The sequence below is a fragment of the Anabrus simplex genome, chromosome 1, assembly GCF_040414725.1.
Source record: "Anabrus simplex isolate iqAnaSimp1 chromosome 1, ASM4041472v1, whole genome shotgun sequence".
In the NCBI taxonomy this organism is placed as follows: Eukaryota; Metazoa; Arthropoda; class Insecta; order Orthoptera; family Tettigoniidae; genus Anabrus; species Anabrus simplex.
Window position 1 is genome coordinate 1,650,253,700 of NC_090265.1, and position 288,358 is coordinate 1,650,542,057.

At 39.8% G+C, this 288,358-nt stretch overlaps 1 protein-coding gene across 1 annotated transcript; it reads right to left on the reverse strand.

Annotated features, from left to right (window-relative positions):
• Nucleotides 1–22,728: 22,728 nt before the first annotated feature.
• On the reverse strand, nucleotides 22,729–207,380 carry LOC136863436 (uncharacterized). The gene is made up of 5 exons (XM_068226453.1): nucleotides 207,210–207,380; nucleotides 194,276–194,486; nucleotides 140,428–140,493; nucleotides 66,788–67,087; nucleotides 22,729–23,763 (listed from the first exon to the last, which is right to left on the reverse strand). The coding sequence occupies exons 1-5, from the start codon at nucleotides 207,378–207,380 to the stop codon at nucleotides 23,624–23,626; spliced, it is 888 nt and encodes a 295-aa protein (XP_068082554.1). The 3' UTR covers nucleotides 22,729–23,623.
• Between the last annotated feature and the right edge of the window lie 80,978 nt (nucleotides 207,381–288,358).

The window sequence follows — 288,358 nt, forward strand, 5'->3', positions numbered from 1 at the left end:
TAATTTAAGACCATTGGTACCGAGCTCGATAGCTGCAGTCGCTTAAGTGCGGCCAGTATCCAGTATTCGGGAGATAGTAGGTTCGAACCCCACTGTCGGCAGCCCTGAAAATGGTTTTCCGTGGTTTCCCCATTTTCACACCAGGCAAATGCTGGGGCTGTACCTTTATTAAGGCCACGATCGCTTCCTTCCCACTCCTAGCCCTTTCCTGTCCCAACGTCGCCGTAAGACCTATCTGTGTCGGTGCGACGTAAAACAACTAGCAAAAAACAAGACCATTGGTAATTATTATTGTTTGAAGGATAGTGCTTCCTAGTTTCTACAGTCCACTTAATTTATTTTTCTTTAATCCTATCCTCTAGTTATTACTGTTTGAAATTCATAAGATTATTTTGTTGATTTGTCTAATGTTGCGTATTTTTCTATATTTTGTGCTAATTCCAAAAAAGAAAAGAACGAGTCTATTTAAATAAATTAATGATAATTACCGGATTTGAATTTTGCTTGGCAAGAAAAGTGTGTAACGGAAGAAATGAGAAAATGTAGTTAGTGTCAGACTTGGGGTGGGGGTGGGGGTTAGGCGGGAGCGGAGAGAAAGACGTACTACAACGAGATTGAAGACACGGGAGTGAAAAGGAGTAGGAATATTGCAGCGACAGATGCATACACGACCGAGCTCGACATCTGCAGTCGCTTAAGTGGGCCAGTATCCAGTATTCCTGTGGTGTAGAGGTAGCGTGCCTGCCTCTTACGCGCAGGACCCGGGTTCGATTTCCGGCCAGGTCAGGAAGTTTTTCCTGGACTTGAGGGCTTGTTCGAGGTCCACTCAGCCTACGTGATTAGAAATGAGGAGCTATCTGACGGTGAGGTAGCGGCCCCGGTCTAGAAAGCCAAGAATAACGGCCGAGAGGATTCGTCGTGCTGACCACACGACACCTCGTAATCTGCAGGCCTTCGGGCTGAGCAGCGGTCGCTTGGTAGGCCAACGCCCTTCAAGGGCTGTAGTGCCATGGGGTTTGGTTTTTTTAGGAACCAGTATTCGGGGGACAGTGGGTTCGAACCCCACTGCCGGCAGCACTGAAGATTGTTTTTCGCGGTTTCCCACGTCACATCAGGCAAATGCTGGGGGACTATACCTTAATTCAGGCCACTGCCGCTTCATTCCGACTCCTATCCCATCGTCGCCATAAGACCTAATTGTGTCGGTGTGACGTAACGCAACTTGTCAAAAAAATGTATACACGTTATGAAAGTATGACCCATAGCACATAGTCTGGACTGAACCATATAGTGATGAGGAGAATACCAATTTGGAAAACACCGACATGAAATGACAATAGTGAAGGGACAGGGAATAGAAAAGTGTTTCTATTTAAATAAATTAATGACAATTATCAGATTTTATTGTTGCGTGATAATAAAAGTGTCTAGCAGAGGAAGGGATAAAAGTGAGTGAGTGCAAGGCTGGGGGTGGAGAGAAAGACGCACTACAACGAGATTGAAGACACGGGAATGGAAAAGAGTAAGAATATTGTAGCGATAGTTGTATACACGACCCAGATCGATAGCTGCAGTAGGTATTTATTAATTGATAATCAATATCCCCATTGAAATTTTTAGGATTCCTACTTTTTACGATTTCCACAGCTTCTCGTGTAATCCTCGACCTGTAGGGTAAGAAGTCAAACATCCTGGAACACGACATCATGAGCATTTGATAGGGCGTGCTCAGCTATTACTGACTTATCTGGCTGGTTGAGACGGATATTTCGTTGGTGTTCCTTGATATGAGTACTATTTGACGGCATGTTTGGCCAATGTATGCCTTTTCGCAAGTACAGGAAACTTTGTACAACCCAGAAAATTTGTTCTTGCTTTTACCTAAACTGTTTGCAATTTTTGTGACGATGTCAAACACCGTTTTTCTTTGTACTTCCGGAGGACCTTGGCAATTTGATCTGTGGTTTTGTAGGTAAAGGGACGTTAGGCAGTTCCCTTCAATTCACCATTCAGGAGGTTTTTCTTAGTCGTTCATTTTGGATGCAGGGCTTTATTAATCTGTACATTGTCGTAACCATTATTCTTGAATGTGACTTTGAGTGTGTCCATCTCCTCCCAGATATTTCATGGCTCACAAATTCGTCTCGCCTCGTGGTGAGTGTCGTGAGAATGCCCTGATTTTCTGCTGGATGGTGGTGAGAATAAGCATGGAGATGGGGATTTGTGTGGGTAGGTTTAGGATATATGGCGTGTCCTAAGGAGCAGTCCCGTTTCTTTCTTACTAGAACATCCTAGAAAAGAAGGCATCCGTCCGGCTCCATCTACATAGCGCATTTAATTGAAGGATGCTGCTGATTTGGGTGGTTTAAAAATTGAAGTATCTCAGGACCTTCTGTCTAGGCCACAAATATATCACAGATAATTGGGTTTCAGTGAGAACTGATGGTAGAATGAGCTCCTTGTTCAAGTTTGTTAACGGTTTATACAAGGTTCTAATCTTTCAAATTGTTCATTGTTCATAGCTTACGTGTATTATTTTCTATTAGTAATAAGATGGCAGTGAGTTATTCAGTTAGATGAAAAACAGTAAGGAGTTTGGTGTATGCAGACAACTTGATCTAAATGGCAGACCATGCAGAAATCTTGCAGTCTAATGCCTTGGAACTTGAAAATGGATTAAATGAGAATAACATGGAACTTAGCATTTCGAAAGCTAAAGTGTTGTCAATAATAGATGAAACCTAACTGGACTGCATATCAGGTTGGGAATAAAAACTGGATCAGGTACATAGTTTCAATTAATTAGGATGTTTATTGTGCAGGATGGTATTATAGTAAGTGAGACTGAATTAAGTTGCAGCAACGCCCACTGTTGCGATCGATATTATTCTGCAAGAAAGAAGTCATCTCCCGGATGAAACTATCTTTCGACCAGTCAGCTTTTAAGACCGACTATGCTGTATGGGATTTAAATATGGGTGGAGTCAGTATATTTTATTCACAAGTTAGTTGTAACAGACAAGAAAGTAGCGAGAATGGTCGTGCGTACAAACAGAGGAGAATAATGGCATGAGGATACTCGGGCGAAGGCTATGTTAATATCGAACTCGATTAATGAAGTTGTACGTGTAAAACGGCTTCGTTTGTGGGGTAATTGAGGCGAACGGAGGACAACAGGTTACCTTGGAGAGTAATGGACTCGGTCATGGTATGAATAATCAGAATACTGATAAGAGTAGTGGAGGTAGGCTGAGTCGGCAATGGTTGGGCTCAGCTTCTAATGATTTAAAGATAAGATGTATGGTAGTAAAGGAGGCCACAGAACTAGTTACAAATAGAGGAAATGGGGATGCTTTTACTTAATTCACAGAGGCTTGGAGAGTGAGTGCTGAAAGGCGTAACACTCTATAATGAAGATGTATGTATTCATGTATGTTGTTACTGCATCCGTCTTGAGATCCTGTCTACACGGAGAATATCTGTGTAATAAGAACCAAATAAAACCAAATCTAAGGCGCAACAACCCTAATGGGTATCAGTATACCAAGCGACCACTGTTCATCCCGAAGGCATGCAGATAACGAAGTGTGCATGGACAATGTGAAAATTCCCCTCAGCTCTTATTCTTGGCTTTCAAAACCAGGGTATCCATTTCATTGTCAAATAAACTATCAACACTAGTCGCGTTGGGAGAGTGGACTTAGTATCAGCCCTCAGATCCCGAGGTCTCCTGGGAAACGGTACGCTTGCTATTTGAGATTGGGAGGCCAATCTGCGTAACACAAGGAACTACAAAATAACAACTTTCATTGCTCTCTCTCTTCGGTGGGAAGGTCTAACTCTATGTGAAGTAGGTCAAGTTACAGCAGTTAAAGGAAGCTCTCGTTCGTTCGTTCGTTCGTTCGTAATCTGTTTTCCCTCCAGGGCGGTTTTTCTCTCGGACTCAGCGAGGGATCCCACCTCAACCGTCTCAAGCGCAGTGTCCTGGAGCTTCAGACTCTGGGTCGGGGGATACAACTGGGGAGGATGACCAGTACCTCGCCCAGGCGGCCTCACCTGCTATGCTGAACAGGGGCCTTGTGGGGGGATGGGAAGTTTGGAAAGGATAGACAAGGAAGAGGGAAGGAAGCGGCCGTGGCCTTACATTAGGTACCATCCCAGCATTTGCCTGGAGGAGAAGTGGGAAACCACGGAAAATCACTTCCAGGATGGCTGAGGAGGGAATCGAACGCCCCTCTACTCAGTTGACCTTCCCAGACTGAGTGGACCCCGTTCCAGCCCTCGTGCCACTTTTTAAATTTCGTGGCAGAGCCGGGAATCGAACCCGGGCCTCTGGGGGTGGCAGCTAATCACACTAACCACTACACCACAGAGGCGGACAAAGAAGTTCTCGCCATATCAAAATGATCGGAATCACACCGCAAACCAATACTTCGTCGCCATAAGACCTATCTGTGTCGGTGCGACGTAAAGCCCCTAGCAAACCAATACTACAGTGATTATCGATCCCACCGTGCTTTTCGATACTTATTTTGCACTGGAAAGTTAAGTTGACTGCTAGAGAAGACATATATAAATTTAAAAATAAGATTGATTCGGATTCTCAAACTTCCATTGTTTAAATATTGTGATGTACCTATTGATGCGACTAGTGAACAGACCATTAAAGTACAAAAAGCATTAAATTAATCTATGAGATTCATGTTTTCACTAAATTAGTCTGCTCACGTAAATATTTTGAAAGACTAGACTGATTAAAATTCGACGTACTACGTAAGCTACACACCACTACTCCAGTGTACGGATGTTTGAAGTAATCACAACCCCACTATCTTTCGTCTTTGCTTAACTCGCTTTCCTCCTTTCAAGACCGTTATATACGTTCCAGGTCCCATAACATTGCCATTCCCAACAACAATACGATTATTTTCAACCGGTCGTTCTAAGTGTTGGGTGCCAGAATCTGGAACTCTATTCCAGTGAACATTAGAAAATGTACAAATTTGAAGACCTATAAATCTATTTGCCGAATTTTTTTCCTAAACTATAGAACTACCGCAGTCTATGATGTATGATTATGTGTGTAAATGACTATATTTTTCTTAAGAATTTAAATTATAGTGTACAGATATACTTACAGTTCATTCAATTATTTAAGCTGCATTTGTAATATGAGAATGCTGTCGTAATTAAATTAAATTTTTGTTTGTTAGTAACATATCATTATCTTATTTTTATATTATGGTTAACAGAACCGGGTAGTGTGAAATGACCAAAAATGTCTAATTTTGTTTTTAGGTTCAAATTATTCTCATCTTTTTCAGGATTATAACATTATATAACATATTGTTATGTGGAGGTTTTTGAGGTCATAACAGATATTTTAATGTACACATGGATATGTCTACATCTTGCAATGCGAAGCCCTTGTTTTGTTTACCAGCAATATTTCATGTTCTACTTCGTGTAACTGACAGCGTTTTGTTGTCTTCGGAGATTATTTAGTTCGTCACACTGGGTAGCGGGAGTCTGTTTTAACGATATTCAAGACTTTTCCCGCCTTCTTAATTGTTATGTTTTGCATTTTATCTCCTCTTTGGATGTTCATTAAAGAAGTGTGTCTTGCTTGTGATTTATATTCTTAGCGCGGAAAGTGTTTTCCAAATGTAAATTCTGGAAGTAGAGTTAACTCGTGTCTTTATCCTGAGGTGTGGCAGCTCTTTTCAGGCACACCCCCAATGGAGGTGAACTGCATGTACCATTTCAACCACAGACCAGCACTGCTGCCATCGAACCCGGGCCACAGAGGACGGCAGCTAATAGTGCTAACCGTTACGCTAAGGAGGAGGACGTGGAAATTCTTTGGAAACAACTATACACCGTCTGGGAAGAAAAAGACATGTGAAGAAGCTATTTCTGATGTAATTACTGAGCAAGATACAACTCCATCTGCGTGGGGATATTATGTGCGTCAGAAAAGTGATTCGTTCGTAAAAAAAATCACCTGACGTTCTCATCATTGGTGACTCGATGAAACGCTGGAGTGGAAATATTTCAAGGAGGACCGGTAAAATGTTACAGCGTTATTCAGGAATAAAAATTGAAATGAACAGCTGTCTCAGCAGGTTGAAGGTGTGGAAGATAGCGACGACGTGCAAGTGTTAGTGCTTCATGAAGGGACTAATGATCTTAGAAGAAAGGTGTCAGCAGACTCTTTAATGTCGGTCTGAGTGGCTCAGACGGTAAAGGCGCTGTCCTCCTGACTCCACCCTGACTCAGCCTAGTGTCGGTAGATTTACTGGCACGTAAATGAACTCCTTTGAGACTAAATTCAGTTAACTCGACCTCTCCAAAAACCGTACATGTAGTTAGTGTAACATCATCATCAGACTATTTAGTGGGAGAGGTGTATGAACTGTTGAGTGCAGCAAAGAAAAAGTTCAAGAATGCAAAGATCATAGTGGCGCATTGCGAAGGAAGGACGTACCTCTACGGCGGGTGATGGGTTTGAACGACCGAATGGACTGGGTGTGTCTGCAGTTGGACTTGGTGTATGTAGAGACGGATTGCTGGATAGGAGACCGGGACTTCGTGCGGGACGGACTGCTCCTGAACAGCCGAAGCTCCTACGAGTTCGGAAACCTGCACGAGAGTCATTGAGACGTGCCGGCAAAGATGAGGAAGACGGCTGGAGTCGGAGGAGGGCTGCCAGCTGGAGCTGACGATGGGCAGTGAGCAGCCACGGATTATAGACTATGGAGGTAAGACCCTAAGACTACTGCAGGTGGATTATCAAAGCGGGCAAAATAAAATTATTGAATTTTGGAATATTTCTGAACCATAGGCCTACCATGTGTATATTGTCATTTGAATAGAGTCATGGCTGAATGGTAATGTAAATAGTAGCGAAGTAAATCTAAGTGATTTCATTATATATAAAAGGAACAGAGATAGTCTAGAGGTGGAGGAGTATTTATCTGTGTGCGAAAGAACATAAGTAGTTGTTCAAAATGATGATGAGGATCACGAAATGCTGTGAGTGCAAATCATGGATCAAGGGAATGCCAACCCCATTCAAATAACGGGAATATATAGGGCGCCTGGTAACAACTTCTCGGTACTCGATAGGCTGTACGATGTCGCGTGTACAGGCAACAATATACAGAAAAAGAGTTTCACAATTGCAGGTGATCTAAATCTTCCGGACAGAAGCTGGTCTTTCGAGGCTACGGGAAGAGGCTACTGTCAGGTCGCGGTAAACAAGTTAATTAGTGATGGTTGATTTACCTAAGTAGTACAGTACAGTACACTTTCCTACTAGAGGAGACAACACTTAAGATGTTTATCTTCTAAGACCCGTTGATTTACACATTAGCTATATGGCAGTACCAGGAATTTGCTACCACTCTACTGCAGAATTAAATATTAGATATCCTTTAAACACTAAACTAGATAATGAGGAGAAAATAAATGCATACCAGTATAGTAAAACTGAGCATTTTAAATTTCAAGCTTTTCTGTGGGAAATATTTCCCAGCCGGGCACATAAACGTAATGTGGGGTAATTTCGTTAATATCATTAGTAGGGATATTGAGAAGTTTGTGCCCCTTAAATTACTAAAACGGAACCCAGATGCGGAATATTAAAATGGGGAAACTGGGAGCATTAAAAGGAAAGCGTACAACAAAAGACAATTTACTTCGTAGCTTATGAATGAGTTTCACAAGCAGTCCAAAGAACTCGCTTCTTAAAAGGAAGATTTTCATGACAAATATATGAAAGGTAACTTATATATTTTTCCAGGCAAAATGTTTGGAAATATCTCTATAAGCATGTTAGGAAAAGGAAAGGAGCCAGCCATGATGTGTCAATGATAATGTCCAGAGAAGGTCAGGTAATTACTGACAATTTACTAATAGCTAAAGCCATTATTGGTATGGGAACGTACTTAATGAGCAGAATAGCCTGACGATAGATATTGTCGATAGCACTGATTGTTCTCTCTTCCAAATTAGCCGTAGAGAAATGCAGGAAAATATTAGTAACTGAAGGAATCTAAGTCGATATGGTCTGATAATATTGCTGGGGAGGTTCTGAAACTGGGAGGTACACCTAATGTACGCTATTTGGAAATACTATTTACTGCGTCTCTCAACAATACGCAAATTTCAGATGACTAGAAGAAATCAGCTGTAGTCTAGATTTTTTAAAGGGGCAACATGCTGCTAATGGACTATATACTCATTGACCTTACGTCCATTGTATGCTAACAAGTGGAACACCTCCGTTCAGAATATCTAAGGGAATAATGGGAGAAAATTTCGTGGATTAATGGCCGCCGACCTGGTTTTAGAAACAAATTCGTGATGTTGTCGCTGTTTCAAGATACCAGCGAGTCATTAGATAAAGGCTTGTAAGCTGATGCTATTGCAATTGATTTTTAAAGCATTTGATCTAGTAACACATGACATTCTAATCCGGATATTTACGGAATCAAACACTAATAAAAGGGTGGTTCTGTGGATCCGGAAATTTATGACAGATCGCAGGCAGAGGATAAAGGTGGGAAGTAAATACTCCCACGAAGATTCCATAATGTTGGGAGTAGTACCGGGCAGTGCTATAGGGCCACTCCTATTTACGGCGTTTACCAGCTATCTGCAGAACGAAATTCAAAGAGAATGAAGATTGTTTGCGGCCGACTGCACGATATACAGAAAAATACAGTATGCTGGTGATAATAGGATATTACAAGCCGAGATAAATATGCTCCTTAAGTGGGCAATCGATTACAAAATGAAAGTAAATTCTCGAAAATATAGTCTCATAAGAAAGGGAAAGAAATATAGGCGAGGACTCTTTCAAAACTGGATATCTATGATCGGATTCTGGTATAGAGGGACTCGTGCAAGTACCTAGGAATCCATGTGAAGAGAGACCTGAAATCGGACGCCCACACAGGAAGTGTAATTATGAAGTCGTGATGAGCGTGCTGAAGAGCAGCAGTTCCCAGGCGGAGGTGTAAGCTATATATCACTTATTAGGTCAGTCCTCGAATATGGAGCAGCCGAATTGGATCCTTACCAAACATGACTCATTAAAGAACTTGAGATGGTACAGCGAAAGACTGCAAGATTCGTGCTTAACAATTTCAATCCTAGAAGTAATGTGACAATTATAATAGAAAAACTTGGGTGGGAGACACTGGGTACTAGAAGGAAACGAACACGGTTATCTGCCATGTATAATGCTTACACGAATAAATCAGCTTGGGGAAGTTGAACAGTCCACTAGAAAAGCTCTGTTACATAAGCAGGACAGATCATCCTATAAAGTAGATCGCAGAAAACAAGCTGTGGGAAATATTCGTTTGTAAATCGGGTAAATTGACGATTGGAATGAATTACCTGCAGCTATCTTGGAGCCTTTACCCCAAAATGTAAGATGCTTCAAGAGCAGACTCCAACATTCTGTAAATTGTGTGCTAATTTCTATGTCATGCTTTAATGCAACGCTCAACCCACTGTAAAATGTAGTAGGCTGTTTATAAGGCATCTGAATTGTTGAAGGTATGTGTGAATTTGTATATGAACCTGTCGTATACACATAGCTAAGATAATAGTAATGGGACAGCTTAATCTACTAAAAGTCATAGCGTAACATTTTGAAATATTTAACGTACGTATGAATTTGTATATGACTGTGTTATAATTATAAGTTAGTGATCTCAGCATATAGTATTGTACGCTGTAGTATTAAGCACTGAAAATACTTAACTGTGTGTGAATTTGTATATGACGATGCTGGATTTAGAATGTTAACTAGTAGTATATCTCGTCATATCTTCTTTCCATGGAATTGCTTGTTGTAATCTTGATGTGGTTGTAGGTGTTGTTGTTGTCGTCGTTGTTGGGTAAGTCCCTTTCTACTTTGTTATCACACTACTGTAGGTGACCATTGCCACCGATATATTTTTCAATTGCGATGCATTAGCTAGGGGCTGCCTGGCCGAGGCGGTAAAGGCGTGCTCGGTTCGCCCGGAAGGACGTGGGTTCGAATCCCCGTCAGGAAGTCGTAAAATTTAAGAAATGACATTTCCACTTGCGGAGATCCATATGGCCACAAGGTTCACTCAGCCTACGCCAAAAATGAGTACCAGGTTAATTATTGGGGGCAAAGGCAGCCAGGCGTAGAGCTAACCACTCTATCCCATCAAGTGCCGAGGTTACGGATAGTGGAAGCCTTTACCTTCCACCCCTCCAAGGGTCTTCATGGCCTGTACGGAGAAGACATTGCTGTTTCTGCTTTTTGATATATTTCTTAGTAATAATAATAACAAGAAAGGAAGAAAAATCGACCGAGAAAGCATATATGAGCCTGTGGTATATACTTAGCTAAGATAATAGTAATGGGACAGCTTAATCTACTAAAAGTCATAGCGTAACATTTTGAAATATTTAACGTACGTATGAATTTGTATATGACTGTGTTATAATTATAAGTTAGCAATATTCATGACTCTATGTCATCTTATTCATGACTCTATGTTATCTAGATCACAAGGAAAAGGTACATAAAGCAGTACTTTTTGTTATTTTAAAATGTTAACCTTCCTTCAATACTCACTGGATCAATTAACCCCTACAGCTTAATATCCAATCAAGGAAGGCAGAATGAGAGGAAGACAAGAAAAGACAAGCAATGAAGAGGAGGAAGATGTTTATTTCCCTGGAGTGTTTCAAAATTGTGGGCACGTTCTTACTCGAAATTCATCATTGTTTCCAAAATGCCATTTTTCCTCAGTTCTGTACCTCTGCCTCGGGAACTACACAGTGCGTTCTTGAAAAATCTCTATCAACACATACAATATAGCAGAATGGGATGGATTTTATTAGCAGTTATTGATATAATATTTAAATATGACCCGAAAATTGTTTTTAAAAGGCTCTTACTTAGATCAATTTGATTTTTTATAAAACCAACCATAAAATCAATCAGTATAAATCTGATACAGAGTATTAATCACGTGTATTTAATTCTATGTAGCAATATTCATGACTCTATGTCATCTAGATCACAAGGAAAAGGTACATAAAGCAGTACTTTTTGTTATTTTTAATTGTAACCTTCCTTCAATACTCACTGGATCAATTAATCCCTACTAAATTCAACAGATGTATATCCACAAGGTATTGTATCAATACTTCAAAATCTCACAAATATTGTTCAAGTAGTTAAGGTGATATTAAGGATTTATCGGTGACCCCCGTTTAGACTACTCGGTCCCCTTAAGTGTAAGAGAAGACCATGAGCCTTAAATTTTTCACTATTAATAATATAAAGTTGAATGTCACAAAGTAAAGTACCAACACCTTGAAATCACTATCAAATGAATAGTGATAAGAGCTCGAGGAGTCAATCTTGTCTGTGTTCCATGTTTCCCAAGATTTAACGAAAGAGACAATGCGCCGGACCAACTTGTTTGCCTAATTCATTATATTAAAAATTGGAAATATTAGAATAGGCTTTTAGGAACCATTTTAAACATAAAAACTGATTTAAAAAATTAGAATTGTTTAATACACGTTATCCTTTGGGAAGTAGTTTGAAATAAAAGCGACCGAGCTCGATAGCTGCAGTCGCTTAAGTGCGGCCAGTATCCAGTAATCGGGAGATAGTGGGGTCGAGTCCCACTGTCGGCAGCCTTGAAGATGGTTTTCCGTGGTTTCCCATTTTCACACCAGGCAAATGCCGGGGCTGTGCCATAATTAAGGCCACGGCCGCTTCCTTCCAACTCCTAGGCCTTTCCTATAACATCGTCGCCATAAGACCTATCTGTGTCAGTGCGACGTAAAGCAAAATAGCAAAAAAAAATAAAAAAAATAAAAGCGTATTCTTCTTCTTGTACGTTTCACCCTCTTTGGGGTACGATAGATCAATCAATGGTTAGTAAGTCGTGTTTTCCTGTCCTCCCAGTACTTTTTCAGCGCGGCTGTGAGCTTGCATCCGGGAGATAGTAGGTTCGAATCCCACTGTCGGCAGCCCTGAAAATGGTTTTCCGTGGTTTCCCATTTTCACACCAGGCAAACGCTGGGGCTGTACCTTAATTAAGGCCACGGCCGCTTCCTTCCAACTCCTAGGCCTTTCCTATCCCATCGTCGCCATAAGACCTATCTGTGTCGGTGCGACGTAAAGCCCCTAGCAAAAAAAAAAAGTACTTTTTCATTCTTTCAGATCTTGCCTTCCTCTCTTCTTCAGAAATTCTGTATAGTCGCTTGGGCTTCACCCTGTCCTGAAACCTCATTTTATCTTTGGTTATTTTCTTTGCAGATCCATCTACAAGCATCTCTTCTGTAATTTGGAATTCTTGTAGGTCCTTCTCAGTTTTCTTAAACCAGTTCGGCTTGGTTTTCTTGTTACGGAAATAGTCGAAGATTCTTTTAGTTACCCTTTTCGGATCCATTCTTAGGATGTGGCCATAGAAGTCAATTCTCCTTTTCCTTATTGTGTCGGAAATCCTTTCTGATTTCCTATACAGAGTTTCATTGCGGATGTGTGAAAGTTCGTTATTATGAAATTTGGTTCCCAGAATTTTTCGTAGAATTTTCCTTTCCTTTATCTCTAACTTTTCCATTGGACCATGCATAGTTATAGAGTTTCTGCAGCATACAGGGCTTCAGGCTTGACTACTGTATTATAATGTCTGATCTTGGAATTCCAGGAGAGGGATTTTTTGTTATAGGTGTCTTTCGCAAGCTGGAAGGCTGTTTCTATTTTGGTTCGCCGAGATTCCATTGCTTTCTTCTCAAGACCATTCCAACTGATCCATTCACCAAGGTATTTGAAATCTGTCACGATCTCTATTTTTGTTCCCCCACTTTCAAGTATTTTGGAGGATTCTTAATGTTCGTTATTATTTTGGTTATTATTATAATTAATTGTTACATTTCTTGTATTGGAAGTATATAATTTAGTTTTCAGAGTTAATGTTTTAAATCCTTACAACATCCGTACAGTATACGGCAAAACACTGATATATTATTTCATAGCGTAGCTACAGTTTTGTTCAAAATGTGAACCATCACTTGCCACACGTTGTTCATAATATTGCTGAAGATTATTGAATATGTTGATGAGCAACCTTTGCGTTAGTTTCTCGTGTAATTGGGGAATATTTGTAGGTGAACCATCCGTCTTTAGAAGTGATTCACTTACCATCCCCTAAATACAGGCATATGGGACCGTGAGATCCGGGGCAGGCATGGAGTTCCACGAGAAATTAGGCGATCTCGAAAATATCGTTGCTGAAGGTAAGTGGCTCCCACCGGAAGCCCCCCCCCCCTGGGTGTGAGCTGCAGTTCCAACTTGCTGCATCCATTATCGTTGGAGGGGTAAAGAATAGCTCAAAATCTACACGAATGGGGTAATCATGAAGTTCATGTAGACTACCTGGTCCACTTCTTTTTATTTCTGTGCAACACCCTCGAATAAACCTATCGCTCAAACCTGGTTTCAGCGATCTACGCTTTGAGGACCGTAACATCTGCTGAAGTACTGTACATCCAGCCGCAGCAGTAATCTAGCGAACTACTGTACGAGAAATAGTAAGTTCAAGAAGTAATCAATCTACTAATTCGAGGTGTTATACACTCTTGTAGCGAGTCCTAGAATTACATGTACAGCATGCTAAAAATACATCCAAAGCAATAAAACTTATCAATCATTCACTTGTAGAGAACTGATTTCTACATAACAAAAGTCGTCGAGGTAGGTGAATTGTATTATAGCGTAAGAGCTGATATAATTAGTAAACAATCGTGCTCGATTTCATACCCTTGTACGAAATCAAGTGGCGTCTCGTGGACAAGGTAGCTGAGTTTCATGAAATAGATTTCATCTTAATACCCGTATTGTCAAGTGTACAATCTTTTGTGATTCTCAATCAGAAACGCTACCTTTACAATACTGATAGTTTGTTTTCATTCTTCAAGTCAACATTAACGATTATAGGAACATGTTTAATCCATCACTGTGGACATCTTCAGATGATTTTACACAAATCAAAAATTCCACCTGTTCATTGTCTGTACCAGGGAGAAGCAAACGATTTGTACCAATCTTATGTGTTTGATACATGAAGAACGTTTCTAATAACCAGGAGTTCTGTAAAACTTGTATGTGCCACTGATACTTATACCAAGATTTTTAACGTAATATGCTGTGCAATTATCATGGATCTACAATTTTAATGTTCCCTTCGATATTTATTTATACATGATGTATTTTATATTGACGCATTCGGATTCCGAATCATATTTCAATGTTTAATGTAATTCTAATATCCTTATATGTTTAATTACACTTATATAAAATCGGCTGAAGATGTCCACAACAATGGACGAAACATGTTCCGATATTTATTAACGTTGACTTGATGAATTATAACAAGGTATCAGTGTTATAAAGGCGGAATTTCTGATTCAGAAGTAGCTGAGTGTTCACATTAGTTGAAAACAGAAAAATAAACGATCGAAGAATAAACTGTAACCGTTCCTCACCATGCTATAGGCATGTTAGGAGGTTTAGTCAACCATACATGCCGTTTGCCACAACATTATGCGACATATAGTGCCGTAATTAGAAATTTAAGCACCAAACCGGGGCACGAATTGCGGTACGCAAAATCGAAGGGAGCAGCTCTCTGTGCTGTACCGAGAGGCGTATAGCGTATTACCGCGGAACCTTAAAATTGCGCTCTCACTTGGAGCAAGAAAAAAGAAGTGATGACGGTACGCGTGAAAGTGTATTTTGTCAGAGACTGGGGTGAATTAAGGTGTGTTAACCCCCAAGAAATAAAAATCCTTACTGATTCAACACCGCATTCATTGGTACCAATCCGCCATATTTATATAATAAGAATAATAAGAAGAATGCGTTTTTGATATAACCTATGGACATTTATAAAACAGGACTCATTCGAACCGATGTATTTTCTACAAATTGTTGATGCACATAAACGCAATACTTTAATTGTTGATCGGTAATGACGCGTGTCATATAGCAGTGCGCAGGCTGAAGCCAAGTGCTAAGATTTGGCAACGTGAGGAAAAAGGTGGGGGTTGTTACTAGATAAACCATGACGCGTGAATTTATAAAAGGATGCTTTTGATGTGAACTACCCGCTGTTCAGATAGACATAAACTAGATCAGTATAAAACAGGGGTTAAGAGCTATAATTTGATTACTCACACGTTGCTGAAAGGTTACGTTTAGCGGAGCGGAATTTCGATTAGGGGCGTGGTTTACCACCTCTACGACCAATAAGGCAAAATACTATAAATTGAACCCAGACCTAATTGTGGGAACCCATTGTAATTTGTGCGGCCGAAGTACTTACGGGTCAGTGATGAACTATGCGAAAATGGATAACAGTGTGAGAAGTGCTGTGTCGAAGAAAAACATATCAGCGCGGTGTAAATATCGCGAAATAAGCCGTGTGGTATGAGACAAAGTACACTGGGGATTAATAGACGTGTTATTTCAACATTTAATCCCTTTAAATATTTGTGAATTCAAAGACGGCTTATGATGCAATTATCAAAGAACGGGCAAACGCATCAGGTTGCTCAGAATTAGTGAGACAGCCGATTACATTCAGTAATTTACAGTGGCCGATTTTAAGGCATTTAAACAGTGAGTGACGCTCAGTAAATTAAAAGAACGGTGTTCGTGATAAGACAACCTTTGCATACTCCAAGGACACTCGTAGTAACAATTAGTCAGGCTGTGTGATAAAAGGGGAAATGAATATTGATTTATACAAACTTAGCGCTATTCGGGTTAGTCCATTTGAATCAATAAGTAGATCTAATTACCAGTAGGTTCTTTGAAAACACATAAACAGTGGTCATTAACCAATTTCCCATTTTGCCTGTATGTTCACGAGTGATCGTCGAACCCAGGAATGGAATCAACTAGAGTCACGCCTAGTGACAGCATTCATCTCTTCAGGGAACGCCGACAGATTCCAACAGCAGAAGACCACAGTTCGAGACATGAACGGTTACACGAGGGAGAAGAACCAAGAATTATTTACGAGTGATGCTGTCATAATGGAAGTCTAAAAACCCCAGGTTTACCCTCGAGATGACAGCAAACCACACACAGTATCGATAAGTATATTAAAAAACTAACCATGAGATCTGCACGTTCGCATGTTGATATAATTTTGAATACTGTTCGTTTTGCTGTTTGCTTTACGTCGCACCGACACAGATAGGTTTTATAGCGACGATGGGATCGGAAAGGCCTAGGAATGGGAAGGAAGCGGCCGGGGCCTTAATTAAGGTACAGCCCCATCATTAGCCTGGTGTGAAAATGGGAATCCACGGAAAACCATCTTCAGGGCTGTCGACAGTGGGGTTCGAACCCACTATCTCCCGATTACTGGATACGGGCCGCACTTAAGCGACTGCATAATTTTAAATAAAAGTCTTGATTATTTTATGTAATTAATAATATTAAATGTAGGGAACACTATACGCATGTGACTGGTGACTATTATTTTATTAATTTAATTAAGATTTCTTCTGTGGATGAGGTAGTTATCCCAAAAGATGGCAAGTGCAAATACTTTAATGTGAAATTTGAAAGCAATTTGCACTGGAAGGATCATGTTGATGACATTGTTGCGAAAGCATGCAGACCGTTACATGTCATAATGAGGCTACTTAAAGGATGCAACAAAGAATTAAAAGAAAAAAGTTACTTAAGTATGGGTCGTCCATTATTGGAATATGCAAGCAGTGTTTGGTATCCTCAACAAGAATACCTAATAAAAGAAATAGATAGTGTGCAGAGGAAAGCAGCAAGATTTGTAACAGGGGATTTCAGGAGAAACAGTAGTATATCAGAAATGTTAGAGGAACTTGGGTGGGAAACTTTAAGTAATTGAAGGCAGAAAACTAGACTTATAGGAAAATATAGAGACTATACAGGAGAAGAAGCATGGGGAGAAATCCGTGAGAGGCTTCAGTTGAAAATAATTATATCGGCAGAACTGACCACAAGTATAAAATTAGAAGGAATTTTAGCATAAGCGATTGGGATAAATTTTCATTCATTGGGAAGGGCGTGAAGGAGTGGAACAGTTTACCAGGGGTAGTGTTTGATCCTTTTCCAAAAATCTGTACAGATATTCAAGAAGAGAATAAACAGCAACAGGGGAAATAAATGAAATTTTAGAGGGCATTCGACCAGTGCAGTCTATTGTAAATAAAAAAAAAAGTGTGTGAAAAAATCAATTCCATGCCCAGGTCCATGGAGTTTGAACAGCCAAAGTAGGGGACTGCCTGTAGGGGTGAAATACAGTGGGGACTTCGAGGGCCTTGGGACCGCTACGGTAGCTGTGAAGGCCCTACAGGAACTCTGAAAAGTTGTGGCAAAAGGGGCTCTGGTTAAGATGCAGAAGGTCATTATGCTACTTAGGTTCAAAAATGTAAAATTTAATCTTATACCAGTTGCATATCATTATTTGAAGTAATTCCACATACTGTATATGAGTTGACTATGTTTGTAAGTATAGGAGATATTATAAGTAGAATTTTGTAAATATAAGTTTATTAAGGATGATCTGTTTGTTTACTAGAAAACAAGAAAAAAATTATTCTTCTCTTGTTAATTTAAAATGTAATGCTTGAAAATAATGTACTTTAGATTACCATTTGCCACCGAGGTAGACACCTCATTTGCAAATAAAGAGATTGTGATTTTGATTTGATTTACATTTTTCTTTTCCCACATACCTCTTGTAATATTGCATTGTTTTGCTGTTCCTACTAGCATGTTCTATTATCTGTTTAATAACTTAAGAAGAGCGTAAAGTTCAGTTTCATTTTCGATTTTACCTATCTCCTTCCCATTTATATATTTTCATTGACCTTCCTTATTTCATTGCAAACGTTTAGTAGCTGTGCTACTTCTATATCTTTATTGCATAAATGGTATTGATTTTTCCTCATTCCTTTGCCTTACAGCGTTTCTTGCTCTCATTAGTCACCAAACTATCCCCGTCATTTCCTTTTGTTAACATTTCACTCCCTACTGGCATTTTAAAATTATTTTACAAAATTTAACAAGTGTACCTTTGCTATTTCATTCTGTTGTTATTGTTTGTCTTTCTATTTCATTCACTTTTGACCACCTTGTTACACAATCTCATATCATCCCTTGATAAATTGATTTCGCAGAGGTACCCCATTCCTATCTTATCCAGTAGCTTTTTCAAGCCATCAACCCAATAACTCTCATTTTGACGCTTTCTTTCGCGCTGGTTAGAATTTCATCTACTGTACCCGTCTTTCTCCTCAACCAATATTTAATTATTTGTCTAGCAATATCTGCCCGTTCACTCAGCCCTGAACAAATCATTCTCGCTCGATTGTTTGAAGTACAGTTTGGCAATTCCATTAGAAAATTTACTCACAACTACATCTGATATGAAAATTTCATCATCTACTCACCAAATTTCAGCTTTATACAAAAACTTCGCATTAACTACTTAATATAATTTTTACCAATTTTTTATTCGATATTCGGCATTTTCTTATCCAGTACTGTTATAATGTGTAGTGTAGGAAGGAGTATATCTAACGGGATAATTTTTAATTTGGGGTTGACCTGTTATAACCTCTATATTGTATGCATCTCTTCAAACACAAATGGAAGGAGGATATTTGACACAGCAATGTAAATTGGAGCCAAGCTCTGTATTCTGGAGCAGATCAGGTTGAATTGCAACGCTGGTTGATCTGAGAATGGTTTTCTCTGGGTTACCCTTCTCACTTCCAGGCGAATTCTGGGATAGTTCTAATTCTTAAGCCACAGCCAATTTCTCCTCTCCCAACATCTCATCTCAAATCACAACCACACACCTCCTGGCCAGAGACGGGACGTCATCCTTCAAGCGACACACCTTCTCCTTTCAGGCTAAGGGATGAAACCTTCAAGTAAAGAAAAGGGAGGATAATTTATACTGTACTTTGACCTACTGATGCATGAAATTCCTGGCCTTACTCGCTACCTAGACTTACCTTACATTGATATAAGGAATTGAGGTCCTCTTCTTTCATGTAAGTCGTTCAAGATATATTTGGCATACCACTCAAAACTGACTTCTTTACTTCCAAATGATATTACCTTACAATTTCCATTTCAAAATGGGGTTGTATGGTATTATGATATGGGAGATATCCTTATAAGTACGTGACTGTACTTGTATGCTCGTACTTCTTGAAGTAGAAGAACGGTAAATATTACAGAAACGTAGGAATAATGGAAAGTCAAACGTACAAATTTGTATGTGTGAGTACCCGGGAATCATATGTCAACTCCGTTTCAAATCAAGTGATTGATGTCATGTCTTTCTAGCTCATGGTCCATGGGCGGTCTGCACACATGACTACGACGACGATGACGACGACGACTGTGATGGTGATGATGATGATGATGATGATGATGATGATGATGATGAGATTGATAATGAAAGCCGGTGTCGGCACACCGCCTACCCAAGTCGAATAACACCAATGGGCCTTGTAAAGGATTGACGTCTCCATCCGAGAGATGAATCACCATCGAAAACTTCATATGCTTTCTATGCATATGAACACCGTGGAGAAATTTGGAATTGAACCGAGGAATTTGACACGTAATGTAGTGATTACAAATGGTATACGCCCACTTCCCTCATCCTGTCAGCCAACAATCTGAGGTGAAAATTCTTTCTACCAATGGAACTTGGAGCAGCTATCCACAGTGTGAATTTATGAATGATTTAAGGATCATGGCAACCAGGGAGTGTGTGAATAAAGTATTTCTTATGTTTACCAAAGGTAAGTTCTCTCCTTCTGCTCATGCATCTTGTGCGAATTTCCTTGACCATTTGCTACATTCATATGACCTTAAAGTTGTTTATTTCCTGCCTCCTTCATCATATACTTGCAGAAGATAGGACGAGATCGAAACCTTACCTCATGTAGGAGGGTACTGTCGTATGGCATAGCTGGTGGGGATCAGTTGGAACAATACAGTTCTCACATTAATTGCCGGAAATTTCCGTTTTGTTGAATGGTTATTGATCCCACTATAAGATTCGAGGAGAATGAATATCATAATCGATTGGTACGTGACGAAAAAGGCCATATATGAAGCATGCACTGAGGATTTCTCAAAGAAGTGTGAGATTATAAAATGGGAAGTCACTGAGGTTAAGACTGGTGCTAAAGATAAAATTCCAAAGGTGAGTCTGAACTTTCTAAGAATAAAATAAATCCCGGACACCATCATTCAGACCATAGCGGACTCTGTGCTAAAAGAATATATTTGCGATTATTAGACAACATTTGTACACCCTGACCTGAAAAAATAGAAAATCCACCTGATGGTTGACTGTTTTCATTTTGAGTTTTAACCCAAACCCATACAAATTATAAGTGTTGTTAATTTGAACCGATTAGGAGGCCGATAACTTAGATTACTTAATAGGGGCCGGCATGAGGTGTATTATTCCTCTATATGGTGTCATTTCCACTAGCCCTCCCCAGGTTTTCAGAACGTGCAATACAAGCAGGGCGACTACCACGGCATCTACGAGAGTTAGACCTTGCCCTACCGTAACAAGATTCTTTCTGCCACTGTGCAAACAGAAGTGAAAATTCATTATTGATCTTTACGCCAATAAACGTGGTACTACAAAGCACCGGATCTCAGCACCAATCAATCAATCAACACTGATCTACAGTTAGGGCAGACTCCCAGGTGGCAGATTCCCTATCTGTTGTTTTCGTAGCCTTTTCCTAAATGATTTCAAAAAAAAATGGAAATTTACTGAACATCTCTCTTGGTAAGTTATTCCAATCCCTAACTCCTCTTCCTATAAATGAATATTTGGCCCAGTTTGTCCTCTTGAATTCCAACTTTATCTTCATATTGTGATCATTCCTGCTTTTATAAACGCCACTCAAACTCATTCGTCTACTAATGTCATTCCACGCCATGTCTCCGCTGACAGCTCGGAACATACCACTTAGTCGAGCAGCTCGTCTTCTTTCTCCCAATTCTTCCCAGCCAAAACTTTGTAACATCTTTGTAACGTTACTCTTTTGTCGCACCGATGATCATCAAGTTTCGACCAATTTTAGAGATTATTCTGTGGATCTACGCGTAGCTGGTGTAGCCACCATCTTGGGCCGTGAACTCAGCAATGGGACATGATGTGCATACGCGGGATCACACGGAGACTTCACATCACGAGGCTAGTTCATGGCGTCTCGATTCACATTTTAGAGGAAGCATGAAATAATAAACATTCCTAGATATCATGTTGAACACTGAGAGTGAGCTACGGTGAATTTAACCTTTGTCAAACTTAATTTTATTGAAGAATCCGCCGGTCACTATTGTATTATTCAGCATTCTCTACCCATCATACCAAGTTAATACACATTTTCTACAACTACGATGTATTTGAACATTTCAAATGAATATGTGTCTACTTGAAAATGTCTTCTAATATCTAAGAATCGCAAGTTATAGATATAGTAAGTTCCTGAATGTTTTCATCGGGCAGAATTATTTATCTACTTACAGCGGTTTGTATTTCAAGCATTACCTTTTTCCACACAGAGTGTTCCAAAAGCATATTTTTATTACTTTTATCACTAAAGTCACTTCTTTCCTCTAAATTTCACTGAGATCCAGTCGTTATTCTCTCTTCACAAATTCCTCGCATCTTAGCTCCCCTGGAGAGAAAGCCAAGGTCTGCCTCCGAACAAATGTCTTTCCAGTCCTAAGATGATCACGGTTCTGTTTCATTTCTCTCTGTTGCTGGCGTCCTCATAACACAGATCGACAGCTTGTGTGTCCTACTTCAGGATACCTTTGCAATGTTTCACCGGATCTAGTGTCAGTGTATTTCTGGTTCAAAGTGTGGGGCCGTTTTAACCACAAGGTGGTTGTAACTTCTGACTACATACCCATACTACTACAGATTAACCTTCTACACTTTCTTAAAAATAGGCACTCCACCAAGTCTTTGCCAAAAATATTAATTCATCACGTGGTCATAACGGGTAAGTGCGAGTGTCCATCTGAGCAATTTCATCTCTTGAGTAAGGATGAACAGCTCGCGTCACTTCTCATAGGACAAAATTGCGCTCTATAAAAAGCCGCCGGACGAACTATGGATATTTAAAGCTTAGCGCTCATGCAACTGTTTGTAGAAGTGGGCATCAATAATTATTGTCACATTTCACAAATCAACAAATAACGTTAACTAAAAAATAATAAAGTGTACAAAAAACTCTTTTCAAACATAAATTTATAAATGCTGTTTTTTAACAAATTGTAAAACAGATAGTATTCAAATCCCCATGGAAACATACTGACACTCTCTCACTAATTGTTGACGAATACTTGGTCACCTATCAAAAAGTAAAGTTCACTGAATCAAATCACTTGTATTATAATTACTTCAGTTTGAACACATTTGAATTCGTTAAGTAAAGAGGATTCATGATGGAAAAGGGTAAAGGAGGAATGAAAAGAGAAATATCCATATGCTCCTTTAATTCAATATTCGTGAAAACATTATTAAATAAATTTTCTGAATTTTCATGAGTGTAGAACCTGAAACACAAAAGACATGTCTATGTTCATATACACCGCAACAGGATGCTCCTGATATTAACATAGGTAGCAACTCGTTTCGTATGTCTGTTCCAGTGTCGAAGGTTATCTGCACCAGTAATTGTGAGAGTCCTTTCACTTTTAAGTCCGAAAATTCATTTATTTTTAATGATTGTGAGTAACATTGTATTAATGCTCTGTGCTCAAGTAATACAAGAAATAATTTCAAGTATTATTTTGTTATATTATTATCACTGCTTACAGTTTTTAAAGTCATAAATAAATTCGTTTCCCTCCTTTCGTATTGCTATAAAAATAATTTTGGAATGATAATATTTGAAACACCAGTCCAGCTGCTCATTGATGAAAGCAATGAAATGTTAACGAATATACCTGAATTATGACGAATTAATTATCTTGTGATGCTACAATTTTAATGAAATTCACCAACAAAAACTACACACAAACGATATCTCACACGTTATTAGATTCTTCTCATCACCGGACTTATTTTTGCAGCTGTATCAATGGGACTACTTTACTTTCGTTCCTGACAATTCATTTAGAACCTTCAGTATCATGACAAGGCGTCTTAATTTCTAGTCTGAATTTAGTTATCTACATACGTTAGTGATCTAAAACCACCTAGACTCATTCGCATTACTCTCAAACTGCACTCATTGGGGTCTCTCACGTAAAAAAAACACACTTCATCTTAAAATCTCCGCTCATCACTTCACTGACGTTTACACTGCTGAGTGTCTTTGTCTGTAGAATCATAATTCCGACCGAACTCCTGCTCAGAACATTCCGTTTAATATTTATAATATATCTTTTTTTTTTTTACATGTTGTGCAACCTCATCTCCAATTTGTGTCCTTCCACTTCGGAATGTATTGGTTGTAATTATTGTTCTTACAGGGAAAGACGCTCGCATCATCTGGTTTCCAGGTGGAGGAGGCGATGCTGGCTGAGAGTACACAGAAGAGCCGCTAGGATGGGCAGCCACGAGATACGGCCACACATGCGGTGACCCCTCCCATGTTCTCCATGTTGCATAGCTGCCGGGTGTTCACCTGCAGACAGAATATCATCCTTATTGAAATATATCGGCAAACTAAGTAACTAGAAAACAAGGTGAAGCTCTTTACGTTTCACAGAAAAGTTTACTCAGAAGAAAATCTCGACAGTTCACTAGGAAGACTTCTACACCAATGAGGGTTTGAATTTAAGAATACTTTACCGTTGGAGCCGTTGTTGCCATTAGCTCCCGTTTGGAGCGCTGTGCCAGCACACAGCGAGACACCTGGTGTGGAATGAGCGTATCAGTACAGATCCAACGGCAAAGCATTCTCAAATTCAAACCCACATGATTGTAGTCTTCCTCGTGAACAGTCGAGATTTTCTCCTGAAGACGCAGGGCAAAGTTCTCTGCGAAACGTAAAGGGTTTTACCTCGTTTTCCTGACACAGTATGAGCCCAAAAGCCTGTATCATGTCTACAAGTACAGGACGTGTAAGCATCAATGTTAATTAGGATTTATTATATATCGACGGTGAGCGAGCAATACCTCGTATCCCACAAGACTCTCCTTATTCACTATTTCCTTAAGACTGGTCACGCCTCCCAGCCACATATACAAATGCAGTCCATTAGAACAATGTTTTTTTGCGTTCATTTTCCTATGCTTTTGTGTAAAGGAAAATTAACCTTATCGCAACGTACTGTACGAATGTATCGGTTCATGAAGTATTTACGCACTCCTAAAGTATAATGCACTGAAGAAATGTATCGTATTGATGAAGACAGAAAAGCACTCTCCACATTAACGTCCGGGAGACTGGGCAGGGCACATAGAAGAAGAAGAAGAAGAAGAAACTATAATGCATTTATGTTCAATTTCCTTTAAACGTTAACACAAGAAAGTGAACACAATCAACGCTGTTTGATGAACTGCGTATCCATGTGTGGCTGCGAGGCGTGACCACTTTTATAGGGGATAGATAGACCGGAAGATCATTGTGCGATACGGGGTTTTGCTCGCGCACCGTCTATATATAGGGTAGGTTACTTTTAAAACAGGGGCCTGGTGAATATGATCGCAATATTAACAATTCCTAGACTAATGTATATAAACTGGAAGAAAATCAAAGAGGAGGGAGTGTAAGATAAGGAATTCGAAACTGAAACAGTTAGATCATTTCAAGCGTTTAGGATGTGTTTTCTCCCTTGATAGTACATACACATTCGTGATTGACTGTTGTGCCATTGAGCGTTCAGTCTTCAAGACACTGTGATTTTACTGAACTCCACCACAATCCTCTACTTCTAACCAGCACTGTGGCTTTGTTTAATTCTATACCTCCTATCCTTAAATGGTTAGAAAGTGAGTCTAACCATCGTCATCTTGGTTATCCTCTAATTCTCTTACTCTCCATGACTACTAATCTTCTGGGTAACCTATCTTATTTCATTCACTCACCACTTATGTCAGTTTAAGCGTACAGCTTATCAGTCTAGTTAATTCCTAACTCATCCGTTATCTCATCATTCAGAGTACTCTCTCGCCATTGTTCACACCTGTTTGTACCACCGTGAATTCTCGCTATTTTAATATGTGTTATTTATAACCTATGAATAAGATATCCTGGGTACATCCAGATATCACTCCTGTAAAGTAAAATTAATCTGAAAACAGACCGATGTATATACAGTTTCGTACGGGAGCTGACTTCTTATTTGCAGAATATTATTGATCGCAACTGTGAGCTCACTGCATCATCTTTGCTCTACCTTGATGTCAATCTCCGAGGATGGTAGTATAGGATACACATTCTAAATACTTGTAAGGATCTACCAGTTCAAGATTTGTATTCCTAAAGTGACATTCCATTTCTTAGGTTCCTTACCTACAGACACCACGTTATTCCTGCAAAGGATACATATCATATCATTCTCATTGTGCTGTTTTAGTTCATGGTTATTTGACTGCAGGCATTCAGTACAATATTACATTAAGATCAAGTCATGATACGTCAGATTGTTTATTGCATTTCACTTAACTGAATCCCTCCTTGACTTTTCATACCTTTCTGCCATCAACTCTCACTGCAGCCCAATTGTCAACATAAATAACTTTGATTGATTTTAGAAATATACGCATTATCCCAGAGTACCCTAGTATAGCTAACATTCCTTTTCCGTAAGTAACCTGTATTATTATTATTATTATTATTATTATTATTATTATTATTATTGACTTTACGTCACACCGACACACATAAGTCTTATGGTGACGATGGGATAGGAAGGCCTAGGAGTGGGAAGGAAGCGGCTGTGGCCTTTACGAAGGTACAGCTTGGTGTCAAAATGGGCAACCACGGAAAACCATCTTAACGGCTGCCGACGGTGGGATTCGAACCCACTATCTTCCCGATGTAAGTTCACAGCTGCGTGCCCGTAACCACACGGCCAAATCACCCTGTTAAGTAATCTCTTACATATGTCTTCCAGATCTACAAAATACAAATATAACACTCTATTCCTCTCGGAACATTTTTCAATTACTTGGTACATTCTGAAATTATGATCCTGATAACCTCTTCATAATGGTTGTTCTAAAACTGCAGTCGCATATGTAAATGTCTTTTTATGGATGTGAGCATAACATTTCCTGAGAAAACGCGAGCATAAGCCAGGCAAACATTGTTGTGCAAGAAAAAAAGGAAGACTTGCGTGCCGTACCTTAGTTAAATATAACAACCCATTAAACAAATGGAAAGTTGACGGTTTATACATCGGAGCCCGAACTGGCATGGCTAAATTCATCTACAAGTTACTTACGAAACGAGGTCCCCTTGTTAACGTCCTCAGTGCATTATATTACAGGTAATTTAGGCCTCGTTCAGAAATATTAGTCACCATCTCATTCTTCTAGTTCTGTCTCCGCTATGGAAATTAAATATTATCTTATTTTAAATGCCAATCATGTGTGACACTGAATTTGGCAATCTGAATCCTTGTGGCCACCATCAATTCCAGGCAGACGAAAATACAAACTATATTCTTCTTTGTATCACTGCGTTTGCAATTTTAAAATATTTCCTGGACAATACCATTCGTGGTGAATATTTTTGTTACAAAACAGCATTATTGATTTTAGTTATGATTGATTCCATGGAAAATGCCAGATTGAGTATTTATTAAAATTTTTGTTATATTCAGTCAGTTAGTCAGTCAGTCAGTCAGTCAGTCAGTCAGTCAGTAAGTTAGTAACATACGAAATGACTTAATATTCTCACTTAAATCACGGTAGCCAGTTCTTCTTTCAGGACTTGCACATACATTAGCTAGTATCAAATAAATTACTGTTTATATATGAAAATCAGAAGTTAATTTTAACCCGTTATATATTTATAAACATGAAAAAAACTCTCTCCACACTCGGCAATGATCCGGGCACATCAGTTGCCTTAACCCTTATTTATTTATTTATTTATTTATTTATTTATTTATTTATTTATTTATTTATTTATTTATTTATTTATTTATTTATTTATTACAAATCTTCCATAATTAGGCTGTCACAAGAACAAAGTATAATCAACAAAGGGTTATACTGTATATTGACAGAGGGAGAAAAATCACATAGGAAAGAATATACAATAAACTGTGTACATGAAGTAGTACAAAAATAATAAGAAGAAGAAGGAGGAGGAGGAAGCTGTGTACTATTGTGCCATACTTAATGATCTCACGAGTTCACATGCTTCGTTATACTCTTCGTCGCTGCTAAATGAACTAAATGATCAAATGGAGTAAAAATAAACTAGCACCTTAAGTTATTAAATGTAGCGGGGGTTTTAAATCACGTCGTAACTGATGAAACCAATTATGTACTCAGGATGTACTGAAGGAATCAATGTTTCGTCTCATGTACACAGATAAATATCTCTTGTTGTGAAGAATTTTAGTGTTGTTCTCTTATTATCTGCCGGTACGTCATCAATTCGATTACTCTCATTAATATGCTCTTTTGTAGTCCGCATCCCACAAAGAAATGTTTGTGCCAGTGGGATTGGCTGGCGGGATCTAATAATAGAGATCCTCCTGCGAGTGGGGGCGACCAGGCATATCTTCACCATCACGTATAAGGCGCGATCAAAAGTTTCCGTTTAAAGAGCGTTGCTGCAGCGGACATGCTACGTAGTACGACTCCGATGCGGGTATATAAGCACGGACATGTAGGCAAATGGATTAGTGTGACAGTCGTGTCGTGCCGAGGTGAGTGCGTTAAATGCGGTAGCGTGAACTATGGCGACATTGTTGACAAATGCGTCCAAACAGGACTAACGTACTGTTATTCTGTTCTTGGCTACCGAAGGACAAACACCGGTGTCTACATGCATCGGAGAATGAAGACTGTGTATGGGGTAGCATGTCTGTCGAAAAACTCCACTGTGGTATGGTGCACCGTTCCGTGCGAGTCGCGTTTCAATACAAGACGCCGGTCGGTCAGTGAGGCATTACGGAGAACAACAAGCGGGCGTTTGATGAGGCGATTAGGGCGAACCGGCGCATAACCATTCGTGCGCTAACAATGGATCTCGACATCAGCTTCGGTAGCTTCGACGCTTCCTGTCGGACGAGGATATGCAGCAGGTGGTTACGGTTTTCTTAACGCAGCAGGCACAGTGTTTTACCACAGGGGGATCTTCAACCTGGTGCGTCGGTGCGATGAGTGCCACAATGTTCACGGCGATTCTGCCCGCTTGGCATCCCATTTCAGGACTGTACGGCCATCAAGCAGAAACTTTTCGATCGCCCCTTATATACTTTCCATTTTGAGCATTATTTTATCTGAAATAATATTTCGTATAAACTGAGTGATTTCTTGATGACAATGCTTGTTGTTTAAAGGGACATAACATCTAGGTAATCGGCTCCCTGAGTAATTTCCAGAGATTGCAAATTGTACTAACGAAACAAATCATCATAATGAAATGGCATCAGAAACAAGAGGGTTGAAGGGTGACGTCAGAGCGTTACATGTGTAATTTACGTTTGTTCGAGCTCGCTATGTGGATCGGAAAATATGTGCCAGTATGCTGCCAAATTTCCCTTTAGGAAAATCGAATGTTAAAAAATATCTAGTTCAATAAATTGAACTCAAATTGTTAACGCTTAATTTATTTGCATCAAACAAATCGTTCTCGACATATATCTGTGTGGAATTTTGAGTCGACAAGTGTGGTCGTAGACATCCAATAATACTTCACATCGTAGTCTGTACTCTAACGTCCCTCCTTGATAATATGTCTCTCAGTAATCGCCACCAATTGATGCTTCACATCACAGCCTGCACGTTTGCTAGTTAATATCGCTTCACGCATCTTGTATCACTAATTTCCTGACGTAAATTTCCAGATGGCCCGTCAGCCATAAAACATATTTATGTCAAACTTTTCAGAAATCTATTATAGACATACTTCTTCTTCTCTGCCACTTATACCACACATGTGGGGTCGCGGGTGTGAATTGTGCTGCACACGTGGATTTGTCCCTGTTTTACGTTCGGATGCGCTTCCTGACGCAAACCCTATACGGTGGGATGTAATCACTATTGCGTGATTGTGTGCTTGTTGGTAGTGTAATGGTGTAATGTGTTGTCTGAATATGAAGAGGATAGTGTTGGAACAAACACAAACACTCAGTCCCCGAGCCAGAAGAATTAATCAAACGCAATTAATTCCCCGAAGCGGCCGGAAACGGAACAAGGGACCCTCTGAACCGAAGGCCTCAACGCTAACCATATAGCCAAGGATTCGGGCCTATTACAGACATGCTGATTAGATTTAATTATTTCTTCGTCTCTAATTTCATAAACGTACTTCGTGCGATGAGCGTTACAAAAAGAGAGAAGCCTCGAGATCGAATCAATTTATCGAAAACATGTGCGACGCCAGTATTCTACATCTCACTTAAGCGAAGAACGTTCATTTACCTAGCACTAATAGTCTGACCTAGGTATGATGAAGATAATGGTGATGATGCTTGTTGTTTAAAGGGGCCTAACATGTAGGTCATCGGCCCCATAGGTATGATACGATTAGGTGATACAACAGTGCTGCCATATTTAGATACGAAAATAACCATGGCATATGGTTATCAATAAGCTCTTCATTACAGGGTGGTATCACGTCGTTCGGGTTTATCATTTGGTTTGTCTTAGTGGCCTCTACAAGCACACAACGATAGCAATTCAAGTATTGGAGAGTTCAGCAACTTATGGTGAGAATAAGTGCGAAAATGTGTATTACATTTGCGAAGTGTCACGATGTATGGGTAATAGATACCTTTGCAATTGCACCGGTCAACAAAATTGCATTTCTCTTAAAAGTGAAACAATGGGTGCCTTCTATATGCTAATTTCAATATTGACTACAGAATCTTTCCATTGGACAAATATTTTGAGTGATCGTATGAGAAATATTTCTGATACCTTCTACGAGGGCGAGTCAATAAGTATCTGCAATTTTTCTCTAATTGCCTTTGGGTCAGCTCCATGGCGTTGTGTGCCCACCATCGGATAGATGGCACCGTTGTCTACGTCTGTGGTTCACTTCAGCATTATCAGAACAGTACACCTTGCGCTGTTGCGACGTAAAAGAGGCCGCGCCACTCTCTGTTTGCCCCAAGTATGAACAGCGTTTCGTAAGCCTTTTTTTTCTGTGGTCTGAGGGTGCACCAGGAGCGGAAAATCATAGAAGACTTTCAGGACAATACGGGGACAATATTTTGCCACAGCGGATCCTTCTATTCCATGCACTGACGTTTGGTTTCTGGTTCGAAATGTTGAACCCATGTTTCATCTCCAGTGATGATCCGTTTCAGAAACGTTTTAACTTCGGTCCAGTAGGTGCTGACAGATTTTCATGTGATTTCTCTTCCGCTCTTCATTGATTTGTTTTCGAACGCATCTCGAACGGACTTTGTGAAAGTTAAGCCTGTTATGCATGATTTCATATTCAGAACCATGGCTAACATACATATGGTTTGCCACGTCATAAACAGTGTCTCGTCTGTTATTCAGGATCATATCACGCACTTGTTCAATATTAACGTCAGTTACGGCTGCAGATGGACGCCCAGAACTTTCCTCATGCAACAACATTTGAACTGTTCAGTCCACTGGTAAACACTTCGCTGAGGCAGAACATTGTCCCCGTATCGTGCTGAAAGTCTCCTATGTAATTCCGCGCCTGGCATACCCTCAAACCACAAAAAAAAAAAATTAAATTACGGAATGCTGTTTTTCCTTGGTGCAGAGAGGGGCGCGGCCATTTTTACGTCGCAACAGCGCAAGCTGTACTGACCTGCTGACGCTGAAACCTACCACAACGGTGCCATCTAGCGGCTGGTGAGCACACAACGCCATAGAGCCAATCTAAAGACAATTAGCACAAAATTGCAGGTACTTATTGACTTGCCTACGTATATATACTAAAGTATCTTACCTGAAATTAAACTTAAGAACCAAAAATGTATGTTATGTAGATTTTCGGCAGTATTTCGCTCAAGGAACATACCGGTATCTCTTCAGTATCCTACAGTATTATGCCAATATATGTGGACACCATATACCCTGTTGGTATTTTTCCATTCCATTTCAGCGATGTCCTGATGGAAACACTTTTCGTGTTCGTCATTCACAGTGTCTAAGTATTCGGGGAAGAAATCGAAATGGGGCTCAAAAGGGTGTATTTTCAAAGGCATGTTACATCCGACGATCATCTATTTATTTACCAGCTCAGTCTAAAAATCTCCGAAATTTTCAAAGTTGTAGTTCTCTAGATCGTTTTTGACAACTTCTTCGAAACAGAACCACACAGCCGCTTCTTGCATATTTCATTGGCTTTCAAATTCTGTATCTTTCATAGGTTCACTGACCTAACGGTCAATACATATTCCTTCTTTTTGTTTTACTTCATTGATACTTGGAAAAAATGTTCAGCACTGTCATCACGATCCGTAGTTTTTACGAAATTCCTAATCAATCCTAGTTTGGTGTGCGATGGAGGAAATAAGAAATTTCAGAATTTACAAGTGGTTGATGAACATTTTTATGATTTGGATTGAGAGACACTATTTGGCTCGTCCTTCCTTACATTATGATTTATTTTATCTCTGTTATCCCACTTTGCTCAAGGAGCAGCAATATTTTGTATTGTCAAGCTGTAAGTCAAGTGAGGTAGCTATCACTTTCAAATCTCAACATATGATACATGGTATGATGTTCATATTCTCACACCTTTCTTTCGCACCAACTGCATGGGCTATAGAAATAGATGGATATTTTGTTTCTATTCTGTAGCAGAATTCATTTCAAACATGTTTTCGAGAAGTCTTTGAACAAACACCAATATTCAGGTTTTTGCACAATACCAAGTGACTCCAACAAATAATTAACACCACACAGAAAATTAGGTTTTCCAACATACCAAACATATGATCAAATTCATTTTGACATTGGAGGAATACATTTTGGTGTCATCCTCCAGCAACTTGCAGACTTTTAGTGGGGAGACGAGTAATTCTGATTTGCTTTTGCATCAACCAAAATCCCTAACAGAATCAATTTTACCTCCTGTGTTAAAAAGTTAGGCTAATGTTTAGTAGCATCTTCTACGAGATGAGGATCATTCCGTAATACATTCCGAACTACAATTCCTTCAATCAATGTCATATCATCAGGTTGAGTTGCTATGGAACCTCTTGACCATGAAGCACCGATCCAACTGTAGAGTTTATATCATTGTGTCTGGATTTTAAACTTATCTTTGTCAACCTTGTGGTTATATAGGAAATTCGGAAGACAAATGCTATACAACACTCAAAAGTTGAAGTTCAAACAAGTGACGAACATGGCAGCTTATTGTACCCAAGAACGAAGATTCAATCCTGCAACATGACATTTGATAAAAAGTGAATCCATACCAAACGAGTTATTTATTTCGGGCACTTTAGGCGTCTATTCGTCAAATTCCCGTCCGATTTTTATAGGTACGTGATCTCATCGCAGGCCTTACTGACTATACTATAGGAACCCAGATGTTTCTAATTCCAGAGATTTGCAGGGGTTTCTAATCTCACAAAGTATCTGCAAGTACTGGCCTCCCTATATAAGGCGGGCCGAATGAGCTGTGCTGCGTGTGAACTGGCGAAGAGAGCAAGAAGTGAAGTTCTGCCAGCGATCGTGACGGTTCAGCACGAGCTCAGGCTGAGAGTGATTGAGAGCTAGCTTATAGTTACTTCCAGCACTGACGGTACATAACTTACAAGCGGAAACCCAGGTCAACTTTCTTCTTCATTTTCTTATTGTGACTCTGTCTGACACTTTAAAGTGCGGTTTTGGATGGAGCACATCACCCTCGATCCCATCGGCTGGTTACATCACAGAGTTAGGGCCTTGACCTCTTCTTACTGCAGGCAACGAGTCAAGTGGGCATTCGTCATCCCTTTGTTCCCTTGCGTGTGTTAACTTCGTACTCCTTACAGACCTGTGTGACTGTGTTTCGCGCGTGCACTGAGGACTGCGCGCCCGCTAAAACTGTACAATGAATTTAATCGTGAACTGCCCTAGGACCCGAGTTACAGTTTCAAGATTGTAGTGTAAATGTTTTAGCTCGTAAATGCGACACTGAATAACAAGAGTGATTGACACGCACAGAGAGAGAGAGAGAGAGAGAGAGAGAGAGAGAGAGAGAGCAGAGAGATAACGAGAGTGATTGTAAGCCAGTAAAATTATACAGCCATTAGTGACAATTAATAATATTATAGCGAAACGTTACCAATCGTGTATTTATTTACCTGCTACCTACCTACATTTTACATTCTTTATTATTATTATGATTATTATTATCGTTATTATTTAGTTTTATTAATATTCATCTGTTATTTATTTGTTTTTGCGGATTAATCCGAGGCAGTTTCTGGAGTGTTTCGGCCGATGCATAAACACGCATCATACAATCATAATTTACAGGTTATTGCAAACGTAAAATATAAATACTTACATGTACATGGACAAGGTCTTTATTCAAATTATTGTATCGAACTAATAACTGGATTCACAAGTTCTAAAAAAGTCTGAGGAAGGGGAACATTGGTATCTGCAGCTTCCCCATGATACGGTGTTTTGAAACTCTACATAAGAGAATGAACGCGAATAGATTGTAGCTAATTGGATGTAAATTCCGATAATGACGCTCGTACATGATTGAATTAATATAAGTTCGAACGATTTATTTCTATCGCCAACCTCAACGATCACATACACGTGACCACCATCCCCTTCGCTCTAATAAATTAACATTTTGGTAAAAAGGCATTTCACATTATTATTAATTAGCTCTTAATCAATCCCACTAGAGAGTACTCTGGCGCATAGTACGGTACATCTGGAATATACGTTACGTCATAACTACACTACAAATTGTCTGAATTTAGGCAAAGGCTCACCACTCGATACCTCTTAGTAGCCTATGATTTTAACACTAAGAATAAAGTACACGATAATTCATGGAAACACATTAATTCTTTCGACATAATTTTCTTGCATTCTTCCTAATTCACGTAAATACTAACAGACTATAGCTTCGTCGTACCTCTCACTCTCCGCTGAAGAGAGTTGTTCCTCAACCACCTTACCCTACCTCCCGTACAGAAATGATTGTGTTAGCAGTCCACAATCGAGGATAGTGATCTGAATTCAGCCCAGATAAGGCGATCGAAATAAGGAACGTGAAGCCAGAGCTGGTTTTAGGATAAGTACAGAAACATTCTGAAGTGTACTAAACTGTCAATAACGGATTTCAACTTCCATATAATTTGTCTCACTTGTTCATAATATTAACAATTGACAATCATTGGCAAGTTTATGCTAAGTAAACAATATCGTACAAACAGATACACATGTTTAAAAGTTGTTTGATAAAATATGAGGGGTTTTCTTGTACAACGAAACATGTCCTTCTGTTAATAATACGTTTTAAATATGTTTTAGTGTTCTAAATGTCATATTTCGTGTTTCGACAGACTTCAAACACTTACTGATTATATTAACTGAATCGACACAGAAACATGTGCTCCTTGTTTAAAAATATTGCTATTTTTCCTCCAGATTTAAAATGTTTTGGCAGGCTTTTTCTATGAGCAGTACACTCTTCCTAGCCAAAGGTGATTATGTGATCCATTATTACGACGCTGACGTCCGTTATAACATTTCTGTCGAAGAGTACTTTGCAGTTGGACTATTATTATTATTATTATTATTATTATTATTATTATTATTATTATTATTATTATTATTACTATTATTATTATTATTATTATTATTATTATTATATTTTCCTTATACCCGACTAAAGTGTGCGATTGAACGTATTTAGGTGACGTCGTTGAATTTTTCTTCACGAAAAATCTCTTCATCTTATCACTGTGGTTTTCTTGCGATCTTCGGACCAGGTTTTGTTTGTAGTAGTGCTTGGGTGGTGTATAAAGCGGCGATTGCCGATAAGGTTTCTTAGTTTAGTTCTGCCTAATGCAATATCATCTGTGATGCCTATTTTCTGAAGATCATTTCACCTTCAATAATATGGCAAGGCTAAGAATTATTTTGGTCAATCTCCGATTACTCATTCTGATAATATGTTCATAAAATTTCAAACTTTTTTTTCCTAAATGTGTCTGAGATTTTCTCTGAGGATTGGTCCGGGTCATGTGATGTCCTTATCATTTTCGTACAGACAAGACAAAACTTTTCATTAAGATTTTCCTTCCTTGCTTTTCTAAATTTTAAATTAGTGGTCTGCCCCTACAGTGTTTAAGATGGATATAGTGCTTCAGGATTGATTACAGTGTTGTAATGCATTAATTCTTTCCTCCAGATGCTCAGTATTTCAAGCCGAGCTATGGGCCATCAAGTCCGATGTGAAGTGGAGTGAACACAACAGTCGTAGCGCTCGGATAATAAGTGACTCGCAGGCTGTGTTGAACACAATCAACGACAAGCACAACGTCAATCCAATAGCTGCTACTATAAGATCTCGAGGACAGCAGTGCCCGAACGTCTGACTTTCCTGGATCTGAGAACACTCCTTGAAATGAAACCACAGACATTCTCGCAAAAGCAGCGACCTCATTCAGTATAGAAATCACCCCCAAGCTATGCAAAAGCCCAAATCAAAACACATCTAATAACACAGTGGAGCAACCTCTAGACATCAAGGAGAAAAGGGTCTGTCACAAGATAATTATTTTTTACCGGCATATATAGCCGACTCTAGTGCAAACATTTAGTGCCCGAATTCATTTTCACTCAGTTTCTCTCCGGCCATGGAAAGTTTACGTGTTACTTTGAACGCTTCAGAATTAACAATGCAGGTGATTAATTGTTCTTTTTCGGAGCTTCACAAACGGTGGACCATTTACTGTTAAACTGTGCCATGTTTGGAAGAACAAGATTCAAACTCCAATGTCACCTAAACAATTTTATTGTGGAACTTTCAAAGCCATTATACGAATTATACCATCTGTTCAGGAAATCCTGCTGCTATATACAGTTCCTTAATTTCATTTACCACATCTTCAATAATCTAGTTTCCTAGTGTCAAGGAAAAATAATTTAAAAGCTGATCAAAACTATAACCTTGATATAATAATGTACAATAAGGGTCAACTTTCAGGACATTTAATAAATAAATGCATTAACTTTGCATTTTTGGCTGTGTGGTTTAGAGATCTATTCCGACCGTTGAACCAACTCTACCGGAAGCACATCCAAACCCACATTTCCGTAGGCGCAAATACTATGTTAATTTGGAGGACCAGAGTGCCCTGCACGGACAGATACAACACATCACTCACTGATATAATTCAAGGCATTTATTCTATACGAAAAAAGTATAAAATGTACATTCGTACACCAACTTACAATAACAAGTCTTAGAGGTACAAAGAATGTCAGCTGCTGCTGGTAGCCATCTTATCTGTTTATATCCAAGATACAGAAGCACGTTGCCAACTGTACAATGTCAAGTTTATCAAGTGCTGTATTCGCAACACATCAAGTCGCAACAAGATCCTTTCTTTGTTTGCTTCGCGATTCAGTCCTGAAGGTTGTAGAACTTCTACAAGGTATTTGATTTAGACACTTCAGATATTTTGCCATATTGGGTTTTCATTGGATGAGATCCTTCAATGTTGTGGATTTTCTGGTATGAGATCTGGATTCGTGTTCCGGATGCAATTTACTGGAGGTTATCAGTGAATGCCATCGTTTCCTGTCTGTTATTGGACAACACTGCTAAGTCATCAACGTAGGCAAAACACTGTAAATTCATTTTGTTTTCCCGTAGTCTGCTAATCGTTATTCCTTTAACTGATTTTCCCAAGTAGGATGGTGTTGAGGTTAAGAATCTGTACTGCACACGACCTCTGCCTCATATTTTCCAATCAAATGATCTGTTTGCACTTCAAGTCTCTTGATTAGGAGTTTTGAATGAATTTTGTAGGTGACTGCCAGTAGGAAAAAACCTCTGTAGTTATTTATGGCAGTTCTATCCCCTTCCTTATTTCATTGGCGAATTATTGCACACTTCCAGTCGTTGGGAATTGTTTCACTGGTCCAGATAACCGTAAGAATTTTATAGATTATCTGAGTGATATTTCTCCCACCTAGTCTCCACATTTCGGCAATTATACCATATTCCCTTGACGATTTATTGCTTTTAACTTCGTTCCTCTATTGTTGGAGAAAGTGAATGTGGATTTGGTTACTCGCAGACGACGATCATCCGGGGTAATGCAGAACCGCGATTCATCGCTGAACGCAATGCGACACCATACATCAGCAGTCACCTTGCTTCCCGTTCACGGCACCACTCCAAACACAGCCGTGTGTGTTGTGGTGTTTACTGCAGACTACGCATGGGACGATAATTCACAAGTCCGGCTGCTGCTAGTCTGCGACCCATGGTGTGGGATGACACAAAATATTGTAGGTAGTCCATTACTTGTTCTCAAATGGCAAGCGGAGATGTGAAAGCGTTAGGACGTGCCTGGTGCACAATACGGCGATCCTCCTTGGTGGTGGTCAGGTGCGGTCGACCACAGCCATGACGACGAGCATGCCTACCCGAAAATTCCCATGCAGTCTAACATCGGACCAATGTCACATCCAAATGCTCCACAAATCTGGATATTCCATGATACGACCAGCCGGAGAAATGGAGACCCATTATTAGGTCACTTTCAAACTCTGTCATTTGCTGGTAACTGTCTCACACGAGTATGCAGCATCTCCATGTCCTTCACAGTGATCGCTCAATCTGACGCTGTTCAGCCCATTGTATATCCTACCAGCTCCGGTAACAAGCGAACAAAACTCTAGTGGCCGTTGAACTTGACACAAAGAACTGCAACTCCAATCATTTACATACCCCCCGATGGTGTGTACGTGTACGAAGTTACAGTGACATCCGACCATTTCTCCTGGGTGCTTCAAATTTTTTGTCAGGTAGTATATTTTTTAAATGGTATTATAATGCCAGTCCGCCTCTGTGGTGTAGTGGTTAGCGTGATTAGCTGCCACCCCCAGAGGCCCGGGTTCGAATCCCGGCTCTGCCACGAAAATTTGAAAAGTGGTACGAGGGCTGGAACGGGGTCCACTCAGCCTCGGGAGGTCAACTGAGTAGAGGTGGGTTCGATTCCCACCTCAGCCATCCTGGAAGTGGTTTTCCGTGGTTTCCCACTTCTCCTCCAGGCGAATGCCGGGATGGTACCTAACTTAAGTCCACGGCCGCTTCCTTCCCTCTTCCTTCCCTATCCCTTCCAATCTTCCCATCCCTCCACAAGGCCCCTGTTCAGCATAGCAGGTGAGGCCGCCTGGGCGAGGTACTGGTCATACTCCCCAGTTGTATTCCCCGACCAAGAGTCTGAAGCTCCAGGACACTGCCCTTGAGGCGGTAGAGGTGGGATCCCTCGCTAAGTCCGAGGGAAAAACCGAACCTGGAGGGTAAACAGATGATGATGATGATGATTATAATGCCAGATCGGCAGTTTATTGCCTCTCCTCTTCATGCATCAGAGCATATAATATGAATAGACTAATCCCATCCGAAATAGTTATTTATACCTCTGAATTGAAAAGTATAATAAACTCTGAGCTGGCAGAGAGGTAGCATATATTTACAATTTGTTAAAACATTTATTTTGTAAATCTATTCTTTGTGCCTTTGATGCTGAACGTTGTATGCTGAACCATTGATAGAACGTTGCAGTAAAATTTAAAATGAAACTGATGTTATTGTTATCATGTTCCTATATTTTGCACCAAATACATATTATAAAATAGAAACCTGGATCTCAGTACGAAATATTAAATGCTGAAAGTAATACGGAATGGAAAATTTAATACTGTACCATGCACTTAGAACAAGCTTCCCGCATCCAACGTATTAACGATACGAAAGGATATACTTTTTATGAACTTAATTCCTTCGGAATCAATTTTTGTCAGACGTCGGTTTATCTCTTGGCATTACAGGTGAAAAGGTTAGTAACCTGATAAATATGGAAACAAAAAGATAAATCTATACATAAGAACTGTCTGGAATCCGCCGTCAGTGCACTAGTTTCCTATAACTAACCTTTGTTTGGAATATACAAAAAATCAGGTTGGTTTTAAGATGCATTTGGTTTCGAGATCATGCTACCAAGTCACGGTCGGTACATTGTCGATCCCAGTCCATTCCAATCAATTATAATAATAATAATAATGTTATTTGCTTTACGTCCCACTAATTATTTTTTCGGTCTTCGGAGACGCTGAGGTGCCGGAATTTAGTCCCGCGGGAGTTCTTTTACGTGCCAGTAAATCTACCGACACGAGGCTGACGTACCTGAGCACCTTCAAATACCACCGGACTGAGCCAGGATCGAACCTGCCACGTTGGGGTCAGAAGGCCAGCGCGTCAACCGTCTGAGCCACTCAGCCCGGCTCCAATCAATTAATAATAATAATAATAATAATAATAATAATAATAATAATAATAATAATAATAATAATAATAATAATAATAATAATAATAATAATAAAATGGCGTATGGCCTTCGAAGAGGCTTGGTGTAGATCTTTCCATATGACGGCATACAGGTTACCTGCGCGTCTATGATGATGGGGCCCTACATATGAGAAACTGTAATGCTTAATATGGCACACACACACCCAGGCCCTGAGCCATTGGAATTAACCAATTCCGGTTAAAATCCCCGACCAGGCCGGGAATACAACCCGCGACCTTCTGGACCAAAGGCCAGCACCCTAACCATATAGCCATTGATCTACAAATAATAATAATAATAATAATAATAATAATAATAATAATAATAATAATAATAATAATAATAATAATAATAATAATAATAATAATAATAATAATAAAGAAATTTACTGTCAGTCATATAGAATGGAGAATAACAAGCTCACGAATAATTTTAAACTTAGTCTTATAAATGAAAAAATCACAATAACTGGCTAAAAGAAATCAGTGAATACCTACATGAAATTAGCATTAATGAAGAAATCATTCAAGATATAATAAAATTCAGAACCTACTTCACAAACATACTTTTTTTGTAAAGCCTACCGGACTAAATACAGGATGGACTAAACACCGAAAAAAAGGAATATAGCAAGGGGAAGAAGAGATATTGGGAAGAGAAGAAGAAAAATAGGAACGTGTTAATAATTTAAAACTGCGCTCCTTAGTTGAGCATAACGAATTATTATTATTATTATTATTAATAATAATAATAATAATAATAATAATAATAATAATAATAATCATAATAATAATAATAATACTGCATTATTATTCTTATACAATGTGGTCTTAATTATGGAAAAATAAGAAGAGTGGACACTAACTGGGTGAATTTGTATGGTAATTATTTTTGGACCTGAACTACGGGAGTTAAGTCACTGTGGGATTTCCTTCAGATATTTTATTTGAAGCACACTACTTCACGTGGAAGGAACTCGATTTCTTCGGAGATATTACAGCATTACATTATTAATTTTGATTCTTCCTCTCCTTCTTCTTCTTTCTCTTCTGACATATCTTTCCCCACACCTTGCAAAGGTCGCGGGAGCTAACATTAACTCATATACGGACATCATCATGTTTTACGGTCGGATGCCGATTCTGATACCAATCTCTTGTAAACTTATGTATTGCTCATAGCGTATTTCTGTTTTCATTGGTAATGTGGTGTGTTTTATGTGATTAAGAGGTGTGTACCATTATATGAACAAACACCCAGTACCCGGATTCAACGAATAAATGAAACGTGATTAAAATGCCCATCCGACCAAAAATTCGAACCCGGGTTGAAGCAAACTCCGCGAACCTCACCGGTCAAGCAAGGAGTCACATCGGTGTTATTCAGATATCGCCATTGCTGTACCAAAACCGCGAAAGTGGCCCCCCAGCCATATGTTGGTATTCAGCCCATCACAACAATTTTCGTTAAGTTCATTTTACTGTACCGTACTGCTGCTAGTAAATTTGCTTGATATTTATCCACTCCTAGGTTATGATGTATTTAAGCTTCATTTTACTTTACACACGCATTTAGGAAAGGAAAATTGGACTGAATATCAATATGTGGCTGGAAGGCGTGATCTGTCTTAAGGAAAATAATGGATAGAGAGAGCATTGTCACATTTGCGGTTTTGGTACAGAAGTGACGATATGATGTAAGGAAACCCATGGAACATATAACTCAATAACTCAATAACAGTTTGGAGCTTCCATGAAGATTGCTGCCCAGCAGTTATTGCAGAGTCACAACATAGTGAGCGTGTCGATTTCTTTAACCTTATTACTCAGATGTCTTGACCGAGGTATTTGTCATTTATATCATCACCTCAATTGATATCGATAAATGCCGGGGCTGTACCTCAATTAAGGCCACGGCCGCTTCCTTCCAATTCCTAGGCCTTTCCTATCCCTTCGTCGCCATAAGACATATCTGTGTCGGTGTGACGTAAAGCAAATAGCAAAAAAAATGATATAGAAGTCTGAATGTATCCTCTTCCATCCCTTATCACAAGGGCGTAACGTTAGGGCCTGCAGTTCCTGCAACGCAGGAAGACCCAAATCTATAAGGGGCCCCGTAGACTTCTCGAAAAAAAAAATACCCTAGCCTAATATCACTCTGCATGGAAATGGTCTGGGTAGTTTTGTAGAATCAATTCAGATAGTTATTCTTCTCTTTTCTTACAATTTGTACATAGAGGAATTGCAATTTGGATGCATCTAGAAGCAGTTTATTGTGTTGAGTGTCGCAGCACAGCTGTAAACAATACCTGGCCTTGCCGTCTCTCGCATTACCACGACACGTTCTTCAGAAAAGCCCTACACCAAATTATTAAAAATTAATTACAGCAATGAAGATTGGTACCGAAATATTATATATTAGTTAAGAAATGTTACTTTACTGATGTGTAGTGCATCTGAGAGAGTATTATGTACAAACTTTCCACAGAATTGAACTTTTGTCACACATTTATTCGACAACAGTGTATAATGTCAATAAGAAGTTGTGGTAACAATCAGTCTACTCAGTTTCTAACGAGCTCTCTTTACTCGAAGTGAATACAATAGAACCCCACTTACCGAACTTCGCTTAAACGAAACCCGCCTTAACCGAAATGATCTGGCAAAACTGTATTTTAATATTTTGTTCTACCCTCTAGTTCTTACCTGACGATATTAGTAACTCTCTTGCTGTAAGTGCTGAGAGCTACTAGGCAAGCCCTATTTTTATGTTATGACATATGCCAGAATGCACGTGTAGCATCAAAGAAAACTGTTTCTTACCCTCTGGTTTAATACATGATGCATTTTTCTTGAACAAGCAGGAATTATTATTATTATCATTATTATTATTATTATTATTATTATTATTATTATTATTATTATTATTATTATTGTTGTATTATTATTACGATGGTTACTGTATTATTCATCACGAAGATTATGTAGACTGCGGTTAACGTTGCTTAGGTTGCGGGAGTTTCATCTTGTTTACTGCCCGGACTGTACTGCAGCTTCATTGATTTCGATTTTTTATTAAAATACAGTAGGCTACCACACGCTTTAATTGCAGTACTGTAATACAATTACTGTATACAGTATTCAGTTCAGTAGTAACAAAAGAAATTGTTTCATTATTTCAGATTGCTTTGCGCTTTGTTGAACAAAGCATTGAATCTACACCAGCTGATGTATGGTTGATTAAACGGTGGTGCGACAAAGCTGCACGACAACGCTGCACTAAGAAAATTCAGAAGAAAATCACTGATTTTATACAGTGAGTGACATTAAATGTTTTAATGTTATTATACAGTTTGCACCCTTCCTTAACAGAGTTTATGCATTTTTATTTCGACATTTAACTTCCGAAAATATTTACCATCTGTCATACAAAAAAACGTGAGAACCGAAGTGGCTCGGCCCCCTTTATTTCGGATAAACGTGGTTCTGCTATAATTTCATCAGGTGTACTGTTTGATATTTTTCTAACTCTATTTGAACAGTTATGATTTAATTTTGTTCGTATATCTTTCTGTGTTTTGTAGTCGAATACATTATTATAACCGAGAATTCAGTATCGGATACAGAGTATTGTTCTGTAGTTAATGAAAAATGAAAGCAGTTAAAGTTAATTGCGAACTTATAACAGGTTGGTAGTTCAGCAGCTTAGTCGTTAAACCACGGAGGCAAAAAAGCAAAGCAAAGTCACCTCCGTACAGTCCATGAAGGCTCTTGGAGGAGTGGAAGGTAAAGGCTTCCACCATTGTTAACCTCGGCACATGATGGCGTAGAGTGGTTAGCTCTACGCCCGGCCACCTTTGCCCCCCGGAATGAACCTGGTACTCATTTTTGGTGTAGGCTGAGTGGACCTCAGGGCCATATGCACCTCCGGAAGTGGAAATCTCGTTTCTTAAATTTTACGACTTTCTGACGAGGAGTCGAACTCACATCCTTCCGGACGAACCGAGCACGCCTTTACCGCCTCGGCCAGGCAGCCCCTTAAACCACGGAGGCAGTCCAATAAAACCTGTTAAACCTTATTGTTTTATAATCTTACAATAACAAATAAAATATCATTCCTAGAAGGAAACCATAATTTCATCGATTGCAAATGTTATTTAAGTTCTTATGTCTTTAGGCTTTTTCAATCGCGAAATTCCCAGCATCTTCCTATATAATAGGCCTGCAGTGGTGTATCAACGGCGCACTAGAGCCAGCGTCTTGGAAAGTTGTAGCATTCCAACTGATGAGCCCACTGCTACACTGGGGCGAAACGCTGGTAATTTTACGATTGAAAAAGGCTAAGGATTTAAAGAGATTAAATTTTTCAAGTCATTCCTTTTTCATATAACTTGACAGTATATTACATTACTTCAACCTCCTGTTATTAAAGTTATATGAAGTTATTCATAGGGTTTTTATTGTATTTAAGGAGGCCCGAATTTTCATTTTGGCAGACCGTCCGTATCATATTCGCTACGGCCCTATCTTAAAACACAATCCCATTCTTATAGAAGAGTGTGAACGCATCTCATATACGACGTATCTGAAAGATACATTCCGATATAAGTTTCCTCGAGAATGTCTAGAGTGATCTATAGAAGCGGAGATAATACCTGATTGCACGAAAGGATAATTAACAGTAAATGGTACCGATAAGAATTAGTTTTCACATATTCGTTTGGAAGTATTAGTACTGGCAAATTCCCTCCCCTCATTGCGCCGTAAGGTAAATGAAACTCCTGCTGTTCTTCTCTTAGTCAGATACCAACTAGCGCTTTCGATAAAATATGTTGAGTCTGATTCAGAACGTCGGGGGTTCGAGTAGCACTATCGATGTGAATTTTATTAGAAAACTTTGCCATAGAGTAATGCGATCTCCAATCTACATTATCCAGAAAGTTTCATTTCAAAAGTAGATAGTTCAAAGCGGCAGGCGGCTCCCTAGTCAACTTCATCATGCGTGGTTTATCGCTGCATCCATACTACTGCAGTCTCTAGCAACGTAAACTGAGTTAATACTTTGCCAGAGCAGTATATTTTACCGGTTTTCTTCACTCTGCCATATAGCCTACTAACGAGATTAATGCATTTAATCCCACTCCGTGTTTAACAGGAATATAGTAAAGGAAATCCTTTATAGTGTGGTAGTGAATATCAGCTTATTCACCTAACACTAAATATTATAGCCTGGAACTTTTAAACATAAATCATTCTCTAGCTTTCCGACTATGCCTTCGTTAATATTTCATTTTTAGTTCGATGATTTTCATTCCCTTTACAAATAAAATGATTTCGGGCCGATGGAATCTAAAGCAATAAAAGATTAAAAGTCAGAGAATGAGAAATGTGAACGATTGGACCATTTAATTTAATTAGGACACGTACTCTTCAAGGATGCCATCCTAGTGATACAAATCTAAAGATGACAAATTTTCCATCTGTAACATGCAGCCGTTAGAATTTGCTTTTGATGCCTATAAAACTGATTTCCATTCTTCCAGAGAGTTAGGCAGCTTTAAAGCTCTTACACACAATACAAGATCCCTGTTTTGCTGTCCCTATATTTCGGAAATATTTCTTTATGTAGGAATCTAGCAACTTCCTTTTTATAAATTTGTTTTATAATTTGCTTTACGTCGCACCGACGCAGATAGGTCTTATGGCAACGTTGGGATATGAAAGGGCTAGGAGTGAGGAGGAAGTGGCTGTGGCCTTAATTAATGTACCGCGGAAGATCATCTTTAAGGCTGCCGACACTGGGGTTTATAATCATTTAACTAGAATTTTGATCAATTCTAAGATGAAATGAAATGTCGTATGGCTTTTAGTGTCGGGATATCCCAGGACGGGTTCGGCTCACCAGGTGCAGGTCTTTCTATTCGACACCCGTAGGTGACCTGCGCGTCATGATGAGGATGAAATGATGATGAAGACAACACATACACCCAGCCCCCGTGCCATTCGAATTAACCAATTAAGGTTAAAATCCCCGACCCGGCCGGGAATCGAACCCGGGACCCTCTGAACCGAAGGCCAGTACGCTGACCGTTCAACCAACGAGTCGGACAATTCTAAGATAATATGAAGGGAAGGAAATCATGGTGTCTTTTAAATCTTTTCTCTGATCACAAATGACCCGTTTATCCCATTCTGTATTTACGTACAGTAGCTTTAAGTTCTCCTGTGCCAAGGATATAACAAAAACAACGTGGACTTAATTTTGGAACAAATAAAAGTGTAAGAACTCTTAAATTAAAACAAACGTACCCTTAACACCTTCTTCTTCCTGGACTTCTACTATCTTTATTTGGGTCGGCAATTCTTGTGTTGTATAGCCGGGTGTCCTTCCCAACTTCAAATTAACGTATTGGGATGCATTCACTATTTTGTGTTTCTATGGTGGTATATAATGTGATGTGTTTTATGCAAATGAAGTGATATGTTTTAATACGAATATTTACAGCCAGTTACCGAACCAGATGAATTCACCGTACGTTGTTAAATGTCTTCAGGCAGGCCGGAATTTGGACGCGGAAACCTCTAACCTAAAGCAAGTATGCTCAATAATAATAATAATAATAATAATAATAATAATAATAATAATAATAATAATAATAATAATAATAATAATAATAATAATAATAATAATAATAATAATTGTTTTTACGTCGCAGTAACTAATGTTACGATTTTTGGGGAGGCCGAAGTGTCGGAATTTAGTCCCTCAGGAGTTCTTTTATGTGCCGGTAAGTCTACCTTCAAATAACGCCGGATTCAGCCAGCATCGAACCTGACAGGTTGGGGTCAGAAGGCCAGCGGTTCAAACCTCTGATCCACTCAGCTCGGCCCAGTATGCTCACTATTCATGTAAAGAGTCAGGCAAACCGTTCACATCCATCGTAAGTTCCCTAAAATGAATAAGCCTTTTGTTCATAGACTGAGCAAATAGAACGGATAATATTTCATTTCCATTGAGTACTAATGAGCCTTCAAACTATTTTATTCATCATTCAGTGAAAACGCATCATTCTCCAAGATAGTGATTTTGGAAGGACGATATTTCTACGCATGTCACAAAGGAATGAAATAGTTTTATTGTTTGATGTGTAAGCTGTGCTAATAACGTCAGATAGTAATTGTACCCATTGCATGGGAGAATTATAGTCGCATGCTAATCATCCACTATGTCCAACGTCGAAAATTATTTGAGGATTGATTACTGTGGAATAGTTAAAAGGACAGTTCGAGACAAATTCACTTCCAAACACTCATCATGTAACATACAGTACTAGTCGTTGGACAAAATACTCAAAATTATGATTACTACGGACGAACATTCTCCGGGAGGGAACAATAACCTGCAGGTTCAATATTTACGAGTTAGAAGGCGAAACAATGGAAATTTCATACAATTATACGAAGCATGGGTCCTGCAGCGGTCTTAACGTCGGTGTGAGGTAATGGCGTTTGATTTTAGTGTTGACACAAGGAATTCTTATCAGATCTTCTTTTCGGTATTTGTGATTGTTATGTAACCGAGATAGTTGGCCGTGCGGTTAGGGGCACACAGTTGTGAGCTTGCATTTGGGTTATAGTGGGTTCGAACCCCACTGTCGGCAGTCCAGAAGGTGGTTTTCCGTTTCCCAATTTTACACAAGGCAAATTCTGGGCCGCTTCCTTCCAAATCGTAACCTTTTCCTCGCCTATCTTAATCGGTGTTACGTAAAGCCAAATGTTAAATAATAAAATTAAAAACTAGCCTATGTTAACGTCTCTATATTTGATCGTAAGCTTAACTATGGGAAGATCTAATGGTTATTTCCTTTCCGAGTCGTTGACGTTTTACCTGGTATTTTTCGGTGTAATCTAAAGAATTTTATTTATGTATCTATCTTCGTACGTGTGCGCACGCTTCTGATGTGGGAACGATTCGTTTAGTTGGAGTTTCTCCAATTTTATCAAATACAGGAACCATTCAAACAATTGTTAAAGTCTCTCAACGCGTCATTTCTTAAAGGTAATTGATACAGAAAACGCTTCAAATATTCATGAAATTCAATAAACATTTAAAAATAATGTTAATAAGGTTACGTTAACATTAATTTAAAATTATTATTATTTAAATTAGTAACAAAACCCGGCCTGACATACGGAAGGATTATGATGTGGCAGCATGTAAACAGCCTTAGGTCTACTTCAACGCTCAGTCTTACTGTACCAGATAAACTCGCCTTACATTTTTTGGCTTACTATTAATTTTTAACGCATTTTGTCCATTTAATACTGAATATGGTGCAAGATATCGTTACTAGCGGACTGCGTACAACATGGAATACTGAATAGACTTATTTCCTATCTTCAAAAATTCGATTACTCCACCCGCTTTCAACCGTGGATCCTGAAATCTTGAGGCCGGCAAACCTATCATTCATCCACGGATGGAGCTAAATGTTTTGGTAATAATGGATGTTTTTCATAATTGTTGAATTACTTAGTATTCATATTATCTGAATTTCCTCACTGAACCTCAATAATCTGGCCAATCGCAGGAGAGGGGGTTTTGGGTTAGAGTTAACAAAATTTGGCGGTTTCCATGATGTAGTGCTGTTGGACACAAAACTGCCGATCTCTCCATTACTTCGAGAATTATATGAGTACACTTCTTTACTGTTCAACACGACTTTACGGCGTGTTCCTTCCCGCTCCACCAGAACCGAAGACCTTCTCCACATTCCCCACACTCATCACTCTATACTTCAACAATCTTTCCTAATCCGCCTCCCAACACTCTTTAACAATATTAATATGAGACAAGAGCTTGATATAGCATCAAATAAAAGTGTATTCGAGAGGTGTGTAAATAGTCTCTTAATGATAAGTTGATGTGAAGGGATTCTACCGCCATCTTGACCCACGACGACTTGGCTATGAACATGGACATTCTCATGGTTTTGGATTTGGACAGTTATTAGTAGGCTGTGTACCTGATCTTGTTATATTTTGTTATGTTTGTTATATTTTATTATGAAAGTTTACGTGTGTTAAATAGTATGTTGACAGCTCAAGTGAAATTTGCTCAGTGCTTCGTGAATAAATAAATAAATAAATAAATAAATAAATAAATAAATAAATAAATAAATAAATAAATAAATAAATAAATAAATAAAAGTAGTGAAGGCTAAAATTTTAATAGTTAGACTTACTGACTTTATAAAGAGCAAAAAAGTGATATTGCACAAAGCAGTAGAAGTTAGAACTATTTTTCATTTACTTTCGTTGGTGTTAATGTTAATTAATTTATACTAATCGATGTTAATTAATTAATTAATATTAACACCAACGAAACTAAATTAACAGAAGATGACGACTTTTCTCAGGCCAAGGACATTTGAATTTGTGAAGGAGAAGTATGGTGAATATGAGGGAGTTGGCGGCCGTGGTCTATACTAGAAAATGTCCCGCCATTCATTTTAGTGCAGGAGAATGGAGAAGCATACTCAGGACAGCCGACGATGAGGACCAGTCCTCTCCGTCTCCCGAATGCCGAGGTGTAGCGCCACGGTAGAGCGGTAGCCGCTGTTCCTCTGCTCGCTTGGTCGGTCGAAGTGCAGAGCTACCGGGTGGATCGTATGAACTTGTAGGCTACTCTGCATCCCACAAGCATAAGCAGTATTCATATTTTTATAGACAAACTTCGCCATTGTTTTATTTGTGAAGTTTGGCAATGCTATCTGTGTCGTCTGAAAACGGTTCTACCCGCTAATATTGAGATCTTCTATTACGAGTTTGGAAATAGTAAGGACTTGTTCATTTGAGTTCTAATGCCTAGTTTCCTAGCCGTTGTTAGTTTCAGAATGGTAATAATACAAGATTTAGCGCTGGAAATTATAGTTATAACTTTCCTCACGGGCGAGAGTGACCGATAACGAATAGTTATTGGCTAGTTCGTGAATGTAATTCTATGAATAATGAATATCGTAGGGCAATTGAATAATACTATAAAACACTAAATTATTGTTTGCCATTGCTGCTACAGAAGAAAGTACACCCTACAATTGTTGGTAATTTGCATTTGGAATACGTGCTGGAAGATATATATCGAGGGCCGATGACATAGATGTTATTCCCCATTAAAATAATCATCACCACCATCATCATCATCAAATTGTATTGATGGATTACTGGTGGATGATTTAAATGTATTGGAAACAGGAACAAGGGAGAGAAAGAGAAAGGGTACCTCCGGAATGAGATAGGTATATAAAAGTGGTGAATGGCTAGACGAAGTCCTTTCAAAGATCATGCTACCAAGTAATAATAAGAAGAATTACACGAAACATGAAAGCTTCAGAACAATCACATGATAGCCAATGGAGCCAAAGTGTTGCCGAGAGTACTAGAAGACCATATCGTCGGTAAACAAACAATACCTCGTTGTAACAATGCACTTCCTACGCTTTCTCTTCCTTGAAACTGGTCACACCTCCCAGCTACATATGGATATGCAGTCCATCAGAAGAAAGTTCACTGTGTTCAGTTTCTTATGCGAAAGTGTAAAGGAAAATGAACCTTAAGTACGGTATACTATAGGGGTGCGCGAATATGTCACACAAACATACGGTGCGGTAAGGTTTATTTCCCCCTACACACATGCATAGGAAAGTAAAGACGACTTAAATTGTTCTGATGGAGTTCATATGCATGTGAGGCTGGGAGGCGTGACCAGCCTTAAAGAAAATAATGAACAGAAAGAGCATTGTGACGTACGAGGTTTTGTTTCTTCAACGATGGTATGGACAACTGAATAACTATTTCGAAGTCGAAGGTACAAGAGAAGGATTTTTGAAGACTATACGAGAGAGGTACATTGAGAAACGAAGGGGAGTTTACTTTGTTTATATTAACTTAGAGAAGGTCTTTGACAGAGCGCAATGGAAAAATCTGATGGATATCCAGAGCAGTAGAAAAGTGGATTTACAGAATGACATAAGAGTGATCAGTGGTCTGTAATTGCAACAGAATATCATAATAAAGATATACTTATAGTTATGAATTTCATTGTGTTCCGTATAGAAGTGGAATTACAGTAAATTAAAATTCTTTCAAGGTCCACCTATTCAATACAATAACATTTTATTGTGATTCAGTCACATGTCAAATGGTACTAGTTTCGGCATCTATGTGCCATCATCAGCCTTAAGTGCAAGTTAAACATTTATATATATATATATATGCCTAAACATCAATAAAACATTTTAACACATTTTAAAATGTATTACTGTAATTATACATGAGATAAATTAAAATCATGTTACAATTGAATGCTGTGATGTAAAATTCTTAAAAACTCCAGCACTTCGTTTTTTGTTGTATAGTCCAGCCTGTGTACATCCCGGTTAAGTAAATTCGTGCTGTTTCATGCTGTATGTTTGGGTGACACTTATTCACTTGATTTAGGTGGTTCCATGGAAGTTTAATTTGTTATGTAAGATCGTGATATGAATAGAGATGAAACTCCCACTTCAATTTAAACCTTGAGCAGCATGTTGAACGTGTATGTTACACAGACGGCTCCGGCCTGTATACACGTTGCCAATAGTGTATTGTAGCCAATGGAGAGTAAATTGAATCCGAATAATGGAGCTTTGTTTGTAACTTCTGTTATCTTTGTGCTATGGTATTAATCACCGAATATGTTAGATGCACCTTGTAAAATAACATGTACTAGAACTACAATGACTTTTGTTGCACGGTCCGACTGAAAATATTTTAATATCTTAATTTACATATGGAAGTGCTATCTGCTCCAGTTGATGATGATGATGATGATGATGATTGTTGTTTAAAGGGTCCAACATCTATGTCATCCGTCTCCTACTCCAGTTGACCGGTGAAGCGAATCAACTGCACGTCTCATTTCGAGAATAGGTATTCGCGATTAGGTGATCCACTCTGTGTTATATTTTGAACTGATACTATTTATTTTACGAAGAAAGGGATAGACACTCCAGTCAAAGAAACTCATATAACTGAACTTCAAAACCTTCAGTCAAGCAAATCCTGAGAAAAAATTATTTGATGTCAACGAAGTCAGAATAAGCTATGTGCCAAACTTTTACCATCTAAATCTTTTAAGTTATACATGAAATTCAAATGCAACCAAAAACCATCTTGAAGGGATACAAAATATTGTGGCAATACAAGTGAATATGTTAATAAACCTTGTTTTCAATAACGTTTAGATAAATCTTCCTATTTTCTGGACAAATTTAGTCCAAATTTAGGAAACCTTTTTTCTTACTTGTAATAATTAATTCTGAGTGATCACGGAAGGTTTTAAGTGCGGCCAGTATCCAGTATTCGGAAGATAGTGGTTTCGAGCCCCACTGCTGCAGCCCTGAAGATGATTTCCCGTGCTTCCCCATTTTCACTCGAGGCAAATGCTGGGGAGGTACCTTAAATAAGGCCAAGGCCACTTTGTTCCCACTTCTAGCCCTTTCCTCATGTCCCATCGTCGCTATACAACCTGTCTGTGGCGGTGCGACGTTAAGCAACTTGCAGAAAAAAAGAATCCAGGTTGAGAAAATACTAGATTTTAGCTCCATATATTCAACTTCGTCTTGTTTACCACGTTCGCCAGTATGCCACTGAGTTCATGAAGAGGACCAGATGCCATTTCCATTCCTACTTTAGATGCTTCACCCTCATGCCATAAACACATGATTGCATCAAATGTGTCATAGACATGAAGCGCAAAGTTATAGCAAACCAACAGTCTTGAATAATACTTTGTTAAATGGGTTAGAAATGGAAGCTGGAATCATTCTAAGGATGCGCGTGTTTTTACTCGGTGTTTCTGCGTGAAAATTCGCCAGAAATATGGATTACAATAACTTGGATTAGACCGACCAGACTCAGTGTGAAATCCCGCCCATGAAGAGGAAGGGAGGCGCGTCTTCAAGGTCACTTGCTTGAGAATGCAGCCGGGTCCATGATTGGGCTGGTTTTCAGGCTAGCGTTTGAGCTTTGTCTGGACACAAGCGCGGGGAAACACGTTGCTCTAGTAATGCACTCACAAGTTTGATAACAGACAGCGAACTGTGTTTTTATACAGTATATCGTGTCCTATCATTGTTAACTTATTTATTAGTTTTTGAACTATAAAACAGTGTACATAACTTTTCCAGCGCTGTTTGGAAAATGGAGTATTTTTAGGCAGTGAATTGATAATTCATCCATGAGCTGACGGACACCCTGTAATACTGGAAAATCATGCAAGGACTTTTTTCAGTGTGCAGGAACACAAATTTTCCTCTTTCTAGCCTGTCCCAGTGTATGGAAAGATCCAGTAACTTATGTCAAATAATTATGTCAACGGCAAGAATACTTAATTCCCCTCCATGAAGGTGTGGGGCAGGCCACTTAAAGGATAACGGCCTCTGTCTGGCCAGTAGATTTGGGCGGATTGGAGAAGGTGGGATGGATTTTAAATTTCACACACGATGAGTTATGCCAGTACACACTCGGAATGTGAACTGGAACGTCAAAACACGCACATGTGTGGTCATGGGCAGTTTATGATTTCTAGCTGCGTGAAAACAGGCCTGTGTGGCCGTAACCTGTGCTGATCATCTAAACAATATATGAGGTAGGAGTGCACGTTGTACATAGCTGAATTATAACTTCCAAACGTACAAGATTTATAAGATTGCACGTATTCAAGTTCATATTTGAGCCCGGTCAAAAAGTATCAACTCGTGAAAATCTTAACTATAAATGTTCCACCTTTACAATACTGTAATCGTCTTAATTAATAAGACCACATTAAACTATATTGGTGATACATGTTTCATCCTCGTATGGAAACTCTTCAGTCACACATAATATCATTGGAAATGTAGTATGGACACATTACAATTAGTGAATAAAAAGTCAATGAATCTTTTAACGCGGCGTATTAGCGTCTTGTTAGCGTCTTGTCGATCTCGAATCTTAAAATAACACAAACATGTACATGATGTGAACCATGATGTTCAGTTATTGCACAGGTTAGAATGTCATTACATGCGTGGAATTGCACAAATGTAATACAACATGAGTGGCTATACGAATTAAATTAATCATATAATTATCCTGACATTGCTAACATATTGTACATATTCTTGAATGTGTACATAAATAGTGTAATGTTAAAGCCACGTTAAGATAGCTTCTTGTGATGAGTTGTAGAATGCCCCGCAAGTTACATCGGACAGACAGGCCAAAATTTTACCATAAGGTATAAGGAACAAGTTAATGCGTCGAAATACTGCATATTCTTGGCAATGGTTTCTCATATGGTTGAAACCAATCATACATTCCCGGACACAAATCAAGACCTTCAAAGGGAATATAATGAACATTTTTGAAAACATTTTTATAAATATTGCTAAAATAACGCAACCCGATTTATAATCTGAATGAAATATCGGAAGAAATCAATATCCTTTTCGAGGGGCTAACCATTAAATTCTTTATGCAAAGATGCGTAAGTAATGCATTACCGCACACCCTTCCCCCTCACATCAAAATTGCAACAACCTCCCCTCCAAGTGAGTTCTCAATAGCCTTTGGGGACTGCAATCAGTTAGCTTTAACACTTGATGTGAAGTGGACGGCACAAGACGGGCAAGGAGGTAAGAGACCAGATGGGCAAACAGTTTACATTTTACATTGAATTTTTCACTAGTTCATTCATATTTCTTCCCTTCTTAGGTCCATAATGTCAACAACACAGACAAGTTCATCTTGCGTCGTTCAACATAGGTCCACTGTTCTTCATCTCATCACAAGACGCTATTTTAACGTGGCATTAATATTACACTATTTATAATATACACATTGAAGAAGATGTACAATATGTTCACAATGTAAGGATAACTACATGATTAACTTAATTCGTATAGCCACTCATGTTGTGTTATATTTGTGCTATTCCACGCATGTAACGACATTTTAACGTGCGCAGTAACTGGACTTCATAGTTCAAATCACTTTCATATTTGTGTTATTGTAAGATTCAAGATTGACAAGACGCTAATACGCCGCGTCACAAGATTCATAGACTTTTTATTCACTAAATTTAATGTGTCCTTACTGTATTTCCAATGATGTTATGTGTGACAGAAGATGTCCCATAAGAGGACGAAACATGTGTCAACAATGTAGTCTTATTAATAAAGACGATTACAGTAATGTAAAGATGGAACTGAAGTGGACTGGAATATGGACTACTTATTGCAGACCTCACGCTCAGCCGGTCTTGGGATACATTGGCCTTGGTACTTAGATACTTTCGACCTTTTGACACACTAAACTAAAAATTCATGAAAATGACACTTGGTTTAGAACCTCCGTGCAATATACAATATAACAAAGTCGGAATCAGTGAAATCTAGTGAGAGCATTATAATAACATTCCGCTAGAACACAGTAGACTTACTCATTAAATTGTATACAAGGAACCCTTCAAGGAGCGGGACTCCAACTACTGGTGTCTGAAAGGGCAGTAGTCACAAAAATGATGAATACACACAGGTTTATGAGCAGCTCTGGGGACTGATAGGTTACCACTTGCAGTCGTGGCCACACAGTAATTTCCGCCTTGACACTAAATAACTAAGAGCTACTTTGATGATCAGCCAGATTAAAATCACCGCTCAACCTCTCACTACATAATTAATCTTGAGGAAACCCTCAAACCTCAATTTAGTGGGCGGTCAGCTCAAGCATTATTAATGGCGCCAGGGGATTAAAATAGGTTAAGCCACTGGTACAATGAATGAATCTGGGTCACTCCCAAGTAACAGCGCTCGGAGAAAGTTCGTAACTGATAAGATAGTCCAGAATTAACCTGTTCTTCCCAATAGGATTTGAGAGTTGTGGGAACGCACCAAGCTGTCAGTGCCTCTAATACGAGATAACATATATTGCAAATCAGAACTCAAATAATAATAATAATAATAATAATAATAATAATAATAATAATAATAATAATAATAATAATAATAATAATAATAATACCGGGCTGTGTGGCTCAGACGGTTGAGGCGCTGGCCTTCTGACCCCAACTTGGCAGGTTCGATCCTGGCTCAGTCCGGTGGTATTTGAAGGTGCTCAAATACGTCAGCCTCGTGTCGGTAGATTTACTGGCACGTAAAAGAACTCCTGCGGGACAAAATTCCGGCACCTCGGCGTCTCCGAAAACCGAGAATAATAATAATAATAATAATAATAATAATAATAACAATAATAACAATAATAATAATAATAATAATTTATTCCTTTGCCTTTGCCTTCATCGTATTTAGGAATACGTCGGCTTTCTTACTTTAACCCAGTTCCTCTTGCTTCGGGATTATTCTTGAATTTAGTTGTGCCTCCTGCAGATCTTTGTTAACTATGGTTATCCGAATTTCACGAGCAAGGCCTCTCGGTTAAGTAATTATTTGTATGACTGAATAACGTATTCTTACGGGCTCCTCCATGATATGACCGTACCATTTTAGCCTGCACTCGGAAAGCTCTTCAGTAATGGACCTACGTTTGAAATTCTCATGAACATTGTTCTTTCACATTTTGTCATAGATACTACACTGGTCCATCACCATTTTCAGCTCTGCAGCTTGCAAGAACTTGTAAGAGCTTGTAAGAGCAAGAAAGATAAATTTGAAACGGCATATTGGACAATTTTACAGGTACCCTTTTTAAATGCCTTGAAGAAATAAATCTCCCTTCGGGATTAGACAGTTTGGCCAATACAGAAAGTGCCTCAAAACAGCAGAGGTCATTTAGACTAACATAGGATTACTACAATAAACGAGTAATGTCTCGTACTGCTAAATTGAAACATACGAAACAATTGTCCTACCGTAAGCTCTATATGCATCTGGCATCTGTAATGGACGTCCTTCTCAGATATTACAAAAACAAGAACATAAAATTCTTAGGGAAGCTTTCCAACTCCAACCCCCTGCCAGCACAAAAAATTGGAATTTGGATCAAAAGGCGAACTGCAGACATCTATAGTCACACTGATAGTTTCTACAATACCGTACGGAAAAGACCTTTGCTATTTTCGGACACATTTTAAAGATGGATAGCGCTAGGCTTACAACAGTAATAAATTCTCAAAATAGGAGAATGAATTGGCTGGAAGACACAAGAGGGGACGTGAATGAATTGAAGATCGGGGAAGATATCCTGAGTCTTGAAGTCTTCAGGACCTTCAATGAACACATTTGGGGTAAAAAAATAGCAGAAGGACTAGTAAAAAGTGGTAAGAAGAACAGAAGAGGCAACGCAGTGAGTTCACGAACATATTTTGGAACAACAGAAAGGCGAAAGTCGTCAAGTCAATGAACAAGTTCCAACGCGCTCTATGAATGGGCATATAATAATAATAATAATAATAATAATAATAATAATAATAATAATAATAATAATAATAATAATAATAATAATAATAATAATAATAATAATACATTATAAACTGTTATGCCTTTCAGCGTTCAGTCTGCAAGCCTCTGAGAATTTACTAAACGTCGCCACAATCCTCGATTTGCAACTAGAGTTGTGGCCTCATTTAGTTCCATATCTCTTATCTTTAAATCGTTAGAAACCGAGTCTAACCATCGTCGTCTTGGTCTACCTCTACTTCTCTTACCCTCCATAGCAGAGTCCATTATTCTCCTAGGTAACCTACCCTCCTCCATTCGCCTCACATGCCCCCACCACCGAAGCCGGTTTATGCGTACAGCTTCATCCATCGAGTTCATTCCTAAATTAGCCTTTATCTCCTCATTCCGAGTACCCTCCTGCCATTGTTTCCACCTGTTTGCACCAGCAATCATTCTTGATACTTTCATGTCTGTTACTTCTAACTTATGAATAAGATATCCTGAGTCCACCCAGCTTTCACTCCCGTAAAGCAATGTTGGTCTGAAACAGACCGATGTAAAGATACTTTCGTCTGGGAGCTGACTTCCTTCTTACAGAATACTGCTGATCTCAACTGCGAGCTCACTGCATTAGCTTTACTACACCTTGATTCAATCTCACTTATTATATTACCATCCTGGGAGAACACACAACCTAAATACTTGAAATTATCCACCTGTTCTAGCTTTGTATCACCAATCTGACATTCGATTCTGTTGAATTTCTTACCTACTGACATCAATTTAGTCTTCGAGAGGCTAATTTTCATACCATACTCATTGCACCTATTTTCAAGTTCCAAGTCTGAGTGGCTCAGACGGTTAAGGCGCTGGCCTTCTAACCCCAACTTGGCAGGTTCGATCCTGGCTCAGTCCGGTGGTATTTGAAGGTGCTCAAATACGACAGCCCCGTGTCGGTAGATTTACTGGCACGTAAAAGAACTCCTGCGGGACTAAATTCCGGCACCTCGGCGTCTCCGAAGACCTTAAAAAGTAGTTAGTGGGACGTAAAGCAAATAACATTAATTAATTATTACACTGCAAGCTTTTGGCACAGTCTGCCATTAAGACCAAGTCGTCAGCATAGGCCAAACTGCTTACTATATTTCCACCTAAATGAATCCCTCCCTGCCATTTTATACCTTTCAGCAGATGATCCATGTAAACTACGAACAGCAAAGGTGAAAGATTACAGCCTTGTCTAACCCCTGTAAGTACCCTTAACCAAGAACTCATTCTAACATCAATTCTCACTGAAGCCCAATTGTCAACATAAATGCCTTTGATTGATTTACCTTTAATCTACCTTTAATTACATAGTCCCCCAGTATAGTGAACATATTTTCCCTCGGTACCATGTCGTATGCTTTCTCTAGATCTACGAAACATAAACACAACTGCATATTCCTCTCGTAGCATTTTTCATTTACCTGGCGCATATTGAAAATCTGATCCTGACAGCCTCTCTGTGGTCTAAAACCACACAGGTTTTCATCCAACTTCCTCTCAACGATTGATCGCACCCTCCCTTCCAAGATGCCAGTGAATACTTTGCCTGGTATACTAATCAATGAGATACCTCGATAATTGTTGCAATCCTTCCTGTTCCCTTGCTTATAGATAGGTGCAATTACTGCTTTTGTCCAATCTGGAGGTACCTTACCAACACGCCATGCTAATTTTACTACTCTATGAAGCCATTTCATCCCTGCCTTCCCACTATATTTCACCATTTCAGGTCTAATTTCATCTATTCCTGCTGCCGTATGACAATGGAGTTTTCTTACCATCCTTTCCACTTTCTCAAGCTTAATTTCACCAACATCATTTTCCTCCTCCTCATGAGCTTGGCTGTTTGCAACACCACCAGAATGGTTTCCTTTTACATTGAGAAGATGTTCAAAATATTCCCTCCACCTCTCCAGTGACTCCCTGGGATCTATTATGAGTTCATCTGAATTACTCAAAACACTGTTCATTTCCTTTTTCCCTCCCTTCCTAAGATTCTTTTTTACTGTCCAGAAAGGTTTCCGTGCTGCTTGACCTAGCCTTTTGAGGTTATTACCAAAATCTTCCCATGACTTCTTTTTGGATTCAACAACTATTTGTTTCGCTCTGTTTCTTTCATGTACGTACAAATCCCTGTCTGCCTCGGCCCTTGTTTGGAGCCATTTCTGAAAAGCCTTCTTTTTACGTTTACAGGCTTCATCATTCCACCAAGTTGTTCGCCTTTTCCCATCTTTACACATAGTTGTTCCTAGGCATTCCCTTGCTGTTTCTACTACAGCATCCCTGTATGCCACCCATTCACTTTGTATATCCTGAACCTGCTTACTGTCTACTGTTCGAAACTTCTCACTAATCATATCCATGTACTTCTGTCTGATTTCCTCGTCCTGGAGATTTTCTACCCTTATTCGTTTGCAGACAGATTTCACTTTCTCTACCCTAGGCCTAGAGATACTTAGTTCACTACAGATCATATAGTGGTCTGTATCATCGAAAAATCCGCGAAAAACTCGTACATTCCTAACAGATTTCCTGAATTCAAAGTCTGTTAAGATATAGTCTATTATGGATCTGGTACCCCTAGCCTCCCATTTGTAGCGGTGAATAGCCTTATGCTTGAAGAATGTATTCGTAACAGCAAAAACCACACCAGCACAGAAGTCCAGCAAACGCTTCCCATTCCCTTTAGTTTCCATATCTTCCCCACATTTACCAATCACCCTTTCGTATCCTTCAGTTCTATTCCTAACTCTCGCATTGAAATCGCCCGTTAGCACTATTCTATCCTTGCTGTTGACCCTGACCACGATGTCACTCAATGCTTCATAAAACTTGTCAACATCCTCATCTGCACCCTCACATGGTGAATACTCGGACACAATTCTTGTCCTAATTCCTCCCACTGACAAATCTACCCACATCATTCGCTCATTTACGTGCCTAACAGAAACTATGTTGCGTGCAATGGTATTCCTGATAAATAGCTCTACCCCAGACTCTGCCCTTCCCTTTCTAACACCCGTCAAGTACACTTTATAATCTCCTATCTCTTCCTCGTTATCTCCCCTTACCCGAATATCACTTACACCTAGCACATCCAGATGCATCCTCTTTGCTGACTCAGCCAGTTCTACTTTCTTTCTTCCATAAGCCCCATTAATATTGATAGCTCTCCATCGAATTCCATTTCGGTCGCCAAGTTGTTTCCAAGGAGTCCCTCGCCTGTGAAATGGGAGTGGGACTCCATTACTCCCATAGGTCCGAGGCTTGCTTAAAATGTTCTGAGCTCGGTAAATTCATGAAGCAGGATGCTACCCAAATTGCACATAGTCCAAGTGTGGGTCTCTCCTCTAACGGGTTATGGACCACTGGTGAACTGTATAGTCCTATCCGCCTGAGCACAAGGAGGGCCACGACTCAGAATATGTCCGAGATGCCCACTCCCATTCCATAGCAACTGGTATCCCGACTCTCAGGACCACTTACTAGGCCACTCAGCCGTTGCCCATGGTTCATGAACTAGGACGTGACTACAGTAACCCACAAACATGAACAACAACAACAACAATAATAATAATAATAATAATAATAATAATAATAATAATAATAATAATAATAATAATAATAATAATAATAATATGGCCTCAGATACCGTGTACAGACATTTCAAATTGACGCCACCTTGTTGTCTGCTCGTTAATTTCGACGTTGTGTTTTACTCTGAGCCTACTAGATGGCAGACCGAGTAAACCGAAACTTTCTTGGGCGTCTATGGCTGAGATATAATAAATGTAGTCGGGTGAACACCAAATGTGTCACCAGAGATCATGTACATGCCCACATCGTACGACATGGAGTAACGAATGGACTTTTCCTGCCCTTCAAAAATCAAACTACCTCTGCCGGTTTGAACGCGGCCGACACTCTACCACTGATTCACAGAGGCAGCTAATAATAATAATAATAATAATAATAATAATAATAATAATAATAATAATAATAATAATAAACAACCTGAATTTACTTATTTATTTATTTATTTATTTATTTATTTATTTATTTATTTATTTATTTATTTATTTATTTATTTATTTATTTATTATAGTGGGTTCGAATTCCACTGTCGGCAGCCTGAAGATGGTTTTCCGTGGTTTGCCAATTTCACACCAGGAAAATGCTGGGGCTGTACATTAATTAAGGCCACGGCCGCTTCCTTCCAAATCCCAGGCCTTTCCTATCCCATCGTCTCCTTAAGAACTACCTGTGTCAGTGCGACGTAAATCCCCTAGCAAAAAAAAAAAATTATTTTGTATTTATGTATTTACTTATTCCACTTTATACAGCTGAATATTGCTCCTGAAAAATAGGTATTAGGTAAAAAAGATAAATTAAAAAAGTAATTGTGAGGAGTTGATTGCGTAATGGTTGGTTGGTACATTTTACTGCTGTAGTTTAATAATTAAAAAGAATTTGGACTGAACATTACAAGGCGGTCACTACAGATTCCCTTGTGAATGCCTGATCGAGGTTAAATGATTGACAGAACTTGACGACAAAGAGAGAAATTATTCCTCTAGCGCCAACCATTAATCCGATGATTTCGACATCATCCAACCGGTATAATTGCTGATAGAATGGGATGGTTGGTTCATACGTTGTTTTATTTCCCACATGAACCTCATTTGGTTGTGTTTCGGAAGCATCAAATCTGATCGTTGGATCTATTATAAAGCCCTCCTCTCGGTGGTCTCTGAGGGCTATCATATTAATGTGGCGGATGCTGCCTTTATCAGACTTTAATGCTAGAGCACTGGAAGGCCGTATGTGATGGTGCTTGTGTTACGTAGAGATTATTATTATTATTATTATTATTATTATTATTATTATTATTATTATTATTATTATTATTATTATAGAGAGAAACCGTTCGTTACAAATGTACTACTAATTTTTCATCCAGTTAATGGGACACAGTATCCGAAAATCAATCAACATGGACAATCTGTTGTGAAGACATTTTGATAAAACATGGTAAATTAATTTCCTAACTTATTTCTAGACATAAATGTGATAGAAAATGATGGCTACGGAGTCGGTGAAGATTTATCTATAATCAACTTGAGCTCTTGATGTGAAATACTGTTTTGATTACTTGGGCCATGATTGATACATGATGTAGTTCCTCGCGCGCCGAAGAGAAGGCCATGAACAACGAACCGATGCCTCCCGCCTCGTTTGTTTCATAACGAATTGTCGGTTCAAGAAATTATGCCACGCGAGGATCTTTCTTTAAAGCAACAATATCAAAACATATATTAGAGTCATGATCATCCAGTTCGTTAACCTCTTCAAAACAATCAGAACAACAACTCATCAATTATTATTATTATTATTATTATTATTATTATTATTATTATTATTATTATTATTATTATTGTTGTTGTTGTTGTTGTTGTGCCGGATGTACAGCTTCCCAGTCCAGTTAAACTGCACGCCTTCTATAAGGCCAACTATGTAATCTAACTTGAACTGATGTATTACAGGATATTTTGGTTTTTAACCGCTAGATCCCTCTAACATTAATTGCCCCATCTAGCGGGGAAATCTATAATTATTTCATAAAGAAATTTGTATTTTGATGTTTGTTAACCTGGTGTTTAGGATTTTTTTGTATGAATGTTGTCAACAATTCAACTGGTTCTTTTTTCAATAGCAATCAACCTATCAGAAACTTGTAAATATGTTCTCTAGCGAATTAAAATTGGAAGTGTGTACAGGAATCCAGCCTATCAGTAAAGAGTTCTGGAAGTTTCCCATTAAAAATACTATAAAGCTGGGCGCTTTAGGGATGTACTGTATGAATTGCTCCAGTTATTGTGAGTGCTGTGCGTCCATAAGGAGGCAGGGGCGCGGGAGCCGCTCGGAAGGCCAAGAAACTCAAGATAACGGCAGAATTTTCATAAACATGTGATAGATCCTGCGGATAGCTTGAGGGACAATATCATCCTCTTTTGATTAAGTAAAGTTCTAAATTTGATGGTTTAAATGTAGAATTTTCGGCAAGTCTGAGGACTACTATGGTATTCCCTACTTATAAATATGTAACGTAAGGGAACAAAGATTGATTACACTCTGTTGGCTCCCATTCAACATTACATGGGGGAACTACAGCTTCCAAAACCTCTCAATTCCTTTAATCACATTTGGCTTTAATATTTCTTTCTTAGTCAGCCCGCTGTAGAATAGGCTTAGTCCCTATATAATTGGGCCATTAGCCCACTTAGGGTTTTATCTACTTCTATAAGGAGGGAAAGTGTTTCACCTCCTACTCTTTTGTTTATGGTCAGTCATATTCAAACTTTCCTTTTTACACTAAAGCCGCTTTGGATGAGCAATTATGCCCCCATAAATTTATTGTTGTGTGTAGAATTGTTTTTGGTGTGAAGTTCCCTTGAGGAACAGAAAGTAATTAACTGTTGAGCAATTGATAACGCCACCTCGGGTCTACTGCGTGTAAATAATTTACTTGAGGACAACCGATGGATTGTCAGGTGCAACTTAGTACGTCATAAGGAATGCATGCCTCTGCGACACTGGACTCTAGTACTTTTTGGAGCTCAGGCTTCTAATAAATGCTCAGAGCAAAAATGCTCTTTGAAAAATACTATTCCTATCAAAAGCAATGATGTCTATTTCTATGGAAATCAGCCAAGCTAGTAACGATTGTAAATTTTATAGGCATGGTGTAGGCTTTTGGGCTTATGCCGTGTCAAGAAAATAAGGTGAAATTATTTACGTTTCGCAGAGAACTTTGCTCTACATCTTCACAAGAAAATCTAGACTGTTCACGAGAAAGGCTTCTCAAACAATGAGTTTTGAATTTAGACGTTATAATAGAAGTGGAAATGGTACGTTCATTCGTTACCAGATGGCTCACCGGACGCTGTACAGCGCTAGCGTTCGAACTGGAAGCTGATGGAACCATCAGTATCATAAAAGGTGTACGCACATACGAATGTATGGCATTGATACAAGCCTGGAATGAAACATCTGGCGATGAGGAACGCACGAATTTGGAACACACCGAAACGAAATAACAATAGCGAAGGGACGGGGAAGGGAACTACCTACGTAAATACTTAATGGCTGGCAACCACATATATTACTTAATTGATAGCCAGTGTCTCTGTTGAACTTGTTAGAATTTCTAAGTATTTCCACACCTTCCCGTATAATCCTGCAACTGTAGTGTCTGGTGTGTGTACGAGCTCGAGCATCTTGAAACACCACATTATATCTCGACGATAGAGTGTGCTCACCTATTACTGATTTTTCTGGCTCGTTGAGACGAATATTTCGTTCATGTTCCTTGATACGAGTACCAATGGACCGGCATGTTTGGCCAATGTATACCTTACCGCAAGTACAGAGAATTTAGTATACCCCAGGATGTAAAGGTGGGGATAATTTGTCCTCGGTTTTACCCAGACTGTGAGTAATTTTAGTTACGATGCCAAGCACGGTTTTTATATTTTTGAGGAGGACCTTGTCAGTTCGATCTGTGGTGTTGTGAATGTAAGGCAGGTAGGCAGTTGCCTTCGCTTCTTCGTTCTGTGAGCTTTGTTTGGTCCTTTCTCTGGGATGCAAGGTTCTATGAATCTGAAAATCGCTGTAACCATTACCTTTGAACGTGCCTGAGGTGTCCGAGGACATGTTCGGCTCACCTGGTGCAGGTCTTTTGATTTGACACCCGTAGGCGGCCTGCGCGTCGTGATGAGGATGAAATGATGATGAAGACGACACATAAACGCAATCCCCGTGTCCGCGAAGTTAACCATGATGGTTAAAATTCTCGACCCAGCCGGGAATCGAAACCAGGATCCCTGTGATCAAATGCCAGCATGCTAACCATTTATATATGGAGTCGGACATTTAAACAGTTTAATAGACTACTTACGGCTAGGTTTCATACATTTAATATTTTAGTATGTAATTGATAATTAAGATATGTTGGCAAGTCACTACGTATCTGCAATTTTGCCCTTATTGTCCTTAGGTTATGTGCTCACCAGTCGCTAGATGGCACAGTTGCCTACGTCTGCGGTAGGTTTCAGCATCAGCAGATCAGTACAGCTTGCAATGTTGCGACGTATAAATGACCGCGCTCCTCTCTGTTTGCAGCAAGGAAGAGCAGTGTTCCGTAATCCGTTTTTTGAGGTCTGAGGGTGCATCTGGAGCGGAGGTTCATAGCAGCCCTTCAGCACAAGACGGAGACAATGTGTTACTACAGCGAAGTGTTTACCAGTGGACTGAACAGTTTTAAAGGGGTCGCCACGAGCGAGCGTGAAGGATGAGGACAGATCCGGGCGTGCATCTGCAGCCGTAACCGATGCCAATATTGAACATGTGCGTGATCTGATCCTGGATAACAGAAGAGTAACTGTTGATCATGTGGCAAACCATATGTACATTAGCCGTGGTTATTCATATATAATCATGCAATAACAAGCTTAACTTTCACAAAGACTGTTCGAAATGGGTTCCAAAAGAACTCATTGAAGAGCAGAATAGCAGTCGTGTGAGAATCTGTCAGCACTTACTGGACCGTCATGCTAACGAAGGTGTAATGTTTCTGAAACGAATCATCACTGGAGATGAAACATGGGTTCACCCCTTAGAACCAGAGAGCAAACGTCAAAGCATGGAATGGAAGCATCGCGGATCCCCAGTCAAAAAGGAATTCAATGGTCAAACTTATGCAGGAAAAGCGATGCTCACAATATCTAAAACGGTATTTATACTATGAGTAATGTTGGAAAGAAATTACTTCAAGGTTTGACGTCAAAAGCTTTTGCTTAACTTCGCATTTTTACTCTTCCTCTCTAAGGGTGATTATCAAACATCGAGATGTCAGGCACGTTTCCTATATGCCTAACACATAGCCTTCAAAGCAGGTGATCAATAGGAAGGACAGCAATAGCGATGCAAGGACGTTCGTAAGTCTGACATGAAAGAGTGCTAAACTGACATGGAAAACTGAGAAGATGCAGTGTCTAATTGGCTGATGCATTCTGTAGGAGGGCCAACAATATTCTGAAAGTCAGTGAAGAAATCGAGAGTCAAACAAACGAGATCGCAAAAGGGGGCTGGAGAATTAAAGAAGAAATTATTGACAGGATTTACAGCAAGGAGCTCTGACCGTCTTAATCTGCCAGCATTGCGACAGGGCTTGAATCAGAATTGGTTTCTTCAGCGGTCTACGAACACCTTGATGCACTCGGAAGAAATCATTGCACTCGCCTGCAAGTTATTATCTGTTACGAAACACTGATATCCATATAATCAGTGAGTACCTCTGACTTTACTTTTAGTAGCAGAGCTGTGACATGGCTGAAAATGGTGGAGTAAGAACTCGATATTATAAACACATTCACTACAATAAAACTCACCATTCAGTACATGTACCCACACGCTGGCTGGGTTTGCGTTGGAGGGCACGCAAGTGTAGTTTCCGGAGTCGGTCAGCGCCGCTTTGGTAACCAACAACTTGCTAGTCGTCCCAGCCTCTGTCTTCTCGGTCTCCAGGCTTATACCACCCCTCGGCGAGTCGAAATCCACCACGGCGCTACCATGGTACCAGAGGACAGAGCCAGGCGGTGTGGAGTGCACGTTGATGGAACAGGTTAGGCTGATGGTGCTACCTTTCTTCACGTACACGTCCTCCGGACCCCAGATTTGTGCCTGGGCCGCTGTCACAGACCAAAAGAAATCTGTATTAGAGATTAAGACTTCGTAACAAACAAGCTCATTAATGCGCAGAGTCCTATTTGAAGACATTGGGAAAATACTATTACAAAATATAATACGAAAGTCTCACTTAGTAATGTTTTAACTGAATGGTGTAAAACCAGATGAATTGACGTTGTTATGATTAGAAATGGGTGCATCAGTAATAAGAAGACTGCCCGTAATTTATTCGTTAACTCTTCAAGACGTTTGTGCCTGCAAAGTATCCTGCTACATTTTCCGTATATTCAGGAAGTCAAATTCAGTTATCTTCACGTTCCCTTTTCTTTCTAGATTTTCTTGCCATCATGGAGAACTTCTAATTAACTATCGTCATCACTCAGTCAGGAGATAACAACAAATGGATTAAAGGATTTGAAGGTGCACCAGGAAGTTTAATCTCTTGCTATAGGAGGTTACGTGCATCGACTAGACATTATTGGAATTAAAATGAAAAGGGAATGTGCTGTTGTAATTGATCCGACAGCTTGATTTGAGGAGAGTACTGAGCAGGAAACAATTTGATATGGGGAAGAAAAGCATTCAGAGTTCGCAATTCGCTACCTCAAGGTTATATATGTTGTGTAAGTTATTTATTTATCGTTATGATATTAAAATAGACACACACATTCACAAATTAATATACAATACACTATGTAGGTTACAATTTCACCTTCAACCTCTGCAAATAGTCTATACAAGAAGGATTTGGGTCAAGAAAGTCTTCTTGGTTACCCTGATAAGTACTCAGGGGGCACTGTTCCACTATATGACGAACTGTTTGCTAAGGGGCACCGCAGCTACATTCTGGGTGGGGGGGGGGGGAGTTTGCCCCATTTATAGAGGAAGTCAGCGCACTTTCCATGGCCTGTCCTGATACGATTGAGGGTTGTCCAGGTTTTGCGAGGTGGGTCAAATCATTTTGGTATTCTTGTAATACAGGGGAAGTTTTGACACTCAGCTGGAGCCATGGAAGTTCATTCTTGAATCCAATCCAGCTGCAGGCTGAATTTGTCAAGCAGGATTTTGGCAGTCCTTATTGGTGGATTTCTGGAGCGAATGTATTGTGCAAGGCGTCGGGTATATCTCCATGAATTGGCAGATTGGAATTCCTCGACAGCTTCTGGTACTGACGCAGCAATGCATTCTTTCTCCATAGGTGAGGTAGAGGAATATGGCTCAAAACTGGTAGCCAAGAAGTTGGCGTAGATTTTATGGTTCCCGATATAATGCGCAAAGTATGATTTAGCTGTGTGTCAACCAATTTTGTGTAACAGCTGTTCAACCAGACTGGAGAGAAATATTCTGCAGTTGAGAAGACAAGGGAAAGGGCTGAAGTTCGTAAGGTCGAAGCAGAAGAACACCAGGTGGTGCCACACGGTTTGTGGATGATATTGTTCCGTGACTTTTGTCATCTTCAGATGTTCCTTGAAAGACAGTGTTCTATCAAGTGTTACTCGGAGGTATTTTGGGGGTCTGTCGTCAGGAAGTCTAGTGTTCTGGAACTTGACATTAAGTTCACGGTGGGCCAGTTTGTTGTTGTGATGGAAACATGAGACTTCAGTTTTCATCAAACTTGGCCTAAGTCTCCACTTACGAAAATACTGATTTAAGGTGGCGAGATCCGCTGTCAGCGTATCTTTGGTGTTATCCATAGATTAGCCCTGCGTTGCGAATGCCCATTCATCCGCAAAACCAAATGCTTTGGAACCTGATTTCGGTAAGTCTGATATATATAAGTTGAACAGCAGAGGTGCTAGTGCCGATCCTTGAGGAAGACCGTTATTAAGGATTCTTTCCTTACTTGTCTTGTTTCCCAAAATTACACGAAACCTCCTGTCTATAAGCATGTTTTTGATGAGCTTGGCGATTTCTTTACAAGGTATTACTCGAAGCAGTTTATAGATTATTCCTTGTCTCCATACTGTATCGTATGCTGCAGTAAGTTCCACGAACACAACTGAGGTTTTTAGTTAATTTTGAAAACCAGCTTCGATGTGTGTAGTCAGAGAGAGAACCTGGTCTTTGCAACTTCAATTTGGACGAAAGCCCGCTTGTTCAATGGGTAGATGGTCAAGAAGTACTGAGCCAATTCTGATGCAAAGAAGTCTCTCCAGTTTTTTTGTAAATCACACTCAGAAGTGCAATTGGGCGGTAGCTTTGAGGATTTAAACAAGATATATCTGGTTTGAGAATGGCGATGAACTTTGTCTGTTTCAGATGTTATAAGTACACCAAAGGGGTCAATACGTTTAATGCGAAATCACTTACACCGGCTCTAAAAAGCAATTACTATGTCTAATTAATGACGAAATGTATACTTACAAAGTATGCAATTTGATGGTCACACTTTGTCAATTCGGAAAAAATTACGACATCCATAATTATTTCTGCTTCCTAACCTGAATAATATCGTGCTAAAAATAAATACTTGTTTATAACTATAATATATATTATGTATGCATATATATATGACGTAAGTGAAAAGAACAGTATTCCTCGTGAGGTCTAGTGTTTTATCTAATTACACCCCATTATCACCCGAGCAAAGTGAATTACTTTGTACAGACCTACTGACTTCATTTCGTACAAAATGAAATATACTATAAAATTAACTGGGCTAAATTGTATTCAAGAGGCAGTTTTTCCATGTTGTATTACACATTGCCTTACAAAGGAAGATATTTATGTGAAGCGGTAAATGGGAGTTCGATTCACTGAGAAATGAATGCATTTGCTTTCCTTTCACGTAATCTAGAAGTGCGGATTTTCACCTCTAGAGAAGCACGTGACAGTGGTATTCATTTGATCTATAATATAACTGTCAATTGATAAGGGCAGTGGCTGTCAGGCGTAGAGCTAGCAACCGTAGTTCCTTACTCCGAAATTGGTAGAGGAATATTCGTATACTCCACGAGCATCCATTTCACTCGGATTTAAAGGATTTTCTCCTTTACAGGATAGTTTGTGCAGTAAATGAATCACCATGCGCATCTTAATGCGCAGATTCTTTGGGTATCACACATGGGACAACCTAAATAAATAAGCAAACTATGGATTAAAGGCCTTTCAGACCTAGTGTCCAATATATTGGACACTATATTTTATCCTTTTTTTAAGCGCAGTAAACTGGCTCAACTACCTTTCAAACCTCGTGACCATTATCCTGTACATTTGGCTAGTGCAAGGCTTCGAACAACTCTGCCATCTGTTGATAGTTATGTAAACATTAAAGCAAGAAAGATGCCAGACTCATTGCCAGGACCATCAGCGAAGTCAGATTTCTGTATTAATTACTTGAACAATTTGCTTCATCTGACTTCATAAATTATGTGCGCCAAAAAGGGTAACGTAAGTATCAAATTTATAATATTAGAACTGAATTATGAAGTTTACTTGAGCTGTCTAAGCAATGGAATTCAATGTCCATAATTCTTGACATCAGATCACAATGGTAATACTTCTTGTGAAGTACTCGACATGTATGCTGATGAGAGTTCGTAACTTGTGAATCTCTTGCAACGTATTATTTGGTCAAATTACACAATAATTCTTCAAAAATGTATAATAATTAGGTTTTGCCCTTCAACATTAAAAACATATGAGGAAATGAACGCAGGTTTTCGTGGCTCATAGTAGTAACGTAAATAAATAAATTAATACTGGATTAAAGCCACTATATTTATTTAATGAAGCCGAGCTTTCAGCCAAATTGGATTGGCCTTCATCAGGGCATGTTAAGTTCTGCTTCCTACAGTGAGCAAAGAAAGTCAAAGAACCGTGGAAGTCATGACCGTACTATCCACGGCCTACCCCACTAATTGGACTCAAGCATCGTCGTGCTGTGATCCACCGCCCTCTATCGATGGTTTGTATTACATGCATAACACCACCATGGAACAGTGTTACGCATTCCGTTAACATGTGAGGTTATTTTTAGTACAAATGTGATATTTTGTTTTACTACTAGGATGCAGAAGATAATCAAGAAAAGCCATCTCTTTACAAGCCTTGAAAGATCCTTCAAGGAGTGAAAGCTAAAGGTAAAGGCTACGATCCCTGAACGATCCTTGAAGGAGGAAGAGGTGAAGGCTTCCACTAAACGTAATCTCTCTAAAGCGACTCACAATAAATCAGGTAGTTTTGAGCGAAGCATTTCTGGTTTTAATATATATGCGCAATTCGGCATCGGCAAAAGTGATGCTAGCGAACCTAATATTTAGCGAAAGAAGAAAATACTTTTCGTCGTTATAATGAAAATTCACCCTTGCAAAGACCACCAAGGACACACGAAAACCGAGAAAGTGGCCCCGTGACTTGCTTCACGTATCTATCACCTTGCGTTCGGGAGATGCTGGGTTCGAACCCCATTCTTGGCAGCCCTGGAGATAGTTTTGTGTGGTTTCCCCATTATCAGATCAGGCAAATACTGTGGCTGTACCTTATTTAAGGCTACGTTCTCTTCCTTCCCACTTATAGCCATTTCCTGTCCAAGCGTCGCCATAAAACCTATCTGTGTTGGTGCGAAGTAAAGAAAATTTTGTAATGAGACCATCGAAGGAACTTATCGCAATCTCAGCCGTAAGCGGGATAGAATGATTAAATCAAATTACGCTCGCCTTTACCCCCAGGAATTAATCTGGTATTCAAGTTTGAAGCTCGCTGTGTGAATGAGCCACGTGCCTCTCCTGAAGTGGAAATCTTGGTTCTAAATCGAATCCATGTCCCTGAGGATGGTCCGAGCAATTATGCCTAAGCAGCCCCATTTCCACTTCATAGTATTTTTTTCAAATATTCACAGATTCCTTAAAACACTCTAAATACTGTAGATACAGTGGTGATATTACCACGCATTATTTTGATGCCTTACCAAAAATTTCCATAGACTTGTGGCAAGAATACTATTTGGCACAAAGCAAGTAAGTGTTAGGTAATTAATAATACCTGTAATATCTTTAGATATACATGTCAAATAACGTGTCTCTTCAATTTCCAACAAAGGCACCACAATCGCAGGGTGAAATTATAAGATATTTTCCAATATATATGTTGCGAAGGAACTGCCAGATGACTAAATATGTGTTTCTACCGAGTGAGTTAACTACACTGCATGTATCGCGTAGCATGAGCTTGAGTTCAGGATATTCTAGGTTCGAACACCACTGTCAGTAGCACTGCACAAGGCTTTCTGTTGTTCCCAAATTCGTTTAAAGCTTTATAACGTTTATGATATGGGGTCATACATACATACATACATACATCATCATTATCGACCGTAATGCCTTTCAGCGTTCAGTCTGCAAGCCTCCGTGAATTCTAAACGTTGCCACAATGCTCTATTTGCAACTAGTGCTGTCTAACTGAGTCTAACCATTCTCGTCTTTGTCTCCCTCAACTTCTCTTACCCTCCATAACAGGGTCTATTATTTTCCATGGAAACCCGTCTCCCTCCAATCGCCTCACATAAACACACGACTGAAGCCGGTTTATGCGTACAGCTTCATCCATCGAGTTCATTCCTTAGCCTTTATCTTCTCATTCCAAGTACCCACCTGTCATTGTTCCCACCTAGTTTTACCAGCAATCATTCTCGCTACTTTCTTGTCCGTTACTTCAAATTTATGAATAAGATATCCGGAGTCAATCCAGCTTTCGCTCCCGTAAAGCAAAATTGGTCTGGAAACAGACCGATGTAAAGATAGTTGCATCCGGGAGCTCACTTCCTTCTTAAAGAATACTGTTGATCGCAACTGCGAGTTCACTGCATTAGCTCTAATGTCCTTGATTCAATCTCACTTACTATATTACCATCCTGAGAGAACACACATCCTAAATATTTGAAATCACCTACCTGTTCCAGCTTTGTATCATCAATCTGACATTAAGTTCCCTTGGCTCTATTACCTACTGTCATCAGTTTAGCCTTCGAAAGGCTAATTTTCATACCATACTCATTGCACCTATTTTTAAGTTCCAAGATATTAGACTGCAGGCTTTCAGCACAATTTGCCATTAAGACCATAATCATACGCCAGACTGTTTACTATATTTTCACTTAACTGAATCCCTCCCACCGAGCTCGATATCTGCAGTCGCTTAAGTGCTGCCAGTATCCAGTATTCGGGAGATATTGGGTTCTAACCTCACTGTCGGCAGCCCTGAAAATGGTTTTCTGTGGTTTCCCATTTTCACACCGGCTGTACCATAATTAAGGCCACGGCCGTTTCCTTCCCAGTCCTAGCCCATTCCTGTCCCATCATCGCCATAAGACCTATCTGTGTCGGTGTGACGTAAAGCCAATAGCAAAAAAATCCCTCGCTGCCACTTAATACCTTCCAGCAGATGCTCCATGTAAACTACGAACAAAAAAAGTGAAAGAATTACAGCCTTGTCTAACCTCTGTATGTACCCTGAACCAAGAACTCATTCTACCATCAATTCTCACTGTAGCCCAATTGTCAACATAAATGCCTTTGCTTGATTTTAATAATCTACCCTTAATCCCATTGTCCCCCATTATGGTGAACATCTTTTCCCTCTGTACCCTGTCATAGGCTTTCTCTAGATCTAGAAACATAAACAAAACTTCCTATTCCTCTCGTAGTATTTTTCAATTACCTGGCGTATACTGAAAATCTGATCCTGACAGCCCCTCTGTGGTCTAAAACCACACTGATATTCATACAATTTCCTGTCAACCACTGATCGCACCCTCCCTTCCAAGATGCCAGTGTATACTTTGCCTGGTATACTAGTCTATGGGATACCTCGATAGTTGTTGCAGTCCTTCCTGTTCCCTTGCTTATAGATAGGTGCAATTACTGCTTTTGTCCAATCTGAAGGTACCTTACCAACACTCCATGCTAACCTTACTACTCTATGAAGCCATTTAATCCCGTTTTCCCACTAAACTTCACTATTTAAGATCTAATTTCACCTATTCCTGCTGCTTTATGCAGTCGGAGTTTATTTACTATCCTTTACACTTTCTCATGCGTAATTTCACCAACATCACTTTCCTTCTCCCCATGAGCTCGGTTGTTTACGTTGAGAAGATTTTCAAAATATTCCCTCCACCTGTCCAATGATTCCTTGGGATCTATTATGAGTTCACGTGAATTACCCGAAACACTGTTCATTTCCCTTTCCCTCCCTTCCTTTCTTTATTAGTGTTCAGGAAGTTTTCGCTGCTGCTTGACATAGCCATTCCAGAATCTTCCCACGACTTCTTTTGGAACTCAACAACAATTTGTTTCGCTCTGTTTCTTTCAACTATGTACAATAATTCCCTGTCTGCATCGGCCCTTGTTTCGAGCCATTTCTGATAAGGATTCTTTTTACTTTTACAAGCTGCTCTCACTTCATCGTTCCATCAAGACGTTCGCTTTTTCCCCACCTTTACACACAGCTTTTCCTAGACATTCCCTTGCTGTTTCAACTACAGCATCCCTGTATGCCACCCATTCTCTCTATACCCTGAACGAGCTTACTGTCCACTGTTTGGAACTACACGGGGCCAATCAAACTGAAATTAGGTGTGGATATAACTCAGGTCATCGTCATCGTCATCATAATCATCATCATCATCATCGTCGTCAACATCATAATCATCATTATCATCATCATCATCGTAATCAATTTTCCCTCGTCCATATCCCGACAGATTATGGCGTTTATGGCACCTTTCCGTCTTTTTACAAGCGTCGTTGTTCCTCCGTAAGTCGTAAGGGTGCTCGTACGGGTAAAAATTACCCAGGCGAAATTGAAATGAATTTTTCAGGTATTTCTAATGTGCTCTTCAGGCCTCCTCTCTCAGTAACGTTAGAGTGAGCCCTTCCAAATATCACGCCAGTTAATCATCTGCGCTGCTTTGTTAGTTCCGCTCATAGTGTGAAAGAAACTTCGACTGGGCAAATTTCCTCCGTGCATGTTCTCATACGTTTCAGAATGCCATTCTTGTTTATTGCTAACTACTTTGTTTTTACAGCGCAATAATTATTATTAGTCAAGTGTACTTTATAGTATGCGTGCGTATTTTCGAAAAGTTTACGCGAAATTTTAGTGAATTTCAGGAACTGAAGATTATCCCCCTAGGATGCAGAGCGAAATTGTAAACCTGTTTTCCCCAAGGAAGACAGCACCATCGCAGCGAGTGATGACTGAGAAATTGACAATGTCGTAGAAAGTGATCAGGCACGTTCCTGATATGTTTATATCCTCTCCAGGAATTAGTAATTGACAATTTTATCCTATTTCAAATGTTCAAGTCATCTGTAATTCAGCTCAAATCTGAACCAACATCCCGTCGAAATTGCTCGAAAATGCTGTCCTTTGATTCCACAAAGGAACATTTGGCATCGAGAAGTTAAATTCTGAATCCGTCAGCAAAAGTCCGAAGCCGAGTTCAGTGGCTTTCTGGGAAATCTGAGGAAAGGAAAAGTACAGTCCACAGAAAGCAACAAGCGGGAAGATGCGAAGACCGTGGAAGTTAAAAGGACAGAAAAACCACAACGTTTGTATAATGTGCGAAAAACTAATTTTCCGGGAACGTGTGATGCCAATGTGTGGAGAATGTGTGGAACAAACAATGGGAAGTAATGGACCGGAGTGATGTGTAAACAAGTAATCTTTTACCCTCTGCTGCTCTCTCTCTACCCATCGGGTGTTTATCATATGTGACACTTTTGATTCGGTACGGTACAGAAAAATTGTGTCTAATATATACGAATATAAACAACTGAGTGATAACAGCGTGAAATGAAATGGCGTATGGCTTTCAGTGCTGTGAATGTCCGAGGACAAGTTCGACTTGCCAGGTGAGGGTCGTTTGAATTGACGGATTTAGACGACCTGCGCATCATGATGAGGATGAAATGATGATGAAGATGACACGTACACCCGGCCCCCGTGCCAGCGGAACCAACCGATTATGATTAAAATTTCCGACCCTATGACCTCTATGACCAAAGTCAAGCGCGCTAACCATTTATCCATGGAGCCGGACGGTGCCAAGGTATGTGTAAAGGTTAGGAGAACATGAATATTCCAATATCAGTTCTTATTACCACAAGTTGCACATAGCAATGATTACTCCAAAAACCATTAAAAATTGATTTAATACGTAATTGTATTATTGGTTTGCAATAATTACCATTTAGAATAAAGGAGGATATTTGTTTGTAGGTAATTTTCACCCATCGCGCTTGCTTGCTTCTCGACAGAGAACGCGAGTCCTGGTGGGTTAAGTGGGTTCCAGTCAAGGTTTGTACTAATGTTATTGATCTTCTTCAGTCAGTTTGGTCTGGGTCTCCCTCTTGTCCTCCGTCCTTCTTTCTTGGCCTCCATCACTCGCTTCGGTACCCTTCACTTTTTCATCCTCTTAACATGTCCAAACCATGTACGTTCATCCCTGTCTACGTTTATTAAAGCTTTTGCACTCCTGACGTCCTGATTTCTTACTCTATCCTTTCTCGCCTTTTCTAACATACTTCCTAATAATTTCATTTCACTAGCCTGGATGTTAATTTCCTCTCTTTCTATCAGTATACAGGTCTCCGCTTCATTTATCAGCATTGGCGAGTAGTACATCTTAATCTCAGGTACATAGTTGAAATAAAAGCCTGTTTACACTTTCCAATAATTAAACACTTGAAAATGGCGTTCATTTATCTTAAGGTACTGACTGAATTTGAAATTGAATTTGCAGCTAAATAATCCCATCACAAAAACGAAGCCCAGTAAAATTAATTTTTTACGAAGATTTTTATAACTCTCTAAACTTTTATTTGTCAGAGAACACATTCGAGAGCCTCTACACCTAATCAACCATGACATCACAGTGATTGATGAGCTATTTGAAGTTGAACTCGTGGCCCCTGTCTAGAAACCCAAGGATCATGGCCGAGAGGATTCGTTTTGCCGACCACACGACACCTCGCAATCTGCAGGCTTTCGGGCTGAGCTGCGTTGGTAGGCAAAAGAGTGGAAAGAAAAGGGAATAAGTTTGAAAATGTCTGGTTGTTTCTTGTCCAGAGAGAGGGAATAACCTTCTAGGTGTAATGAACACACTGAAAAGGTAATCTGGCGGATTGTGTAAACGTGGTTCCTAGAACTGTTCGTGTGAACTATTGGCACTAATGTTTGATAGACGACAGAACTGTTGCATTTGTGCGAAACTAACCCGTCAATGGAGAGTATAGTAACCATTTAAAACAGGTTACTATAACACTGAGTTTTAACTACAGTGGGTTAAAAGGAATAATAACCCATGCATAAGTAAACTCTTCAAGCCACACAACATCTCGGTTTTTGAGCGAGAAAGGAGAAGTCAAAGAAGGCAAAGCAGTGGAAAGAAAAGGGAACAACTTTGAGAAGGTCTGGTTGGGCCTTGGCCAGAGAGAGGGCATAACCTTCTAAGTGGAATGTAAACATTGAAGAAAGCAATCTGGCGGATTATGTAAACGTGGTTCGTAGATGGCTGTAACGAATAAACAACGGTAATCATTCATCCGTAGTTTATCCGATACAAAATGAGTAGATGGTCTGTGAGCGACTGGAAATAGACCTCAATAATGTTGCGAGATGGACAGCAGACAATGGTATGACTGTAACATGGATGAAAAGTCAGATTTTAAGTGTCAGAAAGTAGACATGTCCTCTCAGTTTTACAGAGTATGTTGATGATGTGTAAGTTCCTCAGTGAATATCGTGTAATGTATAAGTACAGTACATTAATTACTTTTCAGATAATGCTTTTCAGACTTTAATGGAACTCACTTTGTTTGCGTAAGAGGACGAATTGAGAAAGATGAATCCGAAACCAACCCCCATGGCGCAAAGGCTCGAAGGGCCATGGCCTACCAAGCGACCGCTCAGTCCGAAGGCCTGCAGATTACGGGATGTCGTTTGGTTGGTACGACGAATCCTCTCGGCCGTGATTCTTGGCTTTCTAGACCGGGGCCACGAGCTCAGCGTCAGATAGCTCCTCAATGGTAATCACGTAGGCTGAGTGGACCTCGATCCAACTCTCAGATCCAGGTAAAAATACCTGACCTGGCCGGGAATAGAACCCGGGGCGGGCAACGAGATTATGGTACGGAAAATAGAGTGCGAAATAAAAGGAACAAAAAAGAGAGCATTGTAGGAAATTTAGCATAAGGAATTAGTTGATAAAGTACAGGAGTGAAAGGGAAGGAATATGAGAAAGTATTAAAAGTAGAAGGGGCAACAGTATGTACAGTACATGAAAGGAAGTATGAAATATGAACGTAAGTAAGACACCAAGGGATGAAAGAGGAATATACGATAGGAAGAACAACTGAAATAAGGTAAACCTATTAAAAGACAGAAAGGAGGAAGAATAAAAATGAAATGTCTTAATGAAGGACGGTTATACATTAAGTAAACGATGACCATAAAAAGAAATATATAACAAAAGTATGAACCAAGAAGGAAATTTGATTAAAGGGTGGATATAATGAATGAAGTCAGATTCCTTGGTTGTATGGTGTAGCTCGAGGTAATCTATTCAGAGGTTTTCGGGTTTGATTCTAGGTCGGGTTGGAAATGTTAACTGTGTCTGATTAATTTCTCCGACTCGGGGACTGGTTGTGTTTATATGTCCAAATATGCTCATCTTCATATGCACACAAAACACCACAGAAACATCGAAAGTGAATACATTGCTCCGCATAGTGTGGCCGTCAAGAGGGACACATACACACATGCGACATAGTTCGCACCGACGACCCTACCAAGGTGTGGAAAACGTAGTAGTGGAAGAAGATGTAAAGAGCAAATAAATAAACAATTATCACGAATGAATGTATGCATGAATGATTGAATACATCACAGAAGACCAGTGGAGAAATAAACATGTTATTGGCCTCTTATGACGGCAGTACAGTGATTTACACGGTAGTATGGATCAAATGCTAGAAGTGCAACGTGCTGGAGCTGTACCTTAATTAAGGCCACGGCCGTTTCCTTCCAACACCTAAGCCTTTTCTATCACATCGTCACCATAAGACCTATCTGTGTCGGTGCGACGTAAAACCACTAGCAAAAAGGAAGAAGTGCATCGTCATTTCGCAATATTTTATCCCTTCATTAATATGATGTTTAATCGCATTACAGTTTCAGAGTGTCGCCATTCATAACACATTATAAAATGTTTTATGCCCTGCTAATTAATTACTAATACTATGACGGTGGTGATTATGAACAAATGTCTATAATTCATTGATGTACCTCGAACTGAGAATGATTGAACTTCACATTTTTGTGGCAGTATTCGAGGTGGAAATATTTTTAATTCTGTGACGGTGTCTTTCGCCAGGAATTCCTCTCTAGATATTACGACCCATATTAATGTCAGAGCGGAAAGAAACTGTCTTCCGTGCTCCTCATGTAATGTATTTCAGGTATTTAGGGAATGTAACTATGATGCTATATTAAGCGCTGTTCTCTATCTTGTATGAAATATTAAACAGAGTTGACGTACAAAATGGAGATGTGTTTGTAAAAATATTCATTTTGTCTTCATTCCCTTTTTGAAGGATGGCTGTGTATTTCTATTACACATTCCAATTTTCATCAGATTGATGAAAGCCAGAGTTTGCATAGAGCTTGCTTTCATTATTACTGAATACCACTGGCATGCTGGAGTCATCTCGCAACATGAATAATCTTCCAAGTGAATGATCACAGGTCCAGAACCAGGACCCTATTGTACATTTAAGAGAAATTGTCTTATATTCTGATAAAAATGCAGTAATAACACTTTACTTGACGCATCTGCAGGGCTCCGAAATGTGCTTCTAAATGCCAATACTAATTTTTGACTGGGTACAGGAGCTAAAGATCTGTAAATAGATATATTAGTTTTATTATGTATAAAAAGCCGGTCTCGCAGTTTAAAGGTAACGAGCCCACCACTTACCTGGAGGCCACGTGTTCGATCCCTACCTGGATATTTTAGATTCACGAGCAACTTGATTGTATCACTATTGACAAAAGCGAGGTTTTTGATAGGGTATATCATGGGAGTCCGCCCCTGTGGTGTAGTGGTTAGCGTGTTTAGCTGCCATCGCCGGAGGCCCGGATTCGATTCACGGCTCTGCCACTCAGCTTCGGGAGGTCAACTGAGTAGAGGTGGGTTCGATTCCCAACTCAGCCATCCTGGAAGTGGTTTTCCGTGGTTTCTCACTTCTCCTTCGGGACGGTACCTAACTTAAGGCCACGGTCGCTTCCTTCCCTCTTCCTAGTCTATCCCTTCCAATCTTCCCATCCCCGACAAAGCCCCTGTTCATCATATCGGATAAGGCGGCCTGGGCGAGGTACTGGTCATTCTCCACAGTTTCATCCCCCGACCCAAAGTCTCACGCTCCAGGACACTGCCCTTGAGGCAGTAGAGTTGGGATCCCTGGCTGAGTCCGAGGGAAAAACCAACCTTTGGGGGTAAGCAGATTAAGAAGAAGAAGATACCATAGGAAAATGCTGACGAAATTGGACTAGAGAAAAGAGTGGTTGAATGGGTGGCTACATTTCTAGTAAATATAAATCAGACAATTAGAGATCTGATCCTGTTTTGATTCAGAGGGGGTCCCGCGGAGCAGCAATATTGGCACTTTGTGGTTTCTTACATATAAATGATATGAGTAAAGAACTGGAATCAGCGACCACTGTTTGAGGATGATGTTACAGTGTATACAGTAGTAAATGAGCTGCAGGAATGTGCGCAGGGGGACTTAAACAATGTTGTGAGATGGAGAGCAGATAATGGTATGGATTTGAATTGGATGAAGAGTCAAGTTGTAAGTTTCACCAAGTCCTATCATTTTTAATTATTGTGGTGATGGTGTGATAGTACTTTATGGGGAACAATCCAAGTACCTACAGTAAGCGTTAGTATGAGGAATGATCTTCATTGGGGTAATCATATTAACGAGGTTGTTAAGAGAGGTTACAGATCGCTTCACATGGTTATGAGAGTATTAAGGGATTGTAGTAAGGATGTAGAGAAGAGGGCGAGTATAAGTCTCTGGTAAGACCATAGTTAGAGTATGGCTCCAGTGTACGGGACCCTTACCTCGAATACTTGATACGAGAAGTGGAAAACAGTTCAAAGGAAAGCAGCACGATTTGTTGTGGGTGATTTCTGACAAAGGAGTAGTGTTTGGAAAAGTTGCAATCTTGGGAGTAAGGGGAAGAGATGTTCGGCTCTGTGGCATGATTCGATCTGTCAGTAGTGAGTTGGTGTGGAATGACATAAGTAGACAAATAAGCTTGAGCGGAGATTCTAAAAGTAGGAGAGATCATAATATAAAGGCAAAGATGGAATTCAAGAGAACAAATTGGGAAAATACTCAGCGACAGGAGGAGAAGTAAAGGACTGGGGTAAATTATCAAGGTCCTCTCATTGGGGTATTCATATTAACGAGGTAGTTAAGAGATCACATATATCTTCACATGGTTATGAGAGCATTAATGGGTTGTAGTAAGGATGTAGAGGAGAGGGCGTTTAAGTCTGTGGTAAGACCGCAGTTAGAGTTTGTTTTCAGTGTATTTTACCCTCGCCTCGACTACCTGATTTCCAAGTTCTTTGAAAATGTTAAAGGAAAAGCTATGTAAACAATTCATAGGGAATCTGCCCCCTGGGCAACATCCCTATGTGTGGATCACAGATTGATTGATTGATTGATTGATTGATTGATTGATTGATTGATTGATTGATTGATTGATTGATTGATTGATTGATTGATTGATTGATTGATTGATTGATTGATTGATTGATTGATTGATTGATTGAGGACAGATTTTAGATCAATTCAGCCTATACAAGAACAATTGAAGAGCTGTCTGATTGTGAGATAGTTCAGAAAGCCAAGAATACCGACCGAGGAGTTCTGACTATGCATCACTTCATAATGTGGAGACCTTAAGGCTGAGCTGTGGTTATTTGGTAGGCCACAGCCCAAGAGCATTGTAGCGCCACGTGGGTATGATCTTGTATTATGTACAATATGAATACTCAGAGATTACGCACTTGAAAATTGTCCCCTAGATATTAAACATATCTCGTATCAAGTAGTCCCAGTGAGTACTCCATACGTTGGAACCATACTCTAACTGCAGTCTTACAAGAGACTTAAACACCCACTCTTTTACATCCTTACTAAAACCCCCAAATACTCTCAAAACCATGTGATGACATCTGTAAACTTGAGTACCATTATCTGTGTGTTAATCGTTAATATCTACCATCCGTCATCGATATGCCGCTGTCTTCTTTGTTTGAAGACCACTTCAAACGCAAGCGGCTTCATCAGTTTCGGATTTAGTTGTGTACAGATGGATACTGTACAGAAAGAAACCTGTTACTGTAAATTGTCACCAGGTGGTTCCCCATAAAGTAACATTCAAAGAAGTGTGTTTGTACCAAGTTGCGTACTTTTTTGGGTAGAGGTAAGGAACGGGTGTACTATTACCTCAACAAGGCAACAATCAATGGATTTTTAACATTTAAATCTGAAGAAGGGAAGTGAATTTACATCCAAGCATCATATTAACTAGTAATTTGTATTTTTTCACACAATATCATTCGAAAAGAATAGGGCATATAAGAAACACAGGTAAAAGACATATGTGGGTGAATTAAACAAGAATGCATTATTTCATAGAACACAGCACCATTTATTACAAAATTTGAGCATTTGAAAATACAATTTAAGGATTCTTTGCGACTTTCTTAAAGGGCACATCATCTGTGTCAATCGAATGGTGTCTTTCGCAAATTATATACCGGTATTATTCGACATTCTCTATTGTATAAATAAAGTAGTAACTAACTCAGTCCATCTGAAACAATATCAAGCAATCACACACTTGAAATAACCTCGAATATAAGAGTAAGAAACCGTGAGAATTTCGTGGAAAGAGAATTTGTTATTATTGACCCACTGGATTGGTTGACCACACTTACGTCTCTCATCTACATTTGTACCAGTATAAAACAAGGCACTGTATGTGCTTTTACCAATAGTTAAGCCTGGTATTTTCTTCGGGTGAACTGAAAGCGATATAACCTTTAATAATAATAATAATAATAATAATAATAATAATAATAATAATAATAATAATAATAATAATAATAATAATAATAATAATAATAATGTCCGCCTCTGTGGTGTAGTGGTTTGTGTGATAAGCTGCCATCCCCGGCAGCCCAGGTTCGATTCAAGGCTCTGCCACGAAATTTGAAAAATGGTACAAGGGCTGGAACGGGGTTCACTCAGCCTCGGGACGTCAACTAAGTAGAGGGGGTTCTATTCCCTCCTCAGCCAACCTCGAAGTGGTTTTCCGTGATTTTCCATTTCTCCTCCAGTTAAATGCCCGAATGGTAGCTAACTTATGGCTACGGCCGCATCCTTCCCTCTTCCTTGTCTATCCTCTCCAATCTTCCCATACCCCGACAAAGCCTCTGTTCAGCATAGCAGGTGAGGCAGCCTGGACGGAGTACTGGTCATTCTCCCCAGTTGTATCCCCGACCGAAAGTCTCACGCTGCAAGACACTGCACTTGAGGCGGTAGAGGTGGGATACCTCACTGAGTCCAAGGGAATAAGCCAACCCTGGAGGGTAAACAGGTTGAGAAATAAATAAAGATATAGTAATAATAATAATAATAATAATAATAATAATAATAATAATAATAATAATAATAATAATAATAATAAAGGCGTGTAGCCTCCGAAGAAGCTTGATGCAGGTATTTCGATTTGAGGCCGTATAGGCGGACTGAGCATCTATGAGGATGGTGCCCTACGTTTAATGTATTCCAATGATGAAAACGGCACACACACACCCAGCCCCCCCGAGATATCAGAATTAACCATGAATAAAGTACCCAATAGGCCAGGAATAGAACCCGGGACCTCCTGGAAGCCTGAATGCTAATAATTCAGCCATAATAATAATAATAATAATAATAATAATAATAATAATAATAATAATAATCATAATCATAATAATAATAATAACGCGAAGGTTATAATTGCTGCGGATGGACAGTAACAGACTGACGACGAGAATCTTCGAGTTCTTCAGACAGAACTGAAATGGTTTCAAAATGTGAAGTTGGACTTGAAGAAGTTGGGGCTTCCGGAATATGATATCATAGAGAGAAATCAATTTAGACAACTCGTCAAAGAATTTCGTGGTTTCCAGGAGACTGGGGAAACGCTAGTGAGGAACGGGTGGTCCTATACGGAAGAATTAAGAGAAGGAAGCTGCAGAAACGATGAAAATATACAGGCAGAGAGTGAAGGCATAGAGTGAAGTCAGAGAAGGCTCAATGTACTGCAAAGATTGTCAAGTGTGGTCCATAGACGGCCAAAACGAAATATTTTCAAGAAATATATGTGTGTTTGTGCGTATATGTATGTCCAACCGCTGTTCCGTTTCTCTACGGGGTCGGGTGTGAAGTGAGATGAATCTTCGTAGCGATTTTTTATTATCGGATGTCCTTCCAAACGTCGACCTCATCAGAAAAGTTAATGAGATAAAATGAATGACATGCTACAGGGCTTCTCAAACACCCAAAATCTCACGCGTGCAAACTGAGGCGCAGAGTTCCTGTGCACAGTGTATCGGTCCCACTCGGATCAGCTCGGGCCAACGCTTCATCTCTGGGCTACTCGGCTAAGCCCAGCTAAACTCGGCTCAGATTGTGAGCGCTACGGGGAAAGTGAGGAAGGGGGAGGCAGGCGGAGCGAGCGAGACAGGCGTGGGGAAAGAGAGTGACTGCGCTATTGCTCCAAATCGTGGAGTGGGGGTCTGCACTCCGGTCAACCAAGCGAACTAGTCTTTTGCACCGTGCACAGTGCAATGCACTGGTGCATGCACCATGAGAGGCCCTGCACTGTAAGATAGGAAGAGGGAGAGAGGAGGAGGGGTACCCGGTTCCATCACATAGACTACTCCTGTTGAGTGTACAATGTCTCGTGCTGCATGTTTCCCTGGGCATAAGGCTGAGGGGGGAAGGCGCTGGTTCTCGCACAGTCGTACTTGGCAACAGCTCTCACCATGAAAAGCATTTCTACGGTCCCTCACCTCCCACATAACCCTGATCTCACGCCGGGCGACTTGTTTTATTTCCCAACTGCCAAAGGAGTAAAGACGCAGTGAAGGCAATTTTGAAGTGCCGATCAAAAAATTGATTTGAGGACGTATTCCAAAAGTAGCTGACAAGATGGGGCAGGTGCATCTCATTAAATGTCAACAATATTGAATGGGATTAAAACTTTTTTTTTTTTTTTTTTTTTTTTTTTTGTAATTGAGTTGAGTTCCCACAGCATTACACTGTCTTCACTGAACACCGCTCGAGATCTCCAAGTATTTTTACACAGACTTTGGCGAATAATTGACGTTTCACCAACACATCAAACCTTTTCTCCTTTTCAATTAGGGGAAAATGACTAGGATTAGGAAGGTAGTGACTGTGGCCTCAACTTATGTACAGCCCCAAAAATTGCCTGGGGTTTAAATTGGAAACAACGGAAAACCACCTTCAGGGCAGCCAACAGTGAGACACGAACCCACCATATCCCGAATGCAAGCTTATAGCTTCACGATCGGAACCACATAACCAACTCACTCGACCGAAATTATCTGTCCAGCACTTCAAGTCATTTTAGTTGGACATTTAGAAACAACTCTAATGCTCCACCAAAATGTTATTTACATTGGTTCATCCATCGGAAAAACACAAAATGTCCTTCATTCCACCAACACCTGTAGGTAAATCCATAATAAAATATGTTATATTTTGAAGAACTGCCCATATTTCAGTGATTTAATTTATAAGCTTTTATTTCATTCCTCCAGAAATGTTGTCAATATTTCAGATCGAAGGAAATGAAGAAACCTTCGTAATGTGCGGGGCTATCTTAATGTTTGTTTGATATCCACCTTAAAATGTCTCTTGAGATGCAAGATTGATTGTCATACTTGTATGATGGATAGCACGGTAAACCGACGTCTTGATTTCGTTCAAGTCTTTAAGCTTTCTTTCTTGTTATCGTAGACTTCAATCTGCATCATCAATTCTCCAAGTCACTGCGGGTTATAGGGTTTGCCTAGTAATGGCATTAGCTGAAATGAAAACATTTAAATCTCTCAAATCTCTTCATCCGAACGTATTTTAATATTTTCACACAGTACAACTCAAACACGTCTCTCTAATTCGAACATAAGCAATAATTTAAAATGATATTCTTTCAATCAAAATCTCTAAGAGGAATAGTTGACATTAAATTGCTACGTGCCAAGAATAGGTGAAAAAATAAAAGAATTCAAGCGCGGTAGATTATTCAAAAAATGATTTCTTTAAAACACCATTTCATTAATAACTAGCATCTGCACCCGTTCTTTGCAAGGGAATTCACAATGGTTTACATGTTTCCTTCAGGAATTTATGCGAAGTAATATGGCTCTATGCAAACGTTTAATGCGATATGTTAAAATTATATTTTCCTACGAAAGCGCGTGCCTGTAACGTGAAATATCATGAAGCTGAAAAATGTCGAAAGGGAACGAAGACGTTTTCCGAATTTATTGTACGGTACGGTTCCTGGTCCGAAGATGTGCGAAACTTTCCGTGGTCCTCAGATTGCATGTTGTATCTCTGACCACTAGTGTGCCACTCTAACGTTGATGATACCTCCTTAATGACTGTCCTATCGAAAAGAGTGAAATGGCTCTTTATTTTCTCCCATTATCCACCTTGAAGTGACATGCACGAAATGTCTCACGGGACTTGGACTAAATATCCACATTTTCGTGGATATCATCTGTGCTATTATCCGTTGTAAGATAAATACGTATATGGCATAAGGGAACGAAAACATATTCTTAACCGTTTGTTGTATACAGTCTTTTGATGGTCCTCATCGCAGCGAACATATTTAACAAAAATCTTCCTATAAATATCAAGTCCATGTGATCATCATTATAGCATATGCACCTAATAACACAATCCCGAGGGAATAGATTCTAAATATAAAGTACGGTTTAAGTAAGTCTAGCTGTTCTCCATTTTTAGGAATATGCAGAGAGAGAGACTGGCTAACACGAAAGGGAACAGTTCTACCTCATGTTTCCTCGGTGTTCCGATATATAAGGCAGGGTTAATTTTCAAGCCGATTGAAATATTATGCACCTTCTTATTTTCTACTGTTATGTATCTTTCAAATAACTGTAGGTCATTGGCCCATTCATTTTGAAAAGTAAGTGAAATTATGCACGTAACAAAATGAAGGGACGTTTCACATATAGTATGTAGATTTTAAATTAGAATTTATGTGAATGGGACAGCAGAGCTAGGGACAAACACTGGTCTACACCTTCCTGGCCCAAGAGGTAAGTTTTGACACCTGGTGTGAAAAATGTTACAAACGCTGCCTTAGTTGATCCACAAAAATTTATTTTGCCACCGCTACACATCAAACTGGAAATCATGAAGCAGTTCGTTAAGGCCTTGGACAAAAGTAGCCCCTGTTTCAAGTACATTGCAAACAATTTTCCACATTTATCTGATACAAAAGTCAAGGAAGGCATTTTTAATGGACCACAAATTAGAAAACTTCCGAAAGACAGAAACTTTGAACAGACGATGAATGCCGTGGAATTTTCTGCATGGAATTCAATAGAAGACGTCATAATGAAGTTCCTAGGAAATGTAATGGATGAATAATACGACTTCCTTCTTACAGAATACTGCTGATCGCAACTGCGAGCTCACTGCATTAGCTTTACTACACCTTGATTCAATTTCACTTACTATATTACCATCCTGGGAGAACACACAACCTAAATACTTGAAATTATCGACCTGTTCTAGCTTTGTATCACCAATCTGACATTCAATTCTGTTGAATTTCTTACCTACTGACATCAATTTAGTCTTCGAGAGGCTAATTTTCATACCATACTCATTGCACCTATTTTCAAGTTCCAAGATATTAGACTGCAGGCTTTCGGCACAGTCTGCCATTAAGACCAAGTCGTCAGCATAGGCCAAACTTCTTACTACATTTCCACCTAACTGAATCCCTCCCTGCCATTTTATACCTTTCAGCAGATGATCCATGTAAACTACAAACAGCACAGGTGAAAGATTGCAGCCTTGTCTAACCCCAGTAAGTACCCTGAACCAAGAACTCATTCTAACATCAATTCTCACTGAAGCCCAATTGTCAACATAAATGCCTTTGATGGATTTTAATAATCTACCTTTAATTCCATAGTCCCACAGTATGGCGAACATCTTTTCCCTCGGTACCCCGTCATATGCATTCTCTAGATCTACGAAACATAAACACAACTGCCTATTCCTCTCGTAGCATTTTTCAATTACCTGGCGCATACTGAAAATCTGATCCTGACAGCCTCTCTGTGGTCTGAAACCACACTGGTTTTCATCCAACTTCCTCTCAACGACTGATTGCACTCTCCCTTCCAAGATGCCAGTGAATACTTTGCCTGGTACTAATCAATGAGATACCGCGATAGTTGTTGCAATCCTTCCTGTTCCCTTGCTTATAGATAGGTGCAATTACTGCTTTTGTCCAATCTGCAGGTACCTTACCAACACTCCACGCTAATTTTACTACTCTATGAAGCCATTTCATCCCTGCCTTCCCACTATACTTCACCATTTCAGGTCTAATTTCATCTATTCCTGCTGCCTTATGAAAATGGAGTTTATTTACTATCCTTTCCACTTCCTCAAGCATAATTTCACCAACATCATTTTCCTCCTCCCCATGAGCTTGGCTGTTTGCAACGCCACCATGACGATTTCTTTTTACATTGAGAAGATGTTCAAAATATTCCCTCCACCTCTCCAGTGATTTCCTTGGATCTATCTTGAGTTCACCTTAATTACTCAAAACACTGTTCATTTCCTTTTTTCCCTCCCTTTCTAAGATTCTTTATTACTGTCCAGAAAGGTTTTCCTGCTGCTTGACCTAGCCTCTCCAGGTTATTACCAAAATCTTCCCATGACTTCTTTTTGGATTTAACAACTATTTGTTTTGCTCTGTTTCTTTCATCTACGTACAAATCCCTGTCTGCCTTGGCCCTTGTTTGGAGCCATTTCTGATAAGCCTTGTTTTTACGTTTACAGGCTACCCTCACTTCATCATTCCACCAACATGCTCGCCTTTTCCCATCTTTACACACAGTTGTTCCTAGGCATTCCTTTGCTGTTTCTACTACAGCATCCCTGTATGCCACCCATTCAGTTTCTAGAGCCTGAACCTGCTTACTGTCTACTGTTCGAAACTTCTCACTAATCACATTCATGTACTTCTGTCTAATTTCCTCGTCCTGGGGATTTTCTACCCTTATTCGTTTGCAGACAGATTTCACTTTCTCTACCCTAGGCCTAGATATACTTAGTTCACTACACATCAGATAGTGGTCTGTATCATCGAAAAATCCGCGAAAAACTCGTACATTCCTAACAGATTTCCTGAATTCAAAATCTGTTAAGATATAGTCTATTATGGATCTGGTACCCCTAGCCTCCCATGTGTAGCGGTGAATAGCCTTATGCTTGAAGAATGTATTCGTAACAGCTAAACCCATACTAGCACAGAAGTCCAGCAAACGCTTCCCATTCCCATTAGCTTCCATATCTTCCCCACATTTACCAATCACCCTTTCGTATCCTTCAGTTCTATTCCCAACTCTCGCATTGAAATCGCCCATTAGCACTATTCTATCCTTGATGTTGACCCTGACCACGATGTCACTCAATGCTTCATAAAACTTGTCAACTTTATCCTCATCTGCACCCTCACATGGTGAATACACGGACACAATTCTTGTCCTAATTCCTCCCACTGACAAATCTACCCACATCATTCGCTCATTTACGTGCCTAACAGAAACTATGTTGCGTGCAACGGTATTCCTGATAAAGGGCCCTACCCCAGACTCCGCCCTTCCGTTTCTAACACCCGTCAAGTACACTTTATAATCTCCTATCTCTTTCTCATTATCTCCCCTTACCCGAATATCACTTACTCCTAGCACATCCAGATGCATCCTATTTGCTGACTCAGCCAGTTCTACTTTCTTTCTTCCATAAGCCCCATTAATATTGATAGCTCCCCCTCGAATTCCATTTCGTTCGCCAAGTTGTTTCCAAGGAGTCCCTCGCCTGTGAAATGGGAGTGGGACTCCATTACTCCCATAGGTCCGAGGCTTGCTTAAAGTGTTCTGAGCTCGGTAAATTCATGAAGCAGGATGCTGCCCTACTTGCACATAGTCCAAGTGAGGATCTCTCCTCTAACGAGTTATGGACCACCGGTGAATTGTATAGTCCTAGCCGCCTGAGCACAAGGAGAGCCACGACTCAGAATATGTCCGAGATGCCCACTCCCATTCCATAGCAACTGGTATCCCGACTCTCAGGACCACTTACTAGGCCACTCAGCCGTTGCCCATGGTTCACGAACTAGGACGTGACTACAGTAACCCACAAACATGAACCATAAAATATTATAAATATTTCCAAAATTATCAACATTTTTCAGTACTTTTTATATGCGATATTCAGGTCTATCTCTTATTTTGATATACCTATTGTGAGAAAACGTTACGTGATACGTAGAAACGGACAACGGATTCATGTTCAGCGACCCAAATTTAGTTTCACCTATCACGCCTATTGCCGCAAAAAAAGAGTTTAAAAATGCTGGGTTGTGTAATTAATAGTGTAAGAGAAAACCGAAATAAACACCTCTAGTATTCCTGTAAACCACCGGTATGTTCACTGATTTTGAAATGGTATGCATATGGAAACCTGCTTCTAGATGAGTAGACTCTTAATGTGAAGTTTGGTCGAGATATACAGTAATCAATAGTGTAAGAGAAAACTGAAAATACTCTTCTTCTCTTCGTATAAATGTATATTTTATTCAGTGATTTTTAAATGACATGCATATCGAAACCTACTCGTGGATCAGTAGACTTTAAAATATGAAGTTTGGTCGAGATTGATTCAGTCGTTTACCCGTGATGGTGGAACAAACAAACAGACAAACCAACAGACACGAAAGCTAAGAATTACTGATACGATCTTGAGTTGTCCAGAAACGGATAGATATATCAAAATATGGCGAAATAAATGACATTAAAAATAGCGTACCCCCTAAAAATGTATTTATACTGTAAGATTATTTCGGTGACTTTTCCAGTCATTATCTTCAAAGTTTAATGAGCTTCGGCATATGAAATATTTTATCAGCGTCCTTAGTCCGACTTGTTGGTTGAATGGTCAGCGTACTGGACTTCGGTTCAGAGGGTCCCGGGTTCAATTCCAGGCCAGGTCAGGGATTTTAACCTTCATTTGTTAATTCCAGTGGCCTGGGGCTGGGTGTTTGTGCTGTCCTCAACATCCCTGCAACTCACAAACCACACGTAACATTATACTCCACCACAATAACAAGCTGTTACCTACACATGGCAGATGCCGCCCACCCTCATCGGAGTGTCTGCCTTACAAGGGCTGCACACGGCTAGAAATAGCCACACGAAATTATCTAATTATTATATATATATATTGCGAATGAGCCCATTAGGACTACGCAAAGTACTTAGAGACAGGCATTTGCCTTTCTTTGTGCCCACACTTCCTTCATTCGTTTGCTGTGTGCTTCTTTTCTCTCACTTTTAATTACATTTCCCGTTGAGATGATGATTTATCCTACTTAAACTGCGACTTTTGTAAATGAAACATGCATTCATATTCATAATATTCCTCTTAAGAACAACAATCGTCACCTCCACCAGACTCTCTCTCTCTATGTCTGTCTGTCTGTCTTTGGCTTAATGATCGGGAACTGTGCAACTATTCCTTGAACATTTCTACATTTTTTCAAGTTATTTCTCGATTTCTTGTTCAACCAATAAATTGCCGTTTCCGAATTGAAAAGTCCATGCAAATATTGCGGCGTCATTCATATTGTTAATACTGAACTAGGAGGTGTAACTTCTATAACTAGGAGTGTATGCAAGAACTTCTAAGTCGACATCAGAAGGTCAGCGCCTCAACCGTCAGCCCGGCAGAGAATTACCAAGGAAGAGTTTAGTCCTCTACCTCTGTATGAGGTTTGACCATATTCCTTGATTACACATCTCTTCAGGGCTATCATCAGCAGACAAACGACGTCAAATCATCTCATGGCTGTAAGGCCAATCCAATCCATATGACCACAGCGAAAACAGCGTCTACAGTATTATGTCGTGTCTGGGCAGCGTCTTGACGTGGATTACTGCGGCATAGCTCGTGGCAGTCCTTCTCGTTAAGTCACTTCCTTAGTCCAACAGTTGAAATATACCATGTAGAATTCCTTCGGATCTAACCGGAAACATGAATGATGCTTCGACTTTTTACTCTTCTTAGCGGACGCACGTCCCCGGCGTACCTCAAATTGAGGTCTTACTACAAACAGCAAACCATGCAATACAGCCACCTGTTAGGTGTCTAAACAATTGACATAAATATGTCTTTTGGGTGGATGTCAAATGAAATTAGCGATGTAGATTTTTTACGCGATGTTACCTAGCAAACGTGCAGGCTGTGATGTGAAGTACTGATGGATGGCCATGACAGTGAGACATGCGGAAGGTTCTTTTACCCAAGAGGCCTCATTTCAATCGTGGTACTTTCATAGGCACTGCCCCTTTCGGTGCAATGAATCCTACACTTGCGGACAATAATTTCCATGAAATGAAATGAAATGTCGTATGGCTTTTAGTGAGGGGATATCCCAGGACGGGTTCGGCTCACCAGGTGCAGGTCTTTCTATTTGACTCCCGTAGGCGACCTGCGCGTCGTGATGAGGATCAAATAATGATGAAGACAACACATACACCCAGCCCCCGTGCCATTGGAATTAACCAATTAAGGTTAAAATCCCCGACGTGGCCGGGAATCGAAGGCCAGTACGCTGACCGTTCAGCCAACGAGTCGGACAATAATTTTCATACAGATGTATAACAAAAACGATTCCTTAGATGCTAACAAATTAATCATAAACCATTTGTGTTTCATTTATTGAAAGATACTCATGATCATTCGATTTTCCCATTTTATTTGAAGCCTTGCCAGCTCTGCCTGCCTTTCACTTGGACAGCCCTCATATTTCATAGAAACTGTTAGGTATATAATTCACTGTTCATTTTCGAGCTGCTTCACAAAATGTGAGGTGTTCCTCAGTTAGTCTATTCTTCAAGCGGGAAAAAATTGGGCGATAACGTGTAATCCCATCATTTCCCACGTGACTTAATTTTACCTGGAATGTCAACTAGGCCTCCATGGACGTTGTTTAAAATTATAGTGGTCACACGATGCAACTGATGTATGAGAACTGTAGTGCTTACAAACAAACAGACGGTCATCATTACATTGCAAAAAACATACGGTTTTTTGCAAAAAATTATGAAATATTGGTGACCTGTGATATCTTATTTCACGTCCAAGCATAAGCTGTTATGGATCTACGTCAATCAAGTGGAACTAGATATGAAAGGTTACGAAGCTGTGTTGATTATATTTTGTTTTACCCAGTTTTTAATATTTAATTAACAGACACTTCAAAACTTCAGCTTTGTGGCTTAGCCTGTTAATACTCCAAGCCCTTCAATTAACGGCGAATTATTTTAATTAAAAGTTAAGGGTGATTCTCTTCAAGAATATATGGTGAACTTTTATATCTTTCAGATGGATAAGTAATTTTATAATTTTGCATACTTTTTTCTGCATCGAAGCTTTATTATGAGCTATGACGTCAAATAAAGTTGATGCTCTCAAGATATGAAAGGGTCGATAAAGAACTGTACAGACTTTCCTCTGAATTGGTTCTTTCTTTTTCTTCCCGTCCCGTTGCCAGTTTATTGGGATTAGCACCTAATCTGGACATGACCCCGTTGTACGGCCAGTAGCCCTTTTTGTTGTCAACAGTACATATAGTATTGTATTCACTACAGCGTGTTTCTTCTGTTATTGGTAGCGGTATGCTATGTAGTAAAAGAATGTATACGTATTCTTTTGATAATTAATATTCAAAATATCTGCATATACAAAACACGACGCCTCTCTGACTGTATGTTTACGTCTACAACGAGTGCCCAAAAGTTACGGGAAGGGGTGTCCCTTTAGGAAGTGTGCCGTGTATTACCCCTGAGCGTTGCGGCTTTCTCCGGCATAGCTGAGCAGTCTGCCACAGACAACAGTGTGGTGAAAGGGGCAAACACGTTGCGAGTTAACCGACACTGAACGTGGGATGATCATCGGCGCACGGCGCATGGCTCGTAGCATTGCGGAGATTAAACGCGAATTCGGGTTTTCGAAATCAACAATGTCGAGAGTGGGTCTTCAGTATCGCAGGGGGAATGTTATCACCCATATAAACCACCACACGGGAAGACCACAAGTGTTGAACATCACGTCGCCTCCGCAGAACCATACCGGGCGCTGTGAGTCAAATCATCGCCCAGTTGAATATTGGGAGTCAGAAACCCATTTCTATCAGGACTGTAAGGAGGCAACTGCACTGCATAGGCTTCACCAGCGGATGACCAACTCGTGTCCATTTGCTGACCCCTCGACATAGAGCTCTACGACATGCATGGGCCCGCAAACATCGGCAATGGATCATTGAACAGTGGCGGCGTGTGATATGGGCCGATGAATCCAGGTTCCCGTTGTATCGAGCTGATGGGCGCGTGAGAGTGTGGCGTATGCCCCATGAAGCTATGGATTCTGTGTGTCAACAATGTTGTGTCGAGGTGGGTGGTAGCTCAGTTCTAGTCTGGGCGGCGTTCTCATGGTCGCGATTAGGTCCCATTGTCCGGCTGCAGGGAGCGCTGACAGATGCACGTTATTTGGACATTTTTTCAGACAATCTGCATCTCTTTCTGACCTCAGAGTACTCTGATGGAATGCCATGTTTCAACAGGACAGTGCACCATGTCACCGTCCTAAGGTGGCACGCAGGTACTTGGAGGAGCACTCCAATGAAGTTACGACCATGGACTGACTGTCCAGATCCCCCGATCTTAATCCAGTCGAGCATTGATGGGATGTTGTCGATGCTGGTATGCTCCCCATGAACCACGCACCAACCACATGTCAGCAATTGCGGGTAGCATTGCAGGATGCGTGGGTCCAGTTTCCTCCAGAATGATTCAAACACCTTGTAGAGTGGATGCCTCGCCGTATTGTTGCCGTTTTGAGGGCTCGCGGAGGAGCAGCTCGTTCTTAACATCACATTCATTGTCTTCCCGTGACGTTTGGCCACTCAGTGTGTATATTGGTATTAGTGCCCTATTATAAATCAGGAACAACTGGAGAGATTATTATGCAGATACCACTGTTACCTAGCGGATGTATAGAGGAATGAATTTGAGTACTATATATATAGCTTTGATGAAAGGAAAGCGAGCAGTAAAGGTTTCTGTGAAAAACTCAATGGAAGTGGCAACATGTGAACCCATTCTCGGCTTACGCTACCTAAACCGATAAAAATATCTACACATTATCCACAAAGTATTGCAGAGCACAAAATGTTCTGTACAGAGAACCACACACATTTCGTTAACCCTGCGATAGAAGCGAGAAGAACCTTCCTGAGGCTGGGCTTGACTCTGCCTAAACAGTTAGTAATGCCCTCTGTCTGTGCGTGTGACAAATATTGAGTACAAAATACACTGCGTAAAAGTCCGCGAGAGAACATATCGTCGCTGGTGTGCCAAAACTGAGAATGTGACAAGGTTTCTCCTTACTGTACAGTACTGTAGGAATGCATGTTTGCATAACATATTTAGCCACTCGTAGTGTATGATGCATTTAAAGTTCATTTTCCTATACACAAACGCATAGGAAGCTAAACTCAACGAAAATTGTTCTGATGGACTGCATATCAATATGTGGTTGGAAGGAGTGACCATTCTAGATAGGAGGAACGTTGTCACACTCGAACAGGAGCAATGATACGTCTTAGAAAGCATTCAGAAAAAAAAAATCTAGTTTTCTCCACCTCTCCGCCTACGTGAACACAATTAATTGTAAACCATTGTTTTAAAACAGTGATGTGGTAGATTAATTATTTCATGCAAGTAAAGACGAGGGAAAATTCCCTTTTAGTAAAACGTAAATTATATCCTACCGACTTCTATATTTTCGGATATACAGTTCTTCGTTCATACAGTGCCCAATAAGTAAAGCCAAGGCAAAACAGCTCCATATTTAACTTTAATCCTCATAGGAAGTATTACCTCACAGAATTTTTCGTCCAACCGCTGACAATCAAGGTTTGTCCAAGGTTTGTATTCAGGCAGAACCACGGGCTAAAGCTTGTATTGTATCATTGCCTTTGTGATGTACAGGCCATACTGTACCTTGGATGACGTCACGCAAAGAGGCAAACAGCTTCCTCAGACCGATCAGCCCAATGCAAGCATATGATAAGTCTGTGCCTTGTAGTTAAGAAATATTCTCAAATGTTGTTTTAATAGAACAGGTGAGATCATTAACAACACATTTAATTGTTTGATATCTCGTAAGTTAGGTGTATGCACTTTTAGGAGAAGTAGACTTAAAATGTGTACCCAACAAATACTAATTATTGTGCATTAATACAAATATGGTGACAACGAACGTACACAAATAAAATATAAGGCTTTGTCAAAATACATCTAAACAATCATAAATACAGTGCAGCTTTAATGGTTTCTTTTCTTCGAACTCCTAGCACTATCCGCCAAGGAATTAAGTTGCATTACTTCTAATACCTAAATAATTTCTACTAGCAATAGTTAAATTTAAATTCTTTAAAATGTATGTATATCACTGCCAAAGTCATTTAATAGAAGGTTGGGTTTTGTAAACTGCATTTAGTTATACATTTTGGACTGGATTCTGCTTTTATTGCTCGTTATAAATATTACCTAACCCAAGAAATGTAGGCTCACTTGGTTACCTGTCATCTATGTTACATTTAGGATTGTACTTTATCAATAATAAATCGCACTGCCATTTCCGACAAAAGAGTAGCGTTACAAAAATGTTGCAGTGTTTGGGTTGGGAAGAATTGAGAGAAAGAAGAAGAGCTGCTCGACTAAGTGTATGTTCCGAGCTGTCAGCGGAGAGATGGCGTGGAATGACATTAGTAGACGAATAAGTTTGAATGGCGTTTATAAAAGTAGGAAAGATCACAATATGAAGATAAAGTTGGAATTCAAGAGGACAAATTGGGGCAAATATTCATTTATAGGAAGGGGCGTTAGAGATTGGAATAGCTTACCAAGGGAGATGTTCAATAAATTTCCAATTTCTTTGAAATCATTTAGGAAAAGGCTAGGAAAGCAACAGATAGGGAATCTGCCACCTGGACGACTGCCCTATGTGCAGATCGGTATTGAATGATTTAAATATACACTGACTGACAGAGCAAATGCAACACCAAGAAGGAGTGGTTCGAAAGGGATGAAAGTTGGGGAAAAAACAGAGACGGCACGGACGAATAATTGATGTTTATTTCAAACCGATATGCAGGTTACACAATGCGCACGGCATCGACTCAGTAGGATGTAGGACCACCGCGAGCGGCGATGCACGCAGAAACACGTCGAGGTACAGAGTCAATAAGAGTGCGGATGGTGTCCTGAGGGATGGTTCTCCATTCTCTGTCAACCATTTGCCACAGTTGGTCGTCCGTACGAGGCTGGGGCAGAGTTTGCAAACGGCGTCCAATGAGATCCCACACGTGTTCGATTGGTGAGAGATCCGGAGAGTACGCTGGCCACGGAAGCATCTGTACACCTCGTAGAGCCTGTTGGGAGATGCGAGCAGTGTGTGGGCGGGCATTATCCTGCTGAAACAGAGCATTGGGCAGCCCCTGAAGGTACGGGAGTGCCACCGGCCGCAGCACATGCTGCACGTAGCGGTGGGCATTTAACGTGCCTTGAATACGCACTAGAGGTGACGTGGAATCATACGCAATAGCGCCCCAAACCATGATGCCGCGTTGTCTAGCGGTAGGGCGCTCCACAGTTACTGCCGGATTTGACCTTTCTCCACGCCGACGCCACACCCGTCTGCCGTGACTATCACTGACAGAACAGAAGCGTGACTCATCGGAGAACACGACGATCCGCCATTCCCTCATCCAAGTCGCTCTAGCCCGGCACCATGCCAGGCGTGCACGTCTATGCTGTGGAGTCAATGGTAGTCTTCTGAGCGGACGCCGGGAGTGCAGGCCTCCTTCAACCAATCGACGGGAAATTGTTCTGGTCGATATTGGAACAGCCAGGGTGTCTTGCACATGCTGAAGAATGGCGGTTGACGTGGCGTGCGGGGCTGCCACCGCCTGGCGGCGGATGCGCCGATCCTCGCGTGCTAAAGTCACTCGGGCTGCGCCTGGACCCCTCGCACGTGCCACATGTCCCTGCGCCAACCATCTTCGCCACAGGCGCTGCACCGTGGACACATCCCTATGGGTATCGGCTGCGATTTGACGAAGCGACCAACCTGCCCTTCTCAGCCCGATCACCATACCCCTCGTAAAGTCGTCTGTCTGCTGGAAATGCCTCCGTTGACGGCGGCCTGGCATTCTTAGCTATACACGTGTCCTGTGGCACACGACAACACGTTCTACAATGACTGTAGGCTGAGAAATCACGGTACGAAGTGGGCCATTCGCCAACGCTGTGTCCCATTTATCGATCGCTACGTGCGCAGCACAGCGGCGCATTTCACATTATGAGCATACCTCAGTGACGTCAGTCTACCCTGCAATTGGCATAAAGTTCTGACCACTCCCTCTTGGTGTTGCATTTGCTCTGTCAGTCAGTGTATATAACAAGAAGTAAGTCAAAAGTAGAACTCTCCCTCAGCTCGGAAAAGTGAGTGAAACTTCCGCCTGTATTCTAGTTACATTTTCGGTTAGGATTTTCGTCTTCCATAAATTTCTTCTGCGTTCATTCGAAAGAAATAAAAATATTGGCGTATAGTGTATATAGTCGCTTGTACAGTTGGATATTCGTCATGATGAGCAATAAGTTTATGGTATTGTGGCAATTTATTTAAATTATTAACATTATAATTAGTCCGGCCTCGCGGTGTAGGGTGCAACGCGTCCACCTGTCAACCGGCGGCCACGAGTTCGATTCCCGGCTGGGTCAGGGGTTTTTAATTTAAATGATCCTGGCCTGGGGACTGGGTGTTTGTGCCGTCCATAATGTTCCTTTCCTCACATGCAACACTCTGCACTTCCGCAATTCCAATTACACGCAGGTTCATAACATATGGTGCAATTAGGGGCAAAAGATCTTCTATAGATCGACGCCCTGAACAAATAGCATAAAAAAATCACAATTCCACAACAATGTGCTATAGTCCACGGTATCGATTCTATGAACAAATTCCACGAGAAACATTACGTTCCTAGAATATACCATATAAGAACAACATTCCTATCCTGTGAGGTTTCAATGCGTATTTCAGTAAGAGATGATTATGTAAATGCTGATGTGATACATTTAGAGAAATATCAAACAATATACCTGACAATGAACGTCTGTCTTTCAACAGTCACAATTATCCAAAGAACGCTCTCATTTACTATGTTGTATTACCTTCATATATACAATTCATAACATTCGTTTAGCCGCCGTAAACGAACAGCTGGTGGGCTTGGTGCGCTTCCTACAGTACGGCCTGTACATGACGAAGGCAGCGATTGCATTTATCGTAACATAATGCTACTTTGTTGTTCAGTTATCCAATAAACAATACGAAAATAATACCTACGTTTGAGAAAAGAAAGCTTTACGTTTTATATATACTGTAGATCTCAAGGGACCACCGTTTCAGCTTCTGTCTTTGTAGTGAATCATAGCCACCAAGAATGCAATGTCAATATGGTAATTCCTGATCAAAAGTGTAACGTGAATTCCTCTCAGTCTATCAAAGTGAACTTGATATTCCCATCAAGATTCACGCATTACCTCCATGCTGACATCGTATGGTAACTTCTCGAACTCACAGCACCCCATATTTTCCCTCTGTTCGACTAGGTGACTGCAATGTAGTTACGGAAAATGAGCAGATTATGCTTCTTCTTCTTCTTCTTCTTCTTCTTCTTCAATCTGACAAGTTGGTAATGGTGTTCTGTTCTACCACCCTATTTTCTCGCCTAGAAGCCTGTTTGATCGTACCCAAGGGTGGGTATTTACTGACTGGAGGAATAGTGGTCAGGTTTTAGGTGAGATTTTTGGCCCTGCCTTTATAGATTTTCTACTCATACCATGTCTTTTTTTTTTTTGCTACTTGCTTTACGTCGCACCGACACAGATAGGTCTTATCGCGACGATGGGATAGGAGAGGCCTAGGAGTTGGAAGAAAGCGGCCGTGGTTTGAATTAAGGTACAGCCCCAGCATTTGCCTGGTGTGAAAATAGGAAACCACGGAAAACCATCTTCAGGACTGCCGACAGTGGGGCTCGAACCCACAATCTCCCGGATGCAAGCTCACAGCCGCGCGCCTCTACGCGCACGGCCAACTCGCCCGGTACTCATGCCATGTCGAGGGAGGATAGGGGTTAGTGTGACGTTAACGATACTAGTTCAACTTTGTATACCTATACTAATTGTACCGGGCGGTACACCTCTACTCTGTTTATTTAAAAGTTGCGCCAGTTGAAACTCCTCTTCTGGAGGAAGGTTGAACTTTATCTATTCTATTAATTCTCTACTTTCTCAGAAGATGTCACCACGTGGAAAATTTTGAGTTTGTGAACTGTGTCACTTTTGATGTGTTTTTGTTTCGCTTGAAGTAAGAAGTGTGAACTTTCTCTTCTAGAGGACACTACTGAAGATCAACAATAGTGCGACCTAGTGCGGAGTTAAAGAACTATTTTGTTGGAGAAATTTTTATTTCAAAAGTTTGTTTCTTGTTAAATTTCTTTCTGTTATCGTTTAAGTTGGCTGTATACCCCTCTTTTTCCGCTTAGTTTGGATCTAGCCAATCCCGAATTTCTTTAATTAATTTTCCACCAATAATGTGTTTCTTTTTCCTCTATGTAGGGGTTTCTTTTCCCGAACCAATAAAAACTTTGAGGGAGGGTGTTTTATTTCCCCTAACGCCTAGAATCTTCCGCGAGAGGATATAAACTGCTGATTTTGGGGTCTCCGGGCCACTTCTGTTCCATCTTTCAGTGTATTAAGTGCATAGCAGGAGGCGGGAAGCGCCTGTTTCCTCGGCAGCGATCTACTACCAGGTAATGGCCTATTAATATCTTCTTTTCTTGCTAGGTCGGCAGTTTAACACTCGCGGCGGGTTCGAAGCGTTTTCCATCATGTAACCTTTTCCTAAAATGTAACTACTCTTTTCTTCTTTTTCTGGTAAAGCTACATATTGGGATAGAGAGTGCTAACCCTCTCGAGCTCCCACTCACATTTGTTTTGAGGTGAACTTATTTTCTCAAACTTTTCTTCGTTTATGTAATGTAAAGTGTTCTTCTCTAAGTCACCTCTGTAGTATGGGATTAGCCCTTGCGTTAGTGGCCCAGAGCCAGATTAGGTTTTAAAAGCAAAGTGTATTAGGAGTGCAAGTTCGCCTCCTCTCAAGTTGTATTTTAGAGGTCATGTATTAATCTTTTCTCACCTAATAGACCTCAGTAGGTTGGGTATTTTACCCCTGTGTATATGTCCTTTGAGGACAACTTGAAAGTTGAGTTTGGTGTGGCCTGGGAGAGGCTTAACTTTAAGAGCGAGTGGCTCTTTTCTAAAACTGAGAGTTGTATGCCTCGAGGAGGCTTTGCTGTGTAATTTGGAGCAAGGGCTCCAGGGTTTGAGTGGGGTCTTCTGCCCCTTTTGTTGAAATTGGTATATCGTAAAGTTGAGCTAGTTGCTCAAGAATTGTGTTTTCAGGGCTCGAAGCCCAAATTCTTTAATCCCTGTAATTGCACATTTCAAGTTGTATTTCGGCTACTAAGTACCTGTTCTATTTGTTGTTACCTAATTTTGAAAAGAAAATATAACCTTGTTAAATTTTAAAATTTAATTTCTCTTTAGTAGCTTGAGACCTATTCACCACCCAGCACCTTCTTTCATGCTTAACTACCACAAAAACTCGGTAACAAGTGGTAGCAGAGCGTGGTTGAATGGGTCTCAATTTAGCCCCTTTTGACGGCTAAACATTGCTTTAATTCGAACTCTAACAATTGTCTCAGTTGCTGGAATTGTTTGAGTTTTTCAAAATTGTTCTGTCATCATGCCCGGCCCTCGCGATGTTCTCCTCCTTAACTACTTGCGCAAAGAGGAGTTGATATATGAGTTAACTATCAGAAACGTTCAATCTGGAGGCACGGTTGCAATAGACACTAACAAGCTTAGAGAGTCCCTTGATTTGCCCATTTCCATCCCCAATTTGGGAGAGAAAGAAATTGACGACTCTCTTTCCACGATTGTCGAGAATATTACTGGGCTAGCATCGGTTGTCAGCTTTTTTGATGAAAACGATCCATCTCCTAATCAAATTAAGCGTGTGCAAGGCAGGCTGTATCACTTTGCAAATAGAGTTAATGATCTATTGTCTCTAAAGGTGAATGACGTTCAGAGGAAGCAAGCTAATACGCTCCTTGAAACTATTTCTGAATTGTCTAATAAGGTCACTCAATTGCTAACCGGCGAAGCTCCTCCCAAAACTGATCAACCCGCCACGGTGAATGTAGGTAACGAGGAAGAGCCTCCTCAGGGAGAAGTCAATAGGATAACCGTTGCTGCTCAAACTATCTCTGCCCCATCGAACAACGAATCTGAACACCGTGCGTCATTGAGTAACATCCGCTCTGAATTAACTTCTTTGCCATTGAAACCTTTAACGACCATGACACCTGGGTTCAGCAGCTTGCCTCATCCATTGGCAATGTTGCTTAGAGGTATCTCTAAGTTTTCCGTTAATACCACCAGTGACGTAATTTCATTTTTAAGATTTCTAGTGGAATTTCAGGATCATGCCCTTGTGTTTTCTCTTTCCCCATGTCAAATTTTGCAAATTATCTATCCTTATGCTATTGGTGTTCTATCTGACAAAATAGTTAGAGCCATTGCCGAGCAATCTTCTATTGAGGATTTCCATGCCCATTTGCTAGCTAACTTCATCCCGGCTAGGGCCAGGTCCTCCCTTATTCAGAAATACTATTATCGGGTACAGCGCTTGGATGAAAACCTGGCAGACTTCATCCAAGATATTAAGTTTTATACTAGGGTGTTTGCTCTCCACTTCCCTGAGGATCAGATCGTGCAAGCTATTGTTGAAGGGATTTCACCACCCTACAGGTCATATTTGTGTTTCGCGGCGTGCCCGCAAACCTTCTCTGAACTGGAAGCATTAGCCGTCTCTGCGGAAGGAGTTAGGTATGCCGATTCCTTGCGTGTGGCGAAAGAACCCCCGCCTTCCTTTAGTAACACTCGGCCTCCACCTCGCCGACCAGTCAATCCCCGTAAATGTTATGCTTGTGGGTCGCCTGACCATCTGCGGAATAAGTGTCCTCTGATCAAGTCAAGTGGGACAAGGAATGGAGTAGGGTCATCACAAGGCTGTTTTAAGTGTGGGGCCTTCTCACATATCGCCAAGAATTGCCCAAACTCAAATAGCACCCCCTCCTGCTCAACTTCTGGTGCAAATTCCAGCTATTCCAATAATAAAAAGTGACTAGTGGCGTCGGCTGAGCCGACTAATCCATCTTCCCGAGACTTAGCCCCTAGTAAACAGGTTGTAAATGCAGAGAACGACCAGCCTTCAAATTCATCTTTTGAATGCCCTAAAGAGTGTCTTAGGATTGCGGCGGATACCCCCGCACCTGTTCCTTTTCTTAAGATTGAGTTAAATAACGAGCCTATAACAGCTCTCTTAGATTCAGGCAGTGTTTGTTCCATTATTTCGGCTGATTGGTATTCTAAATTGAAATCTGTTTGTAAACTCCCTGACTATGTCTCTTCTCCTGTTCAATACGTTTCGGCTAATTCATCTCCATTAGAAATTCTAGGTTCCTTACTGGTCAAAATTCGGGTTTTTAAGTTTACATGGAAAGTTAAATTGTTTGTGGCCAAGCGTTTGTCTTGCCCCATCATATTGGGAGCGGACTTCATTTCTCACACTGGTCTTGTGCTCGATCTCCAGTGTAGGTCGTGCATATTCAAATTTGCGTCCAATTGTAGAATTCCCTTGTTAAAGTGTAATTCTGTATCATGTTCATCTATTTCGCCTACCCAGGATGAGATGTTGTTAGACCTTAGACATCTACCTGAGGAGCAGGCTGATAGTATTCGAAAACTGTGTCAGTCGTTTCCCGAGGTGTTCTCTGATACTCTTGGTGTTACTGACCTTATTGAATACAAAATTGAGGTCACGGATTCAATTCCTGTCCGTTTTCCACCGTATAGGCTATCTCCACCTAAAATGAAGGCTCTGAAAGAAATCATCGATCAGATGTTGAAGGATGGTATTATTAGGCCCTCAAAGTCAGCGTATTCTTCGCCTATTTTTCTAGTCCCGAAACCCCAAGGAGGCTTCAGGCCTGTCATTGATTACAGGGCTCTCAATCGGAAGGTGGTGTTGCAATCTGTGCCCCTTCCCGACCTTCATTCTTGCTTCTCATGGTTTCGTAAGGCCAAGTTCTTCACCATCTTGGACTTGAATCAGGCCTATAATCAAATTCCCCTTGCCGAAGAGTCTAAACATCTTACAGCGTTTGCCACGGACTGGAATTTATATGAATACAACCGCGTGCCTTTCGGGCTCCCCACGGGGGCAGCTGTGCTCACTAGGCTACTAGATAGGGTCTTTTCCGACATCAAATTTGAGTACTTATATCACTACTTGGATGATGTCGTCGTATTTTCCGAAACCTTTGAAGAACATCTAGATCATTTGCGAGAAGTTCTCAATCGCCTTCGTAAGGCTGGGTTAACTGTTAAGTTGTCCAAGGTTGCCTTTGCTAAGCCCTCTATGTCATTCCTAGGGCATATTGTGTCACCTGATGGTGTAGCAGTCGATCATTCTAGAACACAGGCCATCCGTGATTTTAAACCTCCTAAGGACATCAAAGGTATCGCTAGATTCATTGGTATGGTGAATTTCTTCAGGAAGTTTATTCCTAACTTCGCTAATAGAGCGGCGCCCTTAAACCTTCTTCGTAGGAAAGGCATCAAATTCGAGTGGGGACCTTCTCAACAAGCCGCTTTCGAAGATCTTAAATTAGCTCTCTGTAATGCCCCTGTACTTGCTATGCCTGATTTCTCGAAGAAATTCATCGTCCAAACGGACGCGTCGTCGTCAGCTGTAGCTGCAGTCCTTCTTCAAGAGACTGAACTAGGGAGGCGTCCCATCGCCTATGCATCTAGGACTCTATCGGTTCAAGAAGCCAAGTATTCCATCTATGAGCTCGAAGGGTTGGCAGTCTTATTCGCCTTAGAAAAGTTCCGTCTCTATCTGGAACATGTCAAATTCGACCTGGAGACAGATAATCAAGCCTTAAGCTGGGTCTTAGGTAGGCCGCGTCGTACTGGTCGTATAGCCCGTTGGGCCATCCGTATTTCTGCCTTCCAATTTGATGTACGACATATCAGAGGTACTGAAAATGTTGTTGCTGATGGACTCAGCCGTATGTTTTCTAACGACGTCGAGACCCATGATCCGGTAGACAGTTCATCACCTTCCGAGTCCATACTATCTGGTGTTAATGCCATCTTAACAGATGCTCCCATGCTTTTTAGGGATATTGAGAAATACCAACGTGAAGATCCGACGCTGGCTCCGATAATGGAAACCCTTTCTTCTGGGGAACATGCTGTCCCTTATGTTCTGAGGAATGGTGTTCTATGTTGCCCTTCGAGGCATGATAAGTTGATGAAAGTTGTTGTTCCAGCGGTTCTTGTACCTATGATCTTCAAATACTATCATGAGACCCCACTGGGGGGGCATCTTGGAATCTTTAAAACTCGTGAAAAAATTCGTGAAATGTTCATCTGGAAAGGTATGGACGGTGAAATCCGTGAACTTGTAAAAGCTTGTAAATCTTGTTTGCTTAGTAAACCTACCACGTCCACTAAGGTAGGCCTTTTGTCTTCTCATCAAGCGGCGCGCCCCATGGAACGCCTGTATATTGATTATGTAGGACCCTTCCCCCAGTCGAAGGGAAATGCCAACAAGTTCATCTTTGTGTGTGTAGATGGTTTTACTAGATTTTCCTGGTTATTTCCGACTAAGCTGGCTACCGCTCAGTCCACAATTACTTGCCTAAATTCCATTTTTGCTTCTTTTGGTCCGTGCCAATACATTGTATCTGATAATGCTAAAGCTTTTACATCAAATCTGTTTCGTAAATTCTGTTTTGACTTGTCCATCTCTCATGTAACTACATCTGCTTATTACCCTCAACCATCTCTGGCTGAACGGGTTAACCGTAATCTCAGGTCCGCACTTATTGCCTATCATCATGAAGATCATTCTAGGTGGGACACGTCCCTGCATTGGTTAGCTTTTGCTTTGAATTCGGCGGTTCATGAATCTCACAAATTTACTCCAGCTTCTTTGATGTTTAAGTTCGTTCCCAACTCGCCGCTCTCTAACCTCTGGTCTTTGAATGACATTCTACCCGAGACAATAGATCCGGATAACATTAAAGATCTTTGGAAGAAGGCTAAAGCCAATCTTAAAGTGTCTCATGAAAAGGTTAGGGAAAGGTATGATCGTGGACGGAGACCCACCACTTTGAAGGTAGGTGACCAGGTTATGGTCAAAAATTTTGTTCCCGCGGGCAAGCTTGCCCCCAGATTTCATGGGCCTTGTATCATTCTCGATTTTCTTACGCCGGTTACCCTATTGCTAAGTAATCCAGCCACCGAGAGGATATTTAGAGTTCACCTGTCCCAGGTGAAACCGGTGTAATTTCTGTGTTAACTTGCTTCATATTATTTTGAAAGGATATGAAGGTTATATTTTTTCTTTTTTTTGAGTTTCACTTTTAAGGCATTCTGCCCCTTCTGTAATACTTTGGTTTTAGATGTAAGCATGTTTGTGAAACCTGCCCCGACCCATTAAACTGCCATCCTGTCTTTGCCACGGCCATTACCACGCTCCCGTCTCCTGCTCCACCTTACACTGTGGCTTCATAATAGTAAATGCCATGGATATCTACACGCCGCTGGCCCCTCAACCTCTCCACAAGCCTGTACCCTCAAAGGAAATGATTGTCCAACACAATTCTGCCGCCTAGCTTTAATGTTTCAGCGCCCCCGCAGCCGCGCAGCGCCGTGCAGCGACTGGGGAGGGGGATGGGCCCCCTCCTCTCCAGCGAGGACGACATGTGCACGGCGAGCCGGAACTCTCCTCCCGGCCAAGGCTGATATGCGGCGCACGACCTGCTACATGCCCGCAGCCTGTATCTGTTCACCGCGGGCGCGGCGTACTTCAACACCTCTGCTCCCCTCATAGTGCGGGCGAGCGGTATCTCAGGGTACTTGAGGGGTCCGAGCGGCCTCCGTTGGACGCAAGCTGCAACGGCCGGTCTGGCCATCCGACTCAATCTACATCAACTACATGGACAGTCACCATAAGCAATAATTACATTTGGGAATTTAACAACAATATTTGGTGAACATTGCAAAACTTTTCTTCACCTTTTAAGCATTAAAGGTTTATCTTCAGAAATTCAACTACTACAACAGAAAAACTTTACTGCACAGGCAACAACAAAAGTTTGAAATTGCAACCAACCAAATTACTAAAATCTTATAAATGCTTCCGCAATTAATCTTAATATCAACATCAAAACTTGGACCTTATTTTGGAAACAAAGCTTATGTTCTTCTGTGTTACCCCTTGGAGGAACTTTTGGGGGGGGGAGGTCTGTACCGGGCGGTACACCTCTACTCTGTTTATTTAAAAGTTGCGCCAGTTGAAACTCCTCTTCTGGAGGAAGGTTGAACTTTATCTATTCTATTAATTCTCTACTTTCTCAGAAGATGTCACCACGTGGAAAATTTTGAGTTTGTGAACTGTGTCACTTTTGATGTGTTTTTGTTTCGCTTGAAGTAAGAAGTGTGAACTTTCTCTTCTAGAGGACACTACTGAAGATCAACAATAGTGCGACCTAGTGCGGAGTTAAAGAACTATTTTGTTGGAGAAATTTTTATTTCAAAAGTTTGTTTCTTGTTAAATTTCTTTCTGTTATCGTTTAAGTTGGCTGTATACCCCTCTTTTTCCCCTTAGTTTGGATCTAGCCAATCCCGAATTTCTTTAATTAATTTTCCACCAATAATGTGTTTCTTTTTCCTCTATGTAGGGGTTTCTTTTCCCGAACCAATAAAAACTTTGAGGGAGGGTGTTTTATTTCCCCTAACGCCTAGAATCTTCCGCGAGAGGATATAAACTGCTGATTTTGGGGTCTCCGGGCCACTTCTGTTCCATCTTTCAGTGTATTAAGTGCATAGCAGGAGGCGGGAAGCGCCTGTTTCCTCGGCAGCGATCTACTACCAGGTAATGGCCTATTAATATCTTCTTTTCTTGCTAGGTCGGCAGTTTAACACTCGCGGCGGGTTCGAAGCGTTTTCCATCATGTAACCTTTTCCTAAAATGTAACTACTCTTTTCTTCTTTTTCTGGTAAAGCTACATATTGGGATAGAGAGTGCTAACCCTCTCGAGCTCCCACTCACATTTGTTTTGAGGTGAACTTATTTTCTCAAACTTTTCTTCGTTTATGTAATGTAAAGTGTTCTTCTCTAAGTCACCTCTGTAGTATGGGATTAGCCCTTGCGTTAGTGGCCCAGAGCCAGATTAGGTTTTAAAAGCAAAGTGTATTAGGAGTGCAAGTTCGCCTCCTCTCAAGTTGTATTTTAGAGGTCATGTATTAATCTTTTCTCACCTAATAGACCTCAGTAGGTTGGGTATTTTACCCCTGTGTATATGTCCTTTGAGGACAACTTGAAAGTTGAGTTTGGTGTGGCCTGGGAGAGGCTTAACTTTAAGAGCGAGTGGCTCTTTTCTAAAACTGAGAGTTGTATGCCTCGAGGAGGCTTTGCTGTGTAATTTGGAGCAAGGGCTCCAGGGTTTGAGTGGGGTCTTCTGCCCCTTTTGTTGAAATTGGTATATCGTAAAGTTGAGCTAGTTGCTCAAGAATTGTGTTTTCAGGGCTCGAAGCCCAAATTCTTTAATCCCTGTAATTGCACATTTCAAGTTGTATTTCGGCTACTAAGTACCTGTTCTATTTGTTGTTACCTAATTTTGAAAAGAAAATATAACCTTGTTAAATTTTAAAATTTAATTTCTCTTTAGTAGCTTGAGACCTATTCACCACCCAGCACCTTCTTTCATGCTTAACTACCACAAAAACTCGGTAACACTAATAAAGAGAGAATGTGGTTTTGTGGCTCCGTAAACTACTCGATCAATTATAAAATTTCTTTCGCCATTCGAAAGATATCATAATTCCGGGAAAATAGGCTATATATCATCCCGGAACATCAAAGGGTTTCCGTCCGAACGGTAATTCTGGCCCTTTGGCACATTACTAGAGGCTAATACGCCGGGCTGAGTGGCTCAGATGGTTGAGGCGCTGGCCTTCTGACCCCAACTTGGCAGGCTCGATCCTGGCTCAGACCGGTGGTATTTGAAGGTGCTCAAATACGTCAGCCTCGTGTCGGTAGATTTACTGGCACGTAAAAGAACTCCTGCGGAACTAAATTCCGGCACCTCGGCGTCTCCGAATACCGAAAAAGTAGTTAGTGTGACGTAAAGCAAATAGCATTATTATTATTATTAGAGGCTAAAACAGGGGAAGCCGGCCCCGTGGTGTAGGGATAGCGTGCCTGCCTCTTACCCGGAGGCCTCGGGTTCGATTCCCGGCCAGGTCAGGGATTTTTACCTGGACCTGAGGTCTGGTTCGAGGTCAACTCAGCCTACGTGATTAGAATTGAGGAGCTATCTGAAGGTGAGATAGCGGCCCCGGTCTAGAAAGCCAAGAATAACGGCCGAGAGGATTCGTCGTGCTGACCACACGACACCTCGTAATCTGCAGGCTTTCGGGCTGAGCATCGGTAGCTTGGTAGGCCAAGGCCTTTCAAGGGCTGTAGTGACATGGGGTTTGGTTTGGTTTGGTTTTTTAATACAGGTGAAATATCGAATTTGTCGTTGAAGACAGAACTTATTATAAGGCTCACAATAATGAAGAACAAAACTCGGAAAGTGCAAGTGGTACACCGGAAAACACGTTTTGAGGCACTATAACCAACCTTCTTTTCACATCCAATGCTAAAGTCGGTTCGGTTTTTTTTTTCTTTTTTGTTTTTTTTCGTTTGGGCCTGCTATGGACCACGTGGTTCTTATCTCTAGCAGCTTTCTTCTTTGACCAGTACTCCTTCATTCTTGCACTGTGAATGTCTTTTCGCTCCTGAGTCAATTTCACACCTCCTCCCGGACGTACTGTTTTTTCTGTTAGTGACTGGAGAGAGTTTGATGTTCTGATCAACGTTCTGTACCTATTCCTGTCATAAATTTCACTGGGAGCAATGTCCAATTCTTGAAGGTCTTTTCTGACGAGTCTTGCCCACTTGGCATTAGTCGCTTTCCCTCTAGAGATGGTGTGGAAGATTCAGGAGGTGCGCCTCTGATTGTCCATTCTCATGACATGACCGTAGAAGTTCAATCTCCGCTTCCTCATAGATGTTGTAATGCTCTCCAATTGTTGGTACAGTTCGTTGTTGTGCCTGATTCTGTACTTGCCTTCTTCTTTAATGGGGCCCATGATTTTTCTCAGGGTCTTCCTTTCCTTCAGCTCCACTTTTCTAAGTTGCCCTTTTCTTACCATATTTAGGCATTCTGAGGCGTATAGTACTGACGGTCTCACTACAGTAGTGTAATGCCTGATTTTGAGGTTAAGGGAGAGGGATTTGGATTTGTACATACTCTTACATAGGTGGTAGGCATTTTCCAATTTGATGCATCTGCTGTTCATGGCCTGATCTTCATTCATGTTTGGGGTTATCCATTCTCCTAGGTATTTGAAGGAGTTAGTCCTTTGTACCGTTTTGTCCCCCAGTGGGATTGATTTGGGTGCATCTTTGATGTTGGTGATAAGCTGTGTTTTGTTGATGGCGATCTTCAGCCCTACTTTAGCTGCTATGTGGTCGAGAGAGGATAGTTGATGGATAGCTTCCTCCACACTGGATGCCAGGAGTGTAAGGTCGTCTGCGAAGGCTAAACAGTTGACTGTTAACTTGTCTTTCTTGTAGCCAATTCTCAATCCAGAGTCATCCTGTAGCATTTTCGTCCACTCACGAATGACTTTTTCAAGTAGACAATTAAAGAGGATTGGAGAAAGGCCATCCCCTTATCTAACACCTGTTTTGATCTCAAATCTCTGGGACAGTTCCCCTCTGAATTCGATTCTGGCTGTAGTGTAGGTAAGAGTTGCTTTCACTAGATTCAAGGTTTTCTTATCTAGTCCAAGTTCAGCGAGTGCCTGGAAGAGTGACTCTCTATCTACTGAATCGTAGGCCTTCTGAAAGTCAACAAATGTTGCCACGTAGGGTGAGGCGCTTAGGTTTTTGTAAGTGATGATGGTTTTGAGGTTCAGGATTTGTTCGGCGCATGACCTTGACTTGCGAAACCCAGCCTGGTACTCTCCGACGCAGGAGTCTAGTTGAGCCTCTACTCTTGTGAGTAATACTTTGGAGAGTATCTTATACGTCACTGATACAAGGGAAATCCCTCTGTAGTTGTTGAGATCTGATTTGTCGCCTTTTTTGTGTAACGGGTGGATGATAGCTGAGGTCCAGTCGCTAGGTAACGCTTCTGTTTTGTTGTTTTATTCCTTTTTTTGTTTTATATTTGTCTTGAAGGTGACCTATAATGTAATTATTTCACAAATTTGCAACGCAGAAATAAAATATAAAGTAATATAGGGATTTGGTTATAATATAATGCACTGTACAAATGATAAATATAAACAACCCATGCAAATTAAACACATTGTAACTTAAAACCAAAATATTACATACGGTATTTACCGTTTCATTCCTGTTATCGTTCTCATTTCGACCGGAATAATTCAATCATCATAGTCGTTTCCGACCTGTTCGATGCTACAGTTGTTACAAAGTTGTAGAGTTAAAAATTGGCACGGATAGAAGACGAAAACCAATCAGGGACATAGTTTCGGTGAAAAGTTCAGATGCAGTGCCACCTGATTCCTAAGGATCCTATTCGTTTGAATACGAGCCTTTCAAAATCGCAGTACAGTAAACAAGACCAAAAATGGGCCAAGAATTCTTCCTTAGGTGACCTTGACATCACATTGTCTTTCGTATTCACCCCTTACCTGTGCCATTTTAATGTTTGTCTGAGCTTGATTTGCCTTGTCTGCGATGTGCTCGTTGCGCAATGGATGTCCCACACCGTGCAGTTATCCTTTCCAATATAACGTGGCACTGGTGCACATTTCTCCTCTTCCAGCTCTTCTTCTGATAAGTCTGAATCAGTATCATGTTCACTGTTTTCTACGTGGTCCCACTCATCCTCAGTTTCACTGTCGTACGCAACGCCAAATTGTGTCAAATCATTTCGAGCAAGGGTATTTTTCACTTGCTTTAGTTCCTTCATCCATCTGTTGAAATATTTGGTGTTCTTGTGTATTAGCCATTGAATAACTACACAATCTTCAAAACATTTTAACGATGAAGTATAACATTAGTGAAATTACACCATGACAATTAAAACAGCCCATTAGAGATACATTATTGTGTTCTGATAAAATAGTAAGGATAGTAGTCGTGTGCTGAGCAAATGCCTCAACGAGTGCACTGTATAATAACAAAAATAATTATGTTCGGCTGACGAAAACTGATCATCCCGTGTGGAAGAGAAGGGACTGACAAGGGAATGCCTTGAGGGGAAGGGATCTGTGGACATAAGTTGAGGAATAACAATACTTCATTTCGAGAAGTGAGGCATTCTCTCACCACGCGACCACTACCGGGTTAACACACAGGCTGCTTACTATTTTGCTATCCTTTAAGTGGGATTCAGCGAAACAAAATGGGAAGCAAGTAATAGGAAAGCGTATGCTTGGGACCCTTAAAATTGAATACGCTGCCTAAAGAATGGAGCGCAGGGATATGAAATTCGATTTGCCAGTAAAATGTGTATACGAATTTTTTCGTAATTTTAATTGTCTTCGAAAAAATATTTGGTTGTGTTTTGACGCATTTTTTTATCCTTAATCACTTAGTCTTGGTTTCTTTCACGTAAAAACTACTTGACAGACAGTGCTCAAATTTGACAACCACACAGCCGGAACCTTTGGTTAACACATAGGCTGATTATTATTACAATTTATCTTAAAGGGACCCTGGTGGGAAATAAAATGTGAAGCAAATTATAGGAAAATGTACACCTGAGAGCCTTAAAAGTGAATACCCTGCCTAAACGGTTAATCCTCTTAAATAACCCAGTCTCGAGTGTACTTAAAATTCTATTTGCTAGAAAAAACTTTGTGAGCATTTCCTTGGTTATTTTAACAGCATTCCCGAAATAGATGCTTTTCTGTGTTCTACTATCACGCTATATTTTAAGCGGACCAAGTAGCGAAAGAAAATGTCAAGCAAGTGAGAGGAAAACGTAGGCTTAGAACCCTTAAAATTGAATACGCTTCACAAACGGTTAGTCCTATTGCCCCAAGTGTACCTGAAGTTCTATTTTCCAGAAATGGTTTATATGAATGTTTTTCGTATCTCCAATAGTTTCTGAGAAAACATTTTTGTTGTGTTATGGCGCATGATTTATCCTTAGTCTATTTGTCTTGATTTTGTGATTGGTAATAGGCAATGAACATAAATACATCCCAATTCAATTCTGACTGACAGCAGGCAAAGGGAGACTGGGATTATAATGAAAACTCCCGTACTCGGCAGTAGGGCAGGGGGCCGGCCAATTTAATTATAATTCCCCAACCTGGACTTCACATGACCTCCTCGTTGCGTTTCTCGGGTAAGGCGATGAACCGTGCAATTTGATTAAATCTTCATATACAATTCTGTACACAATATAGAATTCCGTAGCGAATATAATATAATGTAATGCCTTAATTTTCAAATGAGTTTCATTCTTACAATATATTTTCGTTTTCTTGTCTATTAAGCTTCTTTATTAAATATTTAGGCCGAATATGGGATTGCCCATTGTTTGAAAGGGAAAAGAAAAGAAAAGTCTACTCAGCCAATTATTCATTCCGGGTTAATAGCAGACACACCCCACTCTGATCCTCTAAAATTATGGAGCTGTGTAATTCAGGTGGTGAAAATTGGCCACTGGAGTTCAAGTCGGCAGTTTCAAACCCAGCCCAGTCCGGTGGTATTTGAAAGCAAAACAAAGCAAAGTCACCTCCATACAGGCCATGAAGGCTCTTGGAGGAGTGGAAGGTGGAAGGTGGCTTCTACCAATGTTAACCTCGGCACGTGATTGGGTAGAGTGGTACTCATTTTTGGTGTAGGCTGAATGAACCTCAGGGCCATATGCACCTCCGGAAGTGAAAATCTCGTTTCTTAAATTTTACGACTTTCTGACGGGGATTCGAACCCACGTCCTTCCGGGTGAACCGAGCACGCCTTTATTGCCTCAGCCAGGCAGCCCCTTGTGGTATTTGAAGGCAGGAGAAATTCCAGTAGTTTGGTTTCTTCGAAAAACGTACAAAGTAAGTAGTAGTCGTATTGGATGACGGTATTAGTCGTTGATTGTTGTAAAATTCGTCAGATTAGCAAGTGATTTAACTTTGTATCGAATATTTTATGTAGTTAACATTTGCAAGGAGCAAGGCGCTGATTAATTGGTAGTTGTCTTTTCATTTTAGGTGACTACAGTATATATATATATTTTTTTGCTAGGGGCTTTACGTCGCACCGACACAGATAGGTCTTATGGCGACGATGGGATAGGAAAGGCCTAGGAGTTGGAAGGAAGCGGCCGTGGCCTTAATTAAGGTACAGCCCCAGCATTTGCCTGGTGTGAAAATGGGAAACCACGGAAAACCATTTTCAGGGCTGCCGATAGTGGGATTCGAACCTACTATCTCCCGGATGCAAGCTCACAGCCGCGCGCCTCTACGCGCACGGCCAACTCGCGCGGTACTACAGTATATTGCCATTTCGGCAATTTCTACTTATTTCGCATAAAGTCCCGTGGGTGAGGGCGATAGAATAGCACACACGATATCCCGTGCTTGTAGTGAGAGGCGACTGAACGGGGCCCATGGTGCTCTCGACATGGGAGCGTGGGTTGGAGAGCGCGGGGCTCTTAGCTGAGTCCTGCATTGCTTCCATTTGTGCCAGGCTCCTCACATTTCATTATCCTCTCCGACCTCCATTGGTTAACTCTTGTTATTTTCCGATCCCGGCAGTTTTAGAGCATTCGAGGCCTAAGGATTCTTTCATTTTCCCGCCCTTCATGGTCTTGGTCTTTCTTTGACCTATACCTTCATTTACCGAAGTGTTGCATCTCCACCATTTTTGTCCCTCTGATTAGTATTAATGCAGGATGGTTGGCCAGTTTTATCTTACAACAAAAATCACCACAGCCGTAACTACCACCACCAAGCATAAAATTATGAATCTCAACGTCTTTTAATATAAAATTCTTATTGAAATATAAGCCATGTTTGGTAATTCAGGCCAACACTTCGCACACTTCTTTCGAGATCTTGTTTATATTATTATTATTATTATTATTATTATTATTATTATTATTATTATTATTATTATTATTATTATTATTATTATTATTATTATTATTATTATTATTATTATTATTATTATTATCGGTCCAGCAAATGGTAACCACTCGGTTACCTAAAGGTTGCTGAATTTAAACTCTATTCACTTCAAATGCCAGAATTTGGAATGTTTTTGTTGAAAAGTAAATATATCGCTGATTTACGTAACCTTATTATCTGAAAACGAGCAGTAGTACTTCGAATTGCACGACGTTAGAAGTCTCCATGGTCGTTTTTAATTTATTTTTTATGAACTTTCATGTGACATCAATTATATTGAGTGCACTGGAAAGTTAGGTGTTAACGAGTCCACTCCCTAAAGACTGGATATGTACGGTCTCACCTTTCACGCGTGGTCTGCAGCTGACAGCCCCTTAATTAATGCGTCCCATGCACTGATATGCCGCACTCATACCGCAAGTTCAACGCCACACCACTGCTTAACACGATGACGGACAAAAACATACGATGCGGGTTTACTTCGGCGGCGAGATTGAAACTCCTCTCCTCAACCGATAAGCAACTTCCAGAATGTGAACCTTGATATTGAATATACAGTACAGTATTTAACTCTGTTTCCTCTTAACGTTTAGGCATTGCAGTCTATCAAACACACCTGCAAAATAATGGTATGTACTACCGTTTAACCCTCTACTGCCCAATGTGACTTTGAAGTCACACATCAATCTGTACACATTTTCTACTGTTAGAATGCAATTGAGCCACTACTTCCCAGTGTAACTTTCAAGTTACAGTATGGCTGTGTGATTTTCAGCTGTTTATAGTTTAATAGTTATATGCATAAGCCACCAGGAAGCGCCAAATGTATGGTTGGGAGCATTTCCCAGGCACATGGCGGATAGCTAGTTTTACAATTATGTTTTGTGTTATTACTAACAAATTATATGCATAAAGGTATAGAAATCAAAGGTAAGCATCTTGAATATTTTATGAGACTGCTATTTTATAAATTAGTCAATTTTCACATATCAGAACATTACTGCCCAGTGTGACCTGGAAGTCACAAACCTAATTTATGAAAATCAAAAATGAAAATTCAATAAAAACTGCATTTATGTGTAGTTTACAACATATTTACTTAGTATATGGCAGAGAAAAATTTTTAAAACACTACAAAATAATTTGGGCAGTAGAGGGTTATCATATTTATATCTTGAACATTTCTCGCGTCAACAAAGACAACACCGAAAAATTAGTTATCTTTAAATAACTTAATAATTTTTCATTATTTTAATTGTGCAATTATAATTAACACCAACGCATAATTTCCATGTTTCCATAAAACACCATCATGAACCAGAACGTTAACTATATACTTGAAGGAACAGTAAACTATAAACCAGAATGAAAGTTATACTCCCACCCTAGGTTCTTTTACATTAATAAGTTACTCAGACGGTTAAGGCCATAACTTTCTGATTCCAAGTTGGCAGCTTCAATTCTGGCTCAGTCCGGTGGTATTTGAAGGTGCTCAGATAGGTCAGCCCCGTGACGGTATATTTACCGGCACGTACGACGAACTCTGCGGGATAAAATTCTTGCACCTAGTCGTCTCAGAAAACCGTAAACGTAGTTAGAGTGACGTGAAACCATCTTATTCATATTCTTATTCTTATTCTTATTCTGCCTGTTCTTATTATTGTCCGACTCCTTGGCTGCATGGTCAGCGTTGATGCCATCGGTTCAGAGGGTCCCGGGTTTGATTCCAGGCAGGGTCGGAGATTTTAATCAGTCTGAGTAATACTTCTGTCTTGGGGGCTGGGTACTTGTGTCTGTCCCAACACTATCTTCTTCATATTCAGACAACACGCCACACTACCAACCACCACAGAAACACGCAATAGTGATTAAATTCATCTACATAGGGTTGGCGTCATGAAGGGCATCCGACCGTGAATTTGGCCCAAATCTACACACCGGTGAGCCCATAAGTGTGGCAAAACGATAGATTCTTCTTCTTCTTCTTCTTCTTCTTCTTCTTCTTCTTCTTATGATTATTATTATTATTATTATTATTATTATTATTATTATTATTATTATTATTATTATTATTATTATTATTTTCATGTAACTGAGTTAAGTCTGAGAATGTAATTATTTAAAAATGTATATTAATGCTATTCTACCGTCGGTACACGAAGCTATAATTTTTCACTTATTCGGAGGTAGTGGGGTTCTAGTATCACCCCTCTCAAAATTAAAACTAAAAACTTCAGAGCATAAACTATGTAATGTTAATTTTTCTTAAAAACCAATTGCAATGTCCTCTTTGCTTTCAATAGGCTATATAGTTCAATCTACATTCTATCGTAAAACGAATTCAATGATTTCAGATCACATTACAATTATTATTATTATTATTATTATTATTATTATTATTATTATTATTATTATTATTATTATTATTATTATTATTATTATTAATTCTGACACCAAGTTGGCAGGCTCGATCCTGGATCATTAGAATGGCACTTGAACGTGCTCAAATACGTTAGCCTAGTGTTGGTAGATTTGCAGATAGCTTCTGTCCTGCGGGACTAAATTACACCACCTCGGGTCTCCGAAAATCGTAAAAGTAGTTCGTCGAACGTAAAACCAATAACATCATGATTAATTTCGCTCTAAATAGGGGGACGTTGAGAGCCATGTTCCTCCATTCCCAGGACGCTAACGGCACTGTATATTAATCAGATATAAGATTATCTAAATCTAAATGGGATGTGCTCCATTGTCTAGAATCCATTATTCAGAAGGCATATAAAAGAAATAGAATATGTTCAAGTTCATGCTCGATCTATGTTTATGTATCTCAGAAGCTAGTGTGAAATATATAACATATTATAGACACAATAAAAATATTGTGTGTTTACGGCTTAGTGCGGTGGTATTTGAAGGTGCTTAAATACGCCAGCGTTATGTCTATACATTAACCGGCAAGTACTAGAATTCCTGCGGGGAAACTTCCAGCACCTCAGCGTCCCAGGAAACGTTAATTGTAGTTAGTGGGACGTAAAACAAATAGCATTATTAATGATTAAAATATGTACGTTAATTTATCATTTAATATAGTGAGCTTGCAGTTGCGATCAATAGTATTCTGTAAGATTGAAGTTAATTCCCGGACGAAACTATCTTTACATCGGTTTGTTTTCACACCAACTTTGCTTTACGGGAGTAACGATGGGTGGACTCAGAGTATCTTCAAAAGTTAGAAGTAAAATACGTGAAATTAGCGAGAATGATTGCTGGTACAAAACGGGTGGAAAGAATGGGAGAAGGGTACTCGGAATGAGGGGATAAAGTATAAATTAGGAATAATCTCGATGAATGAAGATGAAGGCATAAACTGGCTTCGGTGGCGGGGTCATGTTAGGCGAATGGAGGAGGATAGGTTACCTAGGAGAATAATGGACTCTGTTGCGCAGAGTAAGAGAAATAGAAGGAGGCCAAGACGACGATGTTTAGACTCAGTTTCTAAAGATTTAAAGATAAGATGTATAGAACTAAACCAGGCCACAGAACTAGTTACAAATAGAGGATTTTGGCGGCGGTTAGTAAATTCACAGAGGCTTAGAGACTGAACACTGAAAGGCATACCAGTCTATAATGAAGATGAGTGTAATTATGTATGTATGCATAAGGGGAGATCAAAATGTTTGAGTTCGACTGGCGTACATTCTTGAATCGGGATGCCAATCAGGCAAGATCGCAGTGAGAACTGGAGTATTTATACCACCGACACTCCAGGTTGAAGAACTCTGTGTGCTAAAACACCGTGTCCTGCTGCGTGAAGAAGTCCATCACCGCCTGCTGCACATCCACTTCCGACAGGAGGCGTCGAACTTTCAGGGCTTTTTGAGTGGACCGAAGGCGTGATAATCTCATGAGGAGGAATCAGGACTACAGGGCGGGTGTTCGACTGTCTCCCACTCGTCCGTAATGGACGAGACTGGCCTTCCAGATGGACCGGTGTCTTGTGTCGAAACGCGACCCGCACGGAACTTGGTGCACTATTCTACAACGGCGGTTTTCGACAGACATGCTGCCCCAAACACAGTCTTCATTATCCGATGGATGTCCATCGGGTTTGTCCTTCGACAGCCAAGAACAGAATATCACCACGGTGGTCCTGTTTGGACGCATTTGATAATAACGTCACCATAGTCCACGAGGTCCCATTTAACGCACGCACCTTGGCACGACACGACTGCCACACTAATACCTTTGCCAACATGTCCGTGCTTACATACACATATCGGATTTGCGCTACGTTGTATGTCCACTGCAGGAACACCCTCAAACGGGAACTTTTTGATCATGCATTATATGCCTTATTATTATCATAGGTTAAAAAGGTAAAATAATATTAACATAATAATGTTTTATCTGGTATGCCATTTACACATCCGGCAAATCGTCGCCATATGACCTATCTGTGTGGGTGAGACGTGAAGATAACTGTAAAAATCACAAAAAGTATTTATAACTTTGTTGATGGTTTTGCGACCCACAGTAAGTCTGCGGCTATACAGGACGAGGCTTGTTAGGTGCTTAGCGCTCGCGTGGCCGCCTGGATAACTAAACTAAGAAAATAAACACTGGAGAATGTATGCGAGAGTTTTGAGCAGCCGCTCGAGCGCTCAGCTACCTGGTGACTTTCCAAGCAACTATCGTACAGAACGAATTTCTCTGATTTGCCTGGATAGTTAGCCAGGCGATATAGAGCTTCACTCGTACGGAACGAATGTTATTTTACATAGTTTATGCAGAATTATTCGTATTTAGTGTTAAACTATGGATACAACAGTAATGGTAGCTGTGTGCTAAGTGAAACATATGTTCTAAGTAAAAGATCAGTTGTTCTCTAGAAACTATGCGAAGAGATAACAAAAGAAGTAGAGAATAACGGGAAATAAGGGGCAATTTCGATAAACATATTTTGTGTTTGGGAAAATCAAGTGATCATAAGTATGTCTTTCAATAAATGAAACTCAAATTGGTAAACCATTAATTTATTTCCATCTACTAAATCGTTTTCGAGAGTATATGTATGAAATTCGGAGTCGACAACTGGAGGATTCAGTGCATCAAAAGGGGGAACTGACTCAGGCCCCCTGAAACTACCACGAATTAAATGATTTCTCTAAAGCACGATAAGATGAGACCTCTTTCATAAAGGACACTTCCATATGCCTGTCAGTCGTGGTCACCCCTCAGTACTTCACATCTCCGTTGCTAGGTACCATCACGTAACACGTTCAGCATCGTTAATTTTCAATGACATCCAGCCATGTCACATGTTTATGTTAATAAGGGGAGTATTTCCCGAAAGAAATATGTAACTTGTTATATTCAAAGATGAATTTTGATTTACATACTTTATCATACAGGCAAGCACTCTTTTAAGTGCCAACAATCGTAGAATGGCCAACATATTTTTAAGCACTAGATACACAAGTGAACATCCAAGCACTAAGCAGCTAACAAGACCCCTCAGGGGTGGGTACATCCTAATATGCATTATAATATGCCGCGGTTTTACCATGTTGAAAAAGTAAACTGTGAGTATTCTTTAGAGTACACGAAGTTTTTTATCTGAGACCTTAGAAACGAGACTCGTCCGACTACGTCAATGACGTTCGGAACTTGGAAAACACTTGGTCGTTTCTTTATTGATTAATTGTCTAATAATACTGGTGTTAATGGTTTTACAGTACCTCCAGACAGTTGTCTTTGGGACGAAATTCACAGGCGAATATCTCAAAAGGAGTGAGACAAGGTTGTGAACTCCCAACTCTCTTGTTCAATCTATAATTAGGCATGTTGAAGAGGTGTGAAGAAATTTGCTGAAGCGTGCAAAGGTAAATGTAGTTTACGAGAATAAGATTCGGTAATGGCGTACCTCTTATTGCAGAAAAGGAAAATGGCCAGAAAAGGCCCTAGAACTTACGAGTAAAACATTGAAGCAAATGTTTGATATCAAAGGAAAAGGAGAGTAGCTTTCTCTGGCCATGTAGATGACTGCCTGTTCATCTTCTGTCAGAATAAGAAGATTCGAACCACTTGGCTGATAGAAACTGAGAAGGGCATTGAAGAGCTAGGAATATCAGATCTTCAAGGTAGACGGTCTGTACGACAAGCCCTGAAAGAAGTCCATGGATTTCAGGAAAATCCCCGAAATAAGGTACCCTCTCGACAGATGGTAGAAAGGAGTTACGCCGGCAGAAAATGTGAGAATACTCGGCAAAGATCAGTTAAACAAGCGTGATCCAGAGTATGCCCATTCGAACCAAGAATAAGAAGTAGAAGAAGAAGAAGAAGAAGAAGAAGAAGAAGAAGAAGAAGAAAGAAACCGAAGTTATGAAATGCACTCGTGATACAACTGGAAGGCATCATCTGTTTAGTAGGTGACATGTTACCTTAAGTAAAATCGTTTGATCATCTAGGCAGGCTCATAATATCCGATGTAAGATGTCGAAAGGGATGAAAGGAATTGAAGCCTTTGTAGCTCGAGAAAAATATGCATTTAACGAAAATTAAATTCTGCTAACAACCAAAACCATGTCGCTAATAACACGGGATAGGTTTCTAAAGGCAAACTAGGGAATGTTCCTACATACGCCTCGGAAACATGGACCCTCAGAAAGATCGAGTAGGGTATATTAAGAGTGAAGAAGGTTGCGAATATCTTGAACAGTAAGGAGATTAAGGAAAGAAAAGCTCAGTTTATCGACCATCTGATAAGAACTCCAATTGTTGCAATGCACTTACGGAATGATGTAGGTACTTAAGGCAGAATACCTAGAGGAAGACCTAGAAGTTCATTCCTCGATAGTATCATATAAAGAAGATTTTATAGTGAAACCAGACTACTGGCTGAAATAAGACAGGAAGATGGAGGGGATTATTATTATATTATTATTATTATTATTATTATTATTATTATTATTATTATTATTATTATTAACGTTTTCACGGTTTCCGGAGACGTCTTAAGTAAATAATTAAGAATTACGTCAACAAACTTATATGCCATCTGGAAATTACATCTGGAAGTCATTAAATATGTTTTCCACAAAAAGTCAGTCACATATCTCTCTGAACTCAACTTTAAATCGAATGTGAGAGCTTGCCACCAAAATCCCGAATATGAATATATTTGTCAAGAAAGTTAACCCTTTACGGGCAATCAAAAGTGAACTCAGGAAAATACCTCAATTAAATACATACGTGTCTGTATGCCAGTAAAATTTTAGCCTTCAGAGTATTTTTTTTTATTTCTTCCTAAAATATATATAGTTTTAGAGACATTCAAGGATAAAAATTAAATAAATACGATAAATTTACCATAGTAAGTACCTAAATTTGGTTTTCAGAACATATTATTTTAGTTTCCTAAACGTGTATTTCCTTTAGGAGACTCGAATAGCACGTTTAAATTAATATGCAAATACATTTGTCTTATTGCGGTTACGTGTGACGAAGGCTGAGCGTTAGGTTTATATGAACAGGAATGTAATGTAGAATCAAACGCAAACACTCCGATTCTCGTGTCAGGGGATTCATCCAGGTGCAGTTAATACCTCCGATCTGCCTGGGATCGAACCTGGGACGCTCTGTATACAAAGCTTCGACAGTATTGATTCAGCCAAGGAGCCTACTTCTAACTACACTTTTAAAAAGTAACCGATTACCCTTGATCTAGTGGAACTGATGTTGAATAGGATGAAATGGACGATAGGATCAATTAAAATGTTTGAGGACTAGTAATTTCACCATAATGGTCAGATTGTAATCATGATAGAACAATAAATTCATATGACACAACAAGAGAAACGCGAAAGAGAACACTGGCAAACTTCTGTTAGTCTGCTTCCAAGCTACCAACGAAAGGTCAAGACGTTGTTAATCTTCCTCTAGAAGCCGTTTTATCATAGAGAATGCATACTTCTTTTACGCCAAGTTCTTCTTGATTATACTTCACTTTCTTTATAAGCTCCCGACATCTCCATCATGTAGTTCAAAGGAGCAGATGTTCCGCCTATCACATCAAAGAACTGCAGAACCTCATCCATTGTAGGTTGGTGTATGATAAAAAGAGCTTTATCATCCTTGGCAAAGTAACTTTATTCGCTCAAAGTATCATACAACAGCTGATTTCATGGTTATTGATGAAAGGCTGTTAGATAACGAGCTAAACATAGCTGATAACTGTTCGACTTTGCATTGCACTTAAATTCTCTTTAAGTTTTCACAAAAAATCTTGAAAATGACGCGCTATTTCGCAAATAAACCAGTCATTTAAGATAGGAAGTCAAGTGAAATCGCTTTTAGCTGACCAGATGGTAAATTTGGACGTCAGAGGTAAACTATCTTAAATGCAATAAATGAAAATTGTATTATATGTGATATTTTTTGGACGTGCTTTCTAATGGGTGCACTATTGTATGTGTATGTTTCTTAGGAATGAAGATAAGCTATGTGAAACTATCGTATGTGCAAGGAGAAACTGGCGATAAACAATGGTAAGGATTATACAACAGTTCAGCCTCATCATCTGCCGCACTCCTTATCGTACTGGCTCTTGCGATGTTTACCATTGACAGAACTGTCGATCCAACTTAACTCAAAGGTGGCTTCAGCAAGTTCTTTGTGCTTTCCTGTAAAGTTAGTAAAATGTAACATACGGTAGTTCTATAATTATTGGAATCTGTCCTTTATGATAAAATAACAATTTTTCAAAATTTTAATTGATCCTATCGAACATCTCATCCTATTCAACACCAGTTTCACCGGACCACGGATGGGCAGGGAGGGATTTAGTTTCGAAAAATGTAGTTAGAAATAGGCTCCTTGGCTGAATCATCAGAAACAAAGCTTTCTATTCATAGCGTCCAAGATTCGATCTCAGCCATATCGGAGATATTAACTGCATCTGGATGAAACTTCTGACACGGAAACTAAGTGCTTGTGTTTGTTCCAAAACACTACATTACTATTCAATAAAACTATGGACCAAATTGCACCTTTTCCTTCTGTCCTATACGATTTGCCGAAGACTTTTCAGACTGAGATCCATGACTTCCTTCATGCTATCAATCCAGCTCCTCCGCGTTAGCCCTTTTCTCCTTATAGATTCAGTGTAACAAAAATGTAAATGAAATTGGAATTGCAATACGTCACATTAATAGTCTAATTAATTTGAGTTTCTACTTCTCTATAATCATATCACGTTTTCTCCTGCGATATGTCCTCAAGACAATTTTTACACTAATCTCAAATCGATACAAAATGCTTTTCATCAGAAACGTAGAATATTTACGATTCTTCTCTTATTCATATATTCTCTCTATAACGCGCGCCCCAAACCAAATACTTCGACGAAAACCTAGTTTTTTGCTGAATTATTTTGAGAAGTAGGTATCTCTTCATCTTTATCCACTCTGCCTGTTTCTTTTTACATTCAGCACAGTCGAAGGACACATACGAACACAACAATATTGTGGGAAACGTAACATGGACCACATGTGGTGAAGAATAAGAGAGGGTTGAAATTAAGACCTGAAATTTCCACGGTTTGTTTAACAATAATTGCGTTCATCTAAGTTGTTTTATGTACATTATGCAAATGCTGCTGTCGTTGAATAAATGATAGTATTCTTTATCATGAGAGCTGATGCAACCGTAATAAATCCAAGTCTATCAGTGTCCGCAGGCAACTAAAGTCGACTACACCTTGCCTTATGTTGAATTTTCCCGGAAAGGCTGGTGATAGCACCTAAGACTTAGCGCGGTTTTCATATTACAATTTTTAAAATTCCTCATCTCGATAAACATACCAAACTGGCTTCGCGATATTTAAGACATACTCACGTCAAAAAATGAAGTGTTTAAAAATATCTCCTTTATTAATAATTCTACTGGAAAGAGGAGCACAATGTTTAAAGTGCCCCTTAACAGTATTTATCAATATAAAATGAAATAGGAATGTTTTAAATGAATCTGGAGAATTGAGGTGGATTCCTTATTACTTTATTCTATACATACTTGTAGATAAATTCTACGATAGTTTGTATGAATGTAAAAGGTCATTTTGGTGAGGGTACAGGTCCTTAGTCTAGGTATATGATTAAATAAAAAATATAACAACAACGATAACAACAACACCAAAGAACTTCAATGTTCGAATAATTTTGTAAAGTATAAAGAGAATTGGTAAATGCATAATAAAATCATTAAAAATCATTCTGTGAAGACATAATTCCTTTTCTATTCTATATATTACTTCATGTAAACGTTACGGTACAATAGTAAAGTAGTAGAAATATAAAGGTTATTTATAGAGATTGTACAATTTCTTTGGTCACTGAACATGAACTAACAAACAATAATAACTGCAACGGTAAAAACATAAACAACGTAATTCAATAGAGATTTTCTAAATAAGAAGAATCTGTAAGGGCATAAAAATATTGTTAAAAACCATTATGGGAGGAATATTTTTCCAGCATCATTTAAATAATTTATTTACCGGACACATATCCGATACCAGAGCAGTTAGAATGGTTATTTACCCACATATGAAGATCAATTTCTCTATGGAATCATTAATGAACAATGTAGTGAATCTACAGTAGATTCCCTGAGAAACCACTTAATTCGACATAAGATAAACTTATTTAGTCACGATATAGAAAAGAGAGAAATATTTTTTTCTAGAATATTTGCCAAGAATGTAAGAAATAAGACACAGAAATAAACAAGGAGCTTTTAAGTATACACAGTAACAAGTTGAGTGAAGTGTGCTATGGAGAAAAAAACATAAATATAGAAACTGACAAGGAAAGTGTCAAAAGTGCTAAGGAAAAAATGATACAAGCATGTTTGAGTGATATAAGAATTAAAAAGAACATTAAGTTGCAAGACAAATTAACAGATACAAAGGCTCTGTAATGGAAGACATTTAGTTTAAGTATTCTCTAATGATAGGAAGACATGCACAATTCTTTGTATTTACTCTGGATATCCCACAAAAAAGGTCGCATCTGCGTAGATTCAGGGTGGTCGCAGCAAGATGTGTATCATTATAAGATCTTAGAGCATACTTATTTTACCTCTCTGAATTCTGCACTCATTGAATGCATATCTTAGTACAAATGTTGTCCCGCTCTTTGGGTGAGTGGTCAGTGCAGTGGACTTCAGTTCAGAGGGGTTCTGGGTACGTTAGCCTCCCTGACCTGGGATAATGGCCACATCAGTTTAATTCTTCTAGCTCTGGGCATATGTTCGTGCCCATATTAAAACACATCTTTACTGACGTCCAACACATAACACTACCAATCATCCAAGTAATACATTCATCGGCACGGTCATCTAGGCGTAAAATGGGTCTTAATGGACATGTAGCGTAGACTTCAAGTAGGCCTAATTAAGGAAATACCAATAACGAGAAGAAACAAGAAAGTATAAATTACTACATAGAGAAAGTTACAACTGAGAACTTTGGACGACGATTTCTATGAGATATGTGGTGAACATCAAGATTGAGAACTGTGAATCCTAAGCCTTAGGTTATTGCTAAGACGAAAAGAACGTATGGTCTATTCGAACAAAATGGAGACCAAGATGCAGTTAGACTAGTGGCAAGAATTCCTGCCGCTGCAAAACACTTACGGCATCATATCCGCACAATTGTGGTCCGCCATACATTCACAACTGCGTAGAGCTCAGATGTGTAACAAACGCTCAAGAAGGACATTTCGAGCCAAACCCCAACTTCCCTGATCACTGTATTATGCTTGGTTTTCTTCTTCTCTTTCTTTTCTTGTTCACTTCTATTGCAACAAATTTATTGCAGTCTTATCACGATGGAAATGTTGTTGTCATTTGTTTGTCTTCAAGTTGCAATTCCACAGATCATTGTCAATTTTCTCATGAAGTACGGGCAACTGCCATATGCTTAATTTGTTTAACATTGCCGTGATCGTTAAGGCGCTGAAGTCTAAACGGTCCGACACTGTGGTTAGCCGGTTCGAGTCCCGTCGGTCGAAAAAGTTTTTATCATCAGAATGTTGGCCAGTAGGGTAGGGTAGGTGGTGGTATACAATTTCTAATCACTAGATTGCGCGCCAAAAGCTTGAATTAAATTCCAAACCTCTCCCCAGTGCTCATATGGAGTGAGGGAATATGACGCTGTTGATGGTGATTCGTCCATCGGATGGGGACGTTAAGCCTTGGGCAGACCCCTTAGTGCTACTCGACAGGAGTAGGCTATGTGCCGGCACCAGTTTTCACCCTCTCCCTACTATCATATATCACGTCATTCATTTCATCTCATTAACTCCTCTGGTGAGGTTGACGTCAGGAAGGACGTTCGGTCGTAAAAACCCACCACGATAGATCCATTTCACCTCAGATAACAATTCGCAGGATCCCAGGCGCCTCCTGAATGTAGATCTTGGCTCTAGAACCGTAGCGCGTTAACACTCCTTAACCATAATAATAATAATAATAATAATAATAATAATAATAATAATAATAATAATAATAATAATAATAATAATATATAATATAATCTATGATAATTTATGATAATAATAATATATTATCATATAATAATAAATTATTATTATTATTATTATTATTATTATTATTATTATTATTATTATTATTATTATTATTATTATTATGAGTCCTCAGCTACTGTTTGAAGGCATTTTAATTTGACGCCATCTAGGCTACATGCGCATCAATTTCTACGTTCCGTTGGAGTCCCCTAGATGGTAGACTAAACCGGACCAATGCTCTGCGATCTTGAGCTGAGATTTATTTGATTATTTTGTGTAAACACAAAATGTGTCACCTTTTGTATGACAAATATACACTGACTGACAGAGCAAATGCAACACCAAGAAGGAGTGGTTCGAAAGGGATGAAAGTTGGGGAAAAAACAGAGACGGCACGGACGAATAATTGATGTTTATTTCAAACCGATATGCAGGTTACACAATGCGCACGGCATCGACTCAGTAGGATGTAGGACCACCGCGAGCAGCGATGCACGCAGAAACACGTCGAGGTACAGAGTCAATAACAGTGCGGATGGTGTCCTGAGGGATGGTTCTCCATTCTCTGTCAGCCATTTGCCACAGTTGGTCGTCCGTACGAGGCTGGGGCAGAGTTTGCAAACGGCGTCCAATGAGATCCCACACGTGTTCGATTGGTGAGAGATCCGGAGAGTACGCTGGCCACGGAAGCATCTGTACACCTCGTAGAGCCTGTTGGGAGATGCGAGCAGTGTGTGGGCGGGCATTATCCTGCTGAAACAGAGCATTGTGCAGCCCCTGAAGGTACGGGAGTGCCACCGGCCGCAGCACATGCTGCACGTAGCGGTGGGCATTTAACGTGGCTTGAATACGCACTAGAGGTGACGTGGAATCATACGCAATAGCGCCCTAAACCATGATGTCGCGTTGTCTAGCGGTAGGGCGCTCCACAGTTACTGCCGGATTTGACCTTTCTCCACGCCGACGCCACACTCGTCTGCGGTGACTATCACTGACAGAACAGAAGCGTGACTCATCGGAGAACACGACGTTCCGCCATTCCCTCATCCAAGTCGCTCTAGCCCGGCACCATGCCAGGCGTGCACGTCTATGCTGTGGAGTCAATGGTAGTCTTCTGAGCGGACACAGGGAGTGCAGGCCTCCTTCAACCAATCGACGGGAAATTGTTCTGGTCGATATTGGAACAGCCAGGGTGTCTTGCACATGCTGAAGAATGGCGGTTGACGTGGCGTGCGGGGCTGCCACCGCTTGGCGGCGGATGCGCCGATCCTCGCGTGCTGACGTCACTCGGGCTGCGCCTGGACCCCTCGCACGTGCCACATGTCCCTGCGCCAACCATCTTCGCCACAGGCGCTGCACCGTGGACACATCCCTATGGGTATCGGCTGCGATTTGACGAAGCGACCAACCTGCCCTTCTCAGCCCGATCACCATACCCCTCGTAAAGTCGTCTGTCTGCTGGAAATGCCTCCGTTGACGGCGGCCTGGCATTCTTAGCTATACACGTGTCCTGTGGCACACGACAACACGTTCTACAATGACTGTCGGCTGAGAAATCACGGTACGAAGTGGGCCATTCGCCAACGCCGTGTCCCATTTATCGTTCGCTACGTGCGCAGCACAGCGGCGCATTTCACATCATGAGCATACCTCAGTGACGTCAGTCTACCCTGCAATTGGCATAAAGTTCTGACCACTCCTTCTTGGTGTTGCATTTGCTCTGTCAGTCAGTGTATATATATGGGAACGTATAGCGGACTTCTTTTCATCCTATGGACTACCTCTGTCGATCTTAGGATCTAGAGCTTACTCTCTGCCCCAGAACCTCAAAATGAGCTGTGGGGTAAAGAAAGAGAAACAAGAGCATTTTGGGGAAGATTTAAAAAAATTAATGTCTGCCAATACTATGAACCACGCCTTTCTCTAATCTGAAGTAAGTTTGCTCTCGTTTTTGTCTTACAAAAAAGTGCACAGAAACCCCGTGATTGCGTACTTATCCATACATTTTTAGAGAGGATAGTGACGAACATGATGACTGTCTATCAATTTATTATTCTTTGAATTAAGGATACCAAAAATAAAATTAAACACATCAATAATTTGACAGCCAATATAGCGAGTTTTCAAAAATACGTATAAATGTATTTAGCGTTACTAGGTTTGCGAATCTTAGTGAGTCCTTCATTTTCATACCCTTCGTGGTCCTTAGCTTTCTTTGTCCTTCATTTTCGAAATATCAGGGACCTTCTACTTTTTCCCCCCTTTAATTAGAGTTAATAGAAGTTGGTTGCCCTGCTGTACTGTACTTGCTCTTGAAACACTAATAACCACTAAATCCTGAGAGTTATTTATTTATTTATTTATTTATTTATTTACTTATTTATTTATTTATTTACTAGCAAGATACCCGTGCTTCGCTACGGTATTATACTGAAATTTATAATTGAATGCTAATAGTTTTAGATATATAATCCGCCGAAATTTGCGATCTGACTCGTTTTCTGCGAGAATCCGCCAAAATTCGCGATCTGACTCGTTTTCTAATAGATTACGGTATGTTTCCTCACATTTTTCAATCTTTCTTTCCAGCAATCGATTTCGCACTTCCCGGGCTAGGTCCAGATATTCCACCCCGTCAGTTGGGTCCCTAAATCTTTGCCATCTTTTCCTATAAGCGTTTTTAATATGGATCAAATCCTTCAGGAGATCCGGCGTGGTGTCGTCTTAGGTGCCTTGGCGGTACTGAACCCGCGGCCGGACTGCATTCTTAGTCATTACCCGTCCAGGACCATTTTCCAGGGGGGTCCGCACATTTGACAACGGTCCAGAACATTATTATTATTATTATTATTATTATTATTATTATTGTTATTATTATTATTATTATTATTATTATTATTATTATGATTATTAAAAGATGTTCTGAACGCCACAGCAAGCTGCAAGATCGCTACTTGGCGGTAAATTACATCTGCTGCCAGTGTCATTGTTACAATGTGACCAGCACCATCGTCGCGCGTAGGCAAGTGTGCGGGATTTCTGGCGATACCAATGACATACTTCCGGGCATTGTTGACCTTATTATAGAGGTGAACAATTTGACGGTCCATCTCATTCCTATCGTTTATTTCAAATGTGTTTAAATTTTTATTTACATGCCAGGAGGATCTACTGTAATCTAAGAACGTTCTCCGAAGGAAAAGATGGCTGTTGAAAACCAGCCCAGGAAAGATTAAAAATGATCGGTTTATGATCAGAATAAGTACATCGAAACTATATAGCCTGTTTCCAGTCATTCGACAGGGTCAGGAATGGAATGAATAAAGCCCCATCTAGCAGCGACAATATTAATTGTGCCGGCTGCCGAAGCACACCTCTGGGGCAATGATCGTTGAATGACAAATGAAATGAAATATTGGACAGTGTTGCTGGAATGAATGATGAGAGAGAAAATCGAAGTATCCGGAGAAAAACCTGTCCCGCCTCCGTTTTATCCAGCACGAATGTCACATGGAGTGACCGGGATTTGAACCACGGAACCCAGCTGCGAGAGGCCGGCGCGCTGCCGCCTGAGCAACGGAGGCTCCTTAAGTACATTATGAACAGTAAAATCAATTGATCTCACCTCCTTTTACACCCCACCGCCGTTAAGTTTATTTACACCCCCCCCCAAAAAAAAATAGAAGACGTGTTTCTTTATGTTTAAAAGATATTCCAAACACCAATGTTCACATCTGTTACATTCAGTTTTGAGATATAAGTATCCCCATAAAAATAATTCACTTTATTTTCACTTCCTTTCACACTCCCCTCCCCCCACCCCGTAAGTGAATTTTCCGGCAAAATATACTTGTTTCCTTAATAGTAAAGGATCTTCTAAATAGTAATTATCACGACTCTAACTTCTTCAGTTTTTGATTTATGTGTCTTCATGAAGGGAATTCAACTCCTTTTCACTCCCGCCCCCCAAACGCGTTTTTCTTTGTTTAAGGAGATTCAAATACCAATTTTCACGTCCGTAACAACTTTAGTTTCTATTAGATGTATGTATTCTCATACAATTAATTCAATTAATTTTTCAATTCTTTCACCCCGCCCCCCCTTCATTGGATTTTCCGAGAATACGTTTTTTTTACTTTTAAAGCAGATTCCAAAGCAGATTTCACGTCTGTAATATCTTCATTTTTGAGATATCAGTAGCCTAATTAAAAGAATTCAACACTATTTTCAGTCACTTTTACCCCCCCTTCCACCCAAGTGGTATTTCCGAAAGCTGAAAATACACGTTTCTTTATTTTTAATAGAGATAAAAATACCATTTTTCACTTCTGTAACATGTTAAGTTTTTGAGATATACTGTAGAAATTCGCTTTTTAAAATTTCATCCCTTTTTATTTCCCCTTACGTGGAGTTTCCGAAAACAAATCACCTATCTTTCTTTACATTTACAGGAGATTCCAAATACCCACTTTTTACGTCTATAACATTTTACGTTTCTCAGATATTCTGTAGATATAGTCTTTCAAAAAATTCACCCCAGTTTGTCACTCCTGTTTAACCCCCATTAATTGGATTTTCCAAAAACAAAAAATACGTGTTTCCTTATTTTTAAAGGAGCTCCCATATACAAATTTTCAGTTCCGTAATATTTTCAGTTTCTGAGATATATGTATCCTCATTAAAGGCATTCATCCCATTATTCACCCATTTACACCCCTCCTATTGGGATTTAAAGAAAGCAAAAAATACGTGTTCTTGTATTTTTAAAGAAGATTCTAAATACCATTTTTTTACATCTGTAAACTTTTGAAGTTTTAAGATGCAGACACACTCATTTTAAAAATTCACCTCCCTTTTCACCCTCCATTATTTGGATTTTCCAAAATCAAAAAATACCTGTTTCTTTCTTTTTAAAGTAAATCCCAAATACCAATTTTCAGGTCTGTAATATCTTCAGGTTCTGAAATATAAGTAGCCTTATTAAAGGCATTCAACCGCTTTTTCACCCTTTTCCACCCTTCCAATTGGGATTTTCCGAAAACAAAAAAAAAATACGTGTTTCTTTATTTTTAAAGGAGATTCTAAATGCCAATTCTTACATCTTTAAACTTTAAAAGTTTTGAGATATAGATAGACTCATTTTAAAAATTCACCCCCTTTTCACACCCCCCATTAATTGGATTTTCCAAAAGCAAAAAATATGTATTTCTTTATTTTTAAAGGAGATCCTAAACACCAATTTTCAGGTCTGTAATATCTTCAGTTTCTGAGATATAAGTATCCTCATGAAAGTCATTCAACCACGTTTTCACCCCTTTTCACCCCTCCTATTGGGATTTTCCGAAGACAAAAAAATACGTGTTTCTTTGTTTTTAATGAAGATTCTAAGTACCAATTTTTACATCTCTAAACTTTAAGAGTTTTGAGATATAGATGCACCCATTTTAAAAATTCACCCCCTTTTCACCCTCCCATTAATTGGATTTCCCCCAAACAAACAAAATACGTGTTTCTTTATTTTTAAAAGAGATCAAAAGTACCAATTTTCATGTCTGTAATATCTTCAGTTTCTGAGATATAAGTACCGGTATCCCGATTAAAGGCATTCAACCCCTTTTTCACCCTTTTGTGCCCCTCCTATTGGGATTGTCTCAAAACAAAAAAATACGCGTTTCCTTATTTTTAAAGAAGATTCTAAATACCAATTTTCACATCTGTAAACTTTTAAAGTTTTGAGATATAGACACACTCATTTTAAAATTTCACCCCCCTTTTCACCCCCTTAGCGACGAAATATCCAAAAATCCTCTCTTAGCGAGCACCTACATCTTAATATGAATATATCTCCAAAATGTCATTTCTTTATGTCCAGTAGTTTTGGCTCGGCGATGATGAATCAGTCAGTCAGTCAGTCAGTCAGTCAGTCAGGACAAGCTACTTTATATATATAGATTTATTTATTTATTTATTTATTTATTTATTTATTTATTTATTTATTTATTTATTTATTTATTTATTTATTTATTTATTTATTTATTTATTTATTTATTTTGTGACTTCTGGTGCCGGGAGTGTCCGAGGACATGTTCGACTCGCCTGGTGCAGGTCTTTTTACCTGATGCACACAGGCAACTTACGCTGCTGAATGATGATGATGCTGATGATGATAATGACGTTTGAAAATGGTGAAACTTGATGTCAGCACAGAGCCTACCCCTATTAAATTTCCTAAAGGGGTCTTCTCAAGTATCAACGTCCCCATCCAAGGGAGAAATCGCCTTTAACAGCATCATATACCCTCAATCCATAAGAATAGAGGGAAGGTTTTTATTTGAATCCACGCTTTTAGCACGTAATCTAGTGACTAAAAAGTGTACACCGCTATCTCTCCCATCTGCAGGACAAATTATGATGGTGATTTTTTCCATGAAATAGTCTTAAACTTCTTAACCACGGTGTGAGGCTATATAGATCATCATCACTGGCGGGTTAGTCTGTGTGTTGCAGTGATCTGAGCTGTTTGCTTCTGAAACATGCCTCGCCGATGGGTACGAACAGGACATGACCTGTTGTCACCGGTTGTGATGGTTCGCATAGTTGATCTACGTCAGAGTAGATTATATGTGCGAGGTGTAGCAGCTCATATCAGCTGAAATGCGTCTACAATACATCAGGTGTAGCAACAGTCGCGAATACAGGGTGACCAAAATGTCCATTAACATTTGGCGAGGCAATACTTCACGAAATATTTGAGATAGAGAGGTAATAATTGACGCAAATTATTGGCATGACATGGGGTATTACTGACACAAAAATAAAGTACCTAAAATGACCAACAGATAGCGCTGAACAGCAACACGTCAGGTAAAATTGACTACACATGCTTGACATGACACGGCGTTTTATTGACACTAACAACGAGTGCACAAACAGGCCAACAGATGGCTCTGGACAGCAACACGTCAGTGATGCTGCATGAGACCCGTGTACGGTATAAAAGGAGCTGTCGTGAGAGAGGGCGTCAGATGCGTCTGCAATCGTGGCTTGTTGACTTTTCCAGAAAAGGCACTGTTAGAGAAGCCTAATTTTGGTGTCAATAAAACCCCATGTCATGCCAATAATGTGTACCAATGATTATCTCTCTATCTCCAATATTCCGTGGAGTTCTGTCTCGTCAAATCTTAACGCAATTTTGGGTCACCCTGTGTGCACGGAGAACTAGGACAAGTCCAACCCGACATAATACCGAGTAACAGCAGTGGAAATTTGAGCTACTATTGCCAGCATCAGTCCAGTAGAAATGATCATTACCGCAACGTGAATGCCACTCACACATTATCTACGTTTAGTGCTACGGAAGCATCTTCTTCTCAAGGATCGCTTTCGGAGGGAAGCAATTTGGACATTACTGTACATGTTGCTGAGGAGGCAGTCAGGACACCAACGGGTTTGTGTCTGAAAAAATTAATTTGATTTTCAGGATACTGCAACAATATTTTACGGAATAATTGGATGATACCAAAAAGTTGCCGATACAACCCACATCAGAGTCAAGAAACGCCAAGCATACAGTTACAGCATAACTTGGATTTCTGATAGAGCCATCCTCCGTATAATTTATCAAATCCATCAGTACTTCGGCTTGGCATATGTTGACATCTGATATGGGAGCGAGCTATGGTAATCTTCTTTCCAAACTACAAGACTGGATTATAAATTGTTGGTAAATAGAAGTTGTTCTCTTACTGTACTAATTAGTATATTATTCCTCTGAACGGTAAAACACATGGTATGTGAAATGAAGGAGGTAGCAGTAATAGTCAATTTAAAAGGTATAGCCATCAGTAAAGAAATCGATCACTTCCAAATTCCTCCATTCGGAGGTCTTCTGTTTGTATAATTCAAATAGAGAAATCATTAAAATAATATCGAGATATAGTAAATGATACTTGTTATATTGATACTACTAACTTACGGATCATATAACAACCGTATCTGTTTACTTATACTGGTGGGGTTGTGGGATAAAGCGTGCATGTCCAAGACCGATACGGGTGTCTCCCATTGTTGATGAAGAAGAATTCTAAATACTTTCTGATATTTTGTGAATTCTTACCCTTATCTAGTCGACGATTGGAAAATATAGATTATATTTTTTGTTTCAATAATCTGATTTTCAGGCGTTATTTCTCTTAAAATATTTAATTTCCTATTTGTCATAGTATATCTACCCTATTTCCTTGTCTTGCTTTCATCAGCTTGTGGCCGTTGCCAATAAAACGATTATAAAACGCTGTTTTGTATGATTCGTTCATAAAATGTATTGTGTCTGCTCATCGATAATATTAGTGCTTTGAGATGCAGTATGCGTGTGTTTCAAAATATTGTAGATTAAGGAGTGTTCCCCATACGGATGTTGTGGATAGGCTCATAGGCTCATGAGTGGTACTTCCGAGTATCATAAGGAATGTAGCTAATTTGAAATGTACCGAGCTCGATAGCTGCAGTCGCTTAAGTGCGGCCAGTATCCAGTACTCGGGAGATAGTAGGTTCGAACCCCACTATCGGCAGCCCTGAAAATGGTTTCCCGTGGTGTCCCATTTTCACACCAGGCAAATTCTGGGGCTGTACCTTAGTTAAGGCTACGGCCGCTTCCTTCCGATTCCTAGCCATTTCCAGTCCCATCGTCGCCATAAGACCTATCTGTGTCGGTGCGACGTAAAGCCACTAGCAAAAAAAAAAAAAAAAAAAACCTCGTTTGTCATATAAAGGCTGTAGCATATAATGGGCATAGTCTAATAGACGTAGACAGAAAGCAAAGCAGCGCCTTATTAATCAAATCACCTGGAATATTTGAAACAGAGAGCTCCAAAGACAAAGAAATTGATGTCGAGAAAAAAATGCACCCTGAAACTTGCTTCAGATATCTGGAAGAAAGGTAAGTTGTAAAGCGATGTGAAGTGATGTAAAGCGAAGCGACTCGTAGGGCAGTTACACATTTATCTATTAATTTTTAAAATGGTTCTAGGTTAATTCATTCTAAGTATAAGAAGTAGCTGAGATTCGCGGCACATTGTAAAGTCGTACAAAAAATATATGAGCGCATGTTATTGGTTGTTCGTCACACTTATTATAGTACTTTATTTGATCTAATTTGAATTATGAACAAAACATAATTCAGCCCCTCCCCCCCCCTGTCTAGGTAGAAACGTCGTGGATAACTACAACAAACATTGTAACTTCATTTGTTCCTGAGAGAAGTGCACCTGCGAGGAGCATATGTTGGAGCGTGGAGATTCATTAAAATGTAAATGAATGTACTTTCTCTGTGAAATGGTTGTATTTGGATTCTTTGTTTATTGTTAAACAAAAAATTACTCTATGATTGTTTATTTTAAACTAATTATTGAGTTGTACCTGACTGTACCCCCTCGCTAATAACAGTTATCCATTGATTTTCTCTCACTTGTGTTGACGTTTATGTATTTTTGTCCTGTTTGTATTGAATCGATAGCAAATATAGATTATGATATAAGTTTCAGTGTTCTAATATGCTCTGCGTACATCGCTTTAAAATGGCTAATTTTCGGTTTGGCACAATATGTTCGTCTAATTTCCCGTTCTTACTTCTATTTCCTAGTTGAGGACACGAGAACACGTTATGATAACATAATATATGGTATTACAATATTTTAGAAACTTTGACCTATAAAAACATATTAGCTCGCATTATTGAACGAATTGAGAAAAGCAATGGCAAACTACCTCAGTCCTCGTCTTGCCTAGTACGCCTCATTTTGGTGCTGCCATTGGTTTTTGCGGTTTCCTTATAACCGCATAACTTTTGGTGGTGATATTTGAGGATCCAACCAGCCCCTGGGCTGATGAACTAACAGACATTGAACGAATAAATTGCCCTTATTTGTACACGAAGTTCTTCCGCTTTATCTAGTTAGAAATACTACTGTATCAATCCCTTATTTAAGTTTAGGGGCATAAATTGGGATAAATGAAATACGTAAAGGGAGTTTTACCTATATATTGCATATATCTCCATTTTATAGCATATTAATACAGATTACTGTTGAGAACGAAACATTTAATTGAGGGATAAAATATTGCTTATCACACAAGTTTACGAAATTTCAGTGAGGATTTATATTTTCGGAACGTGATTTAAGTTTATTGTTTAAAAACATTAGTAGTACACTACCTAATCTAAAGCTATGTTCAACTCTAAACTACCGATGAAGCTTCCATAAGGAAAGAGTGCAGAGTTTTATACCATGCCAGCTTACACATTCCCAGGCCCTTAGCGTGCTACAAGATAACGAAGGAAGCGCATGCAAACCAAAAATAAAGCATGCCAAGAACATATCTAATAGAGATTATTAAGTAATAATTGTAATGAATAAAGTTTTAAAGGCCCTCACTATCCACTTCGTGGGAAGTAAGTAGATCGCTCTAGAAAATCGAAAAGTGAAAAGCAAACCGCTTTAGAAGAAGTGGTTTCGTAATATGATTTTAAGAATGCAGGTATTTAATTTAAAATTTTCAGTTACTTACTATTAGCGAAAATGACATCATTCATGATATTTTAAGCACCGGTTCGTCATTTGTGAAAATAGTGGATGGAAAACAATGTTTACGGTAACACATTAAACGAATTTCACTTCACATTACTATACGGTATCAATTATGCTAATGCATCGTGTGATACGCTAATTAATCATTCCGGCATAATTGTTCTAATCGAATACTGCAGAAAATATTTCACAAAATATGTGTGAGAAAGAATTATGCACTTAGACATTGAGATTTGAATCTATTTTCCTAAAAATAAAGTCATATATCCGCGCAGGATTTTCATATTAACAAACTGGCGATTATTTAACAATATCCAGAAAATACTCTGTGTATACCATTTATTTATTACTTGTTCGAAACGAGATACAGTATTAATTGGGTTGGATTCATTATGAAATGTACGGCGAGTAAGCCATGTAAAATATTATTTTAACAAACATTATATGAATAACAATCACATTTAGAGGCACAGAAATACTTAATTACCGTTTCCCTGCTGCATCTAACAAGGAAACATCGGCAATGATTAAGTCACCGATCGCGATGAAACTTGGAAAACGCATTGAGGTACACGTAAAAATGATGTCGGCATCAATTTTGGGTGCCAACATTCATTAGAGCGTTAACTACGGGGCCTAAAATTTGCGACATTTCAAATTACGCGCGATCAGCGATGAATGCCTGCTGGCCAATGCTATGCAGGCATACTGCGTACCTGGAGACACGCCTCTGCACCTCCTGCCCTCACGCTCCAATTCGTTCGCCACCGCAGCCGGCAAGCGCGGGGCGAAGGGAAACGTGCGTTGGTGAACCAATTGAAGCGTGGAGGGGGAGGAGGTGCAGAGGCGTGTCTCCAGGTACACAGTGATCCAGATCAGCATTGCCAAGCAAGTATTCATCGCAGATCGCGCGGAATTTGAAATGTCGCAAATTTTAGGCCCCGTAGTTAACGCTCTAATGAATGTTGGCTCCCAAAATTGATGCCGACATCGTTTTTATGGGTACCTCAATGTGTTTTCCAAGTTTCATCGCGATCGGCGACTTACCCATTGCCGATGTTCCCTTGTAAGATAAATACGCTAGTCAAAGAACTAATTTTACCCGTTTTGTCCGCTTAAATATACGACGAGATAATAATAAACGTGTGAGGGCCTTTAATTTGAATGATTTCATTGCGATATTTTTAGTGTTTTAAAATAAAATTGAAAGGTTTCATTCTGAAAATGTCCACCTTGTTTGGAGTTTCCGAGCGTCGGTCGAGCGCCGGATGAAGAATCAAGGATTTCAGAGGTCTTTTCTGGAAAAGGGAAAAAAACAGAGACAAAGAAACTAAAGATAAATTTTTAAGAAAGAGATAGAGAGTGAAAAATAGTAACTTACAAAATGCTGCAATAGTATAAATAATATCATTAACAATAGCTACTATCCAATATTGCTGCCTTCAAATAAAACAAGAAATGTATCATGAACTTACGTATCAATAATTACGGGATACACTGTGTGATAGCATAGGGTATAAATCACAAATAGGCAACAGTGCTCTGTATACTCGATACAATAAAAGAAAGATTGAATTCTACGTACAAAAGAAGTGCACAGTAATTATGCAAATGATACGTAATAAAAATACTTGAAAATCAAAACAACAATCTACAAAATACACAAAAGTTTACACTGCAGCTAAGATATACTTCCTGCGAAAAAATGTAACTAATATGCTTACACTTGGCCATATTGTACGCTTCCTCATAAAATATTTGGTGATATATATTTGTTTAAATGAGACTTTCTTTATTTATTATTTTACCAATTTTTGAAGTGGTTATTTTTCAGGACTAATCTATTTCCAGAATGGTTTAAAATTATTATTATTATTATTATTATTATTATTATTATTATTATTATTATAGTTTTATAGTCAAAGGATTAACTATAATATGTTAGGTTTGAAATAATAATTAATTTTATAACATATACTGCAATGACGTGTTTTGGAAAATCCTTCCTTTACTTTGTTTTATTCTGACATTATTATCAAATCTAGTACAACGCATTACAATACAATATTGCGAATTATGATATAGTGAAAATGAATTTATTTGATAATAGTGAACACAAGAAGTAAAAGTAATCTAGCAGGAACCAAATGATGCAGGCTGAGGAATTTTTTAACTGGTTCGAAGACTGTGATTAAATTCCATCGAAGACGAGAAAAGCTGGTGATATATTTCTAGAGATTTTTAAACAGGTCCCTACAATGTTTTAATATATACGTTAAATTTGTTTTGTCTACCATAAATATTTGAAGAAACGGTGGGTGCGGGTTCTTCAAACCAAAACAAGGGAAGAATATACTATGAACATACACCCTGGAATGCTTTGTTTAGGAATTATAGTGAAAGAACATTTTCAGTGACACATTATCTGTTTGATATTGGCAGCTCGTAGGAAGTGATCAACTCAAGATGACTCAAAGAAAATGTTCAAAATATCTCACTTGTACACGTGTTTCCAGCCGAAACTTAATGTGGGTATAGTCACTTTGGGACCGCTGCGATGGGCTTCGTGAGAGGAACCGGTACGCGTGTGTTGGTGTGTTACCGAATTAAGGTTTGCCACCTGCAAATGACACACTGCTCTTTTAGCATGCACAACATAACACGTTATACTTTTGCCACCACGCGAACATCATCGACCTCGCCCAAGATCGAACCTGCAATCTTGTGGTGATGGGTGTAAGGCGCTAAACACGTAACCACCAGCTAACATCACTCGATTATCTGAAAAAATGAATAAACACACTTACGTTCTTGGATTGGATACCTACTTTTAACACGCACGTTCAATAATCTTCTTCTTCTTTAGCTACCGCTTTTCCCACACCTGTGGGGTCGCTGGTGCGAAGCGATTAAAATCCCCGACCCGGCCGAGAATCGAACCCGGGACGCTCTGAACCGAAGGCCAGTACGCTGACCAGTCAGCCAACGAGTCGGACACGCACGTTCAATAATAGTAGTAGTAGTAGTAATAATAATTGTAATAATAATACTTACAAACTCCAAACACAAAACTAAGCAATTCAGGGTGTACGTTTACAGGTGTTGTGGTGTGAGGTACCCGCCCAAACAGTTTGTCCAATTATTTTAATTTACCCTGTAAAATAATCAAATGATACAAAGACTAAAATATATTCAGTTTCAAAAAAAAGTACAGTATATGGTTATGTGTGGCTAATTGTACTATGATACAATCGTAATGTTAAACCAGTGCTTGTGAGTGTCCTGCTAGTTCGAGTAAACTTATGATCACAAACGATTGCTTAAAAATAACCGAGTCCTAGTGAGACGAAACTGAAATCCCAAGTTCATTCTAAAAGTCAAGTAACTGACTTTGTGTTTTAAGACGCTCCTCTCGGTTGATAAATTTGTGAAACCATCAGATTACTGATTACATAATTTTGTTGGAAGACAGGTGAAAATTGAAGCAGAATCAGAGTTTTTAAAGTGGAGAAAATATTTGACAAAATATTGTGTTATGGATTTACGTACAACTAACTATACTGCTAATTATAAGAGTTGGCATCTGACATTTCTTAGAGGGAGGTCCGTTTACTGCCTGCCGAGGCGGGATAAAGGGAGTGGCTGTGTGGTTGCCATGGAAACGAGGGTGGAGCGACTGCGGTTGCCATGGAGATAAAACTTCAGGGCAACTCGTCTTGCTGGGAGTTGCCAAACCTGTCACTGTCACTGATAAGAACCTGATTGTATAAGAGTGATCGCAAATGGGACGACACCGCCTGCCCAGGTAGTCTACAGCAGATTACAGCGGTCAGAATGAAGGAGGGAACAAGTGAGCCGGAAGCGAGGGGTAAGAGCATGTAGAAAGGAATGCTGGAATGTGGCAACATCGTGAAATGGCACGTGTAATGCTCCTCCCTCCAACCTTACCTGTCAGACGCCAACTTTAGTTAAGTCTAGTATAGTTTTAAAATTTCCGCAGACGCAGAACTCCTCATAATTCATCCCTTCGGAGTATACCTTTACTTGCCGGTAATCACGGACATGAAGCTGGCATGCTCGAGTCCCTTCAAATACTGCTGGACTGAGTCGGGATCGAACCCATTTTCTGAGCCGTCTGAGGCTCTTAGTCCAGCTTGCCAAGTAATTCCCAGTCCTACTAGCTTAGGCATAAACTCACGAGTGAATTCAGGGAACATAATAGAGCAGGGATAATAATTGTGTATCCGTTCTGCCCTTATTCCGATTCAGTTCATTATGGAACGATCAACATTTTTATCAAATTGTGAAAGGACAATGAATAAAATATTACATGACCTATGTGAGGCATACCAGGTATATGGAATGGAAATAAATAACATAAACTTTTCAGTCCGTCGAACACAAATAAAGTATAACAAACGGAACACACTAAAAACCCTTAAATTTTTTTAAATATTCAGTAATCTATGTTCTATAATCGTGTTCCTTAAACTGAAAAGCTTACAATTTAAACTGAGTTGACAGTGAACAGGATTTTTCATCTTAGAATTTGCTTTACGTCGTAACGACGCAGATAGGTCTTATGGCGACGATGGGATAAGAAAGGCCTAGGAGTAGGAAGGAAGTGGTCGTGGCCATAATTACGGTACAGCCCCTGCATTTGCCTAGTGTGAAAAATGGAAACTACGTACAACTATATTCATGGCCGCCCGACGATGGGTGTAGAACGTACTATCTCCCGGATGCATGCTTACAGCTGCGTGCCCCTAACCGCACGGCAAACTTACACGGTGAAAAAGAATGTCGTCATTATTAATAAATTAATACATGGAAAACCAAACGGAAGGTTTAGGTTTGAAGGACAGGAGAGTGAAGCAAATAACAGGATATGAGGAAATAGAATAGGTATAATCTTTCAAGTATCTGGAAAATTGATAAGGGAGGGCATGCAATGTGGGTAAGAAATCAGTCATGATATCAATGAGTAGAGAAGGATTTGACAGGAAGAAGAAACTGCTTTGTGGTACACTGAATAAAGAACTGAGGCAACGTGTGAGTAACGAATAGGCTTTAAAAGGAGTTTGAGAGGAAGCAAAAATGCTACAGATCGTGAAGAATAGAAAATTGAACTGGACAGAACTCAAGTTAAGAAGGGTTTATTTGCTAGTGGAGGTAATCGAAGGATTGATACTGGGAATGAGAGTCATAGGAAAGGGAGATATCAGATGTTAGACGATTTAAGTAGAACAGAAGTAGATTATGAAAGAATGAATATGAAGCTGGGTGACAAATAAGAATGGAGAGCAATCAAGTGGAAATCTGCTAATAGGCTGAAGGGCTGAAGCGTAGCGACTACGAATTCTTCCTTGAGCGCGAACCCCGGTGAATTAGAAATACTCTAATCCTGAACACAGGTGACGTGCACATTACAAGAAGAATTTTAAACATCTCTGTGTTCGGTGGAACAAAAGTTATAATACAAACGAACTACTGAAATAAGGGACATTTCACTTCCTATATCCTTGCTATTTTAAATCAAGTGGCGATAAACACATATAGCACAGTATTCGTAAAAAAATACTTCGGTAGTAACAGAAGCCTCTACTTAACCTTTAAAGCCCAATAGCTTATTCGGAGGCCGGTTTAAATTCCTCTTACCAACGAACTGGGTAGCAATGAGCTTGCTTTCGACAGAGGATGGATTCGTACCCTACCTTGTCCTAGCTCTGTCCTATCCCAATCACCGCTGTAAGAGTTTTCTGAGTCGGCGCAACGCAAAGCCAACAGAAAAAAAGAAAATCTTATATTCCCGCGAACTTTATCACATGGGTGGATTCGGATCTTCTTTAAGGCCGGATATCCTTGATGGAAAACAAAGTATCGTTTAGTAGCTCATATAATACCCTACAAAAGAACTTACAACTACAGTATTTTCAGTTGGTGAAGCAGTTAGGGGCAGATGTTTCCTTAAATATATATTTGGGAAATTTTCGACGAATTTCGATAAAAGACATTATGAAAATTCGTAAAAAACGTGGGTCCTCTACTTTCCGTCTCAGTTGTTCAAACTTCAGTCATCTCATCAAGTTTTCACTTACTTTGTTCTGGTTTCAAAGGAAAAGTTTCACTGGCACCTTTAGGAAGAAGCAACTTCAGGAAGCTGCTGCAAGATGTTCACAACAAGAACTGTTACCGTCGACTGAAAATAATGTATCTGGTTTTTCGTATAATCCTGTCACCGATTATGCCAAATACATGATAGTTGACTATGGAAATTGGATGCTCTGTACTTGGCGCCGAGTATGCGCCGAACTCCACTTCCCTGCTCTTCAGCCGTATGCTGAAGCCCAACAGAGCCTTCTTATTCACCAAAACTCTCTAGCCCAGCACTTTTCCTCTGCTAAACTGAAGTGAAACGGATACTTCTAAATGACGTATATTAGAGCAATAGAGATGAAGAAGGGCATTGTTTGTTATGTTTCAAGTTTGAGGGACAGGTATCACACGCGACTGGAAGCTTTATGCCTGAATCTCAGCAGCAACATTAATTTATTCAAATATAATTCACTGGTGGTGATGACGGACGGAGAGACATTCGTTAAACCCTGGATTGGTGGGACAACTGGAGAAGTTGCTGAAAGTTCGCGACATGTATTTTATGGACTTACATTGTGCAGTTGAATCTGTTCTTAAGGGTCAGGAGGACTTCCAAAAGGTGATAATTACTGATAGAAAGCCTTCTAGAGCGAACTGAGGCCTTGCCAATGCCCTCACAACAAAACAATTTGCAATACTTATCGCTTGCTAGGATTTTGAGAAGAGGGAGAACGTGCTCTACAGCAGAGACAGCATGTTGGTACGAACCAGCGAGGAGCACAATTCATTCCACGTTCTCCAGTACTTTCCGATGTCTTAACGTAGAAGATGTTTTTTACATCAACATAACTCAGCGTGATTCTAATACCCAAAATGAAGTGTCTGCTGTCGGCTTATACAGATACAGGATTGTGGAGCACCATTGGGAATAATCAGATATATTGCTGTTCCACAAATTATCAACCAAATTTTTTATATGAATGGAAAATTTAAACTGAAACGACCTACTGGATTTATAACAACCAGAACAAGAACAGAAGTGAATCGTATGTGCACCTGAAGAATGTCGTGACTGAAGTTATCGTAGTTATCGTAGTTTGGTAAAATCGTTGTGTTTCCGTCGTTTTCATGAGTGAACTCAAGATGCTATAACCAGGTGTGACATCTTGGATGGCCGGATGTTTTCATTACAATTACGTGGAGTCCGAAACGACAAGATATAGTTGAGGTTTTGAAACAGGGCCATGCACGGGCCTTCCATTTAAAAGTCTAGCAAAGCTGCTTGGCCAATCCTCACTACAAGATGAGTCTTTTACTTTACCAAGCTTCCATATGTACTCTGAGTAATATCAGAAACGAGGAATCCCATATGGTCGTATTCTCATGTGGTTGTAAGAGAAGATAAGTTCTAGAACATTTGCAAGATGATCTGCGTTTAGATAACTAGCCCCAAACTCTATACAACACCATGAAATTGTCACGACGACCGTGACCTATGGTCCATGTGGAAACTTTGGTGGTCACCTCTAGTCGTCGGGCGAAACTGACAACATAAACAGAGTTGATCTAAATAATCTATGGGTGGTGCCATGCAAAACCGTCTTGTGTCACACCTTTTGGGTTCGTATTAATTCTAGGCACTGTAAAATCAATAAAATGAGCCTAGAAATACGTAATAATGCGTATGACCCGGCAGCTTTCTCCGTCGAAGTCTTGAACGGTGTGAAAACGTAAGAAGAAGGAGCTTACATTAGCGGTTCTGAGGAAGTCTGGCACATTCTGTGATTCAGGATCCACGAAACGTTTCCTTCTGTAATGCACCTTGCTGTGCAACTTGAAGATATAATCTGGTCAACACTTCCAATAGTTCGGACTTCCAGTGCCACCACGAGGGCAAGAATTTCATCCCTCACGCTCCTGATGGTTCTGGGAAAAAAAAGAATTTGTTGTTGGCTACTGTGTTGTGCGAAGAATGCATTGCCACCACTGTCGCGTCTTCAGGTATTGCAGCTACTTCGCTGACAGAGGCAAGGCGGCTACTCTGCTTTCAGATTGCCTCTCAATACGAATTACTCTGAGTCTGCACTACGTAGAATTGTGAGGTAGAATTGTTCAAATGCTTCGAAAAAACAAACTTACCAAGTAGGACGATCACACTATTGCCCATAAGGGAGGTGTTGAGGCTCAGGACAGGAATTTAAGGAGATCAGAAACTGCATTCATTTGATAGGTGTCACCACGGGTGGTCACCTCTAGAAGGCAGGTGCACTGTCAGCATAAAAAGAGTTGACTTAAATAATCGTTGGGTGGTGCCTTGCGAAACCCTCTTGTGTCAAGTGTGGAGTGACAATGTTGCTGACTATTGAATCCAGGCAGACCTCATGAGTGGTAGCACAGGCGGTAAGCGCTGATGAGGTCAGTGGTCTTAAGTCATTCTTCCTATGACGTAAAGTAGAAGTCATGTCCTGGCCGAGAAGCTCGGGCGGTGGAGAATGAACCTTCTTAGCTACAAATGGCTGGATCTCTTCCGCCTCATGCCGAGGGAATATGCAAATTCTCAAACACATCAGCCTTCCCGACACGTGGAAGGTATCCTGCGGACAAAATTCCAGGCCCCTGCGTCTCCAGAAGCCGTAAGTGTAGTCAAATGTTGTAATCATTATTATTAGTACAATCATTATGAATAGGCATATGTTTTAGGGATTAAACTTGTACAGAATTTTTGTTCCTGAATGCAATGTGTTTACTGATAGTTATAGAACAATATTGATAAACTCGTGTACATTACTGGTTCTGAAGCTTTTATATTTGTTCCGCCTCTACCTTTTGCAGTAATACTGATCCTAGTGATTACATGCTTTGTGCTCTGGAGCGATAGATCACACAACCAAGGCTGTTTGAACATGTCCATAAAATATTTGTTAGTTCGTGCTGACCGTGTTTTATCGGAGAATAACATCAGATCAGATATTTGGTCTTTTGACTTTCCTCTAATGATTTTCCACTAATGTTATTCATTTTAGGTATTGTTGTCCTTTATGTAGTTATTTTTAGTTCAGTAGCCACAAGTGATAACCCTAAAATTGAAGATATACTCAGAAAAACGGGCCACCCACACTTTTTTAAATGTAGGCAAGCTGATATCAGTGAATGAGACTGAAAGGGAATCAATAACTTTCACTCATATTTTTGAACATCCCATTCAAGCAGGCAGTGGATTTTTTACATCATGTAAAGCAGTAACAGGTATTTAGTTTAATCTGCCATGTGATAAAATATAACGTAACACCGAAACTGAACTGCAGGTAGCCCAGATCGTTTCAGATTAATATGCTTGCATACAGTGGCTGAAGATATACGATTCTTCTTTTTATTCTGTAAATGTCACAGTTTCAGAAAATTTCTAACTTCCTCCATTGTTGCTGTTTAAATCGTAGAGTTAGCAAAGAGCTCCAACAAAAGCACTGTTCAAGCATCATAGTTGATGTGATTATTCATTACTTTTTTAAATTTACTAGATTTTACGAATATTATCATGCTAACACTTTAGTAAGTAGGAAAACTATACGAGATATAGTGGGGTAAACCATCACTGTAGGCAAACATGAAAATGGTTTCCCGGTGTCCCTCATTTTCACACCAGGCAAATGCTGGGGCTGTGCCTTGATGAAGGCCACGGCCGCTCCCTTCTCACTCCTAACACTTTCCTATCCGATCGTCGCCCTAAGACTTATCTGTGTCGGTGCAACTTAAAGCCAACTGTAAAAAACATATACGCATTTCTTACTAATGCATTAATACTTTAGAATAATTGATTCTGGATTGGCTATACTACTTATGTATGTTATAATAGTTGCGCTGGTTTCCACTAGACATAAGCAGTGATGCAGGAATGTATTAGCACGTTGGAACATTTCGAGGAACAAGATAATTGATATTTGCTGTACATGTACAATACATAATATAATACGATGACTTCATCTCGCACAAATATATATTTTGTATTGTCCCGCTTTTATGAACATGTCCTCATTTATTAGTAGCTTTGAAGGTCGAACTGAAGATCGATATTCAGAAATTCCCAAATAAATATTCTAAGTTAGCGGTACCTATTTTACTCGCAGTTGCTGTACACGTGAACCGGATGTAGGCACTTCTTTGCTGGCATCGAATCCCGTAAGCATTGACTTGCAACAATGACTGCTCTATGTACTGCATGAGAGCCATTTGGCAGTGAATTTCATACCATGCAACTCTTTCCAAGGCTTCATTTTAGTCGCCCTGTAACTGATAAGATATTACAGAAGTAGACCATGGTTCATTATTATTATTATTATTATTATTATTATTATTATTATTATTATTATTATTATTATTATTATTATTATTATTATTCATTCTTTCAACTTCGCTAATCCGCCAACTAGGCACCACGATAAGCCTCACTTTACAATCTGGCATTTGTTCATTTTTCGCTTGATCCAAATCGTCTTCATTAGCTCACTGTGTTTAGCACGACGTTCTTAGAACCAGTTGCCCGTTTTTAGTCCCGGAAAGTCCCAAAAGTCTTAATGGCTGCTCTGAAATGATTTCGGTCTTGTGCATCTGCTGCTTGTAGGCCCAGTTCTTTAATATCTTTCTTGACTTAACGTACCATGGCATTGCCGTTTTTGGTTTTGAGTGAAATATATTGAAGATACGTTTCGTCCATCGACAGTCGATCATCCGTCGTATATGACCGTAGAAGCGAACTCTGCCTTTACGCATTGTGTCCGTGACCTTCTCTATCTTAGAGTATACTTCTTGCTTGGATTTTCTAATGTAGATGCTATTTTTGTAGTTTGGACCAAGTATGGTGTGCAGGATCTTTCTTTCTTTCCTCTCTAAATCCGCAAGCAAACATTTCTCGGACTGGATAAGACATTCAGATGCATACAGCGATACTGGTTTGAAGACAGTGTTGTAGTGACGAATTTTTGTGTTCAGGGAAAATCACTTTTTGTCGTATATGTTGCGGGTGGTTTGGGAAGTGGCTTTCATTTTCATGATTCTTGCTGCTATGACCTCCTTGTCAAGTCCATTTTGCTGAATCCATTCCCCAAGGTATTTAAATTTACTAACACGGTCTATCGTTCCATATTTGGTGTTTAGTTGTGCCGTATCATCTTTGATATTTGACATTACTTCTGTCTTTTGAAAGGAAATTTGTAAACCTTTTTTTTCTGCTACTTCCTTCAACACATTGATCTGTTCTGTTGCACTTTCGAAATTTTCTGTCATAAGGGCTATATCATCAGCGAGCGCTAAGCAATCTATTTCCACACCATTTTTGTTTGTCCCAATCCTTAGGGGTTTGTAAAGGTTTCTTTCTTTTAACGTGTTTCGCCACTCCTGTATTACCTTTTCAAGTGAGCAGTTGAACAAGAGTGGTGATAGCCCATCTCCCTGTCAAACGCCTGTCTTGATCTGAAAGTGTTCAGAGAGACATCCTTGGAATTTCACTTTGGATTTGGTATTAGTTTGTGTTGTCCTTATTATCTCCAGCAGTTTCTCATCGACTCCCATTTCTGCAAGGATGTTAAGCAACATATCACGGTCGATGGAGTCGTGTGCTTTCCTGAAGTCTACAAATGTAGATACATAGGTTCGACCTCTCAGAATATGGTATCTTATTATGGTTTTTAGGTCAAGTATTTGTTCTGCACTTGATCGGCCTTTCCGAAAACCAGTTTGGTATTCCCCGCGTTTGTGTTCAACTTGCTGTTCTAGTTTTTCAAGGATGGATAATGGCAGGATCTTGTAGGCTACTGACAGAAGAGAAATTCCACGGTAATTGTTCACATCTCTTATATTTCCTTTCTTGTGTAAAGGATGGATTAAGGCTAGCTTCCAGTCCTCTGGTAGTTGTTCTTCTTTTTCCATATATCTACAATGGTTTGGTGTAGGATGTCAATTGTTTTTCCGGGGCATGTTTCCACAGTTCCGCAATCATGGAGTCTTCACCAGGAGCCTTGTTATTTTTCAGTCTCTTTATGTGGCGTTTTATTTCATCGCGATATGGTGGAGAAGGTGGCGGGTTTTGGTTTACTGGTTTGTTTGTTTTGATGGGTTTGGCTGGTTTTTCACAGTTTAGAAGGTCGTTAAAATATTTAGCTAAGATTTCGCAGTTTTCTTCATTTGAGGTAGCAAGAGTTCCATCTTTCCTTAGAAGGCAAAGGGAAGGTGCCTTGTATCCTTGTACCTTCTTTTTAAAATTTCTGAAGTATTCACGGGTCTCACCTCTATGAAAGTCTTGCTCAATCTTGTCGAGTAGTTCCTTTTCATACTTGCGTTTCTCACTGCGTATTATTTTTGCTGTTTGTGCTTGTTGCGTTTTGTACAGTACATCTTCCAATCTTCTTCTTTTTTCGAGGTGTAGTACTTTTTACAGGCATTCAGACGATCCCTTAAGGTCTTCTCGCAGTTATCGTTCCCCCGCGTGTGCTTCTTCCTCTTCTTGATTTCGGCCACTCCTTTTGCAGCTTGTATCATCTGCTTTCTCGTGCTGTTTAAGTCTTTTCCCACTGTTTGGGCAAGTTCTTTGAATTCATTCACTCTTTCTCTGAGCTTTTTTGTGTAAAAGCGAATTATGGTACGTTCGTTCTTATTTTTGTTGAGAGGGATTGGCCGAAACTTGGTTACTGATGCGTAGTGATCGGAGTCTATGTTTGTTCCCGTTTTTACGGTAACGTTCATGATTTCTGGATTGTATATTCGAGATATAGCAACTTGGTCAATTTGGAATTCTAATGTTGTTTTGTTTGGGCATCTCCATGTCATCTGTTCTCTTGGTAAGTGACGAAAGTGTGTTGACATCAGTTGGAGGTTGTGGTTATCACATAGTTCAACGAGGCGTTCTCCATTCTTGTTGGTTCTTTTGTGTGCTGGGTAGAGCCCAGAGCCTGTGTTTCCGTTCACGTCCTACCTCGGCATTAAAATCACCCATTAGGATCTTGACGTGGTGTTTTGGGATTTCCACTAATCTGGCGTCCAGGACGTTCCAGAATCTACCTGTGCCTTCCAGGTATTTTTTGTTTTGTTCATTAGTTGGAGCATGTGCATTGACTAGCGTATATGTTTTATTTCCACAACGCAGGGACAGTAGGCATAACCTATCATTAACAGCTTCAAAATTTGACACTGACCTAAGAATTCTGTGGTGTTGACAGCAAAAGCTGTACCCAAGATAGAGGTGTTCATTATTCTCTTATGGGATCTGCTCTTGAAGAACCGATACCCTTCAGACTCAAACGTATCTTCGTCAGTGAAGCGAGTTTCTTGCAGAGCCATTACTGAGATTATATTTTCGTGGAGGGCATTGGTCAGCTGTTTCATCTTACCAGTATTTATTAGACTGTTTATGTTGAACGTTGCCAGATATGTCTTAGATATCGGTTTCAGCTTTCGTGACTGTTCAGGATTTCCAAGACGCTCCGACTCGTATTTAGCATGATGTTCCATCCCCCCCCCCCCCCAAGAATCCGAACGGGATGCATGCGTCGCTTGTCGACGACGGTGGATTTCTTTGAAAAGTTGCCACCTGGGGTATTAACTTCATGTCTTTGTCTTCACCATCATGCTTGAGAAGCTTTAGCTTAGCTTGGAGAAAATTGCTCATTCTGAATACAACCAAGATTGTTAGCCCTGGAGGGCCTTAAGATGTTCCCCGGCTGCGGGCAGGCATTTCCTCCTTACCCGAATAGTTATGGATTTACCGCCAATACTCGGGTGACTGATTGCAGTGGTTTCCCACTGGGCGATGGGTCCGCCATATCCCTACGCCATTATTATTATTATTATTATTATTATTATTATTTAATTTGGTCTACTATGGACCAAGTAAATTTTTTTGTCATTTCAGGTATTCCTTCATTCTCCTTCTTAAAGCTTCTTTCTTATCATTCGTTGAATTTTTTTTCTTCTTGGTCGGTCTTTTTGGGTCGCACTCCTCAGATGTTTGTATCTTGTTTTTCAATGTGCGAGTTTCTGTCGTGGAAGTCTTGTCGTATAATGCTCTAAGTACTATAGCTGGAAGTTTCTCAAACATCTCCTTTGATAAATTATTCCCATTCCTAATTCCCCTTCTTTTAAAATAGAATTTGCCCCTGTTTGTTCCCTTTAATTTCAACTTTATCATCATTTTCTATTTTAAAATAGTCTACTAGTCTACTAACGCCATTCTAAGACATCTCTCCACTGACAGCTCGAAACATTCCTTTTGTAACAACTCTAAGTTTAGTGTTGTTACCTCCTACGTATACCTGCACCATTTTTTACCTTTATAACTTATAAAACAAAATTAGGTAAGGAACGTTTTGTGATTTCAGTTATAGTATTACTTCATTGTCTTTCATGTAGATGCTTTCTTACCATTCATTAAATTGATTTCTTTGTAAGCATTTCAACCAGACCTTTCAGCCCGTTTACAATCATACCTTTGTTTGCTGTCCTTTTCACGACTGTTTTGAGGCCTATTTGCAGTCGCTCACAGTCCTGTAACTTATTTATTACTCAACACAGCATAAGAATATCTACAGAAAACCTTATCGGTCATTTCAGTTCCTTACTCATATAATTTATGTATGTATTAACAAAAACATAGGTCCAACAACACCGCCTTTTGCGATCCCCACTCCTTTTATTTGATCATAGTATCAAATAATGCTCCACCTACCGCAATTCTCTGAGTTATGTTTTCTAGAAATTTAGCCAACCATTCAGCCAAACATTTGTCTATTGTAATAGTTCTCATCTTTGTCAATAACCTTCCATGATCTACCCTGTCAAAGGCATTGGATAGTTTAACGACTATACAGTCCATTTCACCCCCTGGATATAAAATATAAGCTGTAAGTGTTGGTGGAATCCTCCAAGTTAAGCCTCATAGGAATAGCATTTTATAAACAAAAATTGCCTTCTATTAAACAAGTAATTAATTTCGCAAACGTGTCTAATATCATCGGAAAGAACGCTTTACTAGAACTTGTGTGTAAGACATGTCAAGCTGACTGGTCTGTAATTATACGCTTTAGGTTTATCGCCGTTTCATTTGTTCACTGGGGCTACTATAGCAACTCGCCAGTCACTATGCATAGCTCCCTCAGGCAAATAGGCCTATGTACTTAAGATACGGAAATATATCCCAGTCCTTAACCTTTAGTATATACCCCGAAATCTTGTCAATTCCATCTACCTTTTCAGTTTTTTTTGTAACTTTTTGTAAATATGTTTTTATATCGGAGAATTTTAGCTCTACGTTAGCATTAGTCACCTCCTATATATGAAAATTCTTACATGCAACAACCTTTACAGGGTGATGAGTATTACTTCTGCCTTCTCTAAAAAGCTCAAATGCACACTCCTCTTGGTCATTTACAATTCGTGCTAAGTTCTTCCTAGAGCCCGTTTCTGCCTTAAAGTGCCCTTACATCGCTTTCCATTTTTTACTAAAATGCATAAGACTGCCGATTATTTTGCCATCATCTTATCCTTACATGACTTCTTCGCTAAATTATGTGTTCTTGTAAGTTCCTTCCACAAACTTTGCATGGCTCTACTTTTTCCCAAAGTGCTATTCCTCCTTGATCGTTGGCCATTCCTTTACTACATTAAGTAAATAACTGTTTCACACTTCTCAAAAATCACTTTTGATCCATCCCATAGGCTGTTTATATCTTCCATCGATCATAATTACCATTTTAGGAACTCCCTCATGCCTTCCTTATCACCCATAAGGTTAAACTAATAATCATAATTTAAGAAACATTCTTTCACTTCTTTTAAACAACGGCAAAAGTAGCTTCGTGATAACTTATACCACCCATTACTACATTTTCCCTTTAGAGCTCATCTCGTTTTATCAGAACCGCTTCTTTATATTTCCCTCTACTTGGATCCATCACTTTCTGATTCAGCTGACCTTCCCAGAATAACTTATTTTTTGTTGTTGATGATTTCTGTCATTATCATAACCTCGCCAGTTTTTTGCTACATTTAGGTTCTTTTCAGTGTCGTTTCCCACAAAGCTCATTATCATATCATATAATTCGGCGCCACATACAACACACATCACATCTTGCGTGAAATTCTATGGATTTTTTCTTCTTTTGTTCTACTTCTTCTTGTACCATATCCTCATTGGATGTCGGTTGTCAACAGGGCGATCTGGTTCTTGTTCTCAGCAACTCGAAAAGAGTGGGGCTACTGAGCCCATACCATTCTCGTAGATTCCGTGGCCTACATATTCTCCTTCTTCCCCTACTTCTCCTTCCTTCACTTGTACCTTGTAACATAAGCTGAAGAAGTCAATATTTATCATTTTGAATGATATGGCCAAAGTTCCTAAGTTTCTTCCTTTTGATGTTGTGCTATTTGCTTAGGCGTTCGAGTACTTCAGTGTAATGTATTCTGTCAACCCACAATATTCTGAACAGGCGTCGGCGGCACCACATCACAAAGGGCCTGCGTCTTTTGGTGGTTATCCCTGATATGATCCAAGTCTCGGCACCATAAATTAAGATAGAAAGTACATAACACCGAAGTAAACGGAGACGGAGATTGGTCTTGAAGTCCCTGTTACAGATAAGTTTGCTCATTCTCTTGAATGCAGACCTAGCCTGTTCAGTCCGGGACTTCCTGATGTGCCAGCTATTGTCAAGTTAACAGGTTGAATGACATGTTTGCTTATGACCATTACTTTGGTCTTTTTCGTGTTTAAATGCAGATCTGCTGCAGCACTGTGTTTGACCACACAGTTTAGTAGGCTCTGCAGATCTTACGCACTTGTTGCAAGCAGCGTTATGGACTTGGATGCAGAAAAAAGATAAGTGTATTTTTAAAGATATGGTTTTGAGAACAGCCATTATTTCCCATTGATTTCGATGGAAATAAATATGGATAAATATAGATATATTATTTCCACACCTTATTTCCAATTACGTATAGTAGTCACTAATTAATTAAGAACAGTTTTACGGCAACCCAATGTTCACGGATATACTCACTATAGCGTATTCTCCTGGTGGTTAACAGTGCACTGTGTTGTAGGTTAATAGGAACGTATATTATGGCAACCACTAACACGCAGCCTCCGAGCTAGAGGAATGAACCAAATTTTGGACTTAGCCGTGAGATGAACCCGGAGCCCTATGAACCCAAGACCATTTCGCCGATCATTCAGCCAAGGAACTGGACACACAGATTATAATGTTATTAGAGGTTCAAATATTTCCAACCATATATAAATTAAAAGAAAAATATTTTTTTATTTCTGAGCACGCTTCTGGCAACATATTACGGAGTGATTTTAATGAAGTGAATCTATCTCGTCGCAGTTACATTAACTCAATTCATTTTCTCTCAACTTTTAATTTATTTCGTGTGCGTTTAGGATATGGCATAGTAAACAGTACTGCTGATGTGTTAGCAAGTGGCTTGTTTATTTACGACCAGCTGCTAGTTTCCATGAATTACACGAACAGTGTAAATAAGTGAGGAATACGGAAGACCGGACTAGATATGGAGCACAGTTATTTGAGTTTTACTTGTTACTCTGCTATGACCAATAAGAGGAAATAGCGAGAGAAAATGGTAGCTTTTAAATGGAGCGGTAATGTTGATTGATGTAGACTCATGGTTAATTCACCTCACAATAAAATCTTATCAGTTAACATTATCACGTCAAGTGTCATCCTCCTCTGCTGAAAGGTTAGTTTACTACAGTTCAGAGAATCACCGGTTCAATTCTCGGTCAGACGGAGGATTTTAAGTTCGTATGCTTCATTTCTGTGGCTCAGGGCTGGGATATTATGTTCTCCTTACTGCATACCTCTTCTCTTCATCACACTACCAACCACCAAAGAAACACACAATATTCAACACATACCTCCACATACAGGCGGCGTCAAGAATGACATTCGCCCGTAAATCTGAGCCGAGTACATATCAAAATTCGAAAGAGAAAGAAATTTTCATTTTAAGTGTTTTCCTTATGTCTTAACAATAACTCTTCGAAACACCTCAGTTACTTACAAATATCGTAGTTGGTTTCGCACTGAGATTGACAAAATCCAAAAATAAATACTTGAAAATAATTTATTTTTGTAAATGTTCGATTTTGAAAATGTACTATTTAACATTTAAATAGTCATGCATCGGCCTCCTTGTGGCCATCTTTTGCTAGATTCAAATACTATATTTAATCAAGTGGCAGTGACACATTAAAACAAGATATAGACATTAGCCCTAAAACATGTCTCTACAAGTAATTTTATTTTTTTGCTATTTGCTTTACGTCTCACCGACACAGACAGGTCTTGTGGCGGCGATGGGTTGGGATAGGACCAAGAATGGGAAGGAAGCGGCCGTGGCGTTATTTAAGGTTTAGCCTGGAGTGAAAATGGGAAACCACGGAAAACCATCTTCAAGGCTGCCGACAGTGGGGTTCTAACCCACTATCTCCTGGTTGTAAGCTCACAGCTGCGCGCCCCTAACCGCACGGCCAACTCGCCCGGTACAAGTTAAAATGAAAGGACACATTATTCAGTACAAATTGTGCAGTTTTCATTAAAAACGTTTTTAGATTAAAATTTCTTCAAAACATTCGCTGAAGAGATGAAAAAATATCGACGGCCTAGTTCTAATACCACGTATCGAACAATGCTGTTCCTATCCATTATTATCTTTAAGTCTGGTCACGCCTCCCAGCTACATGTGGATGTCCAGTCCATCGGAACTATTTTCGTTGTGTTCATGTTTCGTGTAAAGGAAAATTAACCTTAAATGCATTATTCTGTAGGAGTGCGTAAATACGTCATACGAACATACATTCCTACAGCACGGCACGGTAAGGTTAATTTTTTCTTTACGTTTAACATATGAAAATGAATGTACCGAAAATTGTTATGATGGTCTGCATATCCAAATGCAGCTGCGATACGTCACAAGTCTTAAGGGAAATAATAGATAGGGACAGCATTGTCAGATACGTGGTATTAGAACTAGACCATCGATATGATGAATAGCTTTCTAGGCTGAGTGACAGTTGAATGGTACTGCAAGAGGCAATTTCCGCGATCTTCCGTTCTTATGAGTTGTTTTTCTTTGATGTCAATATGGAACATAATGTTGAATTTAGAAATGGAATAAATCAGCTCTTGTTGAAATGAGGTGTTCCATCAACCAAATCCCGATGTTGGTAGTATGATGTGAAGTGATCGTCCGAATCTTAAGATTTCAAGGAATTTCTCGGCTGCAATAACGATGATTACTTTTGTCTTCTTTCTTTCTTTCTTTCCTTTTGTCTTTCTAAATCCGTTTACCCTCCAGGGTTGGTTTTTCCCTTGGACTCAGCAGGGGCCACTACCTCTACCGCCTCAAGGGCAGTGTCCTGGAGGGTGAGACTTTCGGTCGGGGTACCTGTGGGCGGGGGCGGTAGAATAACACCCACGGTATCCCCTGCCTGTCGTAAGAGGCGACTAAAAGGGGCCCCAGGTGTTCTGAACTTTGGAGTGTGGGTTAGCGACCACGGGGCCCTCAGCTGAGTCCTGGCATTGCTTCCACTTACTTGTGCCAGGCTCCTCACTTTCATCTATCCTATCTGACCTCACTTGGTCAACTCTTGTTCTTTTCCGACCCCGACGCTGTTAGGTTTGCGAGGGCTAGGGAGTCTTTCATTTTCACGCCCTTCGTGGCCCTTGTCTTCCTTTGGCCGATACATTTATGTTTCGAAGTGTTGGATCCCTTCCATTTTTCCCTCTGATTAGTGTTATATAGAGGATGGTTGCCTAGTTGTACTTCCTCTTAAAACAATAATCACCACCACCATCATTCGGTCGGGGAATACGACTGTGGAGAAGGACCAGTACTTGGCCCAGGCCGCTTCACCTGCTATGCTGAACAGGGGCATTGTGGAGGGATTAGAAGATCGGAAGGGATAGACAAGCAAGGAGGAAGGAAGCGGCCGTGGCCTTAAGTTTGGTACCATCCGGGCATTTGTCTGTAGGAAGAAGTAGAAAACCACCGAAAACTCCTTCGAGGATGGCTGAGGTGGGAATCGAACCCCCTCTATTAAATTGGCCTCCCAAGGCTGAGTGGACTCCTTGCCAGTCTTCGTACCACTTTTCAAATTTTGTGGGAGGGCCAGGAATCGAATCCTGGCCTCCGGGGGATGGCAGCAACCACACTAACCATTACACCACAGAGGCGGACTACTTCGGTCTTGATCATGTTAATTTGTTGTCCTATTCAAGCACTGGCATGCTTAACGCGAGAAACGAGCTCAGCCATGTTCGACTTATCAGATAATAAGTACAGTGTCGTCTGCATATAGGTAGATGGATAAATAATTACATCCCTCAGTTACCGTGGACAGGCATTTTGATATGTTGTTTAGGCTGGCAACGCGTAAATTTCGACGTTCCGATTTACCGTCCCAGATGGGAGAGTTAACTGGACCTCTAACGGGCGGTCAATGGCTGAGTATTAATTAATTTTGTAGTGTGTATACCAAATTTATTACCATATATCTTTTACATGCCAAAATCGTACGATATGGCGTGTCAAAAGAAACTTATTCAACCTTTCAAAAATCCGAGGCCGACACTATTCCATTGATTCACAGACCTAACTGAATAGATACTGATCTATATACGGAATTGAAATGTTTTGAGGAATGTGATGATATAATTAGAAGACACGCGTCATTCTCTATTTAACAGCGTTCTTATTTCAGCATTTATATATAACATTCAGTTTACACTGTTTATTTTGTTCGAATGATTCAGTTTGTTCACTATTTTCATTGTTTATTAGTAAGTAGTAGTAAAGATATTCCTCTAATAATTTGATAGACTATTTCGCTTTTAAAAAAAAACAAAGTTACCGAATTTGTAAGCAAAGATAAAAGTGTATACAGCGACACAACTTGGAGTAGACGTAGTTATGGCTTCCTCACGCTTTTCGCGAACGAATTTCCTCCTATTACCTCCAACATGCCACTTGGAATAAACTTCATTTAGTTGTGCCCCGTTAAAGAAATTGAATTATAAGTTCTCTTTGACTTTAACCAAATAAGATCACGTATTCGCTTAATACAAGTTTGTAAGTAGCAACTGAATTACTAGTGTAGTGAGTCTAAGTCCCTTGTCGGTCGCTATTACACTCCACGTGACTTTTTCATTGCAAAAGTTTATTATGATGAGGTTTTGAATAAAATATCTTCATTATTCTAAGGGCATTCCTCCTTAGCTAGTTTTCTTGATATTTGATTCTCTTGTACAAAGAATGTAAGGACGTTACCATCTGTGCCTGGTGATTTCCGTATGTTAGACTATACTCAGGGCACCCTGTTGTACCGATTCGTAACGGGTGAGTTGGCCGTGCGATTAGGGGCACGCAGCTGTGAGCTTGCGTCCTTGAGATAGTGGGTTCGAACCGCATTGTCTGCAGACCTGAATATGGTTTTCCGTGGTTTCCCATTTTCACACCAGGCAAATTAAGGCCACAGTCGCTTCTTTCCCACTCCTAGCGCTTTCCTATCCTATCGTCGGCATAAGACCCATCTGTGTCAGTGCGACGTAAAGCAAATTGTGTAGTACACTTTCGTTGACGTTAGACTGATTCCGTATGATAGAACTTGTCAGCGACAGGTAAAGTTTCTCTGATATTTTGTGACTTCTTATTAAATTGCTCCTCATTAATGAGAAGTCTCGTATTTTTTTTTCACATACCGTGCATCCAAAACTGTAAGATCATACAATCAAAAATTCAAAACCAGCAAGAGCAGACTGAAAAGGAATGGCCATGGTGATGGTACGGATGTAAGAACACTTTCCAGTAGTTCTAATGTGTAACGTAAATAAAAGGCAAGCCAAGACATACTGCAGTTGCTGAAATAGTCTGAATCATTGGTTGAATGGTAAGGGTTGAGAACTTCGATTCAGAACGTCCCGGGTTTGATTCCCGGCAGGGTTGGGGATTTTAATTGCATCTTATGAATACTTCTGGCTCGGGAACTGGCTGTTTATGTTTTTTCCAAAACATTCCTCTTCATATTCACTCAACATACCACACTAACAACCACCACAGAAACACGCAATAGTGATTTCATTCCTCTACTTAGTGTTGTTGACAGCAAGAGCACCCGGCAGTAAAATAGTATGACACTGTTCGCACCCACGACCCCACAGGTGTGGGCACAGAGGTAGAAGAAGAACTATAGAATAGCTGCTGTAATAAATACTTGAATGAGCACAGATTACAATGTTTTCTCCAGTCAAATATGTATATAGATTCAGAAATCACATTTGAAATATGCAGCTATGAGCCACTTCCAGACCCAGGAACCTTTAGCGTTCCTGTAGCTGGGTGAGTGACATACTGCTTGCATGGTATATACAGAGTGGTAGGAAACAACATGAACCGCGTGTATGAGTGTTGATAAATAATTTGGAAGAAACAATTCCATATTTAACATTGTTGTCATTTTATCAGATACTGAAGATAGCCTATCAGATCATTTCGCGGGCGAATTCAAGTGGGCTTTTTAAGGCAGTGTTAGATCTGTACATGGCTTGGAATCGGCATGACAGCACCAGTCGAAGAATAAAATTTTGCCAGGGAAGTATTTTGAATACAGACCTCCGAGCTGACAGGATCGTGCCATAGCAAGTACGCTACGGTGACAGCCTGAAACCAGCGTTTGATACTGATTTCTTAGCATGCCTCTTAAAACACGCGCAAATGTTTATCAACACTGTCGTTGAAAGCCTACTTGAATTTGCCTGCGAAGCGATCTGATTGACTAACTTTACCAGCTCATAAAATGGCAACGGTGCGAGATACCGAATCATTGTGGTTTTTTTTTTTTTTTTTTTGCTATTGGCTTTACGTCGCACCGACACAGATATGTCTTATGGCGATGATGGGATAGGAACGGGCTAGGACTGGGAAGGAAGCGGCCGTGACCTTAATTAAGGAACAGCCCCAGCATTCGCATGGTGTGAAAATGGGGAAACCACGGAAAACCATCTTCAGGGCTGCCGACAGTGGGGTTCTAACCTACTACTGTATCTCCCGAACACTGGATACTGGCAGCACTTAAGCGACTGCAGCTATCTTTCAACTTTTTCATCAGCATGACTTAAATAGAGAAGGACAAGGGTCAATCTGAAATTAACAGCGCCTAGCGCAAGTTTACACACTGATGGTGGTGGTGATTATTGCTTTAAGAGGAAGTACAACTAGGCAACCATTCTCTAGATAACACTAATCAGAGAAGACAAAACGGAAGGTGTCCGACAATTCGAAAAATGAAGGTATCGGCCAAAGGAATACAATGGCCACGAAGGGCATGAAAATGAAAGACTCCCTAAGCTTCCATACGTAATACCGTCGGGGTCTGAAAAGAACAAGAGTTGACCAAGGTAGATCGGATAGGATAGATGAAAGTGAAGAGCCTGGCACAAGTAAGTGGAAGCAATGCCATGTGGGGTAAAAAATTGAGAAGAGATGATTTATCATTTTAAAATTACAGTGTTTGTATCTCAGCTAAGGGCCCCGTTGTCGCCAACCCACGCTCCAAATTACAGAGACCCTGGGCCCTTTTAGTCGCCTCTTACAGTCAATCAATCAGTACTGATCTGCATTTAGGGCAGTCGCCCAGGTGGCAGATTCCCTATTTGTTGTTTTCCTAGCCTTTTCCTAAATGATTTCAAAGAAATTGGAAATTTATTGAACATCCCTCTTGGTAAGTTATTCCAATCCCTAACTCCCCTTCCTATAAATGAATATTTGCCCCAGTTTGTCCTCTTGAATTCCAACTTTATCTTCATATTGTGATCTTTCCTACTTTTATAAACGCCATTCAAACTTATTCGTCTACTTATGTCATTCCACGCCATCTCTCCGCTGATAGCCCGGAACATACCACTTAGTCGAGCAGCTCTTCTTCTTTCTCTCAATTCTTCCCAACCCAAACATTGCAACATTTTTGTAACGCTACTCTTTTGTCGGAAATCGCCCAGAACAAATCGAGCTGCTTTTCTTTGGATTTTTTCCAGTTCTTGAATCAGGTAATCCTGGTGAGGGTCCCATACACTGGAACCATACTCTAGTTGGGGTCTTACCAGAGACTTATATGCCCTCTCCTTTACATCCTTACTACAACCCCTAAACACCCTCATAACCATGTGCAGAGATCTGTACCCTTTATTTACAATCCCATTTATGTGATTACCCCAATGAAGATCTTTCCTTATATTAACACCTAGATACTTACAATGATCCCCAAAAGGAACTTTCACCCCATCAACGCAGTAATTAAAACTGAGAGGACTTTTCCTACTTGTAAAACTCACAACCTGACTTTTAACCCCGTTTATCAAGATACCATTGCCTGCTGTCCATCTCACAACATTTTCGAGGTCACGTTGCAGTTGCTCACAATCTTGTAACTTATTTATCACTCTATAGAGAATAACATCATCCGCAAAAAGCCTTACCTCCGATTCCACTCCTTTACTCATATCATTTATATATATAAGAAAACATAAAGGTCCGATAATACTGCCTTGAGGAATTCCCCTCTTAATTATTACAGGGTCAGATAAAGCTTCACCTACTCTAATTCTCTGAGATCTATTTTCTAGAAATATAGCAACCCATTCAGTCACTCTTTTGTCTAGTCCAATTGCACTCATTTTTGCCAGTAGTCTCCCATGATCCACCCTATCAAATGCTTTAGACAGGTCAATCGCGATACAGTCTATTTGACCTCCTGAATCCAAGATATCTGCTATATCTTGCTGGAATCCTACAAGTTGAGCTTCAGTGGAATAACCTTTCCTAAAACCGAATTGCCTTCTATCGAACCAGTTATTAATTTCACAAACATGTCTAATATAATCAGAAAGAATGCCTTCCCAAAGCTTACATACAATGCATGTCAAACTTACTGGCCTGTAATTTTCAGCTTTATGTCTATCACCCTTTCCTTTATACACAGGGGCAACTATAGCAACTCTCCATTCATCTGGTATATCTCCTCCGACCAAACAATAATCAAATAAGTACTTCAGATATGGTACTATATCCCAACCCATTGTCTTTAGTATATCCCCAGAAATCTGATCAATTCCAGTCGCTTTTCTAGTTTTTAACTTTTGTATCTTATTGTAAATGTCATTGTTATCATATGTAAATTTTATTTCTTCTTTGGCCTTAGTCTCCTCCTCTATCTCGACATTATCCTTGTAACCAACAACCTTTACATACTGCTGACTGAAAACTTCTGCCTTTTGAAGATCCTCACATACACACTCCCCTTGTTCATTAATTATTCCTGGAATGTCCTTCTTGGAACCTGTTTCTGCCTTAAAGTACCTATACATACCCTTCCTTTTTTCACTAAAATTCGTATGACTGCCAATTATGCTTGCCATCATATTATCCTTAGCTGCCTTCTTTGCTTGATTCAATTTTCTAGTAAGTTCCTTCAATTTCTCCTTACTTCCACAGCCATTTCTAACTCTATTTCTTTCCAGTCTGCACCTCCTTCTTAGTCTCTTTACTTCTCTATTATAATAAGGTGGGTCTTTACGATTCTTTACCACCCTTAATGGTACAAACCTGTTTTCGCATTCCTCAACAATTTCTTTAAACCCATCCCAGAGTCTGTTTACATTTATATTTACCGTTTTCCACCGATCATAGCTACTTTTTAGAAACTGCCTCATGCCTGCTTTATCAGCCGCGTGGTACTGCCTAACAGTCCTACTTTTATGACCTTCCTTTCTATCACATTTATTTTTAACTACCACAAAAACAGCTTCATGATCACTAATACCATCTATTCAGTTTCCCTATAGAGCTCATCTGGTTTTATCAGCACGACATCCAGGATATTTTTCCCTCTGGTTGGTTCCATCACTTTCTGAATCAGCTGTGCTTCCCATATTAACTTATTTGCCATTTGTTGGTCATGCTTTCTGTCGTTCGCATTTCCTTCCCAATTGACATCTGGCAAATTCAGATCTCCCGCTACAATCACATTTCTTTCCATGTCGTTTCCCACATAGCTGACTATCCTATCAAATAATTCTGAATCCGCGTCAGTGCTACCCTTTCGACAGGCAGGGGATGCCGTGGGTGTTATTCTACCACCCCCACCCACAGGGGTTTTTACACACTGGTCAGCCATGACTAATTCCAAATTCTAACCCACAAAAAACATTCAGTCAGGGTATTAAACCATCAAGATAGGGCATACAAGACAATTTTCACGGCCTTATGCCTTACGCTACAGTGCCGATGAAAGTGAGGCTGGACATCCCGTTAACAGTGTCTCCGGCGTCAAAATGGGAACAGTGGCTTATCTCATCGCATTTGATAGATGACAAATAGTAATGGCACGACGCCTTAGTGCAACCATCTTCGAAACGGCACGTTTTGTGGGATGCTCTCACGCCCTGTTCAGAGCGCGTTTGGAACGTGGTGCAACCATGGGCGAACAACTATGCGCTGTTGAGCCGTGTATCGACAGTGACTCGTTGACACCAGAGGACAGTCGAGGTTGTCGCACATTATCCGTATTGATTGCATGGGCATATTTAGAGAAATCACAAAGGTGAAAACAAGTACATACTTTTCCAACACATAGTTCATCGAGGAATGCTGTGCAGTGAGTTGGGGAGTCATCGACGCATTCGTACCCCAGTGCTGACTGCACTCCACCTAAAACAGCGCATGAGGTAGGCACAGAAACATCGCCACTGGGCTGTGGATGATTCAGGACAGATCAGGTTCAAATCTTGATTCCTGATTCATAAATTCGATAGCAGAGATCTTAATCTCGTTACAAAATGTATAATTTTTGAGACCATTTCACAATATGAATTGCAACATTTTCTGAATAATTAGTAACTTCTTGCCTCGTTAGGAAATGGATATGAGTATGAACTCATTCATGAAGTTAGTCAGATTGCCTGGTGAAATGAAGTGTAAATGAGACGCCTTTCTGACCTGCTTGCATCAATAGCACAAACCTACCTCATGTTCAATACATTAATGAAGGAAAAATTGTATTTCAATTTTCTGGTTCAGCTCAATCAGTGATACCTGGCCGAGGTGGTAGAGCCGTGCTCGGTTCATCCGGAATAATGTGGGTTCAAATCCCCGTCAGGAAGACGTAAAATTTAAGAAATGAGGTTTCCACATCCGGAGGTGCACACGGCCCTGAGATTTACTGAGCCTACATCAAAAATCAGTAACAGGTTAATTCCTGGGGGCAAAGGCGGCCGGACATGGAGCAAACCACTCTACTCCACCAAGTACCGAGGTTACGGATAGTGGAAGCCTTTACCTTCTTCCCCGCCAAGGGCTTTCATGGCCTGTATGGGGATGACTCTGATTTGATTTTGGTCCAGCTCAGTTTTACACAACTCAAGTGGATTCACGCGAATACCTCCTGTTTCTAATATTTTTCATTCACGACTGTTTAATTAGTTTTAACACCCACCGTATGTCGCGTAGAGGCCTGTTGAGACTTGGCTTAAGAATCGACCACTGTTGCGCCCGAAGAAGACTTACAGATTACGAGCCTGTGGTCCACGAAACGATTTTCATTCTGGACCGGGGTCGCTATCTCACCATCAGAATGCTCCACAACTGCTCTCATATGGGCCAAGTGGGCTTCGAACGAGCCGTTATATCCAAGTAAAAATTTCCTGATCTGGACTGAAATTATACCCATGGCCTTCTCCCAGACCAGAGAGGCGGCAGCAGTTTAAAAAAACAAGAACTTAATTCGGCTCCGGAAAAAAACAAATAACAGAAAAAAAAGTATATTGATTTTGTTATTAAAGGTTGTGCCTCTGGATAAATGTCTAAAATCAAGGCTTGGATTAAATTAAGATTTCTTTCCCATTATACAGTCCCTAAAATACGAAAGAGGGCTACTAAAATAGTGGTTTAGTGGGTGGCTAAATTTCTAGCAAATAGAGAATCAGAGTAGTTGAATCACCATGTAACCCTGTAACTATTAATGGAGAGTCCCGCAAGGTAGTGTTATTGAACCTTTGTATTTTCTTATGTATATAAATGAGATAATAAAGAACAGAGGTAACTACCATTGAATTATCAGAATATGACCCCTCCTAATTTTTCTTACGGTAGATAATCGTAATGAGGCCAGGAAATGGTCCTAGAAACAGAAAATAGAGTTCAGAAAAGAAATGGATTATTAGGACAAAAGAAACGCTCAAGATACCAAGAATAAAGCAGCAGCCAACAAGAACACCAGAAGTGGCAAATATAGCCGACGACGACATCATCATCAACAATAACAACAACAGCAGCATCAACAAACTGAGTGAAGAACAGGAATCAAATAGCTATTTGCAGATGATGATATACGATACACAGTAGTAAATAAATTAAAGGTTTGTGAGCGACTGTAAAAAGAATTTGACAATATAGTGCGATGGACATCACATGATGGTAAGCAGGATGAAATGTTTCAGGAAGAGGAAATGTTTTCTTAATTTTAATTACTATTTTTGTGCAGTGAAAGTACCTCAAGCGGTTCATTGTAAGTAAACACTTGTAGGAAAAGCTTGGTAATTTCGTGATAATTTGGAATTTATTTAAATACCGTGAAATCGTGCCAATATTTACAAATGTTCAAGTTGCATTTCATTAAACTGATATTTTGGTTGTTAATATTTGTGGATGAAATCATAGTTTAACAAACCTGTTCTATGCATCTTACGCCTTTTTTCAAAACTGACTACCATTGTTTGTTTCGTGATTTCCTTGGTAATTTCGTTCACTTTGGTAAGTTCGTGATACTTAAATAAGTCCATTAAAACGCCATTCACACTGCCATTTATTCTATAAAATTAAAATATCCCTTATTTTATCAAGCAATCATTAAGAAGACGTGGAAAGAATATACAATGCCCGGGTTCGAAGGGTGGGGGAGGAATTAACGACTATAAAACAAACACACGTCACAAACATCATGATGTCACATTATCCTCCAGTTTCACACAACATAAAGCGTCCATATTTGCAAAATTGTCAAACCGAACCCCAGTTCCTGCTTATCGACAACACATTTATATAGGACTGTTCTTAATTCCATCTTCACCGACAAAGCAAACGGTTTGCCTAGTTTAGGGACCGCGGGCCCGACATCGTCTTCACCTTCAGCCCATTTTAAAAAGTATTTAAGAGTGGACGGTGACGCCTCACACTCTTTTGAAGCTATGTAAAAGGAGTACTTTTGCTCCTTTAATAGCTTTACTGAATTAAACAAGTTTTCGTTTTTGTATTGGCGGAGAAAAATAAAAAAAATGGTAAGTTGGTTAATTCGTGATACCAAACCAAACGAAACCCCATGGCACTACAGCCCTTGAAGGGCCTTGGCCTACCAAGTGACCCCAGCTCAGCCCGAAGGCCTGCAGATTGAGAGGTGTCGTGTGGTCAGCACGACGAATCCTCTCGGCCGTTATTCTTCTCTTTCTAGGCCGGGGCCGCTATCTCACCATCAGATAGCTCCTCAATTCTAATCACGTAGTCTGAGAGGACCTCGAATCAGCCCTCAGGTCCAGGTAAAGATCCCTGACCTGGCCGGGAATCGAACCGGGTAAGAGGCAGGCACGCTACCCCTACACCACTAATTCGTGATACGTTCATTTAAATATATTATGTTTAAAACCTAGTATAAAAACGCTATTGTTTATTTAAGATCAAACAATGCAAATTGGTGGTATTAAATGTGCAAAGAGCATCTAAATTCATTTCATCAACGCTATAACGGTTCACATTTTCCGCAAATCGATTACATTTCTATGTGAAAAGCTAAGGATTATACAATCCGATGTTCACAATAACAGTAAAACGCGTTCAAAAAATATAGTAATTTTAAATAAGTTATTCCCGAATGATAAATTATAACTCCTAACCTTTCTTATCTCTGTAGATATCTGTTATGAAAATAAGGGAAGAAATTCATAGCACAAAAGACAACGAAGTACCTCCGTGTGTGGTAATAATTCTCTGTGACCCACATCTGTGAATGTAGAAAGCTTAAGGGGATGCTTCTAGAAACAAGGCATACAGCACCACCTGTGGCCGAAAATGTGTACTTCTACGACGAAGGATTACTTCGAGAGGGAATTTCAAAAACTTATCAGGAAATTATCAAGTTTTACCCCACTTAGGTGTTAATATAAGGAAAGTTCTCCATTGGGGTAATCACATTAACGGGGTTTTAAATGATGATTACGGACTTCTTCATATAGTTATAAGATGAGAGAGACTATTTAGGGGTTCCAGATGGGAAGGCGTATAAATTTCTGGTGAAACCCCTATTACAGTATGGTTCTATTGCATGGGACCCACAGACGCATTACTTGATAGGAGAATTGGAAAAATGCAAAGTTAAACAGGGCGATATGTACTTGTCGAGTTGAGAAAATACTCCAAACTTTGGGCTCGGAAAAGTTGGGAGTAAGGAGACGAGCTGCTAGACTGAAAGTTAGGTTCCAAGCTGTCAGTGGAGAGATGGCGTGGGATGATATTAGTAGACGAATACGCTTGTGCGGAGCTTCTAAAGGTAGGAAAGTTCATAATAAGAAGCTAAAGTTGGAATTCAAGAGGACAAAATTGGGGCACATATTTTATTTATGGACCTACGAATTAATTTCGTGTGGCTATTTCTAGCCGAGTGCAGCCCTTGTAAGGCAGACCCACCGACGAGTGTGGGCGGCATCTGCCATGCCTAGGTAACTGCGTGTTATTGTAGTGGAGGATAGTGTAAAGTGTGGTGTGTGAGTTGCAGGGATGTTGGGGACAGCACAAACACCCAGCCCCCGGGCCACTGGAATTAACCAATGAATGTTATAATCCCCGACCCGGCCGGGAATCTAACCCGGGGCCCTCTGAACAGAAGGCCAGTATGCTGACCATTCGGCCAAAAAGTCGGACATTTATACGAAGAGGAATGAGGGACTGGAATAAATTAAGAATGGAAATGGTCATTAAATTTTCAATTCGTTTGAAATTATTGAAGGAAGAATTAGGAAAGCAATTGATAAGCAATCTGCCTCCTGGGCGAAAGCCCTTAACTGTAGATCAGTGGTGACTGATTGATGAATGAGCACATGGTATTGTGTAAGGTCCTCGCAGATACAATTTACCGAAAACAATTGAAACTATATATATATCCTAAATAATGCTTTTTGATGGTAACCTGAGGATTTGTGGATTATATTTTGATAGTGATTAGAATTAAATCGGGTAAAATATAAAAGATAGGAACATACAATACAATGCGCTCATTCTTTATTTGAGGTACTATAGGTGAAGGTAATGTTTGCAGTGCAGGTTTTGGAGAGGACGGGCAAGCATAACATATTTTGCCAAATCCTCATCTCGTTGTATTGATAACGGTAGAGACGATTCTATTGGTATTTTTTCCTTCACTCTATAACCTAAGGCAAGTTGTTGAGACAAGTCTCTACTATGGCGTAAGACATATAATTCCGAAATCATTTTTAAACTGGAGGCAAAAATATAAGTTGGACACAAACATAACATGAAATCATGACATGCATTATTACATATTCTGTCTCCTTAGTGCGACATCATCTGTATGGAGTACAAGGTAGGCAATATGTAGCCTTTTATTTATGCAGCCTGAATGTTATTGCAAATTGATTCCATTGAATTTTTCTCTTGAACTGTTCGTGTATATTTATAGAAAAAAGTATTGTGAGATAATCTTTGTCAATCGGTAAACGCAAATATCTTAGTTAGAAAAACAATAGTTATGGATACAAAACCGTCTGTTGGAAACAACGTTTGTGGACTGTGGGAAGGTGATCAAGAATATTAATGGGAATTGTTTGAGTTGTGTAATTACTCTCTGCCTTGACTAGTTTGCAACGGATCAACATAAGCATGGAAGGTATAAAAATGTAAGAGGGACTCTGGAGTTGAAGCAGTAAAGGTGTGTTTGGTTCACCAAGGAGAATCTGGATTCGCTTCCCTGATAGTAAGGGGCTTCATTCATTCTTTTCCTGACACGATCGAATGACTGGAAAAGGGCTTTGGATTTTTTCATTCAAAGACTTCCACTGCTGCAGAGTTAAACGGCTCCTGGGGTTCACTTAAAATACTATAGAAATTATGGTAGAATACAGAGGGAAGAGATGTCAGCCATGCAGGGGAATTGTGGGATTAAGTATAGATTGTAATAAGTAATGAAATATCAACAGTTCTAGCCCTTCAGGCAAGTAACTCAATGTTGAAAACATCCTAGAGATATGACCTACGAATTTTAGGTAAATACAATATAACAAAGTATGAGTATTTATTCCTAAAAATCACAATCCTTTCCTTAATCATCGTTATCCAGTTGATTAAATAAGCAGTTTACTTTTTTCTACCACTACGAGGGCAAATGTGAGTCAAAGCATTGTTTCACTTAAGCACCACTACGAGCGCTAACGTGAGTCTATGGGGAATTTCACTTAATCCTTTATAACTAAATTCGGTGAGGACATTTTCCAAAAAGTAAAAATAAAAAAAATGCCTGGTGTATTGAACCAACAAACGCATTACAGAAATAATTGTGTAAAGAAGTTAATTCGGCTAGGATTTGCATCAAAAAAGAAAACGAGTAAGGAAACAAGTGATTTTAGACAATTTTTTCCGGAGCTGCACTTAAGTCGGAAGTGATTTTCGAAATTGTTTTCTTTAGTTTGATAGGACTATCCAAGTCTCCGAATATAAAACCCTTCCGGGACCTTTAGCCCTTCAACTTTCTGGGCACTTGAGGAAGTTGCTTAATTTTGTTCTTCGTAGCACGGAGCCTATTACTTTGTCTGCTAAGGAATGTTTTTAACATTAAAACATTTATGATGACTGTACCGGGCGGTACACCTCCACGCCGCTAGTTCAAATATTGCGCCAATCGAAACTCCGCTACAGGAGAAAACCTGAACCTTGAAAAACTGTATTAACTCAACAGTTTCTCAGAAGATGGCTCTGTGTGAATTTTGATGTGTTTTTGTTTGTCATTGATCAAGAAGTGTGGACGTTCTCTACCAAATGTCTCTACATTAAAACTACGATTATGCACTCTGGTGCGAAGGAATGAACTTTCCTGGAGAAATTTTTTATTCATAAGTTTTGTCTTTACTATATTTTGTTTTGTTATCTTTGGGTTGGCAATATTAATCCTTTCTATCCGCCTGTTTTGAATTTAGCCAATCCCGAATTTCTTTAATTAATTCTCAGCCAATCATGTATGTCTTCTTCGATATGGATATGTAGCACTAAGCTATCCAATAAAAGTTGGGTGGGGGGTGTGTCTACTCATTAATGAAAGGTCTCGAATTTTCCACGAGAGTATAAAAACTGCTGATTTTCTTGTCTCGGTGCCACTAGTATAACATCTAACTCAGTGTGTGGATATGTAGCAGGGGGCGGGAAGCGCCTCGTTCTTCAGACAGCAGTTCTTCTACAAGGTAATGGCCTTTTAACATCTTTATTTCTTGCTAGCTCAGCAGTTTAACTCTCGGGGAGGGTTCGAATCCTTTAATATGTAACCCACCTTTTTAAAATGTAAATTCCTTTTCTGTCTATGTAAAATCTACAAATCTCTTTTACTGTAAAGCGGGGATAGGGAGTGCTTTACTCTCTCGAGCTCCCCTTCATTTTGAAATTGAGGTGACCACGTTTTTATAACCGTTTCTTCTCTTCCTTAATGTATTAAAGTTTTCTCATACGGGTCACCTCCCTAGCTTGGGACTAGCCCCTGTGTATCGGCTTAGAACCACTTAGGTTTTAAAGGTGTATTTTGGAGTGCAAGTTCACGCCTCCTGTTCTTTCGGTACTTTGGGCCAGTAACGCATCCTGATGTTTTGTTTTCTTCATGCAAAGGCCCTGTAGGTTGTGTATTAGATACCCCTGTTTCACTGTATGTGTGCCTTGAGGGCAGTTAGGAGTAAGGGTTGTTGTGGCCTTTGATAAGGCTTGTAAAATATCGAGAGCAGGTCAGCTCTTTCTGGTATTTTGGAAGGTGCCTCTAGGAGGCCTGACATTATTAAGCGGGAGCAAGAGCTCCATGTAATGAAGGGGTTTTCTGCCCTTTGTTAAATTGTGGGTGTGAGCTGGGAGCTCAGACTTTGGGGCTTGTAGCCCAGAATTTGTAAAGTTGCTGTGTACCTGATTTAACTGTTGTTATTTGTTGTAAGTTTTCAAATTCTATGTTACCATTGTTAAGTTTTGAAAATATAACCTTTGTTGAAATTTTAATTCATCTTTCGAACTTGTAGTTAGACCCATTCCCGCCCGCACCATCTTTCACCTCTGCTGATCCACCAAAACACGGTAACAAGTGGTAGCAGAGCGAGGTTGAATGGGTCTCATTTAGCCCCTTTTGACGGCTGAACTTTGATTTGCTTTGAACTCTAACCGTTTTCTCAGTCGCTGGAATTATTCGATTTTTCTAAATTTGTAAAATCTTTTCTATCATGTCTGGCCTTCGCGAAGTCCTCCATCCCGGCTACTTGCGCAAGGAGGAATTTTTTCTATAAACTCCCCATTACGAAGTTCGGATCTAGTGGCATGCTTGTTCAAGGGATTGTGAAACTTAAGGTTCCGTCTGGCTGCCCCTTTCAAGTGGTTTCTTTTGAGTGATGATCATAGTTTTGGTTGTGTGACATCAACCTTGTCATTCGTTTCGAGTGCTTCTTAACTGCACTTTTCCTATCGGTTGCCCCTTTTAGATGTAGTTTTTGGGCGAGGTCGTTGGGTATGTTCATGGGCTAAATTCTTTGCGATAGACCTACTCTCATTGCATAGGCACTATGCCTTCAGGTCAACCTCTTCTTATCTCTCCTGTTAAGCCTTGCTGGATGTCATTTCTGATGGTCGTCTGCTATGATAAAATGTGTATATTTCATTTGTATATCTTATTTTTCTTCCTGGGTCGGGATTTTCTCTGCCTAATTCTTCCCGTGTATCTAATGAGCTTTGTGGCGTTCAGGTGTCGCTTACGTACTAGTTCTCTGTAATGGAAGCCTTCGATGTTGTGTGGAATCCAAGTTCCTTGGGACCTGTAGCCTTCTCTAGGTAGGATCTGTATATCGTCTATTCCCTAGGCTTGATCGTAGGGTACTCTAATTTTGTGGCACGTATTGGTTGGTAAGGTTGCGTGATTGCGAGTTATGCAAGCGAAGTATGTGTTCCTTTCACCCAACATTCTGTTGTGTCTTTACTTTAGGTATCCCTCCCGTTGGTGATGTGTCAGATGGGGTAAAGCTTCCAACATACTTAAAGTGGGCTCCGTCATGTTTATTGATCTTCCCTGTTTTCGTCCTCACGACTTACACATTTCTCGGTCTCACTTCTCCATTTTTGACAGTGCCTACTCAGTTGAGGAATTTTGCTTTCATTTGAGATGTGTTTCTAATCTTTCGACCCGCTATCCGGTCCTCCTGCTCAAGTTCACCCATGAAGTCTTTTGTATTTTGATGCTTTGTAGGGTCATATTTTTGTGTAATAAGGGATCTTGTATGGGAGTTATAGACTCATTTTGGATATACATTTTTCTCTTTTGTGATTTAGGGTATTTATGATGTAAGAGAATGGGAGGATGTATTGGGAGTATATTGCTCCTTTCGGGTATTGATGCATCTTCTCGTGGTATTTCTTGTCTGTATTGTGAGGTCATGGTGTTACCTTCTTTCATGTGTAATTGGTATAGGGTAATTTGTCTTTTAACATGGGTGTAACGAAGTCACTCCCGAGTGATTATCCCCGGTAGGACGTTTATATCGGTATGAGGCGTGTTTCGGCCTTTGGATTTATCGATGAGGTTTTTCACATGAATTGCTCCTGGGAGTTGGTTTTTTTCTTTGGGGCAGGCTCTTATACGGTAGTAAACCATCTGCATCGTTAATTTGCGGTTCATCCCTGTGAAGTTCTCGATATTTTTGTTTTTTTGTTTTACCATCTCAAGAATTCCTCCTGGGAAGCAGGTGCCACTCATTTTCTTCCGTTAAATCCTTTTGGGAGTTATCATAACCGTCTTCCCCCAGAATGTTACCGAAATTCCGTGTCCCCCTATTTTTGGATTCGGTGTTTTTATATCGTGAAGTGAGTTGCTCTTTCTTCTTCTTGGTACCCTGGTAAAGAACTAGATATGGGCATGGACGGATGTCCACCCATTTAAATGTCGGAGATCAATTCATGTTTAAAAGGTGTGTTCCCGCGGGCAAGCTTGCCCCCAGATTTCATGGGCCGTGTGTCATTTTAGTTTTTTCGACACTTGTTACATTCTAAGGAGCAATCCAGCCACCGAGAGGATCTTTAGGGTTCACCTGTCTCAGGTGAAACCTGTGTAATTTACTAGCTCATTGGATCTTTAACTCCTTGTAAGAACTCTAAAGGTTATATTTTTGGGTTTTATTTTTTAAGGCCTTCTGCCCTGTGCTTGTCCATCTACCTTGTACAACTATGTAAAACCTTCCCCATGGTTAATCTGCTGTCCTTGCCCAACGGCCATTACCAAGCTCTCGCCTCCTGCTAAACCGCACCAATGGCAAATAAAATTTCCACGCCGCTGACCCCTTAGCCTCACCAATATGATAGTACCCTAAAGCAAAATTTCCAACAAAAGTCTGTCGCGGAGATCTTACTGTTTCAGTGCCCCCTCAGCCATCAAACGCCGCGCAGCAACTTGAACGGAATCTGGGCTCCCCTCGTTCCCGTGAAGACTCTCTAAGAACGGCGAGCCGGAGTTCAGCTCCCGGCAAAGGCTGATGTGCGGCGCACCAACCGCAAGCTACTCGAGGACTGCTACCAAACTTCGCATTTGCGGCGTGCTTCACCACGACTACCCCTCTCATAGTGCGGGAGAGCGGTATCTCAGGGTACGGGAGGAGTCCGGGCGACTCGTACGAACATCGGGTGCGGGGGCAGGTCTGGCCGTCAAGCATTAGCAGCGTGTAGTGGTTTCACCTATCTCTAAATTGGAATTTAAATTAATAACCACAAAAGACTTTGACTTTTTTTATTTCTTCAAGATTCGTCGGCTATTCAGCAAAAAGTACCTTTTCATCTATTAATGTTCCGTCAATATTTTCTCACCCATCTAATTGCAAGGAAGCTGGAATTCAATTAATTTTTAAATTCTTAAATATGGAATTTTTTAACCTTGTTAAAGAACTTCTCTTCTGTGTCACCCCTTGGAAGGACTTTTTGGGGGCGGGGGAGGTCTGTACCGGGCGGTACACCTCCACGCCGCTAGTTCAAATATTGCGCCAATCGAAACTCCTTTACAGGAGAATGCCTGAATGTAGAAAAACTGTATTAACTCAACAGTTTCTCAGAAGATGGCTCTGTGTGAATTTTGAAGTGTTTTTGTTTGTCATTGATCAAGAAATGTGGACGTTCTCTACCAGATGTCTCTACATTAAAACTACGATTATGCACTCTGGTGCGAAAGAATTAACTTTCCTGGAGAAATTTTTTATTCATAAGTTTTGTCTTTACTATATTTTGTTCTGTTATCTTTGGGTTGGCAATATTAATCCTTTCTATCCGCCTGTTTTGATTTTAGCCAATCCCGAATTTCTTTAATTAATTCTCAGCCAATCATGTATGTCTTCTTCGATATGGATATGTAGCACTAAGCTATCCAATAAAAGTTGGGTGGGGGGTGTGTCTACTCATTCCTGAAAGGTCTCGAATTTTCCACGAGAGTATCAAAACTGCTGATTTTCTTGTCTCGGTGCCACTAGTATAACATCTAACTCAGTGTGTGGATATGTAGCAGGGGGCGGGAAGCGCCTCGTTCTTCAGACAGCAGTTCTTCTACAAGGTAATGGCCTTTTAACATCTTTATTTCTTGCTAGCTCAGCAGTTTAACTCTCGGGGAGGGTTCGAATCCTTTAATATGTAACCCACCTTTTTAAAATGTAAATTCCTTTTCTGTCTATGTAAAATCTACAAATCTCTTTTACTGTAAAGCGGGGATAGGGAGTGCTTTACTCTCTCGAGCTCCCCTTCATTTTGAAATTGAGGTGACCACGTTTTTATAACCGTTTCTTCTCTTCCTTAATGTATTAAAGTTTTCTCATACGGGTCACCTCCCTAGCTTGGGACTAGCCCCTGTGTATCGGCCTAGAACCACTTAGGTTTTGAAGGTGTATTTTGGAGTGCAAGTTCACGCCTCCAGTTCTTTCGGTACTTTGGGTCAGTAACTCATCCTGATGTTTTGTTTTCTTCATGCAAAGGCCCTGTAGGTTGGGTATTAGATACCCCTGTTTCACTGCATGTGTGCCTTGAGGGCAGTTAGGAGTAAGGGTTGTTGTGGCCTTTGATAAGGCTTGTAAAAAATCGAGAGCAGGTCAGCTCTTTCTGGCATTTTGGAAGGTGCCTCTAGGAGGCCTGACTTTATTAAGCGGGAGCAAGAGCTCCATGTAATGAAGGGGTTTTCTGCCCTTTGTTAAATTGTGGGTGTGAGCTGGGAGCTCAGACTTTGGGGCTTGTAGCCCAGAATTTGTAAAGTTGCTGTGTACCTGATTTAACTGTTGTTATTTGTTGTAAGTTTTCAAATTCTATGTTACCATTGTTAAGTTTTGAAAATATAACCTTTGTTGAAATTTTAATTCATCTTTCGAACTTGTAGTTAGACCCATTCCCGCCCCCACCTTCTTTCACCTCTGCTGATCCACCAAAACACGGTAACAATGACAATTGGGCTGTGGTGAGAATTGATGGCAGAATGAGTTCATGGTTGACGGTACTTACAGGTGTTAGACAAGGCTACAATCTTTCACCTCTGTTATTCATGGTCTACAAAGATCATCTACTGAAATGTATAAAGTGGCAGGAATTATTTCAGCTAGGTGGAAATGTAGTAATCAGTTTGGCCTATGCCGACAACTCAGTCTCAATCACATACTGTACTGAAAGCATCCAATCTAATATCTTGGAATTTGAAAACAGGTGCAGTGGGTGTGATAATATAATAATCATTTCCAATACTAAAGTGGTAAAAGTAGGGAAGAAACCTAAGGTAATTGAATGTCAATGTTGGGAATACAAAACCGGAACCTATGGATCGTTTCGATAATTTAGTATGTATCTTCTCTCAGTGCGATATTATAGTAAGTAAGACTGAATCGATGTGCAACAATACTAAAGCAGTGTGCTCGCAGTTGCATTCATCAGGAGCTTATTATGTAAAAAAAGGCAGTTCTGCTTTAGAGCAACTTTGCTTAACAGGAGTGAAGTCTGGATGGATTCAGGATATCTTATATTAAGTTAGAAGTAACAGAGAAAGATCACTGCTACAAACATTTGGAAACACTGGCCGTAGGGTACTCGGAATGAGGAGATAAAATTCAAGTAGAGAATGAACTGGATGGGCGAAACTGTAAGCATAAACCGGCTTCGGTGTTGGGAACATGTAATGCGAATGGAGGAGGATGGGTTACCTAGGAGAATAATGAACTACGTCATGGAGCGTACTCTCCCCACACCCCTTTCTGTTATCGTCTCAGCCTTCCTTGACCATTGTGTTCTTCCATAATGAAACGGTCAACCTTCTAGATGAGGATGTAGGGTATTCTTTAAGTCAGAGTATTTAGAACAGAAAGTCATGTTACCCACTTTCCCCTTTTTCAATCGCCAACAAATCCCATACTTGGTTATTACGTAATACGAACAGTAACCTGACACAAAATATAGGACAAACTGAAAGAATTAACTCACCAATTAGTGAGACGTCTCGGCCTTCGCTTGAAGTGACAGTGTTGAAATATCTGGAGATAAGTTTGTCACAAGCAGCCTCAGAAGGGAATGCAGGGTGTTCATTACTGACGTGCGAACGCAATTTTGATTTTATCACCCTGATTCTTGAGAACGCTTGTTAAAAAAATAAGCGACTTGCAATCGTGCACAGTACTATATCACAAATTATAAGAAAGCCGGACACTTTTCATTAATAAGCACCTTTCTCTGCGCGGAACAACATCGTAGTTCAATTATTTCCAGCGAAAAGTTTTTCTCCGCATTACCGAAAATGTGTAAATGTTTTCAAACTAGTTTCTCAGTGTTGTTGTTTGGCTCATCAGTCCATTGACTGGTTTGATGCAGCCCTCCATACCACCCTATCATGTGGAGTTTAGTTACTACATAACTACTACATCCTACATCTGCTCTGATCTGTTTTTCATATACATATCTTGGTCTACCCCTGCCGGGTTTACCGTATACACTCCCCTCAAAAACCAACTGATCAAGTTTTGGGTATCTTAAGTTGTATCCTACCGCTTCTTCTGGTCAAATTTAGCCAAATCTTTCTACTCTCACCAACTCGATTCAGTATCATTTCATTCGTGAATATTTATACCCCGTTCACCTGCAGCACATTTCTGTAACACCACATTTCAAAAGTTCTTAATTCTCCTTCTTTCTGAGCTAGCTAACGTCCATGCTCACTTTCATACAACGCCACGCTCCAGACGAAAGTATTCAAAAACATCTTTCTAATTGCTATATCAATGCTCGAAATGAGCAATATGTCTATCAAATTTATAAACGGATAATACGTCTCTGGACTGTTTGATTAGCTTCTTCAAGACCATTACAACTGGGGTAGTGCGGAGACTCGTTCTCCTCTATTTGCTACCGAAATAATTGCACTTTCTTTTGGAGGAGTAACACATAACTATGCACTTATTTTAAAACCATGCCTTACCCATGTAACTTCTAAATCAAAATGTTTAAATGTTGTGTTAATTCTTTGTGTTTTGCTAAATCCCACAACCTGTCCTCGTCACCCACTTTTTCCACTTCTTTCTGTTTCAAGTTGAGAAATGTGGTTATTTCTACAAAAAGTTGAAGAAAGTGTTTCGAAATACGACTAAGACTAAGGCAGAAAATCTTGGTACGATAAATTGCCATTTAATTCATTTAATTTAATTCATTTGAAAAATAAAATCTATTACACGGTTGATGCTTTCACGGTCCGTAATTATAGATATTATTATTATTATTATTATTATTATTATTATTATTATTATTATTATTATTATTATTATTATTATTATTATTATTATTATTATTATTATTATTATTATTATTAAAGAAGTCTTCCTCGCGAGCAGACGAGATTTTCTTTTAAAACGCGGATCAAATTTCTCTGCGAAACGTAAATAAATTCAACTTGTTTTCCTGACACGAAGAAGCCTAAAAGCGTATTTTCATGGAATTCCTGGTCAGTGAGTACAAATAGTGTCTAACGATCCCCGGAGATTTTTCATCAGGGATTTTTCATCAGAAATGTTGTGGATTTCTAAATTCTTGGATTTCCAGAGTCTCCATAGGAACTGTCCCTCTAGTGCTAATCATAAGTTCAATGACTTCTTTAAAAGCACCTCTTTGCGAGATCCTCAGTTCGTAGTTAGTTTATGCCCTTCTTCTGCCCACACACTAATCGACGTTTATGTTAATTTTCTTATGCCTGGTTTCAGAAACGTCCATTAAATCAGTCCTTAATGGAAGATCAGCTGATTGACAATCAACTTTAATTCCACAGTGCGTTGCAGATAACGTAAACCCCGATCACCTTTCTCCAATTTACGGATTGACGATCCGAGAGGGAAATCAATCTGGCAACTGCCGCGTTGATTCCTTAAGGATGGTGTCTTTTATCGTGTCTGGGAAAGACATCAATTCGCAGTGAATCAGTGAACAGCCGATCCTGATTGTATTTGAGAAAGGTGAAAAAAATTGGATTATGAAGCTTTCGTTTCATTTAATTAATTTTGGATAATATTAGAGACTAGCAAGATACCCGTGCTTCGCTACGGTATTATACTGAAATTTAAATGCTTATTGTTTTAGATATATAATCCGCCAAAATTCGCGATCTGACTCGTTTTCTGCGAGAATCCACCAAAATTCCCGATCTGACTCGTTTCTATTATTTTACAGCACGTTTCCTCCCATTTTTCAATCTTCCTTTCCAGCAATCGATTTCGTACTTCCCGGGCTAGGCTCAGGTATTCCTCCTGGTCAGTTGGGTCCGTAAATCTTTGCCATCTTTTCCTTTAATCATTTTTAATATGGATAAAATCCTTCAGGAGATCCTGCGTGGTGTCATACTGGGTGCCTTCTCGGCACTGAACCCGCGGCCGGACTGCATTCTTAGTCATTACCCGTCCAGGAGCCGTTACCAGCGCGGTCCGCACATTTGACGAAGGTCCGGAACATTATTATTATTATTATTATTATTATTATTATTATTATTATTATTATTATTATTATTATTATTATTGTTATGTGTTGCTGGAATGGCTGATGACAGGGAAAACCGGAGTATCCGGAGAAAAACCTGTCCCGCATCCGTTTTGTCCAGCACGAATGTCACATGGAGTGACCGGGATTTGAACCACGGAATCCAGCTGTGAGAGGCCGGCGCGCTGCCGCCTGAGCAACGGAGGATCCTTATAAGTACATTAATAACAGTAAAATCAATTGGTCTCACCTCCTTCTACACCCCACCGCCGTTAAGTTTATTTACCGCCAACACCCCCCCCCCCCAAAAAAAATAATTAAAAGAAGCCTTGTTTCTTTATGTTTAAGGGAGATTCCAAACACCAATGTTCACGTCTATTACCTTCAGTTTTGAGATATAAGTATCCCCATAAAAGTAATTTACTTTTTTCACTTCATTTCACACTATTCCCCCCCCCCCCCTAAGTGAACTTTCCCGCAAAAAATGCTTGTTTCTTTGATAGTAAAGGATCTTCTAAATACCAATTATCACGACTCTAACTTCTTCAGTTTAGGATCCATGTGTCCTCTCTAACTTCTTCAGTTTTTGATTCATGTGTCCTCATGAAAGGAATTCAACTCCTTTACACTCCCGCCCTCCAAGATGGTTTCCCGCCCAAAACCCCGTTTTTCTTTGTTTTTAAAGGAGATCCAAATGCGAATTTTCACGTCTGCAACAACTTTAGTTTTTATTAGATGTATGTATTCTCATACAATTAAGCCAATTAATTTTTCAATTCTATCAGCCCCCCCCCCCCCGGCTTCATACGATTTTAAGAGAATACGTGTTTCTTTACTTTTAAAGCAGATTGAAAATATCAAATTTCACGTCTGTAACATCTTCATTTTTGATATATCAGTAGCCTAATTAAAAGACTTCAACACCATTTTCAGTCACTTTTACCCCCCCCCCTCCAACCAAGTGATATTTCCGAAAACTAAAAATACACGTTTCTTTATGTTTAATAGAGATAAAAAATACCATTTTTCACTTCTGTAACATGTTAAGTTTTTTAGATATACTGTAAAAATTCTCATTTTAAAAATTCACCCCTTTTTAGTTCCCCTTAAGTGGAGTTTCCAAAAACAAATCACCTATGTTTCTTTACATTTACAGGAGATTCTAAACACCCACTTCTTACGTCTGTAACATTTTACGTTTCCGAGATATTCTGTCGATATAGTCTTTCAAAAAATTCACCCCAATTTGTCACGCCTGTTTAACCGCCATTAATTGGATTTTCCAAAACTAAAAAATACGTGTTTCTTTATTTTTAAAGGAGATCCCATATACAAATTTTCAGTTCTGTAATATCTTTCGTTTCGGACATATATGTATCCTCATTAAAGGCATGCAACCCATTTTTCACCCTTTTACACCCCTCCTATTGGGATTTACAGGAAACAAAAAAATACGTGTTCCTTTATTTTTAGAGGATATTCTAACTACCAATTTTTACTTCTGTAAATTTTAAAACGTTTTAAGATGTAGACACACTCATTTTAAAAAATTCACCCCCCTTTTCACCCCCCAATATTTAGATTTTCCAAAAACGAAAAAATACGCGTTTCTTTACTTTTAAAGTAGATCCCAAATACCAATTTTCAGGTCTGTAATATCTTCAGGTTCTGTAATATAAGTAGCCTCGTTAAAGGCATTCAACCCATTATTCACCCTTTTACACCCTTGCTATTGGGATTTTCCGAAAACAAAAATTACGTGTTTCTTTATTTTTAAAGGAGATTCTAAATACCAATTTTCACATCTATAACCTTTAAAAGTTTTGAGATATAGATACACTCATTTTAAAATATTACCCCCTTTTCACCCCCTTCCCTTAATTGGATTTTCCACAAACCAAAAAATACGTGTTTCTTTATTTTTAAAGGAGATCCCAAACACCGAGATTCAGGTCTGTACTATCTTCAGTTTCTGAGAATTAAGTAGCCTCATTAAAGGCATTCAACCCTTCTTCCACCCCTTTTCACTCCTCCTATTGCGATTTTCCGAAAACAAAAAAATACGTGTTTCTTTATTTTTAAAAGAGATCAAAAGTACCAATTTTCATGTCTGTAATATCTTCAGTTTCTGAGATATAAGTACCGGTATCCTGATTGAAGGCATTCAACCCATTTTTCCCCATGTTCACCTTTTTCACCCCTCCTATTGGTGTTTTCAGAAAACAAAAAAATACGGGTATCCTTATTTTAAAAGAAGATTCTAAATACCAATTTTTACATCTGTAAACTTTTAAAGTTTTGAGATATAGATACACTCTTTTTAAAATTTCAACCCCCTTTTCACCCCCTTAGCGACGGAATATCCAAAAATCCTTTCTTAGCGAGCACCTACATCGTAATATGAATATATCCCTAAAATTCCATTTCTGTATGTCTAGTAGTTTTGGCTCGGCGATGATGAATCAGTCAGTCAGTCAGGACAAGTTATTTTATATATATATATAGACTAGCAATATACCCGTGCTTCGCTACGGTATTATACTGAAATTTGTAATTGAATGCTTATTGTTGAATGCCGAAATTCGCGATCTGACTCGTTTTCTGCGAGAATCCACCAAAATTCGAGATCTGACTCGTTTTCTAATAGATTACGGCAAGTTTCCTCCCATTTTTCAATCTTTCTTTCCAGCAATCGGTTTCGTACTTCCCGGGCTAGGTCCAGATATTCTACCCGGTCAGTTGGGTCCCTAAATCTTTGCCATCTTTTCCTATAAGCATTTTAAATATGGATCAAATCCTTCAGGAGATCCGGCGTGGTGTCGTCTTGGATGCCTTGGCGGTACTGAACCCGCGGCTGGACTGCATTCTTAGTCATTAGCAGTCCAGGACCCGTTTTCAGCGCGGTCCGTACATTTGACGACGCTCCACAACATTATTATTATTATTATTATTATTATTATTATTATTATTATTATTATTATTATTATTATTATTATTATTATTATTATTATAGATGTTCTGGACCCCACAGCAAGATGCAAGACCGCTACTTGGCGGTAACTTACATCCGCTGCCATTGTCATTGTTGACAATGTGACCAGCACCATCGTCGCGCTTAGGCAAATGTGCGGGATTTCTGGCGATACGAATGACATACTTCCGTGCATTATTGACCTTATTATAGAGGTGAACGGACGGTCAATCTCTTTCCTATCGTTTATTTCAAATTAGTTTAAATTTTTATTTATATGCCAGCAGAATCTACTGTAATCTAAGAACGTTCTCCGAAGGAAAAGATGGTTCTTGAAAATGAACCCAGGAAAGGTTAGAAATGATCGGTTTATGATCAGAATAAGTACATCGAAAATCTACAGCCTGTTTCCAGTCATTCGACAGGGTCAGGAATGGAATGAATAAAGCACCCGTCTAGCGGCGACAATAGGAATTGTTCCGGCTGCCGAAGCCTGTCGCACTTCTGTGGGGCAATGATTAATAAATGACAAATGAAATGAACTGATATTGGACAGTGTTGCTGGAGTGAATGATGACATTGAAAACCGGAGTATCCGGAGAAAAATCTGTCCCGCCTCATTTTTGTCCAGCACGAATGTCACATGGAGTGACCGGGATTTAAACCACGGAACCCAGCTGTGAGAGGCCAGCGCGCTGCTGCCTGAGCAACGGAGGCTCCTTGTAAGTACATTGCGAACAGTAAAATCAATTGGTCTCCCCTCCTTTTACACCCCACCGCCGTTAAGTTTATTTACCCCCCCCCCCAAAAAAAGGAATGAAAAGATGGCGTGCTTCTTTATGTTTAAAGGAGATTCCAAACACCAATGTGGTCACGTCTATTACGTTCAGTTTTGAGATATAAGTATACCCATAAAAATAATTAACTTTTTTCACTTCCTTTCAAACTCCTCCCCCTCCCCCCTACGTGAATTTTCCGGCAAAAAATACTTGTTTCTTTAATAGTAAAGGGTCTTCTAAATACCAAATATCACGACTCTAACTTCTTCAGTTTTAGATTTATGTGATCTCACGAAAGGAATTCAATTCCTTTTCACTCCCCCCCCCCCACACACCCCAAGATGGTTTCCCCCCAAAAACGCGTTTTCCTTTGTTTTAAAAGGAGATCCAAATACCAATTTTCACGTCTGTAACAATTTTAGTTTTTATTAGCTTATGTATTCTCATACAAATAAGTCAATTAATTTTTCTATTCTTTAAACCCCCCCCCCCCTCATTGGATTTTCCGAGAATACGTGTTTCTTTACTTTTAAAGCAGATTCCAAATATCACATTTCACGTCTGTAACATCTCCATTTTTGAGATATCAGTAGCCTAATTAAAAGAAGTCAATACCATTTTCAGTCATTATTAACTACCCCCTCCACCCAAGTGGCATTTCCGAAAACAAAAAAATACATGTTTCTTTATTTTTAAAGGAGATTCTAAGAACAAATTGTTACATCTATAAACTTTAGAAGTTTTGATATATAGATATACTCATTTTAAAAATTCACCCCCTTTTCACCCCCTATTAATTGGATATTCCAAAAACCAAAAAATACTTGTTTCTTTATTTTTAAAGGAGATCTCAAACGCCAATTTTCAGGTCTGTAATATCTTCATGTTCTGAAATATAAGTAGCCTCATTTAAGGCATTCAACCCCTTTTTCACCCTTTTCCACCTTTCCTATTGGGATTTTCCGAAAACAAAATAATACGTGTTTCCTTATTTTTAAAGGATATGCTAAAGACCAATTTTTACATCTGTAAACTTTCAAAGTTTTGAGATATAGATACACTAATTTTAAAATTCACCCCCCATTTCACCCTCCCATTAATTGGATTTTCCAAAAATAAAAAAATACGTGTTTCTTTATTTTTAAAAGAGATCAAAAGTACCAATTTTCAGGTCTGTAATATGTTCAGTTTCTGAGATATAAGTACCGGTATCCTCATTAAAGGCATTCAACCAATATTTCACCCTTTTTCACCCCTTCCATTGGCATTTTCTTAAAATAAAAAAAATACGTGTTTCCTTATTTTTAAAGGAGATTCTAAATACCAATTTTTACATCTGTAAACCTTTAAAGAGTTGAGATATAGATACACTCATTTTAAAATTTCACCCCCTTTTTCACCCCCTTAGAGACGGAATATCCAAAAATCCTCTCTTAGCGAGCACCTACATCTTATTATGAATGTATCCTCAAAATTTCATTTCTTTATGTCAAGTAGTTTTGGCTCGGCGATGATGAATCAGTCAGTCAGTCAGGACAAGTTACTTTATATATATATAGATATACCGTCTAGAAAAGTGATAGGGTCAAATTTTTCATTGAATGATACAGCCCTCTTACGTAATATAATTTAGGGATACTTGTATATAACTGAAAATTGAAAAAACGGATGTTGTGTGGGCAAAAGATAAGTTTATGTTTTGTCACGTTAGCTTATTAATTCTAAAAGTTCTGGGTTCTGATTGATATTAATATGCCACAGATAAGTATTAATTTCAAGATTTGATTGATATAAATGAACTAGTTCTATGCCAAGAGTGAGTTTATATGTGAGAATAATAACTACGTAAAGCAAAATAGTACGTAACTAATAAAACACTTTCTATATGAACATTAACTTATTTGCCGTTGAAACATTTACTCAGATGTATTTAATGAAAGAAAAGCATCCTTTTAGTTTAATGATTGTAAGCACTGTTTGGAGAATCAGTGCTTGATCAGCATGGATTTGCTGGTCAAATCTGATGGGAGGTTGATCATTCATCAAACAATGATTGCTGTTTCTGCTACTCACATAGGATGATTGCCAATCATACCCACACTGATTGCCAATCAAACTCCAGTCAAACTTTGATTGGCTTTACTGCAACCGAGCATTAGAATCTTATAGTGGGGTCAATCACCACACACTTATATTTTGCGCTGTCAATGAAAACAATATCAGCCCGAATGATGAATCAATTTGTGGAAAGACATTCAAGTTGTTAAGGAACTCCAAGAGTTGTTGTTTACGGAAACTTCAAGCAATCAATGTGCGAACTGTAATGTACCGATTAATTCCAATCACCTCTCGCTAATTGTATGATAACTAATACACGAGGTAAGGCTTCGAACCCGTAACATCATCTATAACGGGATGTATTAAGGGTGTTTCCTGGGAGACAATACATTTTCATTCCTTCTATACGTTGCCCGTAAGACATACCTCAATTATTATTGAACCAATCCCTTCTTTTCTTAGAGTGAGAAAATAATATTATTCCTTTACATTTGGAGGATAATGTTCGCTAAATTTTTGGATGAAATGTTCAACTTGCTCATTGCAAAGTGATAATTGTTGAAGACAATGGCCAATTTTATTGCGGAGCTCTCCATAGGTCTCGATGTATAGGCTCCTCTCACACATCAGCATCTCAAAAATATGGATATACTGAATGAATGCCTTTCATTGAGCTTTGAAACTTCCAAGTCCTCTATGACTCTGTGGTGAGTAAATCATTACACCTGGGTCGTCAGTGTGTAACCCAGTAATTTATTTAAGTGAACTAATCATTGTGTTATAAAAGAGAAAACGAACTGCCATTGTCAGGTTGTTAAGAGTTCCACCTTGGCAAGGGTAGATTAGCTGTCGGTTGAGTATTAAACTTCTGGTTCGGAATGAGATGGGACGAAGTATTCAGCTGGTTCAAAATTCTTGCGAACAGATTCATTACTGAGCAAGGTTGAAGTGTAATTTTGTCTTGAAATATTACCCAAAGGTGCCGTATTGTTTCAGGCAGCGAAATGCGCTTGGTTGTGACAGCAGAGGTTATCAATTGCTTGGAATGTCAAAATGGCCTTACTCTTCAGAGTATTTGTTTGGAGTCCGATCCATGGCCAAAGAATTATAAGACGTACATATGCTGTTTTGTTCTTACATAGCTGCATCAAATCATCGGCAAGGCAAGTGTCATCAGAATATAAATTTCCAAGATTAAGTTTTATACCTATTTTCCTTAAAATAATTTCTCTCAGAACATGATCGACTGCTAAATTGATAATTATAAGAGAGACAGAAGAAAACATTGATAGGCCTTTCTTGTACAGGATTCAACTTCTTCCAGTTATTCCCTTAATGCTGGTTGAAATATTCTGAAGGAGATTTATAATTAGCGGCGTAAGTTTTTGTGAAACAGAAGGGTGATGAGGGTTCAGTCTATGACCTCCTTCTCAAAAAATTTTGAGACGCCGGGGAATGCAATACCGTAATCCCTCCTCTTAATTTTTAGGTCTTTCGTACATCCGTCTACAACAGATGAATTCATAAAAGATCCCGGGCAAGGTAGGGAAAACGTTCTGATTAGGACTGAGTTCGACATTTTTCCTTAGAATTGTATCTCTCAATATTCTCAATTATTTTCAGCAATACGAGATTGTTAGAGGTCGGCAGTTCTAGACATTGACCGGATCTTCACATTTATAAATTAAAATTGTTCTGTTGTGCCAGAAATATGATTGGGCATATCAAGTACGGGACTTGTAAGTGGCAATGAAAGAAATGGTTTGTTGTACATCGGGATATTTAGTTTCTTTTAACCTTACTGCATCTCCCCCAGAGGCGGTGTCTATTCGAATCTCCATACATGCATTAAGAACGTCATCTCTAGTTATGACAACTTGATCAGTTTCGTGAGTACTGGTTTCGCACGCCTCATCGTATTTACCGAAAAAGTGCGCTGTGCCACAACCAAAAATACTGCTATAATACTCAGAAACTTCGAAAGCAGCAGTTTTCAATCTACTCAGGGTTAAGAAGAGCAATATTGCTTATCACATTTCTTCTGTTATAATGCTATTAAAACTGTGCGAGCTCAAAGTCATATATACTTTTGTTTGTGATTCGACATTCCTTTAATAATAATAATAATAATAATAATAATAATAATAATAATAATAATAATAATAATAATAATAATAATCGTATGGCCTCAGCTACCGTGTGCAGACATTTCGGTTTGACGCCATCTGGCTGTCTGCTCGTCAATTTCGACGTTCCGTTTTACTCTAGGTCCGCTAGATGGCAGACAGAGTAAACCGGATCTCTCTTGGGGTCTATGGCTGAGATTTAATTAATTTTGTCGGGTAAATACCAAATGTATCACCAGAGATCTTTTACATGCCGACATCGTACGACATGGAGTGTCGAATGGACTTTTTCCGCCCTTCAAAAATCCGACTACCTCTGCCGGGTTTGAACCCGCTATCTTGGGATTCGGAGGCCGACACTCTACCCCTACGATAAGTCGTAAGAGCCGACTAAGGGGGTGTAGTGAGGGCCATTGTTTCTGAGGCTATAAGCGTACGTTGGCGACTGCAGCTCTCCTAGCTGCGTCTGCTTCCACTTTCTTGTGCCAGGCTACTAAATTTTATTCTTCCTACGGAGCTCTCTTGGTCAACACATTTCTCCCGACCACTTCGGTATTAGGATTGCGAGAAGTAGGGAGTACTGTATTTCAATGTTATCCCCTTCGTAGGTCTTCCCTTTCTTCTGCAAGTACCTTCACTTTTCGCGTGTAGGGCCTCCTCTATTTTCAGTCTGATTACTGTTAATAGCGGATCGTTGCCTAGTTGTAGTTACTCTTAAAACAATCATCACCGCCACCACTGTCGATTTTCAGCGATTTCCAAAGAGACAACCTTTCAATCCTTCTTTTCCATTTCTTACATTCATCATTGATCAGTGAGAGATCTGGCATATTTTGACAAGACTTGTTTGCAAATGGGGCTACAAAACTAGTGTTACAAGATGACGTTTGATGGAGTTGATTGATGTTGATGTCGTTCATCTGAGCTTCGACGAAGAAGCTTCTTAGATATTTCTGCAGTGATGGAGGAAAAAGGTTCAGGTTTGTATCTGTTACAATGGATTCTGTGATGGTTTGTGTTTCACCAGGTGAATTTTGTGTGTCAATTGAGCGTATATCATGACAGTAATGTGAATGTGCGCGTCCCTCGTGGAAACATTATTGTGTTATAATTTGTATTCAACGAGTGTTTGAGAATTTCCTGTTGAGCTTGAGGTTCCGTTTCCCATTTTCCGACGTTACATTAAGTCATTGATGCCATCTCAAGAGTCAAGCCTACATTTCTATAAACAGTATGTAATCAAGAAACCGAAACAATAAGTGTTTAAAAATATACTAAAACAAATCCAAGTATATGGATTAAATATTAAAGACATCGTCTCAGTGATGTCCCGCTGTAGCAGCGTCCATTTTTGGAATAATCGATCGATTTTTTCGTTCGGTCCTGGCCATCAGTTGGACGGAAGCTGCAGATTTCTACGTCCTTGTTAACTTGTCCTATCTTCGTTGATTCGGTCTGTCACGTGGTCGTTGGCCATTGACTGCAAGGTGGTAAGATGAGTTAGCGACCCTTACAGGGGCGAAAGCATTTTTGTCGTCCTTCTCGCATTTTATTTTGAAGGATGTGGGTGGGGGGCTAGGTGTGCCGATGATATAATGCTGCCTAAAAGTGACGTTTCGGATATGAACCTGGAGGGAGACACCCACTGAAAAGCGAGCCACGCGCAATTCACCTGCCTGAAGTCGATGTTTGGTAGTTTTGGTTGCCGGCCAGTATTCGTTGTCATAAAAGACCACTGGACGTACAACGGTTCATTTGATCCTTGACATCAGGTGATTGGCATTGTACGGTCCCACAATGTACCTGTAACTTCCCTCTACTTGACCACTTCACTCTGACTCGCACTCTAACATTACCGTGGATTCCACCCCCACCCATCAGGTACTATCTCATGTACCTGAACAAATTTGCATTCTGTAGATCTACACCATTAAATTGGATATAGCCATCAGCGGGATCTCTTTCCAAATGCTCCGTTTCCGCGGTGCTATGACGAATCCCAAACTGAGAAAGGTGATTGATCCAAGTCTGTACCTGTCGCTGGAGCTAATACCTAGTTATAGCAGCAAGCACGACATCATCAGCACATAGCAATGTCCATGGGACATCACAATGACGCGTTATAGTATCCATGGCGAGGACAAAATGTAGCGGTGACATCGTAGATACTTGAAGGACGCCAACTTTCACACAAAAGTCATCACAGGTACCGACTGATCATCCAACACTGCCGGTGGTCTTTGAGTAGAACAGTTGAATTCAGCTGATGGGGAGCTCCGAAACTCCATGGTCGCACAACGAGTTTCAAATAACTCAGAGTGGGATACGGTGGGAAGGCTTCTCCAAATGGAGGAAAGCTTGATTTAATGGCTCTCTCATGCCCTGATGTACATCTAGCTTCATCCTTGCGTCAGAATTCACGTATGTAGTGTTGGAACATATGACGAATCCTCACTTGTTGATGGTGTGAATAATAATTCTGTGAGGGTGCTGGTTAAAAGTTCGCTCAATTACCTTCAGGGTGTAACACAAGGGGCGAAATGGCTGGTAGTTTGAACGCAAAACCGGGTCCCCCCACCACCACATTTAAACTTGGAATGGGTACTTTTACAATCGATGTCCAAACAGCAGGAATTAGACCCACATTAAAGAGATATGTGGGACAGGTAATAATGGTTCCAATAAGTTCCTCGAACTTCCATAACCCAGTTGGCAAATCCTATTAAGTATAAAAGTATAAAATCGTTGACTATATAATGGAAATGTATGACTAGTACATATGAGTAAAGATCTGCTGTGGGGCTGATGACCTCGGAGTTAGGCCTCTTTAAACAACAAACATCAATCAATTATCAACAACTCCTGTAGTTTGTTCAAGCGCCACGTAGGAGGTGTTAAGTTTCAAAAAGTTATATTCGGAAGACACCAACAAGAAGACATACAACCAATGCTATACAAAGCAGGATATAAATACAATCAGAGACACTCAGATAAAAATTACACTGAACATTTGAATTAAAAACTCATATATCTCAGACACGTCCGATTACCCTCTCAGAATCATAAATTGCATTAAATTGACACAAAACCTGCCAACGAACCCTTACAAGGGAAGGTTTTCTATTCAGCACAGGTGGTATTGAGTACATGGTATATGCAAGGAGAAGCTACTCCCATCCATGAAACTGAAACCCCTGGAAATATAGAAGTCCTTCGCAATCCTCAACTTCAGCACATTTGACAAAAGAGTGGCTAATTTTATGCCCTCAGGAAATAAGCTATAGGCCGAGTGAAAGACAGGGCAATGTGCCTCGGCAGAAGTTTAGTTTTCATATTTCTTCGCGTTCCTGCTTACACTAGTACTGAAATAAATGAAATGGCGTATGGCTTTCAGTGCCGGGAGTGTCCGAGGACATGTTCGGCTCGCTTGAACCCGTGTGATTGAGGGTGAACAAAGCATGAATTTGCTCATCGGATAGGCAACATCTACTCAGTACATAGGTCTGTTTCTTATCTCAAACTCCGTGTATTTTTCCGATATTGCTAATTTTTGCTCAATATGTTCACTTCCTTACCGTAATGGTCAGTGGAGCTGCCTTCGGTCCAGAGAGTACCGAATTCGATTTCTGGTTTGACCGAAGATTTTAACCGCCTTGCTCAATTGCTCTGGGAGTTCGCGTTCATCTTAATAAATACTTCTAAACTTATACATGACACGCCACACTATCAATAGCGACAGAAACAGGCCGTATTGATGATATCCCTCGACCTAAAATGACATCCGGCCGCAAAATGTAAGCGTAATTCATATTTAAATCCTACGTCGAGTGTTTGGGGAAGTAAATAAGGATGACGATGACGTTGCTTTTATCTTATTCACCGGTAACATTCAGTAATATGCATCAGGTTACTATAAATTTTAATCAGATTTCGTGCATAATTCTGAACCGTTTAGACGTATGAGATGCAAATATACAAAATCTATGGTACATTTCAAGATGATGATTTGTTGCGGATGGTAGCTAATGAAAATAAAGTTTCGCATAAATAGTTAAAAAGACTTCGTATGCATTTGTTAGAATATGCTCTCAGAGAGACAGATGTAGAAGCATTATAACGATATGTAATTGTTATTGTCATTTTCTATCTGAGAATATCGGTGCCAGATGATATAGTATTGGTTGGAGTAGGTAAGCGTCATAGTACTGTAATTTATTAATGTTAAACTAATATTATAATGAAGGTTATAATACCACTACAATACTATCATTATGAATTTTTTTATATCTTCCGATTACGATCTCCTAAAATATGGCAGCATCTACCTTAGCAGTTAACACTTTTAAATGACGGAGTTTAATTGGACCTGGTAATTAATTTAATTTATTCTATTTTTGATTTTCACAGGTATGTGCAATTATGAAACCTGTCATTTTTCTTTTCTTATGAACAACACAGTGCCTATTTGATGTAATTTGGTCGATCTTAGCATCTACTCAAAACGAATATTAAGTTGTTGTCCTAGTTAAGAATATTTCAACGATCTACAATTATCTGCCATTCAAAACTCAGTACTGGCCAATCCAATATTGCTCTAGGTACAGTTTGCGCTTGCCAAGGCCCAAATCATAAAATAAAGTGTGCGAAACAGAGTGAAACAAATGCCAGTGATACTGGATGTATTCCTTACCTTCCACGTTCAACAGTATCGCCATGTTGATCTTAGGCTCAGTGTTCACTTGGCATTCATAGATCCCCGCGTCACGTTTCTGGACGTACTCGATCTTCAGATTCCACTCATCTGTGCTCTCCGGATGAATGACACCGAACCTGGCGTCGCCCGTGTATGTGAAGATACTAGACGTAAGGATGTGGAGATCCCGTTTCCGCATCCACGAAACCTGGAACAAGACAAAAGCAATATAATTTAAATACTGCTTGTTTATCTGCTAGGGTTTCAGCTCCCAGGCTTACTGGATTTTCTAAAAGTACCTCCATGCAGTTATAGATAAAGAAACAACTTTTCCCTTTGCGAAAATCAAATGATCATGTCTATCGATCATGGCCATCCATGGACGGCTACTAATTTCAGACCACTACCAGCCTGCACGGTTGCTAGGTAACATTGTCTTGCCCTCAATACATACCTTACATCACAACCTGCACGGTTGCTAGGATTATATTTCCGTCATATTATGTGACATCAACACCCGTAACACAATTTTCAGATGACTCCAGCTATAACTGATGTTGGTATAAAAATCGATGGTAACGTCAAAATGAGACGGAGAAAGCATGACGAAGGGTGAGGGAGTTTGCCAGTGCTTTCCTCACTGGGCCAGATAGTACATGTACAATTCGAAATCTACTAGCCAAATGAGTATCCTACCTATACTGCTAATAATAAGAGTTGGCATCTGACGTTTCTTAGAGCGAGGTGCGTTTACTGCCTGCCGTGGCGGGATAAAGGGAGTGGCTCTGTGGTTGCCATGGAAACGAGGGTGGGGCGACTGCGGTTGCCATGGAGATAAAACTTCAGGGCAGCTCGTCTTGCTGGGAGTTGCCAAACCTGTCAGTGTCTCTGATAAGAACCTGGTTGTTTGTATAAGAGTGATCGCAAATGGGACGACACCGCCTGGCCAGGTAGTCTACAACAGATCACAGCGGTCAGAATGAAGGAGGGAACAAGTGAGCAGTAAGCGAGGGGTAAGAGCATGTAGAAAGGAATGCTGGAATGTGGCAACATCGTGAAATGGCACGTGCAGCGCTCCTCCCTCCAACCTTACCTGTCAGACGCCAACTTTATTTAAGTCTAGTATAGTACCTTTCAAAACATACAGTCGCAATAGTCGTGTTCTGAACGCCACTATTAAACATCATATATACATCAATAGCTTTTATTCTAATACAGCTATACACGATGAGCCACTGCATTATAATTACCCCGGCCTGGAAGTATTTAGCACGGCTGGGCTGGGGAGAGTAAAATGTTACATTCTTGTAGCATGATATATATAAAGCACGTATACAATCTTCCATGTAGTAATGGAAAATGTGGCTGATCCGACCGCGTTTGATAGAGGGCATATTCGATGACATGGTTCTTTGGTACCAGCATCTCTGAAATTGCGTGGCTGCTGGACTGCTCCCGTACCGCTGTTGTAGTGCAACGAGAGGCAAACAATTTGTCATACAGCGGTATATGGACAGTGCCTCATTGACGCCAGAGGCCAGCGGAGGTTGTCGGAAATTGTTCAAAGCAACCGTGGGACCGCAATTAGAGCAATTACCAACATCTGCAACGGCGATGACCATAGCAATATCTTCCAACCCAAGGTTCATCGAACATAAATTCACATGGGACTGTGGAGTCTACGATCCAGTTGTACCACATGTCTTTCCCAGACAGCAGCGCAAGAGGTGTACGCAAAATCATCGCCTGTGGATTATTGGGCAAAGGTCGCCCGATCCGATGAATCGAGATTCCTGCTTCACCACGCCGACGGTTGAACGCCTGTACAACAATTTCCATCGGAAACTATTTCCACGGTCGGTCCGAGACGGACTGGCGGAGGAGGAGTGAAGATCTGGGCAATGTTTTAGCGCGATACACATTGGCCCATTATTCCGATACACTAATCCCTAACAGCTATCCGGTATTCGGACGTTATTGGGAACCTGATCCATCCGTTCATGTCAACAGTGCCCCTTGATGGTGATGCCCACTTTCATAGGATAATGCACCATGCCAAACTTCCAGGATTGTGAAGCACTGGTTCGAGGAACACGTGATTGTGAATTTGTTTTAATTCCGTGGGCCGTGCCTCACTACGAACCTCATTCATCATTTTTTCCCGACTAGGAGAAGCGGGTTAGTGCTAGAACACCACCGCCCAGCAGTGTATGCCAACTGGAAGACCTGCTGTTGCACTCGAGGTACCAAATATCCCAGGATAACCTCCAACACCTCACTGAATCGATGACTGTCCAAATGACCCTGGTTCTGCAGGGAAAGATGACCGTACATATCGTCCCCGTTCTGCCAAAACGGCGAATGTTACAATGCTCTTCCTATCCATTATTTCCCTTAAGAATGGTCACGCCTTCCAGCCACACATTGATACTCGATCCATCAGAACAATTTCCGTAGAGTTCATTTTCCTCTGTGTATGTGTAAAGGAAAATGAACTTTACCATACATAGTGTGATGTATTTAAGGTTCATTTTCCTTTGACGCACGTGCATAGGAAAATGAGCTCAAAGAAAATTGTTCTGATGGACCGCATATCAATATATGGCTGGAAGGCGTGACCAGTTTTAAGGGAAAAACGGATAGGAAGAACATTGTAACATTCGCCGTTTTGGCTGAACAGGGACGATATATTGATTGTCTTAATGCAATAGCTCATGGATGTATAAGAGAGTTTACATCTTTGACATAATTATCAGAATTATTCAAGCATTATTCACAGCGTAGCGCTAGTTTCACTTGATTATTCCTAGGAAATCCTTTTTGGCGTAGGAGTTCATCAATGGTACTTATTTACTGTGTGAGTCTAATTGATGTTGCTCACCCCTCAGAGGAAGCTACAGATTCTCTAACCCCAGCCCAGAGACAGATACTTAAGTAACCGAAAAACATCGTATTTCACAGAAACGTTTATCTTTCATACGCCAGTTTCTTCTGTAGTCATCACCTTGAAGCTTCCATAGATCTTCATTAAATACGATCGTACGAGGGTGATTACGGCTCAAGAATAAATGAGTGGTGCTGGCAACAACTTTAACATCCATTAACTGTAGTTCTACTGATTGATGAAGCATAGCCACAAAAGTCGATTAAAACGGACTACAAATTATGACTTTTTTTGTGGAAGAAACCACAAGGCCTTTGAAAATATATATGAGGATTGTGTATGTATCTGGAGAAGAAGTGAGGCCTGCTGAATAACTGAAGATGATGAGGAATGGCTGATCATCAGTATCAGGTGCTGATGATCGGCCATTCCTCGCGTGATCATTCACAGACGTTTAACATTATTAAACTTGATGAACACCATGACCGCATGCGATTACTCAGGGACAATGAAGGGAACGATCACGTGGTGAAACCCCCAACGAATGGAGTAACTAAGTTTACGCTATGACCACAAGCCCGGCATTTGTATATATCATTGACGACGTTTTTCAGCTTTTACCAGTAATTTCTAAGGTGGCTGGAGCCATCCAGATTCATTTTAGTTTTGGGCCTGTGCCTTAAGACCGGATGTCCTTCCCGACGACATGAGATTCTTGAGATGAAAATCTCGACCCGGGATCAGTTCGTAAAATAAAATTTAGACTCGCCTTTTAGGACAAGATGAATTCCGCATCAGTTTGTGTGGGGATCTATGAATCGAATGATCAGCGTACAGGCTTTCTATTGAGGGTGCCTTGGGTTCGATCTCGGGCCGAGGATTTTAACTGCATATGGTTAAGTCGTTTGGATCCGACTCCTTGGCTGAATGGTCAGCGTTGAAGCCTTCGGTTCAGAGGGTCCCAGATTTCATTCCCGGCCATGTTGGGGATTTTAATGGCGTCTGATTAATTCTTCCGGCTCGAGAACAGGGTGTTTGTGTTTGTCCCAACTTTATTCCTCATATTCAGGGAAAACACTATGTTACAAACCACCACAGCAACACGCAGTTGTGATCACAACCGTCCACATAGGGATGGCGCCAGGAAGGGCTTCCAGCCGTAAAACGGCCAGATCTACGACAAGCTTCAACTGCGAAGGATAAAGATTATAGCTTAATATTAGTCTCTCCATCCCTTATCTTGCACTACCGTAGAAAATGACTTCTCTCACGTGCATTAAGAACGTTTGCTGTTGAGAATGCACAGAGAGGAAAGTTAACCCATTACTTTTCGTTCATATTCCCTAGAGACTGTGATCGCAAGACTGTGAGATAGAGCGTGGCTCACTGGGTTGCAATCAAATTACATTCGTGAGACTCGTGTCAGTAGATATTTTGGCAACTTAAAGAATTCCTTTTCCAGGGAAAAGTTCCGTCATCCATTCTTCACTTAAAATCTACAGCAATTCAAGGTACATACATTAATTGCGTAGTAAAACTTAATGCATTAATATTTTTGCGTCCTTAACTGAAAGGTCAGCGTACAGGCCTTCGGATCATGGGGTCGTATGTCCGCCCAGGTCAAGGATTTTAAACATTCTAGCTCGGCGGCTCGATTTCTGCGTTTGTCTTAAATCTTCATCTACACGCAGCATATCACACCACTAACCACCACAGAAACACGCAATTGTACATCCATCCCTCTACATAGAGTATCCATCAAGAAGGTCATCCGGCCGTAAACCACGGCTTAATCTACATTAGTGACGACCTCACGCAACAGGGGGAAATATAATAATAATGTATATTATTTTATAAATGTAGCCAGTTTACCGTCCAGGTTTGTTTTCTCCCCCGGACTCAGAGAGGGATCCCACTTCTACCACCAAGAGTAGTGCCCTGCAGGGGGAAATATTTTTGGTTGGGGATACAACTGAGGAGGAGGAGCAATAACTCTCCCAGGTGGCCTCAACTGCTATGCTGAACAGGGGTCCTGAGGGGGATGAGGAGTTTGGAAGGGATAGGCAAGGAAGCGGCCGTGGCCTTAAGTTAGGTAACATCCCGGCATTTTCCTAAAGAAGAAATAGGAAACCACGGAAAAAATATTCGATGATGGCTGAGGTGGGAATCGAACCCCCCTACTCAGTTCACCTCCCGAGGCTTATTGGACCCCGTTCCAGTCCTCGCAGAGCCGGGAATCGAACCCAGGCTCCTCTTGTGACAGCTAATCACACTAACCACTTCACTGCAGAGGCGGAAATAATAATACTAATAACAATAATAACAATAATGATGATAATAATTTACCGAGCGAGTTGGGCGCGCGGTTAGGGGCGCGCAATTGCGATCTTGCATTCGGGAGATAGAGTGTTCGAGCCCCACTGTTGGTAGTCCTGAATATGGTTTTCCGCGGTTTCCCATTTTCACACCAGGCAAGGCTGCACTTTAATTAAGGTCACAGACGTTTCATTCCCACTCACAGCCCGTTCCTGTCCCATCGTCGCCATAAGACCTATCTTTGTCGGTAAGGCAAGTTGTAATAAAAATTATATAGGCTAAGGCTTACACGCCGCCTTTCTGGAAAGTTCCTTCCTTTTCCTCTGTTTGCCCACAAACATTGATGCATAATTCATCTAGTCCTACAATGGGATTCTATATATTTTAGTTTTGCTAACTGATCTAATATCATAGCTATTATATTGTGTTGTTCTGCATTAAACTGAATAATATTTAGTCATCTACAGCAAATGAAGCCGAGAGGGAACGACTGACGTCTTATTTGTTGTTAAATCCAAATATTAGAAACCATTCCACGTTTATTCAGTTAGACGGGATTGCGTGAGAACTTCTGCTGTTTCTCGTACCATGAAAAGGATGGATCAGAATATTTTCAAACTAGGAGTGATCTAAATTGCAAGTCATATTCCAGGGTGCAGAATTCCATTGACATTTTGTAGCAGTCGCGGCATTTGTCTTAAGATTGTTAGTAAAAATTCTTGCATTTATGGCCTAACCATTCGGAGACCGAAACATCACAGCATGTTAAAACATAGGCTAGTGTTGCAAGTACCTATAGAGGCAGATCTTACGTTCTGGTGTAAACCGCTTTCAGAATTATTTTCCATGAATCTCTTCTTGAACTCCAGGTGTCTAGTCTGGCGATGCTTTCGTCAATACAACTGTAGCCTTAATCACAACTAAATATTTATCATCATTTCGGTCACATCATTTGAAGTAACAATACGTAAGTACTTCTGTTTAGAAGTGAACAGATCATGGGACATCAAAAGGGTGAGGCCATGGAAACTGAATTTATCACGGATCTGTTATTGAAATGCGTCCAATGTGTGTTACATAATAATGAATGAACCGATGAAAGCGTGCATATTATTGCAGGAATCGGTGTAAACACAGCTTTTGTGTTTATTTACCCCTATTTTGTGGCTGCGAAACATTCATGACGCACACACAGGCTGCTACCCTGCAGCTATAATCCTGGCACACTGTACGAAGCGTCGTTTACAATGTTGAAATATGTTAAACCAGACATTTACCTGTAATTTGTAGCAGAGTGTTACTAGGTCGGTGACGTATAGGACACGTACTGACAAACTGCCAGGTTAACAAGCGGTGGGGTGCCCAGGGCTGTCCGAACATCTCTCGAATCTTACTCTACATTATTGGTACACGAGTTTTAGCGAAGTTACATGCATTTCCTGAGGCCTAATAAAGTTGCAGAATTTCCTCTGACATGGATATATTATTTCAGTATTTTAGTGTCTTAGTTTCCATTCGATCGATGCTGACTTATTGTTGCATATATTTTGTATGAGCTTTTGATCAATCACAGCATTGTAATTCTATTCTTATTCGTAATTCTTGTAAATGTACATATACATATATTAATATTGGCTTTACGTCGCACCGACAAAGATAAGTCTTATGATGACGATGGGATAGGAAAGAGTTAGGAGTGGGAAGGAAGCAGCCGAGGCCTTAATTAAGGTTCATCCCCAGCATTTGCCTGGCGGAAATGGGAATCCACGGAAAATCATCTTCAGGGCTGACGACTGTGTGGTTAAAACCCACTATCACCTGAATGTAGTCCAGCTCCGTGGCTAAATGGTTAGCGTGCTGGCCTTTGGTCACAGGGGTCTTGGGTTCGATTCCCGGCAGGGTCGGGAATTTTAACCATCATTGGTTAACTTCGCTGGCACTGGGGATGGGTGTGTGTGTCGTCTTCATTATCATTTCATCCCCATCATGACGCGCAGGTCGCCTACGGGTGTCAAATCAAAAGACCTGCACCTGGCGAGCCGAACATGTCCTCGGACATTCCCGGCACTAAAAGCCATACGCCATTTCATTTCATTTCATCACCTGAATGTAAGCTCACAGCTGCGCGACCCTTACCTCACGGCCAACTCGCTCAGTCTATACATATCGAGTGACCTGGCTGAGTATTTCGGGTCAAGTAGGTGCGAGCTTGCACTGGGAGATGCTGTGCGACTGCAGACTACCCGATTCATACGTGATATTCTGCTACTCCCATACCGTTGGTAGGCTATTGTGGACATCACTATTGGGGAATATTTTGAGGTATGGTATTTTAGTTCGCATAACTGTGCTATAATGCTATTCAAATATTAAAACTGATGTTTGGCGTGATATTTGCCAGGAGTTCTCGAGGATTGCTAGTATTCTGTAGTTAAAGAATGTCCTCAAAGGGATTTTCCTGATGATCCACCAGAGTACCTGCTTATGACAGAGGGAACAATAGACTATAATCGTGGCCTGGATTTTAGTTTGTAATTTGAAATAACTGTAATATTCATTTTTAGTGATATATCCATGCGCTAAATGAATAAATAAATAAATAAATAAATAAATAAATAAATAAATAAATAAATAAATAAATAAATAAATAAATAAATAAATAAATAAATAAATAAATAAATAAATAAATAAATAAATAAATAAATAAATAAATAAATAAATAAATAAATATACATTTAAACTGCAATGTTATTCTAAAGACCATGACAACGTGGGTTGTACAAAGTTCTTTAGAGTTTTATGTGAATGACTCCATCTCACATACTCTACTTTGTCCAAATCGTTTCATGTATACTATTTCAAAATTTTCCACCCACCCTCGCATTCTCACAGGCGGTAGCTACTACGACTTATGTCCCTATCCTTGTATATAGAATAAATGAGTTTTACAATATCACAAGGCACCACGCATTTGTAATATCACCGGGTATGGCAAGTATTACCAGCTATTATTTATTATTTATCGTGGCAGACGCGAAATATACGTAAATAAGAACACATTTACAGGACGAAAAATTTGTTTTGTAAATTAAGGGAGTGATGGTGGGTACAAATATACGCATTGTGAACATAGAAACCATAGGTCTGCTCTGATTAGTTTCGGGTACCTACGTCCCAGACGCTCCAACGTTAATGAGTCACTCTGTTTTTGCTGAGGTGCTGACTGTGTGACCTTCCTTGTTGTTTCCTTGTGTCCTTCTGTCTGCCCGTCGCTACACCTTCATATGTCTTCGAGAAGCGTCGGGAGTTTTCCAAGGAATAGGCCTACTCCAATCACTGTTGCGTTGATATGAGTTGTGCTGCCAAGTTCGTGGGAGACATTTCAAACATCTGCTCTGAGGTACTGTCAGTTTGTCCCTTTTCACTGTCTGCAGTTAATATGTAAACCAAACGCAAGCAAAGATTGGCAACTGATGTGAAATTTTTAAGTACTCGCAGGGCCTAACACAATCACCGCACATCTGTGGTTCCTACGTTCAAAAAACTTGTATTTGTAACATCTACAACTAATTTTATGAATCAAAGTTTTTCTTAACCCTTTATACTTAAAACATTTTAAGAATTACGTAGACTTCACTGTGTGGTCGTGGAATTTCACTAGCTAGCCAATTTAAACGCATTTGGTGTTGCCTTGAACAGTTCTTCACCAATGCAACTGGCTGGGCATATACTTCATTGGAACAAGTTGTCTTTTTCCACATTCAAGTAAGGTGCAATCGGTACGAAAGCTCCACTTCTGCAGGTATGTCCTACATCTCGTGTTACCTGAATGCAGTCTGTCGAGTGACTTCCCAATCACCCAATCTGCCGAATGACCAGGAAGAAGATGTTCATCTCCTTATAAAAATCCATTCATATTAGCCTATATGCTGACTTCTTGACTCTCACTGTTGATTTTTTGCCTACCGTAATGTACTCGAACTTGCCTCAGTAGATCATAAACATCACCTTGTAGATCTAAGACGCTGACCCAAGAGGTGCTCTACCGGCAAGACAGTGGAGCTTTACCACAGGCGTGGAGTTCAAACATCCAGGTATTATTCGGCAAGTCCCCATAAGTGCCACATCAACAATTTTGACTTGGAAGTTTTTACATCACAATGGGTCTTGGAAGAATCGCCAAATTCAAATCTATCATTATTTAGATACTAGATCATTACTCCTATAAGGAGTAATTTACTAAACGATTTTTTTCAAGTTCCGTTAAATTACTATTAGATCATTTGTTGGCGTTGTATATCAGAAAGAAAGGTTGGAGAAAGGAGGACAGCCAAGAAGGAAGGCATAGTGGAGAAGAACCAAAAAATAATGGTACCCATGGACAAGAAGAGATTCCTCGTCCAGTTTGAACTCTGTCGTTCTTATGTACAGGCTTCAGGCATTTGGAGTACATTTCGGTTCTCGACATCCACATGACTGGCGTACCCCAACCCAATATTAGGTAACGTCTCCCTATACAACTAAATTGTAGTACAGATGTAAGTATCCATGCGTTGCGTTACGTTGTATCTGCACGTACAAGTTCGTATAAGCCCTGAGGACATCTGGTAAAACATCTGGAACGTGTCTCCCACCAGGCAGGCAGGTTGGACATTTCCGTGATTGTCCTGTAAGTTGTAATGCCCTATGTTTTCATGTTCTGTTCTACAATTTGTGTGTAAAAGGCATGAATGAATTTATTACTTTTTAGTCCTCCTCTAAATTCATTTTGACAGATTACCTCGTATCCATTAGGGATCAATCTGTCGACTTCATGCAGAACACTGAAATTTACCCGAAACGTCAACAAATGTACACATCTCCCTTCAATCCATATACAACTGACAGGACATGAAGGCAAGTAATGTGTTGTCGGAGAGCAGATGCCATTCTCTCCAGCTCTCCACGTCATGTAGTCATTTTCTAAGGTTTTCAACTGGTTGACTCATCTACTGGGATATATGCTCTGAGGCCTCTTTCCTATTATATTTCTAGCACCACCATGTTTTCTATTGTACACCGTCTTTCATAGATGTGGCTGAAGACTCTCATATAGTCATTGTGTATTTTTCTAATGGGCCAATTCTCTACTTCAAGATTTTCAGAACATATGCGTTCGTTCGGTGATTTATTCATGATATTTGCAAAACACCATTTTTCAATAGCTCTTATTTTGTTCCTACTTGTTTGCTCGATTGTTCATGTCTCCGCGATGTGGCTGGAGCTAGGAAATATCAGGGCCTTGACTAGACGGAGCTTGGTTGGTCTTGTTAACTTCCAGTCCTTCCATATTTATGCGCATCCGCCATTTTGTACGGAAGCCCTTAGGAGGCTTGATCTAGACGGGTCCCAGTCGGAAGTGACATCATCTTGTATAGATTCGTCCTCTCCACCGCCACAGGCAAGCAATTAGAGACGAGTCAGGCCAGCCCATCTACTACCAGCACAGTCATCAAAACGTGCCTTCCGGCGGTCTATCAAACTACAAGAAAGGTGAAACAGAGTATTCGAATTCCAGGGATTCCCAGGAGCTAACACTTTTTCCAAGCGTCTGGAAGGGCCAGCCGTCCTATAAAAGACAGGTTGGACTAGCCCGAGACGGTTCACTTTGAGCTCGGTCAGAGAGCGATTGAGAACGAGAAGTGCTGCAGTCACAGGTTCAGCGGAGTGCAACTGAGGACAGAGCTGTGCCTGTGATTACTGTAACGGCATGGAACGCTGTCGACGGAGTGCTGCGTGTATACTGACGGAATAGTCCATCTGGGTGACGTGAGACGTTGAGTGAAGACTGCAGTTAGTGTGCGAACTCTATACCGTGTACACATTTGTGAGATTGTGTGTGCGTAAATTCTGAAGTGTACGGCCACTAGTGTAGTACAGTGAGTACAGTGCACAGTGAACTGACCTAGGATCCGAGTGCTAGTTACACAAATGGCCGAAGTGTAACTGTTTTAGCCCGCAAGTGTTAGCCTGGATAACTTACATGACCTAACCGTGATAACAGAGAAAGAGCTAGTACGAGTGATTGTGTGACTGTGTAATTGTATAGCAGTTAACATTAGCTAATAACACAAGTATGAAGGGTGAGTTTTCCACCTTAATCAATACTTCATTTTACAAAACGTTTAGTATTTTAGCTAATACGTCTTAGAGAAAACGCTACCAGTCGTCTATTTATGTATCTGCTACCCGCCTACACTTTTCAAAATTTTAGTCATGTTAGCAGCTACTGAAACTCTTGCCCTGACTTGCCCTGAACAACAACCATAATTTAAAATCAGTGTTCCCAACTGGACAAACTTTTATACTGTCTAAAAGCGATTTATTTCTTGGATGCGCTTTAAGTATATAAAGAACATGAAATAACGACGCTGACGACGCCGAACATTGCAAGTAATGGTATACTAGCACTTTCCCGCTGGCTCCGCCCGTAATGTACAAAGTATGGTGTTCTTCGTTACTATCCTCACGGATGTATTTGCAAAGTTTTGAGTTAATGAAATAAATCATATGATCTGCTGTGGTAATAGAATGTAATATTATGTCAACAAAACACTTAAAAATACATCACACAAATAAATTGAATTAGCCCTTTGAACCCCAAGAGTAAAAATAATTTTAATAAATTTTGTATTTGTGCTGTTCCATATTATTAGGTCACATTCAAATGCATTTTTGCCATTTTCAAAAAAATTCCCTCCTAGACTTGGATTTTTGAACATGTTGCTTCAGAGCTACATTGGGGCTCAGTGGTAATTCGAAGACAAAATAAACTGAAATTTTAAATATTCTACTCTACTTTATTAAGACATTACACAGTACTAGAAACATTACAATATCATTATTAAGACATTAAAGAGTACAAGAAACATTAAAATATAAAAATAACATGTTTTAGAACACTGGATGATGGGAGAAACGTCACATTACTTTAACAACTTTCCTTTACAAGAACTATCATTCCAGTAACAAATACAGTACACAAGTAAGGCTTACTTCGTATGGAACAGAGTGAAGCAATTTTTTGCTGGCTGTTAGGTCATCAGCCCAGAGGCTGGTTGGATCCTTAAACAGCACCACTAAAGGCTATGCAGCTATACGAAAACCACAAAAAACAATGACAGTACCAAAATGAGGCATACTAGGCAAGACGAGGTGTGAGGCAGTTTGCCATTGCTGCAGTTAGGCACAAGTTTACATTACATTTTGCACATACTACTTGAGTGAATCCACCTGGGCAAAATTTGCATCTACCTTTACCAGAGTATCCCGGCCAATGTTCATACCCGTCGTACCGAATGTCATCATGTGGGCGGACTGCAAATGTTCGACTTTTAGTGGGTTCTTTGAGTGCTTCACTGGAGTGACGTTTTGTACCTTTCCCTTGCCCTGATCTCGTAAGCGCACTTGCAATATTTGCCTGGAATTTTGCCAGCGAATATTGACATTTTTTATGTCGTTGAGCCCGATGTCTACGGTACAACAACCATCCATTCACAAAGGCAACACTAATACACCAGTATATAATTCTAGTGTACCACTTCACTGATCTCAAATCAATTCTGTACAATTCCTGAAGCATACCAGCCAAATCTACCCCTCCCATGAAGAAGTTATACTCTTTTGAACACTGGGGCAATCTATTTCCATGGTTACTTTTTGTGATGAATTCCACCTTTTACATTTCCCTACTGGATCAATTGCAGCATTAGCTGATATAAAATTCACTGCTTTTCTGTTATACCATCTTGTAAGTGCCACATTACTGTCCTTTTCCACACGCCAGTCGTAGCTGTCTCTTCCAGAGCGTTTCAGTTCAGCTTCAGACATCAGGGGACACTTGCCCATCCTGTCATTACGCATTGTGCCCACACAGAATAATCCCCTTTCTTTCAGTGCTATGGCAAGTTGAAGAGAAGAAAACCAGTTATCGAAGTAAACTATGAAGTTTTTGTGTTCATGAAGCTCATTTGTGAGAGCCACAACTATGCTCGAAGAAATACGGCTGTTTCATCTTCCGAGTCCTCAAACTCTGACAATTAATCTATTTCAGAATTAATTCCATCTGATAACTGTTCAAGAATATCAAGAACGTCCTTTTCGTTCCTTATTTGTGTCAGTTTCATGTTGGGTATTGGCATAAAACAAGTATAAAATGGAATTACAATCTGGTTGGTAAAAGTTAGGTTAGAATGATTTGTTTATACTTAACCCCAATGTAGCTTGAGAGCAACACCATTTTCTAATCAGATATATTCACTAGCTATGATATTTATTTCAGTTTATCGCGGTACATAATCTTACAACAGTACATTAAGTTGACAAATACACTAATATAAAAAGTTAACTCTCAATTAATTGTTCTGAAAAGTGATTTTGTAACACTGGCGTAACTAGATCACAGCCAGCTGATTCACTTCACATACTAAACGCACACACTGCCACCTAGATCAGTGCTGTAAGTGGCATCTGTAGTTATTTTATGAAAACACATACCTGTAGCTTTATGGCAACAATGGGGTTGAAGGGACCACTCTAAATGAAAACTGGTGAGGTGTCCTTGAAATACACGTTGCTTAGGAGCAACACTGGTAGCGATAGGGTTAAACGTTCCTTGGAACAACACTACGCACCGAACTCTTAAAAAAGTCCTTCAAATATCTTCGTCATGGAGGCAAATGAACTCATAACTTTTCTCAGAATATACCAATTTACATAGTTATTACCTCAAAAGAAAGCGGTTGATCCACTAAGTGTTTTAGACCAAAACGAACTGCGTACCTCAACTGGAACGAATGATATGATTGCTCAATGAGAAAACATGTTGAAGAAATGAGACGTCAAATTGAATGTGCACTCATAACCTTCCTCAGAATAGACCAATGTGAATAGTTAAGAGCTGAAATGAAGGAGCATGATCCACTGAGTGTTCTTAGGCTAAAACGAATTCCGTATCTCAATTAGAACCAAAGATATCATTGCTTCAAAGAGACAAAAAATGGGAAAAGTCAAATAATTTGAGGAAGGCGGAAGTTAAGTGATTTATAGTACCGGATGACAAATCCGTGCATGAATACCTTTCAGTTAAAAAAGAATGGAGGAAATCGACCAGATAGAATGGCCGGACTGACTGACTTCAGTTTTCATAATTTTTTTTTAATATATAGATTCCTTCAGGTTGAATTTTACAGCTCTTATAATGGATATAGGAATATATCAGCAACTAAAAGGAATTATTCCATGAAAATAGTTCATTGTGACACTATATTATGTGAGTTAGAATAAATCAGCAACATTGCTCGCTCATTCGATGGGGGACAGCACAAGAATTCCATGACGACGTTAATCTGCGGAGAGCTTATCGGCTGAGATGACTGGACAGCGCAGTGCTAATCCAGAGCAGGGCAGACCACACATGCCATTGAATATCTCTGTGCTGGTTTATTAGCTTCTGGAACACCCCACTTAACTGTCAAGCCCTGTATATAGAAAGCAATAACATGTCGGCGTTTCGTGATGGCAAGAATTTGCCAATATTGCTGACCAGCCTCGGAATCTCTGGCGTGTGGTATTAAATAGGCACGGGCACACACAAAGCGAGCTCGTTTCTGATGTACCCCTATTCAATGAAGCGTTCAAACAGCACTGAAACACGGCCGAGTTACTTACCAGAGTTCTACGTCATTAGGATCAGTGTGAAATGAGGCGTGAACTTCCGCCGAATATTCAGAATGTTATAGAAAAATAAAAGAGAAACACACAGGATGAGGATTATAGAGACTGAGTTGATGTACTCATCATAATGGATCAGCTTTCGTGCAATGTATTTCAAACTTATAAGTTAGGTACAACCTGCGGGGGGTGAGCAGAGGTCAATGAAGGAAGAAGAAAAGTCTTAATGAACCCAGGTTGGGAAACGAACTGTTTCCAAGATAGAACCTATTCGCATTTTAATGTCGTTCATACAACATGTTCAAGGTCCAAGGTTTAGGATCCACACAGGATGTAACGGACTTTTAATTAGCTGTCACGAAATCTCAGACTTATTCTAAGGAAGATATAATTATTTACCGTACCAATATAACTGCTTCAAATGGAGCTAAAATTACAAGACGCTTTTGACATTCAATGTGGAGGTAGTGATTATTGTTTTTAGAGGAAGTACAAATAGGCAATAATCCTCTATTAACACTAAACATTTAGAAAAATGGAAGGGATCTGACACTTCGAAAAATGAAGGTTTCGGCCAAAAAATGCAAGGCCACGAAGGCCAGGAAAATGACAGACTCCCTAGGTCTCAGAAACCTAATATCGTCGGGGTCGGATAACAATAGGTGTTGACCAAGGGAGGTCAGGTGGGATAGATGAAAAATAAGGAGCCAGGCACAAGTAAGTGGAAGCAATTCCAGGACTCAGATAACGGCCGTCTTGTCGCCAACCCACGCTCCAAAGTCCACAAAGTGTCATCCACTGTGGAGCCTGATAATTGGAATACAAAGCATGGTTTTAACGGGTGCAAATGTGATTGCGTAATATCTCGGAAACCGTTTTTTCTGGGTCTAAGTTTATTAGAACTATTTTCCTAGTTTCATTACCATGTAGGTACACATCTGTTTCTTCTTGTATAGGGTGTTCCAGAAATGTGTAAAATATTTGGGTGGTGGATATTACACCCCAAAACAACGTTCAAACTTCCTATGAACATATGTCCTACGGTCGATCGTGCACGAGTAATAGACATTCAAACTTTGTACGGGTTGATCTGATAGCAACCTTACGTGGCACATCGCTTGTCGAATAGCTGTCACCATGTTGGTATACCAGCAGGGATGTGCACTCTCATACGAGAAATATTCAGAAAGTCCACCATGCGTCTACATCTATGCCTAAACACGCCACCTCATTGATACCGTTGATGGCAACCTGGTTCTGCACGCTGGCGAATTACTGCAACGCCATGTCTGACTCCAAACTTAATTATAAATACCAACTGTCCCCATGTTCTGGCTGGTAACAGGAACAGTCGTAGTTCGTGAACGATCCACCGTAGAGAATATATTTAAAATGGATTTTTATCTTATACTGGGGTGTAATATTTAACCATTTTTCATCCTTCCCCTCACTCTCCTACTCCCACTCCCCGAATACATCCCATACTTTCCAGAACACCCTTCATAATTTCAGCAGTAATGCGCCTAAATAACAGCAGAGAGTGAATTGCTCTTGTTGTTCTGTTTTATAGAATTATACGAGGTCATCCAGAAATCGAGTTTCCCTCTTTTATTAAAAAGGCAACGCAGTTATGAAAAACTTTACCGGCAACCGATACAGCAATTTTGGAGCTATTTTTGGACATAATCACAGTAGAATTGAGACACCTGCCATATCGTAGGATCAACTTTTATACGTTGGTGTCGTGTAAGTCTGCCACCTGGTAATGGAACCAACGTGTGGCATACGTCATCAGCTCTTCGCCCATGTGAACATTCTGGCGGGAGATTAAGAATTTCTTGAGGTGTAATAAAAGAGGAAAATCACTGGGAGCAAGATCAGGACTGTATGGTGGATGATCAGACACCTCCGAGCCGAACTCGTGCTGAACAGTTGCCGAGCGGTATGTGGGCGCGGCCTGCCATGGTTCAACACAACCCCTACACTGAGCATTTCGCGCCTGCCTGTTGTTTTGACTGGCCCATCGCAATTTACGTAGAAAAAAGGTCACGAACCGAACCTACCAGGCGGTGGGAGAAAGAATACGAGCAGCCATTTTCAGCCACTGCTACTGCGGGACTTTTCCGGCCAGTATAGCCTATGATTGCTACCTCATTGATCTGTCACGCATGCTCATATTTCCCAGATAAATACTTTTACTTTACAAGAAAAGAAATTGGGAAAGTTAATTTCTTGATAGTCTATGTATTACAACGTAGGTCATCACATTTAGTTCTGGTCTGACTCGGTAATATTAGAGCATCTCAGGTCAAGGGAGTCTTCCACTTCTACAGTAGCTTCACCACCAAAGTTTCACTGTTCACGTATACTTCTAGAGATATTTGCTTCACGTCTTCATTCTTATTTCGTGGGCCATATTCATTACCTTAATATTAAGTATGACATAATGAGCATGGTGAGCCTCCGTGGCTCAGACAGCAGCGCGTCGCTGGATACCGTGGTTCAAATCCCGGTCACTTCATGTGAGATTTGTGCTGGACAAAGCGGAGGCAGGGCAGGTTTTTCTCCGGATACTCCGGTTTACCCTGCCATCCTTCATTCCAGCAACACTCTCCATTGTCATTTCATAGCATTTTTCAGTCATTAATTAATCACTTTGGAAGTATCGACCCCATTGTACTAATAGCCTATACATGGTTCACTCATTACATCCTTGACCCGTTCAAAGACCGGAAAACAGGTTGTAGGTTGTCATCCATAACGAGCATGCAATTTTGCACTCTACAGGACTCGACTTCAATCACTACATTATAAAATACGTTAACTCGTTACCATGACGACTGAGGAATATCTCTACGTCAACGGTTTCGTGCGCATAAAATCCACGAAACATAAATGATCGAAAATTGTGGTCTCGGTAGATTTTTGTAATTCATAAATTTTAGATAGAACCACTATTTTCCGAGATATTAGTTTTGTGATAAATGCAATCATGGCAGTCATGCAATTGTATTATCAGGTTACATTAAGAGGTGCACTGTCACCAATTAGATTTATGTGCTTACCCCATAAGGAGAGAGTGGATTGTGGTGTCGGCACACAGCTTGCTCCTGTTGAATAACCCCAAGGGTCTTCTCAAAGCTTGACGAGTCCGTCCGTTTGAACGAGTCGACATCAAAAGAGTGTTATGCACTCACTCCACATGAGTAATTAGGAGAAGGTTTGGAACTGAAACTAGGCTTTTGCCGCACAATATAATGATTAGTAATTTTATGCCAACACCTCTCCTACCTTGCCGACCAGCATTCGTGTTTCTCGTACGGTAAAATGCATAGAAGATAAAAATTTGGAAATTATATTGTGGACATATTTATCTTTATACATAGACTTTAGGACCACTAATTGACATTATAATAATTATTTGAGGATATCGATCGCATGATCGCAGGATCGTAGGATCGCAGGATCGAAACGCGTCAGCTGATTTTTAATATTACGCGACCTAATATCCCCAAATAATTGTAATGGACATATTTAACTAATAACAGTGTTTTGATATAGGTCATATTTAAGACAGACAGGCAAATTTGAAGTGAACGGAAGAAATTACGCCGTTACACAGGCCTTTGGTAGTAACGGAGAATTACATCCAATCTTTAATTTTATTAATTAATTGTATTAAGTTTATTAATTAATTTTATTGATTAATACCTAATAATGCATTTGTCAAGCAGAGTCACTGAAGAATTACTATTAAATTCTTGAAATGAATTCATTTATGAGGTCATATTAAATGTTAATATAGTCGAATTATTTATCAAAACAGATTAAGCAGACAAGAGAAGAATAAAAAATGAATGTTCTAAAGCAATTGAATAAAATTACAACAGTTTTTTCAAAGTTCAGTTCGGAATTTTAGTAATTTGGTTAAATGGAGGGAGTGACGTAGTCAGATATAGCAGTACAAAGGCAACGTTATTTCATGCTACCAATTCCACAATGCCTTCGTATTGCAACAGTATTTTATCAAAAGGGAACTGCAAAATCAACATGATAATACGTAGATTATCCAGAGGGGAGGAAATTATCTCTCACTTTTCTGTTCAAAGGGGCTTGTCATATACCTACCATCATCATCATCATCATCATCATCATCATTATCATCATCATAGACATTCACTCGCTGGCGAGGATAAAAATTTTCTTCTGAATTCGTCAATACTGGCAACTAGGGGTTCACAGATATCTGAAAGATCAATTTTTGAACCATGAGTTCTACCGTAATGCTGACAAATCCAAAATACCAGTGCTTCCTAAATTAAAATCTGACACTAAATGAACTCTCAACGTAATAGATCCTCTTCAGTACATATACAGGGTCTCTTTTATAAACCCAAACCGTCCAGCGGCGTTTCTACTCTCCCAAACCTAAGCAGCTGTATGGGAGGCGCGCGCATATTTCTTGACGTTGCAAGGAGCATGCACGTGTTCGATCTAGCATCAATAGCTGGTCTGAATCTCAGCTGTTAACATGGTGAGACATTTATCATTGCAACGCCGTATTTTCGTATGTAAAAGTTATTTTAAGTTCGAGTCGGCTCGACGGGTACGCGATGCATTTGTTCAGCAACTTCCTGGTGAAGTACCACTTTCATGAGCACAGATTCACGCAATTGTAAATACATTTGAAACTAATGGCTCAGTACTCAATAAAAAAACATCCGTATAAGGAGCAATTTTTAACAGAGGAAAAGCTAGATTACATTGGTGCGAATCTTGAACGGTCACCAAATAAATCACTCACAACAAGTAGAGTAGAGTTTCAATTTCTTCTTCACACAGAGCTACAAAGCTGTTACAGATCAAACCGTCAGGTTTACACGGGCCCAGTTTTTTAAAACCTTCTGATCCTGCTAAAAGAGTGAGATATTGTGAATGGTATCTCCCATCAATGAATGATCGTTTATTCGACCCACAGCTTGTACTCTTTTCGGATGAGGCCTGGTTCCGTTCTAATGGTCAAATGAACAGTCATAACTCTTGCTATTGGTGTGCAGAAAGTCCTAATTGTGTTTATGAAGTCCCTCATTATGAAGGATGACACTTCTAGCATCTTTTTTTAGGGTAAAATTTCATATAAGGTTGCATACACGCTTAAAGCACGGCGATAGCGCGCGACGTAAGTTGTGCTGAGGCATCTGCTGTAGCGTAGAGTACGAACACCGTGCACTCGGCCTGGGTTTATAACAGAGACCCTGTAGTTAGTATATACCGAAGAGATGTTAAGTACAAAATAAAATGGCCCAGCGTGCACCAATGGGATCCATCCTCACAAACTTTCACATCGTATGGTCTTACCAGTTCATCTGTGGTAACCTAGGTTCTGTTGGAAAAGATCTATGCTACAAATCTCGCGCTACTACCGTCACAATTGTAGGGCCATTGTGGGTCAATTCAATTAAAATTAAATTTTCACGACCGCATTGTATTCGAAATAAACTTTCATCGACCATACCCCAAACTTACATATCTGGGGCGATACTACACTTCATCTTCTATCTCGACGTTTGTTGTAATACTACAGCAACACAATTATCAGTTAACGAAGTCGAAATAGTCTTCTATCCGAGGGATAGGACTAATATTTTTATTGTGCAATATGTTTTGCCGTGAAAAGAAGTCACCTGGTTCCTGCACCTTTTCCTTACGAGAATATAATCTATTTGGTGTATTGAACAAACTGAATATTAATATTAAATAGTAAAGTTTTGGTTTTAAGCAGATCAATTGTAAAGACAACAACGCCTCTCAAAATTGCAAAGAAACGCAATACATGAAGTGCGTAAGTTCTGCTACCAAGGGTTAGTTGAAACGGATGTACTGTAGAAATCAAAGAAAGGATAACATTACCGGTATGTAAAATGGCCTTTTCAGACAGGAAATAGCTCTTACTGAGTAAATCATTGAGCATCGAATAAAATACAAAGTTTATTAAGACATTCATATAGAGTGTGCTAATGTATGGCTGTGAAAGCCAGACACTCTTGAAGGGGAATGGAAAACGGCTACAGGTGGCGAAAATATGACTGAAGTGAAGGATGACTAGAACCACGTGGACTAAAAGGAAAACAAAGTGATGAAGTACTTAAAGAAATAAACATTCGAAGGCTTCTTCTGACAGCAGTATAAAGGAGAAAAATATAGCTATTTGGTCATCTTATCCGGCACAATCATTTCCTTATTTGAAGGTAAAGCCTTGGAGTGTTTATTTCTTTAAGTATTTCGTCATTGGTTTTCCTTTCGGTCCACGTCGTTCTAGTCATTTTCACTTTAGCCATATTTTCGCCGTCTGTAGGCAGTCCAGCTTTTTCAGACGCAGAGCAGCATATTTCAAATAAATGTAGTGATTATTCTTGTTATTTAAAGGGGCCTAACCTGTAGGTGATTTCCTAAAAAAGAGCAGCTTTACAAAAATGTTGCAAAGTTTGGGCTGGGAAGAACTGGGAGTAAGAAGACGAGCTGCTCGACTAAGTGGTATGTTCCGAGCTGTCAGCGGAGAGATGGCGTGGAATGGCATTAGTAGATGAATAAGTCTGAGTGAGTTTTTATTTAAAGTAGAAAAGATCACAATATGAAGGTAACGTCAGAATCAAAGAGGACAAATTGGGGCAAATACTCTTTTATAGGAAGGGGAGTTATGGATTGGAATAACCAAGGGAGGCGTTCAATAAATTTCCAATCTCATTGAAATCGTTTAAGAAAAGGCTAGGAAAACAACAGATAGGGAATCTGCCTCCTGGGCGACTGCCCTAAATGCAGATCAGTATTGACTTATTGATTGTAAGGTCATCAGCCAAAATGAATGTCTTAATGGCCATTTAATTTTGTTCGATGCTCAGTGATTTACTCACTAAGGGTTGTTTCCTGTCTTGAATGGCCGTTTTATATATCGCTATTCTTTCCTTAATTTCGGTAGTACATCTGTTGCCATTCGTTATAGCTGACCGTAGCTAGCAGAACTTTTGCACTTACTCTATTGTGCTCACAAACAAAGCATTATATTTTTCATATTAATTTTCAGTTGAAAATTATTTACGATGGTTGTTAGTTTGTTCAGCATATCACAATGGTAGACGAAAACGACGCATGAAGATCCTAGACGCAGGAGCGGAGGTTATGGGGTGCCAAGTTTACGCACATATGAAACGAATTGCGGATATAAGAGGTCGATCCTTGTAGCGACAAGGCGTAGTCTTTGTGAAATGATGATGATGTCTTTATTTAATCATAATGATATGGAGATGGTCCTTCAGGAGGATTCTTCGATATGACTGTTGACTTTCAAGGCAATACCAAATTCTAACCCTGTGGCAAATAATGTAGAGAATGTTAAACACAACATCGTCTAGTCAGCATGACGATGTAATTCCCGTTCCACAAACTCCTCATAAATTATTCATACGTTCATTTTGAGTCAGAGAAAAACATACTTCGATTTTTTATTCATTATTGTTTACATGCACTCTCTTTCTGTAACCTTTCTGCTAAATCACCTGCCTCGTTACCATAAACATAGATTTGCTGAGTGTAACTGACTGTGTTGCGTAGTTGGCTGATACGTACGCCTTTTGTGTTGAAGATAGTGAAATGGAACCCTGACACAATCAGCTTTCATTTCATCAGCTTAGATGCGAAATACTAGTGTTATTACATTTCCTGAAGGTTTAATGTACAACGTTTGAAGGAGAAATTCCGACACTTCATATCTGGTAATAACTAAGTTGTCGACAAATTAAAGTACTGTAATAATTAAAAGAAATAGCTTCGTACTGGGATGCAAAACGTTAATTACAAATATCGAACTGATAATTTCCTCTTGTCCTCCACTATCAAAGCTTATGAAGTATTGTTTGGGATACTGAAAACTATACTTTTCATAACATTTGTAATATACGATCTTCCAGTACAACTAATTTACAGAGATATTTGATAATTTCTGTTTTTAGCTGTCTTCCCCAAATTTCTACGGTACTCTGAGTTAATAAAATATTATATAGCCTAATGTAAAACTCGCTGGCCCCGTGGTGAAGGGTTTGCGTGCCTGCCTCATACCCGGAGGCCTCGGGTTCGATTCCCGGCCAGATCAGGGATTTGTACCTGGATGTGAGTGTTGGTTCGAGGTCCAATCAGCCTACGTGATAACAATTGAGGAGCTATCTGGCCGTGAGATAGCGGTCCCGGTCTAGAATACCAAGAATAACGGTCGAGAGGGTTCGTAGTTCTGACCACACGACACCTCGTAATCTTCAGGCCTCCGGGCTGATCAGCGGTCACTTGGTAGGCCAAGGCCCTTCAGGACTGTAGTGCCATGGGGGGAATGTAAACCTCGGCAATTCTCCAACTTACAAACAAGCAAAAAAAAAATAAAACTGAATCTATTTTTCGAACTTGCATGCCTCATTCGAGATAAAAGCAGAATATGCAGTAAATCAATCATGTGTATTGACTCGAAAGTGGGAACGTCGCCTAAGGGCTTGTTTCTATTCGATGAATGTTTGCAAAGAGCAGAGTTATGAATGGCCTCTTAAAATGAAAATCGAAAATGGTTCTAACCTCAATAACAAGAAGAAAAAAAACTATTCCATTACGTGAATTGATTTGTTTATTTTACAGAAAGAGTTATTACAACCCCAATTACTGATTCAACAATAACAGCTCCGAAAGTAGAACAAGCATCTTTACAAATTTTCCCATGCAAAGCCAAGAACACGAACAATTAACATGAAAACCCCGCATACATTCGGAGAAAGTGGAGATGAGAACATATGATCTGAAGTGTCCAGGCAACTAATTTCAAATGCAAACTAAACAAAAGAACCAGTCTACCTAGTGACCACTGATCAGCCTGAAAGTAGAGACTGGGTGACGCGTGGCCAGCGTGACGAATCCTCTCGGCCGTTATTCTTGGCTTTGTAGACCGAAGCCACAGTCTCACCGTCACGGAGTTCCACAATAATTGTTGCTTGCTCCCCCGACCAAGGAACTGCTACTTTGTTCTGTGAAGAGCCCGCTTTTATAGAAAAACGGGATCCTCGTGTAATAAATAGTATAGGCTACAACAGCGAACCCTGGAGGGGTCAGAACTACCTGCTTCATTAATAAGTAGGGTCAGGCAAAATATAAAATTTCATATTTGAATGCTTGGTTTCTAATGCTCTGGAAAGTCGGATATTTACGAATGGCAATATACGCAAAAAGTATGTTGATAGGCCTATTTCGCAATATTTTACAAAAGTTTCATATTTCGTTAAAATCTCCATATTGCTTCATATTTTGTAAGATTTCAAAAATTTCCCTCCGTTAATATTTTCAATACCAATTACTATTTTGTGAGCTTGCATTCGGGAAATAGTGGGTTCTAACCCCACTATGGACGGCCCTTAAGATGGTTCTCCGTGGTTTCCCATTTTCACACCATGCAAATGTCATGGCCACTTGCTTCTCACTCCTATCCATTTACTCTCGCATCGTCGCCATAAAAACTCTCTGTGTCCGAGCGATGTTAAGCAAAATTGCAAAAACAATTAACATTTAGTTTACTGGCAATTTTTCTGCACTGATAGTGAACCAAATGCTGGAAACTTTGAATAATTTAATGAATATCTTGTTATATTCGTTGTGATTTGTATTACATTTTGTAAAATGTGATTAATGATTTTGAATATCAATCAATTAATTGTGTGCAACTTGCACGGGAAGAATATCGTAGTAAAACATTAAAGGATGCCTATCATTTTGCCAGTGTACCTACTATGATGAAGTTTGGAACAAAGAAGTTGCCCCTGCTGACATCAGTCCAGGACATAGAAGGCCTGTCAGAAGAATTGGCTCAAGTTGCATGAGTACTTGATAAAGCAGTTTCTGCAGAAAAATTTGTACAGCTGGAAAATAATCCAACATAATATTCAAATTTGTAAGGTGCTTGGAGATAACAGCAGCAAAATACTAGCAAATATAAGGCGTGATCAAAAATTTTCAGTTTGAGGGCGTTGCTGCAGCAGACATGCGACATATTACGACTCCGATAAGAACGTACATATAGGCAACGGAGTTAGTGTGGCAATCGTGTCGCACCCAGGTACTTTTGTTAAATCCGGCCGCGTGAACTATGGCGAAGTTTTCACGAGATGCGTCAAAACAGGACCAACGTGCTGTTATTCTCTTCTTGGCTGCCGAAGTAAAAACACCGGCGGACACCCATCGGAGAATGAAGACTGTGTATGGGCAGCATGTCTGTTGAAAACCACTTGTTGTGGAAAGGTGCAAACAGTTTCGTGCGGGTCACGTTTCGACACAAGACGCCGGTCGACCTGGGTCGCCACGCAGAAGGAACGTCGACTCAAGTGGGAGACACTCGAGCACACACCCGATAGTCCTGATATCTCTCCATGCAACCATTATGCCTTCAGTCTCCCCAAACATACCTTGAAGGGTCGACGCTTCCTGTTGGACGAGGATGTGCAGCATCTTCACTCAGTAGGACACGGTCTTTAACCACACGGAGATCTTCAATCTGGTACATGGGTGGGATGAATGACTCAATGCTCACGGCGATTGGCATGCCTATTCAGGACTGTACGTCCGTCGAACGGAATGTTTTGCTCACCCATTAAGCTCCCAAATATAGTGCGATACAAGTATGCTCCCATTACATCTTGAGATATGAGGTGATATTTTTCATTGTACAAAACAATATTAATCGATAAGAGATGCAATCATTTGCTAGGTAAGTAGGTAAGGGTTATTCTGTCCGAAGGCAGGTCTGAACCTCCGCAGAGGTGTTCCTGAGTCGGAGTTTACGTCCGGTAGGGTGGCCAGTTCCTTTCTGCTCCTCCATTCCCTTACCCCTCCACCAACAGCACGTGGCAACCCATCCAACTCCTGACCACGCCCAATGTTTCTTAACTTCGGATATCTCACGGGATCCGGTGTTTCAACACGGCTACGGCCGTTGGCAATCATTTGCTAGAATATATATTTTTATACAAGTTGGTTTAATTCGCACCGACGCAGATACCGTTGTTTCCGACCAACCTGTATATGAAATACCATTAAGGTACGGTCAAACTTTCAAGACACATCCCTCACATGTAGACGAAGAAATGTTTTATATTGATCGGAAAACACTTCCTTACAATGTTACAAATCATTTACTACAACTCCCAAATGTGTACTGATTTCGTTCAAAACTGTACAACGAATGTTGGGATGCATGATTTTTAAATCGTAGCCAGCTATTTGTTATGGCTAGATATCGTAACAAATTCTAACTTCTTCCCTTGCTCGCTGTCATTCTTCAGTTGCAGTGAAGTTGGCCTTGTTAACAGGCCTGCAAATCTTCGCTGCGTCGTTGCAATCCGGCGGCCATGGTTGGCTGCTGCTGATGTCCCTGTAGCTCCGAGAACGCTGCGAACACTTCGTGGGCGACTGCTGCTGTGGTTGACCACGGGGAGCTGAGGTTCTTGGAAATGAAGCCCTGATAGAACATCCATGAGGGAGTCAACCGTAGCTTGAGTACAGCTGAATGGCATACGGACACTTAGGCAGAGTGGACCTCGAACGAGCTCTACAATCCAGGTAACAATCCCTGATCTGGCCTAGAATCGAACACGGTACCTTCGCTTAAGACCCAGGCACGTTATCCTAGACCGCGGAGTCCACTAAGTGCAAATACAAATGAAGCCAAATAAACGTTGAGGAGAATTCGAATCATGGGTGACCAACAAATTGTCAAGATCAACGTACGAAACTGAAAATAAAACAATAGAACCCCGTAGACTAATGACAAGGAGGAAGGAAGCTCTTGGAAGAAGTTAAGAAACATTGAAATCTAGAAAGAGAACTGGAACGAGGACAATATGCATGTATGCAATGCATCTATAGCTTGGAGTATGTCGACTATTAATTGGCATCTTTCACTCGAATAATAACAATAATTTCGTGGGGCTATTTCTAGCCGAATGCAGCCCTTGTACGGCAGACCCTCCGATGATGGTGGGCGGCATCTGTTATGTATAGGTAACTGCGTGTTATTGTGGTGGAGTATAGTGTTATGCGTGGAGTGTGAGTTGCAGGGATGTTGGGAACAGCACAAATGCCCAGCCCCGGGCCACTGGAATTAACCAATGAAGGTTAAAATCCCCGACCCGACCGGGAATCGAACCCTGGATGCTCTGAACCAAAGGCCAGTACGCTGACCATTCAGCGAATGAGTCGGACTTTCACTCGAATAACATTGCCTCTTTTCGAAGTGCGACGTGATTACCATGTACTAAATACCCTTCACGAAATACTATACATTTCACAACTCAGCATGTACCTTCCTTCATACCACGACACAGTCCTGCGATAATAACCTCCTAGCTGTACCTTCCCATACGAACCCCTGAGGGTATACCCCGTCTATTGTAAAAGGCAACTAATAGGGGAACCAGGGGCTTTCATTACTGAATCGTGGATTGGCGACTAGCGGTCCACTAGCTGAATCTGGCATTCCTTCCGCTTACTGATTTCAAGCTTCACATTTTCAAATTTGTCATCCTACATCCCTTGGTCAACTCTTAATCTTTTCCGACTCCGGCGGTACTAGCTTCACGGGGCCTAAGGAGTCTTTCATTTTTCCGCCCTTCGTGGCCCTTTCCTTTCTGTTACCGATACCTTCATTCTTGGAACTGTCGGACCTCTTCCGTTATTAATTCTATTAATTATGTATTAATCGCCATCACCACCTACCCACACATCTGCCATGTACGGAAACTCCTTCAGTCTCTTCACATCCCGTGAGCGGAATCAAATTCTAAATTTTATGATACCATGTAGGACATAAATTCATTAATGCATCTGAGTGACTTTTTTTTTACCTGGAACAAACTACGTTTAGACGTCAAAATATCACAATATGAAATGTCACAATGGTACAAGTCTCTTCTTCTATATGATCTATTCCCAGTTATTTGAGGTCGATATTGATATGAATTAATCCCTGTTTTACAGACAGATGCCCTTCCTGACGCTAACCGAATGTGAGGACGTGTTCACTTTGCGGTGGTTAGCAATGTGATATACAGATACGTACTAAAATGATCACGAATGCCCAGGCCCGAAGCTATATATATTTGTCTAAATGTGGGTAAGATTCTCAGCGCGGCCGGTAATCGAACCCAGGACACTATGAGGCGAGAGCCACTACGCTGTTCTTTCAGCCATGGAGATGAATTCGCGATGTTTCTCACTGACTCATGTTAAATTCAAACTCGAAAATTATGTTGTTTATATCTCTTAAAACACGTTATTATATATTAATTATGTATCAATTGTTAATTATTTCACTTTTACTTCATTATTTCTTATATTTTGATAATTTTTAATTATTTGCATGTAATCCAGACTTATAGTTTGTTTACTTAATACACGTTTAAGCGTAATAAATCAAATTTTTTGTATGCTTGTCTTATGTCTTTCTCTACGCGAAAATTAATTATATTTTTTAATAATAATTACTAATATGCCATCTTACTCATCATACACTTAAAATTTGACTGTTTTCAGTTCGAAATAAGGTAGAATGCAGCCTTGGGGTTATGACTGATCTCTCTTCCTAGTCTGCAGGTTGACATGGTAGGCGCAGGACTTCACTCCTCAAATGGAAATGTTCAACAATGCCACTCTGAAGTCGTCAGAATATTCTTCAGATTGTGAGAGTTAACAAACTGGAACTGATCTATCAACTGGATAAAAATACCTACGTCGAGCAATATCAATCAAGGAATCTGAAGCTAATATACTATACAACAGCCAACCGTCCGGAAACTCTGTAATCATGGACCGCTAGTCACTAAATAGAAAAGTACCGGGCGAGTTGGCCGTGCGCGTAGAGGCGCGCGGCTGTGAGCTTGCATCCGGGAGATAGTAGGTTCGAATCCCACTATCGGCAGCCCTGAAAATGGTTTTCCGTGGTTTCCCATTTTCACACCAGGCAAATGCTGGGGCTGTACCTTAATTAAGGCCACAGCCGCTTCCTTCCAACTCCTAGGCCTTTCCTATCCCATCGTCGCCATAAGACCTATCTGTGTCGGTGCGACGAAAAGCCAATAGCAAAAAAAAAAAATAGAAAAGTCGGAAAAAGAAGAATTCTGCGAAATATTCTAGACCCATTAATGAAGGATGGGGAATGTCGGAGACAACACAGTTCAGAGATAATGTGAATTTTAGTCAGTTTCACGGCCGGATGCCCTTCCTGTCGCCAATCCTATTTGGAGGGATGGAATCGCTATTGCTGGTTTTGGTGGGGGTTGGAAAAGTGGTGTGTTGTCTGAATGTGAAGAAGACAGTGTTGGAACGAGCACAAACAACCAGTTCCCGTATCAGAAAAATTAATCCCACGGGATTCAAATCCCCGGCCCGGCCAGGAATCGAACCCGCTATCCTCTGAAACGAAAGAGTCAACGCTGACCATTTAGCCAAGGAGTGGGATTACTAATATCATATATAAATATAAAAATATGTGTCTAATAATAATAATAAATTCCCCTCTTAATGATTACAGGTAGGCACTCTTTTGCTTAGTCCAATTGCACTAAATTTCGTCAATAGTCACCCATGATCTACCCTATAAAAAGCTCAAAAAGCGAATCGTTATAAGTCCATGTGATCTCCTGAATCCAAAATGACTGCTATAGTTATAAAGATTCCCATTTTTGCAGTTCTGTGCCTGAGAGAACGAAGTATTCGGTGACAGTTTCTTTAAATAAACAATGCCTCGATAAATCTGAAGATAAGCAGTTGCCCTCCTTTACCTATGTTCGGTGGAACCTCAGTGGATTTCAGATGCTAGAGCTCGTACAGTACAATTCCATTTGTGAGAATGTCAAAGAAGGCCTTGGCTGCCGCAAATCCGCTCGGGAAATACACAAGGCTGTATTAGCCTCTTAACTACTTTGCGTGCTCGTTCGCTTCACATGAAGATCTAGAGGGAAGCTGAAAGAAGTGAAGACCTGGCGTCTTGGGATGCATGATGATATCTCTTTGCCAAAAGCTTCAAGTTCATCTTAATCCTAACTTACGTCCCTTTAAATCTCGATATCATTTTATAGTTATAATGTGCTTATGGCGTAAGGAAGAAAAATAAGCAGTATAATGCGTTTCGTTTTCTCATTCCCAAAAGGAGCATGAAAGGGGCACAGCAGATTATATCTATACTGTTGTCACATATTATTATGTGACTCTCATCGAAATATGTTTTAGTAGTAATTAATAAGTTTATATGTGGAATACTATATGTGAAACAAGACATCTAAATAGGATACAGAAAAATATGTGTTCTATTTCAGTTGCTATTCCACTTTTACTTTGATAACTTTTTGAAAACAAATTTAAATGTTCACCAGGATAGCATATACGTATACAGTGGCGTTATTAGCGACGTCAGATATGTGAGTCTAACAGATATCTTGTGCGATAATCTTGATCTTACACAACTCCGACTCAGTAACATTAGTAAAATGAGAGAGGAAATGGGATTGGAAATAAATACCAACAAGAATCTCGTGATCTTCAGTAGGAAAGTCAATGCTCAGGCAATTCTAATAAAAAATAACAATGAAAGAGTAACCAGATACAATTATATAGTTGCCATTCCTAGTGAACAACTCGACCCCGAAAAAGAAATGAAATGGAGGATAGCAATGGAACGAGAATAATTTACGAAAATGCTATGTTGTAATAACCACCATAATTAATAAATTAACCATAGGAAGTCATTATTACCGAAAATTTTTATGTAGAAAAGGAAGTGAAACAGAGGGGATAAGAAAGGCATGAGATAGATTTACTATTTTATGATAACAATCGAAATTAATAACTTAAGCAAAGAATGGCAAAGTCACAAAATATATGGTGAGTCTTGTGGGTGCCATTATTACCGAACAATTTTATCCCGACAAAGTAGCGAAGCAGGAATAACAAAAGGCACGAGAATAATTTATGCAAATAATATTTCGTAATAACCACCTACAGTAGGCAAAGAATGGTTAAGTCGTGCAATATACAGGATGGTCGGAAACAACATGAACTGAGTACATGAGCGTTAGTGCATTGGTCATGCTGATATGTAATTTAAAAAAAATCACGTCGATATCTCGCGCCGTTATCATTTTATCAGCAGCTGAAGTTAGCCAATCAGATCGCTTCGCAGGCGAATTTAAATGGGATTTAGGCGGCGGTGTTGCTAAACCTGCACGTGGTTTGGTCGAACTTGAGAGCCATGCTGAGAAATGAGGCATCACACACTAACATGCCGTAGGTTTCAGATAATTCCACCGTAGCGTCTTTGCTATGGGTTGAGCCTATCAGCAGGCAGGTCCTTGTCAATGTTCCTCCCCTGGAGAAGTTTATTTCTTCTATTGGCGCTCTCAAGCTGATCATAAGACACGTGCAGATTTAGCAACATCATTTCACAAAGCGATCTGATAGACTAACTTCAGCAGCTGATGAAATGACAATGGTACGAGATATCTAATTTTGTTTTCCCAATTATTTATCTGCATGACCAAATCTCTAACGCTCATATATCCTGTTCAAATTGTTTACGACCATCCTGTATAGTCACTCTTAGTACATAGTGGGATAACGTGGGCTCTCAAATTCATCTCGGAGAAATATCTGGAAGCTTTGGAAAACTAGCCGACGATTCGAAGGCTGCTCGACTAATGAATGAAGAAACTCTTAGAAGAGCAAATGTTTTTTGGGAATTCAAATAAAAAATAAACTGCCGCAAAATTCATCATCAAGGCCACATACACAGAAACGACCATTACCAGTTACGTCGCACCTACACTGACAGGTCGTATAGTGACTATGGGACAGGAGGGGCTAGGAGTGGTGAGGAAGCGGCCCTGGCTTTAATTAAGGTACAGCACCAGCATTTGCCTTGTGTGAAAATGGGAACCACGGAAAACCATCTTCAGGGCTGCCGACAGTGGGTTTGGAACCCACTATCTCCCGAATACTGGATACAGGATGTAATTACGCGACTGCAGCTATCGAGCTCGGTCAGTACCAGATGTTAAAACTAATTCTTCATTACATAGTCGAAGATATGGGTGATGAACGACACGGCTTCGGGACATCAACGATTGGACAAAAGTATAGAGTTGTTGAACATCTTTTATATCAGGTGAGAAGCCGCACCTCATTCGCTGCGACGTCAAGAGGACGTGACATGGTACTTTGAGGTGTGGAGTGTCAGATGGTCATTAGCGTGAGCTACAGTCAGCAAAGATTTATCTTAATGTCCATCTTGGATATTTTCATATTGCTGATGAATTCATGGACCGAATATTTGCCGTTATAAGGAGATCCCCTATATCAAGTGCCACCAATCTCCATGAAAGTGGATTAGTAGGTATAGGATAGGTCAGTCTATTTTCCTGAGAGCAAGAAATTGTCCCTAAAGATGTAGGAGCCTAATTTTGGTCCAAATGCATTAGGATGAAGGAGGCAACGGGAAACCACTGTATTCAAGGTCCTCAAGGATATTCCTATAAAATTCACATAGTAATGGCTCAGTACAATTCAAAGACTAGAGCTAGTTACGTATATCGCCACAATACGTATGGAGGCGCCGTTTTAAGAAGACGATGATGAATTGATCTATTGTTTGAAATAGTGAATTTATAAAAATCTGTTCTGATATTTATTGACATATACACATAATATAGAAAAATGCCGTCCAATGATAACATGGATTAATAGGGATAAAGGCTATTAAAATGATGTTATAATTTAATACTGTAACTCGTATTATTTATCCAGATTCAAATGAAAACTAATACAATATACTTTCAGAAGTATCACATACATTCGTGGTGTACATGACGTAGAATCACAGACAACGCCTTTCAGCAGATGATATTATACCCTATAGAGTAATAAATGAGTCATAGGATTGTGAGTGACTGCAGAATGATCTCGACGATGCAGTGAGATGGCCTGCAGAAATAGCATGATAGTACTCATATTTGGGGGGAAAGTCAGACTTATAAAATATTTTTTCTCCAAGTGGAAAGGTCATATCCCTTTTAGTTACCATGTTCAAGGTTTGAAAATACCTCACCGAGATAAGAGCTAGGCCTATTAAAATGATGATAGAAACCAATCCTCTAACTCGTACTATTCATCCAGATTAAAATGGGAATGTAGTATATTTTCAGGAGTATCACATATGATACTTGGTGTACGCTAAGGAACTGAAATCCCAGATAACAAGCCTTTTGCAGATAATGTTATGTTAATGTTAAGAGTCAAAAGACTGTGAAAGACCTCGATATTGCTGTGTTAATATATAAGGAAAGATCAGCATTAATGCAATCACATTAATGAGGTTGGTATACAAATATCAAGAGAAAATAAACGAAAATCAATGCATTTTATACAATATGCAAATGAAGTAGCACATCTCTAAAAGACGGTGAAGAAACGACAAATATTCGAGAGAAATATATGGCTCGGAAGGAGACAGGTAAAACTGAAAATGAACCTGAACTTTACACACTTACTAAGATTAAAATACAGAGAATGGAAGAAATCAGGAAAAATAAGAAAGTTATGTAACGTTATCAGAAGATTATGGGAAAAGAAAACTACAGAAGGTGAAACCAGTGAAAATACAGAAGGTATCCTGGGCTATACAACATAAAGGCCATAAAATACCTCTGAACGCTAAGTTTGTCCAGCTGTCAAAGATGATTCAAATAACGCTCATGGAATAGGTACTGTATTAGTAAAGTACAGTTTACTTGAATGAGATGACATTTTGTGATTTCGAATATGTTCGGTATTTTCTAATACTAACAAAACTACTTGTATATGGTTGCGATGTTTGCAGTGGATGGATGGTCTTTTCCACAGTTCAGGTCACCCGTGACTGCCGGGGGGAGGGGGGGAGGGGGATTCTGGTCACTGTATTCGTTCATTCATACTGTAACCTTTAAATTTAGGCTTATGGGTGCAATATGTAGTAAAAATATGCATTATCTGGTATCCTGAACTGTATAACCTCGTTGAAGTACAGGAATTACACCGTAAGGCTAAAGCTAAACTTTGAAGATACGTCAAAGTAATATTTATTGAAGTCATGTTTCAGTTATAATAGATAATATTCGTTCTCTAAAAATCAGTCGGGAATATACCTGGAGATCCACCTTTCAGAGAAGATGAATGATTACTGTAATAAAATGCGGATGCATCACAGAATCTTGAAGATCCCATGGGGAGAAAATCATGTCAACCACGACGATGTCCTCCAGTTACCTAGAATTCACGTGAAGGTATAAACCTTTCGAAACTACAGGTAGCAGCCTATTACTATAAAATCTTCCGAAATGTAAATTACAGCCTCATATAACTGATCACTGAACGCAAGAAATATGGACGTGAGAGGAAATGATTATCGTGGGCATGGAAGTGTTTCGATATCCACAATACCAGAGCCCTGATAGTGAAAGTGCAAAAGTGGACAAAAATATCTATGATGATCGACAAAATTTTGAGAAATAAAGGTACCAATAGGAAAAAGAGAATCCATTAGAACCAATAGGTCACTTATTTTAAGGACACTAATATACTACAAACTGAAATGAAATGGCGTATGGCTTTTAGTGCCGGGAGTGTCCGAGGACAAGTTCGGCTCGTCAAGTGCAGGTTTGTTTTTTGAGCTGACTCCCGTAGGCGACCTGCGCGTCGTGATGAGGATGAAATGATGATGAAGACGACACATACACCCAGCTTCCGTGCCAGCGGAATTAACCAATCATGGTTAAAATTCCCGACCCTGCCGGGAATCGAACCCGGGACCTTGTGACCAAAGGCCAGCACGCTAACCATTTAGCCCTGGGGCCGGACACTACAAACTGATCATGTACAATATAATGCAATCCTCTTCATTTGGGAATGGTGCACAGAACTTACGTAAATGTGAAATGAACCAATAGTTCTGTTCATAACTACAATGAATAAACTAATCACATATCGTCCCTTAGGAAACAATACCGCGTGTCTGACAATGCTCATCGTATCCATTTTAAGACTGCCCACGCCTCTCAGCCACACATGTATGTGCAGTCCATCAGAGAAATTTTCGTTGTGTTTATTTTCCTTAAATACATTTTACTGTAGGAGTGCGCAAATGCTACACGCCAACATACGGTACGATATGGTACGGTAAGGTTCATTTTCCTTTAAACGATGGTATAGCAAAATTACCATAACGAAAATTGTTCTCATGGACTATATATCCGTATGTGACTGGTAGGCGTGACCAATCTGAAGGAACATAATTGATAGGAAGAGCATTGTCAGATACGCGGTATTAGTTCTTAAGGGACGATATATCTACAGGCCATATAATCAACCAAATATGGATTTAAAAGTGTAATTCATCACATGTCAAAACCATACAATGAATTACATGAATATGCTCTTGAAATAAAGAAACGTGTCATAGATTTAAGATTTAAAGGTCTTCGTTCAATAAAGAAGTTAAATCAAATATTAGCCCATATCTGTAATTTATTTAATTATGATATTGTTACCATTGATTCCAGAGGAGTGCAACAGGCTTCGGCAGCCGACACAATTCATATCCTCGTCGCAATATGGGGGCTTCATTCATTCCATCCCTGACCTAGTCACTGATTGGAAAATAGGTTGTAGGTTTTTATTTTCATTGCTACCATTGATTACTTATTTATATAATCATTTGCATTTATAAACTTATGTCGATTATGTATCGCACGTACATTCCTCCCTTCAACAAGCACTTCGACATGGGATTCTGCTTTTAAAAGAATGAATACATAATACTGATCCATGAATGAATTTAAACTAAAATTATGTAATACTTTAGACCTTCGTAAGACACATTTAACACATTTGTCTAGATATTGAAAGGAAATAGGTTTGAGTTTCTAAAGCATCTAGCAGTTGCAATTTATTCTCACTTGCTGTATAATACTATCCAACATATTATTCAAGAATAGAAATACGTTTTTTACCTATAACAAAATTTTATATTTTAAAATTGGATCTTTTAATGTGAAGATAGGAGTTTAAGACAATTTCAATGCATAACTGTGTATAAAACGTACTGATAGATCAAAAAATTTCTATTACATACTGAAGCACTGAATTTAAATTGAAATGGGTCAATTCGAGAATGATCTCTTTGAAATGACGGCAGGCTTCAGTAAATTATTACCACGGTCAGCAATATCAACTCTCTATATTCTATTGTTACTCGATATACTTACGGTCTGAACGCTACACGACTACATCTCCTCTCTCCATTACAGCTCTTCACATTATTATTAATAGGGTGTCATCACTGGGTATTAATGTCGACTGATAGCGTGTGTGTGTGTGTGCAAATAATAAGCGAGCGGAATCGAATCCAGGACCACACGGAACAATGAACGGCCTCCGATGTGCACAGAGAATATTGAATGCAGCCATTGCCTGTGCTGGCAGCTTCAATGAAGGTGATAGCTTGTCGCATCATTTCGATCTATCTATCGCTAGTATAATGCTATGGCAAGGTCTTGATAAAGTGTTCACTGAATGTAATCCTATGCTCTATATCTTAGTTACCCTGGATCTGTGAACATAAATTATATATCTACTTTATTCATATTCATAATGGATATAAATTTCAAAATGTTTACAAATGTTTGGCATATCACATTAACCAGCACGATGTGCACATGCTAAATTTTTGATACAACATACGTTAATAACTTGGTGGTTCAATAAGATCAATTGGAATTTGTGCTTTGAAATTTAGCATTGCAAAAATCATTTACTTGAGACTAGGAATTGTGAATCCTGGAAAGCCTTTCCAGTAATGAACTACAAAAAGATAACAGCCTAAATGATCTACAGAATCCAGAACTTGTAAAAAACTGTACATTTTGAGGTCCTATGTAACTCACTCTTTCGATAGTCCTTCTTAAGTTTCTTTGAATTGTATTTGATTTAACCATGGATTAATGTTGTTGTGTATTATGCTTACATGTTTCATACATATATATACTCAAAACCGTCTTGTTGTCTGTACGTTTAGAATATTAACCCCATACTTATTTTGTGCATTGTTTAGGGCAGTCAACGGCCAATATCACATTAAATTGAATACTTCTTTGTTAGCTTGTCTACTATAGTACCAGAGTTGGAGGAACTTCATGAAATTATGTATTTGAGTTGAGGATAAGATTCGTTAGATATATTTGCTACTAATTTTGTGAATTCCATTGAAGGGGAATGGGTTGAGAGGGGGAGGCCAGGTGCATATCTATCAAGTTGAAGTTCTATAGGAGACCTACGCCTCTTTGGGAATGGGTTCCTACGTAGAATAAATTGTAATGATGAAGACGGAAAAAATGCCCATCCCTCGAGCCAGGGTAATTAATCAATTCAAGTTAAAATCCCCGACCCAGCTGGGAATTGAACCCGGGACCTCTTGCACCAACAGCCAGCACACTAACCAGTTAGCCATGAAGCCGGACAGACTGTAGATAAGAAATATACTTATTATGGTGGATTGAAATGTGAGGCATATTCTTTTATCACGAAAAAAACTCTTTCGATTCGGATATTAAAAGCAAGCAGATAGTAAATTGCAATTTTATGCGATAGACAACAACGGCCCAGTATAGAGCTGCCCGTATTTGAATGGTCCGTGCCTGTAAATTAGGTTCTCCCATTTGCTGTCAGTAAAGCCAAAGCCAAAGGCACTCATAGCAGACCCCAAGGGACTGGCACGTATTTATAGAGAGGATACCCACGTGCCGCGGTTATGGCCCTTCTTCGATATATACTGAACAGTTTACCACATTGCAAGAATCTCGCCTCAGGTTACTCCGTACGAGGTATAAATAGATTATCAGATATTCCGAGGTGCAAAAATGTTAATAAATACTATTGGAATTTCGTGCTAAGAGCGTGCGATATTCCAGCTTCAAGAACATTTCCACCTCCATGCACAAATACTAATTAGAAATGGAATTTCGACTGGGAGGTAGTTGGAAAATTAACATAAAAACTTCCTCTTATAGAACTTCAATATTACATATCAAAATACTCATAGAAGGGAACTATCGCTTTGAAGCACAGAACCCATAACGTATAAATTTGAGGTAAATATTTATGGTTTTAAATTAAATTCATTATAAATAATCAAAGTTTTTAATAATTTACATTTTTAAAATGAGTATCAGTTATTGAATGGTATAAAAATCTATGCTCACCGTATAGTACATGCAGATATTCTAAACACACATTTAAAATTCTAACAGACATGGTGCTGTGGCAAACATAGATCAACTTTGAATGTGCTGTAAATCACTTTACCTATGTGGTGTATGTTTGGTGCTAAAGTGTCCCGTATTCGATTTCGGGATTGATAGGCGTTTACAGTCGCATTTGGTTAATTCGTATGACTCAGGGACTAGGTATCTATGCGTGTCTCACATCAAAAGCTTTCATTCAATGAGTGGCAATTAACATATCGTCAATTCCGAACTTCAGAATGAAACACAGGACCTGTTTCACCAAGATGAAAAGTCATATAAGTTTTAATTACTGTGATGATTCAATAAAAGTGCCTCATAGATATCACTTCAGTTTCCTAGGTGTTAATGTAAGGAAATATATTTTGGGGATAATTATAATGGACAGTCAAATGAGAAGAGAACCCCTGCTATAACACCCATTTCTCCCGAAGGATGGCAACACTGTTGTTACGTATCGATACTGCCATCGCTGTGGTAGGAGAACTCCATAGTGACAACTTTCGGGTGCACGCAGTTGTTGGGTTATGTCTTTATTGGTGCGCGGACTGGTCTAGTGTGTTCGTCCAGTTGTAGAAATGGATGCAGGCAAAGAAGAGCAGCAAAATATGGTTCGTTTTCTGGTGGCGCAGCGCTATGAAGACACTTTGCGGAAACTTCGACGCGCCCATATAGTCAACATACTTTGAGATGCTATTGGAGGGAGTCATCCTGTTGCATGATAATGCTCGCCCCCGTACTTACAATCAGGCGAAGCTGATTTGTTTGGGAAACACTTCAGCGTCCTGCGTACAGCCCGGATCTCTCACCTTGTGAAGAAAGGCATTTGTGGACGCCGATTTAATTCGGACAAGGAAATGCAAGAGTGGATGCGGCTGTGGATTCGTCAGCGACCTATCTCTTTCTACAAAACTTTTTCTACAAAACTGGAGTTGATCGTCTCGTCTCCCAGTTGGAAAAATGTATTAACGCTTTTGGTAATTGCTTTTGAAGAAAACCACTACAATGTCACGTTGTAGCGAGTGTTGGGTTTTCAGTTGACTCAGGTTGTAAATGAAAGGTACAGATCTCTTCATATTTTTATGGGGATGTGAAGCGTTAAAGTAGAGAGCGTGTAAATAACTGGTAAGGCTCCATTTACAGCCTTATCGTCCGCTGTCCGGCCCTGACGTTTTTCAGACTGTATTCCAGATTTTGAACTGTGCATTATAGCTTAAACAAACGCGTAGATCAGATTCTGTGTTAATGCGATGGAAATGCAAATGAAAAGAAGCGAAAGACACCTCTAATATATTGAAAGCCAAGAATACTGTAACCATAATAATAAAATGTCCGAGTCAAAATTTACCACACTCCAGGTATAGCGTAAATATATAACAAAACATTACATTCAAAATTAGCACACTCAGAGAATAACTCAATAATTGTAGACTATAAACGGCCGGGCTGAATGGCTCAGACGGTTAAGGCGCTGGTCTTCTGAACCCAACGTGGCAGGTTCGATCCTGGCTTAGTCCGGTGGTATTTGAAACTGTTCATATACGTCAGCCTCGTGTCGGTAGATTTACTGGCACGTAAAAGAACTCCGGCGGGACTAAATTCCGGCACCTCGGCGTCTCCGGAAACCGTAAAAGTAGTTGGTGGGACATAAAGAAAATAACATTATTATTATTATTATTATTATTATTATTATTATTATTATTATTATTATTGATGATGATGATGATGATGCTTGTCTTAAGGGGCCTAACATCGAAGGTCATCGGCCCATTATTATTATGATTATTATTATTAAAATACTATAAACGTAATAATAAAAGTAACAACATTAAACTCCGAACTCTGTAAATAGTATCACCGTCATTAAAATACGTCACAATAAACAAAAAAATCCTGAGAAGAGTAGCTTCGAAATAATAACACATTGCAATAAAATGGAATACATTAGGCCTATTATACTCACATCAACTAATCCAAAGGGAATGCGTCACACTTAAACGAAAGTCAATTTCTATCAGTACTTTACTTAACCTGGTCTTTCCTCCACTGAATAAGCGAGATTCTTCCAAAGAGGAACGTTGTTTCCCACGAGTGGGAAATTCCCTCCTCATATAATAACTATAACTATGTCGCCTTCTGAAATGCATCTGGTGGATTATTGGGACAACGTCTTGATCAACGATTTTCAGGAGTATGCAGCACTTCAGAAGTTTTATTAAGATCTACTGAACACTCTTTTCCTTTTTTTGTACACTTTTCACAGTCCTCTTACCTAATTTTAAAGCGTCACAAACTCAATCAATCACTTCTTTTTAACGGGAAGAATTGGCCTACCGTTATCACGCCCTTTCTCAAAATATTCATGTAGCCTGTATCTAAATTTACGGCTTTGTCTCTTATAACAACTAATAAAATATCGTTTCCGATGATCCACTGACCATGTTACAAAAAAAAAAAAAGGGCTTACACGGACCGTGAACACATGCACTTCATGTAACTAAGAGAGCAACTGAGACAACGGCATCACCGCACCAGCAGTAGACGGACGACATGAACGGTGATTGGTGCCTGCTAAAACCTTTTTGCGGATGATGTTATTCTCTATAGAGTGATAAATAAGTTACAAGATTGTGAGCAACTGCAACGTGACCTCGAAAATGTTGTGAGATGGACAGCAGGCAATGGTATGTTGATAAACGGGGTTAAAAGTCAGGTTGTGAGTTTCACAAATAGGAAAAGTCCTCTCAGTTTTAATTACTGCGTTGATGGGGTGAAAGTTCCTTTTGGGGATCATTGTAGGTATCTGGGTGTTAATATAAGGAAAGATCTTCATTGGGGTAATCACATAAATGAGATTGTAAATAAAGGGTACCGATCTCTGCACATGGTTATGAGGGTGTTTAGGGGTTGTAGTAAGGACGTAAAGGAGAGGGCATATAAGTATCTGGTAAGACCCCAACTAGAGTATGGTTCCAGTGTATGGGACCCTCACCAGGATTAATTTGATTCAAGAACTGGACAAAATCCAAAGAAAATCACCTCTATTTGTTCTCGGTGATTTCCGACAAAAGAGTAGCGTTACAAAAATGTTGCAATGTTTGGGTTGGGAAGAATTGAGAGAAAGAAGAAGAGCTGCTCGACTAAGTGGTATGTTCCGAGCTGTCAGCGGAGAGATGGCGTGTAATGACATTAGTAGACGAATAAGTTTGAATGGAGTTTATAAAAGTAGGAAAGATCACAATATGAAGATAAAGTTGGAATTCAAGAGAACAAACTGAGGCAAATATTCATTTATAGGAAGGGGAGTTAGGGATTGGAATAACTTACGAAGGGAGATGTTCAATAAATTTCCAATTTCTTTGAAATCATTTAGGAAAAGGCTAGGAAAGCAACAGATAGGGAATCTGCCACCTGGGCGGCTGCCCTAAATGCAGATCAGTATTGATTGATTGATTGATTGATTGATTGATTGATTGATTGATTGATTGATTGATTGATTGATTGATTGATTGATTGATTGATTGATTGATTGATTGATTGATTGATTGATTGATTGATTGATTGATTGATTGATTGATTGATTGATTGATTGATTGATTGATTGATTGATTGATTGATTGATTGATTGATTGATTGATTGATTGATTGATTGATTGATTGATTGATTGATTAAAACCTGTCGCGCGGCAGTAGTGCCAGGTATTGCAGACTGTGACAATTAATCTACCACTAGAAGAAATCGTAGTATTTTGCGCGGTAAAAGAACTTAATTGAAACAATAATATCATATCGACGAAGAGTGTTGGTTTCAGTTATTTAATACTAAAATCATACGGCACAACGTAATTCAAAACAGAGTTTCCAAGGTTATATCTATAGTTTCAAATCGCCATAGGATGGCAATACTGCTCTCTCCTCTTTCTTTTCTTTACGTCACAATCTGTCAGGGCCGGACAGCCGGCGGCTCGACTATAGACTGTGGTACCTGTGTATGGGACGCTTACTTGATGCGGGAACTGGAAAAGATCCAATGAAAACCAGCATAGTTTGTCCCGGGTAATCTCCGACAAAAGGTTAGTGTTACGAAAATGTTCAAACTTTGGAATGGGAAGGATTTGGATTAATGAGAGGGACTGTTCTACTAAACGTTATGTTCAGCTTCGTAATTGGATAGACGGCGTGGAGTGATATTAATTTGCGAATAAGCTTGAATGGAGATTTTAAAAGGAGGATAATTCACAAATTTCACAATATCAAGATAAATTTTGAATTAAAGGGGAACAATTTAGGCACGTTTTCGTTTATAGGAAGAGTAAACAGGGATTGGAATAATTTAACAATAGGGACATTCAATGAAATTCCAACGTCTTTGAAATCACCAAGAAGGAATCTGGAAGAACCCTAAATACAAATCAGTGGTGACTGATTGAACAGTATATTACTTGCCACTCTTCAGATTCACACAGCACACCAGGTCACACATTACCATACAAACACGTAAGGGCCTACAGAGTATGTCAATATATACCTCTACTTACGGTTAGCGTCAGGATGGGCATCAGCCGTAAAACATTGTCAAGTATACGTGAATCACACATTTCGCACCGGCGAACCCACCTGAGTGGGAAAAAGGAGGAAGAAGGAGGAGGACAATAAGAAAAGTCCATGTTGTTAATACTATTATTATTACTATTGTTATTAACATTAGGTTAGATTCGAATCACTATGGTTGCGACGGTGGTCTCAAATGAAGCCACGCATTCTCTTACAAAATAACGTAAATTATTTCATATAATGGCAAAAAAGTTACCTCATACGCTCAAAAGTGCAGTTACGTCCAGAAAATGAATGGTCTGGTATATTGGAAGACAGCGCTGTTAATAGGAAGGTCTTCCTTGATAATCAGAAAATTGCGATGGTTTTTAATACGGTAGTAGCCATTCATATCAAAAGTTCGGTGCACCCATATAAAACTCCCAGCTTCAGGGATCATGGAAATGACGAAAGGGTTATGCATGAAGTAGTGATGATTTTGACTGTTGTTTAATACGCGAAAGCAACTGAGGAGCAAGTTACGCATTTATAAATGTAAAAATAATTCTCTGCATAAGTATGGACTAGAAACTGTAGACCTCGAAAGGAATGAGGGGAAGAAAATCCAGAAGGTGTAAAGGACCCCATTAATAAACACATGCTTTAAATGGAAACCGCCAGCTTTAAGTTGAAGGATCTGATAATGTGGTTTCATACTGAAAGAAGCTGGGTAAGGGGAGGTGGTATCGTAGAGAAAATTGTGAATAACACTTGGTTACGGTAGGAGATCCTGGGGAGGACATCCCAATTGATGTGTGAAAGTTTTCTACATGGGGCTACCCACATTGGGGCTACCCACATGGCGCTAAATCACCATACCTGGCGAGATCAAACTATAAGTCAAAATGTGTCATCGCATCCCCTGTCAAGGACTAATAATAGCGGAGAAGGAAGGGGTGATAAAATTATCTCGGCGCGGAAGCTCAAATCTGCACAAATGTTTGTCGGGGGTGAATGAAAAAAAAATGTCCAAAGAAGTGAAAAAATATAGTGGGAGAAAACCTAATGGAAAGGAAGTAAACATGGAAATAGATAAGGGTTGAGGGAGGTATAAGGAATTCATTAGCAAAGCGACTCAGAAGAGAGTTGATGAGCTGAGGAACAAGATGACGAAGAAAAAGACAAGTGGAATGATTATTCAAATCAATATGGGAAACTGAAAATAGAAGAGAAGGATCACCTAGAGAAAGGACAATATGCCAGCAGGCTCGTGGACGTAGTCAGGGAACCGAGGGAAACTAGAAAGTGGCTGGATCTGGCAAGGAGTAGGGAAGAAATATAAAGAAACATGACCCTCTGAAATGTGGGATAAGAGAGTGCTGGCGTCAATGATGATAACATAATATTAATAATAATAATAATAATAATAATAATAATAATAATAATAATAATAATAATAATAATAATAATAATAATAATGTTATGGCCGTGCCCAGTCAGCTTTCGTGGGGGTCTGGCACCGAATTGAGTATGCGCTAGACATAACTCCTCGGAAGACACTGGGGTGGAGGGCCTCAACCCCGACACGGCGCGTCCCATATGGCTGATAGGGGATGCTCCTGTAGATATGCAAGACAGGTGTGAATAAGGTCAAGCCAAATAAGCACCCGCGGATCAACTGAGGCAAAAAGGACTGCAGTCGACGGTCTCGACGGCGGAAGAGGATATTTCCCAACGGCTGAGAGAGCGGAAGAACTGGCTCTTCGGCTTACAACCGAAGTTTTAACCACGGAGAAGAGTCGGAGCTTCTCAAAATCTCTTCGTCCCAAGAAAAAGACCTTCTTAGGTACAATTAACGTCAACACCCTACTGATAACAGGCAAGCTTAAACAGCTAACGGACACCCTGGATAAGTTCGATATTCAAATCATAGCACTCCAGGAAACGCGCTACCAGGATGAAAACAATTTTGACTCTGAAGAGTACAGGATATTTAAGGGTAAACCTGCCATAATAATCCATGGGAACTTAACACAACTTGGAACAGCTTTTGCGGTACGAAAAACTATCATCAGTTCTGTACTTGACTTTACATCCCCATCTGAAAGAATCTCAGTACTTACTGTGAAATCTGGCAATAAAGCTTACTCCTTGGGCAATGCCCACGCTCCCACAAACACTGACAATAAGAAAAACCCAGAGAAAGTGGAAGCCTTCTGGGAACTCTTAGAAGAAACCACTAGCAAGATTCCAAAGCATCATGTGAAAATCTTAGTAGGTGATTTTAATGCACAGGTTGACAGAGAGAGGAAACACAAATGGATTGTTGGTCATCACTCGGCACATTGGAGAACGAACAAGAATGGAGAACGTCTTATAGACTTCTGTAAAACCTTTGTCATAAAACTAATGTCTACGCATTTTGCGAGACCCCCACATAAGAAGAAAACGTGGAAATCACCAAACCCGTTATTGGGCGAATTCCAGATCGATCACGGCGCAATCTCCAGAAAGAATATGTGTGAGATCCAAAATGTTAGAGTACGGAAGGGAGTTGTCGACTCGAACCACTACCTAACACAAATCAAAGTGAGATTCCAACCCAACAGATGCATACCTAAACACAAAAGATCTCTAAGAGTTGATCCAGAATGTCTTCGACAGAACGCCAAGACCTTTCTACAAGACATACGAGAGCAGGACCCCAAGGACTGGCCAGGCCAAAACACTTCAGACATCAGCCATGAAATTAGGACAGCCTCCAAGGAAACGCAAACATAGGTGGTGGAACACGACCTGAGATAAAGCCATTGATGAACGGATGAAAGCATGGAATCAGTGGAATGGACATCAAACAACTAAGAGATGGGAGACCTTCCTAAAAGTTCAGAAAATCTCCTCAAAAGTAATCCGCAGGGAGAAACGAGCCTATGACAAAAATAGACTCATGGAAATCGAACAAGATTTCCTTAGAAACAACTCCAGAAATTTCTACAAGACCTTCCGTGAGAATTTATCTAGGTACCAACCACCATCTTTATGTTTCCGTCGAGCAAATGGAACATTAGAAACGAACACCAAAGAGAACTGCACTATTCTAGCTGACTACTTCCGAGACCTCCACAATTGTGATCCTCCAAAGGAAAGACTGAACTTTGAAAAGCCCATGCCCAACCCCGATTCACAGCCACCGACAATACAGGAAACAGCAGAGATCATACGATTGCTTAAAAATAATAAAGCTCCTGGAGAGGACGGCATCACTACGGAGATGTGTAAACTTGGAGATGATCTTGTAAGCAAAATTCATACAATCCTAGTAGAAATATGGGAAACGGAAATGATTCCACAGGATTGGAAGTGTGCATTAATACACCCATTGCACAAGAAAGGTAACAAGGCAGGTCCAAACAACTATAGAGGCATATCTCTACTGCCAATCGCATACAAAATCCTTTCCAAAGCTCTCTTGAACCGGTTAGAAAAACAGACAGATCATCTGATTGGCGAGTACCAAGCGGGTTTCAGGAAAGGTCGATCATGTGCAGAACAAATATGGAACTTGAAGACGATATTAATGATTCGCCGAAGTGCCAGCACGATCGTCACCTTTGTGGATTTTGAGAAGACGTACGAATCTGTGGACAGACAGTATTTGATACTCTAGAAGAACTCAGAGTGGACAAGAAGACCAGAGCACTTATCCAGCCGACCCTCACAAGTACGACCTCTAAAGTGAAATTCCTTGGAGATATCTCTGAGCCTTTTGAAATATGTACGGGCGTTCGTCAAGGTGACAGCATCTCCCCTATTCTGTTTAACTTAGTTCTAGACAAAGTTATTAGAGAGTGGGAAAAGGATATCAAGGGTGTGAACATCGGAAATTTGGGAAGCAAGGTCAATGTGAAATGTTTAGCATTTGCTGATGATCTCGCAATCATTACTAAGACCAAGGATGTAACAAGGTATGCCATACAGAGACCACACAATATAGCATCAAAGGCAGGCCTCCAGATATCCTACGAGAAAACCAAGTACATGGAAAATCTACGTCAAAATAGCAAAAGAACTCCGCTAGAGATGGAAAACGGCACAATTTCACAGGTGCCCTCCTTCAAATACATTGGAGAAATTATACTACCATCAGGATTAGACAGTAGTGCCAATGTAGAAAGAAACACCAAACTACATAAGGCATACAGACTGACGTGGAATTACTACAACAAAAGAGTCATATCGCGTAATGCAAAATTACGACACTACAAGACAGTTGTATTGCCCGAAGCTTTATATGCCTCAGAAAACATATGCTTAGGTGGTCACTCTAAAATTACAGAAATTGAAAAGCAGGAGCGGAAAATTCTCAGGAAAATTTATGGTCCTACGAGAGAAAATGGAATGTGGATTAAGAGGAAAACAGCAGACTTCTACTCCTTCACCAACAGGTTTACTGATGCCGTACGGAAAAGGCGCCTTAATTTCTATGGCCATATCTACAGAATGAACAGCGACAGACTAAGTAAAAGATTATTCAAAGTAATCAACTCAAAGAAGGTCAAAATAAAATGGCTAGAAGAAACTAAGGCGGACCTCCAAGAAATAAATATTACAGACGACATCATGGAAAATCGTGGAGCTTTTAGAACCAAAGTAGCCAATCATAAATTTAGGGAGAAACCAAAAAAGACAACTGGTAGGAAGTGGTCGACAGAACGCAAGATGCAACACAGTGCATTCATGAAGAGATTTTGGGAGGATAAGAAGGCACAAACCATCAAACCAACTAACAAGTTCAAACGCGCTCTATGAATGGGCATAACGAAGAAAGAAGAAGAATATTGTTATGGAATTTAAGTTACATTAACTACTTCAGCAATTTTGGAGATCCGAGGTGTCAAAATTTCGTTCTCTAAGAGTTCTCTTATATTTTATTATATGTACAATTGCATTTTGCTTTACGTCGCACCGACACAGATAGGTCTTATGGTGACGCTTGGATAGGAACAGCCTAGGAGTGGGATGAAAGCAGCCGTGGCTTCAATTAAGGCGCAGACCCAGGATTTGACTGGTGTGAAAATGGTAAACCACGGAAGATCATAGTATATCTAGCTGCAAGTGGCTGATGTATTTCAGTAGCCTACCTTCAAGTACGACTGGACTGAGCCAGAATCGAACCCTCCAGTTTGATACTGATTATGTTGTTAATGATGATAATGATCAGCATCATGATCATAATGAAGATATAAAAGAGATGAACACTGAGTAAACGCAGGTTAGGTTCCACCAGCTCTCAGAATGTCAGCAAATAAAATGTAGGAACGAATTTAATTATCGTTGCACGCCTTGGGATGTAAATCAACGTGCAAATGACCCACATTCTGACAACATGATTGCGTGTTACAGTACAACCTATATGGAACAAATAAACAACTTGGTGCCAGAGAAACAACAATTTACGTGGAAAAATTCCCTTGCTACGCAGAGGCCACTATTTAATCTTATTCGTTATTCGTGTAAACGAAGGCGGGCACATTAACTCTAAACACGTTCAGTGTTTTGAATACAGATCACAGCTTGAGTTCTCACCAAACTCATAGTCACGACTGGAATGTTTAATTTGTCACGTAGAACTAACAGGTGCGAGCAATTGCAACTTTACCGTTGTGATGGTTTTGCGTGTTTGTTGGAGTTCGACCCGAAAAGGGCAATTTTGGTTTTAAAATGGCCATTGTTGCGTCTAACGCGCATTTGTTCCGCTTGCTGATGACAGAACGCTGTGGTTAATCACATTGGGTGTCACTGAATAGGAAACCCAGTCACCTGATCAACTCTCCAGCTTTCACAGATGGCACACTAACCCCCGTACTCCATGCGACATCATTCAGCCATAGCCTAACAATCCATCTAAATGAAAGCGTTCAAAGTATCGTCCCCTAAATCGTATTGACAAGTAATTGCTTCTACCGTCCTTAACAGGCGATTTGAAAATTTCCACAAAAGCGGCTGGTTAGCATGGAATACAGTACTGTCAAGAAGTTTAGGACCACCATTATAAAATACATATTTGTTTTACCAACTTTTAAGTGCCACGATCCCAATTAGGAGATTTCATTATTGTAGCGTAAATTTTGAAGTGTCCGCATCTGTGGTGTAGTGGTCAGTGTAATTATCTGCCACTCCCGGAGGTCCGGTTTCGATTCCCGGCTTGCCATGACATTTAAAAGAAGTGGTACGAGAACTGGAACAGTGTCCACTTAACCTCGGGAGGTTAACTGAGGAGATGGCATTCGATTCCAACTTCAACCATCCTCGAAGTGGTATTCCATAATTTACCATTTCCTCTCCAGACAAATACCGGAATGGTGCCTATTTTAAGGCCACGGCCGGTTCCTTCTTTCTTCCTTGCCTTTGTCTTCCAAGCATCCCATCCCACACCAGACCCCTCGCCTGGGCGAGCTACTGCTTCTTCTCCCCAGTGTTTACCCCTACCAAATGTCTCATAGTCCAGGACACTGCCCTTGAGGCGATAGAGGTGCGATCCCAAATTTAGTCCGAGGGAAAAACCTGCGTCATAAACGGATTAATAAAGAAAGAAAAATTTGAATCAATTCCTAAGCTGGCAGTGCCGAATTTTTATCTCCATTTGGATCACGTTAATGCCTGTGGATTGGGGCAGTCAGAATAAATCTGCGGTATGCCCGGCCTGTCGTAAGAGGCGACCGAAATTTGTACAGGCTCTTAAAGGTGCGAGTGTGGGTTAACAACCATGTGGAATACCCTAGATGAGTCGGACATGACTTCTAATTATTTTTCCCGGATCCTACATATCATATCTAGCCTTCTTCGGTCAGTTCATGTGGTTTTCTCGACCCCAAAATTATTCGGCTTGCGAGCCGAAGGCAGCCTTCCATTTCACGCCCTCCGAGGTCCTTCCTGTTATTCTGCGTATATCATAATCCTTCGAAGTGACGGACGTACTCACCTTCCCCTTATCATTACTGTTAACCCCTTTCTAGCCCCGTGAAGCTATACGATATTTCTGTATGTTTAGTCTATCCCTAAACCATTCCACTATATTATAATTTATCTTATAGCTTTAAGAGATGGCCTTTAACAATGAACTAACTCAATATGTGAACAGTGAAAACTATTTAACCATTTCCAAACCAACGATATATACAAGGATGACCTTTAATATGCTATGATTTATTTAATTACGTAGCTTCCATTGACTTCTAATTCAAATTTTGTTAGAACTGGGAAAATTATTCTATAAAATAAAGTATTTTTGTTTGTTTATAGCTAAATTCATGGGGAATTTTATAATATACGTCCTTGCTGCTGTGACAAATCCTTCAACGTGAAAATGCTCTTCCAATCCAACATTTCCCTTAAGACTGGTCACGCCTCCCGGCCAAATATTGATATAAAGTTCTTCAGAACAATTTTCGTTGAGTTCATTTTCCTATGCGCGTGTGAAAATGAACCTTACAGTACCGTGCATGTTTGCATGACATATTTGCCCACTCCTAGAGTATGATGTATTTAAAGTTCATTTTCTTATTACTTTTTCTTTTGTGGTACATAATTTTTCTCATTTACTAAGATCGAATATTTCTCTTGCGTGTCTTCGTATTTTCAATTTTATTCTACCACTTATTAATCACAGCACTTACCTTTGCTTCCAGCCTGGTTCTATTACTAAAATATCTCTTACCAACAGAAAATTTTAACGTAGTAGAATGTTATACCTGTTTTACAGAATTTTAGATATTTCATAATGACATAACGATGGCCTAGATTGAATACCTCGTATCTCAAAAAGTTCTTCCTATCCATTATTTCCCTTAAGACTGGTCACGCCTCCCAGCCACACATGAATATGCAGTCCATCAGAACAATGTTCATTGGGTTTATTTTCCTATGCTGCTCGGTAAAGGAAAATGAACCTTATAAAATTATACTGTAGGAGTCAGTAAATACGTCACGCAGACATACTTTCCTATAGTACGGTACGATAAGGTTCATTTTCCTTCACACGTCGGCATAGGAATAAAGAACACAACGAACATTGTTCTGATGGACTGCGTATACATGTGTGGCTGGGAGGCTTAACCAGTCTTAAGGGAAGTAATGGACAGGAAGAACTTTGTGAGATACGAGGTTTTCATTCTAGGCCATCGATAAGCATATAAAATCTGCCATGTACTTCCAGGTGGTATCATAAATATTTAAACGAAAGGAAACGCGAAAATATTAAATATTTGATACAGTAACGGTAGAGGCGGGGACGACAATAATTGAGGATCTTTCTTGCAAATACCATGTAGGGATACACATTCTTGTTTTTATGTTAATAATTCTTGCTAGAATGACGTGTTCGTGCTCCAGTATAAAACTGTGCACGAAACATTTAAGTCGCGCCCAATTTACTGTACATTAGAAAACGCGTGAGCATGTTATTTTAACAATAATTTTGAACACAAAAACAATAAGTGATAACTATGACTTAAATGGTGTTTTGCAAGAAAGATCCTCAATTTTTATGAAGGAGAACCATTCTGTCATCGCTCCAAACTATTTGTGCTGGAGAGGGCTAAGAGCGGATGGTTGCTCTGTTGTCCTTGGTTTCGATGGCTCGTGGGTTGGGCGTGTGTGTTGTCTTAAGCATTAGTAAACATCCAAGGTAGGGGCCCGTCCTCAGAGACGCGCAAGTAGCTTATTACGGCGTCACCTAGCAAGACCTGCACCAGACCTCTGCGGAGACCACACTCCATTCTTCTTCTTCTTTTATTATTATTTACTTTTACAATTTGCTTTACGTCGCTCTGCTATAGGTAGGTCCTATGACGACGATGGGATAGGAGAGGCCTAGAAGGGGAAAGAAAGCGGCCCTGGCCTTAATTAAGGTACACTACCTACCACATGCAAGCTCACAGCTGCAAACCGCACGACCGACTCGCTCGGTATTCTTCTTGTTCTTCTTCTTCTTCTCCTCCTCCTACTTCTTCTTCTTATTATTATCGCCATCATCAATATTATGTACAATTAGTTGTCCAATGTGCACTCATATTCTACTTCCATTGTTCTCTATCTTCTTCCTTTCTTCATTTTCTCATTTGTCATCAATGTACTATGACTGAGCTCGATAGCTGCAGACACTTAAATGCGGCCAGTATCCAGTATTCGGGAGATAGTGGGTTCGAACCCTGCTGTCGGCAGCCCTGAAGATAATTTTCTGTGGTTTTCCATTTTTACACCGTGCAAAAGCTGGGGCTGTACCTTAATTAAAGTCACGGTCGCTTCCTTCCCACTCCTAGATCACTCCCGTCCCATCGCCTCCATAAGAGCTATGTTGGTGCGACGTAGAGCAACATGCAACGAACTACGGCCGCCTTTATCGTCTTTCCTTCTCTTTCTCAACAGTTGCTCTTAGAACGTTCTTCAACAAGCTGTCTCTTCTTAAGTCAGGTTCAAACCTGGTCTTCCTCCATTTGGACATTAACGGACAGATCTGAAGGTTTTCCGTGATGCAGGGATGAGAAAAATTCAGAGACAGGGAGGGTAGTGGTTGTCGTCTGGTTGCCTGGTACAACGCAGGGTAAACATTAGGAAATTTAATTTGCCACTTCTGATTTAACGTCACACGCACATATAGAATATTTTCGGCTTCGCTAGGGAGAGAAAGAGCAAGGACAGGGAAAGTAATGGCCGTGGCAGGGTAAGTATTTTCCTTGTGTGGAAATGAAAAATAACGGACTACCGATGTTGGGATTCGAACACACCAACTACTGAATGTCTGTCACAGCTACATGAAATGTACCACTTAGCCAACTCGCACTGCGCATGTAAAACCATCTTCGGGGATGCTGACGCTAGGATTCAAACACATCATCTCTAGAATATGATCTAAGGACAATACTACCCACACTGTAGAATCAACTCAATAATTGGTTCAAGAGGAAGTAAAACTAGATAAGAAATATCTCTTGCCTGAAATCCGAAGGTAAAACGAAAAAATGTTCAACCCTTCGATAAAAGAACCTATCTGTGTAAGAAAGGGAATTTACCACGTAAGACATGTGAAAAAGTCTTCCTAGTCATAACATTCATAACACTGTCATAATTGAATAGGGGAACGATTCTCAAAATTGGAATTGTCAATTATTATTAATTGTACTGAAATATTGTAAATAACAAACGCACTGTAATATCGAATTTCTAATGTTTATATCATATACGCTTTCCCTGCGTGATAATAAATATGTTATTATTATTAGTATTATTAGGCCCTAATCCTTTGCTACGTACAAGTCATTAAGGATTCTTGATCTGACAGGACGATAGCTGCACGATCAGATAGACAGCAAAGCGTCACATATCAGCACCAACAAACTATTTTTATGGTATTCTTCCATAATCCACTACTTCTCATGTCAGACAGCTCCTCTCTTAGTCCCAACAGGGTAAATAAAGTCTGATTCAGCCCTCTGGCAATAATATAATCCAGGGACGTATGTATCAGAATATAACGCACTATGCTCAAAGCACGGGGTTGACTCAGTAACAAAATTTAACGGCGGCAATAATATATTTTGACTGTACTTAGAGTAGTAATCCGATATGTCAATCTGACTTCACCAAGTTTATCGCTATATAAAATAATGCAATGATATTATAATGTTCATTGTCAATCGCAACATAAATGCTGATAAACTGTAATAACTGGCAGTGCATGAGCCATTAAACTCCTAAATACGATGTTATTGATTTTGTATTCCACTAAATTTACGGTTTCCGGAGACGTTCATGTGTAGAAAATGTAAAGCGATAGGATTCCTTCATTCTTGTGTTTTCAATGTAACGTTTTCTATAAATATGGTGTACTCATCTCCGTTTTCTGCAAGTTCGAACAGCCTGTCAGAGTTTTGAAAACCCATCCATTCTTGAATGTTTTTCAGCCACGATACACGTTCCCTTTCGTCAAATTAACTTCGGAATTTAGTACCGATTATACGTTACTACCTTATGTATATATATTAAACTACGTAAAGGACTGTGCAAAAGTGCATAGGTAGCTGAATGTTACGTTTCGGTCGTAAGAAGGGCCGCTTTAATTTTATTTACACTTCGAAACTAAAATTACTGGAAGGTGGCAGGGAAGAATTCAGTTAGGTGGAAATGTAGCAAGCAGTCCGTCCTATGGAGACGACTTGGTCTTAGCGACATATTGTGCTGAAAGTCTGCAGTGTAATATCTTGGAACATGAACATAGGACAGGTAGATAATTTCAGGTATTTCAGGTCTATAATGAAGATGTATGTATGTTGTTTGAAATACAAAAAGTGACACAGAAACAAATTCGCTTTCGGTGCCCACTCTTCTGTTTTATATTAAAAGTTCTACTGTTATTAAAAAGTCGATACTTAATATCGATGCTAATGGTAGTGGGGATGGTTACAATGAAGAGTTTGGAGTATTATTTTGCTGGCACATATGCCTGCGTCCAATCTAAGATAACCATCTTCAGGGCTGCCGACAGTAGGGTTCGAACCCACTATCTACCGGGTGCGAACTCAGAGCTGCGCGCTCCTAATCACACGGCCAACTCGCCCAGTAGGAATGGAATGAATGAAGTCCCCATCTAGCGGTGAGGTTAGAAAATGTGCCGGCTGGCAAAGTCTGTCGCACTCCTGTGGAATGAAAGATGACAGGGAAAACCAGAGTACCCGGAGAGAAACCTGTCCTACCTTCGCTTTTCCGAGAACAAATCTCACATGAAGTGACCGGGATGTGAACCGTGGAACCCAGCGTTGAGAGACGGCGCACTGTCGCCTGAGCCATGGAGACTTCCTTGATACATTTTTACCATTTGATATATAATATTGGAGACATTCACAAATGTGCATGTTTAATGTTAATCCATCAACGGGGTGCATAAATGACGAGTAAATGTAGTTTACTCGTCGTTGTGGTAACAAACTAACTGGCGATTGCGTGTATTTCGTGATTGTTCTCTCCAAGCTGCAAACGTGCATGGTCAATAGTCCCCCGTGATCAGAATAAACGAGAAAGAAAATGTTAATAAATAAGTGATACGAGGGCTGGAACGTGGTCCATTCAGCCTCGTGAGGTCAACTGAGTAGTTGGGGGTTGGATTCCCACCTCAACCATCCTTGAAGCGGTTTTCCGTGGTTTCCTAATACTCCTCCAGGGAAATGCCGGGATGGTACCTAACTTAAGGCCACGACCACTTACTTCCCTCTTCCTTGTCTATCCCTTCCAGCCTTCCTATCCCCCCCACAAGGCCCCTGTTCAGCATAGCAAGTGAGGCCGCCTGAGCGAGGTACTGGTCCTACTCCCCAGTTTTAACCCGCAACCTAATGTGTCACGCTCCTGAACACTGTCCTTGAAGCGGTATTATTATTATCCCTCATCGAGTCCGAGAGAAAAGCGGATAAACGGATTAAGAAAGAAAGAAAGAAAGAAAGAAAGAAAGAATCTTGAGTCAAGCTTCGAATGGATAGAATTCCTTATGGTCACCAGCTGTGCCACGAGGAAGATAATTGATTTTCACCCCATGTATTATTTTCCCTCTACGAGATTAGGAGGAACCCTTGACTGAATATTCACTGAAGTGGCATTCGGTTCAGAAGGCCCTGGTTCGATTTCTGGTTAGACCTGAGATTTTAACAGCGCTTACTTAACTCCTCCAGCTCGGGGATCGAATGATTGTGTTCGCTTAATTACTCATCTTCATTTACATACAGTACTTAATACTACAAACCACTACAGAAAGACCCAGTAGTAAGCACATTCCTCCACATGATGTTGGTATCACAAAGAGCATCTGTCCGTAAATCTGGGCTAAATCCATGCAAATTACGGACCTGCAGTAATTCAGAAAGGTCCAAGAAGGTGAATAAGTTGAGGAAGATGGTGAGGCAAGGAAAAACAGTACTAAATAATGTTTGGAGGAATTCAAGCGAGTGTGTTCTCTTTTCGCAAGGAGTTTAACTCTGCACCAACACACCCAGGTTTTCGGTGACTATAGCGAGGGAGGAGAGAAATAGAACAGGATTGGATGCAGCCTCAACTTCACATAGGCTACAACCTTAGTACTTTCTTGGAGTGAAAATGGAAAACCACGGAAAATGTCTTCGGAATTTTGCTCGCTAGTCGAACCCGCCGTCTCCCACATATTAGCTACACGGTATGTACTGCTCAGTCAATACACTCAGTAATGTCTTGCAAATCTTCGCAATTTTCAGATTAGGGCGCACTCGTAATTATTTTCCAGATTTTATTCCGTCCGGTTTCATATTTCCCTCCCTTTCATACTCCATTTAATATCAAAGGCAAAAAGTTCAAAAGCTTGATTTTTTACCCACCGACTTCTCCCTAAATACTATCATTAGATTCGACTTTCTCCATGTTGCCCCCCAATCGTTATGCAACACATAACACAAGCGCGCACTGCAGAACCGCACGTGCATCTAATAGGCAGGGAGAGACCAGAATATAACAGCCCTTCAACGCTCTTTGCTTCGCTTCTCTTCTCTCCTCTCGCTTCTATTGCGAAGGGCTTGACTTCGCAGCATGGACTGTAGACTGCCAATTGCCAGACGACTTCGTGCCGGTTATAGTTCGCTGTGCTAAGCTCTAGTAAGAGCATCAGCCGCACCAATTGTTTCCATGGACGCGCAGAGAAGTGAGCGAGAAAGTAGTTCTCGTTGTTGGGATTTCACATCAAATTTCTCGGCAGAGAGAGGTTTTACACAGAGTAGATATTGGGGAAGACGTCCCTTAAAGGTGAACATTACAGACTCTGTCTACTAATATCTTAATATTGGCAGTGAGTCTCTTCTTGCTGGGCTGAGTGGCTCAGACGATTTAGGCGTTGGCCTTTTGAACCAAACTTGGCAGGTTCGATTTTCAGAGAAGCCTGCTTATATTCTCTTCTTCAAGGACTGTCTAATTGTTTTCGTCTTTACAAACAACTTCGCGCACACACAACGAAGGTCACTGTTCTGTACTTAACAACTTTTCAACACGTACTAAATGTACGTAACACGACCTAATAGGTTGAAAGTTAATTTCGTTTACAATGCGGTCGTTAAAATTCAGTATTCATTATTATTATTATTATTATTATTATTATTATTATTATTATTATTATTATTTGCTATGTGCTTTACGTCGCACCGACACAGATAGGTCTTACGGCGACGATGGGATAGGAAAGGCCTAGGAAGTGGAAGGAAGCGGCCGTGGCCTTAATTAAGGTACAGCCCCAGCATTTGCCTGGTGTGAAAATGGGAAACCACGGAAAACCATTTTCAGGGCTGCCGACAGTGGGGCTCGAATGCACTATCTCCCGATTACTGGATACTGGCCGCACTTAAGCGACTGCAGCTATCGAGCTCGGTATTATTAGTATTATTATTATTATTTATATTATTTTATTAATTAATCTTTAGTTCTGTGAGACATTCTAAAGATAGCGCATTTATCCCATTTCCAATATAACATCACGGTCATGGCAACTAAATTTATTACCGAATGTAACAACGTAATACGGTTTGATTTGAGGAAATATGCGACTCGTTTTTAAATAGTCTTGTGATCGGTCTTCGGTTCAGACGAGTGTGAGTTCGGTTCCGGGTCGGTATGGAGATTTTCAGAGAATCTTGCTTCAATCCTTTTCTTCGAGGACTGTATAATTGTTTTCGTCTTTTCACGCGACTTCGATCACATACAACAACGGCCACTATCAATGTCACAGATAATTGCAACAGAATGACATCCTTACACATACCAATGGTGTCAGAAAGGGCATACTGTCAGTGAACTGGACCATATTCATACCTAGTGCCTACCCTATGTCATTAGGAAAACGCCTGGAATGATTTTCCAAGGATTGTGGAAGAAAAGTGAAGCATAGTATTCACCTACCGATCTGCAAGTTATTGACTTAAACATTACCTGCCATAGTTTCAGCAGCACCGGTTCAGTAATTCTTACGTGTGCTTTGTAATTTTTCTTAAATTATCATTGTATAGTTTCATAATTTTGTTTTGTTTTTGTTTAAGGTCGTACTACTGTACACAGACCTACTTTTTCGGACAAAGAATATAGGGAATTGCCAGGACTGAGAATAAGATTGACTTGACCATCATTAACGTAATTATGATATAGCTCCGTCCGCCTCTGACGTGTAGTGGTTAGTGTGATTAGCTGCCATCTCCAGAGGCCCGAGTTCGATTCCCGGCTCTACCACGAAAGTTAAAAGTTGGTAGGAGGGCTGTAATGGGGTCCACTCAGCCTCGGGAGGTCAGCTGAGTAAAGGAGGATTCCATTACCTCCCCAGCCATCCTCGAAGTGGTTTTCCGTGGGTTACCACTTCTCCTGCTGGCAAATGCCGGGATGGCACCTAACTTACGGCCACGGCCGCTTCCTTTTCACTTTCTTTCACTTTAGATACGATTTACCTTAAAATTAGGAGAGAAACGTGATTAACACAGTGTCATCGTTTCTAGATTTCTAACTTTATACTAAAAATTAAATCCAGACAAGTTTCGCTTTAGTATTTTCATCCATAACGTCACATAGTTTCAGGATGAACATGCGTTGTTAAACCTGCTGTCAAAATCTGATAAAATCCAGGTTTACCTTAGTGACAACAATATAAATTGCATAAACTGAATATCCTTCATTGTTTATTATTTTAGTAGGCTTCATTGGTACCTAAAATACGATAGTTCTATTTATATTGTTAGAAGAACACATTTTTATCATGCACACGCACTGAAATAATTTCTTGATGCGTTCAAACGGAACTTACTTAGTACTGTTAAAAGCTAATCACCTTCTACTGGTGCATTTTACTCTAAGGAGAAGAAGAATACAAGACAGAAGAGAATCATTGACGCGGGTGGAGACGTGGAGACTGTAATCCTCGGAGAAAAAACACGGACTGTTGTTCGATATCCACGATGCAGTAGTCCTTGGTACGAAGAACGCAAAAACAGGAACAATTAAGCAAATATCATACGAGAAGAAGAATATTAGGCTACTTGTCATTGTCGTAGTATTCCAGTACCAGTCTACATCCAAAAATGATTTCCCGGCAGAGATAATATAGATGTCACACTTGACCTAAGGGTAGTCCAGCGATGTAGATGAAGTTAGCAAAAAACAATGTTTTATGAACAGTTTTTAAATAAATATTTTACGTCACAAACTAGTTTATTCTACGGATCAGTTGATTCAATGATCGTAGATTCAAACAAGGGAGGATTGGGAGGATTTTGGAAGGAAGCTCTGTATTTTACCGCGTCGGCATGTAAAAGATCTCAGATGACGCGCGATAAAATTAAGACTTGCCGCTTTCAGTAGCCCGGACGGTAGAACGCTTGCCTTCTAAACTCAAGTTAGCTGGCTTGGTCTCAGCATAGCCCGGTGGTACATGTAAGTGCTAAAATGCGCCAGCATCGTGTTGGTAGATTTATCAGCACGTAACATAACTCTCGCGGGACGAAATTCAGGCACCTCAGCGTCTCTGAAAGCCGTAAAAGTAGTAAGTGAGACGTAAAATCAATAATAAAATTATAATTAAAACTGTCCGGTCACATGGATAAATGGTTAGTATGTTACCCTTCAGACCAAGAGGTCCCGGGTTCGATTTCCAGTCGGGTCGGGGATTTTACTTTCATTGATTAATTCCTATCATCCCGGGGGCTGTGTGTTTGTGCCGCCTTAATCATTAGAATTCATCTTAGGTAGGGCCATATTCTCACCAACGCGCAGGTCCCCGTCTAGAGCGTCAACTCGAAAGACCTGCACCAGGCCTCTCCAGAAGCCACACGCCATCATTATTATTATTATTATTATTATTATTATTATTATTATTATTATTATTATTATTATTATTATTATGGAAACTTACGGAAGGTTGCCCTATAGAGTTTCGGTTTCTTTGCCAATTACTATATAAAACCGAAAAATATGCATTGATACGTAGAAAGCCCAAATTTCGTCAACACGCTAGCTGAAGTTAGATGATAATAAATTATAACCGATGTAAAATAGATGGATATTGTCCTAAATGATGAAGATCAAGCAGTCAAACTGAGTATAAAGAGGCGTTGACGTTTCACATACGTCAATAATAGTCCGGAACAAGCAGCTACGTCAACATCAACTCCAATGTATGGCTTTAAAGTTTAACGAATTACCATAGTCGGAAACTTTGAACAGTGAGAGGAGCAAGGGAAGGGTTGTATTCAATGTGGCAATGATTACAATTAAGTCCCTTTCATTTGAATCCCCTCGGTTTTGGAACTCGGTAGAAAATTACAGTCTTTTACATTACAAACTGGAACGACTTCCCTTGTCACCGCTCTTCTTCCTTCAATGTATATTCAGAGAGACTATAAAAAGGGAAGACTTTCAACTTTTTTTTCTCAATTATTAAAATTTGACCTGCTGCAAAAAAGAACTATTTAAAACTTCCTTATTTTCACAGAGTGTAACATTTTTTTTAACACTTACTAATCAAACATAACAGATCACCTGAATACTTATTGCACTGATTACCTTTAACCAGGTATTACATTGATAACGTTTGGAAATTAATATAAAAATGTAGCCTATTATTAATATACTACTCCAGTGTCTCAAAACATCACGATTTTTTTTAAGAACATTATTATCCTGAGAAGTGCTTCACAATTTTAACCTCCAATGCCATTCACTCAAAGAAAATTATACAGGCACTTCGAGTATTTATCCGTTTGTTTGCTTAATTATTTAATTTTACTAGGTACTTAAGATATACGTCCGCCTCTGTGGTGTAGTGGTTAGCGTGATTAGCTGCCACCCCCGGAGGTCCGGGTTCGATTCCCGGCTCTGCCACGAAATTTGAAAAGTGGTACGAGGGCTGGAACGGGGTCCACTCAGCCTCGGGAGGTCAACTGAGTAGAGGTGGGTTCGATTCCCACCTCACCCATCCTGGAAGTGGTTTTCCGTGGTTTCCCACTTCTCCTCCAGGCAAATGCCGGGATGGTACCCCACTTAAGGCCACGGCCGCTTCCTTCCCTCTTCCTTGTCCATCCCTTCCAATCTTCCCATCCCTACACAAGGCCCCTGTTCAGCATAGCCGGTGAGGCCGCCTGGGCGAGGTACTGGTCAATCTTCCCAGTTGTATCCCCAACCCAAAGTCTGAAACTCCAGGACACTGCCCTTGAGGCGGTAGAGGTGCGATCCCTCGCCGAGTCCGAGGGAAAAGCCAACCCTGGAGGGTAAACAGATTAAGAAGAAGAAGACTTAAGATACATTCTGTTAGGATGTAGACTTGTAAGTGTACACAAACAAAGGTGTTTCAAATACAATGCAGCACACTACAAACTGGATATCAAGACCAATTCTCACATCACTCTGCTTTCTAGTCAACTTTCCATTATTTATTTTAATTATACATTTATATATGTTTTTATTTATTTATTTATTTATTTATTTATTTATTTATTTATTAACTAATTTTTGTGACAAGTACAAACCCGGTGATTATTAACACATATACCCGCACTATAGCACCAATACAATTATGATAATAATGGGGTGGAGAGACCTAGTGCTGGTCTTTTCTAGTTGACGGCCATGGGCGACCTGCGCGTTTGTGACGATAGGGCAACAGCTACAATGAAATCTACATTGGGTTTGCTCTCATTAGAAGTCCCAATCCCCGAGTCAGAGGGAGGAATTTAAGAAAAATAAAATCTCCGATCGATCTGCGAATTGAACCTGGGGTCCCTTGATGCAAATCAAAACGAGTTAGCCACGGATACCGTCAATGAAGTAATGATGAAATAAGTAATAATTGCCATACAAATGTGTTTAAATAGCCTAAGATTGAAGTTACTAAGGTAAAAGTGTTTGAAATCAATATTATTTTCTGAGGTGGAATGGCAGTTGGACGAACTCACATCTTATTCATAACTTGGTAGCAGGAGATGGGAATGTAGCGTGAGTTCAGGAATGAAGTTATCCGAAAAAAGAAGGGAATTGTCACATGAACAGGGAAGACACAGTAAACCTCCCTAACTGAATCCCCCCGGATTGGAAGAGAGCAAGTATTCACCAAGGAAGGAAAGAAAGTATTAACGTAAGAAGCCAGACACAAGTAGTAGAAAAAATACAAAACTAAAATACAGGCTCTGTAGTTGCTAAACTGCGTTCTCAGTTGAGAGCCTCTGCCTCAGTTGAGTCAGTTACTTGCAATGGAGTGATGCAAACAAGATCAGGAATGAACTCTATGGATAGAACTATGCACATGCAGTGGCTTTGTGGCTGGGATGGGGGCCCGTGTGAGATGGACGGAGGATAAGTTGCATGGGAGGATATTGGACTCGATCATGAAGGGTAGGAGAAGCAGAGGAAGGGGACCGGCCGATGATTAGATTCAGTTTTTAAAGATATAAAGGTCTGAGGTCAGGAAATAAACGAGGTAGAAAGGAAGATTTTAAAGGCCATTGCTATTTTACAGAGTTTTGTAGACTGAACGCTAAAAACTCTATAATGAAAAATGTACGTATTTTAACTAAGTATTCACTAAAAACTGTACAGCTATACTTTTAATGATGAAAATGTAATTTTGTTGATCATTATTATTAAATTATTTTCATGGAATGCATTCACATAACCTTTATTTTAAAAGAAATTGAAATGTTTCTGATAATCTTCATTCTTTTAAATTATTAGATAATATGATTGGTCAGAAATCAGTGTCCTGTTCTGATTTATTAATTATTTAGCTTTCCTCTGAGATCTTAATTGGTTTAATCCGTTCGAGTTGCCAGTCTGTCGTATAATAAACGATACTAAACCCCAAAATTTCCATTGTAAATAAATTACATTGTCATGTCAGCTTAAATAGTTACTGTGGAGATGGGTAGGTCAAGTTGTAAGATAAACAGTGGCAAGTGGACAGAGGAAGATCTACACTAGATCCCCGACGACTGTAAACAGCCTAAAGGCAGACCTCACACGAGTTGGGTCAATGAGATCAGAGCATTAGCCGCTAGCAGCTGGATACAGGAGAGTTTAGTCCGTGGAGCGAACTGAGAGAGACCTTCATCAAGCGTTGAATTTATTGTGGTTGATGATCACAATAATCTGATTCTATAACAAAGTTCCCCTGCAAAAACACAAAGAGGTATTCCAGATTTAGGTTCTGTGTCTATGAGACATGCTTCCAGTAGCATGCACACGGAGAACAGTCATAAAGTTGTTGTTCAAGAGAAAAGTTAGTTGGAGGTGGTGATTGCTATATCACGGGAAATAACAGTAAGATAATTATTACCTCTTAACACTAATTAGAAGAGTTAAAATAATGAGATCCGTAACTTCGAGGAATGAAGATATTGACAAAAGTGAACAAGGGCTGTTAGACTCTTTCGCACAGCATGGCATAACTGTTGATATTATTGTTTCCATGCTATTTCAACTGATTTCTGTCTTGAGTTTTAACACTCGCCCAGTACTCCCGCACTCTTCCTCGGTGAGCTTCCTTCCATTTATCGGTCCAAGCATTGCCTGTCTTCATTTAGATTTTGTTCGAAAACTCTGTAGACCCAGAGGTTTCTCTTTTAAAGAGCCACGTTGTAATACGTCGTCACGTAAGATCCCCAATTCTTGTAAATTATTATTGATATTATTATTGCTATGCTGTTTTTCTTGTATTCATTCAACCATAGTTGGCTTTTGGAAACTGAATTGTCGAAATATCCTACTGAAAGGGGCTCAATAACTCACCAGTAGGTTTAGCGATATGAGCCACAAAACTGTACTAGGATAGAGTGCGCAATTTTACCGTCATAAAGGACCACCTTAAAAACCTTAAAAACAACGCTGCTCATCAGGTATTACGTTCATAAACTTTAAGTATTCTGTGACCACACTTGAACAGGAGATTATGAGGCTGAATTTTCATAGCCCGTGACCTACCCACATGCTAGGAATCGTAACGGTTTTGTCGATCACAAGGTCCAGCGTTATTTCCACTTCCACTCTCCGTACTTCTGTCCTATATATTCTCTCTCCAAATTCCAACGGCCAACTGTTATTTTCATCCAACTAGGAGGATTTGAAGTTAAGCATACGGTAGTTGTTCTGAAATTTTCTTACAATTTCAAATATTTTACTAGTCCTTCACTTTTCTGAAAAGAAGACCTTGTGTGTAAACTCTTATCTATATAAATAAAATTGTTTCTGTTTGTCTGTTTGTCTGTCTGTTTGTCTGTTCCACCATCACGTCGAAACGGCTGGATAGATCTCAACCAAACTTCATATTTAGAGTATACTGACCCCGGGGAAGGTTTCGATATGCATATCATTTTAAAATCTTTGAAAAGACGGGGGTTTTATAGGAAAAACGGTTTTCCTCCATTTTCTCTTATACTATTATAGGCAAAATATCGAATTTGTCGTATAAGGACGAGACAAAGCTCAATTTAATCCTCTTGACGCAAAGAACAAAACTCGGTAAGCCCTACGGGCCCGAAAACCATGTTTTAAGGCCCTAAAACCAACCGTTACGGAGATATTGGCACCACACTACCCCTGCTCTAGGAATCGGATAAAGAAATGAACTGCCGTAACCATGGCAACGTCAGCTCCAGGATTCTAGAGCAGTGAGATTATGCATGTACGTTTGGGCATAGCTGTCAACCAAAATAGGTACAAATAAGACTTAATATCTGGGAAAAAAAATATACTGTTGTGTAAGGCACTCATAGGACTCCTTTGGGCGGGGATGGAAAGGGGGTGAAGAACGAGTGTAAAAATCTATATAAATAAAATTGTTTCTGTTTGTCTGTCTGTTTGTCTGTTCCACCATCACGTCGAAACGGCTGGATAGATCTCAACCAAACTTCATATTTAGGGTATACTCATCCCGGAGAAGGTTTTGATATGCATATCATTTTAAAATCCTTGAATAGACAGGGGGTTTATAGGAAAACCAGAATGGTTTTTCCACCATCACGTCGAAACGGCTGGATAGATCTCAACCAAACTTCATATTTAGAGGATACTCATCGCGGGGAAGTTTTCCATATGCATATCATTTTAAAATATTTGAATATATGGGGGGTTTATAGGAAAATCAGAATGGTTTTTCCACCATCACGTCGAAACGGCTGGATGGATCTAAACCAAACATTGTATTTAGAGTATACTAATCCCGGGGAAGGTTTAGATATGCATATCATTTTAAAATCCTTGAATAGACGGGGGGTTTATAGGAAAACCAGAGTGGTTTTCCCACCATCACGTCGAAACGGCTGGATAGATCTCAGCCAAACTTCATATTTAGAGTATACTCATCCCAGGAAAGGTTCCGATATGCATATAATTTTAAAATCTTTGAATAGACGGGGTGTTTATAGGAAAACCACAGTGGTTTTCCTCTATTTTCTCTTATACTATTGATTTTCTGTAAACTTCGTTTACCGTACGTGAAACGTCTCTTCATTATAAACAACTTTCGTTATGTTCATAATTTACCTTACTCTTCACATGACGGAGAAATTTACAATTTTCTGCTGGTATCATGCTCTGCATTTAGTGACCGACAGACCGACAACGAACCTACAGGTTACCATGGCAACGTCTCTGACTGCATGCCAGTAGGGAAGTAACGTATTGCCATTTTCCTCATCATGCTTTTAAATTCGTGGTTGTTCCTTGGGTAGATGGCAAGAGAGGCATCAATCGGCTCATCTGCGGGATATTGGCGGAATATCGTTGGAGGTTATAACCGCCCTCGAATAGATTAAGTAATAACACCATTAGTCATCTTCATATTTGTTTACCTAAGAATCACTGAACCTAAATTTCTCCTCTGTTAGCGCTTTATTATATCCATAACTCACGGCATTTATTTATTTGTCGTTATCCGGCTGTCCTCAGTTATAATCCATTTTCTATTAGTTTCAACATTCTTAACTGTATTATTTTCTTCCTTAATTACGCCGTATGTACGTGAATGCTAGAAACTACTGGATGCATTTCCACCAAGATTCGTATTTAGAATACACCTGTCCTTGATAGGTTTCAGGGCAAATATTGTTTCTAAATCCCTGAACTAACTGGGGGTTTATACGAAACCGAAACAGTGATTTTGCACTTCCGAAAAATATACACAACAAAAGTTTATGGAAGTCTACCTACCTTGGTAGAAATTAATGTCTCAACCTTTTTTTCTCATGTGCATCATTTCGATACGAGGATCAATAAGGGAGATATCATTAAAGGACCGTTTTTCTGTACAAGTCCCATCGGACTTAACTCACGAGCGGGTGCGTGTAAAGCGTATTCCTTACAACTTGAAAACTACTGAAGACATTCGAAACAAAATTTATATTTAGCATCCACCTGTCCAAAGGTAGGTTTTAAACGTAAATAACATTTCATGTTCCGGAATGGACTGGCGGTTTATAAGGAACCGAAATGGTGATTTTACTCTTCCACAATATATACAGAACAAGACCAACCTGACTGGAAATCGACCAAACCTGATGGAATTCCACCTCTAAACCTTTTTTTTCATGTGCATTTTTTCGTCAGGAGGATTAATAAGGGAGATATCATGAATGGTCACTTTTGCAGGTTAAGTCCAGCGGACATAGCCCAAAAGGTGTTTTACATGGAGCAGATTCCTTATCTATATAAATCAAATCGTAACGACTGTGTACCTCTACACTGACTATTTTGGCGAAATTTTCGTACAACTTTCCGTTTAAGGGGTAATAATAACAATCTCCATAATTTTTGATTTCCTGAAAGTCCTAATTTTTACCCGCCTCGCCCAAAATCCACATTGTGGCATAATCTGCCAGAAGAATAAGAAGATAATTGAAATTTGACAAAATTATACGTTTTAGCCTGTAACGAATGAAAAATCCTATATCATTAAATTTTTCATTTTTTATCCCCGAAGAATATCGAAATATGCAGGCAATTTTAATGATGGTGCAGACCTTCGGAAATTCCTATCACGTAACGGATTGCACAATCTCCGTTCAATTTGGAATGATCTACAACCTTGGTCTTATGACTTTATGCCGTATCTGTATCCCTTTTACGTTTGATTTTTCTCTATTAATCGATGTTAAGTCAATTTGGAATTTTCACATGCATTATTCACACTTTCAATTACTTATATGAAATACAGAATCATCAAACTCTTCACGAAAATTGGCCCACTCAGTAGCCATATGTGAGCCAAATGCTACGTATGTAGCTGTCACATTATTATCCGAAAAGTAATGTAATGTGAGATGATCTTACAAAACCTTTACCCTGTTCCACGTTTATAAATCTGACCCAAGAATAGATGACATATCATTGGACCAGCCATTTAGGCCACTAAATCCGGCGTGTCTTATGGTATAATCCTTTGTCGATATGACGTACGTTTAGTAGCAGTTAATCTGTAAATGAAGGTCTTCAATATTGTAAACACGCATATACTTTCGTATGTCGATCTATATATATTCACTGATGTCGATTTAGCGATCGAGAAAGGGTCGGTCTGCTATTGTAATCAGTACTCCCCACACCGACTTTGACTGGCAGTAGGAAAGGGTTCCTTCTCCAACTCCTGTGTAACTGTCATTAGTAAGGAAGGCCTACAATTGTAATGAATAGTTCCCTTCTCGATTTGACTTGCAGAAGGTAAGTGAGCATGCAGTTTTGTTTAAAACTCCCCTACCCGATTGTGTTTGGCAGTAGGCAAGGGTGCCCGCCATTATAAAGAAATGTACTCATCTAAAATGTGACTGGCATTAGGCATAGTGGCCTGCTATTTTGATGGAAACTCACCAACTTGGTGTGACTGGCAGTACGCTGGCTGGCAGTAGGAAAAGGGGCCTGTCATTATAATGATAACTGCACAACTCAATTTCGAGTGATAGTAGGGTAATTGCCTGCCATTATAATAAAAACTGTAATCTGTCTGGAGGTAGGAAAGGGGGGCTGCCATTTTAACGAAAACTCCCCAAATCGATTCTGTCCGCATAGTAGGCAATGGGGCCTGCAATTATAATGTAAACTTCCCAACCTGATTGTGAATGCCAGTAGGCAAGTGAGCCTGCCGTTATATCACAAATCCGTAACAAACACTTTACATTGGAAACGTACGGGGACCTCCCCATGCTCTTTCTCGGATAACGCTAAGAGACATGCAATTTTAAAACTATCTTATTTACTGCATGTACACTATTTACTTCGATATTCGAATACAATGTAGAATACCGTAGCGAAGCACGGGTACATTCGCTAGTTAACTAATAAGTTTAAATTTAGGAGAACTCCGACGGTAGTGCCGGGTTACAATAACATCAAATCGGAATTAAATGAAAACCTAAATTACATAATAATTAAAAATACTACAAACAATTCAAAACAATACATTTCATAACAACAAAAGAATGAGAGGAGGGAGGAATTACCGACACATCAGAGTGAGGAACAGAATTACATGACGAATGTAAATGATTTGTGAATAGTGTAATATAATAGACGCAATCGCATACTAATTCATGATAAATTTTGGGAGTTATTTCCTGACATATAGTGTGCCGTATTGATAACGCAGTCATTCAGAAATTTCTGAAATTTCTGAAACCTTCAAGGTTGGCGTATTCATCGGCCATTTTTCTTTGACGAAACCCCAAGGTGGTTTCAGGCCTGTTATTGATTACAGGGCTTTAAACCGTAAGGTCGTATTACAATCAGTGCCCCTACCTGGCCTTCATTCATGTTTCTCGTGGTTTAGTAAGGCTATGTTCTTCACAATCCTAGATATTAACACTAGAACCGCAGCGATCTGTATACCCCCCCAGAACCGTGGATGGGTCACTTATGACCCACCCCTCTTTCTAGTGATTATTAATCTTTTCCGAGATGCGAGAAAGTGTACACGACATGTTTGGAGTCTTCTTCTACCGCCATCCTCTACTTCTGACCATATTTGTCTGGTTTCGAGGCCATAAACTGCGTAAAGTTACAGCGGCATTTCGATGGGAAGAGCTGCTCGTCAACAGTTATATATAATGCTCCAGGTACAAAGTTACATTGGGAATTTGCAATGAAGGCGTATTAGATTTCGGATACCAATGTCAATTTTTCTTTTTTAAGTCTTTCTGACCTTGTAGATTTTACGTCAAATCTCAAGAAATGCATTATTTTTCTGAATCTATCGCAAACCATTGTTGATTTTACAATGGGATTGGCCCACTTCTCTGACCACAATGAGTCCAGTTCTAAGCCTTTAGCTCCCATGGCACCACGAATGTACAATATAGAAGGAAAGCATTCCTTCTCCTCAATCTTAAGACACCAATCATCTGACAACAGTCCACTACGTGCCACAATATGTTTCAAAATCTTGTCCGTGATCGTAAGTCGCCAAGCACTTGCGCAAGTCTCATTCACATTACGTTCAGTATATGCAGTAGGTCCAGCGTAATCTCTGAACACAATTTGAGCTCCACGTCTATCAGCTGTAACATCACCAATTACCCAACTTTACAGGTCGTACCATCTGGAGATGGAAGATGATAAAGGCTCTCAACACAAAACCTGCCTCGTTTCACTGATGTTGCATCCACTCCGTTATCGTCAAATTGAACAATTCCTTGACCGTTAGTGATGACCTCCGCTCTCGTTGAAGGAAATGAACAGTGCTCCTGGCCACGCCTCTTTTGATGACAGCGCGAAGTCCTTGGCATTGCAAGAGTTATTAGATACAATGTTAAAGTTTGTCTTAGTTTTTCCACCCGAAAATAATATTTACAACAAGTAAACATTCACCGGGCTATATAAACCTAATAGCCCGAACATAAAAATCACAATGATAAAGAAACTGTAACTGTAAACTAAATACGTTTAGGCCTGAAATGTACAAAGTATGTAAATTATAATCCATACGTTGCGAAATGAAAGTTTAGAAATGCATACCCGATACAGCTCATATGGCATGACATCATCATCTGTGACGAATCTGAAGGTACGAGCTGTGATCCTTCATCAGAAGAAAAAATCCATGGCTTCCTCTTCATATTCTCATCGGAAATGTAATTTATGGCATCAATAATATTTTGTTCAGTAGTAAGTCGTTGACGTACGGCCACTGTCAACTATTCATACCTATACTGCAAAACTAACAATCTATTGCTCAATAAAGCGTGAGTAGTGTCCTTACTGCACGATTGTTCAGATGTGAATAAACAGTTTCGTACCTCTCCCTTCCTTCGCAGCCAATGCGATGTTGCGGCTTGGGCACAGTGCATATGCTTGGAAAATTCCGGTGACACACGGACTAAAAGTATAAGAGGCTAAATGGAAGAACAGATGCTAACACATTATAAACAATCAGGGGTCAAATCTGACCCAGTCGCGGTTTTAGGTAAATCTGGATTTTTTAAACTAAAATTATGTGTTTTTGTTAAAATCCCTTATTTATGAAAAGTCATAAAAATCTAGAACTCCAGGTAGACACACAAAGAAGATATGGAAGAAAGAACCAACAGCTTTGTTAGTTGTTTCTTTAGAACTTTATGACTTAATTTTTGCATTGCTTTGCTAATTGGCTGATGATGACACTTCAAATGTGTTGAAACAGGTCCCAAATGAACAGGTTGTAACCTCTATTTGGTTAAAATTAACAACGAAGTATTGAAAGGTGGATCCTTCCTTCTATTTAATATTGTATAACATCTGGGTCACAAACGACCCAGCCGCGGTCCTTGTGCTAACCAAGCGTATAATCCGATTCCTCTGGCGGTAGAATCAAAACATCTGACGGCTTTCGCTACAAATTGGAACTTGTATGTATACAACCGCGTGCCGTTGGTGCTTCCCACTGGCGTGGCTGTTCTTACTAGGCTGCTGGATAGGGTCTTCTCCGAATATCTTTACAATTACCTTGACGATGTCGTGGTGTTTTCTGAAAATATTGAAGAACACTTAGATAGTCTTAAGGAAGTCCTAAATCGCCTTCGTAAGGCTGGGTTGACAGTTAACTATTCTAAGGAAGCTTTTGCTAAACCTTCGCAAAAGCCTCCTCTCCGAGTGTCGTGAGTCAAAAAGCCTTGTTATTTACAAGTTCAGAGCTTATATTCCCTATTCCTTTCTTTCAAAAATAATTCACTGAGTAACACCACCACCACCACTGGACACTCGTACACATCACAGTATCACCGTTCTCTGGTTGGTTCTTTAGTATGGAACCACCCAGCCACGCGGCAATTACATGTGATGTTCTCGAACAATTTGGAAACTGTTTCTATGTCTCTTACACTTGACTCTATATATTTCCAACCCAGAAGGAGTGCGAGTTTAATTTACACAATATTTCACAGCGTTAAGAAACAAAGCTTTTGGCTTACGAGTTTCTACGCCACATCGAATGTTCTAAATCCTTCTTTGGATTAATTTGTCATTTCTCTTATTATCACTTTCATTTATGAACTATAAGTTATGGATATAAACAATCTCTCCTTTAATTTCCCTTTATGTATACGTGTGTTTATATGCCTGCTACTTTTCAAATCACAGGTTTTCTACCATGGAGGTCGCGAATTCGAAACCCCTTCGAGTCCGTTCGCTCACTCTGTTACGTGTGAAAGGCGCGTCATGAACCGCCGTTCACGACAGAGCATATTGTGTCGCCCGATGGAGTTTCAATCGATCATTCTAGAACACTGGCAATTCGTGACTTAAAGCCCCCTAAATATATTGAAGTAATTACTAAATTCATTGGAATTGTCAATTTCTTCAGGAGAAGTATTCCCAACTTTGCTAATAGGGCGGTGCCCCTAAACATACTCCATAGGAAAGGTGTCAAGTTCGAATGAGGGCCATCGCAGCAAGCTGAGTTCGAAGACCTTATGTTACATCTCTGTAAGGCCCCGGTCTTAGCTATGCCAGATTTCTCAAAGAAAATACTCTTTTAAACAGATCCCTCATCATCTGCAATTGCGTCTGTCCTTCGCAACTCGGAAGGCGACCTATTGCCTATGCGTCTAGGACCTGTCGGCGCAAGAAGCCAAGTACTCCATTTCTGAATTAGAATGACTTGCAGTTCTGTTTGCCTTGGAAAAGTTCTACCTGTATCTGGAACATGTTAAGTTTGAGTTAGAAACCGAAAATCAGGCTCTAAGCTGGATTTTGGATAGGCCCCGTCGTACAGGACGTATCGACCGTTGGGCTTTCCGTATTTCAGCCTTTCAATACCCTGATCGGCACTTTCGGGAATCAGGGAAAGTGGCCGCAGATGGTTGAGCCGCATGTTTTCTGGCGATATTCATTCCATTGAGCAGGAGGAAAGTGTTTCTCCTTCTACTTCCATACCTTGTTGTGCTAGTGCTATTTTGGCTGATGCCCTTATGTTATTCCGTGACATTGGAAAATATCAACCGGAAGATCCAGTACTGGCTCCTGTTATGGATACACTTCCTTCTGGGGAAAATGTTGTCCTTCATGTTCTGAGTAATGGGGTTCTGTGTTGCCCGTCGAGGCATGATGGAGGGATGAATGTTGTAGTTCCAGCTGTTCTTGTGCCCATGATCTTCAAGTATTACCATGAAAAGCCATTAGGTGGATATTTGGGCATCTAAAAAACTAATGAATATTATAGAGAAATGCTCATCTGGAAGAGTATGGTTAAGGCCTGTAAATCATGCTTGCTTAGTAAGCCCACCTTACTCAATAAGCTAGGGTCTCACCAAGCACCTCGTCCAATAGAGCGCTTATAAATGCATTACGTCGTACCCTTCCCTCAATCCAAGGGGAACGGGAACACATTCATTATTGTATGTGTAGATAGTTTTACTAGGCTTTCATGGATATTTCCGACTAAACTAGCCACCGCTCAGTCTACCATTTTCTTGTCTTAATACAGTTTTTGCTTCTTTTGTTACTTGTCAATACGTTGTCTCTGATAATGGCAAGGTATTCACTTTCAATTTTTTCCGCAAATTCTGTTTTGACTAATCCATCTCACATGTCACAACATCTGCTTATTACACACAACCATCTCTATCCGAGCGTGTTAACCGTAATCTTCGATTTGTTTTGATCGCTTCTCACCATAAAGAACATTCTAGGTGGGATACCTATCTGCACTGGTTAGCTTTCGCGTTCGACTACGCTGTTCACGAGTTACACAAGTTTACCCCTGCATCTCTCACGTTCAAGTTTGTTCCTAAAACGTCGTTGTCTAATTTATGGTCCATCAATGAGATACTGACAGAGACTACAGATCTCGATAATAGCAGGAATCTGTTGAAAAAGGCCAAAGTAACCTTAAAATTTCTCATGATAAAGTGAGATGGATAAAGAGAGAATTTAAAGGTTGAAGATCAGGTCATGGTGAAAAAATTCGCTCCTGCAGGCAAGCTTGTCCCCAGATTTCATGGGCCATGCACTATTCTGGATTTACTGAAACCGCTCACCCTCCTGGAGAGAAATCCAGACACTGAGAGGATTATTGGGGTTCATTTATCCCATGTAAAACCCGTATGGTATCTCTGTTTTTCAGTGTAGGCCACCCAAGTCCTGGCAATGAGAATGTAATTATACTTCATTCCTTATAAGATTATAATCTTAAATTTTTATATGATCTTTGAAAGGGGAGGCCTTCTGCCCTGTTAATTCTGTAAAACTATACGTACGGTATTGGTTTTTGCTGTTGCAACTTTTGTACAAGCCTTCCCCTTTAGAAACAGTTTTGTTTTCTCTTCCGTTTCCCGTCTTTCATTACCTTGCCCCTGCCTCCAAGCCTGTGCCTGGATTCCACACACTCGTCCTGGATGCCGTCCGCCCTATCAATCAATTACTACTGATCTGCATTTAGGGCAGTCGCCCAGGTGGCAGATTCCCTATCTGTTTTGTTCCTAGATTTTTCTTAAATGATTGCAAAGAAATCGTTAATTTATTGAACATCTCCCTCGGTAAGTTATTCCAGTCCCTAACTCCCCTTCCTTTAAACGAATATTTTCCCAAATTTGTCCTCTTGAATTCCAACTTTATATTGTGATCTTTCCTACGTTTAAAGACACCACTCATACTTATTCGTCTACTGATGTCATTTCACGTCATCTCTCCACTGGCAGCTCGGAGTATACCACTTAGTCGAGCAGATCGTCTCCTTTCTCCCAAGTCTTCCCAGCCAAAAACTTTGCAACATTTTTGTAACGCCATTCTTTTGTCGTAAATCACCGAGAACAAATAGAGGCGATTTTCTTTGGATTTTGTCCAGTTCTTGAATCAAGTTAATCCTGATGAGGTTCCCATACATTGGAACCATACTCTAGTTGGGGTATTACCATACAAGTACATGCCCTCTCCTTTACATCATTACTACAACCCCTAAATACCCTCATAACCATGTGCAGAGATCTGTACAATTTATTTACAATCATATTTATGTGTTTACCCCTATGAAAACCTTTCCTTATACTAACACCTAGGTACTTACTTTAACCCCGTTTGTCATCATACCATTGCCTACCGTCCATCTCACAACATTATCGAGGTCATTTTGCTCACAATCGTGTAACTTATTTGTTACTCTGTACGGAATAACATCATATGCAAAAAGCCTTATCTCTGATTCCACTTCTTTACAAGTATCATTGATTATATAAGAAAACATAAAGGTCCAATAATACTGCCTTGAGAAATTCCGCTCTTAATTATTACTGGGACAGATAAAGCTTCGCTGACTCTAATTCTCTGAGTTCTATTTTCTAGAAACATAGCCACCCATTCAGTCACGCTTTTGTCAAGTTCAGTTGCACAAATTTTTGCAAGTAGTCTCCCATGATCTACCCTATCAAATGTCTTAGATAAGTCAATCGCGATACAGTCCAATTGGCCTCCTGAATCCAGGATATCTGCTTAACTGCACCACCCACAAAAAAAATCTCTCGCATAAAAGCAGTCACTGTCGCCCAGAAACTTATTGTTTCAGTGCCCTAATTGTCATATGAGGCCGTGTCACAACAAATGGCGAGAGATGCTGGCGCGGGGCAAGGGGCCCACCCCGCTCTGGTCCAGTCTCCTTGACGACGGCAAACTTGAGCACCATCATTAATGGCAAGGGCTGAGGTGCGGTTCCACAACCGCCCACTTCATCATGGGGCACTGCTTCAATATTTTGTCCATGGCAACCATCACCATAGTTACCCCTCTCAGGGTAGCGGGAGGGACGTGTCTCAGGGTACTGGGCGGTCCGGTGGACCCGACCCTGGCATCGGCAGTGGCGACCACACTTGCCATCAAACTTGCACATCACTTAGCGGATTTATACATTATCATAAACACATCAAGACTTGCAGTTACAATTGAAATAATAAATAAATAGGTTCAATCTATTCAATGCAAAAGAATAAGAAATGCAGTGATTCAAATTTTAACTGTGATACTTTTCAATACGGAACAATGGAATTTTTATCTTTAAATACATCAAGACTTATTTGCTTCAAAATAACTTATAAATGAACACTCCATCAAAAAATTTCTGACTTTGTTCTCTGGTTTTCAAATTTTTCTAGCAAGTAAAATTTCAAAGGTGTTTCAACTGTGGAAATACTTTGGTGGGTGGATGTCAGTACCAGAGGTACACTAACTTCGTACGTTCAAACTATGCGCCTTTGAGAAGGCCATCTATAATATGATCAGTGAAAGTCGTTTCTGAAGAAGTTGGAATGTTTATCGACAGATGTCTCTACTGTCAACCTAGGTGCTCGCTCTGGTGAGAGGAGAGACAATTAATTTTCAAGGGAAATGTGATAGTCATTAGTTGGTAAAGCTGAAGTTTTTGTAGACTGTTTTTCGGTGTTCTAAGGTTTTCAACACTTCTATATCTTCCCGCCGAATTAATATGTTAGCCAATAAGGAATTTTTGGAAATTACTTGATCAACCCATCAAAATTGTGGGTGTGTTCTAGGTGTCGTCAAAGAGAATTTTAGGACCTTCGTTTCTGCTACAAAACCTGGAACTTTTTGGGCCATGATGTCTTTCGATCGCTCCAGTCCAGCAGTAGAGTATGTTCATAGAGGAGGCAGGGGACGCGCCTCTCCCATCTCCTGAAGGCCCTCCAACTCAAGGTAATAGCAGACATCATGTAATCACGTAATAGTCTCTGAAAGCTAACTCGAGAGGAAGGTTTCAAAATCGTTTCTTAATGTAACTCTGTAAATCTTTTAATCAGGTCTAAGACCTTAGTCAAGCTTAAGGAATAAAGAGTGTGTACGCTCATTTATACCCCATCAACTTGCTATTGAGGTGACTGTGATTTTGTATTCCTTAAAGTCTATCTCTTAATTTTGTAGCATAAAACCTTCACTCCAGCTAGTCACTTCCGTAGCATAGCCTTAGCCTATATAACTTCGGGCCATAAGCCCACATAGCGTTTTAATGAAGTTCCAGTGAATTCCAAAGGAGCGCAGGTCTAGGTATCTGTCAGTCTCCATCTCTTATAAAAAAAAAGGACGTTAGCTGGGATGAGTCTCAGGCGGTAGACTGATGGCCTCCTGAGCGCGGGTATGCATATTCGATCCGGCTTAGTGCTTAGGTGGTTAAATACGCAAGCCTGGTATCGGTAGATTTAATGGCACTTAAAAGAACTTCTGTAGGACAAATTTTCCGCACCTGAACATCTCTGAGAATTCTAACATGTTGTGAATTCTGTTGACCATAAAAACAATAACATTATAATTTACTGGGCATTTGCCTTTTCATTAATGAAACCATGGTTCCAATCGTAGGCAATGTACGAGGGATATTTGAAAAGAAATAGTTATCTCTTTGATTCGTATTCCACGTTAAACTGGTAGACCTGAGGCTGTAATCTCGGTATGCACAGACATGTAAAACTAAAAGCTTGCTTACACGATAAACCTGAAATGTCACAATTTCCCTCCGAAACGGGGATGTTCTTGCGACGAATTTCAGTCGGTGACTTTAACTGTGCTCAACTTTAAGCAGACCTCAGACTTATTTACCACGATATGGCCCAGGAAAGACGTAACTGAGTATCCAGATAACTACCTGAGACTCATGGGAGCCGCCCCTGACCCAGTGTACTGTTGGCAGGCGAGCTAGCGCTCAGGCCCGGGCTAGCGCCGTGCTGCGACTATTGATCGCTAGGAGGCAGCATTGCCGGGCAAATCTCTGTATCAATCCACCTAACCAGCAAGACACTTCAGCACACAAAACAAATTCAAATATACCGATATGAAATTAAGCGATCGACAATTCCTGAATGGTTGTGTGGTTTTCACAGGCATAGTGTAACGGTTAGCGTATTAGCTGCCTGCCCCGGAGGTTGATGTTTGTTTCCCGGTACGGTCATAAATGTAAGATTTTTAGGACGAAAAATATCATACATGTTACCTCCATTGGGGCTGTGCCTGAAAAGAGCTGTACCACCACGGGATAATGACACGAATTCATTTAGTTGCGTGGTACCATTGTGGGACCAGTACAAAATATACATTACTGTAGAAAAATGGTTAAGTGTTTGAAACTTAATCGAAAAATACCAGCTAGAAACTGAATTTTTTGGCAGGAATACTATGATATTTAAACAGGAGGTCTGAGTGGCTCAGACGGTAGATCGCTAACCTTCGAGGCCCAAGTTGGCGTATTCAATCCTAACTCAGTCTGATTGTATTGTAAGTTGCTGAAATACGCCAGCCTCGTGTCAGTAGATTTACGGGAACATAAATAAGTACATGAGGATTGAAAATTCAATACCTTTGTGTCCCCTGACAAACCTGAACGGTAAGGCAGTATTACCATTACTTTATAACACATATTTCTAAGTGTATAGAGTTTATAAGAATGAGTTTCATATTATTAGGAAACCTCTGAAAACTATATTCCAATTTTTCGAGTTTTAATGCTCTGTTTGCTTTGTGATGGAGGAAGAAAAATTCTGCAAATATTTATGATGTTTGATATTTGAATACGATTTTATTTTTCAAAACAGCTATAGGTTGCGTGGCCCTTAATCTTCTTAGATTAGCCTTAATGATTAATTGAAGCCCACTTCGTCTCTATCGGTACTTTCCCTTTCATTCTAGAGGTGTTACACAATTCTATTGAAACGTGGTTAATCTTGTCATTAGGTCTGTTTTCAGAAATGAATTAGGTGAGGTATGTCATAATTTATTGCATCTGTATAATGGGGAAATAAAACAGGGCATTAATTATTAACTGAATAATTAGCAAAGCTAAGGGCATAAATACTCGTAGAATAACCGAACAACCGTTCTATTATATCGAATCATCATTACGAACAAACTTAACATGTGCTGTTAATTGATGGTGCCCAGCGTTCAGGCCATGGTTGAACCATTGACGTAAAATCTTAAATACTCGTCCGTACTAGTGTTTTAGACGTGAGTTACACTCCGACAACACGCTGGCGTAGAATTGCAATGTTATGAAAATAATATTTCTACCGTTTGATATGACTATTTAAAATTCAGACTGATATTTAATACCGTTTCACTTCAAATGTTTCAATGATATGTATTCACGAACTAACGAATTTCTTGTTACATACACCAGTAAATGATTAACGACCTGTTATGAGGTTAACAATGGGAAGCCGATCATGCATGCAATAGTGAAATAAATGAGTTGATTACATTTGAATCTTCTTCCAGGTACTACGTCAGATAATGAATAATAACTCTTGTGTTCTCGTCGTTCACGGCTTAGTTTTTTGCAGTTGCAGCAGCAACGCAATCTAACGGAGATGAAGAGAAAAGACAAAGCACACCTGAACTACGAGAGTTGGAGGATAGATCATTGTAAATATTCTTTTTATCGCATGAGTGCGGGATCTACCAGAGAAATATACAGATGGGAGTAATAAGCGTGAAGTGCTGTGGAATGTGTGAATAATGCCGAGCAGGTTTACCAGGTGGAGGATATAAAGCCAGATAGCTGTCAGCCATGAAATCCTTGTCCTACATAATGTTAGGGTAAACCCTCAAAATGGTCCTCTATATTATCCACAACACGTTGAACAGATACGAGAGCCGTCGGATTCAATTTGCCTCACCATGTGAGAATTTTTCAATCTCATGTTTCGCAGCGTTGGCAATGCCCTCTCGTATCACAAGTGTATCCTACGGGAAGGTTCTTTCACACTGGGAGTGAGATTAAACTCGCATGGAGACAGGTCGGGTGAATATGGCAGGTGTTTCTGTTCTTCGCGAAAACCTGAGCTTGTGTGATCTCCATACAGCCTCTGCTGCATGCGTTCTGGCGTTGTCTTGGAGAAGGATGCCTATTTGGGCTTATAACTCAAGCAGTGTCCATGTTCCGTCCTTGTCCATGCAGTGGGTAATTACTGACGTGACACATCATTCTGGTCACTAACAGATCCTCCATACCATTTTACGTTGCTGCTTAATTAATGTCCGAGCTGAAATACTGCTGCCCACCTCGGAACGGTCCAGTCGGACCAGTCTTTTTTAGAATTCGAACCAAACAGAGATGTCTTATGGCGTCGATGGGATAGGAAAGGACTAGGAGTGGGAAGGAAGTGTTCAAGGCCTTAATTAAGGAACTGCCTGGTGTGAAAGTGGAATACAACGGAATACCATATTTAGGGCTACCAACAGTGGGGTTCGAGCCCACTACCTCCCGGACGCAAGCTCACAGTAGCTTGCCCCTAACCACACGGCCAACTCGCCCGGTGGTTCGGTACGGAAAGTCGTTATAACCCGCAGCTCCACAAGCTCTCTATTATATTATTTGGTACTGCGATACAGGAGAGCGGGCAATTGCATCTACACACACTTTTATTGCCCCGTCACATACATTCTGTACACAGACTGGCTCACTATTGGAGTCCCATCACCCTTTGCGTGGCACCTGTCCGACGCACCGCCATATCATCCTGTACAATTGTTTTATAAGTGTCATGCTTTCCAGGTCATATGAGCGTTGTATAGTAACACGGTTCAAATGTGAGGAAAATTTAATTGTCATGACTTATGCCCCAACCTTCATAAGAGCAGTCCACAGTCATTGTAATGCTAATTTTGATCAGGTTTAGTAACTTGTGACATTGTATTTTAGATCCTCATTTTTCTTCTTGCGACTCGGCGGGTTCAGGGAATTCGAGTTCCATTCATCGAGTGATGGTTCCGTCAGGTTTATCCCATCATTTTCTCCATCATCATTACCTTTCTGATGAATATAAGCTAATTTTCATTATTGGAGTCCATATGGTAAAATCTTATCACATATACATGGTTGGAAATTAAATGTTTTATAATTATTATGTAATTTCTTTAGGAAGAACATATTTGCTGCTGAGATATCTGAAAGATTATAAAAATATATTAACCACAAATATGTCCATAATTATTTCTACCTCAGTAAAACTGCATAAAAGATAGAAGTTTGGAAATTACATTTTGCACGACTTAGTCTTTTTCTTCTCCTACTGCCGCTTTTCCCACAACTGTGCGATCATTGCATTTTAATTCCAAATTCTTCATCATTGTTTTTTATTTGTTTCCATAAATGTATTTTCGAGCTTCTACTGATGATGGCCTTTAGATCGGCTGAAACATTTACAGATATCGTTCCATCTAATATATATGGTTGTCTTGTATTGAAAGGGAGGATTATATAACTACTTTTTATTTATAAAGTGATAAGTGTCAATACAGAATGAGATTTATAACATGAAAAATTGCATGTCCCTTGAATTCCGCCAGTCAAATCGAAAGGGAACTATTAATTACAATGATAGCCTGTCCTTACTAATGCTAGTTACAAAGGAGTTGGAGAATGATCCTATTCCTACTGCCAGTCAAAGTCGATGTGGAGAGTAATGATAACAATAGCATACGCCCTCCTGCTGAGAGTCACTATCGGTGTAAAATATTAATTATTATAATGGCAAACACACCCTTTCTATATCGCTACAAATCGACTTCAATGAAAATGGATAGATCGACATACGAAATATACGCATGTTTACAATATTGCAAGCCTTCATTTACATATTAACTGCTGCTAAGCGATACATCATATCTACAAACGGACTGTACCAAAAGACGCCCCATTTAGCGGTCTAAATGGCTAGTAGTAAGATATTTTCTCCTGTCTCATCTATTTATGGGTAAAATTGAGTTAGAAACACCGAGTAGGGTGACATTTGGGTAAGGTTTTGTCATAGTGCTGGGTACTATCATGACAGCTAAAAACATAGAATTTGGCTCACTGATGGACACCGGATGGATCAATATCATGTAGAATTAGATGATTCTACCTTTCGTATAAGTGATTCGAACCACGAATTATACGTGTACAAAGAGCAAAATGTAGATATAATCGAGAAATAAAGACAAATATAAAATAATATAACGAATAGATATACGACGAAACGTCAAGGTATCAAATTGAACTGAGATTGTGCCATCCGTTTTGTGATACGACTTACCGTTTAACCGCCATGCAGTCCATCAGAACAATTTTTTCGCTGTGTTCATTTTCCTATGCGAGTGTGTAAAGGAAAATTAACTTGAAATATATTTTACTGTAGAACTGCGTAAATACGTTTCCAAAACATCCATTCCTAGAGTACGGTACGGTAAGGTTCATTTTCCTTTACACCTTTGCATAGGAAAATGAACCCAATGAAAATTGTTCTTTCTGATGGACTGCATATCCATATGTGGCTACGAGGCTTGACCAGTCTTAAAGTAAATAATGGCTAGGAAGAGCATTACGAGTTATAATTATTTCTTAGAAAACCAACGATATACGACTCTGGTCGGACCTGATTTAGAGTACGATTCTAGTGAGTGATTATTTGATTCTAGAACAGGAAAATATCCTAAACAAGGCAGCATGATATGTTCTGGGTGATTATCGACAAGTAGTATTACAAAAGCAAACTTCCAGCTGGGAAGACTTGGGAGTAAGGAGACGACCTGTTCGACTATTCGGGATGTTCCGAGCTCTCAGTGGAGAGGTGGCGTGAAATGATATTAATACAGGAATACGTTCGGGTAAAGTTTCTAAGGAAAGATAATAAGTGGATACAATGTTGGAATTCAAGATGACAAATTGGGGCAAATATTAATTTGTAGGTCTAGGAGTAAGGGATTGGAAATAGTTATGAGGGAAAATGTGCGATAAATTTGCATGTTTATTGAATAAATTTTTGAAAGAGCTAGGTAAACAATTGATAGGGAATCTGTCCTCTGGGCGACAGTCCTAGCAGCATGTGATTGATTGATTGATTGATTGATTGATTGATTGATTGATTGATTGATTGATTGATTGATTGATTGATTGATTGATTGATTGATTGATTGATTGATTGATTGATTGATTGATTGATTGATTGATTGATTGATTGATTGATTGATTGATTGATTGATTGATTGATTGATTGATTGATTGATTGATTGATTGATTGATTGATTGATTGATTGATTGATTGATTGATTGATTGATTGATTGATTGATTGATTGATTGATTGATTGATTGATTGATTGATTTATTGGTATGTAGGGACTCACTCATAAAGTTGCAAACGATTTGTTGAAGATCAGAAGTAGTAGAGTTATTTAATGATATTCACAAAAAGAGGATCGAATCAAGAAATAATGCTTCTAGACCTATATTTTGCGCTGTCACTTACATCGAACACCCACGTGACGTATTCCACGCCCAAACATTCTGCGTCAGTAGCTCCGACACAAAATCCGGCTAATTTAACAGGGATACTTTTTCATTCTTGTGGTCTATTTGGAGATGCGCCATCAATTTAGCGAAGACGATTTCGCGTGGACAGGAAACCGACACCGGGGGAACTAGGCAACCAGTGTCAGGCGTCTATCTGCGAGTTTCCATCGTCTTTGACTGGCGTTTGTTCTAGGTCACAGAAAATCTCCTTACACACGATAACGTGACCGATGGCAGCAAATTATCTCCTGATATGTATCTTGCAAATACATATATGGCTATGTGCTAAATGAGCGACCATTACGTACGACGTAAGTGGGTCATGGGAATGTCGTGTTCTGGATCAGCTACCATATTGTTGGACGTAGATCAAGGATGCTACGTATTTCTCTCCATTTATCGTTCTTCTTCTCTAGCCTGTGGGTGGAGTGAGATAATAAATATTCATAGGTAACTTCAATATTTCCAATACCTTAACAATGTACAGTGAATAATTACTACTAGCTAACAATTTTAAATACAATGTTACCGTATTGATGTTCACCCAGGACCGTAGGATATTGGAGTCTTGTTTTGAATCATCGTACAATTTTGGGAAAAGGCTCTAATACTGCTGCGTGTAAAAATTAATACCAATTATCAGTTCCCCTATTTGTGATTTGTATTTCAAATTACGTGAATCATCGTTTACGATTATGCAAAAGTATTTTCTATTCGGCGGTTCTACTAACCCCAAGCTGGCTTATTCTTATAGTTAGTGTACATGGCACATAATCGTGCTCCTTTCCTTCTAATCTCCACCGTCTTTCTCCGTAAATTTTCATTCTTATCATATTTTTGTGGAATTTAAATACTAAGTATGAAACATACAGCCCTTCTCTGCACCGTATCTACTGTAGTTCATTATAGGTCCTGTTTTGAATCGGTTCCATGCGGCTGCTCAAAATTCCGGGATTGACATAATGAGTACAGAGTATTTCCTGATAAATATTACATTGTTACTTACCTCCTTACTTTCTTATTTATTGATTTACTTGTTTGATGCCGTTTTACCTTCAAATGTCGAAGCTTGGCCGAGGCCAAGTCAAAGTTTCTTGTGTCGCCGGTTTATTCTCACTCCAGTATTCTCTCAACTAGTGAAAACCTACCATCCGGAGCTATAGAACATATAAAGGCTTGGAATCTCTGGTTATTCAGCTTCAAAGTAAGACGATTAGGAGTGAAAAAACGTCATAGTCCTACCAGTAACTTGTGAATTGATTTATTTTTACATTTTTTAACATTTGTTTTATTTTAATTTCTGCGTGAAACCACGGGGATGGTCTAGTACGGTATATTCCCCGGGAAGCACCGTAGAAATTCTCGTGTATGTAGTCTGGCGTTTTAGTACAGCAACATGACGGCTGCTGAAGGAGGTCTAGTTCATTTCTGAAATGCTACATCGTGTTGGAGTGATTGGCAGCGTGGACTTTTGACTCCTTAGTGAGGAAAATAACTATCTGGACCATATTCCCTAGATCTGACACCCAGTAATTTCCATCATCTTCTTGGACCCTTGAAGAAGCAGTAACTGAGTTGTAGGCGATTCAATAACAATATGGCCGCTCGACATGGTATTACTTCATAAAGTGGACGCAGATCCCTTCTATACCGGCATCGAGGCCTTGGCATACCGTTGGAGCAAGTGCTTGGACAAGGAAGGAGACTACATGGAGTAGCAACGCTTAGCAGTGTACTACTACTGGATCACATTATATCTGAATGTGAAATAAAGCTGGTCCATGTCCGCACTTGGAATCTGATTGTTTGTATTGCCTTCATTCCTGGAGTTTTATTGCAATCATTCTAATCCTTACTCCTCGGCACTGGTTTCCCCTACTGCCTAGTACTGTGCTTCGGCGTGGCTTAACAACCCTTTTACAGAATAAGTTACAGCATACGTCTTATGCCTAACACAATCAGATCTACTCCATCCCTCTAGCTCCAGCTACTGTCTGGAATAATGGTACCTGAACTACGAAGATCTAAAGATCTGGTTCAAGGGAATAATAAGATCTGCAGTAATCCTCAGCTACCTATACCGGACGATATACCTACTACTAGTCTTCCAAGAACGCTGTTATGTCAGTCATCCCTTCATGAAGCTTCTGTAAGGACATAAACCAATTTGACTGCTCTGCAGGAGAGGAAGAACATCACAGATTTCCTCTGCACAACATTTTTACTGAGGGTCAAGTCCATAGCGGATTCCGACTGCCGCGCACAAAATGGAGCAGACTGAACAAGATCAAGACGGATCATGGAATTTGTAAGATATCCTTCCAAATATGAAACATCGTAGGCGTATCATCTCCAGAATTTGACTGTATAGCCACACGCCAGACATTTCCTCATATTGTTACAGACTATCACCTTCGGGCTTATGAATGTTGATTGGAAGACATCCTAGTGAAAAACCAGAAGCACTACCGTGGATCGGAAAGCCGGATATTCAGGGATGATGCAATACTATTACCAGATTTCAATTCATTTTTTATTATTGTGTATCATCATATACCTTGTATAAGTTTACTTACCATACACTAAAGATTATTATACATTTCCAGGAGATTACTGTGAAACGAACCTATCCGTTTAAAATCCATACGATGGAACCCACTTATTTCGTAAATTTTGTTCCTAATATTGAATTTGAATACGTTCCCAGAACAACAACCATATCGCGATTACTTCCAGATGCATAATCATCTCCTCTGACGCGGAATATGACTGTTTCCAGGCAAAAGAAATCATTGCAATGAGAATACTTATTGCCTTTATAAAAAAAAATATCTGCACAATCCGATACAACGGAGGTAAATAAAATTAGTTTAAAATCCAGTCCAAAGTTTGATTGGAGAGCGTCTTGGCTTTCTGGATTCAGAGTTTTGGTACTGATTTCCAGCCGGGCTGTCAGATTATAATTATGTACGACTAGGGCCTAATCCTCTTAGCTAAGTACACGAGTGTTTGTGCTGACCTCAGTATTGCACCAATTCACACTCCACACAAAATACTACACACCACCATTCCTCTGAAGATTTATATTTACTGGCCACACTTCCCGGCGTCTGCTTTTCAAGGACTTCATCAGTTAGTACTAGTCACATACCGTTGTTGTTACTATTAATAATAATACTATGTCCGAAACAAATGTAATCGAGTGCAGTCGAACGAAGTCAGGTGATGCAGGAAATTTCGAATTAGGAAATTTAAATAAATGAAATGGCGTATGGCAGACCGAAGTATGAAAATGGCAAGCAAATTAGTTGCAGGATGTAGTAGTTAAGTAGATGTGAAAATATTAGCACAAGGTAGGGTGGCATGGAGTGCTGCATCAGAACAGTATATGGACTGGCGGATCAAACAACAACAACTCCATTAATACTAATAAAATTTATTCTTATAATAAAATTCTTATGAATAAACTGATTTTATGACATTAGATTTTCTAATCCTAGATTATAATTCCTTCGCATTATGTCCATATTGGTGGGTTACATATATCATAACATTCTCGAAATGATCCATCTGCTCTAATGTTTTTTATTCTACTTGGTATTAAATCTTAGTATTTCCTCCCAATTTTTATAGATGTAAATCAGGTCAGCACGCCAGCAACCAGTGGTGAATTTTCACTATATTTCTTACATTCCATAACAGATTGTAAGTTTCCAAAAGGGCCCTTCCATATAAAGAAACAATCTCCCAGAAAAGAAATTCATATGGATAAATCCCTCTCAACTATTTCCTGTCTCAAAGCAAGGGATCCACAAAACCGACGAAATATAAGAGAGACTTGTGAATATTTTTTTAAGCAACAGGTAATTCAATTATCAATTCTCAAAATAGTGCTAAAACAGACATAAATGACTTTGAATGCCTCCCCGATATCTCATATTTTATATAACATTCGTAGAGTATTACTCGATATAATTTATCTGGTGCAAATTCTGTAGAATGTTGAATAATTCACAAAGATTAACACGTATAAAGTGTCCAGGCACGTGATGAAGAGAGTGAGCAGCCGTAAGTACCGAGGGACGTGATTTTCTTTCGTTTAAGTGAATTATAGGATATCACACCACGTGCATACAAAAAATTTCATGAAAATTAATTCTACTAAAAGTACTTATTGCACATACATCCGTGTAGCAGCTTTCACCCAGTTTTCCACACAATTTAAAAACACATCTTGCAACCGGCTCATGGGAATTCTCTCTACAGCATAACTTGAAGTGAAACCCATGGATTACAGAAAGTGGCATGGTATGTCGTAATTTTGAACTAATCCTGGTGTACGTACGATAAAATGAGCAACTGACTTCTTTGCATGCAGTTCTTGAAGTATAGCTTAATATTCCTCAATAGAGAGTAACTGCATTCTCATACACGCAGTTCATATATCTATAAATGTCGGCGTGTGAGCTTCTCTCATTCAATTGGAGTCTTATGCACCAATCTATTCAAGTGTTCGCACATGTAAGCGAGGTAATGTTGGAGAGAATGAGCTCATATTGCAGCAACAGTTTTTGTAAAGGATTACACTTGTATTAACATGTTCATTGCTTCACGTCCCATTAACTACGTTTACGGTTTTCGGAGACGCCGAGTAGCCAGACTTTAGTCTCAAAGGAGTTCTTTAACGTGCCAGTGAATCTACCGACTTGAGGCTGACGTAGTTGAGCACCTATAAATGCCACCGGACTGAGTCAGGATCAAATCTCTCATGTTGGGGTCAGAGTACCTCAACCGCCTGAGCCATTCAACCAGGCAGTGAATCGAATTCAGGACCCCAAAGGCTGAACGCCAAGACGCTAACTACACAGATATGGTGCCAGACTACATTTTAAATAATCTCCGCGTTCATATTATTGGTGATTTTAAGTGTATTACTACCAGGCGAGTTGGCCGTGCGCGTAGAGGCGCGCGGCTATGAGCTTGCATCCGGGAGATAGTAGGTTCGAATCCCACTATCGGCAGCCCTGAAGATGGTTTTCCGTGGTTTCCCATTTTCACACCAGGCAAATGCTGGGGCTGTACCTTAATTAAGGCCACGGCCGCTTCCTTCCAACTCCTAGGCCTTTCCTATCCCATCGTCGCCATAAGACCTATCTGTGTCGGTGCGACGTAAAGCCCCTAGCAAAAAAAAAAAAAAAGTGTATTACTGAAAGAAGAAGTTGGGATTAGCCCGTTTGAGAAATAGGAAATTTTAATCGACTTAAGTTTGTTAGGATTATGGCCCCATTTAAATTTAATTTTATTTTTACAAGCGATTGGACCACTAAGGATCACGCTACAAATTCACTTCTTTCTATTCGTGCGGAGTTTTCTCTGTGTCCAATACTCCTTCAGGCGTTCGCTGGTCTGCTTCCGTTGTTCATCTGTCCAAGCTCTTCCGGTCTTCCTAGTTCTTCCTGCGGCTTGAACACTTGAACTCCACGCTACTAAAAATCGGATATGCATGAAATAGTTAATATCTCCACCCAGGTTTGGCGTCACGAAGGGCATGTGGCGTAAAACAGGGGACAAATTGATTTCAAGTGAAGATTTCATTAAATTAGGAGAAGTAGAATATTATCATCATTCTTTGCAATATACTTGGAAGTGTTAGAACATACAACACATTATTATCAAATCTTAGAACTCTCATACGTGTCAGTAATTATTTCAAAATTATATTCAACACTTTCAATCATTCGTCTTTTTCTTTAATATTTTCAGACTAAATTCCTTCTCTGCTATTTTGAGTACTTCTCCGCTAACCAGAGGGCACGTGTAAGTAGTTATTTTGAACTTTTCGGCTTTCTTTCCCGAGATCAATTCGTGCGATAATTTTCGGGCATGACACCCACCTACTAAACTGAAATACTTATTACAAACTAGTTTCATGGTCTTTCAGCATCAGAACGATTTATTCGTGCGCCGTGAATGTACGAGTCCAATAATAACTTCCCAGTATGCTTGTTCAACGTAGACTACTTTACGCAGCATGTTTTTCTAAACAGAACATCCTACAACGCATAATTTTACTGGGTGCCAGTGAGTGAAAATGACAGCTAAATTACGTTTTTGTTTTATAGGCATTCTAGTTACAGATTTTCAACCGTTACCAAGTGATGTAATACTTTTGTCCTGCGTTTTATCGACCGATTTGACACAAGCACAGCGACACCGTGACAAACTCATTCGGAGTTTTTAATAAAGCAGCTTGAAGCATTGACAGACCACACTTTGTTCCTTGATAGCATGAACAAATTCTCTTTAATTTTCCATCAGGAGAAGCGCTTGAACATAAATACTGTAGCCAATGATCAAAACAATCACACGAAATTTCTCACCAGTGTTATATATTTGATCACCAAAATTTCTGCCCTCAAGATTGAAGAATCTAGTTCTAATCCAGTCGATTAGCACTGGAGTATATTTGTGTCGATAAATTTTCTGACAGCTTAAGAATCAATCTTCAGGACAATATTTCTATATGCTGAAGATTATTAAACTAATAACTAATATTGTGTATAAGATAGTACAATAACTTTAATACACCAGGCGGCTCGCAAACGCCGTGCTTTCTATTTATAAATCTCCTTCATGTAAAAATAATGAACGCGATATCTGCTTACTGATTTTCACAGGGTCACTACTACAAGCAGGCAGGTTATGTCAGAATATATATAGAGATAACAACCGGACGGTCGCTTGCAGCATGTTCCTCAGCGCTACCCGTCTAATGCAATCTCTTGCATTAGTAAATCTCATTTTCAACCGCATAGTACTAGGCTGGTGTATCGTACAGCAGCACTATATTTGTTGTCTGCATATCGGCAATGGCTGGTGTGTTCAGCAACGACTAATAGAGATACATCATTTTAATCTGTGGAGAATCTAGTCGGAATGCAGCCGAAGGTCGTAGACGGTATGCATAGCAGTTTTCAAACATACGTCTGCGTTCCACATACGTATTTCTCCGAACAGCATTAGTTTTTCTTTCATACATACAACCCTTTTATAGGTTGGAATGTGTACACGTGTAAAAATGAATAAATTATTACATTTTCTGTTCTACATCTTTGGCATATTTACAAATGCACCCTGTTATTGAACGTTTGTATTAAAATGACTGCTCTTTGTTTCACATCTGAAGTACAGCACGTTGTAGCGTTCCTTCGAAAACAAGTGATTAGTCATCCCATGCATCACTGGCATTACTACAGATAATATTCCTACACTAGACTACTCTTAAAAGCTGTTGTTGTGAATATATAATGAACAATAAAAATGTAAGCCTACTCTTTTGACAAAATAAAAAAATATTAATTCGATGACGATTAATCTGAAATCTTTCATAATTTTAGGATTTTAAATATATTTTTAGATTAAATCCATTTGACGTAAAATAATCGTTTTATGATTAATGTTTTCTTATAATTATTTATGAAGAATGAGTATGGGTATGTAATCATTTTACATTGGAACGAAAATATTTCCTTTTGAGGAAACACTTGCGAATCGACAGATTTTTTATAAGTGTGAGTCTTCCATTGGTGCAGGAAAGTTTTCCGCGTTCCCACTATTTAATTAACTGAAATTATATAATATTATAGCATATTCATTTAACTTATACTGCATCTAGTGTATCTGTGGTCTATTTATTGTTAAATGTTGATAAACCTTTTGATTCTTTATGCTGAACGTGCTTAAAATGTATATAAAATTCGCTTTAAAATAAAGCATATGCAATTTTCTTGTTATTTACTTTATAAACGAATTTTCCGTGTTATTTTGATTTTGGTCATCCTTGCCGTATCCTGCCGTGCAGGAACAAGAACCGTTCTACTGTATATTGAAATGCATTACACTCAGAAATCTCTCAGCATTATTCCCAATATTTCGCATACTTCAAGACAAGACTACTAACATTATGCTAATAATCTTGTGTGAATTTCGATGTGATTGTGTTGTAAATGGATTGTTAAAGTAGGGGTTAGTCATGGAAATAATTACGTTTCCTTTGTATTTCTATGCAATTCTATGTCATTTGTGATTTTTATGCTTAACTACAGTGCTTGCGTAAAGTTATAAAACGGAGCTTAATCGATATTATTACCAACCTTATACTTGAATTTCTTGCGGAATATTTTAAGTAAAAAGCATATCAAAGTCATCTCCGTACAGGCCATGAAGGCCTTTGGAGGCGTGGAAGGTAAATGCTTCCATTATCCGTAATCTCGGCACTTTCTGGGGTAGAGTGTTTAGCTCTACGCCCGGGCCGCGTTTGCCCAAAACATTAACGTGGTACTCATTTCTGGTGTAGACTGAGTGAACCTCAGGGCCTTGTCCACCTCCGGAAGTGAAAATCGCGTTTCATAAATTTTACGGTTTTCTGACCGGGAATCGAAACCACGTCCTTCCGGGTGACCCGAGCACGCCTTTACCACTTCATCCAGGCGGTCCCTGGAATATTTTAAGTGATAGTGTGTAAATTATGTAACTTTAAACTTTCCATTCTGTCGAAACTATTACACATACCTGTACATATATTAAAAGAGTTTACTAAAAACAGCTTTGTCAAACCAGTCCGTTCTAATGGATCGATTTGCTTCGTTTTTAGTTTATTCCCTCCGGAAGTACCTGCCGGTGAATCATCAGACATTGATAGGACTCTAAACACAACCAAGTTCGATTAATCATGAAATCAAATCATTAAATGATCACTGCTGAAGTGCAAGCGAAGGCTTACCCTAACTTGCAATACATTCTGTACTTAGCAGATTGCTAAGCGACTAACACGTTCATTAGTGTTCGGAGATGTGATTTTTATCCTTAGTAATGTAATTGCATGCAGCCATGTTCGATTAATACCTGTGAAGTCAGAGAGCGTACACTTCCTCTAATCACGAAAGAACGCTATTCTCTGCTAGAAACTCTTTGATACTCTAACCTTTCCCAGCTTAGAAATATATCTAACAGATGGCAGAGCGTTCCTACCAACTTACAGTATATGTTGCTAGGAGGAAAACGGTTTACGTACAAACAGACCCCATCATGTCGTTCGCCTTCGAGATTATCTGGGAACATCTATCGAAGAATGAATAACCTAGCTACCCTAGAAGAAGTGAAGTATTTTAAAATACTTCTCTGCCTGGCAAAAAAAAAAAAAAAGAACTACTCCGCGGCTAAAGTATGAGCTCAAAAGACAACCGTTCTATGTAGAAGAACTGCGATTAAAAATGGCATTGTATTCTACGACACAATACCAAGCTTTACATCAAGAACTGCAGGATGAAAAAGTGAATACATGGATAGATTTAAGGGGGGAGGTACACCTTTATAAGAATAAAAATCTACAATACTTAACCTTTTATTTCTCAGCAACACTATGTTCTGTTGAAATGAAATTTTACACACTCAGAGTACTGTTCTTATTCTTTAGTATTCCGTTTTAACATTCGTAATTAACGGTCCCATGTTAATGGAAATTAATTTTCAAAATTTTGAACTAATTTATACATTTATTATGCTTTCCCTTGATAATTTCTACAAATTTTCATATTCCTGGAATATTATTGTTTTAGAATGTTTACAATGCTTGTGTTAACAATGTGAACTAAGATCTTTTGGTAATCCTTTGAAACAATATTTTTTCTCCTTTCTTACAAGAGTAGTTTAATTTTCAGCATTTTCTTGAAGTATTTTCTCCCCCAAAAATACCAGAAACAAAAGTTACAGCAATGGTTCTAGTTCACATTGTTAAACTACATTTACATAAAAATTTCATCAAGATAACTCGAAAAATGTTTGAGTTATGAAGGAAAACAAAAGTAAAAATTAAAGTTTTGGAGAATGAGGTTTAAACCTAATAATGGGAGGAAAAAGCTGCGTAACGTGTACAGATTATTGGACATATCTTGAATACCGTTAGAGATATTTACAAAATTCCTTCAACATATTAACGAGAAAAGTTCATTTTATAAAGAAAAAATAAATTGAAAAATGATATTTTTTGACCAGTAAAGGTGTACCTCCCCCCTTAACCAAACAGACGGCATGATGACGTCAGAATGGATGAATTCTGACTACGAACTGCCTCACACCATAACGCGCTTCTTAATAAGTGTCCATTAAACGACTGAAAAGGGCAGGTAACACAATACGAGTACGACAGGCAAATCAAGACGAGTCACCAGACCTGTTAATAACGAATTCTGCAGCGCTACACTGGTCCTCTATTATGTAACATACCTGTAATAAATACGTACTACTAATTAGTTAGAAGTAGTGTTTTTTACAGACTGAAAAGTTTTAAAGAATAATTAAGCCGACACTGGAAAGTATGGCTTACATTTTAACAAGATTAATAATAATAATAATAATAGTAATAATAATAATAATAATAATAATAATGTTATTTGCTTTACGTCCCACTAACTACTTTTACGGTTTTCGGAAGCGCCGAGGTGCCGGAATTTAGTCTCGCAGGTGTTCTTTTCGTGCCAGTAAATGTACTGGCACGAGGCTGGCGTGTTTGTGCACCTTCAAATACCACCTGACTAAGCTAGGGTCGAACCTGCCAAGTTGGGGTCAGAGGGCCAGTGTCTCAACCGTCTGAACCACTCAGCCCGGCGAACAAGAATACACCTTTTAATTCCTGTGTGACTAAATTAAATTGTGATACTAAATTTCATAGGCTAGTCAAGTTTTTGGTTGTTTTGGTTGTTGCTGTTTGGGCCATCGGTCCACAGATTGGTTTGATGCAGCTGTGCATTCCACTCTATCTTGCGCTAACCTTATCATTTCTACGTAACCACTACATCCTGCGTCTACTCTAATCTGTCATATTCATACCTTGGATTACTCTTGCCGTCCTCACCACCTGCACTTCCCTCCAAAAAGCTATTGAACAAGTCCTGGGTGTCTTAAAATGTACCCTAGCATCCTGTCTCTTCCTCTGATCAAATTTTACCAAATCGTTCTCAACCGACCAATACAATTCAGTATCTCTTCATTTTTGATTCTATCAAGCCAGCTCACCTTCATCCTTCTTGTGTAACATTCTCAAAAGGTTCCATTCTCATTCTGAGCTAGTTATCGTCCATGTTTCACTTCCATACAACGCAATGCTCCGGACGAAACGGAACTTCCCTCTAATCCCTATATCTATATTCGTAGTGAACACATTTCTTTTCTTATAAATGGCCTCCCTTGTTTGTGCTAGTCTGAATTAAGATCTCTTTACTTCTGCCCTCGTTACTTATTATATTCCCAAGAAACAATGTGCATATATGTTCCCTGTCCCTTCACTATTATTACTTCGTCTCGGTGTTTTCCAAATCTGCACGTTCCTCATCGCCAGACGTTTCATTCCAGGCTTGTTTCAAAGTCGTTTGTTACG

What these genes read in the sequence shown, in the direction of transcription:
- LOC136863436 (XM_068226453.1), bottom strand. Translation starts at nt 207,380, where the DNA reads ATGCGTAATGACAGGATGGGCAAGTGTCCCCTGATGTCTGAAGCTGAA. An exon ending in GCTCGGAAACTCCAAACAAG is followed by an intron (nt 67,088 to 140,427) that starts GTGGACATTTTC and finishes GGTCTGTGACAG; the next exon opens with CGGCCCAGGCACAAATCTGG. An exon ending in GTGGGTACATGTACTGAATG is followed by an intron (nt 23,764 to 66,787) that starts GTGAGTTTTATT and finishes TTCTGTCTGCAG; the next exon opens with GTGAACACCCGGCAGCTATG.